This window comes from Mus musculus, chromosome 8 (genome assembly GCF_000001635.26).
Source record: "Mus musculus strain C57BL/6J chromosome 8, GRCm38.p6 C57BL/6J".
Classification (NCBI taxonomy): domain Eukaryota; kingdom Metazoa; phylum Chordata; class Mammalia; order Rodentia; family Muridae; genus Mus; species Mus musculus.
The window spans coordinates 71,190,437-71,454,828 of NC_000074.6; the positions used below are offsets into that span (position 1 = coordinate 71,190,437).

General features: G+C 47.5%; 8 protein-coding genes, 2 long non-coding RNA genes and 2 pseudogenes across 68 annotated transcripts in view; 6 read left to right on the plus strand and 6 right to left on the minus strand.

Annotated features, from left to right (window-relative positions):
- The window catches only part of Gm38415 (predicted gene, 38415), a 40,905-nt gene extending 24,393 nt beyond the window's left edge, over nucleotides 1-16,512 (minus strand). The window contains exons 1-2 of the long non-coding RNA NR_131056.1: nucleotides 16,290-16,512; nucleotides 6,949-6,982 (exon numbers count right to left, since the gene is read on the minus strand). This is a non-coding gene — a long non-coding RNA (predicted gene, 38415). The remainder of the gene's footprint in view (nucleotides 1-6,948; nucleotides 6,983-16,289) is intronic.
- A 7,747-nt stretch (nucleotides 16,513-24,259) lies between these two features.
- Gm29701 lies at nucleotides 24,260-26,020 on the minus strand (annotated as a pseudogene).
- Aprt-ps (adenine phosphoribosyl transferase, pseudogene) lies at nucleotides 33,479-34,014 on the plus strand (annotated as a pseudogene).
- On the minus strand, nucleotides 60,161-82,191 carry Haus8 (4HAUS augmin-like complex, subunit 8). Of its 10 annotated transcripts, NM_001363402.1 has the most exons (12): nucleotides 81,848-82,154; nucleotides 80,809-80,876; nucleotides 78,790-78,848; nucleotides 72,616-72,668; nucleotides 66,920-66,989; nucleotides 66,023-66,118; nucleotides 65,572-65,684; nucleotides 65,211-65,276; nucleotides 64,971-65,129; nucleotides 64,085-64,226; nucleotides 62,635-62,818; nucleotides 60,161-61,108 (listed from the first exon to the last, which is right to left on the minus strand). In NM_001363402.1, exons 2-12 carry the CDS (start codon nucleotides 80,826-80,828, stop codon nucleotides 60,958-60,960), a joined length of 1,113 nt encoding a protein of 370 aa, NP_001350331.1. In that variant the 5' UTR covers nucleotides 80,829-80,876; nucleotides 81,848-82,154; the 3' UTR covers nucleotides 60,161-60,957. The 10 variants fall into 10 exon arrangements, with proteins under 10 accessions (NP_001350331.1, NP_001350335.1, NP_001350334.1 ...); NM_029621.3 differs by lacking the exon at nucleotides 80,809-80,876 and having other exon boundaries at nucleotides 60,688-61,108; nucleotides 66,023-66,115; NM_001163042.1 differs by lacking the exon at nucleotides 80,809-80,876 and having other exon boundaries at nucleotides 60,688-61,108.
- Myo9b (myosin IXb) lies at nucleotides 82,140-170,277 on the plus strand. Of its 34 annotated transcripts, none has more exons than XM_006509566.2 (42): nucleotides 82,140-82,393; nucleotides 99,806-100,700; nucleotides 124,689-124,783; nucleotides 131,346-131,408; nucleotides 132,498-132,597; nucleotides 132,829-132,929; nucleotides 133,428-133,557; nucleotides 135,417-135,506; nucleotides 137,444-137,560; nucleotides 138,110-138,244; nucleotides 140,272-140,393; nucleotides 142,818-142,959; nucleotides 143,191-143,395; nucleotides 143,877-143,958; nucleotides 146,440-146,529; nucleotides 146,767-146,781; nucleotides 148,471-148,584; nucleotides 150,324-150,363; nucleotides 152,326-152,448; nucleotides 153,177-153,257; nucleotides 153,654-153,764; nucleotides 155,594-155,716; nucleotides 157,178-157,494; nucleotides 157,895-158,758; nucleotides 159,699-159,759; nucleotides 160,491-160,612; nucleotides 161,451-161,578; nucleotides 161,734-161,909; nucleotides 163,306-163,404; nucleotides 163,526-163,699; nucleotides 164,078-164,119; nucleotides 164,280-164,391; nucleotides 164,802-164,875; nucleotides 165,259-165,451; nucleotides 165,530-165,658; nucleotides 165,849-165,954; nucleotides 166,085-166,216; nucleotides 167,677-167,800; nucleotides 168,180-168,227; nucleotides 168,527-168,657; nucleotides 168,889-169,016; nucleotides 169,122-170,277. In XM_006509566.2, exons 2-42 carry the CDS (start codon nucleotides 99,861-99,863, stop codon nucleotides 169,535-169,537), a joined length of 6,495 nt encoding a protein of 2,164 aa, XP_006509629.1. In that variant the 5' UTR covers nucleotides 82,140-82,393; nucleotides 99,806-99,860; the 3' UTR covers nucleotides 169,538-170,277.
- Nucleotides 170,278-176,411: 6,134 nt separating this feature from the next.
- On the plus strand, nucleotides 176,412-179,296 carry Use1 (unconventional SNARE in the ER 1 homolog (S. cerevisiae)). 3 transcript variants are annotated; one of them, NM_001145780.1, is made up of 9 exons: nucleotides 176,412-176,642; nucleotides 176,799-176,933; nucleotides 177,208-177,257; nucleotides 177,334-177,412; nucleotides 177,523-177,675; nucleotides 178,114-178,126; nucleotides 178,414-178,441; nucleotides 178,696-178,867; nucleotides 179,091-179,296. In NM_001145780.1, exons 1-9 carry the CDS (start codon nucleotides 176,601-176,603, stop codon nucleotides 179,271-179,273), a joined length of 855 nt encoding a protein of 284 aa, NP_001139252.1. In that variant the 5' UTR covers nucleotides 176,412-176,600; the 3' UTR covers nucleotides 179,274-179,296. The 3 variants fall into 3 exon arrangements, with proteins under 3 accessions (NP_001139252.1, XP_006509789.1, NP_080193.1); XM_006509726.1 differs by having other exon boundaries at nucleotides 176,417-176,642; nucleotides 178,693-178,867; nucleotides 179,091-179,295; NM_025917.4 differs by lacking the exon at nucleotides 176,412-176,642 and having other exon boundaries at nucleotides 176,781-176,933.
- Nucleotides 179,297-180,861: 1,565 nt separating this feature from the next.
- Ocel1 (occludin/ELL domain containing 1) lies at nucleotides 180,862-183,253 on the plus strand. Of its 3 annotated transcripts, NM_029865.2 has the most exons (4): nucleotides 180,862-181,549; nucleotides 182,032-182,197; nucleotides 182,313-182,366; nucleotides 182,510-183,253. In NM_029865.2, exons 1-4 carry the CDS (start codon nucleotides 181,239-181,241, stop codon nucleotides 182,636-182,638), a joined length of 660 nt encoding a protein of 219 aa, NP_084141.2. In that variant the 5' UTR covers nucleotides 180,862-181,238; the 3' UTR covers nucleotides 182,639-183,253. The 3 variants fall into 3 exon arrangements, 2 of the variants coding, with proteins under 2 accessions (NP_084141.2, NP_001280729.1); NR_122030.1 differs by lacking the exon at nucleotides 182,032-182,197 and having other exon boundaries at nucleotides 180,862-181,576; NM_001293800.1 differs by lacking the exon at nucleotides 182,032-182,197.
- A 428-nt stretch (nucleotides 183,254-183,681) lies between these two features.
- Nr2f6 (nuclear receptor subfamily 2, group F, member 6) lies at nucleotides 183,682-191,531 on the minus strand. 4 transcript variants are annotated; one of them, XM_006509553.3, is made up of 5 exons: nucleotides 190,555-191,531; nucleotides 187,953-188,047; nucleotides 185,313-185,837; nucleotides 185,067-185,132; nucleotides 183,682-184,318 (listed from the first exon to the last, which is right to left on the minus strand). In XM_006509553.3, exons 1-4 carry the CDS (start codon nucleotides 190,833-190,835, stop codon nucleotides 185,092-185,094), a joined length of 942 nt encoding a protein of 313 aa, XP_006509616.1. In that variant the 5' UTR covers nucleotides 190,836-191,531; the 3' UTR covers nucleotides 183,682-184,318; nucleotides 185,067-185,091. The 4 variants fall into 4 exon arrangements, with proteins under 4 accessions (XP_006509616.1, XP_011240566.1, XP_011240567.1 ...); XM_011242264.2 differs by lacking the exons at nucleotides 185,067-185,132; nucleotides 190,555-191,531 and adding an exon at nucleotides 190,045-190,397; NM_010150.2 differs by lacking the exon at nucleotides 185,067-185,132 and having other exon boundaries at nucleotides 183,683-184,318; nucleotides 190,555-191,516.
- A 2,306-nt stretch (nucleotides 191,532-193,837) lies between these two features.
- Nucleotides 193,838-205,398, minus strand: Ushbp1 (USH1 protein network component harmonin binding protein 1). Of its 4 annotated transcripts, none has more exons than NM_181418.3 (13): nucleotides 205,278-205,365; nucleotides 204,904-205,033; nucleotides 204,614-204,735; nucleotides 203,939-204,374; nucleotides 201,954-202,079; nucleotides 200,485-200,618; nucleotides 200,205-200,345; nucleotides 199,585-199,749; nucleotides 198,320-198,569; nucleotides 196,914-197,141; nucleotides 195,751-195,836; nucleotides 195,480-195,602; nucleotides 193,838-195,357 (listed from the first exon to the last, which is right to left on the minus strand). In NM_181418.3, exons 2-13 carry the CDS (start codon nucleotides 204,955-204,957, stop codon nucleotides 195,180-195,182), a joined length of 2,043 nt encoding a protein of 680 aa, NP_852083.2. In that variant the 5' UTR covers nucleotides 204,958-205,033; nucleotides 205,278-205,365; the 3' UTR covers nucleotides 193,838-195,179. The 4 variants fall into 4 exon arrangements, 3 of the variants coding, with proteins under 3 accessions (NP_852083.2, XP_006509719.1, XP_006509720.1); XR_003947258.1 differs by having other exon boundaries at nucleotides 194,929-195,357; nucleotides 199,605-199,749; nucleotides 205,278-205,398; XM_006509656.4 differs by having other exon boundaries at nucleotides 194,929-195,357; nucleotides 201,954-202,073; nucleotides 205,278-205,397.
- Nucleotides 205,399-205,728: 330 nt separating this feature from the next.
- On the plus strand, nucleotides 205,729-214,336 carry Babam1 (BRISC and BRCA1 A complex member 1). 4 transcript variants are annotated; one of them, XM_017312947.2, is made up of 10 exons: nucleotides 205,729-206,086; nucleotides 206,290-206,584; nucleotides 207,243-207,589; nucleotides 207,956-208,014; nucleotides 209,090-209,210; nucleotides 209,293-209,371; nucleotides 211,244-211,268; nucleotides 212,310-212,439; nucleotides 212,540-212,626; nucleotides 213,759-214,115. In XM_017312947.2, the coding sequence occupies exons 3-10, from the start codon at nucleotides 207,293-207,295 to the stop codon at nucleotides 213,960-213,962; spliced, it is 1,002 nt and encodes a 333-aa protein (XP_017168436.1). In that variant the 5' UTR covers nucleotides 205,729-206,086; nucleotides 206,290-206,584; nucleotides 207,243-207,292; the 3' UTR covers nucleotides 213,963-214,115. The 4 variants fall into 4 exon arrangements, with proteins under 4 accessions (XP_017168436.1, XP_011240625.1, XP_017168437.1 ...); XM_017312948.2 differs by lacking the exon at nucleotides 205,729-206,086 and having other exon boundaries at nucleotides 206,405-206,584; nucleotides 207,247-207,589; NM_026636.2 differs by lacking the exon at nucleotides 205,729-206,086 and having other exon boundaries at nucleotides 206,419-206,584; nucleotides 213,759-214,336.
- A 575-nt stretch (nucleotides 214,337-214,911) lies between these two features.
- Nucleotides 214,912-215,575, minus strand: Gm39193. Its single transcript, XR_870504.2, has 2 exons — nucleotides 215,440-215,575; nucleotides 214,912-215,283 (listed from the first exon to the last, which is right to left on the minus strand). It is a non-coding gene; the product is annotated as a predicted gene, 39193 (long non-coding RNA).
- Nucleotides 215,550-220,292, plus strand: Ankle1 (ankyrin repeat and LEM domain containing 1). Of its 4 annotated transcripts, none has more exons than XM_006509661.4 (9): nucleotides 215,550-215,661; nucleotides 215,751-215,903; nucleotides 216,243-216,348; nucleotides 216,426-216,537; nucleotides 216,840-217,313; nucleotides 217,435-217,606; nucleotides 218,229-218,388; nucleotides 218,486-218,615; nucleotides 218,791-220,292. In XM_006509661.4, exons 1-9 carry the CDS (start codon nucleotides 215,600-215,602, stop codon nucleotides 218,961-218,963), a joined length of 1,542 nt encoding a protein of 513 aa, XP_006509724.1. In that variant the 5' UTR covers nucleotides 215,550-215,599; the 3' UTR covers nucleotides 218,964-220,292. The 4 variants fall into 4 exon arrangements, with proteins under 4 accessions (XP_006509724.1, NP_766344.2, NP_001297431.1 ...); NM_172756.3 differs by having other exon boundaries at nucleotides 215,576-215,661; nucleotides 216,777-217,313; nucleotides 218,791-220,106; NM_001310502.1 differs by having other exon boundaries at nucleotides 215,576-215,661; nucleotides 216,837-217,313; nucleotides 218,791-220,106.
- Nucleotides 220,293-264,392: the final 44,100 nt, after the last annotated feature.

Sequence of the window (264,392 nt, forward strand, 5' to 3'; positions counted from 1 at the left end):
TCCGAGGGTGCGGGCAGCCACCTGTGCTATTGTACTGGGGAGTGCCCTCCTCCTTGTAACCTGTACAGAGACATCATGCACTGCTCTGGCGTGACTATGGTTTCTGAGCAGCTGCTGGACTTAGTTAAATGGCCCTCCGTGGGTTTCTCTTGGAGATGATGACCCATGTAAAACCCCCATCCACCTGCAAAGCAGATCCCCTAGATGTGCCTGCTCCTGCCTGCTCCTAGCCCTGCCTCTGTCTGGAACCCACCCAGACATGAACAGGCTTCTAATTGCATGGTGGCTTGCCAGGCCTTCCAACATCATTAGGATTCATCAACATAATGCCCTGGCTCCAGCCACAGCTACCCAGCTTATCATGGGCCACCTTGACCTCAGGAAGGAGGTGACTTGTGATGTGAGCTCCTGCTGAGACCTCTGTTGCATCACTGTCACATGAGAAGGGGCTCCAGAAAGACTTGCCACCAAAAGCATGCTGAAGCCTGCCATCATATATTGATAAAGGCAGAAGGGAGAGGACTATGTAAATGACTTATCAATGGCCAGGCCTGGCTCTCAGGCCCTGCAGTCAGGGAGGGGCCTACATGGTGGGCTTGGTGTTATTGTAGTTGTTTTTTGATGAAACTCCTTATTTGAATTGTTGACTTGAATTCATTTTTATTGGATATTTTCTTTATTTACATTTCAAATGTTATCCCCTTTTCTGGTTCCCTCCCTGCAACCCCCCCAAAAAAAGCCCTCATTCCAGAAATTTAAAAGTACACCTGAAAGCTCTAGAACAAGAAGAAGAAAATACACCCAAGAGGAGGAGATGGCAGGAATGAATCAAACTCGGGGCTGAAATCACCAAATAGAAAAAGAGCTATACAAGGGATCAACCAAATCAAGAGCTGGTTCTTTGAGTAAATCAACAAGATAGACAAACCTTTATCCAAAATAAAGGCATAGAGACAGTATCCAAATAACCAAAATCAGAGATGATAAAGGAGACATAACAATAGACAATCAGAAAATTCAACAAATTAATAGGTTTTATTGAAAGACCTGTATCCACAAAGTTGGAAAATCTTAATGAAATGGACTTTTTTTTTCTAGACAGATACCACTTATCAAAGTTAAATCAAGACCAGGTAAACTATTTACACAGTCCTATAATCCCTGAAGAAGTAGAAGCAGTAAAAGCCTCACAACCAGCTCTTACCCTCTTGCTCTCTTGCCTCTCTCTTCCCCCTGGTGTCCCCTCTCTTTCACTCCCTTCCCCTCTTTCTCCATGTGACCATGGCCAGCCCCTATGTCTCTACTCTCTCCTTCTGTCTGCCTTTCTCTAACTCTGCTACCCTCTTCACTTTCCTCTCCATGCCCTAAATAAGCTCTATTCTATACTTTAAAAAAAAAAAAAGTCTCATAACCAAAAAGCCCAGGACCAGATGGTTTTAGTGCAGAAATCTACCAGAACTTCAAAGAAGAGCTAATACTCCTCAAACTAGTCCACAAAATAGAAACAGAAGGAACACTGCCAAACTCATTGTATAAGCAACAGTCACCCTGATACCTAAACCAAGAAGCACTGAACAATGAAAGAGAACTTCAGACCAATTCCTTTTATAAACATTGATGCAAAAATACTCAAGAAAAGACTCGCAAAACAAATCCAGCAGCACATTAAAAATATCACCCATCATGGTCAAGTAGACATCATCCAGGGATGCAGGAATGATTCAATACATTGCTAGGGTTTCTTCTCAAAGATAAAAATGTTTTTAAAACAGAGTGATGGGTGCACAATTTTAATGACATACTAAGAAAGCACTACTAGATTGTATACTTTCAAAGAATGAACTTAGTACATAAGTGTATTACATACCTGTAAACCCATTATTATTGAAAGATAAATTATGTTATTTCATGTGTATGTATGTCTTGCCTACATGTATGTGTGTGCACTGTGTGCATGTCTGGGCCTGTGAAGATGCAAGAGGGATTTGGATAGCCTATAATTGGCTTTGAAAATGGTTGTGAGCTGCCTCATAGGTGTTATTTTAATGATTGCATGTCTAGTTCTTGTTCTTTTTCATAGGTTTTTCATCTCCAGTGTTGCCTTTATTTGTGTTTTCTGTATTGCTTCTAATTTCCATTTTTAGATCGTGGACCATTTTATTCATTTGCTTTACCTGCTTGATTGTATTTTCCTGTATTTGTGTAAGAGATTTGTTTCCTCTTTAGGGGCTTCTATGTGTTTGAATATGTTTCCCTGTGTTTCTTTAAGGGAAATATTTATATCCTCTTTCAAGGCCTCTATCATCTTCATGAGATGGGATTTAAGGTCATAGTCTTGCTCTTCAGGTGTGTTAGGATACCCAGTGCTTGCTGTCATAGAAGAGTTCCATTTTGATGATGCCATATTACATTGGCTTCTGTAGGTTATATTTTTGGGCTTGCCTTTTGTCATCTAGTAGTCTCTGGTGTTGAGTGTCTTAAATTGAAGCAGGCCTCCCAGAAGACAGGTGAAGATATGTGTCTCACGTTTGAGCAGGCCACCTCAGTGGTAGGCAGAGTTGTTTTTATGTAGGGGTGGCAGTTGGAGCTGGCCTCTTGGCAGGTATGCAGAGCTGTGGGTACTCCATGATTGTTGCTGGTGTAGGTTTGGACTGGAAGGAAGCAGACTGTTGGAGTCCCTGCACACTGGGAGATTGTATAGGGGTAGGGGTAGTGTCTCACCTGAATGTGCTGGGTAATGGCCCACCTCTTTGGAGGTAGGAAAAGCTGTGTGTGTTGGGTTAGAGCCAGCCTCTTGGCAGGCATCAGAGCTGAGGCTGATTGATTGATTGATTGATTGATTGATTGATTGATTGATTGATTGATTTTTACAAATAATTCTCAGGCAGGGCATAAAATGTACTACCAAGGAAAAATATTGATAAGTAAGAGTTTTTCTTTGTCAAAAAGCCCCATTAGAAGTAAAAAGACAAATCTGTAAGTGGAGAAAGACATTTACTATACACATATTTAGTAAAGAAGTTGCAGAATACACACACAAAATAAGGAACTCATAAATTCCCAGTTAAAGTCAGGCCAAGTTAAAAATGAGTGAACAATTTAAACAAGTCCCATGTGGAATAAGATATACAGAGGACTAGGAAAGATATTCCTTGTGATTAGTTTTCCAGAAAATACAAGCAAAGGTTATAAGTAATAGCCTCTAGATGAATATTAGAATGACAATATGAAAAAGCCTGATAATACCAATTATTGGTGAGGATGTGGTGTGAAAATCATCCACTGATGACAACAGAATACATATTTTAGCACCTTCAACATGCTTCCAGAATGTCTATTCAAGCTGAATATAGGACCCAGTGGTTCCTTTCCTCCATACAATGGAGGATGTGTTCATATGCTCACTGAGAGTCCTGGCAGCAATATGCAGTGAGTTCTCATGTGGAAAAGTCAGGAAATTGTAATTGTTGTTATTAGAAGATGAGTCCATTCATAGAGCAGAGAGTAAGTAAATTAATGGAGTGGCTCCTATATACAACAGAGTGAAGAACTACAAAGAAGTACATGGTATGATTCTGCTACTGTAAGAGAGATAAAAGTCACCATACATAGTTCTGGAGAGATGACCCCACAGTTAAGATCGGCTTTTGCAGAGGTCCTGAGGTCAATTCCTAGCACTTGTATGGCAGGTTACAGCTGTGAGTAACTGTAGTCCCGTGGGATCTGATACCATCTTCTGATGTACATGGACATTAAATAAATAAATAAATTTGAATTTCTTTAAATTAAAAATAAATGATCATGCTAGCAGCTGAATAGAAATAATAGTTTCTGAGGTAACTTTAAAGCTCCTGTCTGTTTTGTTTTCATTTTGAGACAGGTCTCATGTAGACCCAGCTAGTTTCAAACTCACTGGTAAAGTGAGAAAGACTTTAAACTCCATGGTCCTCTTGCCTCTACCTTCTCAGTACTGGGATTACAGGAGTATACCATCACACTCAACTAAAGCACCCACGTATTGGCATGTGTCCTATTGATTTGAAAACTTAAAACTTGTCAACTTTGACTTGCACATATTTCTGTATGTATATATACTAATCCTTTAATGCATTTCATACTGAAATTTTTCACACAATAATATTGCGTGGACAGATGCCCCAAAAGGACAAGAAACGTATCCAGTGTGATACTGGGATGAGAAGTGGAGCCAGTGCTCTGTATAACATCTTCCTCTGTATTCAAATCCTTTCACATTCCTAGCTCAACTCCTTACTGGACTTAGAGCTACCAATGGCCAGTACTTGAACTATGTTTTTCTAGTCAGTACAAGGCAGGAATCCATATTTCTGAGTGTGCTTCGTGAGGAGTGGAGGTCAGAGACAAAAACCCCATCACTTACTCACTTGCTCTTTCCACTCTGGCTCTACCAGATCTCCTAAGCTTACCCTGGCTCTTGGTTCCTGTATGTACATGTGGGGATCTACCAGCAGAAAGATGTTCTTCCTCTGAGTTCTATCCTCAATAGCCCAAACTCTTGACTCCTCCTCCATACTTGGTCAAATCATTGTCATCTTTGAGACAGGAATACTTCAGTCATGTGTTCAGCAGGGCAGGTAGAGAAGAGTAAAGAATGAGGTTGAAGAAACATCTGTTATGGATAGCCACGTTTTTTCTGCTTAGACGATGACTGCACCTCTCAATCATAGGCCCCATGTGCTCAAGGAAGTAGAGTACACGTTTGGCACAACTCCATGTGGTATCAGCTCAGAACCCAACTCCCATTTCTCGCTGGCCGCAAGACACTGTCGTCTCCCTGCGTTCTTCCCCAAAACAGGGAAGGGGAGTATCAGTGTGTGCTGGCAGCTCACCAGAATAGGTAGCAGAACTGTCGTCTTGCTTCTTCCTCCATGTAACCAGAAACCTTTCCATCGCTGCCTACCAAAGAAACAAGTCCTGGATGTTGATAAGAGCCCCCACTGAAAAGTCTGCCTGCAAACCTTGACAACCCCTCCACAGCTCATGAATCCAGTAGCTGATCACACATCACCCACTCCAACCTGTCAGGAGGCAAGGAAGCACCAATTGACTTCAAGCTAAGGGACAGGGTTTCCTCCTATTAGCTCCTTTGGGCTTCTTATACATTTGGTACTAGACAAAACATAAAGTATGCAAGGGAAAACCTTATCCCATCTCAAAGGGACAGTTTTCTACCCATCTGATAACATTTGGAAACTCAATACTCTGGGATTTATGTCTGGCCAAAATCTATGCCAACCCAGGTTGTGGTTAACAGAACTCAACGACAGTCCAAAAAACAATGACATCAGGTTTGGCCTGTTCATTTGTACCCTACTGCTTACCCTTTTCCTGTAGGTTTTCCTATCCCTGCAGACCCTACCTTGACTCTACTCCAGGTCTCCCACTCTCTTACCTTCCTAAGTACCTTCCACTCCACTCCTCTTCGTCAATTTTAACCCTTGTAACACTTTCCTTCTTAGCCTTGAACCCTTGCTTTGACTTCTGAGTATTTGATTCCTATCTGCACATGGATCCAATTGTTCCTACTCCCTTAGTAGAATACTTTGGAAGTATTGCGGGAAAATCTATTTTATAGGGACTATGGTATAATTAAGAACGTGATTGTGGCATTCTTTAAAACATGTGGCACTTGCTGACTCAAGACACTAGTGAGTTGTCTGAGGCTCAAATTATATACTTTTCTCCAGATTCACAGGTTCACAGGACCCAGGGCTCTTTTCTTGTCTTTTCGAGATCAAAAGAATTTGAGAACACTTTCATTTGGATCCTTTAGGGATTATACTAAAATAAGTATTAGTATTAGAAGTACATTAGTAATTACCCTTAAAACACACCCAACTGTGATAAAATGCACCTTGTCTCCTTTGCTTCATTATCTGGCCCTCAACCTTGCTGAGGCAGGATATCTCTGCTCTGGTGGTGCCATGTTATCCTGGCTGTTATTAGTTGTATTCTCAGGTTAACCTTTAACCTTGCCTGCTTGCCAGGAAGTCAGTCAGCATCCGGTATAAGCACATCAAAGAACAATAGACAGCATCTTATCCCCTGTGTTCCATTTTCCAGCCTACAACTCTGCCTGCCTCCCCAGAGGGCTTCTGGCACTAGGGACAACAAAGTAAGAACTTGCTCCAAGCAATTGAACCCCCAAGTCACTTTAAAGCACACCCAACAGCAATAAAGAGGACCCTGTCTCTTGTGCTCCATTTTCAATTCTTCAATGCTACCTCCTTTCTCAGAGGCCTGCTCTTATCAGGGACAACTAGGTAAGAACTTGTCCCAAGCCTTCGAAAGACAAATTTCCTGAAAACACACCAAAGAGCCATAAACTGCACCTCACTTCCTGTACTCCAGTCTGATCAACAATTAGACATGCATTTCCTGAGACCAGTTGGCACCAGGGACACCAGGTTAGGGTGGTACTAGAAACCTCAAAGGCAAGATAAACACCCAAAATACCATAGGGCATGCAGAGACTAGGGGAGACACCTTACTTGACCTGAAGAACCAATAGTCACCAGAGGCCCAAACCACTCAGGCCAGAAGGCAGAATATAAATAACATGGGAAACATCATCCAAAACCTGAAAAAAATCAACACACACACACACCAAACAAAAAGCCTCACCCATCCAACAAAGGTGTGATGGTTTATATGTGCTTGGCCCAGGGAGTGGCAGGTGTGGCCTTGTTGAAGTAGATGTGTCACTGTGGATGTGGGCTTTACAATTCTAATCCTAGCTTCCTAGAAGCCACTATTCTGCTAGCAGCCTTCAGATGAAGATGTAGAACTCTCAGCTCCTCCTGCACTATGCCTTTCTGGATGTTGCCATGTTCCTGCATTGATTATAATGGACTGAACCTCTGAGCATTTAAGCCAGCCCCAATTAACTGTTGTCCTAATAAGAGTTACCTTGGTCATGGTGTCTGTTCACAGCAGTAAGACCCTAAAAAAGACAAAAGGTAAACTATGAAATTATCATCTAAAGTTATACTAACTGCAAAATCCAGATGGCTAAAGGTTAACCTGAGAACGCAGCCAATAACAGCCAGGATAACATGGCACCACCATAGCAGAGATATCCTGTTACAGCAAGCTCTGAGTACCCCAATATAACTGAAACAAATGAAAATGACCTTAAGTCAACTCTTATGCAGATAATAGAGACCTTTCAATAGGAATTGAATAAATCTTTTAAATACAGGAAAATACAATCAAATGGGAAGGAAATGAATCAAACTGTTCAAGCCCTGAAAATGCACATAGAAGATAAAAAGATAACACAAACTGAGGGAGTGCTGGGAATAAAATCCTCAGTAAGAAAACAGAAACTACAGACACAGCAACACCAACAGAATACAAGAGATGGAAGACAGAATCTCAGGTGCAAAAGGCATGACAAAAAAAAATTGATACTTTGGTCAAAGAAAATGTGAAATCTGATATCTGCCCAATCCTTTCTGAGCTCCATCTTCTAGTTCAACAACTCTACCTGTAATCCCCAGGCCCACAAGGCTGGCTGCCTACAGGGAGGCCTGCTGCCACCTTGGACAACCAGTCCCAGAAGCCTGTTACTACCAAGAACAACCAGGCCAGCCAACACCAGAAATAACCATATGGCTAAAGGCAAGCACAGGAACACAACCAACAAAGTCAGTCTAATATGGCATCATCAGAACTCACCTCTGATTTTCAAACACTCCTGAAGAGCAAGGCCTTGAATCTCCTTAAATGACCTTTAATTTCATCTTATGAAGATGATAGAAACCATTAAAGAAGTAAATAAATCTCTTAAAGACATAAAGTAAAATACAATGACTATGTAGAGGCCTTTTAAGAGGAAGCATTTCCCTTTAGAAATACAGGAAAATATATTCAAACAGTTGGGGGAAATGAATAAAACTGTTCAAAACCTGAAAAATGAAATAAAAGCAATAAGGAAAAAACAATGTGGCAACCCTGAAGATGGAAAACTTAGGAAAGAAAAGAGAAACTACAGGCACAAGCATCACCAACAGAATATAAGAGATGGAAGAGAAATCTCAGGCATACACTATACAATAGAAGAAATTAATACATTGTAGAAGAAAATGCCAAATCTAAAAAGTTTCTCACACAAAACTTTTGGAAATTTGGGACCAAACTTATACAAGAACCAAACTTAAGAATAATAGGAATAGAAGAGGGAGAAGACTCCCAGTTAAAAATCCCAGAAAACTTCAACAAAATCATGAAAGAAAACTTCCATTACCTAAAAAAAGAGATGGCTGTATATGTATAAAAGCTTACAGAACACCAATAGACTGAACCCCAAAAGAAAATCCTCCAGCCATGTAATAAAACACAAAATCTACAGAACAAAGAAAGGATCTTAAAAGCTTCAAGGGGGAAAGGCCAAGTGCGATACATAAAGGCAGATGTATCAGAATTGCTCCTTCTCAACAGACACTAAAAGCCAGAATGACAGGCCTCCTCAGATGTCTTGCAGACAAAATGCCACCTCAGGATACTATACCCAGCTTAACTTCCAATCACCATAGATAGAGAAAACTAGACATTCCATAACAAAACCAAATTTAAATGGTATCTATCCACAAATCTAGCCCAACATAAAATATTAGAAGGAAAATTCCAATCCAATACAGTGAACCACACCCAAGAAAACACAGGAAATATATCGTGTCATGCCAGCAAAAACAAAGGAATTAAAACAGACACATACATACACACCACACACAAACACACACACACTATTGACAATATTAGTAAATAGTGACCATTGATTATTAATATATCTCAATAACATTGGACTCAATTCCCCTATAAAAAGATCTACCACACCAAAATACTATAATGTATGTATGTGTAATATACATACATATATATATATATGTACATATATATATACACACACAAATGTAAAGAAAATGGAATATGTGTAGTATAGGAGTCAAAAGACAGTCAATGCATAAAAACAAAAGAGAGACATCTTTCACAATGGCAACACTAAGCTAATGTGTAATTCTTCTTCCTGACTCTCAAATATTGGCAGGTAACAGAAGAAAAAGTTGTCATGGTGTCATGTGCCTAACTACCTGCTTTTTTATTAAACTAATAAAATTTATTATAAAATCAACATTTTAAAGTCATCAAAATAATTTATAATATTGAAATTCCTCTTAAATATAAATGATGTCTTCTGAAGCTAAAAATAAAACACACTCAACCACTTTTAAAATTTATTTGGAACATTAAACATGATAGAATTAGAAAAAAATCTCTTTTTTAATTGGATATTTTCTATATTTACATTTCAAATGTTATCCCCTTTCCCAGTTTTCATCCCTCCCGGAAACACGCTATCACATTATCCCTCCCCCTGTTTCTATGAGGGTGTTACACCCACCCACTCCCACCTCCCCACCCTCAATTCCCCTATACTGGCATCTATCGAGTCTTCATAGGACCAAGGACCTCTCCTTCCATTGATGCATGACAAGGCCATCCTCTGCTATGAATATAGCTGAAGACATGTGTACTGCTTTGTTGATGGCTTAGTCCTTGTGAGTTCTGAGGGGCTGGGGGGGTCTGGTTGGTTAATATTATTGTTCTTCCTATGGGGTTGCAAACTCCTTCAACTCCTTCAGTCCCTTCTCTAACTCCTCTATTAGGGACCCCATGCTCAGTCCAATGGTTGGCTGCTAACATCTGCCTCTGTTTTTGTAAAGCTCTGGTAGGTCCTCTCAGGAGACAGCCATATCAGGCTCCTTTCAGCATGTGCTTCTTGGTATCCACAATAGTGTCTGTGTTTGGTAACTGTATATGGGATGAATCCCCAGGTAGGACAGTCTCTGGGTGGTCTTTCCTTTAGACTCTGCTCTACACTTTATCTCCATATTTGCTCCTGTAAGAATTTGGTTCTCCTAAGTTTCATGTGGTCTATGAATTGTACCCTGGTTATTTTTAGCTTTTGGGCTAGTATTTACTTATCAGTGAGTGCATACCATGTGTTTTCTTTTGCATTTGGGTTACCTCACTCAGGATGATATTTTCTAGTTCTATCGATTTGCCTAAGAACTTCATGAAATCATCTTTTTTAATAGTTGAGTAGTACTCCATTGTGTAAATGTACCACATTTTCTGTATCCATTCCTCTTTTGAAGGACATCTGGGTTCTTTCTAGGTCCTGACTATTATAAATAAGGCTGCTATGAACACAGTAGAACATGTGTCCTTATTACATGTTGGAGCATCTTCTGGGTATATGCCCAGGAGTGGTATAGCTGGGTCCTCAGGTAATACTGAGTCCAATTTTCTGAGGAACCACCAAACTGATTTCAAGAGGGGTTGTACCAGCTTGCATTCCCACCAGCAATGGAGGAGTGTTACTCTTTCTCCACATCCTCGCCAGCATCTGGCTGTCACCTAAGTTTTTGATCTTAGCCATTCTGACTGGTATGAGGTGGAATCTCGGGGTTGTTTTGATTTGCATTTCCCTGATGACTATGTATGTTGAACACTTCTCTAGGTGCTACTCAGCCATTCAATATTCCTCAGTTGACAATTCTTTGTTTAGCTCTTTACCCCATTTTTTAATAGGGTTATTTGGTTCTCTAGAGTCTAACTTCTTGAGTTCTTTGTATATATTGGATATTTACCCTCTTTCAGATGTAGGGTCAGTAAATCTTTTCCCAATCTGTTGGTTGCCATTTTGTCTTATTGACAGTGTCCTTTGCCTTACAGAAGCTTTGGGATTTTATGAGGTCCCATTTGTCAATTCTTGATCTTACAGCACAAGCCATTGGTGTTCTGTTCAGGAATTTGGCCCTGGTGCCCTGTTAAACTATAGACCAGGCCTGTCAGAAAGCCAGATAGGCTATCCACAGACTGCCTGCCCTTCTGTTTCCCTAGACCCAATTCCAGAGTCTTGTCCCAAGCACTGCAACAGAGCACCAGTTTCAGCCTTCCTGAGCCCTGCCCATATTTCCTGTGGATTCCAAGGGATATCTTATAAGTTCCTTTCCACCATTCATTTTGTTGTATCCCAGATGCTAACTTCAGCAGGTACCCTTACTAACCCAAGGGCTGCTGTTCTCAGAGCAACATGTAGTCTGAAGGCAGACCCATACTGCTCCTACTGTTTCTGAAATCCAACCCACCCACATCCCCACCTCTGTAGCTAGAAACCTGTGGGACTGTGAAAGGCAGCCTGTTTTCTGGTCAAGCGAGACTTACTCTGGAGACCCAATAGAAACTCTACAAGGGATGGAACAGTGAGCCATGCTCCCAGACACATAGGTGCCTGACACCATAGAGCCCCCAACTCCATAATCCTGTGACTATAAGTCATGCAGACAATGTCCCAAGCTCCTGGCATTCTGGCTAGACTACACCCCCACAGTTACCTGACAATAGCCAGGTATGCTCCTCCCTACAGTTACTTGGCAACAACAAGGTAGCCCAGTCCACTATAAAAGGAACTGCTAGGCCCCTCCTTGCTCTCTTAAGCTCTTACCTCTCATTCTTATCTCTAGCTCACTTTCTCTCCCTCCCTTTCCCCTTCTCTCCACATGGCCATAGCCAGTCTTTCTCTCTTTCTCCCTGCCTTTCTACAATAAAGCTCTAAAACCATAGACTGTCTCTGTTCATCAAGATCCACCATGCTTGAGCAATGGAATAGGCTTTCCTCTAAAGAGCCGTGTCTAACCTTCTGCCAGAAGGCCTTCCTGCACTCCAGCCACGGACTGGACTAAGTAAGGACTCTCACCCAAGTGGGAACCACCTAGCACTCCCTCTCCCCCTTTCGGCCCAGGGGCTGGCTGAGCTGCCCCTGGGGCCCCCACTTTGTTCTCAGTGCTTCCTCAACATACAGCAACATCTGGGATGTTGGAGACTGAGAAACTGTTATCTCTGGCCTTTGTGAGGCCCAGAGACCTTGGACTGCTCCCTGTCCATCCACCCAACCCTGGCCCGCCCCCCGAAAGGGTTCTGTGGCTTCACACAGCCAGAAACCCACCTGGGGCTGCGTGGAGAGCACGTGGCAGTCCTCCACATCTGCCTGCCCAGAGCACCAGAACTCTGGCGGGATGCGGGTTCTCTCCCATCCTTTTTATTCCCCCATGCCTGCTGCCCTGCAGAAACCTACTGTGGTCTCTCTTTCCACTCTGAATTCTTTATGAATGGATCACAAAGACCCATTCCTCTAACTTTTCTTCCTCTAAATCATGCCAACTACCCATCATCTGACACAAGTAGGAATTTCCTGTGAACACATCAATGAACAAATAAAACAGGTCAACTCACTCTCTGAAAATCCAGAGAGGAAACAGACACCAAGTGTCTTAGTTAGGGTTTTACTGCTGTAAACAGACACCATGACCAAAGCAAGTCTTAAAAAAAAAACAACAACAACAACAACATTTGATTGGGGCTAGCTTACAGGTTCAGAGGTTCAGTCCATTATCATCAAGGTGGGAGCATGGCAGCATCCAGGCTGTCATGGTGCAGGCAAAGCTGAGAGTTCTACGTCTTCATCCAAAGCTGCTAGTGGAAGACTGACTTCCAGGCAACTAGGGTGAGGATTTTATGCCCACACCCACAGTGACACACCTACTCCAACAGGTCACACCTTTCCAACAAGGCCACACCTCCAAATGGTGCCACTCCCTGGCCCAAGAATATACTAACCATCACATTCCACTCCCTGGCCCCCTCAGACTTTTCAAACACATGAGTCTATGGGGGGGCCATACTTAAACATAGCATGATGCAAAATGCACTTAGTCCAACTTTCAAAGTCCTCATAGTATATAGCAATCTCAACAATGTTAAAAGTCCAAAGTTCAAGGTCTCTCCTGAGAGTCATCCAATCACTTAACTGTAATCCCCAAAGAAAGACAGGAATCTAGCTGGGCAAATTCCAAACTCTGCATCTCCATGGCTGATGTCAAAGCTGTCTTCAGATCTCCACTCCTTTTTCATCTTTGTTAACTACAACAAACTGCTTTCTCCTGGGCTGGTTCCACTCCCTGTTAGCAGCTTTCCCCAGCATGTATCCCATGGCTCTTGCATCTTTAACATCTTTGAGTCTCCAAGGCAGTTTCAATGTTACAGCTTCTTGTTTCAGTGTCTGGGATTCCACTTGATCTTTTGGGTTCCTCCTAAGGGCTGGCATCACTTCTCTAGCTCTGCACTCTGTAGTACTCTAAGCTCAGGTTGATCCACTTCACTATGGCTGCTGTTCTTGGTGATCATTCCATGATACTGGCACCTCCAATACACTAGGGTGTTCCACTCCAACTAGGCTTCACCAATAGCCTTTCATAGGCTCTCTTCATGGTCCCAAGCCTCAAATCTTTTGCATGACCCCTTCAGTCCTGGGCCATCAACTTCAGCTGAGGCTACACTGAAAGACCTCTGAAGGGAGACCCTCACTCAAGTCTCGGGATAATAGCAGACCCCCAAGTACTCATGAGAGACCAAGCTTGATGCAAACCACACGAGGCTTTATTCGGGGAAAGCCAGAGCTCTGGGGACGACTCATATCCCATGCAGGGGTAGAGGAGTCGACCCCGAGGGGGAAGGGGTCCCAGTTTCTTCTGTAAGGATGTCCGCACAGCAGTAAACAGGTGAGGAGTCATCCGTTTCAGGCAGGAAGGTAGCAGGATTGAGGATAGCAGGAGGAGCAAACATGACCCATTCAGTCAGCAACAGACTCTGGTAGTGAGTGGGTCATCCAGGCGTTTGTCATCCATTGGTCTGGGGGCTGGTGGATAATGCTTTCAAGAGTGGGGGGCTACCACAGTTATTTGCTGTCCCAAAGTTAATTTGTCAGCATCCTTAATGAGTAAGGCTACTGCAGCAACAGTCTTTAAACACGTGGGCCATCCGCTGGCCACTGGGTCCAACTTTTTAAATATGTCACGGGCCCCTTCTATAGCCCTAGAACCTGAGTAAAAACTCCTCTGGCCACCCCTGCCCTCTCATCAACATAGAGGATAAAGAGTTTGGTTAGATCTGGCAATGCCAAGGCTGGCACAGTCAACAGGGCCTCTTTAATATTTTCAAAGGCTCTCTGATGTTCTGATGACCATCAGAATTCTCCATTTTTTTTGGTCAGGGGGTACCAGGGGGCAGCCATTGTGGTAAACCCAGGTATCCAAAGTCTGTAGAACCCAGCGGTGCCCAAGAATTCTCTCACCTATCTTGGAGTAGCCAGTGCTGGTATTTGAGTCACAGTCCTTTTTCCTTGCAATAGGCACAGTGGTCCTTCTCTAAAGTCTTCTGGACAGATCTTTTTTTTTTCCAGGTCTAGGTTCCCTGTTACCCAAGTACCCTGTCTGCCTATTCTCTGGCCTATTCTCTCTTTTATGTTCCCCTACTACTGCGGCCAAAATCCTGCTTAAATTCCTCTCCTGTCTTCTATACCTCTTATTCTCCCTCTCTTCTTCTTCACACTTTTCCCTCTCTTTCTTCTCTTCCTCTGTCTTTCTCTTGGGATACACCTTTTCTGCCACCTTGACTAAATCTTGTAAAGCCATGGCATGTAATCCTTCTAGTCTCTGTAACTTCCTCTTAATATCTGATGCTGATTGCCCTATAAAAGCCATAGCAACTGAGGCTTGTTGACACTCAGAGGCCGGGTCAAAAGGAGTATAGCATCTATAAGCTTCCATCAATCTTTCCAGAAAAACAGACATGGGCTCTGTAGGGCCCTGCATCACCTCTCTTACCTTAGCCAAATTGGTGGGGCGTCTCGTCGCTCCCTTTAGACCTGTGACCAGAGCCCGATGGTAAACTGCCAACCTCCCCCTACCTTGAGCCATGTTGTAGTTCCAATCTGGCCAGTCCAGAGGGAACCCAGCGTTAATCTCATTAGGTAGGTTGGTTGGGACTCCATTCACTCCAGGAACATTTTTCTGAGCCTCCCCAGGAGAATGCGCTCTTTTTCTTCAGTGGTAAACAGAACCTGGAGGAGCTGCTGACAATCATCTTAAGTGGGTTGATGAGAAAACATAAGAGACTCCGGCCATCAGGCTGGCCAGATTCTCAGAAAAGGAGACATGGTAGGGTCTGCAGAGATTGTGGGTCCGAGGGCAGGTCGGCTACAGCTCGCAAAGGAAAAGCAGAAGTGGTGTCAGGAGCGCCATCTGCTGGGGGACTCTGGGCTCGTCGGCTCTGGGTCCCAGTCACAGATCTTCTGGCGTGCCACCAGTGGTCTTAGGGCTGCTGAGAAGCAGGACCCAGTCGGGGTAGAAGGTAGGGTGGAGTGGAAGGAGCTTGGGGGGAGCTGTGGGTTGAAGAGGAGGCTCCGTTTTGGGAGGAACCTTTTGGTTTCACTTTTGTTCAGGCTCGGGGAGCAGGAGCAGTTGGAGGAGGAGCTGGCACTGAGGACATGGGAGCCCCATGCACCTTCTCACTGCAGGGCCAGAAAGCGCACTGGTCCAGGCAGGGTCCACACTGCCACTGCCTCTGCTGCCACCACTGCTGTGCTTACTGCTTCTTAGGGCAGAAAGAGAGGGAGCTGTGCTCCTCACCCACCCGCATGCATGAGAGGGGGGGGTGCTCCGAGACGCTCGGGGAATCCATGGTTTGATTTATGGCAGTGAATTCTATACATAAAGCCAGTGACAATGTAATAGTACAAGGAGGTTATGTTCTAGTTCCTAGTTCTAGGTCCGCTCTGAAAAACAATGGCTTTAACTTCAAAGATATGAGTCAAATCAAAAGTCCTCTCTGGTGGCCATTCTACATCAAAAGCCGGCCACTCGGAGGCGCAAAAAGTCTGCCAAGGTCCCTTCTTAATTTCTACTGAAAGATTATGGGCCCTTGATCTAACTTCAGTCCAGTGGTCTAAAGTCAAACTTGGGGGGGGGGTCGTTAAAGTCTGTCCTATTGTCCAATATCATGGAAAACACGAAACAGACTCAAAAAACACATACACACTGGGAAATGCCCATCTTCTAACGGACAGACAAAACCAATTCAGAAATGCAAAAGGTCGGGGAAGTGCGTAAGTCCTCCAGTCTAGGAAGACTACCAACTCTTCACTCCCCACCCCAGACTGGAGTCCTTCCCCTCGCTCGGGGCATCCCCCAGAGTGGCACAGCCAGTGATTCCAGCACGTCTGCTGTTCACACTCCATGCCTCACCCTGAGGAGTGGGTCTCCGTTTCTCACAAAACATCGCAGCTGCAAATTTCAGCACTGAACCTCGCCAGCTCACAGAATTATTTTTAGACAAAAAAATCTCACCTCCAAGTGGGTCTTCGGAGATATGGGTGGTCGCACCAATCCTGGATGAGCCCCCAATGAAAGACCAATGAAAGGGAGACCCTCACTCAAGTCTCAGGATAATAGCAGACCCCGAAGAACCCACGAGAGACCAAGCTTGATGCAAACCACTCGAGGCTTTATTCAGGGAAAGCCAGAGCTCTGGGGATGACTCATATCCCATGCAGGGGTAAAGGAGTTGACCCTGAGGGGAAAGGGGTGCCAGTTTTTAAGGCCCTCAGGGGGGGAAAGAAGAAGGGGGGAGTAGGGGATTTCCAGATCTAAGCAATGTAAAATGATTGATTTCTCAAGAAATGGGTATGGGAGGGAAACAAGGAAAGAGTCTAATGCTGGTGCAGTAACTCCGGATTGGCCCCAGCTGTGGTTGCTGGGGAGATTTTCTGATTCTATCCCAATATCACAAACATCTGGCAGTGAGGTGCATCAGTGGGCACATACCTGGGTTCAAGGAACGGTCAGGACATTGGCAGACACACAGTTTCAAGGAGTGGCCAGAGCATTGTGCACCTCTATTTTTCTAAATCAGTGAAGCTACTTCTACTAACAATGAAATCTATTTTGCCACTTTCAGGGCTTCTATGACCTTTTACATTCTGTCAGGATCTTTCAACACCTTCTCCAATGGCCTTTCATGACCTCTCACAATGCCAAGCCTCAGCTGTTCTTCATGACACCTTCATGCCTTCAAAACCAGTACCACCTGGGTGACTATTACACATTACCAAGTCCAGCCGCAGCTTGAGGTACAACCTTGGCTATCTCTGGAACACAACTTCTTTGTGCCCCCAGAAAACAATTTCCAGAAGATTTCACCTCAATGATGATGGTCTGTTCTTAATCATTGCTAATTTCTTAGCTCCAGCTAACCAGCATCAATTGTCCCAATAGTTCCTTCCATTCTTAACTCTAAAGCCAAAGCCACATGGCTGAGCTGCTGAGTTCTGCTGCTTGCAGGAACTAGAACATAACCTCCTTGTACTATTACATTGTCACTGGCTTTATGTTTTCCAAATCCTTCACTGCCTAAGCTTGGCTGTCCTGGATCTTGCTCTGTAGATTGACCTTGAACGCAGAGATCAGCATGCCTGTCTCCTGGGATTAAAGGTGTGTACCACCAGGCCTGAATCTAAATTTAGCTGGGTAGGAACTTGCCCTAAAGTTCCACTCCCTTAATCTGTTATTTCCCAGAACACAGGATTTTGCTCCATTTCACTTCCTGGTACCTCTTTAATAGTTGAACCATATATTTTATATTTCTCCTTTCTAAGTTTGCTCTGCTTGTTCAAACTTCTCTTCATAAGACTTAACCAGAAAACAAAGTCTCTGCTGGGCTTTTTGAAACTTCCTTTGTCAATGCAATTAATCTGAGTCTCTTCACTTTAGTCTTGGGCAGACTTTTCAGACAAGGGCAAAAGGTAGCCACATTCTTCACCAAAATAACACAAAAACAGTCTTTATGCCACATTCTGAAATTCTTCTCGTTTGAAATCTTTTGGGCCAGGTTCAAATTACAGTTCAAATTACTCCCAGCAACAAAGTCTTCCATATTCCTACTAGGATGATCCATTAATCCCCATTTAAAGCAATCCACTGCTTTCCAAATCCAAAGTCCCAAAATCCACATTCTTTCAAATACAAGCATGGTCAGGCCTATCACAGCAATACCCCAGTCCCTGGTACTAACTTGTCTTAGTCAGGGTTTCTATTCCTGTACAAACATCATGACCAAGAAGCAAGTCTTATAAAAAACAATATTTAATTGGGGCTAGTGTACAGGTTCAGAGGTTCAGTCCATTATCATCAAGGTGGGAGCATGGCAGCATCCAGGCTGTCATGGTGCAGGCAGAGCTGAGAGTTCTACGTCTTCATCCAAAGGCTGCTAGTGGAAGACTGACTTCCAGGCAACTAGGGTGAGAATCTTATGCCCACACCCACAGTGACACACCTACTCCAACCAGGTCACACCTATTCCAACAAGGCCACACCTCCAAATGGTGCAACTCCCTGGCCCAAGAATATACTAACCATCACACTAAGTAACAAAATATCCACTAAACCAAGGCAAATCAAGAATTCAGCACCTAGACCTGAAATCACTCCGAACCTAGATTCCTAGATGACAGCATAAGAACATAATCAATAACAGGCAAGGCAATATTTCATCACCTATCCTACCTATAGCTATCCTACCACAGCAGGCCCTGATTATTCCAATGTAACTGAAGAAGAAAAAAAGATCTGAAAACCAAATATAAGAAGATAATAGAACTTAAAAGAAGTGCTTAAATCCCCTTTTAAATTTTTCAGTAAAACACAAACTAACAAGTCGAGGAAATGGATAAATCCTTCAAAGAAAGCCGGGGAAACAGAAACAATTGAGGAAAATGAATAAATCCCTTAAAGAAAACTGAGAAAAAATGAACAGATGAAGAAAAGAAGGAAAACTGTTCAAGACCTGAAAATGGAAATACAACAATAAAGAAAGCAGAAATAGAAGGAATACTGGAAATGAAACATTTACAAATGTGAACAGGAATTACTAAGGCAAGCTTCAACACAACACAAGAGATGGAAGAGAGAATCATAGCCATTGAAGATATGATAGAACTGGATACCTTAATCAAAGAAAATGTTACGTCTGAAAATCTGTAACATAAAACATCCAGGAAATCTATGGCGGTATAAAAAGACCAACATAGAAATAATAGGAATAGAGGAAAAAGAAGAATCCATGCTCAAAAGCCCAGGTATTTTCAATAGAATCATGGAAGAAAATATTCCTAACCTACAGAGTGAGATGCCCAGAAAGGTGCAAAAAGCACAGAGAACACCAATAGATTGGACCAGGAAAAAAAAATCCCCAGCCACATAAAGATTAAAATACTAAGTATACAGAGCAAAGAAAGAATATTAAAAGTTGCAAAATAAAAAGACCAAGTAACATGCAAAGATAGACCTGTGAGAATTATACCTCACTTCTCAGTGGGGACACTAGAAGCTAGAAGGGTGGACAGCTGTGCTACAGACTCTAAGAGGCCACAGGTAGCAACCCAGATTACTGCCACACTGTCAATGACTATAGTACAACTATAGTAAAACTCATCACCAAAGATGTTGTAAATAATAAAGTAAAATTTAAACATTATTGATCTATAAATCCAGTCCTACAGAAGATGTTTCAAGAAAAATCAAAGCTAACTCCACTCATAAGTATACAGGGAGTAAATAAGATCACATCAGCAAAAACAAAGAATGAAAATGCTTGCATGTACACACACACATGCAGAGACCACAACCACCACCACCATTACCACCACCAACACTGATCATTGATATCTCTCAATTACAATTGACCCAATATCCTAATGAAATGACACAGATTATCAAAATAGATTGGAAAATAGGACCCATCCTTCTGCCAAATACAAGAAAAACATCTCAATATTAAGCTTATACATTATCTCTGAATAAAGTGTTAGAAAAAGATATTCCAAACAAATATACCTAAAGAAGCAAGCTGGTACAGCCATTTTTAATATCTAACAAAATAGACTTCAAACCAAAATGAATCAAAAGAGATGTGAAAAGACACCCCATACTCTTCAAAGGAAACAAAATCAACTAACTTCACATTTTCAGTCTTAAAATCTATGCCATAAATACAAGGACACCCACTCTTGTAAAAGAAGAAGAGGAGAAGGAGGAGAAGGAGGAGGAGGAAGAAGGGAAAGAAAAAAACCCACCACTAAAGTATAAATCCTATTTTAACACTCAAACACTGTATATGGGAGGCTTCAATAACCCACTCTAACCAATGCACAGGTCATCCAGGCAAAATCTAAACAGAGAAATACTGCAGCTAATAGCTGTTATCTTTAAATGGACCTAACAAATATTTACAGAACTTTAAACCCAACCCCCCAAAATACACCTTCTTTTCCAAACCTCATGGAATTTTCCAAAACTGATCACATACTCTGCCAGAAAATAAAGTCTTCTCCAACAAGAAAGTTGAAATAACTCCTTGCTTCCTGTCAGAAAACCATGGATTAAAACAGAATATCAACCACCACAGGGCTGTGGGGGACAGAAAACTTACAAATTTATGGAAACTGAAAAACTCTCTACCAAATGAAAAATGGGTCAATACATATATGAAAATAGAAAATACTCCCAAATTTTAAATAAAAAATTGAAAACACGCCAGGCAGTGATGGCCCATGCCTTTAATCCCAGCAATTGGGATGCAGAGTTAGTGGATTTTCTGAGTTCGAGGCCAGCCTGGTCTACAGAGTGAGTTCTAGGACAGCCAGGACTACACAGAGAAACCCAGTCTCAAAAAACTAAAAAAAAAAAAAAAAAAAAAAACACTACATCCAAACTTACGGGACACGATAAAAGCAGTGCAAACAGAAAGTTCATAGCCCAATTAAAATGGGAGAGATCTCATACAAGCAACTTAACAGCACATCAGAAGGCTCTAGAAGCTGAAGAAATAAGCACACCTAAGAGGAGTATACGGCAAGAAATAATAACTCTGAGAGCTAAAATCAGTAAAATAGAAATGAAGGAAATGATAAAAAGAATCAATGAAACAAAGATTGGTTCTTGAGAAAAGTCAACTAAAAGACAGTGAACATCCAAATTAATAAAATCTGAAATAAGAAGGGATATAACAGACACCTAGAAAATCCAGAGCAACATAAAGACATACTTTAAAAACCTATACTTGGAAAAAATTGGAACATCTAAAAGAAATAGATAATTTTTTCAGTAAGATACCACTTATCAAAGTTAAATCAGAACCAAATAAAACAATTGCATTAGCCTCCAACCCCTAGAGAAATAGAAGCAGCCATTATGAGACTCCAAACCAAAAAAAAAAAAAAAAAAAAAAAAAAAAAAAAAAAAAATCCCAACACGGCCAGAAAGTTGTAGCACAGAAATCTACCAGATTTTCAAAGAAGAGCGAATGCCAATACTACTCAAACTATTTCACAAAATGGAAAGAGAAGATACATTACCAAATTCAGATTATAGGGTCACAGTTACTATGATATTCAAACCACTTAAAAACTCAACAAAGAAAAATAATTAGACACCAATTTTTCTCATGGATATGGACACAAAAATATTCAATAAAATACTTGCAAATCAATTTCAAGAATATACCCAAAAGATCATTTGCCATGATCAAGTAGACTTCATCTCAGACATTCAGAGACAATTCATCATGAGAATATCAGTGAATGTAATCTTCCTTCTAAAGTAAAACTTAAAGAAAGTCCATGGCTTTAGATTCTGAAAAAAGCCTTTCACAAAATCTAATGTCCCTTCAGGATAAAAATCCTGGAGTGTTCAAAGATACAAGGGACATATCAAAATATAATAAAGCAAACCTACAGCCAGCCTATACTGTAGCACATATGAGTAGACAACATTAGCCACTCTCTCCTTATCTCTTCAATAGAGTACCTGAGGTTCTAGCTAAAGTAATAAAACAACTGAATATCAATAAAGTACAAATTCAAAAGGAAGAAGTCACTGTCGTTACTTGTAAATGATATGATAGTATACATAAGAGACCCCAAAATTTGACCAGGGAACTTCTACAGCTGATAAGCACCTTCAGTGATATGGCTAGATAGATTAAACAAAAGCATTAGTAGCCTTCTTATATACAAATGACTCACAGAGGGCCTGAGTAACAGCACCATCTGCAGAGGGACTGAGTAAACAGCACTGTCCACGGAAGGGCTGAGCAAACAGCACCATCCACAATGACTACAAATAATATGAAATATCTTGAGGTAACCATAACAAAGAAAGTGAAACACTTATACAATATATGATCCTTCCCAGAGGAATCTTTACAAAGATGTCATGATGATAACCTGCAAAACTCATGGCTATAGGTAAGAATGTGAGCTTTGCTTCATATTATAAATAGATTTTTAAGTTTCTTGTGAATCTATGCCCTTCTGTGATTTAGGTTGTGGGAAAGCAGGGTGTTAAATAAATCAGGCATGTGTTCACTGAAAAATAAAAATTTTCATAAAACATTTTCATAATTTCTAAAAAATACTTTATACATAGTCTGGTAATGTATTTTGAGAAACAACATGAAGACTACAATATTTTAAAATATGTCAAAATTCTAGAAAAAAATGGAATGTGACTTTCATGTATAATCTAATACAATGTCCCTCTGAAAAAATTTTAGCTCACCCCAGATATTTCAAAATATGCAACAGAGTAAATAAGCACAGATTTAAATATACTGATAATTTTTTCTTTTTTTGATGTGATGGCAAACATTGAGGGTTGGGGTAGGTTTTGGGAGGGCGCCCAGGGTACTGTCTGCAGGGAGACACTGCAGGGAGGGCACCCTAGGAGTCTGGGCTAAGGCTGGGACTCAGCCGGGGCTTGGTTTCGAGGTGGCATTTATTCTGCAGCTCTGCCATGATCTCCTCCAACAGATCCATCCTGGGCAGCAGAGGGTAGAGACAGACCTGGGCTCAGTCCAGGGATGAGGGAGGGGCCAGGGCTGCCCACCACAGCCTGTGTTATCTCACTCCTGTAGGCTGAAGAAGAGACTGGCTCCTGTCAGCTCACGATCCTCACTAGCAGGTTTCTGCAGGAGGAAAGGTTGGCGCTGCCAGCAGCTGCCCTGCAGGTTCAGAGCCTGGGTCTTTTGGGTGCTTTACTTATGGCCTTCCCTGGCAGCAGTTCGCTGGGCATTGAAGCCTCTTTGTTGGTCAGCATGTAGGAGTGGACTCCCAGGGCTGGGGGGTCCAAATAACTCCATGTGTGCCACAGCTGCCCCTGCGGAGCTTAGATTCTGACGGAACTTCCTCCCCAGCAGGGAGGCTGGTTCCAGAAGGCTGGTGTGCAGTGGAGGCCCTTGGAGGGAGCAGGGCTGCTCAAGGAACTACAGGTCAGAGCCGAGGGAGCCGGGAGACTTCTGGAGGCAAGAGTTAGCAAGGGGTAGGGGAATCTGTACTATTGAGATGGGCTCAGGGCAACAGTGTGGGCTGGGGCTGGGGCTGGAGCTGGGGGCTGGGGACGCTGGGGGGGGGGTTGGGAGGAGTGAGGAAGCTGGGGGAACTGAGGAGGCTGAGGAGGCTGAGGCTGAGGCTGAGGCTGAGGCTGAGGCTGAGGCTGAGGCTGAGGCTGAGGCTGAGGCTGAGGCTGAGGCTGAGGCTGAGGCTGAGGCTGAGGCTGATACTACCTAGAGTCAAGCTACTGCTGGAGTCCCAGCCTGGATTCTGCTGGCCTCTACTGTGACCTGTGATCTCAGGAGTCTCCAGAGCCTGAGAAAGGTCTGGGAAAGGGAGCCCAAGCCTGGTCCTGGCCCTAGGAGCCCCTTCACAGTACAAATACTCTGGCAGAGAACCCAGGGTTACAGGAGACAGTGTTGTCCATTGTAGTGGGGAGCTGATCTTTGGTGCCGAGTCCTTGGCCATGGCCTTTCGCAACAGGTACTGAGTGTTCTTCAAGCTGTCCCAGCGGTCAGCAGGCTCTAGACCCAGACCAGCTTGAACAAAGGCCTGGTAGGCAGCTTGCAGCAAGGGGCCCAGGCCCAGACTCTGGCATGCCTCCAGCTTAGCCTTCACCTCAGGCACCTCTCCTCCAGCCCGGGGCAGCTCTTCAGTGAAGACCTCCTGGGCCAGGGTGCAGAAGCTATAGAGGTCTGAGATAGTGGCTGGCATGTCGCCATGGATCAGCTCAAGTAGTAGCCATAGTTACAGTTTAGGGGGTGGGGGAAGCCCTGGATTTGGGTCTCTCTGGGAGCAGTCTTGTTGCAGTCTGGGCTGCAGTCTGGGCTGGTGCAGTAGATGCCCGTGTTCTAGGTGGCTCACCTTAGCCAGGCCTGGCCGCACAAGCTGCACAGCATAGGAAGTCAGGCCAGTATGGGCCCAGCAACAGAACTGCAGGAACAGCAGGACCTCCAACACCTGGAGCAGCAGAGGGCTGGGCAGCAAACCTGACAGACCTTCCTCATCCACTCTCATAGAATGCAGCAGGAAATAAAGGGAGCCCAGCCACACTGGCTCAGAGCAGACTCAGTCTGGACAGGTCCTCTGAGAGGCTCAGTGCCAGCAGCAGCAGCAGGCCAGGGTGCTGCAGGATGCTGCAGTGCAGGTTAGCCAATAGCACATCAGGGCTGGATTCAGGGCTCTTCAGCCTGAATCCGTAACCGTACAGCGGCCCTTCCACAGGAGATTGGCCATGACAGTATGTGAACTGCTGTCGTAGGGTGCACTCAGGCTCACCCTGGGTTGGTACCAGCTCCTTGGGGTCTACTACTGGGATGCCCATTACCAGTGCTAATGGCTGGATGCTGCTCAGCTGGCCGAACCCCAATACTGGGGTTTTTGGGGGATCTTCTGATCTGCCCAGACCAGCCTTAGTGAGGGCAGGGAGCCACACAGGCTGTGTCCAGAGCTAGCTTGCAACTGACTCAGGGACACACTGGGCGCCAACTCCCACTCTGGACCAGTGCTGACATGTGGGTCCAGCACCATTGCAACAGCTCCAGCACCTCCCAGCTCTGCTTGGCTATCACCCTACTCTGCCCAATCTCGTGGCGTGCGACCCTGCTGGTCACACAGATACAAGTTACCTCCTGCCTGCAGCAGGTGCCATAACACCAAACCACAGCCCGGGGAGGCACCTGCATGCATGGGTGTGCTGCCATCCATGGCAGCGATGATTGGGGTTGGTGCCAAAGGCCAATAGGAAGCACACAGCAGAAGTGTGGCCCATACTAATAGTTTTTATGTTTACAAAATCAATACCTCATTGTAAGACTGCTTATAGTGTTTGCCAGGCGTATCTGGACCCTGCCTTAAAAACTGTCACTGTTTTAATCATACCCCATGACAGCCATACTGTATTACTGTCAAAACATTTGCTTTCAAAAACTGAGCTATGGCAAAGGTTTATACTAGAGTTAAACATTTTAATGCCACCAATATGATAAAGCCTTTGCAAATTTCAGTTATCTTCAATGGCATAAAATAGTGCACGCTGGAGAAAGACCATATGAATTAAATCATACGGTAAAACCTTTGTGTGTAAACATTATTATGGGCAAGAAAAAGGTCTTTGTGCCCCAGGTCACTAGGGAAACCAGAAATATTATGAACAATGGGTTGGGTCATCTTTGCATAAGAGGAGATGTATAACCTGTTCTTCCACACAGAATGCTGGGAATTGGAGATGATTAGTAGCCTGGTTATCTCCATTTTCTGAAGGACCACTGACTACCAATGTCACACAACCAGCACTGGCGGTAGCTAACAGTTTAAACAGACCCTTATATTATCTGTATAGCCAGGGGTTCCCCTAAGCACCAACAACCAGGAACAGAGGTAGCTAATAGCCCAAAAAACTTCTGGTATCTGTCTGTAGGACTGAGACAAAGCCAGATTCTCCCCTAAGCGCTGAAGCTAACACTTGTAGTCTCTCTAGAACCCATAATCTTGGAAGAAATGGCCTGTACTTTGATTGAGTTTCTATGTAATTATGCCTCCTTATGCACACAGGATTTTATTATATGAGAAAAATGTGTCCAAACTGTACAGCTTAAACATACTGGCAACAAACTGTCTGCGTCTGAGAGTTAAATCTGAAAGTTAAATCCTGCCCAGTTAAGTTTGGCAAAACCATGTTTTACTACAGGCCATGGTAGTTGAAGGGAGCCCCAAACATTATTGTATAGGACATGACAGAATTCCTATAGGAGTAAAATTTTAGTGTGTAAACAACATGGGTAATCATTTATTATCTCACAATAGTTTTTGCAGACATGAAAGAAAGCACACTGAAGGGAATTTATGAGTAAGAACCGTGTAGTAGGATGTTTAGCTAACATTTTCTTTCAGGTATATAAGATTTTTTTTCTTAAATAAATATACTTACTATTAAAATAATTTCTCTCCTAGAAACACTGACAATCTTTCTTAAGTAAACCAATTGTTAGACAAGGTACACAGATATATAATGCATTTTAAACACTCTCTCACTATGTCTGGTGGTATCATATAAGGTCTTTGAATATAATTCTTAATGATTCACTTTTAATATTTTATGCTCTTTTACTATGCTTAATTCACAAAGAATATTTTGTATGTTTTGAAACAATGTGTATTCAACATTAGACATAGGATCCTTAGTTATGGATAGTATTAAATATTTATTAATGATATTTTAGGGTATGAAAGGATACGAATATAAAAGTTGAACAAGCTGGGTGTGTCGGTGCATGCCTTTAATCCCAGCACTTGGGAGGCAGAGGCAGGCAGATTTCTGAGTTCAAGACCAGCCTGGTTTACAAAGTAAGTTCCAGGACAGCCACAGCTATACAGAGAAACCCTGCCTCAAAAAAAAAAAAAAAAAAGTTGGACAAATTTTTATGTATTATTTGATTCCCAAAACACTCAATATTATTAATATGTTTGATGTATAAAATGCATTTAAATAATAAAACTAATTTTAAAAATCAAATAAATAAATAAATAGAAGACAGGAAAGGACTAGTGCACATATTGCAAAGAGAGAGGCCACTAGGCCCAAGAATGCCCTAACAAATGGAAGCCTGAAGGAAGAAATCCCAGAAGTTGGGAAAAGTGCCCCCAAATGACAAAGGTGTTAGCCCTGGGTGAAGACGGTGATTAGGGGAGATGGATTTTTGTATCCCTTCCCTGAAGCCAAGGTAACTCTGAGAGTGGAGGGGAAACCCATTCAATTCTTGGTAGACACAAGGGCTCAGCCCTCGGTCCTCCAAGCCGATGGCCCCATTTCCAAGAAAAGATCTTGGATCCAAGAAACCAAAATGTATTCATGAAGAACAGTGGACCTAGTGATGAGTCGGGTATCCCATTCATTTTGGGTCACCCCAGACTGTCCCTATCCTCCGTTGGGATGAGACATACTCTTCAAAATGGAGGCCCAGATACACTTCCTGCCTGATGGACCACAATTAACTGGCCCAAAAGGAGAGACCTCTTTGACTGACCCCTGCTAAAAGCCGAGGCTACCTGGTTTACAGACAGAAGTAGTTTTCCCCATGAAGGTCAGAGATGACCAGATACTGCTGTGGTGGACAGCACAAATGTCATCTGGGCAGAACCTCTACCCTCCCCCACCTCCAGGCACCTCTACCCCCTGGCACATTGAAGCAGAAAGTGGGGCTAATTGCCCTCACCAAGGTCTTGGAACTTGGAGCCAGCAAGAAAATTAACAACTACATGGATAGCAGGTATGCCTTTGCCACAGCCCACGTCCACAGGACTATGTGCCAAGAGAGGGGACTGCTCACATCAGAGGAAACAAAAAAACAAACAAGAAATCTTGGATCTCTTGGATGCCCTGCTGAAGCTGGCAACTGTGAGTATTATTCACTGCCCAGGACATCAGAAGGGAAGAAACTCAGTGTCCCGGGGAAATAACCAGGCAGATCAAGTGGCTGTGCAGGAACCTATCCTGGTTATGGGCCTACAAGAAACACCTGCTGGGAAATGGGACTGAACTAAGAGATGGCTTCACTTAAAATATATGTAGAAGAAGAAAGGACTCAGATTGCTAGTCACCATACCAACTACTACCTAGAGAAGAAAGGACAATGGCACACACAAGAAAGAAAACTATACTCCCCAGAAAGCAAGCAAAAGACTTACTAGGCCAAATGCACAGATGGACTCATTTAGGGGATAAAAAGCTTGTCCAAGCAGTTAAGAGATCTTAAGTATATATAATAGGACTCAGGTTTTGGGCCAGAAAGATAGTAGAACAGTGTCAGGTATTGCCAGCAAGTGAATGCTTATGCAGCCAAGAGCAAACAGGGCAAAAGACCCTGGAGAAAACAGCCTGGAGTATATTGGGAGGTCGATTTTACAGAAGTTAAGCCAGGAAATATGGTTACAAATACCTTCTAGTGTTTGCGGATACTTTCTCTGGATTGATTGAGGCTTTCCCCACCAAGCAGGAAACAGCTACTCTGGTAGCCAAGAAGATATTAGAAGAAATTTTCCAGAGGTTCAGAGTGCCCAGGGTAATTGGATCAGACAATGGTCCTGCTTTTGTCTCTAAGGTAAGTCAGGGATTGGCAGAGACACTGGGGACTGATTGGAAGCTCCATTGTGCTAAGTGTCCCCAGAGATATTCTAAGGAGGATTGAAGTATCCACACTTTGGTCTTCCTTCTTCTTGAGTTTCATGTGTTTTGCAAATTGTATCTTGGGTATTCTAAATTTCTGGGCTAATATCCCCTTAGCAGTGAGTGCATATCATGTGTGTTCTTTTGTGATTGGGTTACCTCACTCAGGAAGATATGCTCCAGATACATCCATTTGCCTAAGAATTTCATTGTTTTTAATAGCTGAGTAGTACTCCATTGTGTAAAGGTACCATATTTTCTGTATTCGTTCCTCTGTTGAGGGACATCTGGGTTCTTTCCAGCTTCTGGCTATTATAAATAAGGCTGCTATGAACATAGTGAAGCATGTGTCCTTATTACCAGTTAGAACATCTTCTGGGTATATGCCCAGGGAGGAATTGCTGGAACTTCCGGTAGTACTATCTCCAATTTTCTGAGGAATCTCCAGACTGATTTCCAGAGTGGTTGTACCAGCTTGCAATCCCAACAACAGTGGAGGAGTGTTCCTCTCTCTCCACATCCTCACCAGCATCTGCTGTCACCTGAATTTTTCATCTTAGCCATTCTGACTGGTGTGAGGTGGAATCTCAGGGTTGTTTTGATTTGCATTTCCCTGATGATTAAGAATGTTGAACATTTTTTTCAGGTGCTTCTCAGCCATTCCATATTCCTCAGCTGAAAATTCTTTGTTTAGCTTTATACCCCATTTTTAATAGGGTTATTGGATTTTCTGGAGTCCAGCTTCTTGAGTTCTTTGTATATGTTGGATATTAGTCCCCTATCAGATTAGGATTGGTAAAGATCCTTTCCCAATCTGTTGGTGGCTTTTTTGTCTTATTGGCAGTGTCTTTTGCCTTACAAAAAATTGCTTTGCAATTTTATGAGGTCCCATTTGTTAATTCTTGATCTTACAGCACAAGCCATTGCTGTTCTGTTCAGGAATTTTTTCCCCTGTGCCCATATCTTCGAGGCTTTTCCTCACTTTCTCCTCTATAAGTTTCAGAGTCTCTGGTTTTATGTGGAGTTCCTTGATCCACTTAGACTTGAGCTTTGTACACGGAGATAAAAATAGATCAATGTGCATTCTTCTACATGCTAACCACCAGTTGTGCCAGCACCATTTGTTGAAAATGCTGTCTTTTTTCCACTGGATGGTTTTAGCTCCCCTGTCAAAGATCAAGTGACCATAGGTGTGTGGGTTCATTTCTGGGTCTTCAATTCTATTCCATTGATCTACCTGTCTGTTGCTGTACCAGTACCATGCAGTTTTTATCACAATTGCTCTGCAGTACAGCTTGAAATCAGGCACAGTGATTCCACCAGAGGTTCTTTTATTATTGAGAATAGTTTATGCTATCCTAGGTTTTTTGTATCCAGATGAATTTGCAAATTGCCCTTTCTAACTCGGTGAAGAATTGAGTTGGAATTTTGATAGGGATTGCATTGAATTTGTAAATTGCTTTTGGCAAGATAGCCATTTTTACTATATTAATACTGCAAATCCATGAGCATGGGAGATCTTTCCATCTTCTGGGATATTCTTCTATTTCTTTCTTCAGAGACTTGAAGTTCTTAACATACAGATCTTTTACTTCCTTAGTTAGAGTCACGCCAAGGTATTTTATATTATTTGTGACTATTGTGAAGGGTGTTGTTTCCCTAATTTCTTTCTCAGCCTGTTTATCCTTTGTGTAGAGAAAGGAAACTGATTTGTTTGAGTTAATTTTTATCCAGCTACTGCAGTGAAGCTCTTTGTCAGGTTTAAGAGTTCTCTGATGAAATTTTTAGGGTCACTTATATATACTATCATATCATCTGCAAACAGTGATATTTTGACTTCTTCCTTTCCAATTTATATCCCCTTGATCTCCTTCTGTTATCTAATTGCTCTGGCTAGGACTTCAACTACTATATTGAATAGGTAGGGAGAAAGTGGACAGCCTTGTCTAGTTCCTGATTTTAGTGGGATTGCTTCAAGTTTCTCTCCATTTAGTTTGATGTTGGCTCCTGGTTTGCTGTATATTGCTTTTATTATGTTTAGGTATGGGCCTTGAATTCCTGACTTGTATCATGAATGGGTGTTGGATTTTGTCAAATACTTTCTCAGCACCTAACGAGATGATCGTGTGGTTTTGTCTTGTCTCTGGGATGAAGCCTACTTGATCATTATGGATGATCTTTTTGATGTGTTCTTAGATTCGGTTTGCGAGAAATTTTTTTTCATGTTTCAAGGAAGGCTTTTATTAGGGGTGAGGAAATGCACACATGCAGTAGACATGCAGCTCAAAAGATCAGCAGGAAGACTAGCGCACCCCAAAAATCCAGCCGCAAAGGCTTAGAGGCAGAAGAAAGAAGTCTAAAAGGCTTTTAATTTATGTCTCTAGGCTTTTATCTCGGTTCAAGAGGGTAAGGAAGTAGCCAGCCATCATGGAATTTCACTATCTTTATTATCTAGCCATGCCCTCTCTCTCTATCCACCTACGATAGAGGAGGTCCAGATCCTAGTCCCTCATCTGGGTTCACACACACACACACATACACACACACACATGTACACACATGCTCACACATAAACACATGTATCTTACTGTCTACAATATCCACAAAACAAATGTCTTGTTAAAGTATTCTTCATTCTAGCATAACCTCACATTACGCTATTGATTGATGTCAGTCATAGGTTCTGCCATAGAAAGAGAAGCTCACCAAGATGCTAAGCTTTCATTTTCTGAAGGAGCAGTGAGATTCAAAAAAAGACTGACATTAAAATTTATTGAAACTGACAGCAAAACTAGGGTAATCATACTAGAGTTACGAAACTTTGGTCTTAGCATCATTTGTGCTTCAGCTATGTAAGTATAGGCTCAGACATCTGCTTTAGAAATCCATTCTTGCTTTAAGTCTTTTTTTTTAATTAGGTATTTTCCTCATTTACATTTTCAATGCTATCCCAAAGGGCCCCCATACCCACCCACCCCCCAATCCCCTACCCACCCACTCCCCCTTTTTGGCCCTGGCGTTCCCCTGTACTGGGGCATATAAAGTTTGCAAGTCCAATGGGCCTCTCTTTCCAGTGATGGCCGACTAGGCCATCTTTTGATACATATGCAGCTAAAGACAAGAGCTCCCGGGTACTGGTTAGTTCATATTGTTGTTCCACCTATAGGGTTGCAGTTCCCTTTAGCTCCTTGGGTAATTTCTCTAGCTCCTCCATTAGGGGCCGTGTGACCCATCCAATAGCTGACTGTGATCATCCACTTCTGTGTTTGCTAGGCCCCGGCATAGTCTCACAAGAGAGAGCTATAACTGGGTCCTTTCAGCGAAATCTTGCTAGTGTATGCAATGGTGTCAGCATTTGGAAGCTGATTATGGGATGGATCCCTGCATATGGCAGTCACTAGATCCTTTCGTCACAGCTCCAAATTTTGTCTCTGTAACTCCTTCTATGGCTGTTTTGTTCCCATTTCTAAGAAAGGGTAAAGTGTCCACACTTTGGTCTTCGTTCTTCTTGAATTTCATTGAGACTATCTTCTTTTAGGTTTGTTGAAGGATTACTTTCTTGCTTTTTCTAGGGCATACTTTCCCTCCTTGTGTTGGAGTTTTCCTTTTATTATCCTTTGAAGGGCTGGATTCATGGAAAGATATTGTGTGAATTTGGTTTTGTCATGGAATACTTTGGTTTCTCCATCTATGGGAATTGAGAGTTTGGCTGGGTATAGTAGCCTGGGCTGGCATTTGTGCTCTCTTAGGATCTGTATAACATCTTTCCAGGATCTTCTGGCTTTCATAGTCTCTGGTGAAAAATCTGGTGTAATTCTGATAGGCTTGCCTTTATATGTTACTTGACCTTTTCCCCTTACTGCTTTTAATATTCTATTCTTATGTAGTGCATTTGTTGTTCTGATTATTATGTGTCAGGAAGAACTTCTTTTCTGGTCCAGTCTATTTGGAGTTCTGTAGGCTTCTTGTATGTTCATGGGCATCTCTTTCTTTAGGTTAGGGAAGTTTTCTTCTATAATTTTGTTGAAGATATTTACTGGCCCTTTAAGTTGAAAATTTTCATTCTCATCTATACCTATTATCCTTAGGTTTGGTCTTCTCATTGTGTACTGGATTTCCTGGATGTTTTGAATTAGAATCTTTTTGCATTTTGCATTTTCTTTGATTGTTGTGTCCATGTTTTCTATGGAATCTTCTGCACCTGAGATTCTCTCTTCCATCTCTTGTATTCTGTTGCTGATGCTCACATCTGTGGTTCCTGATTTCTTTCCTACGATTTCTATCTCCAGCATAGTCTCCCTTTGGGTATCTCTGTATGTCCATGTGCTGTTAATTCCTGTTTCCTTGCTCTTGCCCTATGTGTTTTTTATGACATTGCATATATTTTCATCTGCCCATCTCTAGCTGTTTGAACATGCATTCCCTTTTAGTAACTTTTTCTTATTCCTTCACTTTAAACCATGGCACTCAGGCTACTGGGAGATGAATACAGACCTGGAGTGGATGCATAAGTCTTTGTAAGAAGTTCAGTGAGCCCTTCAGAGTTTTTGCCTATCTTTTATTGTTTATGTGGCTGTGGGGGGAGGGGGAGTCAGGATGCAGGTTCTTTATATTTATCTCAAGCTGTCCTGAACTTATTCCATACACTAGTCTGGTTGCCACCTTAATGAGATTCATCTGTGTTTGCCTCCTGGGTGATAGGATTAAAGGCATGAGCCAATATACCCAGCTTGCCCATCCTTTTTTGTAGTTAGTAATCATTCTTACAGTTTTTCTAATGTGTGCTCAGTACTGTTGTTCTGTTTGTCTGTCTCTGTCTGTATATCTGTTAATAGACATTTCTCATGCAAGTCTATATCCTATTTAAAGGGCCCAGAAATGGCAAGGGTGAACCTCCTTTTCAGTTTCCTTTAAAACTTCTGTGTCATGGAATAAGTGTGGAAATCAACAGAATAATACAGATATATCTCTAAAGAAGTATGTATTTGACCTCCTCCCTTCCTCTTACTCACACAGAGCCATGTCCAAACCTGAGTTGCAGCTGGTGGCACTGTGAATTGGCAGCTTCCCTGACTTCCCCATCCCGGGCATGCTGTTCAGGGATATCGCGCCCCGTACTTCTTCTGAGCCTCCATCAGTCTCCTGGCCAGTCAGTTGAAGTCCACGCACAATGCAAGAACGACTACATCGCAGGTCTAGACTCCAGGGGCTTCCTTTTTGGCCCTTCCCTAGCTCAAGAGCTTGGCTTGGGCTGTGTCCTCATCTGGAAGCACAGGAAGCTGTGGGGCCCCACTGCGTCAGCCTCCTATGCTCTGGAGTATGGGAAGACTGAGCTGGAAATCCAGAAAGATGCCTTAGAACCCGAGCAGAAAGTGGTCGTTGTGGATGATCTCCCGGCCACTGGAGGAACCATGTGTGCGGCCTGTGAGCTGCTGAACTAGCTACCGGCTGAGGTGGTAGAATGTGTGAGCTTGGTGGAGCGAACCTCCCTGAAAGGCAGGGAGAAGCTAGGACCCATACCGTTTTCACAACACAGTCATAAAAGAACACATGCTGCACAGAAACCTTATGAATATAATCAAAGTGGTAAAGCCTTTTCAGGACACAATAGTCTCCAAATGCATGAAAGAAAAAATACTGGAAAGAAACCCTATAAATACCCTATAAATAAATGTGGTAAAACCTTTGTAGTTCACAAATATCATCGAAACCATGGAGAACACATACTGGAGAAAACCCCTATGAATCCAACAATGAAGTAAAGCTTTCACAACAGGTCATCTCTGAAGTCATAAAAGAATACATACTGGAGAGACAGTGACATGTTTCCTCCAGTAGGGGCGGCATTTACTAAGTCTTTCCAAATGATACCACAAATTGGGAATTGTAAGTAAGCCTTTAGGTGCCTCATCATCTAGGTTATACAAATGAAGGTTTGCATGAGAAAAACAGTGATGAATGTAAATTGTTTGTTTAGTGGTTTGTTTTAATTTTATTGCCCTTCATTTGCTTATATAAATTTTTCTGCTAAAATGTATAGAATGGGATTCCCATCATCTAAGTGGTCAATTGTTCATTTCATTTCTGTGATCACACTTTTCAAGTCAGTGTGTCTACAAAAGAGTGGAGGATGTCGTTACTAGGTTCTTTTTTCATGTTTTCATGAATTCCATTGAGATGTTGTTTTTAATCCAGCCTGGCTTGGATATCAATAATTAGTCAAGGCTACATTTCAAGTCATGATTCTCATGTGTCAGCCTCCTGAATACCAGTCATCGCCAGTGTATGCTGTTTTGTCAACACATTTTAGTAATGCTTATGTTAAAATTCTTAATAGAAGATAATATAAGAAACATGAAATACCTTATGTATGTATTTAAAGCAGCATTTTCATGTATTTGTTAGAGATATTTTAAGGTAGGATAGTTAACATTCATGTTTATATCTTGTAACATTGGTTGATATTCTATGGATGTCTTTCTTAGGGCTTCCATTTTTGTGAAGAGACAGACAGCATGACCAAGAGAACCCTTATAATAAAAAACATTTAATTGATGCTGGCTTACATTCTGTGATGTTTAGTCCATTATCATCATGGTGGGAAGCATGGCAACATGCAGACATACATGTTGCTGGGGATAAAGCTGAGAATTATATATTTAATCCAGGTAGCAGAAGGAGACTGTGTGTGTACCACACTACTTGAAGCTTGAACATATATGACTTCAAAGCCCACCTACATAGTGACACACTTCCTCCAACAATGCCATACATATTCTAGCAATCTCCTAATACTGAGAATTCCTGTGGAAAAGCATATGGGGTCCATACTTATTCATGCCACCCCATTCAACTTCCTGGTCCTCATAGGCTTTTCGCCATAACACAATACAACATAAGTTTTTCTTTTATTGGAAAAATTGTGGTTTTCTCAGATATTTTTTGTTTTTTCCTTATTCACTTTACATCCCACTTTCTGCCCCCCTCCTGGTCACCCCTCCCATAATTCTTCCCCTATCCCCCATGCATATCTCTTCTAAATGGGTAGGGGGCCCCCTGTGTATCCCCTTGCCTTGGCACTTCAAATCTCTTCAAGGCTAGGTTCTTCCTCTCCCACTGAGGCCAGACAAGATAATCTTCCTCCCCCTTTCCTCAGACCTGCTGAGCCTGATCCATACAGGTGAGCTTCCCTTCCCCAACCCATCCTTGATGGGTCCTCTGGAGCAGAGCTACCCTGAGCAGCCTGATATCCCAAGAAAACCTCCATTCTCCTGCTACCTCTACTCCCACCTTCATCAGACCTGCTGGGTGTGAAGCATACAACATGCCTGTATCCACCTTTGAAAGTCCCATAGCCTCACAGTCTCACCAATACATAAAAGTACAAAGTTCAAACTCTCTTCTGAGATTCATGCAATATCTTAACTGTAATCCCCTATAAAATGAAAATAAAAAACAGATAAAATACTTCCCATAGTCTATCATAGTCTCAACAATGTTTAAAAGTAAAAACTTTCAAAGTCTGCTGTAAGATTCATGCAATCTCTTAAGTGTAATCCATTATAGAATGAAAGGAAAACCACAGATCACATACTTCCAACATATAACAGCACAGGATATACTTTAGTGCTCCAAAGTGCAGAAATTGTGGACCAAAGGAAGACCAAAAAACCTGTTTGGCAAACTCCAAACTCTGCATCTCCATGTCTAATGCTCTTCAGATCTCCAACTCTTTTCAGCTTTGGTGATGGAAACATACTCCTTTCTCTTGAGCTGGTTCCCCAATATTAGTAGCTTCCCTCAGCAAATTTCCCATAGCTCTGGTATCTCTAGTATCCTGGGATGTCCAAGGTAATCTAGGCTTCACCTTCACAGCTTTACCCAATGGCCTTTCTGGCTCTGCCTGCAGGGACACCCTTGCCACATACCTGGCCTCAACATCTTTCCTAAGTAGCAGGGGGGAATTTTATATTCCCATTCACACACTGGCTTCTCTGGGCCTTCATGCAGGACAACCCTGATAGATTCCTTGCATCAGTGGCTTTTCTTAGTCACAGAGAGACTTACATATTTGATGCTAAATCCAGAGCTATATGGCTGAAGCAAGGCTGCTTGCTGGGGCCCACTTGTCTTATAACATCTTTATTAGGTTTCACTTTTTCCATAATTTTCTTCATTCTCTAAGCTTGTTTGTCCTAGAACTTATTCTATAAACCGTCCTTGACCTCAGAGATCTGCATGACTCTGTCTCATGAGTATTGTAGTTGCTCAAAGGTGTATACCACCATTCTTGGACCTAAGCTTTTCTTTACCTGGAACTTGCTTTGTAGATCAGGCAGGCCTTGAATTCATAAATGTGCTTGCCTCTGTCTCCTATGTTCTGGGATTGAAGGCACATACAAACATACATGGACATAAGCTCTTTAATTTTTTTCAAGGATGGAAGTTTATTTAACTGAGTGGAATTTTGCCCTGAGGTCACCACTCTCTCAACTCCATTTAATATCTTTAATCGGGTTATCTTCTTGAACACAGGAATTAATTCCATTCTATTTCCTGGCTTCCCTTTAATCCTTGAATCATAAATTTTTTACTTTCCTTGAGAAGTTTCCTCTATTTCATCAAAATGTTGTTCATAAGAGGGAACTACAGGATAGAATTTACACTGGGCTCTTGAGATTTCCATGCCATTGCAACTTATCTAACTCTTTACTTTTTGCCACATGCAGACACTTTGGACCAGAGCAAAAATCAGTCACATTCTTTGCTAAAATATGACAAGAATGATGTCTAGGTACCATGCTAGGGTTTTATTGCTGTAAAGGCACACCATAACCATGGCAACTCATACAGGAAACCACTTAATTGGAGATGGCTTACAATTTCATAGGGTTAGTCCATTATCACCTTGGTAGGAAGCACGGCAGTGTGCATGAAATCATGGTGCAGGGGGAACCCATAATTCTACATCTTGATCTGATGGCAGCAGGAGACTGATGCCACACTGGGCATAGCTTGGTCATATAAGACTTCAAAGCCTAACAACACAGTGACACCCTCCCTCCAACAAGAGTGTATGGAGGCCATACCTATTCAAACCACCACAATAAGTATATATTCTTTGACATTCCATGCTTCTTCATGCCCCAGTTATACAATTGGCATTTCATCTTGAAAAATTACTTCCTAACAAAATTATCTAGAGATGTTAGATAATATAAGAAGTATGATTTATTTTTTTGAAACCATATCTTGCTTGGTTGTGAGGGGGGATGTGTGTGTGTGTGTGTGTGTGTGTATGTGTGTGTGTGTGTGTGTGTGTGTGTGTTTTAATGTGATTGTGGGTTTGTAGGCCATGACAAATATGTATAGACTGGAAGACAAACTTGTGGGGTCTTCTTTTTTTTTTTTTACTTTTCTTTTTACTTTTTATTAGGTATTTTCCTCATTTACATTTCCAATGCTATCCCAAAAGTTATATATGTGTTATATATACCACCCCCACAATCCCCTACCCACCTACTCTCCCTTTTTGGCCCTGGCGTTCCCCTGTACTGGGGCATATAAAGTTTGCAAGTCCAATGGGCCTCTCTTTCCAGTGATGGCTGACTAGGCCATCTTTTGATACATATGCAGCTAGAGTCAAGAGCTCCGGGGTACTGGTTAGTTCATAATGTTGTTCTACCTATAGGGTTGCAGATCCCTTTAGCTCCTTGGGTACTTTCTCTAGCTCCTCCATTGGGGGCCCTGTGATCCATCCAATACCTGACTGTGAGCATCCACTTCTGTGTTTGCTAGGCCCCGGCAGATTCTCACAAGAGACAGCTATATCTGGGTCCTTTCAGCAAAATCTTGCTAGTATATTCAATGGTGTCAGCGTTTGGAAGCTGATTATGGGGTGGATCCCTGGATATGGCAGTCTCTAGATGGTCCATCCTTTTGTCACAGCTCCAAACTTTGTCTCTGTAACTCCTTCCATGGGTGTTTTGTTCCCAATTCTAAGAAGGGGCAAAGTGTCCACACTTTGGTCTTCGTTCTTCTTGAGTTTCATGCGTTTAGCAAATTGTATCTTATATCTTGGGTATCCTAAGTTTCTGGGCTAATATCCACTTATCAGTGAGTACATATTGTGTGAGTTCCTTTGTGATTGGGTTACCTCACTCAGGATGATACCCTCCAGGTCCATCCATTTGCCTAGGAATTTCATAATTTCATTCTTTTTAATAGCTGAGTAGTACTCCATTATGTAAATGTACCACTTGTGGGGTCTTCTTTTGGCTCTCTTTATATAGTGATCAAGGTGAGGTTGCCAGCCTTACACACACAAATTATTTCCCACTAGTGCTTGAAGAAAACTAATAGAAACAGTACATCAGTAAAACATCTCTTTTCCAGACTGTGAACATATTGACATCTAGGGATAGAGAGGCACAAGCTAATTTGAATAATAAATACTTTTTGCTTATAAAAATTATATTTACAGTGCAGTAAATTTTGGGATCCTGTCAGTTTTTTCAGATGACAAAACACTTTTTCATAACACTTTCTCAGAAGCACAAATGAATGCCAAAATATAGTCTCAGTGGATAAAGTTGGTTGGTGCCAAACCTGATGATCTGATTCAGTTTCTGTGAGACCCGTATTACTCTAACAAGTGTTTTTCTCCTGTCCACATTTGGGCTCTGGCATATGCACACTTGCACACCAACACATATATAACAGTTAAACACACATAAGGCCCAGCGAGATAATTTTCAGCTGAACTTGAATGTCTAGGTTTCATCTGGAGAACTTACAGAGAAGAAATTGGTATTTGACACCAGTAACACTTCCTCTGACTGCCTTATACACTCCTGGAATAAATGTCTTCACACAGTTAAAACTTTAAAAATGAAAATAACCAAAAAAATCCAAAATATTGATAACATAGGAAATAGTTTACCAATTGAAATCTATAAATTGTTGAATTTCAAAAAGTGTTACTTTTCCTCAAAACAGTTATGGTTTCTGTTTAAATTTTACATTATGCTTTCATCTTCTGATCAAAGATAGGCCATTTCAAAAACATCACAACTAGGCATTGTGGTGCATGCCTGTAATCTCCCCACTTGGGGACCAGTGGCAGGAAGATCTCTCTGAGTTTTAGGCCAGCTTGGTCCACATAGTGAGTTTCAGAACATCTATGGCTATGTGAAGAAATCCTGTCTCAAACTTCCTCTCCCCACAAAAAAAAAAAGAATTTTTTTAAGTTATGGGAGTTTTCCTAGTGCAATATAGATGACCTCAGCTCTGATCAACAACGAGTTTTGGTGCCTTAACAGACTTCAGGAGATTTTTGTTAGCAATTAAAGTATGAGGCAAAATGGAGAATTCATTTTCAGAGAAGTAGAAATCTCTTGAATCTAAAACTTTCTTCACTTTTAAGTGATAGAAGATAAAAGGAGTAATGAATTGTCTTCATTTCTGCATTATGATGGCACATTTGGGAACTGCAGAGTTTTCTCAATAGTACCGATTTTGATGTATGCCCAAGTTTGGTTCCCTGCATCCACATCTGTTGGCTCAGAACCACACATAATTTCAGATCCAGGAAATCTGATGCGTTCTTCTGCCTTTCTTGGGTACAAGATGTACAAATGGTGTAAAGACATCTATGTAACACCATATTGTGAAAAAGGGTTTTTTATTTGTGTATGTGTGTGTGTTTGTACACCTAAATGTACATATGTAAGATGCATGTGTATTTGTATGTGTATATGTATATATACACACACATATATTGCATCATATATATGCACTGTTCTGATCTTTTTAAAAATTTACTTATTTTTTTCACTTTACAACACATTATTGCTGTCTGTCTGGGCCGGTGCCCTAAGCAGACCTTAGGCACAAACTCTGCAGCCAGCCCCACAACACCCAGTGCAGTTCCACTCCAAGGGGCTCTAATATGCCCAGGATCAGAGGATCACAGGATCACAGCAGCTTGGTCACACCAGGATCTCAAGGTCCCAAAGGGAGCTTGACTCCCAGAAGCTCAAACACACTCAGAATCTCAGGATCGCAGGATCACAGAGGCAGCTTGACTTGGAGGAGTTCTGACACAACCAGAATCATAAGAAGGACAGGCTCCAGTCCGACATAGCCAGGGCAGGTAGCACTAGAGATAACCAGATGGTGGGAGGCAAGCATAAGAACACAAGCAACAGAAACCAAGATTACTTGGCATTATCAGAACCAAACTCTCCCACCATAGCAAGCCCCGGATACCCTAGTACACCAGAAAAGCAAGATTCAGATCTAAAATCACTTCTCATGATTATGATAGAGGACATTAAGAAGGACATAAATAACTCTCTTAAAGAAATACAGGAAAACACAGGTAAACAGCTAGAAGCCCTTAAAGAGGAAACACAAAAATCCCTTAAAGAGTTACAGGAAAACACAATCGAACAGGCGAAGGAAAAGAACAAAACCATCCAGGATCTAAAAATGGAACTAGAAACAATAAAGAAATCACAAAGGGAGACAACCCTGGAGTTAGAAACCCTAGGAAAGAGATCAGGAGTCATAGATGCAAGCATCACTAATGGAATACAAGAGATAGAAGAGAGAATCTCAGGTGCAGAAGAGACCATAGAAAACATTGACAAAAAAAGAAAGGAAGGAAGGAAGGAAGGAAGGAAGGAAGGAAGGAAGGAAGGAGGGAGGGAGGGAGGGAGGGAGGGAGGGAAGGAAGGAAGGAAGGAAGGAAGGAAGGAAGGAAGGAAGGAAGGAAGGAAGGAAGGAAAGAAGGAAGGAAGAAAGGAAAGAAGGAAGGAAGAAAGGAAGAAAGGAAGAAAGGAAGAAAGGAAGAAAGGAAGAAAGGAAGAAAGGAAGAAAGGAAGAAAGGAAGAAAGGAAGAAAGGAAGAAAGGAAGAAAGGAAGAAAGGAAGAAAGAAAGAAAGAAAGAAAGAAAGAAAGAAAGAAAGAAAGAAAGAAAGAAAGAAAGAAAGAAAGAAAGAAAACATTGACACAACAGTCAAAGAAAATGCAAAATGCAAAAAGCTCCTAATCCGAAACATCCAGGAAATCCAGAACACAATGAGAAGACCAAACCTAAAAATAATAGGTATAGAAGAGAGTGAAGATTCCCAAATTAAAGGACCAGTAAATATCTTCAATAAAATTATAGAAGAAAATTTCCCTAACCAAAAGAAAGAGATGCCCATGAACATACAAGTAGCCTACAGAACTCCAAATAGATTGGACCCAAAAAGAAATTCCTCTCATCGCATAATAGTCAAAACACCAAATGCAGTAAACAAAGAAAGAATGTTAAAAGCAGTAAGAGGAAAAGGTCAAGTAACATATAAAGGCAAGCTATCAGAATTACAGCAGACTTCTCACCAGAGACTATGAAAGCTAGAAGATCCTGTGCAGATGTCATACAGACCCTAAGAGAACACAAATGCCAGCCCAAGCTACTATAACCAGCAAAACTCTCAATCACCATAGACAAAGAAAACAAGATATTCCATGAAAAAAACAAATTTACACAATATCTTTCCACAAATCCAGCCCTACAAAGGATAATAGATAGGAAACACCAACACAAGGAGTGAAACTACACCCTAGAAGAAGCAAGAAAGTAATCTTTCAACAAACCCACACAAACATAATTCCACCTCTAACAAGAAATTTAACAGGATGTAACAATCACTTTTCCTTAATATCTCTTAATATGAAAACTAATATAACCAACATATCCTAATTGATTGAAGTTCAAAAATATGAGGAATTATCAGTGGAAAAAGAGGCCCATTGGTCTTGCAAACTTTATATGCCTAAGTACAGGGGAACGCTAGGGCCAAGAAGTGGGAGTGGGGGGGAGAGTAGGGGGGAAGGCATGGGGGACTTTTGGGATAACATTGGAAACGTAAATGAAGAAAATACCTAATTAAAAAAAATATGAGGAATTAGAAATTTGTCAACTGTCATCCTATGGTCTCTCTTATTTGGCAATGGGAGAAATAAGTCCAATATTGTACATTCCATATATACTTTCTGCTTGTTTGTACATTACAGGGTCTTGCTGTGTGCCACGTAATGGTCTTGAAATCATGCTTCTCCTATCTCAGCCTCTCTATTAGTAGGATTGTTTATTTGATGTTTTTACACTATACTATGGTTTTCAGACCAGCTTACATATTTCAAAATTATTTAGACAGGCAAAAGAAATGTAGACAATTAATTTTGGAGGTGGCTTGTAAGAGAACAACAAAGAGTAAGACTGAAGGCTTTGCTTGATATTTATAATTATTGTATCAATTTTGAAGAGGAGGACTTTATAAGTTACTTTTATTCTGAGATGAATGTTTTTCAAAATCATCACAGACAATGAACCAGAATCTTACCCTCACCTAACGTCTCTGCCACCCTCCAAGCAGAACCATTGTTCATTGATGAATGACTTCATAGATAGACCATCTTAATACACAGGCTATTTCTTAAATGAATGTAACCTGTTCCTTGCGGGTTGAGAATGACAACAATCACTCAAGTCAAATAGCTTTGACCATATTGGGAAATCTGTATCCAAAATCGTGCCTACAATTCATTCCTTGGAGCAGCAGAACTGTCAACTCTTAGCTTATCTACTATGGAGGTAAAATCCTTTGGTGATGTGAGGGACATTCAAGTATAGCCTTATTGCAATGAACTCTAATGTCCAAAAACTGTTCTTATTTTGTGTTTGTACCACAGTGTCTTAGTCAGGGTTTCTATTCCTGCACAAACATCATGACCAAGAAACAAGTTGGGGAGGAAAGGGTTTATTTAGCTTACATTTCCACATTGCTGTTCATCACTGAAAGAAGTCAGGACTGGAACTCAAGCAGGTCAGGAAGCAGGAGCTGATGCAGAGGCCATGGAGGGATGTTCCTTACTGGCTTGCTTCCCCTGGCTTGCTCAGCTTGCTTTCTTATAGAACCGAGAATACCAGCCCAGAGATGGCACCACCCACAAGGGGCCCTCCCACTTTGATCACTAATTGAGAAAATGCCTTACAGCTGGATCTTGTGGAGGCATTTCCCCAACTGAAGCTCCTTTCTCTGTGATAACTCCAGCTGTGTCAAGTTGACACAAAACTAGCCAGTACACACAGTAAGCCAAGATTTTTTTTTTTTTTTTCGAGACAGGGTTTCTCTGTATAGCCCTGGCTGTCCTGGAACTCACTTTGTAGACCAGGCTATCCTCGAACTCAGAAATCCACCTGTCTCTGCCTCCCAGATTTTAAGCTCTACTAAAAACAAAACAAACAAACAAACAAACAAAAAGAATTTATCTATTTATGTTCATTTAAAAAACTAATAGTGATATATTATTTTAGAATATCATAAAGTTAATATATTTGGAGTTATATAGAATTTATATGAGAAAAACATATGTATTTTCAGTATTGCTGTAGCAAACATCTACATAAGACTGTTCAATTGATTGTTGTTTTATATCAAACAACTTTTATAATATTCATTTTTATTGTTACAATATTTTATAAATTTTAAAGAATATGATAAAACCAAAAGGTATTGCAGGTTTTGAAGGGGGCTCTCAGGGAGGATTTGGGCTACAAAGAGAAAGAAGAATGTGATGTAAGTCTATTTACTCAATGTTTTTAAATGTTAACAAATTCAGATAAATTGAAATTATGTATCTTTTTTCATCATAATGCAATAAAACTTAAATCAAAGGAAAAAAGAAGAAAAAATACAGAAAAAATTAAGAAAAAAAACAGTATCAGCATTTCCTGTCCTCCCAGTACCCCCTCACACAAGCTCCACCCCCTATTCTAACTTCCCTTCTACTTTTGACAAGGGGTCGATCCCCTATGGGTCTCAGTCTCTCTCTCTCTCTCTCCCTCTCTCTCTCTCTCTCTCTGTCTCTCTCTCACACACACACACACACACACCACCCCCTCCCCCAAGTACATCAAGTCACTGCAAGACTGGCTCTATCTTCTCCTACTGACTCCAGATCAAGGAGTCCATTAAAGTGTGCAAGATTCAGTCAGGCTGGCCCCTGCTCCAAATGCTGGGGTACTCACATGAAGATTAAGCTGGTCTTCTGCTACATATGTGCAAGGGGCCTAGGTTCAGTCCATGCTCCCTCTTTGGTTGGTGATTCATTCTCAGGGAAGCCCCAAATGTACAGGTTAGTTGACTGTGTTGGTCTTCCTGTGTAGTCTCTTTCATCTTTGGGTCTCTCAGTCCTTCTCCCAACTTTTGTATAACACTTTCTGAACTTCATCTAATGTTTGTCGGTCAGTCTCTGCATCTCTTCCCATTAGCTTCTGGCTAGAACATTTCAGAGAACTCTAAACATGTATCAATTGTATGGTATATCAACATGTGTGTGTATTTCAATTCTCTGAACTCTACAAAATGAAAACACACAATCCATTGTGTAGCACTGCTTTAAGTTGGCATCAATAAGCAGAGTCTGGATTCTTAATATACTGTTCTTCTATGGACTGCCACCATAACTTCTTTGTTTTTTTCTTTATTAGATATTTACTTTATTTAAATTTCAAATGTTATCCCCTTTCCTGGTTTCTCCTCAAAAAAAAAAAAAAACCTATCTCCTCCCCATTCCCCCTGCTCACCAACCCACCCACACCCACTTCCTGGTCCTGGCATTCCTCTACACTGGGGCATAGAGCCTTCACAGAACCAAGGGCCTCTTCTCCCATTGATGACCAACTAGGCCATCCTCTGCTACATATGCACCTGGATCCATGAGTCCCACCATGTGTACTCTTTGGTTGACCACCCTAATTCCTTAAATTCCTGTGGATCCTTCCCATCTAGAACCACGGTTTTTTATGTTATTATAAGTTCCAGATTGGATTCTTCTGATAGTTGCCTATTTTGATTTGAAGATGTTTGTCAATCTCTGTTTGTGGATTCAAATCTAGTATCTAACTTCTCAGTCTCTTCTTTCTCCAAGTCCTTCTCATTCTGATCTTTCCCAAAAAGGTCATATAAAACTTCAATTATTGGAGGGAAAAAACCAGCAATTTGTATGCTGATAAGATATGGAATCAAGATGCACTCTGACATTGTGCTTCCCTCCACCCCACATATAAATATCATTTTTTATTTTTAATCTTAAAATTCTCCCTCAGGACTTTATTTGCTTACATTTAAATTAAATATTTCTTTCTATGGTTTTTTACACTTAGCTTGCCATGTCTTTTATTGTTCTTTAAACTCAGAACCTTATCAGTTTGGACTCTGGGATTCTTTACTTTGTGCTTTATGCTGTGTTTATCCTACCCCAGATTTTCATAGCTAGCTCAGGGTTCTGCCTTTTGCCAGCCCTGGCCAGGCCTCTCCAACCTGCCTTGTTTCTGCACTGATTTAGGCCTTTATTTTCAGGCATCACCCAGGAGACTCTGTCCCGTGTACCCTGCTTTGATTGGTTGGGCCAGCACCTCTCACTGTGCACCAGGATGAGGCACAGTGGGCCCAGGTTAGCCTGCTGGTTTGCTCAGCACTAGCTGTGCTTTCTGCCAAGTAGAGGGCTGGTGTTCCAGAGCATCATGGAGTTCTTGGGAGAACCACAGCTTATATCTCTCTCAGCAGCCTCAGAGTGCAAAGCCTTCCTGAGCACTGCAGTCTGGCGAGGTCCCAAGTAATGGTAGCTTCAAAGCACTGCCCTAATCTCTTGTAGAAGCCTTGTTTTGGGGAGAGTTTTGTAACTCTAACTGCTATATCATCTGTGTTTCTCAGAGTTTCAAGTCCTGCTTGGCAATGTGGAAGGGATGATATGATATGATATAATATGGCCCTTCCCATGAAACAGAGCCATCAGGGCTTCGGCCTCCACCAGCATGGATGATTGCTGGGTGTTAGGCTTGTTTGTATTGAAAAAATATATATATTTTATTTCATGTTCCTCCTTCGGGAAATATTCTCCCTGACAAGGTTAATGATTTCATGATAATGAGAGACAGAGTAAGTCTAGGAGACAAGCGTGTGTCTAATGTCAAAGCAAAAATGGTGAATGCTGAGACCTTGAGGACAACCTTTAAGGATGTGGGATGGAACTCTTAGAATATGAGTTCAAAAATATGTAAATTCTCAACTTTCAAAAAATGAGGCTGAGCAGTGGTGGCACATGCCTTTAACCCCAGCACTTGGGAGGCAGAGACAGGCAGATTTCTGAGTTTAAGGCCAGCTTGGTTTACAGGACAGCCAGAGCTACACAGAGAAACCCTGTCTGGGGGGGGGGGGGAGGATACATGGTAAATTATATAAGGATCTTCACAGACCTAGAAGAACAGAGGCAGCTCCACTATGACCCTGCTTGTCAGAAAGATCTCAGAAAGGCAGGCAAATCCAAAGACAGGCAGATTCTTGAGTTCAAGGTCAACCTGGGACAGAGCAAATTTAGGTTCAGGCATGGTCTAAGTGGTAATCCCAGGACAGGACCCTCCTTAGCTAAATTCAGTTTTTTTCTTCTTACAAAGGCTGTCAGATCTCTGAACTCATTTGCAATGTTTAAAAACATGTGGTTCCTTGCTTTTTCTAAGAAGTAATGCTGAGTAATGAGATAACCAAAGGGAACCTGGGATAAATGACTTCACTGCTGCATTGATATTTAAATCAAAGAATGTGCCTAGGATTGTAAGAGCTGAGCTATCTGGATGAGCTGTCTGGGGATCTCCAGAGAAGGTTGTCATAAGCAGAGAGCATTTGGAATGGTGTCCAAAGCAGAACATGGTACTGACATAAATATGGAAAGTTTGATAAATGGAAGCAAATTAAAGACCCAGAATTAAACCCACTCATCTATGGACACTTGATTTTTGACAAAGAAGGCAATAGTACACACTGGAAAAAAAATCTTTAAACAAATATTGCTGCTCTAACTGGATATCTGCATGTAGGAAAATGCCAATAGATCCACATCTATCACTCTATACAAAACTCAAGTTCAAGTGTATCAAAGACCTCAACATAAAGCTGGATACACTGAATCTGATAGAATAAAAAGTAGGGAATGGCCTTAAATGCATTGTCACAGGCTTCTTCAAAAGAACAGCAAGAGTTTAGTCACTAACAACAACAGTGGAAAAATAGGACATCATGAAACTGAAAAAGGAAAGGGAAATTGTCCAAAGGTCAAAATGGCACTCTACAGGAAAAACTTTTCACCAATTCCACATTTCCCAGAGGGCTGAGATCCAAAATATGTAGACAACTCAAGAAAGTAGACATCAACAAACCAAATAACCCAATTAAAACTTGGGTATAGATCTAAAGAGAATTCTCAACACAAGAGTCTCTAATGACATAGAAGCTCTTAATGAATTGTTCAGTATCCTTAGTCATGAGGGAACTGGAAATCAGAATGACTGTGAGATCCCATCTTACACCTGTCAGAATGGCTAAGATCAAAACCTCAAGCAACAGCTCATGCTGGAGCAGATCTGAAGCAAGGGGAACACTCCTCCATTGCTGGTGGCTGGGAGTGCAAATTTGTACAATCAATTTACAAACCAATTTGATGATTTATCAGAAAATTGGGAGTAGATGAGCCTCAAGACCCAACTGTACCACTCCTGGATGTATACTCAAAAGATGCTCTATCAACCACAAGGACATTTGCTCAACTGTGTTCATAGCAGCTTTATTTGTAATAGCCATGAACTAGAAACAACGTGCATATCCCTCAATAAAAGAGTGGATAAAGAAAATGCACTACATTTATACAAGTTAGTAATACTCCACCATTAAGAACAATGACATTGAATTTTCAGGCAAATAGATAGAACTATAAGAGATCACCTTGAGTGAGGTATGCCAGACCTTCAAAAACAAACATAATATACTTGCTCATAAGTGGATATTATCCTTGAAGTTCAGGATAACCATGCTATAAACCAAAGGTCCAAAGTAATGAAGAGGGCCCAAGGGAGGCAGGAGGCTGCTAGAATCCTATGGAGAAGAGAAAATAGATTAGATATCAGGTGTGGATGTGGGAAGAGGACTGGATGAGGGATGGTGTGGAGATGGGGACAGAAAGGATGAGGTTGTGGGAGAACAGAGAGGGAGAATACTGGGAAAGACAACTTGATTTGGCATGCACCTCTGGGATGAGCTGGAAACCTAGCACACTGGAAACTCTCAAGGATCTATGTGGGTAATCCTATCTAAGACTGGAGATATTTAGCTCGAACCAGCATCTCCTATAAACCTTCCAATGCAAGATTAGGTCATCAACTCAGCCACAAAACTTTAGACCCACAATTTATCCTTCCTATAATATGTGTAGGGGTAAAAAGGTGGACAGAATTTTAGGCAATGGGCAGAAACTGGCTGGCCCAGCTTGAGACTCAAGCCATAAGAGAGAGACCAAACCTGACACTATTAATGACACTTTGCTATACTTACCAACAAGAACATAGGATAACTGTCATCAGTAGCCAGACAGGACCCCCAGAGGAAGGATGGGAACACCAACCCACCAACAAAGTTTTTGACCCAAAGTTAGTCCAGACTAAAAGAAATGCAGGGAGCAGAGACTGAAGGAATGGCCTACAGGTGGTCAGTCCATTTTGAGACCATGTGCAGGCACCAGTCCCTTACCCTATTAATGATGCTATGCTATACTTGCAGAAGGAGCCTAGCATACCAACCCTCTGAGAGGCTCTACCCAGCAGCTAACTGAGACAGATGCAGATACACAAAGGGAAAGACTGGATGGAAGTCAAGGACCCCTGTGGAATAGTTAGGGGAAGAAATGAAGGCCCTCAAAGAGTTGGCAACCCCACAGAAAAGCCAAGTGTCAACTAAGCTGGACTCCTGGGAGCTCCCAGAGACTAGAGACACCAAGCAAAAAGCATACATGGGCTATTGCAAGGCTCCTGAAACATTTGTTGCAGATGGCTGCCCTATCTGGCCTCACAGGGAGAAGATGTGCCTAATCCTGCAAAGACATGACCCCCACTATGGTCTGGAAGGAAGGTGTGTGAGGGGTCCAAAAGTGGGGCAACATTTGGGGTGTGAATAAATAAATAAATGTTTAACAAGAAGTAAACTAGCAGCCTAGAGGTGTTAGAAGGGCACTGCTTAACCTGATGTGTTTACAGAGCCACCTCACTGTGCTCCTCAAAAAATCCAATTGAAGCCAGGCGTGGTGGCGCACGCCTTTAATCCCAGCACTCGGGAGGCAGAGGCAGGTGGATTTCTGAGTTCGAGGCCAGCCTGGTCTACAAAGTGAGTTCCAGGACAGCCAGGGCTATACAGAGAAACCCTGTCTCGAAAAACCAAAAAAAAAAAAAAAAAAAAAAAAAAAAAAAAAATCCAATTGAAATTTTTCACTCTGAAGTTGGGCTTGATGATTCAAGCCAATAATCCCAGCAGTTTGGGAGGCTGAAACAGGAGGTTTATAAATTCAGGACTCAAAAATGAATTTAATGCCAGCCTAGGCACTAAGTTGATCGTGTCTAAAAAAATAAAGTGGAAACACATGGTTGGGGCATGCTAGAGAAGCAGCTCAGTGTAAGGGTTGTGGCCTCAGTTTCCATCTCCAGCACGAAAAACCCCCACATTTTCACTGCCTGTCTGAGAATACACTGAGGGTAAGATGGTGAAATCAGGCCAGACTGAAGGCAGAGGTGTTGCCCAGGAAGTATCAGCCCAGGCCTGAAAGGTGCAGGTTAAAGGGAGGAGAGGCATAGGATCACTAATAGCATGGATATTTCTGACAGAATATTTCTGACATACTCTTGTTCCGAAAACCTGCTGTTTCCTCCTGGTCCTGACCTTGGATTAATTTTAAGTTTTATTTAATTATTGAATTCTAGGTTTCCTGAATATACCAAAGGGTGGGGGGCATAGACAGACAGCCAGCTTGGAATCCCAGCACTTGGGAGACTGAGACACGGGAGTTCGAGCCAGACGTCTCTCCATCTGAGAAGTGTTTCTCCTGCCCCTCTAACTATACCTTTCCAAGTTGCACACATGTGCACACATGTTGCATCATTACTCACACCTCTGTAACCACCATAGGCAGGCAGATGCCTCTTCAAATGAAGCCTCTTATTGTTTCTGTGCCCCACTCATTAACCTGAAATAAGCATGCCTGCTCATGGGTGAACATGTCTCAGGAATCTTGATGCACAGGAGAATACAGAACATCTGTTCTGGCATGTGAAGCAAAGAACAGAATCTGAAGATAGACTAAAGGACAGTGGGTTAGAGATCTCTGTCCACTCAACTTTGGCATTCCAAAGAAACTGGCAAAAGATTCTATAGCTTTCTGGTTCTGTTCTTACCACTGCCTATTTGTTTTTTTACACAAGTCATGTCTTCTGCAAAGAGGTGGTTTAGAGGACATTTATATTTCTTTTCTTTTATTTTTTTTTTGAGACATATTCTCAGTAAGTAGTCCAGGCTGGCCTTGGGCTCAAGACTTTCCTTTAGAGAGCTCAGATTACAATTGTGACTCACCATAACTGACAGACATTTTTCATGAAACACTGGCATCTCTTTCAGAGATAGTATGGGTAGAGAGCTAGGCACACATACCATCTTATTGTAACCCAGTAGGCAAAATGTGAGCAGTGTTTGGTTGGGAGGTTGAACTGGATGTCCCATGGGACAACAGAAATATCCTATGGAAGGGATGTGTCAGAGATAAATGGAGGTGAGTTGAGAGTAAATGAGGCAGAGTGACAAGAGGAAGCCTGTGATGGATTGTACATGTATGTACATGTGACATGGATGCTCACTTAAAACTGAAATAACATGACATCCATCAAACAACTCAATTAGCTCCTTATTCAAAGGAAATGGCACTGCAGTAACTAGATTGCCTACCCTCTTACCCCTGTAGAATTCTGAAAGCCTCCTACATCTAAGTTGGCATGCATCACACTGCCCTAAGCCTCCTGAATCAGGTATAGAAAGGAGGGTCAAAATACCTGTTATTACAGTTGACCATCATAATCCATGTTGGTAGTCAAATGTTCCAGAGGATAGGGTGGGGCCTTATGAGTTCTAAGTCAAACTAGTATACAAAATCAGAGTTTACAAAATCCCCCTGAACTCACCCATCTGTCCTCTAAGATACAGGCTCCATGTTCTCACTTGGTGTAGGTATTTGAATAGAATAAGCATCCAAAGACTCGTGTATTTGAATGCTTGGCCTATAGAGACAGCCACTATGGAAGTGTGGCCTTGGTAAAGTATTTCTGGCTTTGTTTGAGCAGGTGTGGCCTTGTTGGTTGAAGGGTGTCACTGTGGAGTTGGTCTTGGAGGTCTCATATATGCTCTAGTTTCACCTCATGTGGCACAAAGGCTACTTCTGCTGCCTTCAGACCAAGATGTAGAACTCTCAACTTCTTCAGCACCCTGTATACCTGCATGCCTCCATGTTTTTCACCATGATGATATGGACTAAACCTCTGAAGTGTAAGCCAACCCCATTTAAATGTTTTACATTATAAGAGTTGCCATGATTGTGGTATTTCTACACAGCAATATGACCCTAAGACACATGGTATCTCATTCTTCATTTCTAGAACCCATAGCTGGCCATGTAAGAACAGAACCTGGATCAGTTAACCCAGTAGTTTCTTTCTTCTATAAGTTTCCTGTTCCAAGATTGAATCCTTAAAATCTAACACATTTATACAGTAAGTACACACACCAACCCCTCCACACACACATACACATTGTACTTGCAATTTTTGACACTTAAACTGAAACATACAGTGTCCTAGAAATTGATGTAGTGACATGTCATCCTGGCCAATATCATCAATGTAAAAATTCTCAGCACCTCACACACAGCAGGTAATTACCAACTTGTCAGAATGATTTATATTATTGAATAACTCCCTGTTCTCTGAGATAAACCATTCTGTTTGCAGCATGTCTACAGTCTCAGCAGTTCAGGCAAATGCAAACAATTCTGCAGGGTCTGGTGGTGTAAGGCTATAACACATACCTGGGAGCCTAAGATCAGATTGAAATTTCAAGGTCAACCTGGGTAGCTTAGCAAGACTTTGTATAAACGTGAAATGTATACAAAGGGATAAGGCTATAGTTCTTTAGTAGTGTACTTGCCTGGCATGTTTGAGATTAGAGCGGGGTGGGGTTATGAGGTAATAGGAGGCAGGTATCATGAAATTAATTGTTATAATGTATATTCAATGGTTTATGAATAAAGAGGCAGTAGAGCTCAGAAATGATGCAGTGGGTGGTTCCAGACCTAAAGGATGGGTCTACTATGCACTGGTGGGTGAGCTCAAGTCTATTCCAAGCGTTTGCTCTTTTTCTGTTCACTTGCACAATCCTGATAATCCTACACCTTCTTGTACAAATCTCAAAGTTACAATCAATCCAGTCTGCTTAAGGTTTATCCTTGTCAGATTTACATTTCCACTGTACGTTATCTTCACTGACGATGTGATTTCTTCAGACATTCACCTATTGCTCAGTTGTGTGCTAGGTGCTTCAAGAAGAGTAGTGGACATGAGTTTATTTCTCTATGTCTTCATGGGACTCCCAAACTCAATCCAATCAAATATGCAGATACCAAATAACATATGGTGTGGTGAATGCAAAGGTCAAGGGGAAAATGGTGAGATAAATAAGCTGCTATATAAGGTTTGTGGATATACAGAGATGGTGTTAGAAAAGGCACAGAATCTGTGTTCTTGATACTTAAGGTTTCAATACCAATATCATGCCAGGTTTCCAAATTTATTTGTGGGATTGTCTCTTTGTTTGTTTGTTTGTTTGTTTTGAGACAGGGTTTTACTTTGACATCCAGGCTGGCTTGAAACTCACTATGTAGATCAGGTTGGCCTCCAAGTTGCATTGATCCTCCTGTCTTTACTTCCAAAATGTTGGAATTCCTGGCAAGTCTCACCACATCCTGCCCTCATGCTGTATTATTAAGATCTATAGGGTTGTTACTATTAATGTTGCCATGAAAAGAAAAAAAAAAACCCTGACAATGCTGGTTTTAGGAAGGAAATAGTCATTTTTGCTGATGGTTTTAGAGGATAAAGTCTATCATGGTGGTCAAAGAATTATGGTAAGTGCTTTCTCTGTGATAGCCTAGCATGAGGATATTTCAGCTCTTTTTGCTATAATTCCAGTGGACCAGGAAACATAGAGAGGGCCAGAAACTAGGTAGTAGTGGGCATGCTCTAAATCAGCCCCCTGACCCTCAGCAAAGTACTTCCACTAGTTAGGCCCTGCCTCCCCAAGGCTTCATGACCACCCAAAGTAATGGTACTAGATGGAGATTAAATATTCTAACACAGGATGTAGTTTCTGGTACACTGAAGTCAGACCAGTTTCATGTTTGTTTGTTTTTTTTATTAATGTAAATGAAACCATTCGGAACTTACTCAAATTCTATTTTACCTTCTGGCTTTGGCCCAAAATATTCCAATATCTGATATTGTCTTTTTGAGTCTCTGTGGTATTATTATTATTGTTGTTATTATTATTATTAATCTCTCTTACCTAGATACATTCACAAGTACTAGAAGCAGGTCAGTGTTATCTCACTTCCTTGTACTGTTTCAGAAGAGAAAGTGGAATCACAGAAAACAAATTGTAAACGTGGAGGTGACCATAGCAGCTGCAAAAAACGAGAATGATCCTGGGACTCATCTGCTTCTGGGATATTCCCCTCTTCTCTTTTTTTTTCTTTTTAGGTCCATATTTGTTTGTTTGTTTGTTTGTCTGTTTGCTTAATTGGTTATTTTATTTATTGACATTTCAAATGTTAGCCCCCTTCTCAGTTTCCCCTCCACAAACTCTCCTATCCACTCCCCCCTCCCCCTGCCTCTATGAGGGTGCTCCCCCAACTGCCCACTCACTCCTGCTTCACTGCCCTAGAATTCCCCTACCCTGGGACATTGAGCCGCCACAAGACCAAGGGTCCCCCTCCCAATGATGCCAGATAAAGTAGTCCTCTGCGACATATCCAGCTGGAGCCATGGGTACCCTCTGTGTACTCTTTTGGTTGGTGGTTTGGTCCCTGGAAGACTTGTGGGGTCTGGTATAGCTGGGTCTTCACATAGAACTATTTCCAATTTTCTGAGGAACCGCTAGATTGTCTTCCAAAGTGGTATTACCAGTTTCCAGTCCCATCAGCAATGAAGGAGTATTGCTCTTTCTTCACACCCTCACCAGCATCTGCTGTCACTTGTGTTTTTGACCTTAGCCATTCTGAATGGTGTAAGGTGGAGACTCAGGGTCATTTTGATTTGCATATCCGTGATGATTTTCTTTAAGTGCTTCTTAGCCATTCGAAATTCCTTAGTTGAGAATTCTCTGTTTAGCTCTGTACTCCATTTTTAATAGGGTTTTTTGGTTCTCTGGAGTCTAACTTCTTGAGTTATATATACATATATATATATATATATATATATTGGATATTATATAACAGGTGTAGGATTGGTAAAGATCTTTTCCCAATCTGTTGGTTGCCTTTTTGTCTTATTGACAGTGTCCTTTGCCTTACAGAAGCTTTGCTATTTTATGAGGTCTCATTTGTCCATTCTTGATCTTAGAGCATAAGCTATTGGTATTCTTTTTTTTTTTTAAAGATTTATTTATTGATTATATGTAAGTACACTGTAGCTGTCTTCAGACACACCAGAAGAGGGCGTCAGATCTTGTTACGGATGGCTGTGAGCCACCATGTGGTTGCTGGGATTTGAACTCCGGACCTTTGGAAGAACAGTCGGGTGTTCTTACCCACTAAGCCATCTCACCAGCCCCCAGCTATTGGTATTCTGTCCAGGAAATTTTCTCCTGTGCCCATGTGCTCAAGGCTCTTCCCCACATTCTTTTCTATTAGTGTCAGTTTATTTAGTTTTATGTGAAGGTCTTTGATCCATGTGGACTTGAACTTTGTACAAGGAGACAAGAATGGATCAATTTGCATTCTTCCACATGCTAACCACCAGTTGAACTTGCACCATTTTTTGAAAGTGCTGTCTTTTTTCCACTGGATGGTTTTAGCTCCTTTGTCAAAGATCAAGTGACCATAGGTCATTTCTGGCTCTTCAATTATATCCCACTGATCTATCTGCCTGTCACTGTACCAATACCATGCAGTTTTTATCACAATTGCTCTGTAGACAAATGCTACCAGGAGAGAGCTAATCCCCCAGCAGTGCTTACACACCTACGAGCACAGGTAAACCACCACTTCTCTTCAAATTCCTGGTCCAAGAGGGACTCTCCCAGAGCCATCAGGACAAAGGAACCAAGGATCAGCTGGGGACAGGATCCTTCTGGTCTCTGTCTGTATCCTGTACCTCAGCTCTCCATACCTAAATTCCTCCTGGAGAGAACTGGTCTTGCAGGAGTACTGACACACAGGCTTACAGGATAGACAAGCCACAGTCAGAGACGAGACCAGCTAATGCCAGAGATAATCAGATGGCAAAAGGCAAGCACAAGAACATAAGCAACAGAAACCAAGCATACTTGGCATCCTCAGAACCCAGTTCTCCCACCACAACAAACCCTGGTTATCCCACCACACAAGAAAAGCAAGACTGATTCAAAATCACATCTCATGATGTTAGAGGAATTTAAGAAGGACATAAATAACTCCCTTAAAGAAATATAAGAGAACACAGGTAAGCAGGTAGAAGACCTTAAAGAGAAAACACAAAAATCCCTTAAAGAATTACAGAAAAACACAACCAAACAGGTGAAGGAACTGAACAAAACCATCCAGGATCTAAAAATAGAAATAGAAACAATAAAGAAATCACAAAGGAAGACAACCCTGGAGTTAGAAAACCTAGGGAAAAGATCAGGAGTCATAGACACATGCATCGCCAGCAGAATGCAAGAGATAGAAGAGAGAATCTCAGATGCAGAAGATATCATAGAAAACATTGACACAACAGTCAAAGAAAATGCAAAATGCAAAAAGCTCCTATTCCAAAACATCCAGGAAATCCAGGATACAATGAAAAGACCAAACCTAAGGATAATAGGTATAGAAGAGATCGAAGATTCCCAATTTACAGGGCCAGTAAATATCTTCAACAAAATTATAGAAGAAAACTTCCCTAACCTAAAGAAAGAGATGCCCATGAACATACAAAAAGCCTACAGAACTCCAAATAGATTGGACCAGAAAAGAAATTCTTAATGGCACATAATAATCAAAACATCAAACACACTAAACAAAGAAAGAATATTAAAAGTGATAAGGGGAAAAGGTCTGGTAACATATAAAGGCAGACCTATCACAATTATACCAAACTTCTCACCAGAGACTATGAAAGCTAGATTATAGGAAGATCTCATACACACCCTAAGAGAACACAAATGCCAACCCAAACTACTATACCCAGCAAAACTCTCTATTACCATAGATGGAGAAACCAAGATATTCCATGACAAAACCAAACTTGCACAATATCTTTCCACAAATCCAGCCCTACAGAGGATAGTAGATGGAAAACACCAACACAAGGAGAGTAACTACACCCTAGAAAAAGCAAGAAAGTAATCTTCTTTCAACAAACCCAAAAGAAGATAGCCAAACATAAAATTAACATCAATAAAAACAGGGAGCAACAATCACTATTCCTTCATATCTCTTAACATCAATGGAGTCAATTGCCCATGAAAAGACATAGACTAACAGACTGGATACGTAAATAGGACTTGGCATCTTGCTGCATATAGGAAACGCACCTCAGTGTCAAAGACAAACACTACCTCAGAGGAAAGGGCTGGAAATCAATCTTCTAGACAAATGGTCCCAAGAAACAAGTGGGAGTAGCCATTCTAATATCAACCAAAAGTCATTAAAAAAAAAAAAGATAAGGAAGGACTTCCTACTCATCAAAGGAAAAAAATCTACCAAGAACTTTCAATTCTGAACATCTATGCTCCAAATGCAACTCACATTCATAAAAAAAACTTTACTAAAGCTAAAAGCATACATTAGATCTCACACAATAATTGTGGGGGACTTCAATACCCCACTCTCATCAATGAACTGATCAGGGAAACACAAACTAAACAGAACACAGTGAAACTAACAGAAGTCAGTCCAACAACAAGGGGAACAGCCCTCAGGTACAGTAGGAATCCTGCACTAGTCTACAGTGGCTATTGCTCAGGGGCAGGGTGACTACCCAGCATGTGGAGTCCTGAGTTCCATCCCTCAAAATGTAGTCTGAAGGTGGTTGCACCTGTCACCCCAGCACTGGGGCAGTGGAGGCAGGAGGATCAGGAATACAAGGACATCCTTGGTTATACAAGAAGTTTGGGCCAGCCTGGTCTGCATGACAAAAACAAAGAAATATCCCAGCACAGACCTTGTGTGTATGAGTGTGACCCTACTGACAAGCAATGTCCACCGAGGCAGGAAGCAGAACAGAAGCTGCCAGGGGCTGGAGTGATGGGTATTCTAGGGCTATGGACAAGTTCTGGAATGGACAGCTGTGAGGGTTGCACAACACTGAACCACTACCCACTAAGGAACTGTCTGCTTTCAATTGTTAATTTTACACAATTTCAATAGAATGGAAGTAGTCAGGGTGTATGCTCCATGTACTGAGAATTCTTTTTTTTTTTTTGTCTTTTTTTTCTTAAATATTTTTCATTCTTTAAATGCATTTTACACATCAAATATATTAATAATATTGAGTATTTTGAGTATCAAATAACACATAAAAATTGTTCAACTTTTATATTAATATCCTTTCATACCCAAAAATATCATTACTGAATGTTTAATACTATCCATTACTGAGAATCCTGTATCTAATGATGAATACTAAATTGTTTCAAAACATAAAAAATATTCTTTGGGAGTTAAGTGTAATAAAGAAGCATAAAATATTGAAAATGAATCATTAATATATTCAAAAGCCCTTATATAATACCACTTGACATAGTAAGAGAGTATTTAAAAATTATATATATGTGTACATTGTAAAACAATCAGTTTACTTTAAAAAGATTATCAGTGTTTCTAGGAAAGAAATGATTTTATCAGTAAGTATATTTTAGAAATTTCAAAATACTAAAAACTCTTTGAGGTTAAACATTAAATGATAATTTCATGCACAGTGAAAAAATTATCACTATTTCCATGTTTGTACATGATTTTAATATTTCCAACTGTTAATATTCAACAAACAGAATAATTATTTTAAGATATCTTTTGTTATGTCTCTCTTTTCATTTCTGATTTTACTAATTTGAATACTGTCTCTGTGCCCTCTGGTTAGTCTGGCTAAGGGTTTATATATCTTGTTGATTTTCTCAAAGAACCAGCTCCTGGTTTTGTTGATTCTTTGTATAGTTTTTTTTGTTTCTACTTAGTTAATTTCAGCATTGAGTTTGATCATTTCCTGCCATGTAGTCCTCTTGGGTGTATTTGCTTCTTTTTGTTCTAGAGCTTTCAGGTATACTGCCAAGCTGCTAGTGTTAAGCTCTCTTCAGTTTCTCTTTGGAGGCACTTAGAGCTATGAGCTTTCCATTTATCACAGCTTTCCTTGTGCCCCATAAGTTTCGGCATGATGTGTTTTCATTTTCATTAAATTCTGAAGTCTTTAATTTTTCTTTATTTCTTCCTTGACCAAGTAATCACTGGGCAGAGTGTAGTTCAGCTTGCATGTGTATGTGTGCTTTCCGTTGTTTTTGTTGGTATTTAAGACCAGTCTTAGTCGTGGTGATCTGATGTGGTGTGTGGGATTATTGCCATCTTCTTGTATCTGTTGAGACCTATTTTGTGCCGGATTTTATACCCAACTCTGGAGATGGTACCATGAGGTGCTGAGGAAAAGTAATATTCTTTTATTTTAGGATGAAATGTTCTATAGATATGTTTAATCTATTTGGTCCATAACTTCCGTGAGTTTTACTATATCTGTTTAATTTCTGTTTCCAGGATCTGTCCATCAATGAGAGTGGGGTGTTAAAGTCTCCCACTATTATTGTGTGAGGTGCAATGTGTGCTTTGAGCTTTAGTAAAGTTTCTTTTATATATGTTGGTGCCCTTGCATTTGGAGCACAGATATTCAGAATTGAGTGTTCCTCTTGGTAGATTTTTCTTTTGACCAGCATGAAGTGTCCTTTCTCATCTTTTTTTTTTTTAAAGATTTATTTATTTATTTATTATATGTAAGTACACTGTAGCTGTCTTCCGACACTCCAGAAGAGGGAGTCCGATCTCATTATGGGTGGTTGTGAGCCACCATGTGGTTGCTGGGATTTGAACTCCAGACCTTCGGAAGAGCAGTCGGGTGCTCTTACCTGCTGAGCCATCTCACCAGCCCCTTTCTCATCTTTTTTTGATAACTTTTGGTTGAAAGTTGATTTTGTTTTCTGTCTATGGTAATTGCTCAAAACATATGTCTGAGCAAATGTTATTGGGACAGCACTCATTTTCCTCTATGCAATCATGTAAAGCCAAGGCTCAAGAGCCCCAGCGTATACATCTTTCCATATATATCTCAAACCCCTAGACTTGGGAGTTGTTCTCCTAACCTACGGAGCGGTAAGGAGAGCGATCTAGGTCCTGCATCATATAATTAAAAAAAAAAAAAACTCTTTTGTTTATTACATAGTGTCTTCCTGGACACTGTCTTCATGACCAAGAAGCAAGTTGTGTAGGAAAGGGTTTATTCAGCTTACACTTCCACATTGTTGTCCATCACCAAAGAAAGTCAGGACTGGAACTCAAGCAGGGCAGGAAGCAGAGGCCATGGAAGGGTGTTTTTTTACTGGCTTGCTTGCTTATAGAACCCAAGACTACCAGCCCAGAGATGGTCCCACCCACAAGGGGCCCTCCCCCTTGATCACTAATTGAGAAAATGCCTTACAGCTGGATCTCATGAAGGCACTTTCCCAACTGAAGCTCCTTTCTCTGTGATAACTCCAGCCTGTGTCAAGTTGACACACAAAACCAGCCAGTAACATAGGTATCACAATTTCTGGCAGTCTCCTGGGGTTCCTGAGAACTGAGCATAGCACCTGCTGTGATGTCAACTTACCCTAACAAAATAATCCTGGGGAAGAAGAGGTAACTTTGTTCCCAGTCCCAGGAATAGCATCCATCATTGTCAAGGATGCTGCTTAACTAACTAGTCACACACGCAGTTAGCATCGGGCAGAACAAACGCATCACACTGTACTCAGCTTGCTTTCTTTACTCAGTTTAGAACCCAAACCCAGCAGATGGTGTGGCCAAGACTGGTGTTTCTTCCCACCTCAAGACAAAAACCAAAGCAAACCAAAACCAAAGTGCACAAGCTTTCAGAATACTGGACCACCAAACTTCCTTCGGTCCACAAGGAGGAGGCATGAGGAAACATAAATGAGCAGAAAGGCCAGCTAGGAAATACTCAGGTAGGACAGGCTGCCTGAGGCAATCAAGGGTCAGGCCTGCTGTAATTCATCCTGTCCTAAGAGGGACTATCATCCCTGCAGGCATCTGGACTGAAGTACCACTGGCTGCTGGTGAGGGCACCCTCTGCCTCTTCCCAGACTTCCTGGTTCATCAAAGCTGCTTCTTTACTGGCCTGGGAGGAAAGTTCTACCACCTGGCTGACAAGTCTGTGGATAGAAAAAGAGAAGAGACAATTTTGCCTGTAGCCAAAACTCTAATGGAGCTCTTAGAAAAACAATTTTTAAAAAAACTGTGTTTGTGTGTGGTACACAAAACACACAGCTTGCCTGTGGAGGTCAAAGGACAACTTACAAAAATCTGTTCTCTCCTTCCATGTCAGTCCTGGAGAGTGAACTCAGGACTTCAGGATTTATTTGCTGAGCCATCTTACAACCCTAAGTGTCTTTGGAAGTGAGCAAAAGTTGTAAGGCAGGGTAGAATGCTTGAATTGGCTGCAAACTTGGTGGGCATGTGTATGTGTCCACATATGCACAGTGTGTCCATGTTGCTGGAGACAGATCCAGGATCTAGTGCATGCTGAGTAAGAAATCCTGAGTTTCCTCCATTCCCAGACCTCCCTCTTTTTACTTCTTGAGAAAGTATCCAAGTTCCCCAGCTGACCTTGAACTAATGATCCTCCTGCCTCAGCCCTCTAAGTAGCCAAGATGGCAGGCCTTTGCTGTCAGGCCTAGCAAGCAAGAGTCCTGTATATAGTTTTTCCATAATGCTAGCAGCAGCCAACCTTGAATGCATTCCTTCATTCTGCCCCAGACTCCTGGGTATCTGAGATCTTCCACACCCTCAACAGTGAGCAAAGTTTATGTGAGGAGACCTTGTTGGAGTGAACCCAATAGGTAAGCATCAGTCCATCACTACATAGTCATGCCTTCTGTCTATCCCTTTAGCCAAGGAGTCCACATAGACTTTAACAGGCTTTAGGTGGCTAAGGGCATGAGCCATAATGTGGATGTAAGGTGCATCTGCTCTACTGATACAGACACGGAAACTGTGTGCTGGCCAGATAGTGGGAGCAAGGCAAACACCCCAGTCCATTGAGTGATGGCTGACCTATTGTATAGGACACTGTGGGTGTAGCACACTTCAGAGTCCTTTAGGCATCCATCTCTCTAAATACATTTAGCATTGTGAGAGCAGACAAAGCAAGATTCTTTTGGGGTGGACAAAATGGCTCAGTGGGTGAAGGTGCTTGCTGCCAATCCTGCCTATTTTGATCCCTGGGACCCACAAAGTGGAAAGAGAGAACAGACTCTCAAAGCTGTCCTGTGCCCTCTACACTCATGCCCTGGCATCATGTATGTGCCCAAATACCAATCTCAATCTCTCTCTCTTTCTCTCTCTCTCTCTCTCTCTCTCTCTCTCTCTCTCTCTCTCTCTCACACACACACACACACACACACACACACACACACACACACACACAAAGGTGTAGGCATGTAACAAAATTCAAGCCCACAATAGCTGGGTGTGATGACATATGCCTGGTGTAACAGACATCTGCAAGTTGAAGCAGGAGGATTGCTATAAGTTCAAAGCCAGACAGAACCAGCCTTCAACTGAGATACCAACTGGGTTGGGTTCCATTCCCAGTGCCCCAACAGGAAAGAAAGGAGAGGATGGAGGGGAACATTAAAGGGAGTAGGGAGGAGGTTAGAGAGGGAGGACAGCCCCACACCTGCGGAGCTCCAGGTCTTTCTCAGTGACCAAGCCCTTCAGTTCCTTCAGCAGACAACTCAGCTGTGTGCTGGCTCCAGGCTCCTGTGCGCTGGCACCCTGCACCTGTGCAGTGGCATATGGGGAGCAGATGCTCAGATCACCCAGGAGCTGCAGGGTGATCCTCAGGGCTGGCTCCAGATCATCTGTGGAGGAGACAGGTCATTACAACAGGTCTCTGCTCTCCAAAGCAACATTTGGTTGGGTTGGGTTGGGTTTGGAGTTGGAGTTAAAGTTGTTATTGATGGTAGAGTTGGCTCTTCTCTCACATTCCAGAGATAAAGGGGAAAAGGAGAGAGGCACTTCAGCAGAGATCTTACTTGTCCCCAGCAAGTGAATGTGCCAAGGGCACAGGCTGGAAAGTGAATGCCCAGGGCTGAGGTGCACAGGAAACACCCGCATAGACAGCTGCCCAGGAGAGTTCCCTGTGGGCCAAAAGAGCTGAAGCTCCAGGCTACCAGCTGCTCTCCTGCTCTCTCATCCTCTTTCTTCCATTGGACCCTGTCCTTCCTGGCCTCCCATTACAAAGTACCAAGCTTCTGGCACCTGCAACAGCTGTGGGAGGTGTTGTTGCTGACAGCCACAAGTGTCCCAGGCCCAGGCCTGCACTACACATGCAACCAAACACAGGCCAGAGGGTTAAAATCCCCATTCCCTGCATGGGTCTGCAGTATATACAGCCTGCCTTTCTGTCTTCACCTTAGCAGTCAGTGCAGAGGCCAGTGATGGGTACAGCAAGCCAGCTATAGGGTTGTTTAGTTTCTGGAGGTCAACACTGTGTCCTTTTTTGGAGCCATGTTCTCACTTGTAGCTCAGGATAACCTGGATCTCACAGGCTCCCAAGTGTTGAAACGATAGCTGTAGGCCACTGTTCCTTTTATGGTTTGTTGTATAGCCCAGGTTGGGTTCTAACTACTGAGCTCTAATGATCCCCTCCTGCCTCAGTCCCCAAGAGCTGGGGTTACAGACATACAACTGTGCCAAGTCCCATTCTACTACTTCTAGGAGAAACTTGAGCGTTCGTAGCCTCAGTTGTCCTTAAGGGTCCTGAAAGTAACCACTAGACATGAGGGTAAGAGCAGTAAGCAAAGCCTATGCAACTAAGCCAACCCCCTGGAGTGTGCTGCTCCAGAGAATCACCGAAGTGCATGTAGCACCGGTCTACTAGTGACCTCCTCACCAGCACCCCTACCCCACTCTTAGGGCCCAGGGCTCAGGACCAGTTCAGGGACCCCTTCCCTTAGTGCCGTCCCACTGTTAAGTCAGCACCCTGGGGACAAAATCTCTTACTCAGCTGCCCATGTCCTACCCACACTGGTGAAGACATGGGCTTCTGATACCATGCCAGAGCTGAGGCACCTAGGATGTCACATGTGGGCCTTGGGGCTCCTTCCTGCCATGGAGATGCCTACCTAGGAGCTCCTGCCCACTTCCTTCCATGTGGACAGCCTGCATGGGCAGCTCGTGTCGCGTGGTGTCCAGGGCTCTGCCCAGTGTCATGTATTCCTCTTTGAAGCGCTCTAACACAGGCTGAAGAGGACTCAGCACCTCAATCTGCAGGTAAGAGTGGACACTGTAAGCCATGCTGTGCTCACCCACACAGAAAGGACATCTGTGGACAGAACAGGCCTTGCATATGCTCTGATACTGCATGTCTCCAGCCTTATGGACCAGCCTGTCCAGGCAACAGGATCCAGTCTGCCCTGCCCTGGATGGGACACAGTCACTTCGTTAAGCACCAGGGTGGGATGGCAGATGAATTTTCCTGCCACCAGAGCTGGCAGGTGCCGAAGATTACTCTGTACAGTGTGTGACAGGTGTCCATACACATATGTACTAGCTGGTTTTGTGTGTCAAGTTGGCATCAGAAAGGAAGGAGCCTCAGTTGAGGAAATGCCTCCACAAGATCCAGCTGTAAAGCATTTTCTTAATTACTGATGGGGCAGGGCCCAGCCCACTGTGGGTGATGCCAACCCTGAACTGGTGGTCCTGAGTTCTATAGTAAAGCAGGCCGAGCAAGCCATGAGGCACAATGCAGGAAGCAGTACCCTCCATGGCCTCTGCATCAGCTCCTGCCTCTAGGTTCCTACCCTGTGTGAGTTCCTGTCCTGACCACTTTCAGTGATAAACAATGATATGGAAGTGTAAGCCAGATATAAACCCTTTCCCCTCAAACTTCCTAATACAGCACCATGCTGACACCAGGAGCCTGAGCAGAGCGGTCAGAGTGCAAATGGTGAACCCTGATTCTCATTCCCTTGTGTCCCCCGGGTGCTCCAGGAGCATATTCAGATCTACCTGGGCATCAAGGGTGGCGGCCAGCTCCTGATGTTTCTGCCGGAGAAGCAGCTGGCGCCGAAGCTCCAGTGCCTGCCTCTGCAACCTCTCTTTCTCATGGCACATGGCTGCCAAGTCTTTCTCTGCCCTCTCCTCCAGCAGAGCCAGGTTGTTCTCCATCTACGGGCACAAGACAGACTCAGGTAGGGTGGGGATAAGACAGAAGACACACAGGTGCTTGTGAGGCTGAGCTCTGCTCACCTTCACAGACAGCAGGGTCATCAGCAGTGTCTGTGACTCCATCATGTCCATGGTCTCCTGCAGATCCTGCAGGGGTCCAGATCTTCAGTTTCCAGTGGGCCTGGCTCTACCCATGGCAGAACCCCCACTTCTGTGTGCTTTATAGGTTCAAATAGAACATGTCTGCTAGGCTAAGATGGAGCCACACTCTCATCTTGCCTGAGATACAATTATGGCTGTCCCTGCTCACTATGTGGGCACACTGACCTAAGCAAGGACCACGGGCACCATAACCCTGGTCTCCACCCACGAGGGCCAGTTGCTTCTGCCCCTGGAGCCCTGGGTGCAGGGAGTCAGACCTTCTCTCTGTTCCCATGCTCACCCGTCTTTTCTTCCGAAGGATTCTTTTTTTGTCACAGCTGATAAAAGATGTGGACTTAGCTTTGTCTGTCATTTCCCTGTCTGGCCAAGAAGCCTTCCTGGACAAGATTTTGTCTGAAATAAAGACCATTTCGTTTTAAAAAAAAAAGTGTGTTTTCCACTTGGTGTTTGAAGAGGTAGCCCAAGCTGGCCTAAGACTCAATCCTCCTGCCCCAGCACTGCCTAGGACCTGCACCTGTGGCTGCCACCCTACCTGGGACCTACATCTGCTGCCACCACCCCACTTGGCAGGTCAGATCTGCATGGCAAGCTGGGAACACACTGGGACTCACAATCTCAGGCTTGGTGTACATGAAAGGTTCATGCTGTTCTCACAGAGTAAATCAAACAGGGCTAGCCAAGGCTGGGGACCATCCCCGCAAGTTTAGCCCTAAAATAAAGAAATCACTTACCGTCGATGGCAGAGAGGTCTAGGTCTGGTGGATTCATGCCATGCCCTTCTAGCATGGTAGACTGCAGGTTGCCTGTCCCCATCACTTGGCTCTCTTCTGCCCAAAAAATGCCAAGGTCAGTGCCACTAGGCAGTGAGGCAGAGGCCCACACCCTTTATTACTGCTTGAGGCCCCCAGGACTGTTTCTTTCAGGTGTGTGTGTGCTGGACTCTCACGGATCCCAAGAGCTCTGCAGCTGAGTTGAAACAGTACCTGAGCCATTGCAATGTTTGCACACATTTGGTTTTGGAGCTGGGCCACTTCCTTGTGACTTCTGGTGGGTGGAGCCACAGCTGTTGTTTGAGACTTTGGTGAGCAGGACTCACCTGGCCAGGCCAGCAGTGTCAAAGTTGAGCAATCAATTTTTTATATTTCATTTTGTCATTGCTGGTAGTTGTTTTTGGTGCCACTGCACATGGCTGGCCTCAACCTCCCCATGTCGTCAATGACCCTGAACTGATCTTGCCTCCACTTCCCAAGTGCCACTGGGCTGTAATTTCTGCAGAACCCCTAAGGCATCAGCAAGCAAGAGCTCCTGGCCACTCCCTCCCTGCTCTCTGGATCTGCAAGGTGTTCTGTGGACATATGGCTGTGTCCTCTGACACTCTGCCCCATGCTCCCTTAAACACTTGAGCCCTGTCCTTTCTGACAAGAGACTCCACGATGGTCAGTTTTCAACTGCTAACCTGACACAATCTCTAATCACCTGGGAAATGAGGGACTGTCTGGATCAGACTGGCCTATGAACATGACTATGTGTGGTTGTCTTCATTGCTCTGGGGGATGCCTGGCAGCCTCCTTCCTGATCCTAGAGTCCCTATACCCAGCCACTTGTCCCTCTCCACAGTCAGGCCCCACCTCTGCTCCTAGGCACTGTGCTGGCTTTCCTTCCCTCAGGTGGCTTCTCTTCTTTGGCCGCTCCAGAAACCTGTTATGGGAACAGAGAATTAGGAGGTTGTCTTAGTCAGGGTTTCTATTCCTGCACAAACATCATGACTAAGAAGCAGTTGGGGAGGAAAGGGTTTATTCAGCTCATACTTCCACATTGTTGTTCATCACCAAGGAAGTCAGGACTGGAACTCAAGCAGGTCAGGAAGCAGGAGCTGATGCAGAGGCCATGGAGGGATGTTCCTTACTGGCTTGCTTCCCCTGGCTTGCTCAGCTTGCTTTCTTATAGAACCGAGACTACCAGCCCAGAGATGGCACCACCCACAAGGGGCCCTCCCACTTTGATCACTAATTGAGAAAATGCCTTACAGCTGGATCTCGTGGAGGCATTTCCCCAACTGAAGCTCCTTTCTCTATAACTCCAGCCTGTGTCAAGTTGACACACAAAACTAGCCAGTACAATTGACCCCTTACAGAGACAAAATTTGGAGCTGTGATGAAAGGATGGACCATCTAGTGATTGCCATATGCAGGGATCCATCCCATAATCAGCTTCCAAACGCTGACACCATTGCATACACTAGCAAGATTTTGCTGAAAGGACCCAGATATAGCTGTCTCTTGTGAGACTATGCCGGGGCCTAGCAAACACAAAGTGGATGATCACAGTCAGCTATTGGATGGGTCACACGGCCCCCAATGGAGGAGCTAGAGAAAGTACCCAAGGAGCTAAAGGGAACTGCAACCCTATAGGTGGAACAACAATATGAACTAACCAGTACTCCGGAGCTCTTGTCTCTAGCTGCATATGTATCAAAAGATGGCCTAGTCGGCCATCACTGGAAAGAGAGGCCCATTGGACTTGCAAACTTTATATGCCCCAGTACAGGGGAACCCCAGGGCCAAAAAGGGGGAGTGGGTGGGTAGGGGATTGGGGGGGTGGGTATGGCGGACTTTTGGGATAGCATTGAAAATGTAAACGAGGAAAATACCTAATAAAAAAAAAAGAAAAAAACAAAAACCAAAAAAGAAAACGATGTAACACGGAATGGTTTTTACATTGAGGAATAAAGTGTTTCTTATATAATCAAAAAAAACAAACAAACAAACAAACAAAAAAAAACAATTGACCCCTTGTCAACTTGACACACAAACACATCACTAGTAAGCCTCAACCCTTAGTTTCTTACTCATCCCCAAGATCTAAAAACTTTAAAAGTCCCACAGTCTTTACATATTAAAAGTTCAATCCTTTTAAAATATCCAATATCTTTTAAATTCCAAAGTCTTTTTTACAATTAAAAATCTCTTAACCTTGGGGTCCACTAAAATATTTTCTTCCTTCAAGAGGGAAAAATATCAGAGCACAGTCACAATCAAAATCAAACTTCCAACTGTCCAATGTCTGGAATCCACTCACAATCTTCTGGGCTCCTCCAAGAGCTTGGGTCACTTCTCCAGCCCTGCCCTTTGTAGCACACACCTTGTCTTCTAGGCTCCAGCTGCCTGTACTCCACTGCTGCTGCTGCTCTTGGTGGTCATCTCATGGTACTGGCATCTCCAAAATGCTGCTGTCTTCCACTGTAACTAGGCTTCACCAATAGGCTCTCTTCATGGTGCCAAGCCTCAAACCCTTTGAATGACCCCTTCAGTCCTGGGCCATCAATTGCAACTGAGGCTGCACCTTCACCAATGGCCTTCCATGGCCTCTCATAGTGCCGAGCCTCAGCTGCTCTGCATGACCCCTTCATGCCTTCAAAACCAGTACCACTTGGGTAACTCTTACACATTACCAAGTCCAGCCACAGCACAAGATACAACCTTGGCTATCTCTGGAACACAGCCTCTGTACTCTCAGAAAACAATTCCCAGAAGATTTCACCTCACTGATGCTGGTCTTCTTAATCACCATTAATTTCTTAGCTCCAGCTAACCAGCATCAATAGTCCCAGTAATGCAAAGGTTTTGCTTTAGTAGTTCTGGTATCTTGTTAATCACAGCTGATTCTTCAGCCCCAGCTAACCAGAACCACAGAATCTTCACAATCAAAACAGCAATGGCCCTGATAAGAGTCTTTAATCTTCCCTCTGAAATTTCACAAGCCAGGCCTCCATCTTTTTCACTGTTCTCAACATTATCTTCCAAGCTCCTATACATCTGACAGAGCTCTTAACACCAAATGGATCTTCTAGCCCAAAGTTCCAAAGTCCTTCCACAGTCCTCCCCAAAATATGGTCAGGTTGTCACAGGAATACCCCACTCCCAGTACCAACTTCTGTATTAGTCAGGGTTCTCTAGAGTCACAGAACTTACAGATAGTCTCTATATAATAAAGGAATTTATTGAAGATTTACAGTCTGCAGCCCAATTCCCAACAATGGTTCATTAGTAGCTGTGAATGGAAGTCCAAGGATCTAGCAGTTACTCAGTCCCACTCGGCAAGCAGGCAAAGGAGCGAGAGTGAGACTCCCTTCTTCCAATGTCCTTATATGGTCTCCAGCAGAAGGTGTAGCCCAGATTATGTGCCACCACACCTTTAATCCCAGATGACCTTGAACTCAGAGATCTCCCTGTCTTAATCTTCTGGAATCCATAGCCACTATGCCTCAAGATCTCCATACCAAGATCCAGATTAGAAACTTCTATCTCCCAGCCTCCAGATTAGGGTCACTGGTGAGCCTTCCAATTCTGGATTGTAGTTCATTCCAAATATAGTCAAGTTGACACCCAGGAATAGCCACTACAGAGGTTAAGCCATCTTCCCTTTGAAGTTCTTTCTTAGAGGCCAGGGGGACCCTTAAAGAGTTTTGTGTATACAGGACACACATTTTGTTAAGCAGGGGACAATCACATGCATCATAGCACACCTGCTGGACCTCCTTCAACACCTAAGCATCTCTTGAGGCCTGTGCTGTACTAAGACCTAGAGACCAACTTCCTGTAATGTTCCCAGGATGACTATACATACTACTACACTAACATACATCCTCAAAGCTTACAAACAGCCCACAGGACTACTACAAGGAAAAGTCCTATGTTGACAGTTACCACAGAACAGCGAGAAGCAGCATGGTGGGGTGGTGCTGTAGTTCACACCCCTCTTCATCACTAGGGCAGGTGACCCTCTGAAAAAAACAAGGAGGCAGCAGAATGGAACAAGAAAACTAAAACCCATTCTTTGCAGAAAACACCCAAGCATATTCAGACTGACTGGAGTAGAGAAGTTTGCCAAGAATGAGGGTCATTCCGGGCATCCATCAGCAACAGCCCTGGCTTTCTAGGCTAGCATCAGAGCCAGCAGCCTCCAGGCAGGTGCCAGCCAGGCCCTCAAGGACATGAAGAGCATCAACCATGAAGAATAGAACGTAAGCTCTGCCTCTTGCCTGCCTGACAGCCAGGCGTGTGTCCGCCCCAGCCATGGTCACGCTGGGACTCCTGCTGGATAATGAGATATTGAGAGCTCGTAGTTCATTAAGACCCTGTCACAAAATAAAAATACCTGATATTTCACTCTGGCATCCAGATGTGCACGCATGATTTGCACAAGCTAGCAGAGCACACACACACACACACACACATCTGGTCAAAGGTTTGCAGCAGAAGGATCTCTGCGACTCTAAGCCTGTCCAGCCTAATCTGTGAGCCACAGGTGTATGAGAGTTTGTTTGCAGACAAGGTGGAGAATGACTGAGGAAGACTGCTGGTGTTCATTTCTGGCCTGCATGTGCACACACACAGACACATAGACACATGTACACACACACACACACACACACACACACACACACACACAGGCCAAGTACCTCTCATCCAAAACCTGAAATTTGAAAACACTGACTTTCAGACCCAGGCCCAACACCTTCACTCAGTACATGGAGATGAAGCCCTCCAAGAATCCCCAACCAGTGAGAGAATGCCCCACTGGCCCAGCCCTTCTGACATCCATTCTGCCTCAGGAGAAAACAGCAGGTGTTATCATGACAACACAGATACTCAAGACTCCAGTCAGATGTAGAGGCCACCTGCTGGGGTAGGAGAAGGCTCAGCATCAGGGATCTTGAACCAAAACATAGGTGAACACATGGGGGCACTGTGGCTAAGCCTTCAAGGCATCTGCAGCAGCAGCTTAAATGGACCAGGGATCTTTGGGAATCTGCCTGTAGAGTATGTGAGAAACTGTGGTAACTGTCAACATAGGACTTTTCCTTGTAGTAGTCCTGTTGGCTGTTTGTTGTGGGAAGCCACATGTGCCGTTGCAGAGTGGCACTGACTACTGCTGACCACCACGCATAAGTTTGGACAAACAACCAATGTGTACATGTGCAGTAAAGTTTTTTGCAAAGACACTGCCTGGCCTGGGCATGATAATGAGGCTTTGGGAGTATAACCAATCAGATGTGAGACATGCAAATGAGGTATGATAATGAGGCTCTGTGAGGTACAGAGAGAGAGAGAGAGAGAGAGAGTAGCCAATCAGATGAGGAACATGCAAATGAGGCTTAGTGCATAACCAATCTGGGTGTGAGACACGCCTCTCCTAGGCCTATATAAGCAGCACCAGTTCTGGGCTCAGGGTCTCTTCGCCTCTGCAATCAAGCTCTCCCAATAAACGTGTGCAGAAGGATCCTGTTGCAGCGTCGTTACTGCTGGCCAGTCCGGATCGCGAAAGAGTTTGTAAGCTTTGAGGATTTATGTTAGTGTAGTGGTATGTATAGTCATCCTGGGAACATTACAGGAAGTTGGTCTCCAGGTCTCAGCACAGCACAGGCCTCAAGAGATGTTTGGTCTCCAGACACTGCCCCAGGAACCCTTGAACCCCCACCACCCTTTTGGGGGCATAGTCCAGGCAGAGGCTGAACATATAACATTCTGATTATAAACTGACCTAGACAGATAATCTAGAACATGGAGGCCAGAGGCCCAAAGGCCTGCACTGAAGGAGCGAGGCATCACTGCAGGGATGACTACACACTGCAGGGGTGAGGCATCACTGCAAGGATGATCACACACTGCAGGGGTGAGGCATCACTGCAAGGATGATCACACACTGCAGGGGTGAGGCATCACTGCAAGGATGACCACACTGCAGGGGTGGGGTGTCACTACAGCAATGACCACAAAGCTGACTGGATTCCTCAAGGCACTCCCTGACCTGAATGTGCTTCCCTTCTAGGTGAGAACTGCAGCTTTCAGAGTGCTGGGGGACTGTGTGGGACAATAGGAAGAACTGCTAGCGTTGTTATTCACAGCTGAAAATATCACACAGGACATTCCAGAAGTGAACGCCACCTAAATGGGGCCTTCCACACTATTCTGGGTAGGAAAGCAAAATGTCCCACAGCAATTTTGCCTGTGATCCATACCAAATGCCTGCTATCCATGCCTGTCCCTTAAAAACTACCTGGTTTATCAAGGGGATGGCCTTTAAGAACACTCTTGACAAAATAGAGGCCCCCAAACCAAGAGGGGCAGCAAAGAGGTACAGGGGCCATAGACCATGGGGAATGACAGATGTTGATGCTACTACACTCACCAGACTCATCACTGTGTCTAAGCCTGGACCTGGCAAAGGTCCCAAAGGTGTCCTTCAGGATCGGACTATGGATGCCCCTGTGTCCTCCACCTCACCCACTCACAGTGGCTTTAGGAGTAAAGGACTTCATTACCTTTTTTGCTTTCTTGTCATATTGCAGATACCGGGACTCCACCACTCTTCTTCCTGCGAGAGACACAGTGTTTGTCATAGAATATGAATACTGTACCAGGAAGACCCAGAGCATGACCAGGACCCCACAATGGAGAGCAGGACTGGTCCTTCATGCTCAATGACAGGGAAATCAACCAGTCTTCTGTTCCCTGCAGACTGGCTCCTTCAGCCTTCCAGGTATGCGCAGGGCAGATACTAAGTATCATAGGATACTTAGTGTTTAGAAGACATTTATAGAACACCTCTTGCATGCAGGTCCTTGAACTGCAAGCATCAGGGCATCAAGTAGAATCCATATACAGAAACATTCTAGAAAGTGAAAGCCAGGGGCCAGTGGGATGGCTCACTGGGTAGAAGGCTTGTCACCTAGCCTGATGACCTCAGTTCCATGCATAGGACCAAGATGGAAAGAGAGAAATTACTCCTAAGCACTATCTTCTGACCTCAGTCTTGTGTACCATGGCAGCCCCATCCCCCTTCAAGTAAATAAGTGTAATTTTCTTAAAAAGATGCAGGAGAATTGGCTCATTGGTTGAGTGCTTGTTGCTCTTGCAGAGGACCAGAGTTTAGTTCTCAGCACGCTCATGGCGGCTCACAACCATCTGAAGTGTCAGTTCTAGGGTATTCAATGGCCTCTCTAAGGCTCACCACCATCTGTGACATCAGTTCTAGGGAATCCAATGACCTCTCTAGCCCCAGAGCAGCTACATGTATGCACATAGGCACCTCTCACTCACCATGAAACAAACCTAAACAACAAAACATCCCATGCCTTCCTGGATCTGGCCCTCCCTGTGGAGGTCTGTCTGTTCTGTGCTTCAACTCTAGGAAGCCTTGGCCTTGTTTTTCCTGCCTTCTTATTCTTTATATCAGCAGAGAAAAAAAGATCCATTCCTGGAACCGTAGAGAATACTGCCATGATATCACTACCATGTTGGCATGAATTTGGGGATCTCTCCCAAGATCCAGCCGAGGTATCTAGAGGTCAGGAGAAGGATGCAAAGAGTCAAATAAGTTTTCCCAGAGCTTGCAACCAGGAAAAAAGCTTGGAAAATGCAGGCCACATGTGGGATTCTGACCCTGGTTCAGTTAAACCCTCTGGAGCCTGCAGCTAAGACAAACAGACACACTGGCCTGAGTGCCCAGGACAGATATCAGAGCCTGTTTGCCAACCACAGAACACTCTAAATCATTCCTCTTAGCTGGACCTTGTTCCTCTCCACCTCACCCACCCGTACTTCTCAAGAAGTGAAGCTACCAGGTTAAAAAACAACAACAAACTGAAGGCAGGAAGAGCCTTCAGCAGCCCAGGAAGAGGGAAGCCAGTACACATGGCTCCTGTTCCTTCATGGTCAGTCCCCCCATGAGCCATGGCCACCTCTTCCCTTCAGGAATGCTCACAAGCTTTCCTCTTCCACCGATTCCAGCCTTGACCATGAGTGGGACCCTGGTGAGACTCAATAAGATGCAGATCTCCTAAGACACTTTGGCTTCCTTTGATGGCTACTGAGCTTGTACCCTCCAGTCTGGCTGAGATGGTTTGTATATTCTTGGACTAGGGAGTGGCACCCTTTGGAGGTGTGGCTTTGTTGGAATAGGTGTGTCACTGTGGGTGTGGGAATAAGATCCTCACCCTAGTTGCCTGGAAGTCAGTCTTCCACTAGCAGCCTTTGGATGAAGACGCAGAACTCTCAGCTCTGCGTGCACCATGCCTGCCTGGATACTGCCATGCTCCCACCTTGGTGATGATGGACTGAACCTCTGAACCTGTAAGCCAGCCCCAATTAAATGTTGTTTTTATAAGACTTGCCTTGGTCATGGTGTCTGTTCACAGCAGTAAAACCCTAAGTAAGTCAGAAGTTGGTACTGGGAGTGGGGTATTGCTATGATAGGCCTGAACATACTTTTATTTGAAAGAATGTGGATTTTGGGACTTTGGATTTGGAAAGCAGTGGAATGCTTTAAATGGGGCTTAATGGGTCATCCTAGTAGGAATATGGAAGACTTTGTTGCTGGGAGTAATTTGAACTGTGTTGACCTGGCCCAAGAGATTTCAAAGGAGAAGAATTTCAGAATGTGGCATAAAGACTGGTTTTGTGATATTTTGGTGAAGAATGTGGCTACTTTTTGCCCTTGCCTGAAAAGTCTGCCTGAGGCTAGGGTGAAGAGACTCAGATTATTTGCATTGTCAAAGGAAGTTTCAAAAAAGCCCAGCAGAGACTTTGTTCTCTGGTTAAGTCTTCTGAAGAGAAATTTGAACAAGCATAGCAAGCTTAGAAAGGAAAAATATATAATATATGGTTCGAGTATTAAAGGGGTACCAGGAAGTGAAATGGAGCAAAATTCTGTGTTCTAGGAGATAACAGATTAAGGGAGTGGGACCATGGGGCAAGATCCTACCCAGCTAAATTTAGATCCAGGCCTGGTGGTACACACCTTTAATCCCAGGAGACAGGCATGCTGATCTCTGCGTTCAAGGTCAATCTGCAGAGCAAGATCCAGGATAGCCAAGCTTAGGCAGTGAAGGATTTGGAAAACAGAAAGGCAGTGACAATGTAATAGTACAAGTGGGTCATGTTCTAATTCCTGCCAGCAGCAGAATTCCTCGGCAGCTTCAGCCATGTGGCTCTGGCTCTAGAGTTAAGAATGGAAGGAACTACTGGGACAATTGATGCTAGTTAGCTGGAGCTAACAAATAAGCAGTGATTATGAAGAGACCAGAATCACTGAGGTGAAATCTTTTGGGAAGTGTTTTCTGGGAGCACAAAGAAGCTGTGTTCCAGAGATAGCCAAGGTTGTACCTCACACTGTGGCTGGACTTGGACTTGGTAATGTGTAAGAATCACCCAGGTGGTACTGGTTTTGAAGGCATAAAGGTGTCATGAAGAACAGCTGAGGCTTGGCACTGTGAGAGGTCATGGAAGGCCATTGGAGAAGGTATATAGCCTCAGCTGTAGTTGATGGCCCAGGACTGAAGGGGTCATGCAAAGGATTTGAGGCTTGGCACCATGAAGACAGCCTATGAGAGGCTATTGGTGAAGCCTAGTTGGAGTGGAACACCCCAGTGTATTGGAGATGTCAGTACCATGGGATGATCACCAAGAACAGCAGCCATAGTGGAGTGGATCAACCTGAGCTTAGAGTGCTACAGAGGGCAGAGCTGGAGAAGTGATGTCAGCCCTTAGGAGGAGTCCAAAAGATCAAGTTGAATCCCAGACACTGAAACAAGAAGCTATAACACTGAAATTGCCTTGGAGACTCAAAGGTGTTAAAGATGCCAGAGCCATGGGATACATGCTGAGGAAAGCTATTAACAGGGAGTGGAACCAGCCCAGGAGAAAGCAGTTTGTTGCAGTCAACAAAGATGAAAAAGGAGTGGAGATCTGAAGACCGCTTTGACATCAGCCATGGAGATGCAGAGTTTGGAGTTTTCCCAGCTGGTTTCCTGCCTTGCTTTGGGGATTACAGTTAATTAGTTGAATGAATCTCAGAAGAGACCTTGAACTTTGGACTATTAACATTGTTGAAACTGCTATAGACTATGAGGACTTTGAAAATTGGACTAAATGCATTTTGCATTATGCTATGTTTAAGTATGGCCCCCATAGACTCTTGTGGTTGAACAAGTCTATGAGGGCCAGGGAGTGGAATGTGATGGTTTGTATATTCTTGGACCAGGGAGTGGCACCATTTGGAGGTGTGGCCTTGTTGGAATAGGTGTGACCTGGTTGGAATGGGTGTGTCACTGTGGGTGTGGGCATAAGATCCTCACCCTAGTTTCCTGGAAGTCAGTCTTCCACTAGCAGTCTTTGGATGAAGACATAGAACTCTCAGCTCTGCGTGTGCCATGCCTGCCTGGATACTGCCATGCTCCCACCTTGATGATAATGGACTGAACCTCTGAACCTGTAAGCCAGCCCCAATTAAATGTTGTTTTTATAAGACTTGCCTTGGTCATGGTGTCTGTTCACAGCAGTAAAACCCTGACTAAGACACTGGCCCAATTGTAGGACCAGTAAGACTCAACTCTGCCCAGCCTCATCCATCCCTTATCCTGGGCCCTGCTTCACTTACAGGTGCATTCTTTTCCCACCACTCTACGGTCCCTTTCTCATCCTTCCCCTCGCCTCCTAGGCCCAGTCTTTCAGTCTCTGATGGAGACTTTCCCGGGAAGACAGGAACCCCTCCCCTATGTTGCTGAACCCCTTGATATCCCCTGGGCTCTGGGAACTCTGTGCTTGGGCTGCCTCAGCTCTACAGACATAGCCTGCTGCTCCCCTTTCCCTGCATCCCACTTCCTAGCCCTGCTTCACACAAATACTCTAAGATCTCTACAATGGCTGCCTGTTCTCCTTTGGTCCCTGTCTGTTCTCAGAAGGTCTTCTGCACTCTCTCATCACAGCAGGACCCCACCAAGACACTACTCCTGAACCCAGCAGTCACCAGCAGCCCAGGTCATGGGGCTACCAGCAGCTTTGAGCCCAGGACTCAGGACTCCTTCCTCCTTCAGGAATAAGTAGGCTAAGACAGGCTGGCCTGCTGCTGGGTCCTTCAACCCCCAGGTTTCAGAGCCTTTGGGTATCCCAAGCAACATCCTTTATTGCTAACCAGCAGCTGCCCTATCAGAACAACCTGGGCCTCACTGGGTTTCTGGTGTGCCATGTGGCTTTACCTCCAGGGCTGGGGATGTCTGCATGCTAGGTTTGTGGTTGCAACTAGACATGCAGATAGCACCTGATTGCGTTGCTCAGGCTGACCTCACATTCCTGGTCTCAGGAGACTCTCCTGATTAAGCCTCCCAAGTTCTGGGGGTGACAGGTATGTGGCACCATGCCAGCTAGGAAATCCCAGGTTTGATGAAAGACATGGATTGGCAGACCTGGTTACTTCCAACAGTGGGGACATCAAAGTTCTGAGCATTCTATCATCTTGGACTAACAGTTCAAGTGCTTCACACAAGCACCGTGAGATCTCTGCATTGGTTGCCTGTTCTCCTTTGGTCTCTGTCTGCAGTTATCTAGCAGTAGGAGTCTCCATAAAGATTGTGTCACCCTGAGGACATGACTATATTAATAAAACCAGGCAGCATGCAAACAGACCAGAGGTTACAAACAAGACTACCAGGCTAGGGCCACTAAGTGATAGGGTGCTTTTGGCATGATGAAGGCCCAAGTCCCATCCCTGCCATCTTATTAACAAGCAAACAGAATCTTCTGGGGATGTAGCTCAGTGATTAGGCTCTGACCTAGCGTATGTGAGGTCCTGGGCTCTATCCATCAACACCCATTCCCAACCCCAAACCCACCAGGTCTAGGGATCACTGTCAACCCTGAGGGCTTGATGTTGGCCCTCAGGTCCGCCATGGTACAAGAGGAGAAACAACTCCCCTGATTTGTGCCTGACCCCCACATGGATGCCATGTGTGCCCCATGCCGAGTATATTTAAGCAAAGCAAGAGTACGGGCTTGACGGGCACTTGCTGTTGCCCTTGCAAGAGACCTGGATTTGCTTCCCAGCACCCACACCACCCAGCTCAGCAGGTTTCAGGGAGGAACTGGATATGTAGCCCTGTGCCACCAGCATCGTCCAGGGTGGGGAATGCAGCTTCTGAAGAGGAATGCAGGCCTGGCCTCCAGACCTGCACCTTCGAGGCCTGTCTTGAGAGCCTGACACCATGACAAAAGAGACTCCAACTCTCCAGAGGCCCACTGCAGTCAAATGACACCTCAGTGATGGAAACTACCAGTCCCCAAAGGCATGCCACTGAGCAGAGAAAGCTTCAGACTCGTTTCTGTGCCCTCCCCTGTACCCCCAATAACATGAACCCTTTCATGAACTAGGTGGCAATACATTCATATTCATTCTTTCTCTCCCTCTCCCTCTCTTTCTCTCTCTCTGAAATCAGAGCCAGGAAAAATTTCAGCATGTAGAGTTCTTGTAGCCAAGCTCAATGACCCACTTCAGCGCCTGAGACCACACATGGTAGGACAAAGTGACTCCCATGGTTTGTCCTCTACCTTCTACACACAACCCTCCAATGAGATAAATACACATGGAATAACAAAATTAAGCAGAAATATTAATGAAGACAAAACAGACAGACACTTCCTGAAAGGACCCTGGCAGCCCTCACCTTGCACTCTCCTTCCCTTTGTCTTGGGAACAGCACAAGCACCAGCAGCTGCAGACTTCCTGCAAGAGAGGAGAGAGATGTGCAAAGACCAGAGCTGCCTGCCTCCTGCTGACAGTGGGAGCTGGGTGAGGGCTGCTCCCAGGACAGGCTCCACAGGAAGAATACCACCTTTCTCACACCCTAGTGGGAGTCAGAACAATGGCTACGGGCTTCCCTCACTCCTCAGAAGCCTCTGTGTGACTCAGAGCCTCATAGGACAGAGCGGGACCAGAGCTTACCCCTGTCTTATCAGGCTGATGTGACAACAGCCAGACAGGTATGAGGGCTTAGGGATGGGACAGGAGACTTGACAAGGCCACATGCGGCACAGGGGCTAGGTGGATGATGGAAGGAAAGCAAGAGGGAAAGACCTGGAACATTCTGAATCTGTTCTCTTAGCTCCAATTGTAGGGATGAGGTGGCAGGGTGGGGGCAGGAGACTATGACACGTACTTCTCTGCAAAGGGTCAGCTTTCTAGGCTGCCCAGTCACTATAACCAACAACTATTAAACTTTGCCATTCTAGTACTGAGGCTGACAGAATGGGTGGACCATGTGGCAACAAAACTTTACTGACTTAGCAACATCTGGGATCACACAATGTTCATATGTCACAGAATAGTTATACATTTTTTAAACAAATGGATTTTTTTAAAAAAAGATGTATTTACTACTTTATATATGTGAGTACAATGTCACTGTCTTCAGACACAGCAGAAGAGAACATCAGATCCCATTACAGATGGTTGTGAGCCACCATGTGGTTGCTGGGAATTGAACTTAGAACCTCTGGAAGAGCAGTCAGTGCTGTTAACCTCTGAGCCATCTCTCCAGCCCACAAATGAATTTTTTAAAAGGTTTATTTTATGCATATGAATGAGTCCACTGTACCTGTCTTCAGATGCACCAGTAGAGGCATCAGATCCTATTAGAGATGGTTGTGAACCACCATGTGGTTGCTGGGAATTGAACTCAGGTTCTCTGGAAGAACAGTCAGTGCTCTTAACCGCTGAGCCATCTCTTCAGTCCCCAAATAGTTGTATTTTCAAATCTTTTGTTTTTATTACTTTATTTCATGTAAGTCTGAATGGTGTTTGTATGAGTACAGGTGCTTCTGTGCCACTGTGTGTACCATGGTGCCTGTGTAAAGGTCAGGGACAACCTCAGCGAAGGTTCTCACCTTCTACCTTTCTTAGCCATGGCTCTGTTTGCCCTGCTAGCTCTGCCTCCTACTCCTAGAGACTGTGCTGCTTTAGCCTCCCATCTCCCTGTGGGAAGTGCTGGATTACAGACAGACACTACTGCATCCAGTCTTTATGTGGCTTCTGGGGACCTAAACTCAGGTTGTTGGGATTGTTCAGAGAGCAAATAAATCTCACTTCACAGCCCTGGCTGTGCCAGACAGCTCATAGGTTAAGAGTGTCTGCTGCTCTTACAGAGGACTTGAGTTCAGTCTCCAGCACCCAGGTGAGGTGGCTCACAACCACCTGTAACTCCAGCTCCAGGGGATCCCAACCTCTTCTGGACACACCTGCAAGTCAAAAGCAGGGCTGGGAGCTGGGGGCTTCTCCCTGCTCTGGGGGCAAATCATGGGCCTATGGGAGAACATGGGGCCCTGTAGTTCTACAAAGTGCAGGTGCATCTGTTGTCCCTCATGGTGCCCCAAAGCCTGCCCACCACTCACAGAGGCTTCAGTAACATGGCCTTGTCCTGTCCTGTGCCCACTGTGCATCCCTACTCTCTACCCCCTGCCTTTCAGGGCTGGGAGTCTCAGGTGTAGGAGGCTCCTACCATAGGCCTCTTCTCTTAGCATTTCAGCATTTTACATTTTATGTAGTTTGTAGTGCTCGTGTGCCATGATGTGCACATGGAGGGCAGAGGACAAAATGCGTAGTCAATTGTCTTAGTCAGGGTTTCTATTCCTGCACAAACATCATGACCAAGAAGCAAGTTGGGGAGGAAAGGGTTTATTCAGCTTACTCTTCCACATTGCTGTTCATCACCAAAGGAAGTCAGGACTGGAACTCAAGCAGGTCAGGAAGCAGGAACTGATGCAGAGGCCACGGAGGGATGTTCCTTACTGGCTTGCTTCCCCTGGCTTGCTCAGCCTGCTCTCTTATAGAACCCAAGACTACCATCCCAGAGATGGCACCACCCACAAGGGGACCTCCTCCCTTGACCCTAATTGAGAAAATGCCTTACAGCTGGATCTCATGGAGGCATTTCCCTAACTGAAGCTCCTTTCTCTGTGATAACTCCAGCCTGTGTCAAGTTGACACAAAACTGGCCAGTACATCAGTTATCTACTTTCACCATATGAAACCCATGGATCAAAATAAGATCATGAGGCTTGGTGGCAAGAGCCTTTGTTTCACCCACTTGACCTTCACAGAGTGTCCTTTGCTGTATACAGTCACAATAGCCCGTGACCCTCATCCTTCAGACTCTTAAGCAAACACCCATGGGTGTAGTGAGTCAGGGCTAAAGGGGAGTGCGACAAGCAACCCTAGAGCTCCTGAGGCCTAGGAAAAGGTCTGTGCTGGGACTAAAGTCGTGCTACCATGTAGGGTCACGTTTTTCCTTTAAAAAAAGGAAGGCTAGGTGGTGGTGGCACATGCCTTTGAACCCAGCACTTGGCAGGCAGATTTCTGTGAATTCAAGGCCAGACTGGTCTACAGAGCTCCGGATCAGCTACACACATACACACACACACACACACACACACACACACACACACACACACAAAACAAAAAACAAAAAACACCACTGTCTCCAAGGGGAAAAAGAGAGAATGTCCACCAAAGTCCACGCACAACCCCAATTCTGAACTGCATCTGGGACCCCAGCTCCCCAGCACGCACCGAAGCGGCTCAGAGCCTGGGCTTCTGGTCTGGGAGAGATTCGGGCATTGGCTCATAAGATCCCAGTTCTCCAGCTCCGCTGCCTGTGAGCCCAGGATCTGGTCTTTGGCCAACCCACAGGAGCCCCTAAATTCCGCCCTTCTGAGATCCCAACTCACCCTGCGTCCCGTTCTGAGGAATCCGCCATTCTCCCGCCTTCCACTCAAAGGCAAGCGTCTCAGGGTCCCGCCCGCTAGGAGGCAGGGAGTAGTGCTGGAAGCCGGAGGGTGCTCTCTTCACGCGAGCCGCGGGGCGGGCTCCAAGCTTGCTACAGTTCGTTCAGCCTGGCCAAGAGCGCCGAAAAAGGGCGTGGCTCCAAGGTGTCCCTCAGACGTGTGGGCTTCCGGCACCAACCTGAGCGGGCTAAAATACTGCTGGGGAGGGGCGTGACTATCATAGCGCCCGCCCCTCTCAGCTGTGGAACACTTAGCATCTGGAATGCACCAACCGCAGAGGGCGTTCGCTGCGCGCCTTTAGATGGGGCGGGACCTCGAGTCGCCCCGCCTCTCCGACGAGTTGGCGCCCGCCCACTCAGCGCCTCCGGAACCCGGAAGTGAAATCGCACGGTGCAGCGGCGGGCGAGGCTGGTCGCTTCGGGGCGGGGCGGCCGGGAGCAGCGGGCAGGCTGGCCGGGGACCGGTGGCGCGCAGCGGCCCGAGGTCCAGGTAAGTTCTCGCGGCGGCCGTGAGTGGAGACCCGAGCCGGGGTTGTGCACCGGGTTGCTCCTGAAGTCGTGGGACGTGAGGGCAGGATGCGGCCTGGGGGACGCGTGGACGCTGAGGGGGTTGAGACTGGCGGGCTTACCGCGTCTTTCAGCGGCGGCTGAGGAGAGGACGTGGCTAAGGTGGCATCTGGGGGGATCTCAGGAAACGGGGGAGGCCAGGAAGGCGGAGCCGAGGGGCCGTGCTAGGGAAAGGGACTTCTGCACTCGCGGTCTGAGCCCTAGGGTGTCAGAGAGGCGCCGGGCTCTCAGAGAATGGGAAACGGTCTGTGGCAACCCACTGTTGGGGCTGGAACGTCTAAAAGAGTGGGCCTGGAAAGACACGCAAAAACAGTTCCTCAGAGGGCCGGAGGAGTGGAGAGGAGGAGGAAAGGGAGATGACGGGGTGCAGCCTCTGGAGACTCGCCCCCGCCTTCCCCTCTTGATTCATCTTCTTCCTGACTTCACTCCCGGACAGCTGGGTGATCCGCCAGGGCGAGTCCCAGCGCCCTCTGGGTTCTCTCTCTGCTTTGATAGGCACATCACTTTCTGCTCAAGAAAAGAGTAGCTGGACTCTAGAGGAGGTTGCGGGGTGGGGGTGGGGTTCTGACACCCGAACTGCGTTTCAGAAGAAAGGGAGCCGGTAGGGTGGAAGCCACTCTCTCAAGAGAGTCACATCCTTGGACTTAAACGTTTTTTTGTTTTTTGTTTTTTGTTTTTAAATGACTTACAGGAAATGTATACCTCAGCGGTGGCAGAGATCTCAGCCCCGTGGAGTCACAGCTGCCAACAAACCCTCCCTTCTTTTTCTAGGGACCCTAACTCCCAAGGCTTTATAGGGGAGTCCTTTTGTGCCTCTTTGGCTCATTTTCCAGCACTTTAAGACATCCACCTAGCAGCCCCTCAGGTTGTATCTCCTTACCTTGTTGGGTATTGTCTAGTCTTTGAGACTTCAGTATCTTAAGGTGTCAAGGAATGGCTGGAGGTGGCATGAGCAACTATAAAGTTATTGTCACCGGCCTCTCTGCTCCTACAAGGCCTTGGAGCTGCCTGGTTTTGATTGGCATCACTTTCTCCCCCCCCCCCCTTACCAGTATTCCCTGTCTGCTGTGTGCTTGCTGAAAGGAGGCCAGGTTTAGAGCTCCATTTGGTACAGGAATCTGGATATAAAGGAAGCCTTAGAGACATGACTGCCCCATTCACTTCAAGAATGTTCTGGAAGAAATCTTTCAACTTAGCTTGCCCAAGGGCACACGGTGCAAGTCATGCCCCTTGGAATATCGAAGACTTTTTGGTCCTGAGACCCCAGGAAGGACATGAACTTTCCTATGCATGACACACTTTTTCTCCTGCTTACTTGGAGCTGTGACTCAGTGGAGGTCTCCTGGAAGAAGCAAGCGCCTTGTTTGGGGTCTGGCCTGGGGCAAGACTCTGCCTATTTCTCCTTTGGATTGGCCTGTGTCAGCCTTTTTCCAGAGCTAACCCCACTTATTAACTTTCATGTTTCTGGTACACACCCTTTGGTTTTATGCAGCTCCAACTTTCTGTCTCTTGCCCTGCAAATGCTGGGGACGGAACTTAGAACCTTGTGCTTGCTTACTGGGTAAGTGTTCCACCATAGAGCCACACCTCCAGTCAGGTGTCCAGGATGCTACCTGCATGAAGCACAATGCTCTGGCTTTGACCTCCTACTTGGGTAAAACCCTCTCTCAAGTCTAGCTAGTACCTTGTGGGTCAGGTGGGGACTCAGGACTCCTGGGCTTGACTCCCTTCCTGACAAGAGACCATGAACTTGTGGCTTCCCTTTCCTTATCTCTCTGGTAACATGTGGTGAATGGGTCCAAAATTAACCAAGCAAGAGCTGGTTGTGCCAAGTGGTTGGCTGCCTCCTGAGAGCAGAGCTGAGATCTCCTTGTGCCTCAGAGGAACAGCTATTGTCCCTTTACATGGAAAGAATGGCATTCCCATTAGGCAGACCTTCACAATGACAGGTGACATGAGTTATCACAGGGGCAGAATTGGGAAGACTGAGAGCAAGACTTGGGATGTGGGGGGGTCCACTATGTTTCCTGGGAAGAGTGTCTGGTCTGCAGTCAATCCTGGGAAGCCATGTCAGTGGTGAACCCAGAGTGACAGGAACAGATATCCTGTCACTCTCCTCTTTGGGATACTTGCTGTAGCCTCTGCTTTAGTTTGTTTCAATTTTCTTTTCCATTCAACCACCAGGAAAGAGTCCTTTCTCAAAATGGACTCAGGCAGGTGCTGGGTTTGGAGATAGATCCCTAGACTTTTCTAGAACCAGGAAGCGAGGCTGGGAGGCTAAGTTTATGCTCTAGCTCTTATCACACAAACAGCCCAAATATCCACAGCACCCTAAGAAAGCAAAAAGCCAACAAGTCTGTGTCTGTATTCCCTAACCCTCTAAAATAGCCTTTACCCAAGTTTGGCTGTCAAACTGTCCTGACATCTGGTGTGGGGGGCCATTCTTTGCCCCAGGGCCATCTGTGCACCATGTGATGCTGTAGTGTCCCCAGCTTGCATTGGCAGGAGTGTGTTGACCAATGATGATGATGGGTTGTATGGAGTAGAGTGGGCCACATGGAATGGACCCAAGGTGGTTATAGATGCTGTGCTGCAGTCCCCGCTAGCCTCGGTGCATCTCAGGGTCACCTGCAGGAGTCAGGAGAGGTGGGGACGCCTTGATTGCTAGATCCCGCTGGCCACTGCATGGAAGGAGACCAGGGGAAGAGTAGGGCAGGTGAATCAGCCGAAGCAGCCTGGCAGGCACAGCAGGGCCATTGTTTCTCTTCTCCTTGTATCACCACTGACCTGAGTTTCTGGAGACTCTGTCCCCATCTGGAAGCAAACTGTCACTTTTCTTGCAAGATTAGCTATACCAGACTCCATTCTCAGAGGTTGCCCAATCGACATGCCTTTGAGAAGCTGCATTATCTCCTTCATGGGCCCACGCTCTCAAGATAGCCATCCTTTCACACACGGTGCACGCATTGAGCCTCTTTTGGTCTGTGTGTGTGTGTGTGTGTGTGTGTGTGTGTATGTGTGTGTGTGTGTGTGTGTGTGTGTCCGTGTCCATTTCTATCCCCTCCTGTTCCTTTTCCCCTGTCTCACCAATGATCATGGCATAGCTGCTTCACTTCAGTGGGGAAGGTCATCCACTCTGGGACCCATCTGACTGATGATCTGCTCTCAGGTGTGGGCCTCAGTGTCCCACCTGGTAGGCCTTTGTATCTTTAAGGTCCACAATCTAGCTGTGCCAGGCAGCCCCTGCCCGGCCCACCATTCAGCCAGGCCCAGGCGTGGCCTCCTCACAGAGCAAGACAGGCTCTTCTCTTTTGCCCTCTACGTCTCAGAGAAGCAGAACAAAGGGCCTTGTCTCTGCACTTCTGTCCATTTTGTCTGGGAAAGTTCTCCATGATTTGCCACATTGGAAAAAAATACCGCTGATGAGCTGGGCATCTGCTCATTTCCTACTCAGGACTCCCTGAGAAGTGATTCAGGAGTTCAGCCTGGAGGATTGTTGGATGATGAATAAGCTGGCAGAGTTGACTCATTATGTAGGTCCTGGCTCTGCCATGTGTTGTAATGCACATATACATGTGTGTGTGTGAGAGAGAGGGATGGAGTCAAGCTAGAGCTGACTCTGGCAAGCTTGTATCTATTACAGACTGGATGGACAACCCACAAGACTTTACTGCCATGAGATTCTAAAGGCTAGAAGTCCCAAGATCAAGTATGGGCACAGCTGCCTGCATGCGGTTGCATGATAATCTACCCCAGGCTCATAGGTGGCCATCTTACCTGTTTGTCTCCTGTTCTCTTCTTCTGAGCTTGTCCCTGTGTCCTACTTCCACACAAATGAAGATCCATGTTGGGGGAAATCTTGTTTCACTTTAATCTTCTCCTGAAGTAGTCATCTTTTAAAGTGCTGGGATGGGGAGCTCAGAATGGCCTCACATGAAATCCCAGCATTCAAGTGAGGAGACAGGAAGATCCTGAGGTTGTTACCAGCCTAGGCTGTATAGTAAGACTTGTCTCAGAAAAGAACAAAAAAATAAAAGTTTTTAAGTATCCCAGACTTTAGGAGTTAAGAGCATGATGAAAGGGTAGAGGCATCTCAGCCCTTAACACTAGGTCAGTTACAAACTTGGCTATCATCTAATAGAGGGCTTTGGGAAGACTGATCATCCCCCCATGACCATCCAGTTTCTTCTCTGTTGAGTAAACACTTTACGGAGTGGGTAAGTTGGTTGGCCACATCAGTCCTGGGAAGCTCCCTGTGAGGGAATTTTCTGGACCTTTCTCCTCCTATGCTCAGGATGAATCCAGAGAGGTAAGAATTCTGCCTAGAAAGAGCTGGTGATCTTTGGGGACTTTGTTTTGGTTGCCCAGACTGGCCTTGAACTCCCAGTCCTCTTGCCTCAGGCTCCCAAGTGTAGGATGATATGTAGGAACCTCCATACCTGGCTTGCCTATGGTTTACAAGGGGCTGTTTTAGAGTTCTGTTTGCAGCTGTGAGTGCTGGGTAAAGGGCCAGGTGAAACTTACAAATAGCACAGAATGAGGTACCCCTTCCAGGCATTTCCGAGTCACAGAACAACATCCCAAAGCAATTCCAAAATGGACCAGCTCCTGTCTGGGACGATTGGTCCACAGAAGCTTCTTAAAAGTTTTAAATTTTTTTGAATGAGGCAGGAAGGTTGACTGGAAGGCAGACTTGGAGCTGGCCCCAGAGACAGTGGGGGGAATAGGAACTGTTTCATCTGTACAGCCATGAGTTCACACCCTGGCAGGAACTGTGAGAGTGTCCAGGGGTTTTTCCAGAGGACCAGAGTTGAGTTCCCAGCACAGACCTAGGGCAGCTCACAGTCTGCTGTAACTCCAACTCCATGTAAATCTGATGCCTTCTTTTGCCTTCTGCATATACTTGCACATGTAGCATATTATCAAAACAGACACACATAATTTTAAAAAAAAATGTAAGGAGTATCAGAGAACCAGAGAAGTGGGAGTGCTGTGCATCACCCATGGTCCCCTTCTATTACTCCTCCCAGAGGCAGAGCACTGCCTCTCATTCTTGGGTGAGTGAAGCCAGGAAGGAGCTGAGAGGTGATACTGGGGATTCTCATCTTTGTCTACAGGTGACTGCAGACAAAGGCATTTCCTGGTGAGGATGCTGGAGTCCCTGGGCTTGGCTTGGGACAAAAAAAAAAAAAAAAAAAAACCAAGATCTCACTGTCATATGGAGATGGAGTCAGGGTGGGCATGACTGTGGATGGAGATCTGAAGAATCTGGGGCTGATGGGGACCCAGCTCTTTCCCTGGGCAATGATTCTGTGTTATCTCATGGGTTTAGCAGAAAAAGATGAGGAGGTTAGGGGATGGCATGTCACTACAGGTGTCTGGACCCCATTGAGGCTGCAGTTATCTTTCCAGGTCACTGTGTTCCAGCCCTTTGCTAGACCTGTCATGAGGCTTGTGGGCATGGGGAGGAGACAGACTGCCATCTCCTGTCCCTGTGAGGCTTCAGTGCAGACTGCCCCACTCAAGCTGTGTGACTGTCCTGAGGTTCCAGGGGACCCTGAGTTGTGTGACAGTCACTTCTGTTGAAGCTTGCTACTCTGCCTCTGAGAGGTGTGTACTGGGGACATGTCATGGTCAGTAGTGTGCAGTGCTGTGCATTGTGAAACTTGAGCAGTGTCCCAGCCTTGGCCTGTGAAGAGCCATTGACACCCATACTTTCTGAGGTGATGTCCCCTGAGGAGAGAGTCAGCCCAGGGGCAGCAACTGATATACATGAGAGACATGCTTTCTACACCACCTGTCCATGCTGGCCCTAGGGCCTGGGCTTTCTTGGTGATGTGAGTGATGAGCCCCCATTTAGATGGGTTTCCAAGGGTTTGGGTAATGACTGACACCAAAGGTATCCACAAAGGTTCCCCCGTTAGATCCCTTCTCACAGGTCACAGAGGCTGTGCTCTGTCCTAAATGTGGAGCCAGGTCCCTGTGGACTTTTGAGGAGACTGGTCAGGAGTGTTGGCTTCATGACGTTTTGTTGGTGTTATTATTTAGGATTTTGTGTTTACTGTTGGGACCAAACCTGGGGCCCCCACGTGCTGGGCAAGGGCTCCACCACAGCAGTAGATCATCCCTAGATGTAAGCTCCTAAATTCTCCCAAACCTGGAACTTTCTGGGTCACTCACATGGTGCCATGTTTGGAAGATTCCTCACATGGAATCATGGGATGGATTGCCATCCAAAGAGAGACCGTGGGAAATGCTGCAGAGTGTCTCCCTGGGGCTGTGAGGGTGGGAGGGCTGACCAGTAGATGGCAGGGCCCATGTGGAAGCCTTTTGGTTTCTACTTGAGTGGAATCTTCACCATGACTTGTTTTTCTTGAAACACAGGGTGGCCTGGAACTTACAGTCTTCAGTCCTCCTGACTCAGTTTCCCATGCCTGGGATTACAGGCATACATTACTATGCCCATCTCCTATTTTTTATATTTATAAGTGTTCTAAAAGCCAGAAGGATCCAAAATCTAAAATGCTGTGGTTCCAGGCATTTCCCACAGAGGATTATTGACCTGTAGGAGTCCAAGCCAGTATTTTTTGAGTGGCTACTTCATTCCATAGCAGCCTATGTGAGATAGAGAGTCCCATGGTGTGATGTCACTGGGTGGGTGGAGGGGTTCTCAGAGCAGAGCTGACTCAGGCTGCACTGTTAGGCTGGAATAGTAATCCTACCACCCTGGGGCCTTAGATGGTTCCAACCATAGAGTCGTAATCTGATCTTTCCTCCTAGGCTATAAACCAACTGCTTTTGAAGGCAGATCAGGATCCCCAGTCACTCTGAGGCAGGATGATTAGGACCCTAAGGCCACTGTAGGCTCCATAGGGAGACCCTGTTTCAGTAGTAAAAAGGGTCAGGTGTGAGTGCTACTAGGATTAGACTAGTTATCTCACCAAGTTTAAGTGGAAGGCAGGATGTTGGTACCTTCCATGGTAAAGCTAGTGACAGATGATCTATGGAAATTCTAGAAAGGTCTACAGCTATGTATGTCCTGTGCATGAAACCCGCCTGCTTCACAGTGTCCTTTGCCTTTATTTTGCAGCCCATGGGGCACCTGGAAATGTTCCAGAACCTGGCTACACACAGGGCCTGTCCCCTGACTCCCACTTGCAGCCAGAGTCTGCCTGCTTGTCATAGGTCTGATAGAGCCACTGTAAACTCCCCTGACACCTGCAGAGACCACTACAGGGGACCCTGCAACCCCCAGACCCTCCATCTGTGCCCACAATGTCCCTATATGACCCAGTGACCGTCTAAGCTCCTTCCCACATTTATGGGGCCTCAGAATCTGACCATTCCTACTTTGCCTCCTCTCATACCAAACTGGAAGCCCTGTTCCAAACTAACCCCAGATGGCCTATGGCCCTGCCCTCATGTGGTCCCTGCCCCCATGTTCCCTGTGTGCCTGGTTCCCTCCAGCTGTGTCCAGCTCTGGCTGCTTCCCTGCCTCCCTACCTCCCTGTCCCAAATGCCCATATTGACACATGGGTTTCTGGGTCTCCCCACTCTCAGATGCTTGGGGCAGATCCTTTCTTTGCTGTATGGATGGTTATCCTGACACTGGAGGACCTTGCTTCAAGCAATAGCAGTCAAAAATGGTGCTGATCATGTCAGTCCTGTCCAGGCTGTCTGTGTGACTGTGGGAATGTGCCTTTATTTTGGCTGAGTGTCATTTACCTCCCTCATGGCCATATGGTAACCCAGTACCAGACCCTGAGAATGCTGAGGGGGTGTTCATTGTTTGGAAAGAAAGGTGTGGAGGACACAAGCCTGTCATCCTAGCATTGAGGAAAAAGACCTAGGAAGATGAGGTGTGCTAGACCATCCTGAGCTACAGAAACTCTGCCTCAAAGAAGACAGGTAGATCAGGGCTGGGGTAGAGTTGTTGAAAAGCTTTCCTAGGGTACATAGAACCCTGAACTCTATCTCAGCACCACATAAACACACTTTAACATCCAGGCAGGAAGGAAGTCTGGGAATTGGAAGGCTAGCCTCAGCTGCATGGTGATTTGGAGGCCAGCTTGAGCTACATGAGACATTTTTGAGAGAGAAAGAGACAGACAAAACAGATACTGGAATTTTGGGACACAGGCAGGTAGACTCCAGGCAGGGAGATCTACCTTGAAAGATGGATGTCAGATGGTAATTAAGGTGGCCTAGCTCATGCTTGGAGGGGTGCTGTCTCCTGGCCTCAGGAAGGAAGAATGGCTTGTTCTGAGCCCTATTGTGGAGTTAGAGGAGGCTCCAAAGGTGCCTTTTCACCATGTTCATACTGGGGAGGCAGAAGGCCACAGCAACGTGCAGGGCTTGCTAGCAACACCACAGAACCACTGCAGGTAGAACACCCCATATCCCCTCTTGGGCACCTAGAGGCAGTGCTGGGTTGTTTTAAGTGCCCATAGCCAGCTGTCTTAAAACAGCAAGAATGAAATTTTCTGGCTCTGGAGGCCTTAAGTCCCAAATCCTGGAGACTACAGTCTTGAGAGGCTCCAGGGGAACTCCTTCCTGCCTCCTCTATATCTGGGACTTGAGTGGCCCATGGTTCAGGTCCCATCCCAGCAGTCTCCATCTCTTGTGTCCTTTATTATGGCCTTATTTGACACAGGGTCTTGATGAGTAGCCCTGAACTGCTAGACCCTCCTTCCTTAGCATCTCCACTGTGCGGTCAGTCTTGGGGGGAGGTGTTTGAGGTCCTGGCACAGGTGCTATAAACACAGGAGTGTGCCACCATTCAAGCCGGCCTTGTGTCTTCTAAGAGTGCCAGACACTGCACCTAGGACTTCCTTTGATATCCTCTGGCTTCTGTCACAGCCCTCTTCCCAAGTAGCTTTATACTCTGAGGCTCCAAGTGGATGTGGATCCCAGGGAGGAGCCCAACCAACTGCCAGTCTGAAGGATGGCACCGTGTTGCTGGCTTACACTGAGAGTTCTGGCTGGAAGTTATTATACACCCCTGCCTTCCCTCTGAAGCCTTGTGTCCCTTGGGCATCCAGGGATGTGCCTCTCAGCAGTGGCTGAGCCAAGTAGTTACCTACAGTTCTCCTGGTATTCCCTGTTGGACTTTGGCTGGAGTCCAGCCAACCCATGATTCATTCCTAGGGCCACCTACACTTTTTTTTTTCTTTTCAATGTGTTTGGAATGGAAACCAGGACCTTCTGAATTGGAGGCAAGTGCTGTAGCACTAGGCTACATCCCCACAGTTCCTCACTGAGGGTTCTAGGCAGGGACTTCACCCCTGAGCCACGCCCCCAGCCCATCTCTACTTAGGAGAGGGAATTCCTCTTGTGAGCTCCTCCTATGGACACTGGACTATCCACCTAGAAGCTGAGCTGTGAGATGTTCTGTTAACTCCCAGATGGCCTTTGCATTGAGACCATCTTATATCTGTGGATCTTTGTCTGGGTCAGGGCTGTCCGAGGAGGCTCCTACAGCTGTGATATCTGCAACTGTCAGATCAGCTGCTTTCAGTCATTCATCAGCACATTTTGGATTCTGCTTTCAAATAGTAATTAGGTGATGGGTGTGGTGGTTCATGCCTGCCTGTGATCCTAATCCCTCTAGAGATAGAGGCAGGAGGATGGATTATTCCAGGCCAGCCTTGTCTACATAGTCAGACCCTGTCTGTGGGGTGGGAAGAGGATACAAACACAGACAAATAGAAAAAGAAACTCGGGGAACAGAGAGGAACTGCTGGTTGTGGAGGATCCCCCACCTCTCAGCCCATTCTGCCCTAACGCCAGCTCTCTCCTTTTAGCTAGGGAATGATTTCATCCGCTAAACATGTGGCTTCAAATTATGGCCTTATATAACACTTGAGTCGACTGCCCTGCTCTTTGTGGGTCCCCACTCTGCCTCCTCTGATGAATTCCAGAGTGGCTACCAGAATGTGGATCCAAGCCCAGCTCTTCATGCAGGATGCTTGGCATGCTTAGAGCCTGAAGAGTGGCTGCCTGTGTTCAGCCTGCATCTCCACCCTGGGGCCTCAAGTTGTTCTTGCATGGGTCGAAAGTTGTGTTTTCTTGGAGTCAGGCTTGCTGCTAAAAGCTTGGTTGTGTGTATCATATGTGTGTGTATCGTGTGTGTGTGTGTGTGTGTGTGTGTGTGTGTGTGTGTGTGTGTGTGCGTGCGCGTGCGCGCGTTAAATTCATATACTGCATATGTATGCAGGTATTCATACATGAGGAGTCCAGAGCAGGCCATCCCTGTCCTCTATCCTTCTCGACTCTGTTTCCTTAAGACAGGACGTCTTCTTGAACCAGATTTGCTGTTAGGTGAGGCTGGCTGGCCATTGAGCTCTCCTGTGTGTCTGTACCACCCCAAATACTTGAGCACCACATGCAGCCAGGCCTGGATTTGCTTGCTTGCTTGCTTGCTTGCTTGCTTGCTTGCTTGCTTGCTTGCTTGCTTGCTTGCTTGCTTGCTTGCTTGCTTGCTTGCTTGTTTGCTTGCTTGCTTGTTTGTTTGTTTAGATAGTGTCTCACTGGGTAGCTCTGGCTGGCCTGAAACTCAATTCCTAGACTACCAGGCTGTCTTCATCTGCTTGCCTCTGCTTTCAGAGAAGCTAGACAGTTGGCTAGACAGGCTAGTCAGTGAAGCCTGGGCCCCCTTACCTCCAATTTCCCAGTGCTGGAGTTATAGGCACACACTGGCTTTCACTTTGGCTTGTTTGTTTGTTTGTTTGTTTGTTTGTTTGTTTGTTTGAGACAGGGTTTTTCTGTATAGCCCTGGCTGTCCTGGAACTCACTTTGTAGACCAGGCTGGCCTCGAACTCAGAGATCCTCCTGCTTCTGCCCCCTGAGTGCTGGGATCAACAGTGGGTGTGCCAGTGCCTGAATCTGTGCCTGGCTTTTTATGTGGACTCTGGGCATCCAAACCCAGGACATGACAGGCACTTTGCCCAGTGAGCCTTCTCCAAAACCCCAAAGGGAACTGTTTTTGAGCAAGTCTTTCAGGAAATGCTCCTGTCACCTTGCAGCTATATCTTTCTTTCCTGCTAAGAGACAGACAGACCTACATGCCTGCACTCGAGGTACATGTTGATAGTTTGGGGGTATGGGATGGTGGTCCTGGAAGGTAGGGCAAGCACATTAGCTTTGCAGTATTTATTGAGCGCTGAGAAGCTGTCATAATGGCACCTGTTTATGATTCCAGCACTCTAGAGACTGAGGCAGAGTGATTCCAGCCAGCCTGGATCACACGGTAAAACAAGAGAGTACACCAGGCTCTATGGTCACACTTAGAGTCCTGACACAGTAGCTTGTCCTTTGAATTCATGGCCAGAGTGCACCACACTGGGTGACTCTTGAGACAAATAATAAAGCAGGAGAGAATATAGTTTCTCATGACCTCCTGCACCTAGCACTGCTCAAGCTCCATGAGACCTAGTGGACTCTACTCCACAGGGGCTTCGGATGTCTTCTGGCTCCATGGTCCCGTGTGGACACCCTTTCCTGACACACCAGGGGATTCTCAGAGTACGGTTTCACATCCACTTAAGACAAGATGTTGGGCCACAGCCTGATGAGCTTCCAGGTCCCAGACTGAACATTTCATGAGGAAGGTGTGCTGGAAGCCACAGAAAGCCAACAAGTCTTCCTGAGAGAGATGTCATGAAGCTTTAATTCTCAAAACTGACTCAGTAGTAAAATCCCTGTCTCTCTTAGTGTCTCTGTCTGTGTGTGTAGGTTTTTATCTTTGAGCCAGGCTTTCATTGGTTTAAAACCCTATGCTCAAGCAGAGCTCCCCTACCCCCAAGTGCTTGTGGTCAGCTGGGCAAAGGTTTGCAGGTGGGTACCATGCTGCTTTTAGGAAGGCTTCATCCTTGCATCAGGATGCTCCTGCAGGGGATGGCTAGTGGACAAAGGCTCCCTAGGCAGGTCCCATGGGAGGGATTTTCCAGGAAGCAGGCACTCTAACATGGGAAAAAAGAGTTGTCAAAGGAACAGTCTCCTAACATGACACTAGCTGACTTCCTTGCCCTCCTCTGCCCACAGCCTGGCAGGGCTACAAGCATTTTGAGCAAGAAACCTTCCCGTTTGGGATGGAGCTTGCTGACCTAGCTCTGTTAACTTTCCCCATGAGCCTTGTTCCTGGAGCAAGGGCCAGAGCTGGTCACAGAGTACCCCAGCCTGCATCTGTAACATGTCCAGAGGGGCTCAGTCAGGGGTCTTTTGACAAGATGGGTGGCAATGCTCCAGGAACTAGACAGAACCTATCGACAGAACTTTCTGGCCTTTCCCATGGGAGGCAGTCCCTGTTAGGTACTGAGTGGGCAGCAGTGTAACCCCTAGCCACCAGTTTCCAGGCAGCCTGCTGGCAAACAATCCAGGGCTCCTGCGCCTGCAGTTGACAGGCACACTGGAGTCACCTCCCAGAACGCAAGCTCTAGGAGGGGTAGTTTTCACTAGCCTGGCTGTGGGCAAGTTTCTGTGGTGTTGGGCATGGACCCAAGGGTTCATGTCTGAAGGCTCGTGTATAAATGTGTGGAGGAGCTTGCATGAGGGCATGTTTGTATGATCTTGTATGCACAGGGCATGTGTGTTTGTGTGTATACTCACAAGCGTGTGCATTTGTGGGTCCACAAGCAGTGTGCAGTCAGGTCTCATTTGGCAGATGTTTTTCAATGTACATCATTAGTCTTTGTTGTCATTTTGCAAATATCATGCAGCAGACTAACTAGCTACACCATCACTAGTTGATGTCATCTGCATGACCCTCTATTGATTCTATAGGCCATCTTTGATTGAAGGTCAACACGCAGTGAATAACTGGCATGTAGGTGTATGTGACTGATTAAGGCATAGAATTTCAGTTTGAGTCCCTGTGTTTCTCACACAAAATGTTTTTGAACTCTGGTGGCACCACCTGGAACATTCTATGATTGAGTTTCAGAGTGGCCTGAACTGCCAGGCAAGCATAGCTGTGAACCCCACCCCAGTCCCCTGCTGTGCTCACAGACTCCCAACTCTGTCCTTGCTGAATGAAACAAGGTCTGTCTAGCTGTTGTCCAGGCTGGCCTAGAACTAGGGATCCTCTTACCTCAGCCTCGCAAGTACTGCTATGCATTACCAAGCCTAGTTTTTATTTTTTGGTCAGTGGGATTTGTTCAACTTTCCATTTTGTTGTTGTTCTTGTTGTTGTGTATGTGTTAATGTTCTGGGGAGCTCACAGGACACATTGTGGGAGTAGGTGCTCTGCTTCAAGCAGAGGCGATCCTGAAGATTCAGTTCATGTCAGAATCGGCGGGCACTGTCACCTGCAATGTTGTCCTCCCTCTGTGGTCCAGGCCATCCTCAAGATCACATCACCTGGTTCTCAGTCTATAAAGGTGTGAACCTGTCACAGGAAGTTTGTGTGGCATTGTAGGTTGTGGTATGAGCCTGCTCCTATGACCAAGATCAGAAGCACATGGGTCTCCTGACCCTCCATTTCATGTCACCCGGAAGCAACCACCAGCCAGCAGTCAGCTAGCTTCCTGTGTGGCTAGCTGGGTTTTAGAGAATGGAATACACACCCTGAGTACTTCCACTTTATTGAAATTGTGTAAAATTCACGATTGAAAGCAGACAGTTCCTCAGTAGTTCAGTGTTGTGCAACTCTCACAGCTGTCCATTCCAGAACTTGTCCATAGCCCTAGAATACCCATCACTCCAGCCCCTGGCAGCCTCTGTTTTCCTTCCTGCCTTGGTAGACTGGGTTGTTCTGGATATTGCTTGTTAGTTGTATCTCTCTCTCTCTCTCTCTCTCTCTCTCTCTCTCTCACACACACACACACACACACTGTCTGTGCTGAGATATTTCTTTGTTTTTGGTTTTGTTTTTGTTTTTTTTTTTTCATGCAGACCAGGCTGGCCCAACTTCCTGTATAACCAAGGATGTCCTTGCATTCCTGATCCTCCTGCCTCCACTGCCCAGTGCTGGGGTGGCAGGTGCAACCACCTTCAGACTACATTTTGGAGGATGGAACCCAGGACTCCACATGCTGGGTAGTCACCCTGCCAGCTGAGCAATAGCCACATCATGTTTCCTAACTTCACCCATGTGCTGTGGACTAATGCAACATTTCTACTGTACCTGAGGGCTGTTCCCCCTGTGGTTGGACTATATTTTATTTATCCATTCATCATCGGTGTGTTTCTGCCTTTAAATGCAAGCCACACTGCATACAGTCCCATCCTGGGATTTGAGTTCCTGAGCTTTGGGGTGTAGAAGAGCAGAATTGTCAGGTCTGTGTGTAGTGTTTGGGGGCCAGAGTTTTTCCAGTTTTGTGGTTCTATCTGTGCTATGCTGAAGTTGTCCATCCTCTAGCTATGGCTGCTGTGGTGGTTTCTAGCTCAGGGATCTTAGAAACACAGTGCTGGGGATGTTCACCTGCCTCCTTTGTTTCTCTAGAGAGATTCATGGAGGGTGGGAATGACTGGCATCTGCTGGATTAAAAATGATTAACATTTAAACCAGCTTCCAGGGGCCAGTGAGATGGCTCAGCAGGTAGAGGTGCTTACTGCTAAACCCAGTGATCTGAGTTCAATCCCCAGAACCTGCATGGTGGAATCCTGCAAATTGTCCTCTGACATGCACTTGTGCATCATGACACAGGTGCAAACAAAATATGGAAAGAAACAAATGTCCCAAGGCCTGTGGTGCACAACTGGGACCCTAGCACTCAGGAGGCAGAGGCAGAACCTAGACCACAGGACCTTAGCTGGCCAGGCCACAGTGTGAGACTGTCTGAAACTACAACAACTAAAACCAGAACAGGACCCTCCAGAAGCAGAGGCAGACCTGTGGATTGAGCCAGCCTGATCTACATAATGGGTTCCAGGGTACCCAGGTCTTCATAGTGGGACCTATCTGAAAAGACGGGCCCAAAACTGAGCAACAACAAAAGTATGTGTATAGAGTCAACCAGTAACATGATATGTGCATACATACCTCTCTGTGTGTGTGTGTGTGTGTGTGTGTGTGTGTGTGTGTGTGTGTGTGTGTGTGTGTGTATGTGTTTGAACTCTTGCCATGGTGCACAGTTGGAGGTCACAGGACTTTTGAGAGATGAGCTTTCTCTCCTTCCTTTTTTTTTTTTTTTTGTTGTTGTTGTTTGATTTTTTTTTTTAAGACATGGTCTCTTGTATCCTAAACTTGCCTCCAACTTGTTGTATATGTGAGGCCGACTTTGAACGCATTGATCATTCTTCTTCTGACTTCCAAATGCCAAGGTGACAATAGTGTGCCACCTCACCTAACCTCTGCCTTGTTTCTGAGTCACAGTCTCCCGTTTCTGCAGCAGTGGTGCTGTGTACCCCAGGCAAGCTGGGCTTTGAGCTTCTGAGTGCCTCCTATCTCCTCCTGTCTCACTGTGGAACTACAGACTTGCATCTGGCTCTCTGTGTGGGCTCCAGGAATCCAATCTAGTTGTCAGGCACTTCTGCCCTCAGGGCCATCAACTTTTGGTCCTGAAGACAGTAAACCATGTCTAGATGTATTTTATTTTTTAATTTTTTTATGTGTATGTGTGTTTTGCATGTATATATGTGTCTGTACCACTGCATTCCTTTTGGTAGTTAGGACATTTAGAAGTAGAGGCTGCAGAACTGGCACTGGTAGCTCTTCCAAAGGACCCAAATTTAGTTCCCAGCACTCACATGGCTGCTCACCACCATCTGCAACTGCAGTTGCAGGTGATCCAGCGCCCCCTTGTGACCTCTTTGGGCATTAGTGGTACTGATCCACAGATGGGAGTTTTCTGCAGATTGTGGATCTGGCTGGGTATGTTTGGACTTTGGATTTGAGTGTTTGTTTCCTGCTGTTTTGAAACACTTTATGTTGAAGGCCTATAGGCTTATGCTGCCGAGTCACACTTCTGCAAAGTCAGAGGCCAGCAACATCTGCAAGTGGCTATGAGGCAAATATCACAGCCTTGTCTGACCTTGGGTCTCTCTGGTTGTACACGTTTTTTTATTGTGAGACAAAGTCATGCTGAATTATCTTTTAATTCATATCCTCCTGCCTTACCCTCCCCAGTAGCTGGGATGATAGATTTGTCCTATCGAGTGTGCCTGTATACATTGAACAAATATTTTGTTTTGCAAGCCTGGGGATTGAACTCAGGACCTTAAGAATGCCTGGCAAGTTCCTCACCACTGAGCTGGACCTCATCCTCAGATGACCCAGATTCCACCTAAACACGTGGTCTTCCTGCTGCTGGCTGGAAGGGAAGAGACAGCTCCTTAATGATGTGAGAAGACCCGAAAGTGAAGCTTGTGTCTTGTGTGCCTTGAGCATTCCCATGGTGCCTGTGGGAACCAATGCTGTCGACCTGTCACGGGGAACATCTTTCAGCATGTCTCTCCTAACACTTCACAGCTCAGGATCCCAGATCTGATGTCATCCCTTGGCTGCCAGTCCAGCCCTTTAGGCTTGTGCTGTCGAGTCACACTTGTTACTTCTGCAAAGTCAGAAGCAAACAAATGTCCGGAAGTGGCTTGGAGACAAATATTGCAGCCTTGTCAGCCCTCGGTCTCTTTTGTGACCATTCTGTTTTGGTATTATAGCAAAAGCAGCCACACATAGTATTTCTGCCTTAGAATAAAACTTTATTTATAAAAACAGGCTGTGAGAGTACAACATTTTTAGTGGCCAGTCTCGTGAGTGAACTCCTCCTCATCCTCTTCATCCTTCAGAACCTCTTTCATGCCGGCGCTCCTTTGAAAGCTCCTCAGCTCCCGAGGATAATTATTCCTCTTGGTTTTCATTCACTGTTGGGGTTGCAGATCAGCTTCTCCTGCTGATCTTTGAGCAAAGGCCTCATTTGTCTTCAGTTGGTACACAGTGGGCTCACGCACTTCACCCATACTGATGTGCTTCTTGCTTCAAGATACCACCCGGGCTGCTACCAGCATCAAACTCTTATTCCTTGTTCTGCAGGCTTCAGAAGTAAATGCATTTTATTAAAAATAATCTGTTTCATGGTTGGGGCATGGCTCCTGAGTAGAGCCCCTGCTTAGAATTACTTAGTGAGGGGCTGGGGCCGTGGCTTGGGTAGAGCTCCTGCCTAGAATTTGCCCTCCACCCCCAGGTATGGTGACTTTGCTCAGGGCTATTGCCCTGGCTTATCTATAGGACGCTCTGGGTTCCATCATGTTTGTCACAAAGCAGGTAAATGGGAGGTACTTGGGTCCTCACACAAGAGCAGTTGGTGGCTTCTGGTATGAACTGCCTTGGTTGGTTCTGCTGTGGATCTGGAGCCGTGTGCCAATGTGATCACCAGGCTAACCCCCACCTTTCTTCCAGTTACAGGAGGTGTGCACCCGCCGGTGAGGTATGCTGAGGCCAGGAGGCCGGCAGTATGAGTGCGCACGAGGCTGGCAGCTCGGGCCGTCGGCAGCAGGCCACCTACCACCTGCACATCTACCCGCAGCTGTCCAGCGCTGGGAGCCAGACCTCATGCCGTGTGACCGCCACCAAGGACAGCACAACAAGCGATGTCATCCAGGATGTGGTGGCCAGCCTACACCTGGATGGCTCGAAGCACTACGTGCTGGTGGAGGTGAAGGAGTCAGGCGGGGAGGAGTGGGTGTTGGATGCCAGCGACTCACCTGTACACCGAGTGCTACTGTGGCCTCGGCGAGCTCAGGACGAGCACCCTCAGGAGGATGGCTACTACTTCTTGCTGCAGGAACGCAATGCTGATGGCAGTATTCAGTACCTGCCCATACAGCTGCTGGCTCAGCCTACAGCTGCATGTCGCCTGGTAGAGCGAGGGCTGTTGCCGAGGCCTCAAGCAGACTTTGATGACCTGTGCAACCTGCCAGAGCTGACTGAAGCCAACCTGCTGCAGAACCTGAAGCTGCGCTTCATGCAGCAAAAGATCTACACATACGCGGGCAGCATCCTGGTGGCCATCAACCCCTTTAAGTTCCTGCCCATTTACAACCCCAAGTATGTGAAGATGTATGAGAACCAACAGCTGGGCAAACTGGAGCCACATGTGTTCGCTCTGGCCGATGTAGCCTACTACGCCATGCTGCGCAAGCACGTGAACCAGTGTATCGTCATCTCTGGTGAGAGTGGCTCTGGCAAGACACAGAGCACCAACTTCCTCATCCACTGCCTCACAGCGCTCAGCCAGAAGGGCTATGCCAGTGGCGTCGAAAGGACCATCCTGGGAGCAGGGCCTGTGCTGGAGGTGAGCACCAGGGCCTGGATGTGAAGGGCAAGAAATGGGGAGTTCTGGCCTGCTGCCCGGCTCTGTGTGATGCTGAGTCTTCCCAGTACTTACTGAGCATGTGCAAGCCACATGTCCATCCCAGAGTGCACTGTGCTTGTATGCCTCCCAGGTTCTACACCTAGTACCACAAAGAGAAAGTGCACACCAGAGTCAGTTGGATGAGGCAGGGCAGCAGGCTTAGTGTCAGCTCCTTAGAACAATTCCGACCATGAATTTGGGGTGTCAAGGGTACCTCCATCGGTCCTGGCCCTGGGGTGGCTGGGATGTGAGGACAGCCTTGGGCCGTGCATTTTACCCAGAGGTATTTATAGAACTTGAGGGAGGCTGTGTCTCCAGGCTTGGCCAGGCCAGACCTCAGGTCTGAGAGCATCCAAAATGGGAGATGGGAGCAGCGGGGCTCACATGTCTGGTGTTCATCTGCCCTTCAGGTCCTGGGCCAACAGATTGATGTGCTCATGTTGAACATCACAGGGCATCCCAGGGGCGGCAGGGAAATGGTGCTACAGCATATTGGAGGGAGACCACTTCGGATCCCACACCTTATGCCTGCTGCCCAGGATCCCAAGTAACTAAATTTCACGGGAGACATTAATATTTCACTGTGGGCAAGCCTTCTGGGCATGGGTGACAGAAGGGATGAGTGAGTGAGCCCAGCTCTGGGTATTTTAAGGCAAGATATCAACATGTCTCAGGTCATAGTACATGAAGGTCAAAGGTGACTGTGGGCTGGGATCTGCAGTTGAGGTCCCAGAAACAGCTCCACTTGGCTCTTCTCTTTCTCTCCCTTTCTCTCTCTCTCCCTCTCTCTCTCTCTCTCTCTCTCTCTCTCTCTCTCTCTCTCTCTCTCCCTCTCTTCCCCTCTCTGTCTGTTTCTCTTTCTTAGTGATAAGCTTTTATTTGTTGTGTATGTGTGTGGTGTGTATGTGTGTATGTATGCATGTATGCAAAAGTATGCTGGTACGTGTGTGTACATATGTATGTGTATGTATGTGCATGCATGGTTGTTTTGCTTGCGTTCTGTCTGTTCCTGGTGTCTGCAGAAACAGCAGAGGCATCAAATTCCCTGGAACTAAGTTATGGGCAGTTGTGAGCTTCATGAGGGTGCTGGGAATCGAACCTGGGGCCTCTAAAAGAGCAGCTGGTACTCTTAACACTTTAGCCATCTTACCAGCCCTTCTTTCTCAATAGGCTTTTTAAAAAGTCCATTAATTTTATAAGTGGATATGTGTGTGCCATAGTGCACACCTAGATGTCAGCAGACAACTTTCTGAGGTTAGTTTTCCCAAGGTGTGGATCCCAGGGATCGAACTCAGATCGCCACATGCCTTATCCACTGAACTACATTGCTGGTGCCAGTGGGCTTTGGTTTTTTGTTTTTTTTTTTCTTTTCTTTCCTTTTCTTTTCTTTTTCTTTTCTTTTCTTTTCTTTTCTTTTCTTTTCTTTTCTTTTCTTTTCTTTCTGAGACAGGGTCTCACTTTGTAGCCCCTGGCTGTCCTGGAACTCATTTTGTAGATCAGGCTGGCCTCAGAACTCACAGGGATCCACCTGCCTCTTCCTATAAAGTTCTGGGATTTAAAGTGTGCTCTACCACCAGGCTCAGTAGGATTTCTTCCAAGACCAGAGAGCACTGAGCAGGTAACAGACCTCTCGGGCACCTCCTCTCAACTTTTCATCTTCTGCTTCGTTGCACTGTAGTGTGCTATTATATCTGAAGCCAATGTGCTGTACTGATTTTACCTAAGTCTATAATGCACCTCAAAGCTGTGTTTCCATGTATGTGGGTACCAGTGTGACACCCTGGGCTGCCACCTTAGTGTGGTGCAGTGTCTCCATCACCCTGTGAACCTGGTTTTCTTCCTTGTCCATCCCTACCTACAGTCTTCATCCCTCCACAGGCTCACTGGTCACAGGGCTAGGCTCACTATGCCCCACTTGCTGTTTGGTCCTATGAATGCAATTGTTCCTGGGTGTCCTCAGCCTTTTGCGACTCTTTTTCTTCCCCTTGCTAAGTAGCATCCCCTGACAGTTGATCCTCCATATGTGCAGGCTCTGTGTCCAGCTGACTGAAGGCTGGTCCATGTGGGGACTAGGGGTCAGCAGAGTGTTTTCCTTAACAGCACAAGAACTTGGGTTTGACCTGCAGAACCCTGGGAAATGCTGGGCATGGCTGTGTGCAAATTCCAGCACTAGGGGCAGAAACAGGAGGCTGGGGCTTGTGGGCCAGCCAGACTAGGGTAAGGGCTGAGCTCCAGGTCAGGGAGAGGCCTGCCCCAGAGGATGCCAGCAGTGTCCCAGGTATGACACCCAAGCTGTCCCCAGCCTCCAAATGCATGCACAAACTTTGAAAGATCAAATGGGGCTGGAGAGATGGCACAGCAGTTAAGGGAATGTAGTGATCTTGCAGAGGACCAAAGTTCAATTCCCAGCACCCACATGATTTGTCACTGCCATTTGTGATGCCAGTTCCAGAAGATCTGGTCACCAAGAGCTCCTACACATGCCATGCACATAAACTCATGCAAACAACCACACAGAACAAATAAAATACGTAGGCAATGTTTTTTAAAGGGCAAAAATGGGAATATGGGGAACACATTTGATGAGTTCTTCCCTGTCATTGTCCTCAAGCAGATTCTTAGTGATGTAGAGATTGGCATGGGAAAAGTTTCAGGAATGTGTGGCCTGGAGGGTCTTGAACCAAGTCTACCGCCACCCCTGCCCCATGAATACCAAACCAGAATGAGGCATGACCCTGATGTAAGAGACTTCTTTATCCCTGAGGGTCCCTGGAGTAAGGAGCTGGAGTTGGTGGCCACATTGGCCTATAACCTCTTGCTCCCACCTCCCCTACCTCCCACCCTGTGTGGATGGCTGCTGTCTGATGTGCAGATTCACTACAGTTGCTTCTAGCCTGCTGTGTTCATCTAGGTTCCTCTTCCACCAAGATCATTGTAGGCCATCATGTGAGGTCACAGGACTCAGATTCACACCAGCTTGGGTGTTGGTTCTGCTTTTTGCTCAACAAGCCAAAGGAAGGTTCAGCATCCCACGGTGCATAAACTTAAAAAAAAACCAACAAATCAACAAACAAACAAAATACACCGAGTGACAGAAAAGGTGTTCTCTGCCAAGCTCAGTAGCTCGTACTTCTCCCAACACTTAGCAGGCTGAGCCGGGAGGATCTAGAATTTAGGGTCATCCTTGACTACTTAGAGAGTTTGAGGCCAGCCTTGGCTACACCTGACTTAGCTATCCTGACTTGAAAAGAGAAAAATAATTTAAGTTTCCCTTTGGTTCTGGCTTCTCCAGCTTGTATCCATTCATCTGTGCAGATCAGCCACCTATCGCACAAATACAGAAGCCTCCCTCAGTTACCAACAGTCAACCATGATCTGATAAGAAATGGAAAAGTCCCTAAAGACGCTGTTTGTAGGGTTTTTTTGGTTGTTTTGTTTTGATTTGTTTGGCTATCTACATGTAGCCTTGGCTGTCCTGGAACTCGCTCTGTAGACTCTTCTGGCCTCGAATTCAGAGATCCTCCTGCCTTTGACTCTTGAGTGTTGGGGTTAAAGATGTTTGCCACCACCACCTGGCGGTTTGTAGGTTTTAAATTGAGCTTGTTCTGTGTGGCATGGCACAATTCCTGGACATTTTACCTCATTCATGAGCATGGGCCCCTGTGCATGTGGTGCTATGCTGCAGGTGCCTTGGTCATGAGGATTCATAGTCTCTTGGCACTTGTGTTCAGGTGGCCATGTTTTCCATGCTGAGACAGGAGCGGTACTACTGGAAGCATCACGCAGAGCCTGCAGAAACCCTCTAATTGAACAGGTGAAAGCCCAAGGGTAAGGAAGGGGAGGCATGAGCTAAAGGGGGCCCTCATTGTTGTGAGGTAGCCAGTCTGGGTGTTTTGTTATAGCCACAGAACATAGGTTCCTACAACCCTGTTTCCAAATGAGCTCACCCTTCCACATCCTGGGCCAAGGGTTTAGGTGTGAATTATGCGGGGGTCACACACTTATCCATAGTGGCCCCCATAGACTAACTACAGGTGACACTCAGTGGCTTTGTTCTCAGGGGTTAGTTACCAGCTCCATAATTGTCTCAGGACCTGTCATTCTCTTGTGCTGGTGAAGCCACTACCAGCCTCCTCATTCATCGCTGAAGTGCCCCTCAGTGATGCTGGCACAGCACTGACTATTGTCACTGTCAGTCACGTAGTGACTGGTAAGAGTCAGGTACCAGTCCCGCTGGCTTCCTTCTCGGGCCTCAGCCACAGAACACCCTGAACCACAGTCTCTGGCAGTTTTGAACTGGGGAGACCTTGGTGGCCTTGCTGGGTTCTAGACGAGGCAGAGCCAGCTCCATGGAGGGCAGTCAGCATGCTTCATGCAGTGCCCATCAGCTCAGGGGCTCCCTGCACAGTGCTCAGAGCTGTCCTTCTGAGCATTCCCAGCTTCCCTCCACCAGGGGCCAGGAGCACTCCTGTAGACATGACACAAGAACACCTGAGAATGCCCAGTGTCCCCTGCATCACCTCCTGCCTGAATACTGCCCGGAGTCACCCTCAGAGACAGAGAATTCTGCCTGAAGGTTACCCTTTTTCTGTTTGTAATTTTAATTTATCTTATTTATTTACTTATTATTTTTGAGACAGGGTCTCACTGTGGCTCTGCCTATCCTGGAAATCTCTATATAGACCAGGCTGGCCTTGAACTCAGAGAAATCCACCTGCCTTTCCCAGGTGCTAAGATTAAAGGAATATACATCACATTCAGCCTGATTTATATTTCTTTCTTTTATCTATTTTTCTAATTTCATTTATAATTATGTGTGTTGGGTGAGGTTTGTACATGTGAGCACAAGTTTTTTTGTTTTGTTTTGTTTTATGTTTACTTTAAGACAGGTACCCATGTAGCTTAGGCTAGCCTCAAGGCTATGTAGCCAAGGATGACCATGGATTCCTGATCCTCCTGCCTCTACCTCCCTAGTGCCTTACAGACATGTAACACACCAAATATGGCCCTTCCTTTCTATGTTGCCAAAGCTGGTCCCAACTTGTCCACCACCACCACCACCCCCGCACTTCCTCTTTTGAGTACTGCATGAAAGGCACTGACCAACAAATCCAGCAAAGCCATGTTAGCTGAAACTGTGAGGCCTCTTTTCCCTTGTTACAGCTGCCAGAGCTCAGGTCTTGGTATACCTTGGGTCACAGGTTAACCCAGCTCATGTGACTTTCTAGCCTCATTCCTGTCCTCTTAGGGTCCCACACTGTGGCCTGTGCATAGGCCAAAGGTAACATGCAGCTTGCAGTGTCAGGGACTTTTTCTCAGCTCCCCAAAAGGAGAAGTTGGGCTGCTTTGAGGTCAGGGTGTCACTGGGCCCTCCTGTCCTCTCAGGCCCGGATGCAGCCTCACAGTGCAATACTGGCCAGAAAACAGGAGGACTCCTATGGAAAGACAGGGGTCTATCAATCAGTGTCCCTGCATGCCCGGGATAGTTGCCATTTCAAAGAATGTGGGGACAACATGAGCCAGGGCATCCTCTAGTAGGCAAGCAGTAGGCCCTCAACATACTGCCTACCTTCAGGAAGGAGACACTTGTGTGAGCTGTTGGCTGCCTGAGCTTACAAGGGCAGTAAGACATCTGGAAGCTTTGTGAGCCCAGTGGGTTGTTACTCTTGATGGGCACAGCACCCCTTGACAGCACTGAGCTCAGCAGAGTCACATAGGACATTGGTCATGGGGTTCACCCGAAAGTATGCCCGAGACATGGCTTCACTCCAGGGAAGCAGGGCACAGACTGTCTGGCCCTGGCATGTCCCCAGCTGCTGCTGACATGTGAGGCTCTGATTCTGAAAGCAGAAATGAAACATGGACCCACATCTTTTCCCTGGGTTTGGCTTCACTTAGCCACAGGCCCTGCCACACCAGGTGAGTCTGAGGGAGGGAGATAGCCCACAACTTCAGCCACCATAGACACTTTTACTCCAGAACAGGAATGGGCCCTGAAGCTGCTGCTGCCTCCTGCTCAGGGCCAAGGTTTGTGTCCCTGTAAACCAGACTCCACTCTCCAAGGACCGCAGGACCTTTGCCCACTGGTCATGGCTTCCCTGAGGTATGGTGGCTTGGCTCTGCCCAACCACGAGGACATGGACTCATTGATGTGAGAAACCAAAGAGCTAGGTGAAGATGTTTGGCCAGATTGACTCGGGTGAAAAGTTCTGGAGTTGGGAGTACCTCAGCCTATGTAGTAGGGGTGTTTAACAGCCTTGATATTGACAGGTTAAATGTGTGGTTCAGCTTGTGTGGCAGCAAGTGACTATCAATGTAGCACTTGGAAGCCAAGGAAGGAGGAATTTGAAGCCAGTCTGGGTTACATTGTGAGGCCCCTGTCTCTGTCTGTCAACCAAGAGTGCAGCTCAGCAGCTGCTGTTGGTCTGAGGGGGAATTTCTAAAATGTCATGTTTTAGAGATTTGTCCCCAGGTGACATGTTGGTAGCTGATGGGAGTTGGTGACATCATTGAGTCTGTGATTAAGAAGAGGTTAAAGGGTCGTAGTTCAGTTCTCCAGCTCAGGCTTGGCCACATGGCCACTTGCTGTTCCATGTGCTTGTGCTGTAGTGTGGTATGGGCAGGAGTCCCCTGGCCAGCACAGAACCAGGGCTCACCCTGGCTCAGCACTCCAGTCTCAAGCTAAAGCTGCACTTTATAAAGTCTTCAGCCCAGTGACACAACATTGTCTTGGTTTGCTTTCTGTTGCTGCGATGAGCACTATGACCAGAAGCAGTGTAGGGAAGAAAGAGCTTGTTCCATGCTATAGATTATAGCCTGCCATTGATGGACACCAAGGCAGGAGCTTGAAGCAGAAAGAGGAATGCTGCTTACCAGCTGTCCCCAGGCTATTGCCTGTCTTCCCTGCCTTCCTTCTGTCTTTCTTCCTTCCTTCCCTTCTTCCTCTCTTTCTTTCTTTCTTCTTTTTTTTTTTCTTTTTTAATACATACATAGCATTAGCTGACTTTGGAACTCAACTATATAGACCAGGCCAGCCTTGAACTCTGTAGAGTGCTGGTAGGATTTAAGGCACTACAATCAGTACTCACCTGCCTTCCTTATATAGCTTAGACCCACTTGCTTAGGAATTGTATCGCCCACAGTAGACTGGCCCCTCCTCCATCAGTTAGCAGTTAAGAAAATGCTCCACAAACATGTTCACAGGCCAGTTTGATGGAGACAATTCCTCAATTGTGGTTTCTTCTCTCTGGGTTTATCATGTTGACAAGATCAACTGTCACAATGCCATCTGGTACATTCAGTGTTGTACAACCATCACCTCTATCTTACCCATAATATTCCATCTCCCACAAAAGATTCCCTGACCATATCAGTTATCAATGCCCACTGCTCTTAAATCTACTTCCTATCTCTGGCTTTGCCTGCTATGACAGGTTCATATGAGTTTCATCATTTATCACGTGACCATTGGTCACTCAAAAGCGTGTTTCCAGGATGCATCTGTGTTACAGGGTGTGTTGAAGTTTTGCTTGTTTTTCATGGCTGGGTAATACTCCACCCTGTGGTCAGATACCGCTTGGTTCCTTTACTTGCTAGCTATGTCACCATTTCATTCCTTAGCACAGCTGGCTACAATTAGGCTCCCCTGCCAGAGAAATCTCTACCCTTCAGGGTTCACCACTAGAGCAATGCTGTAGGATCAAGGAGTATAGTCACTGCTTACCCACATGGAACAGCATACCCTGTAGCAGCCTGCTGAGGGCTGGAGTACCCAAGCATCCATGGGTAGGAGTAGGACATGTGTCCACATGTATAAGCCCACCCTGCTAAGAGGTTGCATTCAAGGGCAGCTTGCCTCTGGGAGTTTTGGGGTGGGGAGGGGTAGAAGCAGGTAAGACCAGTGGCTACGAAGGACTGATCTTAGTGCAGTGAAGTAGGGGTCGCAGATGGGTGCAGGAACCATTTGGAGGATTTAGTCAACTGATAGCTCATCTAAGGTAGAACAGAAACTCAAGGACCCTCTTGACTTCCTTAGAAGGTGCCTGATCCTGGGTTGGCAAGATGGTTTAGTGGGTAAAGGAGCTTGCTGCCAAGCTTCAGGACCTGAGTTCAAGCCCTGGGTCTTGCATCGTAGGAGGGGAGAGTTTACTCCTGAAAGTTTTCTTCTGACCTCCACAAAATAAATAAAAATAATGTTTCAAAGTTTAAACATGGAGGATGTTGTGGATAGCTGGGAGGAATGAAGATCATGGTGTTTGCTAGGGAGGCTAATGTGTGTGGGGCTGAGTAGTGGGGGCTGAAGGGCATTTCCTGGGAGGTGATGAGGTCATTGAACAAGTCAGGATCACTAGATAGCCACTGTGGAGGCAGGAAGGAACAATGTGACTTAAGCCTTGGGATCTAAGGCCCTTGAGGGATGGATGGACAGGTAATCAGATACATAGAGATCCAGGGCAGAATGCAGAACTAGGGGCTGTGTGGACCACGTGAAGAGAAAGCAGTCTAGGGGACCCCTGGGTTGTAGGATGTCTCAGGACAAGCAGGTCCCATGTGCATGAGGGTGTGCCAGAGTCATACAAAGGTCATACTTCTTGTCCTTCCTGCTGTCCATGTTTGGGGTTGTATGCCCTGCCTGACAGTTTCCAGTCATAATGCAGTATGTCCAGATATCAATCGGGCCCTGCTGAGAGACACTGGACTTTGAGCAGCTGACAGAAGTGCCGAGAGGTATCACAGGGCCTCCAGCCTGGGTGCTCCCAGGAAGCCGTATTTAGTAGTCCATCAAGTCACATGTCTTCCTGCACCCATGAGATCAATAACAGGAATTCCCCAACAAAGGTTTTATGCCAGACTGTCCTCAGGATCAGTAGGCTTCCTTTGGACTTTTCCCCTTCCTTTACTGTCCTTCAGCAGGGTCTCATAGAACCCTGGCTGGCCTCATACTTGTCCTATAGTTGAGAATGACTCCTGATCCACTAGCTTCCACCTCCTAAGTATCAGATTGACAGGCATGACAGGCCTACTTTATGTGGTTTTGGGAATGGAAGCTCGTGTGAATGTTATTTAAGCCCTCTGTCCACTGGGCTATAAGTAACATACCAACTAAGCTACAGTCACTCTTCCAACCAAGCCACATCCCCAGCCCAGTGCAGGTTTTCTTGCAGACAGTGGACATCAACCCCTTCTAACCAGTTTTTATTTCTGGGCTTCAATATTTCATGGTTAACTGCAGTTTGGAAATAGTAAGTGGAAAAATCCAGAAATGAGCAGTTTTGGGTTTCACCTTTTCTTTTGTGTAAGAAGCCTGTAGGCTTAGTGAGTTTTCAGAAAGATCTAATGTGAATGTTGGGTTTGTTCTGCCTGTGCTTGTGGATGTCCACTGGAAGTCTGGGATACTTGGTTTTACTTACCAACTTGCAAAGTCTGGTATCAGCTGTGAAGGTGGTGTCTGGACCACATTGGCCTTTGGTAACTGTCTTGTCTTGATTGTGCCATTGAAGTGGGAAGAAACACCAGTCTTGGTGGCACCATCCCTTTGGGTTTGGATCCGAGACTGAGTGAAGAAAGCAAGCTGAGTACAGTGTGATGCATTTGTTCTGCCCGCTGCTAACCATGTGTGTGACTAGTTAAGTAGCATCCTTGACTCCCACAGTGATGGATGCTATTCCTGGGACTGGGAACCAAGTCCTTCTCCCCCAGGATTATTTTCTTAGGCTATGTTATCATCACAGCAGGAATGGACACTAGGGCAGAGTGGTGGAAAAGATCTGCAGTGGGCAAGGGGCATGGCCCAGGGTGGTGCAAAGAATCTCCCCATGAGGGGTTTAGGTTGTGGCTCAGGTCTAGTATTTGACTAGCATTCACAAGACTCCAGGTTCTATCCTGAGATGGATATACACACAGAAATATACACAAATAGACATCATTTTTTGTCATTATTTTTCATTGTATGACAAAACATCTGACAGAGGTGGACAAGTTAAAGGTTTGTTTTGGCTCTGGGTCTGAGAGGGTCAGTCCATGGTGGGCTTTGGGTCTGAGATGAGTGAATGCTTGTGGTGCAGTCATTCAGGTCTCTGGCTACATTGGGACCAAGCCACAGGACTGCCATTTCCTAGGCATTCTCACACAGTCACTCACAGCACTCATGTGTCCAGTGTGCTAAGCACCAGGAAGACTTGGGAGTGTGCAGAGTCACTCCCTAAGATACTGAGGGATGACTATACTTCCATGTACATATAGAAAAGTCTAGAGCCCTGGAAAGATGAATTTTCATATGCCATGTGTATTTGCTTGGCTCCTGGTTCCTGCCACCTGTGTCACAGATGCTCAATGTAGAAACCTGTGTGTACAGTGGGCACTCTCCCCTGGGTCTTCTAACAGTGTGGGGGAGTTGGGAAAGGAAGTCTTGGAAGTAGGTGTTTGTTCCATGGTGTCTAGAGACTGGGTTTGTCCATGCAGGAGTCTCAGTGGTAGCAGATAACTTTACAGTACTGTGGCTGTCCAGGGCAGGGTTCTCTCTCTCTCTCTCTCTCTCTCTCTCTCTCTCTCTCTCTCTCTCTCTCTCTCTCTCTCTCTCTGTGTGTGTGTGTGTGTGTGTGTCTGTCTGTCTGTCTGTCTGTCTGTCTGTCTGTCTTGTCTGTCTGTGTGTAAGGGGTATACAGTCCAGAGAACAGCCTTAGGTATCTGTCTTCAAGTGCCATCCACCTTCATTATAGAGACAGGATCTCTCAGTAGCCTGGACCCTGCCCACCAGACTAGGCTGGCTTTGGCTATTAAACCCAGGAACCCTCCTGTTTCTGTTTACTGGGATTACAAGCCCAGCCTCCATGCTGGCTTTCTCTTATGTTGGTTTTGGGTGCTAGGCTCAGGCTCTCATGCATACATAGCCATCACTTTTCCAATGTCTACTAAGTCTACCAAGCCCACTTTCTTAAGAATTATCTACCATCACCACATCCCTGCCTTGGAGAGTCTCTGTAAATTTCAGTCTTGCCTTCACACTGCCTGCCAAGGACATGGAGACCACCAGGCCCAGAGACTGACCATGACTCTGGAGTTCCTCCCCTTTACTCTCCCATCATCCCTGCTCTTGTTTCCTGACGTACCTTAACACTAACATGAGGATCATGACAGTAGCCTGTGGGCACCTGGAGTCATGGCCAGTATCTATGGTGTCTGATGTGCCCATAGGGGCTCTGAGACATGCAAAGGACACAATGAAAGTCATAACCAGGGTTAGTAAGGTAGGGATTCCTGCCTTGCCACACACTGGGAAGCAGTAGTGACTGGCTCTGATACCTTTACCCAGCACTTGAGGCAAACCAACAGACTGCATGCACACATCCTACCTCAAGGACATTGGGAGCCAGAGAGCAGTAGGGACCTATAAGAGTCAGTGCATCTTCAGAAAGAAGGGAGAGAGTGAGCTAGCAGCTGGCCAAGCAGGAAGGGTGTGGGGTGGATGAGGAAACACTGCTAACAGGTGTGTGTCCCAGGACCATTCCTAGAGAGGTGTAAGGGTCAGAAAACCACTGAAGGAAGACCCCAGACTCAGATAGTATACAAAAACAAAGAGAGTTTATTCTGCAGAAACAACTAGCATGCTAGGGTCACCATTGTTCAGAATGGAAACACAAAGACATTCGAGACCCTTTTATAACAGAACTGCTTAATTACTTCTAAGATAACAATATACTTCTAAAACCTAGGGCTCCTTCCAAGGGATTACAGAGACCATTAACCAATGGTCACAAAGAAGATATACACCACAAGACCACAGGTGCAAAAACAGGAGATAAGATATTGACTGGGTTTATCTATACAAAACTACAAGGACAGCTTAGTTATAGTTTTTAACTTTCTATGAACCTGTAAGCTAGTAGCAAATGATGAATGTTTAGCCAGATAATTGTTCCTAGTGGATATGCATATAGACATTCTCTGTTATAAACCTCTTATTCAGTTTATGACCTGAATTTATGTGCAAACTCATAGTGAGCTTTTTACCATGTGAACACACACTCTGGAAGTCCTACAAGTACTGAGAACAAAAGGCATAGAGGCCTTTCTTGTTTCTCTTCCTGAGTATTAGAGAAGTGCAATTCCTTGCCTTGCCAGATAGAACAAAGGCCACTTTACCCAGCCTCCTACTGTTTTATTATGAGGTGCTAAACAGAGACTGCAGCTTCTCTTCTCAGAGCAACCCAGACAGGCTGAACAGCTACAGAAGCAAAGTATATTACACTTATGATAGATAGCAAATGGTTTATGGCCTGGTTTCTGAGTGGAGACAAAATGGAATAAAAAGGACTTTTCAGAGGTATGCAGAAGCCATATATGGACAGCTTCAGAGTGGCCCTGAGTAGCCCTTGGCAGGGGACAGCTGTGCACTCCAGGTCTGCCCTGCAGCCTCCCAGCTTCTCCCTGGTGCACCCCTCTAGGGAGGGGAGGGCCTTTGCTTGCCTCAAGGCTATTTCAGACCTGGGGGAAGTTACATTTTTGGAAACACCACATCTAAGAGTTGAGTGAAATTATGGGGTATAGTTTAAGTACCCAAAAAAGGTTTCCTTGAGCTGGGTACAGTAGGACACGCCTGTCATGCCAGTGCCTGAGAGTTTGAGGCAAGTTTGGCACTGTCCCCAAAACAATATTAAATGTCTCAGAAGGAATGCACAGGGCCTGTGTGAGTACTATTCTCTGTGCTGCTTTGCCAAAGGACCAGAATGTACTATCACAGAAAGACCCACACTGGTTCTCCTCAACTGACTCCCATCTACCTCACCCCCACCAGAACTCCTGAGCCACTAGACCTGTGTGCTGACTTCCCCCTCAGACAGCAACACCCCCCTCCCCAGATCTCCTGGAATCTACATGACCAGGTAAAGAGAAGCAGGGTGCAGCACACAGATGTGCAGTCCAGCAGCTACTTGAAGTTGATACAAGACAATCATGAGGTCAAGGTCAACTTCAACAAAGGCTAGGTTTGAGGCCAGCCAGGGTATGTGAGAGCATTTAAGAAACACAAGGAGTATATCTACTCAAACTTGTGGGCTGAGAGTGGCAAGCAAGTTGTTGGTCAGAGACACCATGTTTCACTATGGGGGTACATTGTTATTTCTAGGTTCCAAGGCCCAGTATAATGATGTCAACTAAGCACTTGGTTTGTCTCTCAGCATTTGCAAGGAAGGAAGCTCTTAAGCATTCTTACCAACTAGGAAGAAAGGAGAAAATAGGAATTGGGAAGGAGATGTGTGTTCTTGGATGGTAGTAATCACTCCACATCAAAACTCAGCTCCCACCTTACAGACAGACACTGTGGTTTTTGTGTTATGCATGTGTGGATGGGTCTGTGATTCTTGGCAGAGACTCCACTCAAGCTACACCCTGAGCCCCTCCCTGGGCAATTCTAGGCTGGGCTCTATCTACTGAACCAGGTTCCCAGCACCTCACTCGTGGCACACTTTTAAAAAACAAAAAATTTATTTCATATGCATTAGTGTTTTACCTACACGTATGTCTGTGTCAGGGAATTAGATCCCCTGGAACTGCACTTACAGACAGTTGTGAATGGTCATGTGGGTACCCAGGTCCTCTGAAAGTACATCCAGCTGTTTTAACTGCTGAGCCATCTCTCCAGCCCCCAGCACTTTTAATCTTAGCAGTGAATAGACAAAAGCAGGTAAAACTTTGGATTTGTTGCTAGTCTGATCCATAGAGCAGGTTCCAGGCTAGCAGGGGCTCTGTAGTGAGATTTTGTCTCTAGGAAAGAAACACGGAAAGAGAATCCAGGGGGTAAGGTCCTTCACACACAGCACCACTCCCCATTTTGTTAGTGGAACCCTGTTCAGGTTGGTACCTTTGCCTCTGTCCCCCATCTCTGAACGCTAGCTGTCATTATGCCTTCTGAAGACTCTGAAAGCTGCCCAGTCTCGACCAGTGTGCAGGCAATGGCACCTCCAAGCCGTTCAAAGCCAGGTTCCCCAGGACACTGCACCCACATTCCTGAAAGGTGACTTGTTGAACTGCCTCTTTCCCTCAGTTTCCCTGGTATGAGTGGTACAGCCAGGCTTGTTTCTTGTCAGTGTAGTTGAGAGCGAGAACACTTAGCCCCACAGTCCTCCTCTCTATGTTCCTGTAGCAGGGAGCAAGGACAGGGTGGCAGATGGTGGCTGGAGCGCTGTGGTGTGCTTCAGAGTTTCGACCGGTCACTGGGGTGTGGAAACCCTGCTGGGCAGACAAAATGTGGAGATGCTAAACTGCGTTTACCCTGTGCAGCTGTCAGGTGCTGGGCTCAAGGGAAGTGCTGATACACCACTCGGGGATGGGAAAATGCAGCCTAAGGTGTGGAAGAACCTGAGGTTCCCTGACTCTTGAGTGTCCAGTTGCCACTGGAAACTGTGCAGAGGAGTCAGAAAGGTTGGGGACCCACGGACCTGTGATGAGGAGTCCAGGGACAGGGGCTCCCAAACTCCTGGACATCCAGATGCTGCTGGGTCTTGGGGAGTTAGGAACAGAAGAGGACCACAAGCTGAGGAGCCTGGGGCCAGGAGGAGAAGGAACTCCAGTTTAGCTCTAGATTGTCTTTAGCTTAGCAGCGGTTGTCCAGGAGCACAGAAAGGCCTTCTGCAGGAGACCTAGGCAGTGGGGCTCTGTAGACAAAGGCCTTCTCCAAGCTCCCCATGGAGGTTCTTGATGAAAGAGACAGTCCTTGGTTCCAAACTGTTTATTGAGTGCTCATCATGGAAAATGGGTACATACCATGCCCTCAGGGAGGACCACAGATTAAATACTTATTGCAGTAAGGAATGTAAGCTTATTGGCTAAACCCTAGGGGCCTCTAGATACCTCATTAGCATGGAGAACTCTGTTTTGATCTCTGTGACCATAGGTCACATTCCTATGTAGGGAGTGTGGTCATGTGATAGGTGCCTGGTCAGAAGCAGGTGAGCACACTCAACATTATCAAGTTGCCTGGCATGGTCCACTGCCCCACACTGTGGTTGGTGGCCACTGTCAGCAGTGCCCTGAGATAGCAGGTGTCAATCAGGAGAGTGGCATGTGCCTGTCATTCTTGCCTCAACAGACGAAAATATCATGGAGGCTCAGTGCCCAAAGGCCCATTGTTTACCCTCAGCACTGCAAAATAATTTGGGCCCAGCAAGATGGTTCAGTGGTAAAGGTGATTGCTGCCAAGCTTGAGACCCTGAGTTCAATCCCTGAGACCCAAATAATGGAAAACAACTAACTCCTGCAAGTTGTCCTCTGACCTGTATGTGCAATGCCCCCCCCCCAATAAATTAATAAAAACCTAAATTACCATCACACATACTTCATAGAGATACTCAGACAGGTCATAATATAACAGGCTTTTAGAAGAAAGGAAAAGAGAAAACACTTGTAATATTTGTTGTTACTTTTGAGACAGGGTCTCATTATGTAACCCTGGTTGACTTAGAACTTACTGTGTAGTCCAGACTGGCCTCAGACTCATAGAAATCTGCCTAATTCTGCCTCCCACATGCTGGGGCTAAAGGTGTGGGCCACCATTTGTGTTGCTCTGGTAAAACACCACAACCAGACTAGGCTGGGGCCTAGCAAACACAAAAGTGGATGCTCACAGTCAGCTATTGGATGGATCACAGGGCCCCCAATGGAGGAGCTAGAGAAAGTATCCAAGGAGCTAAAGAGATCTGCAACCCTGTAGGTGCAACATTATGAACTAACCAGTACCCTGGAGCTCTTGACTCTAGCTGTGTATGTATCAAAAGATGGCCTAGTCAGCCATCACTGGAAAGAGAGGCCCATTGGACATGCAAACTTTATATGCCCTAGTACAGGGGAATGCCAGGGCCAAAAAGTGGGAGTGGGTGGGTAGGGGAGTGGGGGGGAGGGTATGGGGGACTTTTGGGATAGCATTGGAAATGTAATTGAGGAAAATATGTAATAAAAAATATTTTAAAAACTGAAGGTGTGAATGCTGAGTTGAGATAAATGGTAATTGAAATAAAAATAAATAACTAGTAAACGTCAAAAAAAAAAAACACACACAACCAAAAGTAACTGAGAGGAGAGGCTTGATTTCACTTGCACAACACAGTCATCTTCGAAAGAAGTCAGGACAGGAACCTGAGGCAGGGGCTGATGCAGAGGCCATGGAGGAATGCTGCTTACTGCCTTGCTTTTCCTGGCTTGCTCAGCCTGCTTTCTTATAGAACCCAGGACTACCTGCCCAGGCATGGCACTAACCACAGTGAGCTGGGATCTCCCATTTTAATCATCAATCAAGAAGATGCCCCACAGACTTGCCCACAGGCCAATCTGATGCTGACATTTTCTCAGTCTCGGTTCCCTTTCCCACCCCCACACCCCACACATAGCTAGCTTGTGCCAAGTTGACCTTATCAGGGCAAGCACCTTGCTTTTGGTTTGGTTTGCTTTGGTTTGGTTTGGTTTGGTTTGGTTTGTGGTGTCACATTAAATAAATGTAGGCTGTAAATTCATGATTCCCCTGCCTCAGCCTCTCAAGTGCTAGGATCAAAGGCCTTTGCCACCACTTCTGACTCTATACATGGCAATGTATAATAAACCCATTCATTAATTCAGAGATGAAGCTGGTTGTGGTGGCTTGTACCTGTTATTCTGGGGAAACTGAGGTATGACCATTTGACCCCTTGAGCCCAGGAGTTTGGAGACAAACTTGGACTACGGTGTTTCAGTTTTATCAAACAGTGACTGACTATACCCTTGGAGAGGTTTGTTTTTAAACAATCCGAGTCTTCTTTGTTTTATAATTTTGCTTGTTTTTGAGCAATGGTCTGGTGTAACCAAGGCTGGTTTCTAATGTAATATGTAACTGAGGATGACCTTGAACTCCTGATCCTCCTACCTCCATCTGCCCCGTGCTCAGATGACAGGCATGCTGTTACATTGCTAAGTGAGCCCTGAGCTCCTGACCTATTGCCCAGCTCTAGACATCACGGGCTTTCTAAGGTAACAGGAGGCCACTGATGTGGTGAAAGCATTGGTACGGCAAGTGGGGGAAGTGACTGAAGACCTGGGTTCCCATCTTAAGCACCCACACAAAAAGTTGTTGTAGGGTGTTTTGTCACACACAGGGAGGAGAGCCAATCATACAGCCCTGGGTTCAGAACAGGAGAGGCAGCAGGTGTGAGGGCCCAGGTCCATCCCCAACCCTTCTTCAGGAGCACCTTCATCAGGAGCTGAGTCCCAGCCCAGAGAGGCAGGGACAGGATAGTCTCTGGGGCTCCTGGCCAGCCTACCCACTTGGTTAGCTCCAGAACAATGAGAAAACGTGTCCCAAAAAACAAGGTGGATGAAGCCTGAGAAATGACACCTTAGCCTGGCCTCTGTGCAGCCATTTAAAAAGAGGTGGGGGGAGTCAGCATTAGAGGGCTGGGGATATTGCTGTCCATAGAAACTCCTGAGTCAATATCTTGATTCCACTAGGACTGAGCCACAGCCAAAGGCAAGCGGTGGCGTCTGCAGCTGAGGACAGCAGCCTCAGAAAATGTGATCCTGGCCTACACTGCCTGAGCCTGGCTGGCACATCTGCTTCCCCTTCCTTTAGTCTCAGGATCTGCTTGGCTACGGAAAGCCCTAAATGTCCCTTCCTGACTTGGACAGGGTCTCAGGATTTGTCCAGTTACTCAGCATGCTGGTGCAGATCTGCCATCCTGCTGCTCTGTGAGGCAAGGGAGGAGGCTTAGGGGTTGCAGACTAGCCTGAGCTACATAGCAAATTTAAGGCCAACCTGGGCTACATAGTGAAATCCTATATCAATAATTTGTACCACTCCTGGCTCTGTGTGTGTTTGTGTGTGTGTGTGTGTGTGTGTGTGTGTGTGTGTGTGTGTGTGTGTGTGTGTGTGTGACATGACCTAGGTGTGGAAGTCAGGGCAACCTCAGGTGTGGTCTTCACCTTCCACCTTGTTTGCTTTTCTGCTTCCCTCTCCACCTCCAGACAGTCATGCTGTGTATCCAGCTTTATGTTAGTTCTGGGAATTTGAACTCAGCTCCTCACACTTGAGTGGCCAAGTACTTCACCTACTGGGTCATCTCCAACAGTACTTGAGATTTTGCTGCTTATGTTGGATTCTTGGGTAGGAATGGGTCCATCTTGGGGGTGGGGGGGGTCATCCTGGCCTCCAGAGCTCTTGTTTCATTTCCCATTTCATCTGTGGCTGACACTTGGTGCCTTCTGTGGTCAGGGGCACTGAGGGTAGGGGGCTTTTTGTCCCACAGTCACCCAACCCTAACCACATCCCTGATGTGTATAGTTGTCGGATATCTGTCTGGCCAGCAGCTGTCCAGAGCTGTGCTGAGCTCCAAGACTGGAAGAGACCAGAAGAGCCTCTGGGTGGAAGTGGGGTGTGAGGCAGGCCTTGGGGAGCTCCCTTGTCCTCTTTCACTGAGGAGCTGAGACTTCATGGTGATGCTCTGCTTCCTGTATCTGCAGTTCAGCTCTACCTCCACCCTTGGGCTATCATTCTTCAATGGCTGGTTCTCCCTATGACTGCTGTGGTGAGACCTCTGCCCGTCACTTCAGCTGTCAAGAGCAAGTGGGGACCAAGTCTGACAGTACTCCTCTGTGACCACCCCACGTGCCCCCCCCACCCCAAGCACTTGGGTCTGAGGCAGGAGCATCTTTTGAGCCCAGGAGTTCAGGGTTAGCTTGGGCAGGAGATAGACAGAGATACACAGAGAGGGAAATACAGAGAGAGACAGAGAGTGGGGAGGCAAAGACAGAAAGAGACAGAGACAGAGACAGAGACAGAGACAGAAGAGAAGAGAAGAGAAGAGAAGAGAAGAGAAGAGAAGAGAAGAGAAGAGAAGAGAAGAGAAGAGAAGAGAAGAGAAGAGAAGAGAAAAGGAGGAGGAGGAAGAGGAAGAAGAGGAGGAGGAGAACTCCATCCCAAAAAGCCAGAAGGGATTGAAGCTCAGTTCACAGAGCCCTGAGTTCTGTCCTCAGCACCACGTAATTTGGGTGGGCCTCTAGTTATTTCAGCACTTAGGAGACTGGGGCAGGAGGATTCATGGTTTAAGGTCATCCATGTCTTTAAGCCCTTGAGGCCAACATGGGCTACATGAGACTCTGTCTCAAAGTCTAAACTCACCCACTCACTACATAAATCACACAAAGCTACATAGAACGCAACCAGAAGTTTATTCATGACCATAAAAGGCAACCTAGAGGAAGCCACTAGAACTTTCTATTCAGAAAACATAGCTGCTAGTCAGTCAGGGGCAACACACTTTTTCATGGTGGTTCTATGTTGTAGATGGACCTGGTGCTGTTTGTATGTTGATGCTAATTCTGCTCTCCTGGCAGGGGTTGCAGACAAGGAGTGAGTCACACTCAAGTGACTTCTTGTGAAACGATCCCCTAGTGAATAAAGGAGCCAATCACTGGGCGAGTAGGCAGGACTTCCGGGTTGGAGAGGGGAAGAAAGGAAGCAGGAGAGAATTAGTTCTCTTTGGACTGACATAGCGTGAGGACAAAATGTAGAGTGTCTCCCGGTTACAATGACAGATCCATCAGGATTCACCACTGGAGGATTTAGATTTAATGAGGCTTACAAGTTAGGATTTTAGTTGTTGCACCCAGCGATTGAGTTACTGTTGTTTCTGAACTACGTTTGTGTTGTGGTTTCCTTCACACATAGGGTTGCCTGGGTTCAAGAGAGAAAGGTATGGCAGCAAAGCATGGATTTTCCTGAGGGATTTGAAGCACAGGGTTGATGTGATAGTGACCTGCTAGTGGAAACCTAGCAAGCTGGGTGGAAACCTTTTGAGAGCTCCAGGCCAGAGAGTCTCCACAAGATAAAAACAGGTTGGCCATTGCCCACCAGTGCATGCTGGCCAAACCCCACAGGGTAGAAAGTAGCTGGTTGTAGCTCGGGAACTTGCTTTACAATATATATATTGTAAATATATATATATTTCCTGCAACAGTTCTATGTCACCCTTTCCTCTACCCCATGGTATCCCTTTAGAAGAAGGCAGCCCAGGCTCACTGGACCTCCAGAGGGCCTCCCACAGGCTTCATGGAGCTGAAGATCAAAAGAAAAATGCTGCCTGCTTGCAGGTGTGCTTCAGCCTAGACTGTTTACCCTTTCTGTTGTAATTTTTGGGGTTTTATGAAACAGGAGCTTGCTTACGTAGCCCAGGTTAGCCTTAAATCACAATTCCCCTGCCTCAGCCTCCCAGGTGCCAAGATATACAGGCAGGTAGCACCACCCAGTTTGGAAACCATGGAAATGCACAGCTTTGCCTCTGGTGTCTAGTGGAGCAGCTGCCACCTGCACCTACTGGGCAAGCCACTAGTGACTGCACTTAGGCTCCTAGGCTCAAGAGAAGACCATTGGTTGTTGAATGTCAGGGACTGTGGAGGACACAGCCCAAACGAGAGTGTGTTGGGGTGGGGCACAGCAAGGATGTATGCTTATGAGACAGTTCATATAGCCCAGACTGGCTTTGACCTCACTAGAAAATGTGCTTTTAAAAGTCTGAGCCTGGAAAGTGTGGTACACTCACTTTTAATCCCAGCACTTGGGAGGCAGAGGCAGGCAGATGTTCATGAGTCTCAGGCCAGTCTGGGCTACATAGTAAGACCAAAAAAATAAGAGGGCAAGGATGAGCTGGAGATATGACTGCCCTTGTTGAGGATCCAGATAGATTCCCAGCACCCAGTTGGTGGCTCACAAATGTCTGTATCTCCAGTTTTGTGAGATCTGACACCCTATTTTGACCTCAGTGAGCACCAGGCACACATATGTTAATGCACAGACATTCAGGTGGAACAGTCATACACATAAATAAATCTAAAAATTTTTTGTTTGTTTAAATTAAGGCTGGTGGATCATAATTATAATCCCAGTTAAGGCAGAGGAGTCACAAATTTTAGGTCAGTCTGTGCAACAGGATAAGACTTTGACTCCTTGTAAAGCAAATATTGTTGAGTAAGTCATGCATGCTAAAGCTGTGTGTATCTGTGCATCTGTGTGTGTGTGTGTGTGTGTGTGTGTGTGTGTGTGTGTGTGTGTCTGTGTGTCTGTGTGTCTGTGTGTGTCTGTGTGCATCTGCATGCATCTGTGTGTATAGTGCATATGAAAGTCAGAGGACAACTTTGAAGAGTGAGTCTTAACTATCCACCTTGTTTGAGGCAGGTCTCTCCTCATTTCTGCCACAGGGTCCTGCTAGCTTCTGGGCAGTTGTGCTATGTCCACCATCTTCTTGACTTCTGTGGCTTTGGACTCAGGTTGTCACATTTGCCTGTCAAACACTTTCCCCACTGAGCCACCTCCTTCCTTTCTTTTTAAGGCTAGGTAGTACCCACTGTTTGATGACCACATTGTTCTTCCCAGCCGCTTGGCTGTTGTTATTTCCTCTGGACCTGAACCCAAAGTAGTATCCGTAGATCTAATCAGGATCTAATTTTAGCAGTGCACAAACTAATATTCGCAATGCTCTTTTATATTAGAAAGGAGGAATATTATGTTTCTTTGGAAGCTGAGCCCTTTCTTTCCCTGGCACCTTGCCAAGGCCTGTGGTTCAATAGCTTTAACAGGGCTTGTCCACCCTTTTACTGGTTCCCCCTGCAAGCAACCCCCAGCCATCCCAGTGCCATCCCCTTTTTGCACTCTGAGCTCCTCTGTGTATCATAGCTCCAACCAGATATTTTTAGCCTGACTTTGAAAAGTCACTGTGTACTCAGACACATACCCGACACATGAGGTCACCAGGAACAGACAAAGCCCTAGCCTGCAGGGTCATCTATAATTGCAGAATCAGAAAGCCTTGTACTCTGCAGACCTTGCTGGCTGGCTGTCCTCAGACCTGGGCCTGACATCATATTAAGATGTCTGCAGGGAAAGTTGTCCCCTGCCCTTTAAAAGTTAGCCAGTGCCTCATACGGGTGTGGAAGGGATTAATGGGATTCATCTGTAACAAGCAACCCCAAGCTGAGGCATCATGGCAACTTCTCTGAAAAAATGGAGTATCCCACCTGCAGACACTCCAGCCCCACTAGGAGACAAGATGGGCCATTTTCATGTAGGCTTATTTCAGTTCCTTTTAAAAAAAAAAAAAAATACAGGGTCTCTTTGTAGCTCAGGCTGATTCATGGTAATCCCCCTGCCTCTGTTTCCTAAGACTAGGATCAGAGGCTGGGGTTGCCATGAACCATTGTTTTAGACTCAGACCTTTAAGGTGGAGGTGACTTGGGGTGGCATAGCATAACTCTGTCACAGAGCAGGGAAGAGGAAGCTTGACCAGCCTGTGTGCAAGGCCCAGGATAAAGCTCATGGCCCTCATGTAGTAAATTACTTAATTACAGTGTAATCTTTAGGGGGGGGGGCTAGGTGGGGTTGGATACACACCTTCAATCCCAGTGCCTGGGAAGCAGAAGCAGACAGATCTCTCAGCTAGGAGCTAGACTGGTCTAGGGAGATCCAGGATACACAGACAGTTTTTGTGGAATTTCTCTTTGGGCTGCCATATAGAAGCCACCTGTCATCTTAGACTTTTGTCACTGTAATCAAATGCTATAGACTGCTTGCTTGCTTACTGACTGACACTAACTTTGTTTATGTAGTTGGTTGGTTTTAGTTTTGTTTTTGTTTTTTGTTTTTGTTTGTTTTGGGTTTTTTTTTGGGTTTTTTTTTTTTTTTTTTTTTTTTTTTTTTTTTTTTTGGTTTTTTGAGACAGGGTTTCTCTGTGTAGCCCTGGCTATCCTGGCTCTCTTTCTCTGTGTAGACTAGGCTGATCTCAAACTCCAAGATCTGTGTGCCTCTGCCTCCGCCTCTACTTCCCTAGTGCTGGAATTAAAGGCATACACCACCACTACTTGACTAAGACTGCATAACTTCTAAAGAATAAGGGCTATAAGTTGGGCTCATGGGTGGAGGCATGTCATCCTAACACTTGGAAGGCTGAGATAAGAGAATGGTTGCTAGCTCCAGGCCACAGAGTGAGAGCCTGTCTCAAAACAACAGGCTCCAGAGAAATGATTTAGAGAGTAAAAGCTTGCTGTACAGGCGTGAGAAACTGAATCCCCAACAGTTTCAACAATTATGTGAAAAGCTGCATAATGCTTCATATTCCTGTAACCCAGCATGGGAGTCACACTGTCAGAACTCAGGCAGGCTGAACACATGGGGACATGCTGCCTCTACACACCTGAGACTTGCTTTTTAAGGTTTTTTTTCTCCCTTTTGGACTGGTGGTGGTAGCTCATGCCTTTAATCCCACCACTCAGGAGTCAGGCAGGTAGATCTCTGAGTTCAAGGCCAGCCTGGTCCACAGAGTAAGTTCCAAGACAGCAGGGCTACACAGAGAAATCCTATCTTGGGGGGAAAAATTGTTGGGCTGCAGAGATGGGTCAGCAGTTAAAAGCACAGGCTACTTTTGCAGAGGACCTGGGTTTAATTCATGGCACCCACAAGGCAAATTATAACCATCTTTAACGCCAATTTCAGCAACTCTGATGCCCTCTTCTGCTTTTCATAGACACACAAGGTGCCCACTACAAGCAAAATACCCTCACACATTAAAAAAACAAAACTAGTAACAAGAAAGCCCCTAAAAAACAGTTTATTGCAATACATATGTATGTATACACACACACAACACACTTGTGCCCATATGGAGGTCAAAGGACAACTTGCAGGAGGCGGTTCTCTCCTATGATGTGTGTCCCACAGATTGAGCTCCGTTGTCAGACTTGGTACCAACACCTGGACCCACTGAGCTATCTCTCCTGCCCTATCCTTTGTCTCTTACCCAAGCCTCTGAGTAAGTAAGTAGCTCAGGGCTCTGGGGACAAGAATTCTGTGCCCACAAGGAGTTCTAGGACCACGGCTATGCAGAGTCCAGGCTGGGGTCTGAAGCTCTGCTTTTGTCTTCTCAGGCTTTTGGGAATGCCAAGACAGCCCACAACAACAACTCCAGCCGCTTCGGGAAGTTCATCCAAGTCAACTACCTAGAAAATGGCATTGTGAGGGGGTAAGTCACTCTATCTGTGTACCTTCACCTCTCAAGCTGAGGCTGGAACCCAGGACCCCCTGTGAGCTTAGCCAATCCTCCACCCTGGAGTACATCCTCATCTGAGTGTGGCCTTGAGGGTTTTAGGTCTGTGCAGTGAGAATCTTCTGTGGCAGCCTTGACTCAGAACTGGCCATGCTGTAACAGCCGGCTTGCTGACCTTTGTAAGGTTTCTCTGAGGTGTTGGGTGTCACAGGCAGAATGGGGTGTGGACCTCAGCATCAGCTGCATGTAAGCCCCTTACTTAGAGACAATTCTGGACAGCACTGTGATGTGATTGGTCCAGGGAAGTACAAAGCCACTGTTCAGCAGTGGCACAACAGAGTTGAAACAGTAGAGTCATGGTTCAAGGGATAGATATGTGGGAGGCTGCATGCATGCATAAATTTTGTGCATAGACACATGGCAGCTTGGATGCTTGGATGGATGGTCAGATTGAGGGGTTTGTGGGCAAGTTAGTAGATGGGTAAGTGGATGCATGAGTAGATGGTTTTATGTGAAGGAGATGGTACTTAGTGAGTGGATAGGTAGACTTGGTATGGAGGGATCATTGGGGAGTGGGCCGTGATTGGATGAAGGCACAAGTAGATTAGTGGATGGATGGATGTGTGCACCATTGGAGACATAGGTGGGTGGATAGATTGGTGGGTAGATGGGTTGGCTCATGGGTGGGCTGATGGGGTGGCTCGGGATGGGGAGGGGCTGAAGAGTGACAGGTTGGGTTGATAAGTAAGTGTGTGGGTAAGTGGATATGTGGTTTGGCTCTGGGGATCTATTGGTAAACAGAAGGTTCATGGGTCAGGAGATGAGTAAAACAGGCAGACCTATCGGGCAGTGGTCACAAGTGTAGGCTGAACAGCAGTCCTTGACAGGTGGATATGAGGATGTGAGGCAGGGGTAGAGGTGACATTCTGTTGGGCCTACAGCCCAGTCACAGGCATGTGTCACGTGGCAGCAGATGTGCTGTACGGCTCTGCGGCACAATGAACTTTGCCACAGTCCTAAGATTCAGACCCTTTTGTTATCAAGGCTGTGGACGGTTGTCTATTACAACAATGTTATAAGTGATTGTTTTTCCTTTATTCCAGCTGGTTCCTAAGTAAATGAGACAGAGGCTATAAGATTTATATAATCAAGCTTTAAGGCACAATATCTGGGCAGTTATTAATCTAATCTAATTCTCTGAGCTAATCTGGCTACCTTCTAGCCAAAATCCCTGAGACACTTGCATTTCAGTCAAGCTCTCTGCTCCTGGTGTGTTCTCATGCTGTCCTCTCAGCCCCCTCCTCCAGAATCTTCTCCCCACTCTGCTGGCTCTCTTGGCTGAGAGGATCCAGCCCTATTCTCTCTCCTGCTCAGTCATTGGCTGATGAGGTTTTATTGACATTAGGAAAAATAAATGGGGAGCAGTGTTTACACAAAACTGGGACAGGAGATTCTTAGAGTAAGCATTACAATGCCATGTCTATGTGACATGGAGGCAGAGAAATCAGCATGGGAATGACACAAGAATACTCTTCACACAGTACACAGGAACATGATGCTGAGTCACCTGCTGATAGTTCACACTGGGCATGGAAGGGAGGGGCTAAGCCTCTGGCATCCTTTCCTGCCCACCCCCCACACACACTGAGCAGGCTCTGCTGAGATGCCCATTGAGAGCCCTTGATGAAGGTCACATTGGTTCTAGACCCTTGTGACTCAATGTTCTCTGCTTGGCCTCAGCCCCCACATGCCCACCTGGGATTTAGCTGTAGTATGAGTTCTGCCACCTGAACTGGGTGCCCATAACCCAGCTGGCACACATTGTCCATCATGACATCTGGATCATGGGCTATGAAAATCTCCTCTTTCCGGGTAATAATAGTATAAATTCTTTATACTATTATTATGGGCCTTGGGGTCATTATTAGGGTAAATTCAGACTACTGGAAGCCAACAGTACAGTACAGTGACAGTTGATCCCATAAACAAGATGACTGCTGAGCAGCTAACAGGAGGGAGTGTGTACACTCCTGTACCCGGAGGGCAGTGAGGATGTCATGGAGCGCATCCTACTGTTAGAGTGCCATACTACTTCAGACTTATAAATCATTTACTTTGGAATTTTCTGCTTCTTATTTTCCAAGCTTGGATAGCTAAAACCATTAAGGCCAAACATGAAACCAAACAAAAAGAAGTACTTGGCTAGGTCACATGCGCAGTGTGTCAGGTACTCCTGGGTGCAGCCTCCCTGCCGCTGGCCCACAAGCTTGCCCTGCTCCATCCAATGTTACTCATGGGTTCAAGAAAGGAATTTCCATGTTGATTGGCATCCATGTTCCAACCTAGCTTCCTGGCCTCTGGGGCTGCTACTGCCTGGTGCCACACGAGCCGCAACCCAGGGCTTCCTTTGTCCACTGTGTCTGGTCATATTTCTATCACTGCTTCTTCACAAAGCCAAGGGCCAGGGCACATCTGAGCATGGCCCAAATTCTTCACTCCTGAAGCTTTAGTTTTCTATGTGTGCAGATCAGTTCAGAGGGACCCCTGCACTCACAGGTCCCCTTGCTGGCCTCAGACCTTTAAAACCAAAAACTGGGGGTGGGCTGCTCTTGCAGAGGATCCAAGTTAAATTCCCAGTACCCACAACTCCAGTCCCAGGGAATCCAGTACCTGCTGTGGACACTGCCCTCATGTGGTACATAGATACACTCAGGCAAAACACTGATACACATAAAATTAAGTTCAAAATCTCAGAAGCTGGGGTGTTGTCTGAGTGGAGCCCTTGCCTAGAATATAAAAAAGAAATCACCAAAGACTGGGGAAAGAGAGCTGGGCAGCTGTGTTCCAGCAAGTGGAAGCCTGGGTCCACACAGCTGGCCTGTTTCTGCTGAGGCGGGGGAACCACCTACCCCTGGACACAAAGAGAAAGGCAGACATTGATACAAGAGTCTGACCCTAGGGATCTGATTTTAGGAGAGGGGCCAAAGCTAAATGGCTGAGGCTAGAGAAGAAAGTGTTTGTATGACCCAGCACTCAAGAGGCAGAGGCTCTTAAACTCTAAGTCTCTTCAGCTCCTTCTAAGAGAATCAAAGAGTCCAAGCAGTGCCTTCAGAACCTGCCCTGCACTCTGAGTTTCCCCACAGGCCTGCAGGCTTAATGGCACTGTCCTACAGAGACAGGCAGATCTCCCAAGAATTCAGGGCCAGCCTGGTCTACACAGCCAGGAACACACAGAGTGAGACCGTGTCTCACAACAACACAAGACAAATAAAATTAAAAACCAGGCTCAGGTAGAGAGGTCTACATATCAGTGGGTGTGGAGAGAGCTGATTAGGACCTTTCTTTCCCATAGTGTTCTGTAGTGGCCTCAGCTCCTCATCTGTCATTGGGAACTGCTGCACCCACCCTCGTGTGTGGGAGGATTCCCTGAAAATGCCTAAGATGGTGCCTGGAACATCACAGGTCCCCAGGGAACGCTCACTGTTACTCCTGCGGCCCAAGCATCCAAGCTGTTCTGGGTTCCCCAAGTCATCAAGCAGCACAGCTGGAAGGTGCATGCATGCCTGTGGTTGGAGGGACATGCCCCACTCAGAGCTAAAGATATCCTGTAGAGGACCTGAGAGGTCCTGGGGGATGGTTAAGGTACTAAAATACTGTGTGGTGTGAGCACCAGGGTTTGAATCCCCAGGACACGCATGAAGGCTGAGCACTGAAGCGTGGCAGCTGCCTGTCATCCCAGTGCTCATGAGGCTGAGAGGAGGGGTCCCCAGAGCAAGCCAGCCAACTAGACAGGCCAAATGGGTGAGCTCAGTGAGACCCTGCCTAAGTGTATATGGTGGCCAGAGCCATGATTCAGCGGGTAAGGTAGAAACGGATCCAGAAAGACTTGAGGCTTCCACATGCACAGACACCCACATACACACATGTAACCACCCCCGCCATGTCCCCGAAAGACTATGTGCTATACGTGGAAGAGTATGTACATGATACTCTGCGATGCCTATGTACTCTGGATTCCATCCCCACTTCTCACCACAGACTGTCAATGAAGTGGAGAAGCGTGCAGATCAGTCACTGGAAAGCAAGGCAAGACATCAGCAGAGAAACACCAGCTGCTCCTTCAGAGGGCCTTCGAGAACTGGTTCTCAGTGCCCACATGGCAGCTCACAACCATCTGTAACTGTAGTACCAAGGGACCTGACACTCTCTGCTGGCCTCTTTGGTCACCTACATGCACAAACATATATATCACATGAATACACAAACACAGAAGATTCAAAATAAAAAAGAAATATTAAAGTGAATACTTGGAAAATTTCAAAATAGTTGTAGTTGGAAATGTTTAGTGATGAGGGGACCCGAGCTGCACCAGTGTCAAGCCTGGGCTTTGAGGACACTGTAGTCCCTTTTGCTCCCCTGCCTCATGGGTGCCCTGAACTGAACTGGGAGGAAACGTAGCTCTATAAGGCAAATGGTATGGATGCAGCCAGGGACCTGTGTGTGTCAGATGCCCCTACTCTTCAGCAGAAGGGAAAGCGGGGGCAGCCAAGGCCATGGTTCAGTGGGTAAAGCATTGGCCTCCCCAACCTGACAACCAGAGTTCCATAGCCACAAACCCATATGAAAAGCCATTTGTGGTGTTTATCTGTCGTCCCCACACTCCTACAAAGAGAGATAGGATTCAGAGAAGACAGAATCAGCCAGAAGCTGCAAGCTAGAGAGCCCATACTATGCAGAGCCACAAACAGGTGCATGCAATTCCAGTTAGCTGTCCTTGTCACCTGACTGCCAAGAGTCAATCTGTGAGGAAAGCTGTGATTGACAGATAGCCTGGATCAGACTGGCCCTGGGCTGTCTGAGGGCTTGTCTTGATCTCCTCTCTAAGTTGCCATTGGTCAGAGTGTTTTTATCCCAGCAGTCTAGGACAGATATTCTGCCTCAACAAGGTAGAGGAGACGAGGCACTCCCAGCCACCCCGACGCATGCTCTGGCACACGTGTCACTCTGACACTGTAGATGGACACATAATTCATCAAGAGGGAATGGGTGCAGGACAGCCATGGAGTGCCTGCCCAGTGAGTGCGAGGACTGCCTTGTGCTTTCTGTACAGCAGCACAGAGCTCAGTAATCAGACCAACAACCTAGTGAGAAAATAGGAAAGACAGAAACACAAGGCACAGGGCCATGCCTGGTCTACAGCCTGGTCTACAGAGTGAGCTCCAGGACAGCCAAGGACACACGGAGAAACCTTGCTTGACTTAAAAGAAACCAGGGTCAGGAGTGCAGCACAGCATCCTTAATGTGTGAAGCCAGATCCGTCACCAGAAAAAGAAACAAGTCAAACTTTACATTCCGCTTTTAAAATTTGTTGAGTGTGTGTATGCACACACATACTTATGTGCAGGTGGTCAGGGGACAGCCTTCTGGAGTTGATTTCCTACTTCTACTCTATGGATCCCAAGCACCAAACTGAGGGTCAGACATGGCAGCCACTGCCTTTACATGCTGAGTTACGGCATGAGCCCAAGTGGTACCTTAAATATGAGCTGTCTGTTGTCATCCTGTTGGGGAGCCGCCAGGGCATGAAAATCACCACTGAGTTTACACTGAAGTAGCAGATGCCTGAAACACCCGACCAGCTTCCTGAGGTCCTTGCTGGCCTCCTCCCTTAACATTTGGGTCCCTTCACCTGCACGGGCTACTCTGCCTGTCAGGTTTCTGTGCACCGTGCTCAACCCTTCTGCCCAGGTCATAGTGATCAACTGATTTCCTGGTTCTTAGTTTGAAGCCAGAGCAGTGGTGATCTTCAGGGCATTTATAGGTAGCTATTTATTTACATGGTACCAAAGGGTGTTAATGTGCGACAGGCAGCACCATGGTCCCATTTTCTAGGCCAGCGCAGAGATATGGGTGGGGAATGTGGCTCCATTAGTAGAGAGGCCACCTAGTGCTTGTTAAAGCATAGGGCCATGGGTTCCACCCTGAGCAGTACAGAAACCCTGCATGGTGCATGCCTGTTAGCCTAGCACACAGAACAAATAGTTGATGAGAAGCAGGAGCTCGAGACCAACCTCAGCTACACAATGAAACTCACATACCAGAAGAAGATGGATCTCAGCTCAGCAGAGTATGGATAGCTGTGTGGAGAGCTGGATCCCATGCCTCATCCTAACACTCAGAAGATTCAGGGAAGGGATCAGGCATCTCCTCTACACTGCAAGTTAGAGACCAGCCTGGGCTATATGAGAGCCTGGATGAAATGAAGGAAGAAAGAACAACCGTACAGTATCCAAATCAAGGTCTTGGCTTAGACATAAAGAATGGCCACAGAATCCTACAGTAAGGATCTCAGGGAGTGAAGCCCTGCCTAGAATTGCCCAGTGAGGGCTAGAAGAGTGGCACAGTGCTAACAGTGTTTCCTTGAAATTTATGGTTCTTGATTGCATCATCAACTCTGGTTGAAACAAAATGTTTAGTGTTAAAGAAATATCAACACTAAAATGTAATATCTTTTTTCCCTCTTTTTCTTTTATGACAGAGCTGTTGTGGAAAAATACCTTCTTGAAAAGTCTCGCCTGGTTTCCCAGGAGAAGGATGAGCGGTAGGGCATGATTCATTTCTTCTTTTTTAATATGTATGGGTGTTTTGCCTGAGTGTCTGTAAGTACACTGCCTGTGTGCCTGGTAACCTGGGAGGTCAGAAGAGGGCAGTAGGACCCCTGGAAGAAGAGTTACAGGGGATTGTTAACCAGCATGTGGATCCTGGGAACTAACGTGGGTCCTCTGTAAGAATGGCCAACTCTCTAGCACTTGGGATATGGTATTTGGCACAATACAGTCCTACTCAAGCTCACAGGGTGAAGTAAGTGTTCCGGGCCCCTTAGGGGAAGCCGTGGTTGGAGTCTAAACTTACCCTCTCCTTCCGTTCCACACACTTGCTGCCATGGGCTCCAACCTTTCGCCCATTACAGCCCACCCTGAGAATTGATGCCCCAGGCTATTTAGTGCCATCTGGAACTATATCCTGGTAATACCTCAGAGCTGGCACAACTGCACAGTCTGTGAGCCAGCACTTAGATGCTGAGGCAGGAGGATCTATTAGTTCCAGGCCAGGCTGGGCTAGAGGGTAAGGCCCTGTCTCCCAGCAGCAAACTGGTGTCAACTAGTCAGTGAGACTTCTGCCCTAGCTCCGCTCACCCGAGAAGTTCCCACTTTCTAACAATACTTAAAACTTTGATATTTCTTATTAAGACAGGGTCTCTCTGTATAGCCATGGTCTCCTCCAACTCACTCTGTAGACCAGGCTAGCCTCAAACTCACAGAGATTCTCCTGCCTCTGCCTCCAGAGTGCTTGGTGTTTTAGGTGTGCACCATCACATTGACCAATACTATTTTTTGTAATTATATTTTTATATCTGTTTATTTCAGTGTGTGTGTGTGTGTGTGTGTGTGTGTGTGTGTGTGTGTGTGTGTGTGTGTGTGTACATACATGTGTGGTTAAAGGATAACTTCAGGGAGTCAGTTCCCTCTTTCTACCAAATGTGTCCCAATGATTGAACATGGGGGTCCTCTGACTTGGCAACTGGTGGCTTCACCAGCTGAGCCATACCCCCCACACTATAACCTTTTGATGTACCCTTTCCTTTGCTGTGGGCCTGGCTGGGCACTGACTCTCTGCTGGTCACCTACAGGAACTACCATGTGTTTTATTATCTGCTGCTGGGTGTCAGTGAGGAGGAGCGCCTGGAATTTCAGCTGAAGCAGCCTCAAGACTATTTCTACCTCAACCAGGTAAACAGCTACAGCCATGGCGCCACCACTGTACCCAAGGCTGTCTGCCACAGGGAGGTCAGAGGCTGCCAGCCTGGCCATGCTGGGCCCCAGCCCAGCCCTGAGCACACACACACAAAGGCAGCCATTCATTCCCAGCCCTGGCCTCCTCCTGTCCATCCTGACTCTCCCTGCTCTCTGCCCTCCCAGCAGGAAGTGCCAAAGTGCCCACGCCTTTATTTTATTTTTCAGCATAACTTGAATATTGAAGATGGAGAAGACCTCAAACATGACTTTGAAAGGCTTCAGCAGGCCATGGAGATGGTGGGCTTCCTGCCTGCCACCAAGAAGCAGTAAGTGGGCTGCTGAGCCACCTGGTGACAACCAGTTCCTCTGGAAATCAGACAGGCAGCCCCATAGAGAGTAGGCGGGATCCCATGTAGAACACAGGTGAGGGCTGCAGCCATGAGCTGGGGGGCAGCTGTTCAGACCAATTGAAGATCTGCACAGCTGCCATCCTTATACTAGAGAGATTTCGGGCATGAAGGTTGTATGTTCAAGGTCAGCCTTTGCTGCATAGTGAAGCCTAATCTTAAAGAAATAAAGGCAAAAGAGAGATGCTTGGAAGTTCAACACCAGTCTGATCTCTATACTGAGTTCAAAACGAGCCAAAGCTAAACAAAACCCTATCTATTAGCAAACACAAGCAAAAAAGTTTAAGTTTGCATCAGTGCTTGACAGTGGGACTCAGGAGTGGGTACAGGAGTGTGAAGTGGAGAGCACCCTTAGCCAGGCTCTGCAGCAGAAACAAGTACAGATGATGCAGACTGCAGTAACCTCTCCTGTCCCAGGATCTTCTCTGTCCTCTCAGCCATCCTGTACCTTGGCAATGTCACCTACAAGAAGAGAGCCACAGGCCGAGATGAAGGCCTGGAGGTCGGTCCTCCAGAGGTGTTGGACACCCTCTCCCAGCTCTTAAAGGTACCTCCTGTCTCCACCATTCTTTCTTGCCCTTGTTTCTTGGCTGCAAAATGAGGCAGCCTGCCTAGCCCAAGACAGTGGCAGCCTCTCAGTACAGGGGACAAGTGGGGGACTTCTGTCTACTGCATACTTCCTCCTGTCATCTCTGAGCTGTCCCTCTCTTGCTGCTGTCTGTGTATGTCTGGCTACATGCACTGTGTAATAGGAGAGGTGCTGGGTTCCACTCTTCCAGCGGGTGGAGCTCAGTCCTTAGCACCCTCACATCCACTGTGACTGCAGCTCCAGGACATGGGAAGCCACTGCCCTCCAGGCCCCCTTCATTCCCATGAGCATAGCCACACACACAAAATTAAATGTAAAGAAATGAAACCATAGTTTGCAAGGCTGAGGCTGTAACTGGTGACAGAGGGCTTGTCTAGTGTACAAAACGCTCTGTTGCATCCTAGCACCACATAAATCTGATGTGCTGACACACACTTGTCATCCTGGCACTCGCAGGGAGATAAGTTCAGGCTCAGCCAGGGCTCTGTGAGACCCTGTCCCCAAAAAACATAAATTGGGGACTGGAGATGCTCAAAAGGGACATGGGTTTGATTCCCGGCACCCATATGGCACCTCACAACCAATTCCAGGAACCTGACACCCTCTTCCGGCAATCTCAGGCATCAGGTATGCATGTGGTACATATACAGGCATTTAGGCAAAATACCCATGTACACAATTTTTTAACAATTAAATTTAAAACACATACTTTGGGTTTAGGTATGATGTCACAGGCCTTTCATCCTGGCCACCAAGAGGCTGAGGCTGAGGCAGGAGGTTCTAAGTTCAAAGCCTACCTAGGCCCCTCAGCAAAAACCCTCAGTGACTCAAAATGAGTATGACAGGCTGGTGATGTGGCAGTGACAGATCCTGTGTCCCTCTCACTGTACCAAAGTCATAAGCCTGAATGTGCAAATACAGCTAGGTCCTGGTGTGAAGTGTGAAGTCATGTTCCCATTCCATGTGCAGTCAGTCTCTGCTAGTTCTCACCTGGGGAAGCTTAGTCATCCAAGTGGGCGCACTCCTGACACCTATTGACTGGAGGTTGAAGTGCTGCTCAGAGCCTTCAGTTCAAAGCATGACTGGGCCAAGGGTTTCCTTTTTGATGGTGGTGGTGGTGGTGGTGGTGGTGGTGGTGGTGGTGGTGGTGGTGGTGGTGGTGGTGGTGGTTTGTTTTGGTTTTTGTTGTTGTTGTTGTTTTTAATACTGCTGGTGACAGAAATGCCGGGCCTGGAGCCAGGCAGATGAATCTTAAATCTTGTGCTGCTGAACCAGCAAGGATTATAGCTCACCTTTCTGGTTGGTTGGTTGGTTGGTTGGTTGGTTGGTTGGTTGGTTGGTTGGTTGGTTGGTTGGTTGGTTTACATAGTCTCACTCTAGCTGGCCCAGCACTCAGAGATCTGCCTGTCTCACCTACTGAGTTCAGGGATTACAGGCATGCACCACCACAAATGGTCTTGTGGGGGTTTTGCCTTTAATTTAATTTTAGTTTATCTTAATTTTAATGTTACTGACCTGCTTATTCTTGAGACAGGTTCTTACTATGTAGCTTTGGCTTGCCTGGATCTCACTGTGTAGACCAGGGTGGTGTTGAACTTACAGAGATCCACCTGCCTCTGCACCCCCAGTTCTGGAATTTAGAGAAAGCCACCACAGTTTGGGAACTGGTTGTTTGGTTTTGTTTCTTAAGAATGTTTCCACTTTGTATTTATGCATATAGTGGGCAGGAGTGTCCCAGGGTTTGCTGTTCATCCTGCCTCCCCTAGTTCTCTGAAGTGCCTCACCTTCCCGCCCTTCTTTCCCAACTCTGGAAATAGGTAAAGCGGGAGACCCTGGTGGAGGTCTTAACCAAGAGAAAAACAGTTACAGTCAATGACAAACTCATCCTGCCTTACAGCCTCAGTGAGGTAAGTATGAGCCCAGGCCGGGGCTGCAGCCCTGCCGAACCAGAGCCACATGCTCAGCTCCTACCAAGCCACAAAGCAGAGGCAGTCAAACAATCCCTTCTTCTGCACACACACCAGAGAGCTTGAGATATGAGTTGGGTACAGTATGAGGTTAGCAGTAATGCCTCAGAAAATACTAGAAATAACAACAGCAGTGTACCAGTCACAGGGGCATGGCCTCATGACTTAGAATAGAGATGGCTACTATAATTCACTTTTTCATTTACAGGAAATCTTTTTCAGGTTATGTTAACTGCCAGCAGCTACTCTGTTTTTTGTTTGGTTGGTTGGTTGGTTGGTTTGTTGGTTTTGTTTGTTGTTTTTAAATTGGTTAGAGACAATTTTTACTCCGTAGCACAGGCAGGTCTTAAACTTGGAACAACCTTCAGGATGACCAGAGCATGCCACTGTGCCACACCACCCAGGCTGTCACTAGATACCATTACTCTTCCTTGATCTCGGGCACTGCAGTCCAGGGCAGTGGTTGAAGACTGAGTAACTAGTAGGCAGACAGCAATTAACCCCTGGATCCCTTGGATAACCAGATGAGGCCTGACCCAGGTGAGGTGCAGAATCTCAGGATACATCAAGGCTGCATCACAAGTGCTCAGAGTTTTTAGAAGTAGAGTTGTTAATTTCTGGCATTTCTGATATAGGTAGCTCCAGGTATCTGAAAGTGTCCATAAGTGGGGAGGCAGGAATGGAATCTGAGGCATTCCTGTGTTTCCAAATGCTCAGTGGCCATGCTGCTCCAGCATGCTTTGAAACAAACCTGCCCTCCACAATTTGGTTTTGTAAATAAAGTTTAATTGACATCACCATAGTCATCATTTACATTCTGTTCAGTGCTGCTTCTGGCTGCAGCTGCAGTGCTTAATAGCTATGACAGAGCCCTTCAGGCCCCAAAAGTTGAGAGCATGAACCACTTGCCTTGTCGGGGAAAGGTTACTGACCCCTGTGCTTGAGGTGGCCTTTCTGTGACTCTCAGCCCATAGATCTCTGTTCCATCCTCTCCATTTGCTGTTGTGTTCTCTTCCTGGTACATTTCTGTTAGCTCTTGACATGTCCAGAGCAATGTGGCTTGCAAATTGAATTTGGATGGCACCAGGAAAGGACCTGATAGCAGGGTGTGGGAAGCTCCCTATAGGGACCCAGCCCAGTGGAATCAGCTTACATTTCCAGAAGGCACCATGGATGGTGAGCTTTTGTGGGCCAAGATACCTCTTGACATGACTTGACCTCTCTGCAGTGCACCCAATCCCTGTGTGGCTCAGGTGTCCCCCAGAGAGGCTGTGTGAGTGAGTGTCCCCAGCAGAGGCAGCATTCTGTGTGGTAATATTGCCATGACATCCAGAAAAATCAAAACCAGAGGGACATATCTGGCAGTTGGAGGCTGATGTCTGCATCCATGGGGAGGACGGAATAGACACTCCTACAGGGGGTGTACTGAGAAACACTTCCTTGGCTGTTCTGCAGCCATGTAGGTAACATGCCATGCAGTGTACCTGTACTGTGCTGGAGTCCCAGGCTCTGAGCCTCCACAGCTGCTGTGTCCTGGGGCCAGTGTAGGATTAAGCAGACTTCAGCAGGAGGAAGGTGAAAAACCTGGTTGAAGGGTGGGGATGGCACAGTCATAACACAGCTATACATGAGGCCCCAGATTCAGAGCCTTATAACACCTGTGACAAGCCAGCTGTGCTGATCTGCAATCCCAGCCTATGAGGGGGTAGAGGCAATAGGATCAGTTGCTTAATTATCCTTGGCTACATGGCAAGTTCGAGGCCAGCCTGGGCTACATGAGACTTTGTCTATGAAAATAAGACAAAACTAGGTCCTAACTCTCAGCACTATAGCCTGCTGAGGTCCCCCACCCCAGGTAAGACACCCTCTGTTCACAGGCCATAACTGCACGAGACTCCATGGCCAAGTCCCTATACAGTGCCCTATTTGACTGGATTGTGCTAAGGATCAACCACGCCCTCCTCAACAAGAAGGACATGGAAGAGGCTGTTTCCGTGAGTGGCCAGGCCCTGAGCTGGGCAAGAATAAACCCTGTTCTTGGGACAAGCCGTGGAGGCTAGGAACCTATGGGATCTCTGCAAATACCAGGGCTGGCAGAGGATTCTTATCCTCTACAGCAGCAGGTTTCAACCTGTGGGTCTTAGATCAGATATTTACATTACATTTCCTAACAGTAGCAAAAATTACAGTTATGCAGTAGCAGTGCAGTAATGGTTTATGGTTGGGTCATCAGACATGAAGAACTGTAATACAGGGTCACAGCATTAGGAAGGGTGAGAGCCCTATTCTACAGGAACCCAGGCATCTTCACTAGGTGTCTGGAAGTGTGATAGGCTAGGCTGGCACCAAGCCCTAGGTCCCCCTCCCCCCACAACATATTGGATATGTGCAGGCCCGGTTCCATCAAGAAGTAGTGAAGGAACCATTTGTAAAAAACAGCGGGTACCAAGCTGGTCAGGACAACACATCCCCACTTGTGCAGCACCTCTCCGGAGGGCTAATCTTCCCAGGAGGTCCTGGCTATAACCACACCTGTCTCCCAGTGCTTGTCCATTGGCGTCCTGGACATCTTTGGATTTGAGGACTTCGAAAGGAATAGCTTTGAGCAGTTTTGCATCAACTATGCCAATGAGCAGTTGCAGTACTACTTCACCCAGCACATCTTCAAGCTGGAGCAGGTAAGAGTGGACATCTATTCCCCACCCCAGCCCAGGGTGATCCCTGAAAGTCAGTGGTGTCCCTTAGTATCAGCAGGCCAGGGCCTGGGTACAGCAGGTTCCCCAGACTCCAACACTACGTCCTTGAACTCGGTGCCATGCTCAGCTACCTTCAGCAAGGCAGCAGTGCACACATTCTGTCACATAATTTGTGTGACTCTACAGGTGGTCAGATCATGTCCCCTGTGTTCTTCCTTTGCCATGTTAGCCTTTCTGAGGAGGCAGGACCCACAGGCCTGGGAAGCAGCTACATGCACTTTCTGCAGCCATATCTGGCTCCTCTGAGGCTCTGTACACACCTACACTATAACCTCCTCACCCCTCAGACACTAGACTTTCCTGCTTTCTGTCTTTATATATTTGTTGACACTCCAGCCCTTGGTCAGTGGAGTTATACAGTGTTCGTTCACCTCTGCACTGCTGGGTGGTCTGACTTAGGAGACTGGCCACCATTTTCATCCCTACTCAAGTGTCAGCATCCCATTCCTGTGTAAGGCTGAATAATATTCCAGCGCATGGCTGGGCCATGTTGAATTCATGCAGTCACCCACAGATTTTATATTTTGGCTTGTAAACACACATGTACAAGTCTGGAGTCACACCCAAGGGGAGAGAGAATTGCTGGAGCCCACCACGGCTTTCTAAACTGTCTGAAAGACCATCCTTCTGTCCACAGTTTATAGGGTACCATCTCTCCATTGCTCACGTAGCCTGAGGGGATCAGCAGGGCTAGACCTGGCTTTTCCTCTGACATCATACACACTGGCACACTAGCCCTAGCATCTTTCTGCATTGCAGCAAAAGTTGAGAACCCAGACAGACGCCAGCTTACTTGCTCAAATGGAGAAAGTTTCTCCTTGCCTGCTTTTGAGACTGGGTCTCATGCAACCCAGGCTGGCTTTAATCTCACCATTAGTGAAGATGGCCATGAACTCCTGATTCTCCTGCGTCAGTCTTCTCTGAGTGCTGGGTGACAGGTGTGCACCACTCTTAAGTTATGCCACTGGGACAAGAGTGAGCAGAGCCAGCTCTAAAGTGTGCACTTTGCTGGTGTCAGTGATGGCTGACTTACATGTCCTGTCTTCCCGCCCATCTCTCTGTTCTTTGTTGTATGCCATCTTTCCTTCCTGTGACTCGTGGGGGAAACAGAGCCTGAGAATGTTAGAAAGTTTACTTACTTTATTGGGTTGGAGGCTGTTAGGTCCCTGCTTCAGCAGGTGAGGTTCAAGCTAGAAAGCATGTGGCATGAGAAACCATAACAGAGCTGGGATGGCAGGAACACTTGTCGCCTGGCTCTGAGGAGGCCAGGTGGGCAGGAATTTATCCTTGGGTATGTAGTGAGCTCGAGACCAGGCTGGGCTACATAAAAAAGCCACAGCACTGTGCATTGCTCAGCACATGTGAACAGGTGTGCTTACTTGGACGTGTGTTCCCTTCCACAGGGTCAGCACTTATCCAGGGATTGTGAACAGTCCAATGAGCTTTTTAGGTTTTCAATTTGTATGTGTATGTACATACATACACACAAGCCCACGAGTGGAAGCTAGAGGACAGCTTGCCCCATTAGTTCTCTCTTTTTACCATGTGGGTCCAGGGGATCGAGTTGAGGTCATCAGGCTTGACAGCAAGTCCCTTTAACTGTAGAGCCGTCTTGTTGGCTGCCAATCAACTTTAAATGGAAACACCTCTTTCCACACATTATATCCATAGTGGAAATGTTTAGACTTGTTATTCTCATGATTCCATCAGCAATAGAGCAGCCATCATTTACACTGCAGTAGGAGTTAAAGTAGATGATAGGAGAACTGTAGGCGTGGCTCAAGAGTAGAGCCCCTACCTGGAATCCCCAGTGAGGGAATGGGGGTGTCTCAGTGGTGGTGCCCCTGCTGAACTTGTGCAAGGCCCTCAGTTCAACCACATTGTATGCAGGGAACCTCTTTCCAAATCCAAGGCAGTGAGTACCCTCCTTAACCTTCCTCACCTTGCAGGAGGAGTACCAGGGTGAGGGCATCTCGTGGCACAACATTGACTACACCGACAACGTGGGCTGTATCCACCTCATCAGCAAGAAGCCCACTGGCCTCTTCTACCTGCTGGACGAGGAGAGCAAGTGAGCGTCCCTGCCCTATCTGTTCTGCCACATGCCAGTGTCGGGACAAGTCAGGTTCCCTGAGCTGCTCAGCTTTTCGAACTCATCACTTCTGCCTAGGGCTTTTCCAGCATGCTCTGTAAACAGCAGGTACATGGCTAACCTGTGCTGACTGCCTGTGCTAGCTGAGCACATCTTCACGGGATGCTCAGCACAAGCAGCTCACCATGTCCGGAGCAGGACTAGGGCTGGACAGAGACAGCAGTGTGTGCCTTGGAGAAAGGGAGGGAGGCATCTCAGTCACCCAGTTGCCCTTGCAGAAGTCAGGTGGCTTTGACTTGGTTGCTATGGCTGTGATGACAAGTCTTTTCCCTCTCATGGTCCTGGACACTGGTATACTCCAAATCAAGAGACTGTCAGAGACTGTCAGAGCCTTAGTATCCCACTCTATGACAGGTTCCTCTGAAAACAACAAGAGAGACCAGAGGAACTTCCCTGTCCATGGTGCTATCCCCATGATGAGGCAGGAGGCTGCTTACCATACAAAGGCCAAGTAGAGAGGCGCCAGGCAGTGGTGGCACATGCCTTTAATCCCAGCACTTTGGAGGCAAAGGCAGGTGGATTTCTGAGTTTAAGGCCAGCCTGGTCTACAGAGTGAGTTCCAGGACAGCCAGGGCTACACAGAGAAACCCTGTCTTGAAAAACCAAGAAAAGAGAGGGGGTGGGGGAGCAGGCAGGTGAAGCTCCTGCCTGCTGTGGCCAAAGCCCTAGGTTCCATCCCTAGCACCACATAATGTACCTGTCCTTCTAGTACCTGAGAGATGGAGACAGGAGGATCTGGAATCCAAGGTCATTCTTGGGTACATCTTACATCAAGGCCAGCCTGGGCCACATAAGACCTTGTCTCAAAAACAGGAACCAAGAGAAGGTGTAGAGTCCCAGAATCCCCTGCAGCTTTTTATCCTCAGCATCCTGACTTCTCCCACAAGACCCAACTCCTGAGAGTCCTAGCACCCTGCTGCAGACCCTGTACCTTAGGCCACATCTCCACCCAGAGAAGCAGAGCTCAGACAGGAGAAAAGGGGCCAGACTTAACCAGCAGCTGCACAAGCTCCGCTCTGTCTGCAGCACCTGAGAAAAACAGCTAGGAGCAGGTGCTGTGGCTACCTGCTACAGGCATTGTGATAGGGCAGTCACGAGTCAGGCTCGGTGCATTTATCAGGTGTGGTGTATTGTTGGGCAGCAGGGGCAGCAGGTGTCCACTGCATGCAGAAGTTCAAAACCTCTTTGTTGACCTGTTTCTCTCCTTCAGTCACGTGCTTCCTGAGACTCAGATCATCAAGCTTAGCCACGATTACACTCACTTGCTGAGCCTTCTCACTGGCTCTGACTTGAATTTCCTGAAACAGCCATGTTAACATTTATCACTGCAACCTTTTCTTTTTTCTTTTCTGTTTGTGTATATGTATGCATGTGTGTGTGCGCGCGCATGCATGCGGCAAAGGCAGTGAGGGCCCAACTCCCAGCCTGAGTGGTTGTATCTCCCCTACCAGACAGACCTCCTTCCTCACCCAGCTATGGAGCCCCAAGTATCTGCCACACATCTGGCACTGCCTGTGTTTATAGTGAGGCTGGGGCCAACAATGTGTGCCAAAAGCCAGGGCAGTGTTTCCCTCCCTGGGGGCAAAATAGCCAGGTACAAGGAACCTCTTGCTTGCTCCATCTGCCTCCCTCCAGGGGCAGAACAGAGCCTGGCTTCACCTGTTAGACCATATTCATGCTCCCTGTGGGGAGCAGGAACCTGATGCCATAGCTCCAGGGCACTTGTCCAGGTACACATGGATCTAAAGCTAGAGGTTCCAGTGTGGAATCTGAGATGCTGCATGAAAGAGTGATAGAAGCTGGGGGCTGGAGAGATGGCTCAGTGGTTAAGAGCACTGACTACTCTTCTGAAGGTCCTGAGTTCAAATCCCAGCAACCACATGGTGGCTCACAACCATCCGTAACAAGATCTGGCACCCACTTCTGGATTGTCTGAAGACAGCTACAGTGTACTTACATATAATAAATAAATGAATCTTTAAAAAAAAAAAAAGATTGAGAGAAGCCAGCAAATCTGGTCAACAGTGTAGGGGAAAGCAAAGACAGCCTATCAGGGTAAACAAGGGGCAAGGAGGCCCAACACTTTGTTAACCCTGTAGTCCCACATTTGCCACATGGATGAGAAGCTTACAGTTGGCCAGCTCAGTAGCTCAGGCAGTTAACAGTGACTGCCAGGAAGCCTGAAGATCTGAGTTCAATTCCCAGGGTCCACGTGGTAGATGGAGAAAACCAACTCTTGCAGGCTGTCTGACCTCCACACATGCCAGAAGTATGTGAGAGTGTGTGTGTGAGGGGGCAGGGGCTCTTAGCTGAGTGTGTCTGTGTGTCCACTCCTATCCACAGCTTCCCACATGCCACAAGCCACACTTTGCTGGCCAAGTTCAAGCAGCAGCATGAGGACAATAAGTACTTCCTGGGCACACCAGTCCTGGAGCCCGCCTTCATCATCCAGCACTTCGCGGGCAGAGTGAAATACCAGATCAAGGTAGGCTCTGCCCAGTTCCCACACTATTATAGTGCCCACACTATTCTCTGACCTTTTGCTGTTACTCAGTTGGAACAACATGTTCTGGGGTGCTTGCAATCATCCCAAACCTGAATACGAGCCAGGACTACAGAGTGTTACTGAGACCCATCTGGGCACAACCCTGTCAGCCCTTTACTCCTGGGGCATCTATGAGCTCTGAGGGGTGACCAACTACTTCCACCTCACCAGGACTTCCGGGAGAAGAACATGGACTACATGCGGCCTGACATCGTGGCACTGCTAAGGGGCAGTGACAGCTCCTATGTGCGCCAGCTCATTGGCATGGACCCGGTAGCTGTGTTCCGCTGGGCTGTACTACGAGCAGCCATCAGGGCCATGGCTGTGCTGCGGGAGGCTGGGCGCCTGCGTGCAGAGAGAGCGGAGAAGGCAGCAGGTAGGGACTGAAAGAGCTGCCCTCCCTGGTGCCAACCCTGGAAACAAACAACATGGTTGACAGACAGTTGCAGCTCATTCTAAAGCTGCTTGGGAGGCAGAGTCAGCACAATCATGACTTTGGGGCCAGATTGAAAAGTTAGTGAGAATCTGTTTCCAAGACTAAAGAGGGCTGAGGTGCAGCTCAGCAAGTAGTGCCCCTGCCCAAAATTCCCCAGTGAAGAACTGGAGGCATGACTCGGGTGGAGACACTGCCTAGGATTCCCCCAGTGGAGGCTCAAGGGCAAGGCATAGGGGTAGAGTCCCCCAATGAGGGGCTGGGGCTTGATTGGCATAGAGTGCATGCATAGCATGTAAAAGGTCTTGAGTTCAGTTCCAGTTTTCTCAAAAGAAGAAAAGAATTGACTGCTTATTCCACAGAAGTAACAGGCTTGGTGTTGTGGGAGACCTTGCCAAACAGTGTATGCTCACTCTGTCCCCAGCAGGTATAAGTAGCCCTGCCACTCGAAGTCACATGGAAGAGCTACCAAGAGGAGCCAGTACCCCTTCAGAAAAACTGTACCGGTGAGCGAGACTTCAGTTTGTTCCACCCCCAACCCTGTGAGGTGTCATTGTTTATACTGTTGTGGAGTCTTATACTGTCAACCAGGGTCCTTATGGCCAAGTAAGCCCTCAAGTGGCTGAATGGACTCAAAAGACCCAGAACAGAAAAGCCCTTGCTTGGGCCTTTCTGTACCCCAAAAGGCGGGTCCCGGGATGGCATCTGCACTGGGGAGGAATAGTGAGCACAGAGGATGCCGGGGGTTTAGCCTTGACAGGAGTTGGGGGTTGTTAAGAATTAGGGATACCAGCTGGGCATGGTGGCGCACGCCTTTAATCCCTTAGCAGGCGGATTTCTGAGTTCAAGGCCAGCAGGGCGCACCCCTTTAATCCCTGAGGCAGGAGGCTGCTTGCCATACAAAGGCCAAGAAGTAGAGAGGCGCTAGGCAGTGGTGGCGCACGCCTTTAATCCCAGCACTTTGGAGGCAAAGGCAGGTGGATTTCTGAGTTTAAGGCCAGCCTGGTCTACAGAGTGAGTTCCAGGACAGCAGGGCTACAGAGAAACCCTGTCTCGAAAAACCAAAAAAAAAAAAAGAATTAGGGATACCTGGTAGGCAAATAAGAACACAATTGAGATATAATGCTGCTGACAAGCTGGTGAATTGACTTATTGACATGTGAGCTTTTGTAATTTGGGAGTTAAGGTGCTTATATAGATTTGATTTAGCCCTACTTTTATATGAAATTATATAAGAAAATTGGGTTATAAAATTTATAGGGGGGGTGGGTAAACACTTTTTTTGTGTGTGCTAACATCTTTTGTGATATAGAGTAAAATAGATTTAGAACAGAAAAAAGAAATTACATAATTTTCTATATAAAAATTTTATAGCAAGCATTATTTTTTGATTATTAGTTTTTAGTGAGGTTGGGGCAGCAATATTGTGGTTATAAAGTTAGTATTTATGGTTATATAAAAGGGCAAACATAAGGTTACATTGCTGACCCTGCAGTTTTTATAATTTTTGGGCCCTACTTGCTTGTTTATAAAAATAGTTTTATTTAATTTATATAGAGAATTTTTAGGGGGCTGCTACCATTGTTTTTAAATTTAAGGAACCCATTGCTAATTTTTTGGGAAATATTTATATATTATTTTATTTTTAATTAATTATTTTATTTTTAATTTTTAATTTTATAATAAAAATACTTAATTATATAGAATTGAGATTAAGACTGGGGGAACAGCTGCAGAATTATTTATTTTTGCTTCTAGCTTTAGGTTATTTTTATTTTTATTCAGAGCGAGTGATTGTAATATTTTTTTGAATTTATGAATGGCCTCTTTAATATTAGCAACATATAATTTTTAGATATTAAGCAGGCTTCTCTTAGATTTTTTCAGGTCACTAAATACTGGTTTAATTAAGGAAGGAAGGAAAGGAATAGCAAATAGATAAAGGAAATATTAAGTATTAAGAATAATTGCAGAAATGACATCACGAGTTGCTTGCGCCAAAGAAACAGGTCTTGTGACCTCTCAGTACTCACTCATACTGGGGCTCACAAGAGGCCATCACCTCGCATTTTGAAACATGGTACCCCTGGCAGGCTTTTCTTTTTTGTCATCAGGAGTCCCAGGCATTTTGAGCTTAATGTGGAGATGTCTCCAACAAGAGGATGTTTTCAGTCCCCTGGCTTGAGGAGGGTAAGGGACCTTTGAGGCTGCAGAGTAACACACCGAGGAAAAGAGGGAGGCGTCACTATGAGCCTACTGGACTCTGCCTCCAGGCCTGAGAAGAGCAGGGATCCTTCTTCTCTTGTCATTCTCTTGACAGCTGAGTAGCTTCTGCTAAGTTTTTCCATCACAGTCATTGAAGAGGCACTTAGTGAGCCTAGGCAGTGACCTAGGCCCTCCTCTTGGTACCAGGAGGGTATAAAAGTGTTTATGAGCTGAGCCAGGAGTGCCAGCCTATGATTGTAGCTGATTGTGGGACTGAGACAGAAGATTTGAAAGACCAAGGCTGACCTGGGCTGCAGAGGGAGACCCTGCAGACAGTAAAAAGTTGGGAGTGTGCATCTGTGTTGTGGCGCTTGCCTCAAACAAATGAGCCTCTGGGTTCACTTTCCTGAATATCACTTGGCATGTGGCAGATCAGCCATGCTCGACAGTTGCCAGAGAGGAAGTTCCAAGTCAGGAAAGCCATGTCCCAGCAGCCTTGGAGCAAGGCAGGTCCCTTGGATATGGAAACTGTCAAGGCAGGCCTGGTTGTACACATCTGTCTCCTAGCTATGCAATAATAGCCTAAAGCAGAAGGGTTGTGACTGAGTCCATCTGGGCTGCTGAGCAGGGTCCTAAACCAAATCAGGAGTTAGGAGCCTGGAGGACCCATGTAAAGGAGAGGCCTCAAACCACACAGTGTCTCTCCATGTGAGTGGCCCATACCTGGCCAAGCTGTGTCAGTGCTGTGTGTCTGCTGGCTTCACTGAGCTTCTCCCTTGCAGCTGCACAGGGCTAGACTTCTCCTTTGAGCGCTCTGAGGAGCTGGATGTTAACGCTTTTGAGGACATCATGGCTTTCTATGAGAGCAGGAAGTAAGTAGCAGCCTTCGCACCAAGACCAGGGAGGCACAGGCCAGGGCCACCATCTGGGAGCTCAGAGCAGCATCCTTCCTGGGGACACACTGCCACATTTGGCCATGTCAGGGCATATGTGGGGCTGGTAGGAGCCCCTGCTCTGAGCTTTCTAGACAGGAAGGCTGTGCAGCAAGTAAAGGGACCCATTAACCCAGTGTCACCCATGTCGTTTTTTGCTCTTGTGCCTCCCTGGAGGGCGAGGGGACAGAGGTAAGTATGGCATCCATCAGGGCACGAGGCATGGTGCATGTATCACAGTATGGGGCTGCACACAGGGCCACCTTCAGGCCAACTATCAGAGCCTAAACATGCTTTTAAAATAATGGGAATGAGGCTGGCAAGATGGCCCAATGGGTAAAGGTGCTTGCCACAAGGCTAACCCACCTCATTTGAATCTAAGAATTCACATGGTGAGGGGAACCTATTCTTGCAAGTTGTTCTCTGACCTCCACACATGCACCCTCACACACACATACCTGCATCCACACACATGCATGTGCCCACACACATGCACTGTCACATGCACACATAGACACAAACACATACACACGCACCCTCAGACACACTTACATGCATCTACACACATGCATGTGCCCACACACATGCACATACACACGCACCCTCAGACACATGCGCACAAACATATAGGTAAATACTGAAGAGCAAGTGAGAATCAGGGCGAAGCTCAGTAGCAGAGCAGCTGCCCAGGATGTGTGGGCCTTGGGCACCGTGCTGGCAAACGTGTGGGCACAGAAGTGGCTCGGTATTGTTGCAGAGGACCCACCTGCCAGTGTTCTCGTGGGCCAGCTCACAATTATCTGTAGTTCCATTGCCAAGTGTTCTGACCCTCTCTTTCAGTCTTCATGGTCACCGCACTCGTGTTCACAATCCCATACATATCTACATGCTTATGCACGTAGTTAAAATAAATTTTTCGTGCCAAAAAGTACCAAACCCTAGAAAGAACAGTCAAATGTCCCCATGTCTGGACACAGATTGGTCCCTTGGGGCTAGAAAGAGGAAGCCTGGTCACCAGCTGAGAAGTACCAGACAATGAGGGACTCTATGGGCTTCCAGGGAGTCAAGTCTGAGCCATGCTCTGCAGACCCAGCCAATTTCACACAAATTACAAAGATCATACAAGATCCCAGCTAGCCGAACAGCTCAGGAGAAAGGTGCTCGCTGCCACACCTGATGCCCTTGCATTTGCTCTCCAAGTCCCCACATGATAGAAGGAAAACTGGCTGCTTGGAGCTGTCCTCTGACTTCCAGAGTTTGTGACGTGTCTCCCAAGATATAAATTAAAGCCACTTAAAAATAGAAGACCATGACACTTGAAAGATGGCCCGCAGTTGGGAGCATTCGCTGTTGGACTAGAGTCTAGATCCTAGCACCCACATGGGCTACTCACAAATGCTAGTCACTCCAGGTCTGAGGCACACAGCATCCTCTCTGGCCTCTAGTATAACTTAGCCCCTGTGCACATGCAACCACCCATGTATATGATCATGCACACACACTCATATACACACATGTGCACACACACATAAAATTCTTTAAAAATAATATGTATATATATATGTATATATATATATATGAATGAATGAAAAGGCAGATGTTAATTCTGTAAGTTCAAGGCCAGCCTGTTCTTATATCAAGATCTAGGCCAGCCAGGGTCCTGTCATAAGCCCATGGTCCCCTGAGCTTAGGGACAGTAGATGTTCCTGACCCAGTCCTCTCCCTCAGGAAGGACATAGTGGTCACCCACACTCCCCTTCCTCAAATGCATGTTTTGTCTACTGTGGCCTTAGGACACCCTGATGGGCACTAGAGCCCCAGGTGGCGGGATACGTTCTAACTGTTCTTCTCTCTGTCACTGGGTCCCCTTCTGTCCCCCAGCGATTTGCATAACCAAATCATCAAGAGCCTCAAAGGACTGCCATGGCAGGGCGAGGACCCGAGGAGGCTTCTCCAGTCCCTCAGTCTGTTCCAGAAGCCCCGCACCTCCTTCCTGTGAGTCCCCCAGCTCCTGCCAGTGCAGCAGCCACCACTGGCTGCTCCTCCTTCACATGATTGGCCACTAACGCTCCCTCATCCCACCCCTAGCACTGCCTCACAGTTCAGCCCTCAGCCAGCTGCTGCTGACCTGCCCTAATGTCCCTGCCAGCTCCCTGAGCTGAGCAGTGCTCCTCTGAAGAGATTCCTGCTCTTGTGCTGACCAAGTCCTTTCCTCCCTGGCCAGCTTGCAGAGCACAAGCCTCCATTGCCTGGCCTTTGCCTGCTCTGACCTTGTTGTGAAGCCCATGGAAGCAAGGAGCATGTAAAGCTGGGACCAATCGTAGGCAGGTGCCCCACTCCATCCCTGTCATAGTTCTCTGAAAGGGGATGATAAGTCTCAAGACCCCTTATGCTGATGTAGCACCACTGAGGTGACCTGTCAGGGCACCCACAGTTACCAGCCACAGTCTGGTTGAGAATAGCACTTGTGCCCAAGGAGCCTGACTTTTTGGTCCTTCCCCCAACCCAACCCTGGAGCCAAGGTCTCACCATGTTGTCCATGCTGGCCTCCAACTCTCTGGCTCAAAGATCCGCTTCCAGGTGGATGATCTCTCAGCACGTGAGAACACTTGCTCCTCTGTTCCTAGCAACAGTGTTGACTAACTTCCTGATATTCCAGCTTGAGGATCCCCTCCTCTAGCCTCCATGGGCACTGCACTCGTGTGTGTGCACATATTTATACATACTTTAAAAAGAAATCTTCGGAGAATCCTCCTGCCTCAGCTCTAGGAGCAGCTGGGGCTGCAGGTACTTGCCACCGTATCCAAACGTGATTTTTGCATGTTTCTCTGTTGCTTTCTTTTAACCCACATTGAGATGCAGTTAAGGGCTGGGGTGTGGCTTGGAGACAGCAGAGGTTTAGCATTCACAGCCCTAAGGCCTGAAAGCTCCTGGCCACATGCATGGTGAGCAGGGTTCTTGTGTGCTCTAGCTTTCCACACCATACCCAGATACCGTGGCACTTGCCCAAGCACACCCAGCCTGAACAAGGCGAAGGCAGGAGGATTTGGGTGGGGTGGGAAGGAGGTATTGCATGCCTGTCATCCTGGCACTGGGATGCTGGAGGCTGGAGGATCAGGAGTTCACTTACCCTCAGCTACATAGCACATACAGGCCAGCCTGGTATACATGAGTCCCTGTCTCTTAAAAGAATTCCACTGTGAGACCACCAGAGCCCTGGAACAGGGGTCTAGCCTCGGTTTTCCTTTCCAGCATCAGAAACCCCAGAGCTGGGTGTGTCTCTGAGGCAGGCCATCTTCTCAGTACATGGAAGGCCTTGGGTTCCATCCTCAGCATAGCATACTAATAATAAATGCCCTGAAGACGATTACATGAGGAGCCAGTAGGCCTTGTTCTTTGTAGGTCTCTGCTGCACCAGTGGAAAGCTGACATAGCAGAGTAGGGTCAGTCGCTCAGTGCATCAGGGCACCTCAGGTGCTGTGTGCTTGGCTGCTGGTTCACTTTCTCACTGCTGCATATACCTGGAGCCTCGAGCACATTCTGCATCCTCAGATGGAGCAGAACCCTCAGTGTGGAAGGCTCTCGGGAGGCTAGGGAGTCAGTGGCGGTCTTGCTGCATTTGTCCTCTCTCTCTCTCTTTCTCTGAATCTAACCCACAAGGCGTGGCTTGCTGAACTAACAAGACCCCCAGCCCTGTTACCCTCACATTCACACCATTTTTAATATTTTGACAGGAAGAGTAAAGGTATCAAACAAAAGCAGATCATTCCCAAGGTAAACCTGCACCTGCAGATGGCGCCATCACACATGGCTTGACCTTTCTCAAGTCACTCTGAGACAGGGAGGAGGGAGAGAATCACTGAGCTTCTGGGACCTCTTTCCTTCTCCAGCTAACTCTCCCTCTAATACAAAACTTGTGGCTCAGGTGGGGAGCCCTTGCCTAGAATCCTCCAGTGAGTGGACTGGGGGCGTGGGTCAGGGGTGGAGCGCCTACCTTGTATCTCCTAGTGAGGGGCTGGAGGTATGTGGCTCAGGGATAGATCCTCTGTCTAGGAGTCCCCCAGTCGGGGTGGGGGGATGCAACCCCTGCTTAGCCTTTATCAGCCCTGGGTTCCCAGCACTGAAATCGGACCCCTTTCCTTACTGTGTGTGACCTTGTAGTCATTTGGGGTTTCATCAGAGTTGGACCTTCATGGGCTCCTTTGCCCAGGAGCAGCTGAGACACTCTCAGGAAGCTGCAAAGCAAGTGGGGGAAGGAGCCAGGCTCCTCTCATCTCAAGTCTGCCCTGCTAGTGCTCCAACTTGACCCCTGAAGGGTCCTCCCCACCCCAGAACTGGTGCTTCCCACAAGCCACCCAGCACGAGTCGAGTGCTGCCTGTGCAGGACTGGGCAGGCAGGAGTGCCCTGCAGACTCTCGGTCTAGTTTTAGACACTATCTCCCCTCAGTGTTCACAGTGGGAAGCTCCCAGGACCTTTGGGCAATGGGGTATGCAGGCACCCTCTGTCTACAGAGCCCAGGCACATCCTGCACAGGCTCCGAACCTTCTCTGGGGGACTTAGAGGCCCTACACAGTGACTTCACTGTGCATGCCACTGTGCTGTGTTAAATAAGGATGAGACATGAGAGTCTGTGACAGGGTATAGGGCACTCACTTGTCCAGGAACCTGGAGACAAGCCTAATAGCTATGGTCATCAAGAGCAAACAGGTGCAGTATGGAGGTTTTGTTGGTTTTATTTATTTATTTTGCTTGTTTGTTTGTTTGTAAAACAAATGTAAAATAGCATAACTCTGGTCCAAAATTCTGTAGACCAGAAGCAGCTGAGATTCTTGACAGTTTTTAAGCATTCTGAGACATTTAAATATGTACAGTGAGGTGTTTGGGATGGGATGCAATTTATGTATGGAATGTGTTCACCTTAGACTCATAACCTTCAAGTAATCTGATACAATATCACTAATCCTTGTAAGTCCGTATGTGTGTGCCCAAAAGACTTATCATATAAGGGCTGATGAGATGTCTCAGAGAGAAAAGGTGCTTGCTGCCAAGCCTGACCACTTGAGTTCGATCCCCAGGACCCACATGGTGGAAAAAGGGAGCCAACTCCTGCAAGTGGTTCTCTGCCTCTGCACATGCACATATACAATACCGTTTTTTTTTTTAATAAAGTTTTATTTTTAAAGTAAAAGGTTGGGTATGCAAGTGATAGATGTTTGTTATTCCTTTAGGAAGGTATGAGGCAGGGGACTTGTTAGTTGCAGGCAAGGCTACAGAGCAAAACTGTCCCATAAATGAAAAGTCGAATGCAAGTGTAGCAACCACTATGCATGTGCCTGGAAGCATGTGGGAGACGGAGATGGAGATGAGGAGCTTGAGGCCACCCTGGGCAGGAAAATCACCATTGACTTGAAAGCATGTTGGTTTCAGTTTGGGGTACAAAGGCATGGAATCCATATGTCCTGGGAGCTGGTGGCTTGTGGTATAACAGACCTTCATCTAGACAGGCCCCTATCCTGACCTACTGCCATGGGAGATGTGGTGGGTCCTGTCTGTCACCAGCTCAAGCTGGCATGTGAGATCTGATGGACTTGAACCCTGGTCCCTGTCCTGAAGGTGAGGGGTGTGGAGGAGCAGGAATGGCAGGCAGTGGCCTGTATCCAGGCCATGCTCTCCCCAGGAGCCAGCGGCCCCTGTAGGTTGTGGGGAGCAGGCCCAACCCTGTGTGTCTGTCCTAGAACCTGCTGGACTCGAAGTCCCTGAGGCTCATCATCAGCATGACACTGCATGACCGAACTACCAAGTCACTGCTGCACCTGCACAAAAAGAAGAAGCCACCTAGCATCAGTGCACAGTTCCAGGTGGGTGTTGCAGCTCAGCAGGGCCCCTCCTAGTCAGTGCTATTCCAGGCCCCAAAATGTGTTTACAGGTATGTGACATTAATTATGTGCCCTAGGTACAACATCATCCCTGTCTGAAAACCACCAAGATAAGAAGGAAATCATTAGTTAGCAAGTCAGTCACCAGGGCTGTTGAGCCATGTTCTGAGGCCATAATTATCTTTTTTCTTTCCCCTCCTTGTCCCCCAACTTCCAGGAAACTCGGAAACATTTTTGTTGTTTGTTGAAATAGGGTCTCAGGTCCTCCACGTTGGTCTCAGATAGTCAATAATGCTCTTACCTTAGTCTCTCAAGTGTGAGCTATATCTTTTTTCTTACGATGCTGGGGATGGAGCTCAGGCTCTCCCACTGATCTGTGGAGGCTGAAGATATAACTTAGGGTAAAGTGCTTGCTTGGCATGTATTCAGCCCCAGCCCTGCAGAAATAGAAAAAGAAAGGAAGGGGAGACAGCAGCTACCTCCATATTCCCCTCCAAGGCTGATGCACTGAGGTCTTGACTATTGCTTCACCCCTGCAAAGTGGCAGCTGTGTAGCCCCCACCCCAAAAGAGTCTTTGGTCAGCCATGGGGCCCCCTACAGATGGAGTTGCAAGACCTTTGGTCGGCTCCATGCAGCAGTGGTGTCCTAGTCCTCCCCACTGGGCCGCGCACCGGGTCAGCAATTCCATGTGTATTCCCTCTTCCTCCAGACATCTCTTAACAAGCTGTTGGAGGCACTGGGCAAGGCCGAGCCCTTCTTCATCCGCTGCATCCGCTCCAATGCCGAGAAGGTAAGTACAGGTCAATGAGTGCAGGACCCTGTGGGTCCCATGGAATATGAAGGGGTCAGACCTTGGCCCCAGGCTGGGGGCAGGAACTGAGACTAGCACCCAGTGGCGAGAACCTCTATCCCACAAGAAGCCCCAGGGGCCATCCACAGCACCATGGTACATACTTGCCATTCCAGCACTGAGGATCTGAAGTTGAAGATCATCCTTGGCTATAGAAAGAATATAGAGTAGCCTATGCTACATGAGATCCTGCCTCAAAAAACAAAAGAAAAGAAAAGAAAGATTGAGGTAGAAGAAGCTTTAGCCACCAGAGGTGGCCAGGTGCTGAGTTAGGGTTGGAGGAGATGGCCCACTTGGTGACCCTACAGAGCCTCTGAGCATTCTGTTCCTTTGCAGAAGGAACTTTGCTTTGATGATGAACTGGTGCTGCAGCAACTGCGCTACACAGGCATGCTAGAGACTGTGCGCATCCGACGCTCTGGCTACAGCGCCAAGTACACCTTCCAGGTAGGCCACCCACACCTGCTCCCTCTGCCCTGCAGTGCAGATCTCCTCAGCAGTCCTGGCTTCCACAACCAAACCTGAAGATTAATGAGCTGACACCAATCCTCAAAGTCACAGGTGCCTTTGACTGAGCATCTTCTAGCCTGATGTTTTGACATGTTTTGGGTTTATTTGTTCAAATCTATTTTGTATATGTGTATGCATACACACACGGGTCAGAGCACATTTGGGGCAATCAGAGGACAACTTTGCAGGAGTTGGCTCTGTCCTCCCACCATATGGGTCCTGGCTCTTGAAATCACGTTGTCAGTCTTGGCCATCAGCACCTTAGCTACTGAGCCTTCCATCTCCCTGACCCCAGTGAGAGCGATTCTAACAGTGTTATGGTCAGTGGTGCCCAGGAACAGGCAGGACCCTTGCTCTGCCTTCATTTACTTAAAAGGCACATATCCATTGGACATGGCAGCTCTTGTCTCAGCCCTCAAGAAAGGCAGGCAGGAAGCTTGCTTACTGTGAGTTCCAGGCCAGCCTGAGAGACAGAATGAGGCTTTCAAGACAAAACAAAAACATGTAGTGGCTGGGGCTGTGGGTCAATGGATGAACATGGGGTAGGAAGTGTTGTCCTAGCCACAGTCGGCCATGCAGTGCCACTGCCACCACTAAAATGCCTCACTCAGGCTGGGAAATGCCTTAGTAGGTAAGTGCTCAAGTAGAGAGTCCTGACCCCTCATAAACCCCCAGCTTACCTGCAAGTCCAGCCTCAGAAAGCCAAGTCAAGGATCCCCATAGCAACCCTGCTATTGAGACCAGCTCGGGGTTTGAGTGACCCTGCCTCAAAGAATAAGGTAAAAAAGCCAAGGAGGATGACTCCCTGCAACAGCCTTGGGCCTCCCTCTGTGTTGTGCACATGGCTGTGCATCCAGACACAAAACTGTGATACACATAGCAATATGGGGAAAAGAGTAACAAAATACTCTTTTTTTTTTTTTTTTTTTTTTTTTTTTGGTTTTTCGAGACAGGGTTTCTCTGTGTTGCTCTGGCTATTCTAGAACTCACTTTGTAGACCAGGCTGGCCTCGAACTCAGAAATCCACCTGCCTCTGCCTCCCGAGTGCTGGGATTAAAGTCGTGCGCCACCACATCCGGCCAAAATACTCTTTTGTCTGCACTGGCTTGAGACCAACTAGAGTTCTGTCACAGTTACTTTCCTGTGACTGTGATAAACACCACGATAAGCCACCATAACGGAAAGGGTTTTGAGTTGGTCTTAGAGTCAGAGGCATTGCTCTGTAGTGGTAGAGTGAGGTGTGTCATCAGGAAGGCAGGGAGCACACCAAGGGGCTCCTGAGCCCACCCCCAGGAAACCCCTCCTAAGCCTTGAACCAGCTGGATCTGTGTTCTCATTCAGACCACACATATCCTTCACAGTGCTGGCCTGTCATGCCTTGTGCCCTCATGTTACATGCCTGTCTGATATGTAAACTTCACTGAATAGTAGAATAGCAGCCACAGAAAAAGAGAGATGGGGAGATGTTCTGCAGTGATGAGCAGAGTTTGGGCTTGCAGGGGAGCTGATCTGGGATCCACACACCTACATATGGTTCATGACTGCCTGTCACATCAGCTCCAGATCTGACACCCTCCCCCAACCTCCAAGAGCACTGTACTCACATATGCGCGCGGGGGGGGGGGGGGGCTGACCATTCCTGAGGCCCAGGTTCCACCCTCATGTTCCTTAGCACTGCACACAAGAGAGGGAACCTGGTTGGCCCTACTCATGGAATGACTACAGCTACCAAAGGGCTTACACTGTCCTTTCCTGCCACATGCTAGGACTTCACGGAGCAGTTCCAGGTGTTGCTGCCCAAGGATGTCCAGCCCTGTAGGGAGGCCATTGCTGCCCTGCTGGAGAAGCTGCAGGTGGACAGGCAGAACTACCAGATTGGAAAGACGAAGGTAAGCACCATCATGCTCTTGGCTGCCATTCCCGCCCCACTTGCACCCAGGTAGGACCTCACTTCCATCAGCACCCCACACCGTGCTCCACAGGGTCCAGGGCTCTGCAGTGAAGCTCTGTCTCTGACACTAGAATGGGAGACCCAAGACTGAGTACGTAGCACACTGGGCTCTTTCACTCCCTATTTTGGGAGTTGGAGGCAGGGCATCACTTCCTCCCTGGCTCCAGTTGACATCAGAAGATGGAGACATGAGGGAGGATCACATGACAAGACAGGCCAGCTCCTTCACACCCACTCAGTCTACAGGAACCGGCAGGTCCCATGAAAACCACATTTAATCTCTTCCTTGAGAGGCACCAATGGAGACAACATCTTCCACTGGGCCCCACCTCTTGAAGGTTCCTTAGCTCAGTGTCACTACATTGACCCAAGTTGCCAGAGCAAGAATGTTAAGGGATGAGCCATGTCCAGACCTCAGGTCAGCATGAAGCCAGTTCCTTCCTTGTGTCTCTCAGAGAGTGTGTTAGTGGCTGTCATTAAGCATCACTTAGCTGCACAGTTGTAGTTAGTTCCCTGACAATTCCAGTCCCAGAGTGAGTCACATGGGAACCCAGGAGTTCCACTCTTGGGTGTGTGCCCAAGAGAACTGAGAACAGATGTTCCCAAAAACGCTTGTACAAAACCATCTGAAAGTGAACACAGCTGGAATGCCCATTAGACTAGGTAAGCAGAGTATGGTCTATCCATAAAAAGGAATAAAACTGACATACTACAGCATGAGTGAGGAGTCATGAGTGATAGAAGCCATCTGTGGAAGGCCATTGGCTTTGAGGTCTCTCTTATATGAAGTGTCAGGAGTGGCACATGCCTGTCAACCAACCTGGGTTATATAGCAAGACCTGTCTCAAACAACAAAAAGAAAGGGCTGGCGAGATGGCTCAGTAAGTACTTGTATAATTCATTCATGCAAGTATAAGGACCTAGGTTTGGATTCCCCAGATCCCACTTTAAAAAACTGGGTGGGTGGCACATGCCTGAAATCCCAGTGATGGTGGAGCCAAGGCAGGAGCCGACTCAGTGTGCTTCAGCATCAGTGCGAGACCCTGTCTTAAAGCATAAGGTATGGAAGCCGCCTGGTGTGGGCCTCTGGCCTGTGCACACATGGTAAATGCTATTTTACATGGATTCTACTTCCATATATTAAACAATCCCTATTCTTGCTGATGAGCACACCTGAGCAGTCAGAAAGAGGAGTACAAGGCCAGCCTTGGCTACATAGTGAGTTTGTAGCCAGCCTGTGCTACACAAGAACCTAATTGGCAAAAGCAACATAATATCAGGTCACTGAAGTCACAGCTGTAGCACCTGACTACAGGAGGGGGTGGCTTCATGGCCCCTCCTGCACAGAGGTCTGTGAGATTCCACAGTCACACTACCTCTCCCCTGTCCCTGCCCACAGGTCTTCCTGAAGGAGACAGAGCGTCAGACCCTGCAGGAGAAGCTGCATGGTGAGGTCCTGCGTAGAATCCTGCAGCTGCAGAGTTGGTTCCGTATGGTGCTGGAACGCAAGCACTTTGTACAGATGAAGCATGCTGCCTTGACCATCCAGGCCTGCTGGCGGTCTTACCGTGTGCGCCGTGCACTGGAAAGGACGCAGGCAGCTGTGTACCTGCAGGCTGCCTGGAGGGGCTACCTGCAGAGACAGGCCTACCACCACCAGAGGCATAGCATCATCCGCCTGCAGAGCCTCTGCCGTGGCCACCTGCAGCGCAGGAGGTGAGGGGAGCAAGGCTTCCTTCCCATCCTGGAGCATTCTAGAAGCCCAGAGGGTCACTCACCAAAAAACTGCCCAAGATCACTAGTACCCAGCCAGTAGAACCTAGGACCTTAATTAGGGTGTATGGAAGTGGGGAGGGCCTGGCCACAAACAGACATCTGTAGGCACAAGAGGGGGAAGGTGGTTGATTTAGGCCTGGTGGAAGGATGGCTGTGACCAACTCAGAGTTCCTCTCCTCTCCTGTGATCCATCCTGAGCACCTAGCCTTGCAAGTTGGGAGACCACCACTACCCAGGTCGATATCAGCTGGGTCTCTGCGGGTCTTGGACAGCCATTTGCAGTCCAGAAGTCACACAGGTGTTCACATCTGATGTAATGTCGTGTCTTTCTTCCCACTAGCTTCAGCCAGATGGTGTCAGAGAAGCAGAAGGCAGAGCAAGCCAGGGAGGCAGCAGGAGGAAAGCTGTCAGAGGGTGAGCCTGGCCCCGTGGCCGCTGGGGAGCAGCTATCTGAGCACCCTGTGGAAGACCCTGAGAGCCTGGGTGTGGAGGCTGAAACCTGGATGAACAAGTCCCCAGACGGCATGTCACCTAAGAAGGAGACACCCAGCCCAGAGATGGAGACCGCAGCCCAAAAGACAGTGCCAGCTGAAAGTCATGAGAAAGTCTCCAGTAGCCGAGAGAAGCGAGAGTCACGGCGGCAACGAGGGTTGGAGCATGTTGAACGACAGAATAAACACATCCAATCCTGCAGGGAGGAGAGCAGCACCCACCGAGAACCTTCCAGAAGGGCAAGCCTGGAAATAGGGGAAAGCTTCCCTGAGGGCACAAAGGGACCCAGAGAAGATGGACTTGAGGCATGGACTGAGACCACAGCCCCCTCTAGTTCAAAGCAGGCACAGGTTGTGGGAGACCCACCTGGGAGTCCCAGTCCCGTGCAGAGGCCCACCACCCTGGCCCTAGACAGTAGGGTTAGCCCAATGCTCCCCAGCAGCTCCCTGGAGGTTAGCCCAGTGCTCCCCAGCAGCTCCCTGGAATCCCCCAAAGATAAGGACAAGGATGAGAGCAGCACCAAGGCTCAGGACAAGCCCGAGAGTCCCAGTGGCTCCACCCAGATCCAACGATACCAACACCCAGACACAGAGCGGCTGGCCACTGCTGTAGAGATATGGCGAGGCAAGAAGCTTGCCAGTGCCGTGCTGAGCCAATCCCTGGACCTGAGTGAGAAGCACCGGGCTACAGGGGCAGCCCTGACTCCCACAGAGTAAGCCTATCCATTATGCAGGGTTGAGGGCACCAGGGTGGGCAACACCAGCTCAGGGCCCCAGGGCCATAAACAGGTGTGACCAAGATTGCCAAATAGGGACATGCCCTGCAGAGTTGAACACAAAGGGCAGAAGAATCTTAGGTCCAGGCCGGAGTAAGGTTTGACCATCCCCACCCCTCCAAACATAGTGTACCTGCCTGGCAGTCTGTAAGAGGCTGGCTGTGGAAGGCAGGACCCTCTGAGTCCTCCTTCCCTCCCTGATCCCTGGGTCTCAATTTCCCCTCCATTACTGGAGCTCACTCACAGAATTCTACCCATAGCTTATAAAAAAGGCACCACTGACTGCACCTATATGAACTGATATCTAGGGACCACATCTCTAGCCCCTGAGACCTTTGCTGGACTGAAGGAAGGGAGTGTGGAGGCAGAGGCAGGCTGCCTACACAGGACCTCTTGGCTGTGGTACTGACAGATTGAGGCCAGGAGTTGTCTGTGGGGACATCCTGCATCAGAATGTTGAAAGTTCTCACTGGCCCTTCCCATCACATGCTAGTGGCCTGACAGGTCAGTGGTTTGCAGGATGGAGGGTCAGTGGATGATGGATCTGACAGGTGAATAGGTATAGAGATGATGGATCAGAGAGATAGAAAGATGATGGACTAGTGGGCTGGTAGGTGGTGGATGGAAAGTCAGGTTGATTGGAGATGGACAGGTCCCTGGATGATGAGTAGATGGGTGGACTAATGAACAAGTGGATGGATAAGAGAATGGATGAAACAAGGGATAGATGCACGGAACAGTGCATAGCTCTCTTACCTCTCTGTGTGTATTTGCTGGGATGAGTAAGACTAACCCCACCTGGGTTGAGAGTCACTACACTGGGTCTGAGACCCTCTGCATGGTGCATGTTAGTAACACTGTGGTCTGTGTCTCACAGGGAGAGGCGCATCTCTTTCTCCACCAGTGACGTCTCCAAGCTGTCCCCAGTCAAGGTACAGGTAAAGCTGTTAATGCCCCATACACATGCATTCATTCATATATTCATACATACATACATACATACATACATGTACACACACACATACACATTCCCCCCAGTATACACGTCCTCCCCATAAGCACACACGTGTATACACACAAACACACACACACACACACACACACACATGCTGAGCGATCTCGACAGTGTATACCTATCATCTTGACACTTGGGAGGCAGAGCAGGAGGGTCACACATACAAGCCCACATGCTTCCTAGCAGCCTGACAGCCTTTCTCTAAAGGTAAAATGAGAGGCTGGTGGGATGACTGAGTGCTTAAGAACACTTGCTGCTCCTGCAGATGACACAAGTTGTGCTCCCAGCTCCCATATCAAGTGTCACAATCTCTAGGGGATCTCCTTATGACCTCCGTGAGCACCTGCACACATACGTAATTTAACAAGAAAAGTCTTTGCCAGGTAGTAGTGGCACACATCTTTAATCCCAGCACTCAGGAAGCAAAGGCAGATGGATCTCTGAGTCTGATGCCAGCCTGGTCTACAGAGTAAGTTCCAGAATAGCCAGGGCTACACAGAGAAACCCTGTCTCAGAAAATCAAGATATAAAATAGAATCATTAAAGATAGAAAACTCATCGTGGTGTTGATGGGTGAAGATGGGGAAGTTTGATCCATGTCTGGGCCCCAGCTGTAACTCTCACCCTGCCCTCCCTACACCTATCACTTGGCAGACTTCAGCTGAAATCGATGGGGACTTTAGCAGCAAGAAGCCATCCATCCATAAGAAGAAGTCAGGAGATCCATCCGCTGGTCCTGATGCAGGCCTGTCTCCAGGCTCCCAGGGTGACTCTAAGTAAGTGAACAGGGTACCTCCACTAGAGACACCCAGGGCCCCGCCTCAGCTCTGCTAAGCTGGTTGCAGCAATGAGGCTCCCATGTCAAGTGACTCACAATGAGACACATTGGGCTCAGTAGTTGTTTGAAGCACAATTCCAAACAGCCTTGCTGAACACCTGCCCACTAACCTTTCGCACCTGGCTGGCCACATGGTGGTGGTGCCTCAGGAAGCCACAGCCAGACCAGGTCTTCTGCTCTGATGACACACAGATGGACGAGTCTGCCATCTAGTATTGCCTGTGAGGAAACACCATGACCATGGCAACACTGATAAAAGAAAGTGCTCTGCTCACACACAGCCCAGCTGCCAAGGTTGTCAAGGCCCCTGTCACAGCTGGATGTGCAGACGAATGCCTTTAACCTAGCACTTGGAAGGTCTCCAAGTGCCAGGGCAGCCTGATGTATATAGTAAAACCCTGTCTCAAGGGAGGAAGGGAGGAAAGAAGGAGAGGGAAGAGGAGGGAAGGAGGGAGAGGGAGGGAAGAGGGAGGGAGAGGGAGGGAGGGAGAGGGAGGGAGAGAGAGAAGACTAGAGAGAAGACTTCATGGTTAAGAATACTTGCTTCCAGAGAGATGACTTCTTTGTGGTTAAGAATATCTGTTTCCAGAGGGCAGGCATTCAGTTTGTAGCACCCACATCTGGTGACTCAGTCTTTTGTCACTGTAACTCCAGAGGGATCCTACACCCTCCTTGGGCCTCTGAAGGTGCTATACTCACATAGCAGACCCCCACAAACACATACATACCCATCAATAAAAGTTAAAGTTAAAAAGAAACACTTGTTTTTCCTGCAGATCTGCATTTAAGCGGCTCTTCCTGCACAAAGCCAAGGATAAGAAGCCCAGCCTGGAGGGTGTAGAGGAGACAGAGAGCAATGGAGGGCAGGCTGCACAGGAGACCCCGGCCAGGAAGACTCTAGACGGTTGGTTCCCCTTAACCTCCAGGAGCAGTTGCCTGGCCGTACCCACAGCCGTCAGGTGTTAGCAGCAGGACCTGACCTTGAGATGACTGTGGACCTGGGTATACATCTGGGTGCCTATTTCTGACCTTGCCTCCATCTGCCCTATGTCCCTGCAGTACCTTCTAGCCAGCAGCACCGCCATACCACAGGTGAGAAGCCCCTAAAAGGGAAGAAGAACCGAAATCGCAAAGTTGGCCAGATCACAGTGTCCGAGAAGTGGCGAGAGTCAGTGTTCCGTAAGATCACTAATGCCAATGAGCTCAAGTTTCTGGACGAGTTCCTGCTCAACAAGGTAAGCCACTGGGATGTCACTCGTTAGCCGTGTCCAGGCAGGCCTGGGTTCAGGGGATTAAACAATACAGAAGACTCTAGGGATGCTGAGAGCACAGGAGGCTCCATAGCACTCAGGCCAGACCTGAGCTCAAGTCAGCTGGGCACATGATGAGGTCTACAGGAAAAGAGGAGAGGTGGCGTAGGGCTGAAGGCACTTGCTGCCAAGCCTGATGACCTGAGTTTGATGCCCAGACCCACACACTGGAAAGACAGTCAGTTCCCACAGGTTGTCCTCTGACCTCCATTCATGCTGCAACATGCATGTATGCACACACACAAACTCCTTTGGATCAAAAAAATAATATTGCAGTATTTTGCCTGTGTGTGTATGTACACTGCATGCATGTAGTTCTCACGAATACTAGAGGAGGGCATCCGATCTCCCTGAAGCTGAAGTTTACAGGTGGCTTTGAGCTGCCATGTGGGTCCTGAGAATCAAACCCAGGTCCTCTGGAAAAGCAGCCATTTCTCTTAATTTGAGTTCCTCAAGTGTTTTGTTGTGGTGGTTGGTTGGTTGGTTAGTTGGTTGGTTGGTTGGTTGGTTGGTTGGTTGGTTGGTTGGTTGGTTGGTTGGTTTGTTTGTTTTTTGAGATAGGTTTCTCTGTATAACAATCCTGGCTGTCTTAGATTTCACTTTGTAGACCAGGCTGGTCTCAAACTCAAAGAAATCCTCTTGCCTCTGCCTCCCGAGTTCTGGGATTAAAGACATGGGCCACCAACACCCAGCTCACCTAAAGTTGTTTTTAAAGGAAGGTCTAAATCCTGAATCTGAAGTCGGCATGGAGAACAATGTGTTCATCTGCATTTTAGTGTGAGCCTTACTCCTGGATGTGTAGGGAAGCCATGGCAATCTGCGATTGTATCCCACAAGCTTCAGGCAAAGGACTGTAGAGTGTTGATGAGTGTTCGTGTGCAGTGTGTGCAGGTCTCTATTGCACAGTGTACCTCAGCTTGCTGTTCCTGCTTGAAATGCACAGCTGGAGTTGTCACAAGCCTTCCAAGACTGAAGCAGGAGAATTACATGTTCCAGGCCAAACTATTCCAAAAGAATACTCTCTGAAGAATGAGAGTTTGGCTGAGTGATACCGTGCTTGCCTTACCTGCCTAAGGCCCTGGGTTCCATTTAAGTAGTGCAAAACCCCTCAGGATCCTACGCACATTACATTATGCCCTTTCATTTAGAACCAGCCATGTGAGACAAGAGACCCATGCAGGATTTTTCCTGTGACCATAACCTGTGGACCAGCCTCTCCCCAGCCACCTGGCTGATCCATGCTTTGTTTAGAGGTTTCTAGATGCCGTAGGTCTAGTGGCCGGCATTAAGAGTGAGTAGCCTGACCACCCTCTCCCTGCAGGTGAATGACCTTCGCTCACAGAAGACACCCATCGAAAGCTTGTTCATTGAGGCCACTGAGCGCTTCAGGAGCAACATCAAGACCATGTATTCGGTGCCTGTGCGTGGTGGCCCCACCCCAGCTGTCCATGCCTCCCTAGCCCCACTCCACAGTCCAGCCATGCTCTTCCATCAGCCATCCCCTTGCTAGGTCATGGGGACACCTTGTCATGTTCCTACAGAATGGGAAGATCCATGTAGGCTACAAGGACCTGATGGAGAACTACCAGATCGTTGTCAGTAACCTGGCTGCCGAGCGTGGGGAGAAGGACACCAATCTGGTCCTCAATGTCTTCCAGTCACTGCTGGATGAGTTCACCCGCAGCTACAACAAGACTGACTTTGAGCGGGCCAAGGTAGGCAGCTCCACCCCCATATCCCTACCTCCAGATCCTCCCTGTGCAACAGCTGCCTGTACCTACCCCATGGTTCCTGACCCAGCCCTTCCCATTTAGTCACACACCCCTCCCTGGCCTTGCCCTGCACACCCTAACACATCTTCATCCTCCAGCCCCAGTGGCTATGGCACCACCATCTTCCTGGTCAGACAGACAGACGGACACACACACACACCACAGCTGCTCTCTTGAGCCATGTGTGGATGTTAGGGTGCCTTATGCCACTCCAGCTGTGGAGGGTCAGGGTCCTCCCAAGCTTCCCAGCTCCTTTGTGAGAGGGGACAGTCAGGCTGACTGACCAGTTGTCCCCACACTGACTTGATCTCTGTCTCTCAGCAGAGCAAAGCCCAGAAGAAGAAGCGGAAGCAGGAGCGTGCTGTGAGTAGTTGTGTGCGTGCGTGCGTGCGTGTGTGTGTGTGTGTGTGTGTGTGTGTGTACTTGCATCTTGGAGCCATGGAAAGGAGCTGCTGTTGAGACAGCAGGGTGAGGAAATGGGCAGCCCCTCAGCCCAGCCCTCCCACCCTCTCTCCTATCCCAGGTCCAGGAACACAATGGACATGTGTTTGCCAGCTACCAGGTGAACATTCCACAGTCATGTGAGCAGTGTCTGTCCTACATCTGGCTCATGGACAAGGCTCTACTGTGCAGTGGTGAGCCTTCCCCTGTCCTGGCCACATGGGTGCCCTACCCTTGCCACCACCCGTGTCTTCTGCTCACCCTTCAGAAGGCTTCTCTCAACACATACACTTGCACACACAATCACAAAGGCAGATGATGTGACAGTCGTGGGGGCCCTACCTCTGTAACATGCAGGCCGCTCACACAGCTTCGAGCATCAGGCTTTGAGTTCCCAAGGGCACATCCTGTGTAACCAAGGCCCAGGTTTCTCCTCTTGACCACCAGTCACCACCCACCCACCCATCTTCTCACAGGAATCAGGACAAAGGTATAGCCTATGCAGTTTAAATGCTGTCAGGGTCTCCAGACATTGGGTGAGTGGGTGTCCCCAGGAACCTGGGGTCCTCTGCATGCACGTCTGTGACCACTCTTGACTCTTTAGTGTGCAAGATGACCTGCCACAAGAAATGCGTGCACAAGATTCAGAGCTATTGCTCCTACACTGGAAGGAGGAAGGTGAGCATACCTAACCCTGGAGCATTCTAGAACACTAGAGCCTAGACTCCCCAGAAAGTGGCAGGAAGGGCTGTGTCCTCTAGTTCCACTGCGGGACACATGTCCATTCCTAGTATTGAGGCTCCCAGCCAGGCTCCTAACCCCTGCTGAAGAGTCCTGGGCCTGGCAGAGGGAGGCTCTCAACTGTCCATGAAGGTGTTAGGGTTCCTGAATTAGAATACAGAGGACCATCTCCCCAGGAAAGGACATCCAGCCTATGGGTGCTTCATGGAGCAAGTTGCTCTCTCCCAAGCATCCCTTCAAGGACAGAGTAGGCAGGGACAGATGGAGGACACTGCAGAAGTGGCACCCAGGCCTGACTCTCCACCCATCCCACACTGTAGAGTGAGCTGGGTGCCGAACCAGGCCACTTCGGTGTGTGTGTAGACAGCCTGACCAGTGACAAGGCCTCCGTGCCCATTGTGCTGGAGAAGCTTCTGGAACACGTAGAGATGCATGGCCTGTACACTGAGGGCCTTTACCGCAAGTCAGGAGCTGCCAACCGGACACGGGAATTACGCCAGGCACTGCAGACAGGTGGGCACTGGGAGCAGATGCCTAGCGAAGCCCCACTGGTCAGTATGCATACACTACTCACATGTCCCTGCCCCACAGACCCTGCTGCAGTTAAGCTGGAAGACTTCCCTATCCACGCTATCACCGGGGTCCTGAAGCAATGGCTTCGTGAGCTGCCTGAGCCACTCATGACTTTTGCCCAGTATGGAGATTTCCTCAGGGCTGTTGGTGAGCCATGAAGGAAGCGGTGGGGGCTGGAGCATGTCCTGTTCCAGCTGGGGCCTGCAGTTTGGGCTGGGTTTGTTTCCCATCTGTACCTAGACCCCACATGGAGGGCTTCTATGCACCTCAAATGCTTAGGGAAGAAGGAGTGGGCATGGCTAGTGCCACCCAGGACTGATAACTCTGGCTTCCCCAGAGCTTCCAGAGAAGCAGGAGCAGCTGTCTGCCATCTATGCAGTCCTGGACCACCTGCCAGAAGCCAACCACACCTCCCTGGAGCGACTCATCTTCCACCTTGTCAAGCAAGTACCCCTCCCCCAGGAGCTGAGAGGGCTGTGCCCCATGACCTGGCTGCATGTCCTGGCCACTAGTACCAAGACATGAACCTGGCATTGGGGTCAGAGGGGTGCCACCTAACTGTTGACTCTGCAGAGTGGCCCTGCTTGAAGATGTGAACCGCATGTCTCCGGGAGCTCTAGCTATCATCTTTGCACCCTGCCTGCTTCGCTGCCCTGACAACTCCGACCCCCTGACCAGCATGAAGGATGTACTGAAGATCACCACGTGAGTCACCTAGCCCCAGACCCATAAGCACCCAGCTGTCTGAAATGTCCATCATCCTCACAGTGTGGAGGCTAGGCAGGAGAATCTGAACTTCCAGGCCAGCTACAGCATTAAGACAAAATCAAACAAGAGAGTTCACTCAAAAACCCACATGACCTCCCTGTCTGTTTAGAGAGAAAGCCCAGATGAAATTCCTGGTGACCATGGTTGACTTGGAAATTGTCAGACCCATAGAGGTTCAGCATTACTAAGTTTCTTTTTTGATTATTTTATGGGCGAAGGCACATATGCCATCTGTGGGGGTCATAGGACAACTTTTCTTCCATGTAGGTATGAGGGATTAAATCAGGTCATCGGGCTTGGCACCCTTATCCTCTGAGCCATCTTTTTGGTGGACCCTTCTTAGGTTTCTTCAGCAGCCTTCCCTCACCTCCCCAACACACACACCTTTTCTAGGCCTGGAAGCAGGGTTCCCCAGCAGGCATGCTTATGGCTACCAGGGCCTACTCAGCAGGTGCTATAATAAACACCATTTTAAGTAAAGCCTAGTACTTAACAAAAGGTGGATCTGAGGTGAGTGGAATTGTGGTTCCAGAAGTCACCACAATGCAGGCAGTGTTCCGCATGGAGGAAGCACAGCCTCATGTCCCCTGTTCAGGGAAGACCTTATTCTGAGTCACCTGAGAAGAAGCATTGAAGAGAGACCTTCTAAGGCCAAGATGGAGGGAGGTAGCCATGAAGCCAAGTGTTTCTGCCAGTTTTCCATCATTGTCTTTCCAACTCTGCATGAGTGCTCCTCAGAATGCTGAAGGGCTGGGGTGTAGCTCTCTGGTTGAACTTTAGCTTGGCATGTATGAGAACTCAGGTCCCACACCACCCCTGCACCCATGGAAAAATAAGATTGCAAGGAGAAGACCCTCGGCAGCTTTCCTAGCTTAAGGCTGGGAAGCTTGCTGTGGTCCCTAAAGGAGGGTGAGGAAGGAGCCCAAAACCCCGGGAGGTGGGGCAGGACACACTTACTTCCGCTGTCCTCAGCACTCTGATCAACTTGTGATCTCACAGCCTTTCGCCTCACTGGGACTGAATTTGAGCTAAGTCCCTCTGGTCCTGACTGTTGAGTAGGCTCTGTGGGAGTCAAAGCTTGTATTGTAGAGCTGTTAGGTAGGGCACTGACTAGGACAGGCCGCCCAGCCTTTCCATACCTTGTCCTTTCTAGGAGTTAAAGTAGTCCCACTCGGCTGGTGACTAGGGTTCTGTTCTCCAACCTGCACCATCCTTTTACCTCCTATCTCAGTGCTGTCAAAGACAAGCGACAGGATTCTTGGGTTCAGAAAGCAAAGTGAGCCTCCTGGGGTCACATGGTGTCCCGTCCCAGGGTAGCAGTGCTGGCCCAGGTCCTACTGGCTCTCTGGGACTGCCTTCCTAGCCACTGGACGTAAACTGGCCACATCTGTGCACAGGTGTGTGGAGATGCTCATCAAAGAACAGATGAGGAAGTACAAGATGAAGATGGAGGAAATCAACCACCTGGAGGCTGCTGAGAGCATTGCATTCCGCAGGCTCTCCCTGTTGAGGCAGAATGCTGTGAGTGCTGGCCTTGGGGCTGGGCCTCCTGCGGCTGGGTTATGGTACTCCCACCAGAAACTAGGAAGTGTGCAGTGTGGTCAGGGGCCTTGTGGCACAGGCAGGACAGAGCCCTACCATCACCAAAGGGCTATTTCCAGTCAGACACAGGTTGCTCCTCTGAGGGCCAGGTGAATCAGTTCAGCACATGAGCCTGGCCTGGTTTCCTTCATAGTGCACAGGGAGTTCCCATTACAGAAGGGCCCATGCTGGTGCTGCAGAAGGGGCAGGTCCTGGGCTCCCATTGGAGCCAGTGGGTCTTCAGCCTCCTGGTCTGGTCCTGCTCGTGCCTATTTGGCAGGCTTAGCACACCTGGTCACCCTTGTTATCTCTTCCCCAGCCGTGGCCTCTCAAACTGGGGTTTTCATCACCCTATGAGGGGGTCCGGGTACGTACACATTGCATGGGCCGAGCTGCATGTTCCCAGGTTGTACACTGGGTAGATTTGGCCGTACCATAGAACATGCCCTAACATGTGGAAGTGCATGCTGGTTCTTGGTCCCCACTAGATTCCTGTGGTCCTCTGGACAAAGAGCACTGTATGTGTGTGTATTGGAGGAGGGGGGATCTACTTCATAACTAACCTAGAGCTGCTGGTTCCGCCCTTCACCCAAGCGCTAGACTCCGCCCACATCCTGAGCTCCCCCCCTCCGGTGCTGGACCAGACCTACCTTTTTCGTGTTTCAGATCAAAAGCCCCAGGACCCCAGTGGTCCAAGACCTGGAGCTGGGGGCTCTCCCCGAGGAGGCTGCAGGTGGCGACGAGGACCGAGAAAAGGAGATTCTCATGGAGAGGATCCAGTCCATCAAGGAAGAGAAGCAAGTGTCATGCGCCCCACCCCACCCCCACCTCCCACCCCCATCCAGGCGTCCAGGCGGGTGTTCTAGGCAGGAACAGCCCTGGAACAGCACTGCAGCCAAGCTGCTTGCAGGGTTGGGGGGTCCAGATGCTTGTGCTTGGTGTGAGGGAGGGGCCTAGAGGAGCAGGGCTACTTCCTTTGGGGGTCAGCTCCTGAGGAATAGCCTCAAATATGGTGCCCCCACCCTCAGGGAGGACATCACATATCGACTGCCGGAGCTGGACCCACGGGGTTCTGATGAGGAGAACCTTGACTCAGAGACATCGGCCAGCACTGAGAGCCTGCTGGAGGAGAGGGGCGTGCGGGGGGCCGTGGAAGGTTAGTGTGAAGGTGGCGTCCAACGGCCCTCCCCACTGTGGCAGGCCCAGGGCAGGAGTCCACCTAGTACCCCCGCTGCAGTAACCCCGAGTCTGTCTCTCCAAGGGCCCCCCGCACCTGCTCTCCCCTGCCCCATTTCGCCCACCCTGAGTCCCCTCCCCGAGGCCGCCGCCCCTCCACGAGGAAGGCCGACATCCTTCGTCACGGTCAGAGTGAAGACACCTCGGAGGACCCCCATCATGCCCATGGCCAATATCAAGCTCCCTCCGGGCCTGCCCTTGCACCTGACAAGCTGGGCACCTGCTCTCCAGGAGGCTGTTGTTCCAGTGAAGCGCCGAGAGCCACCTGCCCGCAGACAGGACCAGGTACATTCCGTATACATCGCCCCTGGGGCTGACCTGCCATCACAGAGTACACTGATAGCCCTGGACCATGATACCATACTTCCTGGGACCAAGCGCAGGTATTCGGACCCCCCTACCTACTGCCTGCCCCCCAGCTCCGGCCAGGCCAATGGCTGAGGACCATGACTGGCAGTCTGCATCTCCTAACATCCCCGAACTGGCATCCCAGCTGTGGAGCTGGCCTTCACTTTCTGAGAAGGATCTAGAATGAAAAGCTCCCAAAGGGATGCAGTGGCCAGCTCTGTGTGTTGTGGAGACTGGGAGCTGCTGGCCAGGAGCCATCAGAGCCCCAACCTGCACAGCAGTGGCTCCTTTGTCCTTTCAGTAACTGTTTCTCTTTTTGTGGTTTACATAACTTTTAAGTTCATAACAGCCTTAATGGAGGACCAAACTTTTGTATTTGTATGTCTGAACTTTTATATTAACTCTGCACCCTTGTAACCTGGACATGGGCAGGGCAAGCCTGCAAAGTGGACATGTGGGCTACAGATGACTGCTGCACTCACTGCATAGTGGTAGAGAGTGAACTCACAGGACGTCTGTCCATCTTGAATGCCTCCCAGCAGTAGTCATCTGCCCAGAGAACCTTCCAGAGATTGCTGGAGCTTTCCACAGCTGAAGGCAGGACAGGAGTGGGAAGTCCCTGAGTGCCAGGGAAGCCTGAATGTAGCTTACAGCTCTGCCCACTGTGCCTGTGAAATGCACGGAGCCAGGGACTTGGAACCTTTAGGAACAATCAGTGCATCCGGTGACAGCCTGGGTTCTTTAGAGGCTGGCTCTCTTCTCAGGCTCTACCCAGTCCTGGAGACAAGGAAGCCCCACAGGAGGTGTGAAATAAAAGTACTTGAGAAGGGTTAGTGTGGTCTTGCTGCTTGGGCTGCACTGGGGTGGAGGGTCCTGTCTGAAGAAGGGCCCACATGAGGCCCCAGCCAGCACTGCCTGAGTTGTCCCCATGAGTTGGGAATGGAGCACGAGTTGCCATTAGCCCAGGATGCACCTGAGAGCTGACGCAGAAGTTTCTGGTGAGGCTCTGCATGAAGAGAAAAAGAAAAGGGCCCATTGAGGCCTCAGTCTGGCATCTGGGTGTCAGCAGCTGTGCCTATAGAGTGCTGTCCAGGCTAGTCATCCATATCTTGAAACTACCAACTGCTGAGCAGCCAGGAGCCCCAGACCTTTCCTCAAGAGATGAGTCTCAGGTAAAACAAGTACCCAGAGAATAGAGGGATGGCTTGGCGACTAAAAGCTCTTGCAGATGAGGGTTTGGTTTCCAGCCCCAACATGGAGCCTCACAACCATCTGTAACTCCAGCTCCAGGGGACTGAACACTTCTGGCCTCCACAGGCACCAGGCATGAAGGTGGTGTACAAATGTACATGCAGGGAAAGCACCTGTACACATGAATGTATATTTTTAAAACTTGGAAAAGAGAAATGTGTACCAAAAAGATACTGTATGAAATTCCCACTAGGGCCTGGGGACACGGCTCAGAACATTTGCCACACGAGTAGGAGAACCTGAACTCAAATCCCAGCACCCCTGGAAAAGCTAGTGTGGCTCTAGCTCAGTGGGGAGGCCCTGTCTCAAGGGACTGAGACAGAGTGGTGGAGTGGGGCACCTGACGCCTTCCTCCAGCCTGTGCACATGGGCACAGACATACCACACACTTCCCTTCAGGCTTGGCCTGATGGCACACCTAACGCCAGCACTCAAAAGGTGGAGGCAGGAGGATTAGGAGTTGAGAGCTAGTCTGGTCTATGTTTCAAAAAGTTACTTGTATTCTGTAAGGGTCCTGAGTACCCGAGGCACAGGCACTGCCCAACCAAAAGCTCACAGTCTCCAAAAGCTGGGCCCTGCAGCTCTGGGTTTGAAGGCTGTTAGCCCTAGAGCACTGGCTCTCAACCTTCCCAATGCTGTGACCCTCTAATAACAGCTTCTCATACCGTACAATTACGTCATTGCTACTTCATAAGTGTAATTTGCTACTCTTAATGAATCTTAATGTAAATAACTTATTCTGATGGTTTTAGGTGACCCCTGTAGGTATCCCTCTATTCAACAACCCCCTCCCCCACCTCAATATAGTAAAAGACTAATTGCTGAGTGAAGGGTGGTACTCTGGTATACAAAAACAGAGTCAATTTGATGGTGCTACTATAGAACAATGCTGCTTAGTGGCTTTAAGAGCTTGGGACAAAGTTGAGCCTGAGAAAAGGTTCACCTTATTTACAAAGATTATACAAAGGCTCTGGAGGAAACCTTTACTGATTTTTAACAAAGATTAATCTCAGCTGTGAACAAAGCTTTATCAGACCTGAAGCAAGACAGGTGTTGATAGAGACTTTGGAATTTAAAAATGCAAATACAGGCCAGGCGTGGTGGCGCACGCCTTTAATCTTAGCACTTGGGAGGCAGAGACAGGCGGATTTCTGAGTTTGAGGCCAGGCTGGTCTACAGAGTGAGTTCCAGGACAGCCAGGGCTACACAGAGAAACCCTGTCTCAAAAAACCTAAAAAAAAAAAAAAATGCAAATACAAAATGTAGAAAAATGAGACCATTAAAGGCATGGGCAGTGCCTATGGACAGATGGATTAAAGTCACAACCAATATTGCTTCTAGCGTGTATAATGCTAATGCTATAAGTCAGTCCACAGCTAGAGGTCTCTGACATCAAAATGCCTGGTACTTCAATTGTGGGAAATTGCAAAGACACTGTGACCAAGCCACTAAAGGTCTCAAAGTGCTCAGTGCGTTAACTAAGAAACACAGTACTTTGTGCCAGAAAAGTGAATGAATGAGCCATTTCTAGAGGCAATGGTTTTCCTAAATCTCAAACAGAAAGAACGCCTATGTGATGTGGCAAAGGCCAGTATTGGGTTCAGGAGTACAGATCCAAAAGAGAGATGCAAGGTAATTTCTTACCATTGGGAGACAGCCTTGGGGACTCTTAAAATAAGAGTCCCCAAGGGGTTTTACTGCTGTGAACAGATGCCATAACCAAGGCAAGTCTTATAAGGACAACATTTAATTGGGGCTGGCTTACAGGTTCAGAGGTTCAGTCCATTATCATCAAGGTGAGAGCATGGCAGCATCCATGCAGGCATGGTACAGGAGGAGCTGAGAGTTCTACTTCATCCAAAGAGAAGACTGGCTTCCAGGAAGCTTGGACAAGGGCCTTTGCCCACAGTGACACCCTTCTTCCAACAAGGCCACACCTCCAAGTAGTGCCACTCCCTGGGCCAAGTATATTCAAACCACCAGAGGAACCTAACTTGAGGCTACACAGCAAATTCTAGGAGCCAGTTCAGCCAAAAAGGAGACCAGAGATATGTTTGGTGAAGGTGTGGTATATGGTTTTTGGAGAAGGGGGTAACTCTGTGGGCCCATGCTGAGGCATCCCTTCCCCCTGAGGGACCAGCCATATGACAGGGTAGCTAGGCTGTGAGTTCCTCAGCACCCTGTGACCTGTTCATCGGTCTCGCTGAGATCTAACTGGGGTGAAGGATCACCACTATGCCCCTTTAGGACATGCCTTGCCTGGCCTCACCAGCCAAAGAACCCCTCTGGCAGCTGTTGCCTTACCTCCTTCTGGGGATCCACCCACAGGAAAACTCCTAGGGAAGTGTCACCCAGAGATCTCCCTTCTCCAGACCTCCTGAAGGATGTTGCCTTTTTAAATTTGTTTTTTTTTTTTTGAGATTTATTTTCATTTTGTGTTAATGGGTGTTTTAACTGAATGTCTGTGCACCATGTGTGTGCCTGGCGATGGGGACCAGAACAAAAAAGGGCTTTGGCCCTACAGCTATGATTATGGATGGCTGCAAACTGACATGCGGTGCTGAAAATTGAACCTAGGCCCTCTGAGGGATCAGTGAGTGCCTTTAACCTTTGAGTCATTTCTCCAGAACCCTGAGGTTGTGGTGGTTACTGGAAAAACCTGTTTCTAGTTGTAGTACTTTAGTACACACCTTTAATCCCCCTGGCTTGAATGCAGATATCCCCTTAGTACAAGCCTTTAATCCCAAACAATTAAGGTAAAATTAGTTTGGGCTGGAAAGGTGGCTTAGCTGTTAAGAGCACAGGCTGCTCTTCCAGAGGTCCTGAGTTCAATTCCCAGCAATCACATGGTAGCTCACAACCATCTGTAACAGAATCTGATGCCCTCTTCTGGTGTGTCTGAAGACAGCTACAGTGTACTCACAGACATAAATAAATAAATCTCTTTTTTTAAAAAAGACAAAAAAAATTTTTTAAGGATGTGTTTGAATGTTTAATTTAGAGTGACAGGGGCCTGGTGAGATGGCTCAGTGGGTAAGAGCACCCGACTGCTCTTCCGAAGGTCAGGAGTTCAAATCCCAGCAACCACATGGTGGCTCACAACCATCCGATCACGAGATCTGACTCCCTCTTCTGGAGTGTCTGAAGACAGCTACAGTGTACTTACATATAATAAATAAATAAATAAATCTTTAAAAAAAAATTTAGAGTGACAAAGTGATGAATCAGAGAAAGATTTGACAGAATTGGATATGCCACGAGAAAAGAGGAAAGGGAAGCAATGTAGAGAGGAGGCAGCTTTACTGGAACAGACTGAACGGAGAACAGCTAGACACAGGTGAAGACAGAACAAACCAGGGAATGAGAAGGAACCAGAAAGTTAGAACAGATTGCTAGAGTTTGAGGCAAAGCAGAGCAATTCAGGAGAGGCTACAACGGGCCAGTTTGAATCAGTTGGAGCCAGAAAAGGTGAGATAAATCAGCCAGTCAGAGGTCAGAAAGAACTAGAAAGGGTGAGCATATTCTGCAGCAAGTCTCAGAGGCTGAAAACATTCCAGGCCTAGATTAGATTGTACAGAGGCTAGAAGCTTCCAAGGCTAGGCCTAGGTTAGCAGACATGGGCAATAAGCCTCCAAGACAATTCCATAGGTGAATAAAAGTTACATTAACACTCCAGTGCCACCATCAATCACCTTTTGATGTCATCCTTATCCTGAACTGGACAGAACCTCCACAGGGCAGCCTAGAGTCTGCTTAAGCTCTGCCACACAGTTACCTGCCTGACTCGCCATAAAAGGGGCTGCTTTCCCCCCTTCACTTCTCTTGTTCTTGCCTTCTTGCTCCTTCACTGTACTCTTCCCCCTCCCCTCTCTCTACATGTTCATGGCCAGCCTCTATTTCTCTTCTCTCTTCCCCCCTCCCTCCTTCCCTCTTTCTCTTTCTCTCTCTGCCTTTCTCTGCCTCAACTACCCTCCCCATGCATTGAATAAACTATTCTATACCATCGTGTGGATGGTCCCTCAGGGGGAAGGGATGCCTCAGCATGGGCCCATGGAGGTACCCCCTTCCTCCATACCTAACTACACATCCACCAAAACATATCTCCTCTCTTTATCTTTTTATAAACACATCAGTCACTCCACAGAAGTGCTCCTTTGTGGACCCTGAACTCAGTATTCCATAGCACATTTTCTGAAGTGAATGGGACCCCAGGAAACCTGCTATGCTCTGGTCCTTATGAAGGCCAGTCACAAGCAGTGGCAGATAGGCTCAACCACTCAATAGGAGAGAACCCATTCCACAAGTTGTCCTCTAATCCCCAGGTGTGCACTGTGATGTATGACACAAGAGCACATGCACACACAAATAATCAAATTTAAAATGTAAGACATCCCACCCAATGCCAGGTCTTAGGTATGTGTGACTGTTGTTTCTTTATTCCATGTCACTCCATTTCGGTCAATCCCAAAGTAATGCAGGTTGTAGCAGCAGGTGAGCAGAAGAGCAAAAAAATGGTACATACATACAACACAGCATCTTTCCTCTTTAGAAAGGAGACACATTCTGTGGGTGTGGTAGTCAGGATGGCGTGCAGGTACTAGTGTGGCACAGGCCTTTAATCTCAAAAGAGGCCAGTCAGGGCTGTATAGTGAGAGCTAGCTCCGAACAGTGCTTACTGTTCTTTCAGAGGACATAGGGCTTCTATTGCTGGGAAGAGACACCATGACCATGGCAACTTTTATAAAGGAAAAATTGGGGGGCGGGGGGGGCTGGTTCACAGGAGTTTAGTCCATCATTGTCATGTCAGGAAGTATGGTGACACTCAGACAGAGGTAGCTGAGGAGTCCATATCTGAATCAGCAGGCAGCAGGAAAAGGACTGTATTCCAGTAGGCCTAGTTTTTGAGACCTCAAAGCACACCCCACCCCATGGTGTACTTCCTCCAATATGGCCACTGCCTGTGGTTTACTATGGGCTCATTTTGATTCAAACCACAAGCAACAAGGCTCAGTATTCAATTACCAGCATCACATGGCCCTCACAGTCACCATAACTCCAGTGCTCGGGGATCCAGTATCATTTTTGTTTTTTAAGGTTTAAATAGTTTTTTAGAGACAGGGTTTCTCTGTGTAGCCCTGGCTGTCTTGGAACTCTCTCTGTAGACCAAGCTGGCCTCAAACTCAAAGATCCACCTGCCTCTTTCTCCTGAGTGCTAGGATTAAAACCCTACCACCACCCTGCCCAGGTTAAAATGTTATGTTTAATTGTGTGTTGGTGTGTGCATATGAAACGTGAAGAAATCAGAGGTGTCAGATCCCCGGAGTCACAGGCATCTTTTCTAAAAACGTGGACTGAGACGGCTTGTCTAGCATTTCTAATGCTCATAAGTTACATGCGAGTGAAAGAGGTAAACCTAATATTGGTTCACAACCACGGTAAATCCAGCTCCAGGGCATCCTGGCTTGTTTTATAATCCTCATGGCATTCATTCCCTGATCCCTGAATTTCTCATTGGCTAAGTTCTTCGGGAGGTACAATATTCTCCATCCTTCGGGGCCTCGATCATGTAGCCGACTACATGTAACCTAAAATGAAAGAGAGTTGCTGGTAGCTAGGGAAGGGGGGGCCATGGACCATGATTTATTAAAGCTCAGGATGCTGGCAGCCAGGACTGGAAACTAGCAGGTCCGGCCAGATGGAAACGCCCAACTGACACGTCATCAAGCAGGGTCGGGGGAGACCCCAGGTCAAGGTTCCCGCTACAGAGGTAGAAAACACGTGCACTGCGCGCGCAGAGGCGAGGTGAACAAGCGGAATGCAATGACCGGCGAGGGAAGATGAGGAATGGCTTTTCCAGTCCTTTCAACGAATTCTCGCCGGACATAATCGGCTGTTCAGGGCCTACATGGACTACAGAGACTCTGCTTCAAAAAACGAAAAAGGCCAGGTATCAAGACCATCATTTTAAAAAGAGACAGGGACGAAAACGATTTATCTTTGAATAAACTGCGGCTTGAAATAAAACTCTACTTCCGTCCCAAGCGTAGCAGGGCGGACCTCGGAGGGGAAGGACCTCACTCAGGCACTTCCGCCCTTTTCTAAGATGGCGCAGGCGGAAGGAGCCTATCATCGCCCGCTGGCGACGTCGCGGTTGGAGTTGAACCTGGTACGGCTGCTTTGTCGCTGTGAGTCGATGGCGGCAGAAAAACGAGAACCGGACGAGTGGCGACTGGAGAAGGTGAGGGATTCCCACGCCGCCGCAAAGGCCTGCGAACCAACTCCACAGGCCACTGTCTCCGCTCCTTCTGGTCCGCGGCGACACGCCCCTCGTGCGTAACCCCTGACGTCCTAGTTTTCTCCCTACAGCTTCACGCACAGGCCACGCCCTCTCAATTCTAGGTCTTCGCTTATGTCCCCTCCCCTCTCTGACTCCTCTCCGGGTCCCACCCCTCTCCCTGGTTTGCTCCTGCCTTGGGCCACTGGCTTGGCTGACACCATACCTTCCCTCCCAGTATGTGGGTGCCCTGGAAGACATGCTGCAGGCCCTGAAAGTTCAAGCAAGGTGAGTGTGGGGGCACCGAGTCACCACCTCCTACGACGGCACAGCAGCAGACTAACTTTTTCCTGCTGCCTTTCAGTAAACCGGCCTCAGAAGTGATCAGCGAGTACTCCCGCAAAGTGGACTTTCTGAAGGGCATGCTGCAGGCCGAGAAGTTGGTGAGCCTGCCCTCCCATCCCTCAGGCGGGCCTCACTCAGTTCCCCACAGCCCCTAGGACCAGGGCACAGCCCCCCAGTAACTCGTCTTCCCCTTCCTATGTCTCCTCAGACCTCCTCCTCTGAAAAAGCTCTAGCTAACCAGTTCCTGGCTCCTGGCCGCGTGCCCACCACAGCCAAGGAGCGGGTGCCTGCCACCAAGACTGTACATTTGCAGTCTAGGGCACGTTACACCAGTGAGATGCGGAGTGAGCTGTTGGGCATGGTACGATTCCCTCCCTTGTACTTGGGACCAACCTCTGGATAGCAAAAAGAGTAGTCTTCAGAGGGGAAAGACTGGAATAATACCACAAACTCTAGTGGGCCTTAGGCAAGGCTTCCCCAGGAAGGCACTGTGCTCAAGAAGAGGAATTTGGCTGGGTGGTGGTAGTACACGTCTTTAAACCTCAGCACTGAGGAGGCAGAGGCAGGCAGATCTTTGTGAGTTCAAAGCCAGCCTGCTTGCTCTACAGAATAAGTCCAGTAATCAGGGCTACACAGAGAAACTCTGTCTTAAAAAAAATTAGCAAAACAAAGAAGAATGGACCACATCTGGTTAAACCCCAGAGTTGGCCCCACAGCTTTACATGAGTCAGCCCAAAGCAGAGAGAGATTTAGGGAAGATATCAAAGAGCATGGCCTCATTCCTCTCTCCTCCCCACAGGAACCATCTGGAGGTGAGACATGCTGAGCATGACTGTTCCTGCCACCCCACAGCCCTCATGCCTGCCCATCCCCCTTGATTTTTCCCAGCCCAGGAAGAGGTCCCAGGGTCATCTTTGCCTGAGGGGAGGCTGAGAAAGAGGATGGTTCCCAGCACAGTGCTAGGCCATTGAGAGGGATCTGGGACCAGGGAGAGTGGGCAAAAAGCAGTTCACAGGCAGAACAGCATTTTGCTGATCAAGGTCAGAAGTTTGGAAACAAGAAAGCTATCTTCTTTGTTCTTGGCCTCTTTTGCTTCCAGAATGTGAGGTGGACATGAGGAAACGAGCGTGAGTATTTCAGCCACAGCGTGACAGGGAAGGGAAATGAGCGGCTGAAGCTGGGGCCCCTGAGCTGCTATAAGGACCAGCTGCCTGCTGGAAGTCCTTTCTGGGGCTGCTGTTCCCAGAATGTAAAAGAGCAGGGGAAACTGAGTCCCCAGTAGAACTGAGGGTGGTGCCATGGGCCCTGGGATCCTTGGGAAAGGGCCACATGGATGTCTTTACCTATCACTACTGGGGACCTACAAATGTGGCGTCAGCAGTGCGAAGGGGTCCAGACCTGCAGATGAGAGGCAGTCAGCATCCGAGCTAGACCTCGTCCTCCAGAGGCACCAGGGCCTCCAGGAAAAGCTGGCTGAGGAGATGCTAGGCCTGGCCCGCAGCCTCAAGACCAACACACTGGCTGCCCAGAGTGTCATCAAGAAGGACAATCAGGTGTGGTAACACTGCTGCCTCTGTCTGCCTCAGAAAGCTCTGCAAAAAAGGGGCATTGTGACTGGTGTTTTGCTGGTTGAGCAAGAGTTTGTTAAAGCCCAGGGGGAGGGGGTAGCTGAGCATGCTTGGCCGAGGTCACACTATGCACCAGAAGCACAGGCTACTCAGGAAAAGTCATACTTGGGTCTCAGTCTTGTTGACACAGCCCCTTCTTCTCCCACAGACCCTGTCACATTCACTCAAGATGGCAGACCAGAACCTGGAGAAGCTGAAGCTGGAGTCGGAGAGATTGGAGCAGCATGCACAGAAGTCAGTGAACTGGCTGCTGTGGGCCATGCTCATTGTCGTGTGCTTCGTGTTCATCAGCATGATCCTGTTTATCCGAATCATGCCCAGGCTGAAATAAAACAAGAAAGCCTGCACACCAACCCACATGTCTTCAGTGCTAGCAGTGTGTGTGTGTGTGTGTGTGTGTTGCAGGGGGTGCCTGGGCTGCAGGGTGGTGCCAGCCAGGACACCTCTATCCTGAAGTCAGCCTACAGCCCTTCACCTGGCCACTCTGCTCCAAAGGCGTAGGGCAGCCTACAATACACAACAAAACCAAGTCTCAAAAACAGGAAGAAAAGTTAAAACCTGCCTGGGAGAGCAGTGGCCACGCAGATCCCCTCCCTAGGGAGGCAGACTGAGTTTAGGGCCAGCCTGGTATACACAGAAAATTATAGGCCAGACAGGGCCACATAGTGGGACCTTGACTCCATCTTCCAAAAATAGCACAAGAAAGGCTTGTCAGGCGGCTCAGTTGGTAAAGACACTTGCCACAAAGCCTGACAGCCTGAGTTCCACCCCAGAGCATGAGCAAAATAAGCAGTAAGAGTTAGGGACAAAAAAGCCAATCAAAAACTATATTTAGCCAGGCACTGGTGGCGCACGCCTTTAATCCCAGCACTTGGGAGGCAGAGGCAGGTAGATTTCTGAGTTCAAGGCCAGCCTGGTCTACAGCGTGAGTTCCAGGACAGCCAGGGCTATACAGAGAAACCCTGTCTCAAACAAACAAACAAAAAACAACAACAAAAACAAAATTAAAAACTAATAAATATATTTGGGCCGGGAGTAGTGGTGCATGCCTTTAATCCCAGCACTTGAGAGGCAGAGGAAGGCAGATTTCTGAGTTTAAGGTCAGCCTGGTCTACAAAGTGAGGACAGCCAGGGCTACACAGAGAAACCCTGTCTCGAAAAACCAAAAAAAAATATATATACATATATATGTGTGTGTGTGTGTATATAAATATAGATAGATAGGCTGGAAAGATGGCTCAGTGGATAAGAGCACCGACTGTTCTTCCGGAGGTCATCAGTTAAATCCCAGCAACCACATGATGGCTCACAACCATCTGTACAGCTACAATATTCTCATATACATGAAATAAATCTTTAAAAATAAATATATTAACTGTAATGGTAACTTCAGGGAGTCTGACATGCACACACACATAGTTAGCATAATAAACGTCACTTCTTAGGGTCTAGGGAGATGACTCAGTGTAAGAGTGTGACTCAAGTATGCAGATCTAGGTTCCAACCCCTAGTACTCTTGTAAAATGGCAGAGGTGGGGAGCAGGAACCTATCAACCCAGTGCTAGGAGGGAGATACAAGCAGATCTACCTGGAGCCCGCTGGCCAGCCAGAATACCTAAACAGGGACCATCAGGTTTCGGAGAAACTGTCAAAAAAAAAAAAGTAGGGCTGTACGACACTCAACGACCTGTATTGGTCTCTGAGTATGTACAAGGTCACACACACACAAAAATAATACAATTGCTAAAGAAAAAAATAAATTGGTAAACAAAAAAAAAAAAGCAGAAAGAAAAGAAAAAAAAAAAACTACCTTATTTTCCCAATAGACTGGGGTAAATGAATAGGCCAAACAGCATAGTGAAGGGCTGATTCCAACCCAGAGAGGAACACGCGCCGCAGGCTCCGCCCACCCTGAGAGCCCCGCCCTAGCGGCCGAGCGCCCGTGCCAACGGCTCCACCCGCAGTTCCTGCACAGCTGCGTTCCCGGCGGCAGGGCCAGACGGGGCTCTGGGACAGGTGACACCGAGTGGGATCCTCGGATAACCACAGGCGGGCGGGGGCTGGAAGCTTTGTGGGCCGTAACCCCGCGAGGCAAGAGGCGAAGGGGTCGTCTCGACTCGGACCCCAGTCGCCCTCCGCTGCTTTGCGCTCTTCCGGTTTCAAGAATGGGGCGGGGCCCGCGCTGCACCGCCAGCCACTCTCGAGCATGACGCCGCGGTGACGTCGCGGCGCCTCGTCAGTGCCCCTTTCCGGGATCCGCACTCTGGGTTGCGCGGCCAGCCAACCGCGCTCGCGTATGCAAATACATGCAGGTCCCGCCTCCAGGCGCGGCCGGCGGGGTCCTCTGGCCAGGCTCTCAGGCCCGGAAGCCACTTGCAATTCGCGCCCTGCCGCCAGGGGGCGCCAGAGAGCTGCAGCCCCACGCATGCCTGCCCCGGAGCGTCCGCGCTCCAGACGGCCGCAGAGCCAGCCCGGGCCGGGAGAGCTCTGCGTGAGGCCCCGGAAGATCGTGTTTGCGGATGAGCTGCGCCCCCGGGAGCCACTGCACCCTGAGAAGCATCCCAGAGATCTGGGACCCCGCCTCAACCCAGTACCTGACTACGAGCTGTGAGTGCCCACTCGTTGTAAGACCAGGTCTGGTCGTCTAGTCCAAGATAGCCCCTACCTTAGTCTCCTGAATTCATCATACCCACGTTCCCTCAGAGCTTCTTAATGCCTGGGAAACAGAAAGGGGCATTGAGGCTGGGGTTTTGATGGGCGAATAAGAGTTTATGAAATTAGGAAACGGAATTGGTGGTAGAAGGCATTTTGATTTGGTGGTCAGCACTGGCAAAGGAAAGCCAATTGCCGGGCCTAGCAGTGGTGACACACGCCTGTAATCCCAGCACTTGGGAGGCAGAGGCAGGCGGATTTCTGAGTTCGAGGCCAGCCTAGTCTATAGAGTAAGTTCCAGGACAGCCAGGGCTACACAGAGAAACCCTGTCTCAAAAAAACCAAAAGAAAAGAAGAAGAAAAGCCAATTGCCATGATGGGTGGAAAGACAGATTTCCCTCTACTTATACACTGACTGACCCCTTCCAACCTGGTAGTAAGTACCCACCAGTGACCAACAGAAGGGACCGGAGCCGCTATGCCGCAGTGTTCCAGGACCAGTATGGCGAGTTCTCGGAGCTCCAGCGGGAGGTGGGGGCCACACAGGCTAAGCTCCAGCAACTGGAGGCCCTGCTGCTGTCGCTGCCCCCGCCACGAAGCCAGGTCAGCCCAGGAACTCCTGTGCCCCAGCTTCCTGCGGCTGTGCAGCTTCTACTGGGTGGCATGCTGTCAGGGTCATGGTGGCCCTTCTGAGCCCCTTCCCACCTTGCCCTTTCAGAAGGAGGCTCGCATGGCAGCTCATGTCAGGAGAGAGTTTGAGAAGAAGCGAGGGGTGAGTGGAGACTCCTGGGGTCACAGATTGGGCTGTGTGTGTGTGGTGCTGTCTTGAGACTGGGACCATGTAATCAAAGCTGAACAGCTTGAGGGCCTCTGGTTACAGTGCCAGGAGGACTTCCTCAACTCTTGTCCCCCTAGGATCCTGGCTTCCTGGATAAGCAGGCTCGCTGTAACTACCTGAAGGGTAAACTCAGGCACCTCAAGGCCCAGATCCGCAAATTTGATGACCAGCAGGACAGCAACAGTGAAGACTCTGTGTACTTCTGAGTGTCCTGGAGATGGTGGCGGGCTCCTCCTCCAATAGGAAACCACACCAGTTCTTCCAGGGAGTAAACATGGATTAGACACCTACTGTGTGCAGCTACCTAAAAGCATCCCTTCATTTTACAGAAGGGGAAATGAGGTTCATAGACCTGTCTGAGGTCTCATATGGGGGCAATGGCTGTGTAGATTCCAGGGGGCATAGTCAGAAGGCATGAGTTGGGGCAGCCTGGCATAAGTATTGTGATGGGGCATACTAGGGGTAAGGGCTGGGCAATGCTTGGGGCCTGCCTGCAGGGGCGCAATCCAGGACACCTTGATCCTGTCCACTCTGCATAGCTCCTCAGATGAAACTAACCTGAGCCACTGAGGATGACAAGTCCCAGGCCACTTGCAGGCCAGGAGTCTCCTAGGAAGATGTCTTCCAACAGAGAGGACCACATGTGTGGAGTTTGTAGTAAAAGTAGATCAGCTAGGGCTTGAACGCAGGCCTCGGGCTCAATAGGCATGGATCTCACTCAGTCCCACTCCACAGTTGGGCCCCTAACTCCCTGGTATTTTTTGTTTTCCAAGGCTGGGTTTCTCTGTTTAGCACTATCCTTAAACTCACTATATAGACCAGGCTGGCCTTGAACCGAGATTGGTCTGCCTCTGCCTCCCATGAGTTGGAACCAAGGGCATGTGCCACCACTGCTGGGCTACTCCCCCAGCTCCCTTCATCACCACACATCAACAGTTAAATTCACATCTCAATCTGTCCCCACCTTCTTTATGGTAACTTTAGAAACAGGAATATGTTACTTGGGGGAAGAAATTGAATTCAAACTGACCCCAATGTAAAAAGGTAAGTTGGTCTCATGAACATGAATAAACACCAGGCTTTCAGGTGTGGCTTGATCCAGCAATCACAAAGCTGTTTTGAGAGAGCCTTTTCCAGGGCCTCTTATTCCTCCACAGTAGTGAGGCGAGTCTCCCACCCTACTGGGACCTACAGAGCACAGACTAGACCCTGGGGTTACTTTCCCAATACTGCAGAAGAAAGCAGAGGCTGACCAAGTAAGGGAATACCTTTATTATTGGCCAGGTTTTCATCATCCCATGGTGCCCTCCGTGGACCATGTATCCAGGGGATCCTCCTGGCCCATAGTACTCCTGCCTAGCTGCAGTGGCCTTTCCAGATACCCATGACACCAGAGGCATCAGCATGCTGGCTCCAGACTGTTGAAGGTCTGCCAGGACAAGGCCTGGGAGATCCAAATCTTTTTGGTTTCATGATTATTTAAAAAATAAAACAAAACAAACATTTCACAGTCTTTAAAAAAAGAAATCAGTCTCAAAAGAGAAGCTGGGGCCCTGATCCCCAGGGTCCCCACAAGGCCCCAGTTTCCATGTATGTCCTGGAAGGTGACTATCACTAGCCCGAGCCATAGGGCCAGTTAAAGGTGCTCCCTGACAGAAGCATGTCCCGGATGAGGGTCTCGATGGGTGTCTTGCCCACCAGGCGCATGAAGAAGAGCTGGGAGATGAGGGATGCGGGCACAGCACGCAGGGCTGGCAGCCGCAGCAGCAGACGCCCAAAGCGCTGGGGCTGCGATGGGTACTGGGCACGCACATACTCGGTGAGGGCCACCTGTGCCTTCTCCTGCAGGCTCTCCACATGGGCTGGGTCAGAAAGGCCACAGGCATCTGCAGGAAGCAGGGATGACAAGGGCAGTCACGGCTGGGGAAACAGGGCAAGAGGCCTACAGGGGAGAGGATAAGGATGCCACCGGAGGCGAGCATGAACAGAGGTAAGAGCGTATGTAAGTCTGTGTCCACCAGACTAGCCGTATTCAACTGCAGGGACAGGCTCAAGAACTGCTGCTCCATGCATGGCTAAACGAAGGCCCTGCCCAATAGGAGGGGCATTGCTACTCGGCACCACTTTGTGGGAGTAGCCTCCAGGCCAGGATCTCCCTCAGCCCCGCCCACCGGAAGGCCTCTCTTCAAAGCAGTGCCCAGATACCCCTTTTGCTCTCTCAGGAGGGGACTAGACAAGGTCTGGATTTGTAATCAGTACAGTCCTAGATTTCGCTGGTCTCTCCTCAGCTCACATCTCAGGGTCTCTAAGATGTTGTACTGTCTTCCCCTACCGCAGCAAAGGCATGTCATCAGAGAGAATGGCCCCTGAGGTGTGGCCTGGGATAAAACCTAGGGTCATTAGCTGTATCCTGCACCCAAGCGGCATGGCCCTGTGGAATATGGAACAGAACAGAACAGAGGCAGGAGCTCAGAGGTCTGGATTAGTTTGAGGGCATGATGGAGTGACATCAGGCGTAGGATGCAGAGTATGGTCTCAGGCAGCTTGGTACATGGCCTGGAGCAGTGTCTGAGTAGGGGCCTGGGGGTAGTGTTAGGCCAGAGAGCAGCAAGCCAGGTCTAACAGCGGAGTCACCTGTGTCAAAAAGGTGTGGCCTGAGTCAGTGTCCTCTCAGTCTGGCTGGAGAATGGCCCAGGTTGGCTAGAGAGGGAAGGGGATGACCTGGTTGCCTGAGGCTGAGTTGGGGCAATGACAATGGGGGCGTGGTCAGTCTGAGGGAGTGGCCTTTGGTCCAGTTGGGAGTCTGGTGTGTGGCAGTGAAGTCTGCTTGGAGGCGTGGCCTGTGTTTAGGTGGGGCTCTGATGGGGCGGGGCGGCTCACCAGGCGTGAAGAGCGCGATGGCCTTGAGGCAGCCGTACTCCGCAGCATCCACCTGCAGGCGGCCCAGCTTGTCCACCTGCTCCTGGAAGGCACGCACCTGGTCCATGAAGGCCACGGCCCGCTCGGCTGCCATGGGCGCGGCATGCAACCCCGCGGCGGCCAGCAGCGGTGCCGTATGCAGCGGCAGCGCCGCCTGCGCCGCGTTCAGCACGAAGAGCTCACTCCAGCTGAGCCGCAGCAGCGCCACCTGGTCGGCGGCCGGCAGCTCGGGGAAGAAGGGCGCGTGGCGGGCCCACTCGACCGTGCTGAACAGCAGGCGTGCCGCCAACTCGCACACGTTGTCGATGCCCAGTACAGCGCCGCCGCCACCAAAGCGTCCGGCCGCGGGGTAGGGCTCAGCACGCAGCAGCTGCGCAATCAGCTCGGACACTGGCGGCCCCGTGAAAGGTTCGACGCCCGTCGCGCCCGGGGGACTGCAGGCCGCTGGACCGGGGAGCGCATGCGGGATGCGGCCTCGCTGCACGGCTGCAGAGGGAAACAGGGCACGTCAGGTGGCAGCGTGGGAAGACCACCCCCACCCCGTGAGGCCACACAGGGGACCGGGCACACACTGGGCACTAGCAGTGTCCGGAGGCCACCCCCAGCATCCCCACCAGCTGCACCTCCTCTTGCAACGTGGAGGCCACATCTGTCAATCACTGAGAACTCAGCTTCTGTCTCTGGCCTCTCCCGCTACTTGCAATTCTCCCCAGGGGGACCACATCGCTAATGCAGCATGGCACCGGTAGTGGTCCCCAAGAGCAGGGGCTGCCATTGTTAGCTTTGCCTATGGTGGTACATACCTGCCATTCCAGCTCTGGAGCATGGAGGCAAGAAGGTCAGAAGCTCAAGGCCAACCTCAGCACAAACTAAGTTTGAGGCCAGAATGGGCTACAACTGTTTCAAAAAATAACTGGAAAAAAAATCCAATGCTTATCTGAGTCCTCAGTCAGGAACAGAGTGAAAGTAAACTGAGGCACCAAGAACACAGGCTGGCTCCCCAGGGCATTTTAGCATGGGGAAGGCAGCCTGGGCAGGGAGCCAGGAGGCGTCTAATGAGCATGCTTTAATGAGCTGACACCTGTCTCACTGGTGGGTGAACTCCAGGTCAGCCCAGGAAGAGCGAGAGCCAGGGATGCAGGGACACCGCACTGAGGCACCCAGGCCAAACATAGAGAACCTGGGAACCGCCTGTCAGCTGGAGCCAGACTGGGCTTCAAATGGCCCAAGACCCTCCCTTTGCTGACAGGATGGGAACCCTCACTATTGCTCCCTCATCCAGCCCTGGTCCTACTGCAGGGCCTGTGCCCAGAATGTTCCACACCTCCAAATCCTGCTCCTTCCCTCTCTCCTCTCTTCTTCCACCCAGTCTAGACTGCTGGAATTCACAGGTCGGCACACTCCTCACCCTGTGCTCTCTGCCTGGTTCTTCCTGTGTCAAAGGCAGATGACCACGAAGCTACTTGAGGATCTAAGTGACTTTGCTTTCAATATGCCTGTCAGGTGTGAAGGGCTGGGTGGATGGTAATTCCAGACAAGAACCATTTGTTGAATCCTGCTGAGTATCAGACCTTGCAGCAGGCTCAGGAGATGGGCACATGAATGGTGTCAGTTTCAGAGCAGCATGGACTGCACACTCAATAAGCAGGGCACCCTGAGGAACTAACAATCAAGGAGGTGAGGGAAGTACCAGGCTACATCTGGAAGAAGGAACGGCTATGCAAAGGCCCTGAGGCAGGACGGCACTAGAAGCAAGAGTCCCAGCGATCACAGGCTCTGCCTAGAGACCTATCAGGACTTTCCATCAGACAGACAAGTTTAGACAAAAATTCAGTCTGGGCAAGGACAGAGCAGGAGTCACCTTCAAACTTAAAGGGACCAAAGAGTCATCAAATAAGGCTGGTGCTTGTTTGGTTTTTTGTATGTGCCTACGTGCATGTGGTTTTTCTCTAACCAGGTTTTGCTATGTAACCCAAGCTGACTTCAAACTGGAAACCCTCCTGCCTCAGCCTCATAGATGCTGGGATGACAAGCCTGCATGCACCACTATGCCTGACTGTCAGGTTCTCAGAAGCCTGTTACATGATGTACCTCCCAGGCTGGCCCATACCCCAGGCTGACCCACACCCCAGGCTGGACTGGGGCACTCAAGCAGCCCCCCCTTCTGGAGCAGCCCAGGCACCCGATCCATAGGGCTCTGAGTGGCTGCCTCCAGGTTGCACTTGACTGTAAGGATCTGAGGCCCAGCTGTGCAGTCTGTCTCCCCAGGTCTCATGGGCAGGGATAGGCAACTGAGTCTCCCCTTGGCAGCCTTTGGCTATAAACTGGCTGGATCCTGCCTTCAGCAAACATACAGAACAGAGCGTAAACAAATGTTAAAAGTAAAAATAATCCTCCCAGTTCAGAAAGGGGGGAGGGGAGATCGGGAGAGGTCATCAAGGAGAAAGGGCAAGGAGCTGCCCTTTGAGGTCAGAGGTCAGGCGGGGCCTGGGGAAAAAACCGAGTGGCTGCACCCCACTACCAGGCATCTGGTATCCTAGCTGCCTCCCCTCAGGTCCCCAACAAGGGCCTGGCTACAGCCACATCCCTAGGGCTACTCACCCTCCTTGCGCATGCCCACCCGGAAGCACTTCTTGAGCCGACAGTACTGACACTGGTTCCGGTGGTGCTGATCAATCTGACAGTCACGGTTGGACCTGGAGACACAGGCCAGGGTTCCCACTGATGTGCCTGCAAACCCCTGGGAAATACCAGTGGGGGATCCCTGACCTGTGATGGGAGCCCCAAGAGTACATGGTGAGGACTCAGTTCCCTAGCTTGGAAGGAGCAATCTGATCAGAATGGGATGCACAGAAGTTCCCCAAGGGGGCAGATGGAAAAGCATTTCCTGGTAGAGGACACAATGGAACAGACTTGAAACGCAAAGGATGGAAACCGAATCCTGTTCATCTTACTTGGTCACCACCAGGCCAAGTACCAGCTATGCATGGAGTCACAGTACTGCGCTGGCTCAACCTCACAGCCTATGGTGAGAAGCAACGAACAGAACTTTTCTCCTCTGAGAACACCAGCCCCATACCCATGTCTCCATAAGCCCAAGACTCTTTCTGTGGACAGCCCACGAGGAGTACCCAATTTGGGCACCAAAAAGCCTCCAGACCTGGAGTAGAAATAAGAGGCAGAAATCAAGCTCTAGGCGCTGGCCTCTCCTCCCAGCCTGTTCCTATATCACCCTCTGGCTGCTGCCCCATGCAGCAGCCATTGAGCTGAGAGGTTCTGTGGGCTCCAGGACAGCTCCTGTCCCAGCCAGGGTGCTCTGGGCAGAGTTAGGAGAGCCCAGACCCTATTGACTTTTAGAGGCCCCCAGGAAGGGGCCCAGCTGGGACAGAGAGAACTCAGGCAAAGCCAGAACAAAGCCAGCAGCCAAGCAGTGATGGGGGATCAGGGCGGCCAGGCGGAACTGGCCAGGCCCTAAGCGGGTGGGCTCTGCTCAGGGAAGGCTTTGACGTCTCCACTGTGTGGTTGGGACAGATTAAAACCCATAAACCTGTAAGTTCTTCTGGCTATCTCACCTAAAGTGATATATGCTTTGCCTGTTGTGCTATGCTCATCACAATGGCTATCTCTATCTCTGTTTGGGGATGGGGTGGACACTGCCCCCTTGCTATGCTGTCCAGGCTGTGTTCTGAGTAGCTGGGGCTGTAACAGTGACCAGCTTCCCAATCCAATGTGACCATACCATGCTCACACACTGTCCATGGCTCCCTGCTGCCCTCAACCCAGCACTTCATGCCCACATGCCTCTGCTGTGCCCGGATGGGCTCACCTGACAACACAGCCCACTAAGCATCATGGGGGGAGGGTCCTCCTCTGCCTGCCCTACCCCAGGGCTTTGAGGCCACTTCCTGAAGCCCTCCCAGCTCCAGACAGCTGCTAGTCCACTTAGGTTCAGAGAGGGAGACCAACCACACGAGGCCCCACACCATAGGTCCTGAGGATCCTAGAGAGCCCGCCCCAGTCCCCTTCACTCTCCCCAAAGACCCAGCCAGACCCAGCAACTCATTCCAGACACAAGAATGAGGCCAAAGTCTGGTGGCCCAGTTACAGGTGGAGGAGGGGAGCAAGGCAGGTCCCCAACAAGTCCAAACTCTAACATGGGGGTGGCCCCCACCTGACCTGTCAGTAGCATCTGCCTCTGGGAAGGAACTCATCTCCACATCCAGCCCCCACAGCTCTACCTGCTTAAGTCCACTGGGCCAGGACCCTTCCCATAACTCTACAACTTCTCTGGGGCTCCAGGCACCTGGGAAACGGGGCTGCCTGCCCTGTTCTGAGGCCCTGCACGATCCTGGGGAATGCAAAGTCTGCTGCATGCATGGATAGAAAGTGCTCTACAACCCCTGGCCTGGACAGCCAACCTCTTTTTCGAGGGGCTTTCTGTCCCCTAAGGCAGCCAGTAAGCAAGACCACGCCCTGCATGGCCCTGTAGAGGGGTCCCCACCAGACGGCATCTCCCACGGGTACTTCACTCTTAAGAGTCGTCCCGAAGTTTAAGGTCTCATCCCGGAGCCCCAAAGCTGAACCAACCCGGGAGTGGGGGTGCGGTCAATTCCGGTGGCCTTGCTGGCCCTCCAGCGGCGGCTTCCGGTGACCCAGAACCTAAGGGGTACCCCTCTGATGGACAGGCACAGACCCTCGTGCATGCAGTCCCCCGATTCCCGTGAAGGCAGCCATTCCGAGACACCCACCCGGGAGTCTCTCCAGCTACCCATGCAAGGGCGACTTTGGAAGTGATATTTGACCCAAGGGCGCGCCGGATCGATCCGCGCGGCCGCAGACAATGGCCCCTGGACGCCGCCAGCCCCGCGGTGCGACTTGCACCTCTGATTCCCGCGAGGCACCACGCGTGACGGGCCCCCACGAGAAAGGGGGCACTGGGGGCTGGAAAGAGGGTCCTCACTCCTGACAGCACTCCCGAGCCCTCCCTGTCTAGCAGAACCAGCTCTCTCCAGAGCAGGAGGACAAGAGCAAAGACCACCTGCGCGGGGGAGGAGAGGGGGAGCACCTGCACGCATGTATCACCAACTCCACTAGGGCCGAACCCGTGGTCTGGGGCAGGAATGCGGGTGTGGGGAAGGTCAGCGCCAGGCCCAAGGTGACCGAGCAGGTCCGGGCCAGCTCGGTGGCCGCGCGTGGGGCTCACCGGCAGGTGTAGCTGAGATTGCGGCGGATGCTGCGCTTGAAGAAACTCTTGCAGCCCTCGCAGGTGAACACGCCGTAATGCTTTCCACTGGACTTGTCCCCGCACACCACGCAGTCCACCTGCAACCCCGGACGCTCCTCGTCGCCCGGCTCCGCGTCGCTGGTCGCCCCGGGAGGTGACGCCGAATCGTCCTCGGTCGCGCGTGGGTAGCTCCCACCAGCCTTGTCCACGCCGTTCGTGTCGCCTCCGGGGTCGCCCCAGCCACCGGTCACCATGGCCATAGCCCCGGAGACAGCGGGGCCGGTACGCCCCGGGACGAGTCCGTCCCCTCTGGGCACGCCTGGCGACCCGAGAGGGACCCGGCTACCCCGGGCGCATGCAGCCCGCGCTCTCGGGGGGCTCCGGTCGCACACCCCCCTGAAAAAAGTTTTGCGGCAACTTCCTGCGGCCGGTCCGCGCGCCAGGCAGGAACTGGTCGGGCCGGTTCCAGGCCAACTTTCCCACGCGTGCCCGCGGTCGACGGGGGCGCGCTAGAGGCGCGAGTCTGGGGCGCCCAGGTCCCGTGGTCCGGAGTCCTGGGGACCCGGTAGCGTCGCGGGGGCCATGGCCCGGCCCCGCCGCCCAGGCCAACTTAGTGGCTCACCATCCGAGCGCGCGCGGGCGCCCCCGAGCCCGGGGGGAAACTTTGGCCGCAAGTTACGCGGCGAGGGGGGAGGGGCGGCGGGAGCGCGCGTCGGAGACCCGGAGTCCCGCACGCCGCGCGCGCCCGGCCGTAATCGCAGAGGTCCAGGCGATAGAGCTGAGTGGAGAGTGCGACCCGCGGCCTTCCCTGGATCGTCTCCCCGCCGAGCGCTCGCGCGGCCGGCCTCGGCCTGCGCCTGGGCCCGAGCCTCGGCCTCGCCCTGGCGCTCGCCGCCGGCCCCGCGCTGCGGCCGGCCTGACACCCGCGTTCCATCGGCGCCGGCGGGGGCGGGGCGGGGGCGCGCGGCGCGGCCGGGGGCGGGCGCTCGTTGCCCCGGCGACGGCCGCCCTTATAAGGGCATGGGGTAGCCGCGCGCCGCCCGGAGCCGTGGGCCGGCGAGAGGGCGGGGCGGGGCGCGCAGCTGACCCTCCCCCACGCGGCCGCGCAGCCTTAACCCCTGCGAGTCCTGTCGGGGCATCGGGGAGCTCCGCGCGGCTCCCGGCAGCCGCGCCCCCCGGGGACATCTGCAGGGGGCACGCCCCCGCCGCTCAGGCGCGCGCCCCGCTTTGCTCTGCGCGGCTGCCAGCTGGAGCGGCCCCCTCCTCCCCAAAGTCTCCGCGGCCCGCCCCCGCCTCCGCCTCCGCCTCGCGCTCCGCTCCGGTGAACACCTGGTGTCCGGAGTCTGGGGGTGGGCGTCCGCGCTGTTAGGTCAAGGGGTCCCCCTCTCTCCTTTCAGGCTTCAAGGGTGGGAGAGGCTGGGCGTCAGTCGCCTCTCCGGCCGGAAGGCGTGCCAGTCCCGGGCTGTTGTCCGGGTCTCTCTTCATTTCCTTTCCTTTTTTTTTTTTTCTTCTTCTTCACAGAAAGGGTTTGGCCTGGTGACCGGCTGGGCCACAGATGTCTAGCCCCCCTCCCGTCCAGCCCCCCACGCCTAGAGCCTCCCAGCTGCCGCCACGCCCCTGCCCCCTCCAATTCTACTGGAGCAAGCATTTATTAAGCACCCTTTGTATGCAGGACCCCCCAGGGCACGGATTTATTAAGCTCCCTTCACATTTGAGGCCTAGATGGGATTGAGGCCTGACTCTAGGTCTGTTAACGTTTAACAGAGGGAAAAGTCCCTCTTGGGGTGACCTTTCACCCCTGAGTCAGAGTTCTGACGGCCAGGCCTGTTCTGCCTCCTATGCAGGCCTGGGTCCAGTATAGACACACCAGAGAACGCGGCCAACCTGGACAAGGTGCCCTCCCTTCTGTGCCTTGTGAAAATCATCCCACAAGATGAGCCCTCACATAAGGGGACTTAAAGGAACTGAGGTTCAGGTTTCCGCTAGCCATGTACACCCAGCCCTGTGCTGTTGGGTACCTAGAAGAATCCACCTGGATACCTTGTGAAAATACAAATACAGAAATCAGGAAGAACTAGAATCAGACTGGAGCAAGGACTTCCCAGGAATCTGATTAGAATCGACCCTGCTTTAGTGGTGACAAATCCTGGGTGACCCAGAAGATAAATCAGTTTAGGAGTCATAGTTGGTTGTTTGGGATGAGAACAGTCCTAGATTGGACTATTCTCGAGTCCTTGGTGCCAGTATCTCAGGAGAGGGTTGAAAGGGTTAAGGGCCAGAGGGCCAGAGAGAGGGCTTAGGAGGAAGAAAGGCTCTGGAAGAGGGGGCTGAGTCACAGAAGTTCAAATAAACAAGGATTTTGGGAGACTAGTCTCAGTGAGGGGCCCAAAGGGAAGAGATAGTTTCAGAGGGGTATAGCCCTGTCCCAGTGGCGCTGCCACTCTTGGCCCCCTAACCTTTGGGACCCAACCGCCTCACCCCGCCCCCATAACCCCTGCCCGTGGCCCCGAGGTGACATTTGACCTTGTGGTTGTGGAGGACCTAGGGACAAAGACACTGGGCCCATCTGCTGCTGGGACGCCCGTGGGAACTGCCAGATACTGTCGGGGCTGCCTGGGAATCAGCCCTGCACGGCTCCCACCCCCAGCAGGTGACCTTGGCTGACCAAAAAAACCGATCTGCTGGCTAAAGGTTAAAATGGCTTGGGCCGGCTAGAAGGGCAAAGGTGCTTGCCTGAATTCGATTCTGGGCACTGCATGATAGGGACCCTGGAGACTTGTAGGGCGTGAAAGAAGGAAGCAATCCTCTTCCACCCCCCAGGCCCCACACACCAGCAAGGTAATCTGCCTCTCTGTCCTAATCCCTCAAAGCCCCCAGAGTATGGGACAAACATAGGTCTTCAGCCCCAGGATCTGGCTCTTGCTGCCTGAGGCACTGAGGCAGCCCTCCACACACCCACTCCCCAGGAAGGACAGCTGTTCAGAACACCTGCACAGGTGTGGCCTGCAGGCTAGTCCTGCTCTACGGTTTCAGCCAGGAGGGGACAACTGAACCGCAGCCCAACCCCTACTCAAGCAAGGGGTGTGGCCATACACTACTTGGTCAGCTGCTGCTAGTACACACAGTCACACAGACACACACACACACACACACACACACACACACACACGCACACTGTGCTCTCTCACATGCTCTCTCTCTCCCCTCAGGAACCCTCTTGAGTGTTGCTCCAGTTGTCCCCACTCAGAGCTCTCTACCATAGCAGTACATTAAGTTTTATTCTTACCATTTTCAATCATGTGTATCTGTGTGTGGGCGTCCTAGGCGGCCAGAAGCATCAGATCCCCTAGAGCTGGAATTACAGGTGGCTGTGAGCTACTATGGGTGCTGGGAACTGGACTCTGGTCCTCCTCTAGAGCAGTAAGTGCTCTTAACTGCTGAGGTATCTCCTCTGACTCTCAATTTAACAACAGTAACAACGGGTGATATTGTGGATGTCAGAGGACAACTTTGTGGCGTCCATCCTCATTCCACCTTTATGTGGGAGCTGGGAATTGAATGCAGACCTCAAATTGTCACTCCGCAATAAGCACCCTTGCCCAGTCAGCCATCTCTCTGGTTACACTTTTCTCATTCATTCATTTTGTTTTTATATTTAGGTGTGTTTTGTCTGCATTTGTGTCCATGTAATGTGTCTACCTGATGTCCACAGAAGCCAGAAAAGGGTACTGGACCCCTGGAACTGGAGTTACAGACAGTTGTGAGCTGCCACGTTGGGTGCTGGAAATGGATCCCAGGCCCTCTGCAAGAGAGCCAGTGCTCCTAACCACTGAGCCTTGTCTCCAGCCCCTCATTAACTTCTTTCTCTGATACTGTCTCAAGAAGTCCAGGCTGGCCTTAAACACACTGTGTAGTCAGGGATAGCCTTAGGCTCTGAGTGCTGGCATCACAGGCAGCCACAGACTTCCAGGTGTATATGTCACTGGGTTTGGAACTCAGGGCCCTGTGCGTGCTAGGCCTATACTCCACCCACCAAGGCCTTTGTTTCCCCCCACCCCACTCCATGTATTCTGCAGAAGACTCCCACATGTTCTATAAGGGCTGGGACCAATGCAGGCCTCCTTAGTGCAGGCTGTTGGGAGCACACAGAGACAGCTCTGAGGGCTTCAAACAATCTCAGCAGGTGCCCTACTGCTGAGCAACCACCAGCCCTCTACTTCCTGTAAATGCTGGTTCTAAAGCAGCCTGGGGTTCCTCTCCCTGGGAACAAGCCTCCCTGCCACACCCTTAAGCTAAGCCCGTCCCACCTCAGTCCCCTCTTGAAGAGACGCTCCAGGTGCCAGGGACAAAGGACAGGTTTGTAAGTTACTTTGTCTAATTACATGTGTGAGGGAACATTAGTACAGAGCCTGCAGAGGCCAGAAGGGGGTGCCAGATCTCCTTGACCCGGAGTCACAGGCGCCATGGCTGCTGAGGCTGGCAATTAAACTCAAGTGCCCGCAATTGGAGACCCTGCTCTTAGTTGTTGGACCACCTCTCCGCCCACCACAGGACACTGTGACACTCCAGCCACCTCTGTGTCACAAGCAAACGTGGTCCGGGCCCTACAGGAAAGTCTGGGCTGGCTGGGGTGCCCCAGGCTTCCCCAGGGCCCTAGCGGTGGCTGTCAGCACTGCCAGCTCTTCTGCCTGCTGAGCCTGCAACCGAGCCACCTGCTGCTCCAACTTCAGGCGTTGCTCTTCCTGCTTCCGGTGGGCTCCTCTGAAGGCCAAGGCCAGAGCACTGAAAGCAGGAGAGGTGGGAGATGCCTGGCTGAGCTAGGACAGAACCTAGCTGGACAAAAGCCAATAGCAGTGGGCTTGCCCGCTGCTTCTCTTAGAAGGGAGCGCCATGCTGAGTCCCACCTGTGAGCCTTGCACAGTTCTCTGGACAGCTCGGCACTCTGAACACGTCTGGTTCGGCCCTTCTGAGTCACCTGTTCCAGCTGCTGCCGCAGGGACTGCAGCTGTGCCCGCAGGTCTATTGCCCTGCAAGGGTGTGAGAGAGGCCATCTCAGGACCCTGTCCCAAGCCTCCCACATCTGCACACCGGCCCACACTTTGGTGTCTGCTGTATACAATGCTCCCAACCACACTCTCTTATGCATACATACACACAAAGGGCCCTAACACTCACCGGGCCAAGGACGCTGACAGTTCCTGGGACACATTCTCAGAGTCCCACACTTTGCCCATCTGACCATCCAGGAGGGCAAGAGGGCCCTAAAGGAGGGGGACAGGAGTGAACGTGCAGTACTCACCTCCAGATGGATATGGAAGGTGCCCAGATCCCAGCTAGAACTTAGTTTAGGTTTTTTTTGTTTTGTTTTGTTTTGTTTTGTTTTGTTTTGTTTTGTTTTGTTTTGTTTTTGACATGGGATCTCTTTGTATGGTCCTGGCTGTCCTGGAACTCGCTCTGTAGACCAGGCTGGGCTCAAATTCAGAGATCTGCCTGCCTCTGCCTCCTGAGTGGTGGCATAAAGGCCTGTGCCACCATTGCCTGGCCATTTATTTAATGTTGTGTGTGCATGGACGCATGGGTTGCCGTTGCACGTGGAGGTTAGAAGACAACTTGTAGGTATTGGTCCTGTTTTCACTCTTTGAGTAAAGAATGAGACACATGCCAGTGTCACCATAAGAAATGGGGTCTTCGCCTTTCTGGGCTGTTTTCTTTTTCCTTTGGGTGTTACTAGATCATCACTTTAAGCCCCTCAGTGACTTTAGCTCACTAATTAAAGTGTCCTTCACCTTGGGCTGACCTCCATGTCCCCCATAACCCTCCTCCCTTTAGCTTGCCTGGCCTGGGGTTCTCCTTTCAAATTCTAATAAACTGAGCTTCTGTTGGCTACATTTTATTAATGCAGCTAAGAACCCTCAAAGGAAGCCTAACTCTCCAGCTCTGTTGAGGAGCCCCAAAATTTCCAGTAATCCTTCTCTCCTGACTTCTAAATACTGGCTTTTAAATATTTTTTGTTACTTTTAAAGATTTATTTATTTTTATTCTCTGTGTATGGGTGTTTGCAAGCGTGTGAGCATGTGTGTGTAGTGCCCACAGAAGTCAGAACAGGGCATCAGATCTTCTAGAGCCGGAGTGATGGTGGTGAACATCGAGTGAGACTGGGAATCGAACCTGCATCCTCAGCAGAAGCAGCCAGGGCTATTACCCGCTAAGCCATGGCTTGAGCACTACCCTGCACCCCTGGAATTGAACTGGGCAGGCTCGGCCTGAAGTACCTTGCCAACCCGTTCTTTGGGCAGGATAGCAGAAACTCACAGACACCATGATGGCAGGAGCCATACCTGGTAGTGCTGCTGTCTGTCCTCCCCAGCCTCCTCCTCGCTGCTTGGGTCCTCGCTACTGCCTCCACTGCTGCCATCACCCGCAAAGTGAGCCCGCTCCCAGCGAAGCTGCTGCAGGAGTAGCTGGTGGGCAGGGCCCTGGGCCCGCAGTGCAGCCTCCCGCAGCTCCAACCCACGCTTCTCTCGTTGTGTTAGCTGCAGCCTCAGCACCAGATCAGCCAGCCTGTCCTAGGGAGCAGAGGAGAGCTAGAGTCAGCTGCTGGGGAAACCAAGGCCTTCGCAAGTACCCCCCCAGAGGCCTGGCAAAACCTCTCACCAGGGTCATGGCCTCCCTCTTGTAAAAGCTACAGAGGACAAATAACGTTTGTAGAAGCTTCTAGAATTTCTCAGGCCTCACCTTTTTTTTTTTTTTTTTTTTTTTTTTTTTTTTAATTTATGAAAGGGAGAATGTTGCAGGTCGTACTCCCAGCACTGGAGGCAGAGGCAGGTGAATCTCTGTGACTTCAAGACCAGCTATATCTACATAGTGCAGTCCAGGCAGCCAGGGTTACAGAGAGCCTATATATGTGGGTTTGCAACATGAGTGCAGTGCTGGAAGAGGCCGGAGGAGTGCGACAGAGCCTCGGGAGCTGCCGTCACGTGGGTGCTGGCATCTGAACCTGGATCCTCTGCTAGAGCAGCCTGCCCACTTGAGTACTGCCCAGTTCTTGCATCTTTATTATACATGCTTGGGACCTGGTCTCACCGTGGAGCTCATGTTCCTCTTGTGCTCACTTGTGCTGGCAAAAGCTGCACTACTGAGCCACCCTGGCTGCAGCCCAACATCTGCCACAGGAGGAGAATGTTGGGAAAGCAGCTAATCTTGATTACCAACCTCACAGGATCTAAAATCTCTCCAACCCTGTGGATAATGCCTATGAGGGAGTATCTGAACTAGGCTAACATAGGTGAAGACACCCATATCCCCTAGGCTGTGGTGCTGGACTGAATAAGACACCCATATCCCCTGGGCTGTGGTGTTGGGCTGAATAAGAAGTGAGCTGAAGCATGCATCTCTCTTTGCTTCCTAACTACAGAGGCAATGTGATAGCCGCCTCAGGCTCTGGCAGTCATGACTTCCTGCCATGACAGACCACACCCTGGAACTGTCAGCCAAGCAGGAACAAACCTTCCTTCCTGAAATTGTTCCTGTCAGAGATTTATTTCATCATAGCAACCAAAGGGAACTTATAGAATCTTATGGAAAACCTAATCAGGAGGACAAACTCCTATGCAGTCCTCAAAACTTCACTTCCAGTTCTCCTTCATACAAGAAACCAGCTCCCCACCTAAGGGATACCCTGCTTGCCTCTGGGCTCCAATGACATCATCAAGGATTTGTCGTGACCATCTCAGCATGTTCCTACCCGAGTAGCTGCTAGGTCCTGCTGGATCTGAGACTTCTCCAGATGGGGCAAGGTGGGGCCAGGTTGTATCTCCAGAATGGCCTGCACTGTTGCTTCTGCATGGGGCATAGTGGCCTTGGGTGCAGTGACAGGGCCAAGTTCTTCGGGGATCTTCACCAGAGCCCAGCGTTCCCGGAGATGCTGGACATAGCCATGGAGCTGAGAGGCCAGTTCCTCTGGTGTAGGCTTGTCCACACCACTGCCCTCTGAGCTATAAGAGACAGGAGGTAGACCAGCTGTTCCCAACACATAGCTCTTAGGAACCACAGTTTTATGCCACCTAGGGCCTACCAAGAGCATCCATAGCACAACCTACACCCAGTGAACAATCTTCCAGTATTATAATATGGCAGGTACTGGGGCTCAGCCAGTAGAGTGATTGTAACTCAGTCCACAGAGCTTGCCTAGCATGCATGGGGTTCCATGCCTGGCACCATGTTAACATCCCAGCTCTCAGGAGATGGAGGCAGGAGTGTCAGGAATTCAATACCAGAGGTCGCCTTCAGTACGCTGCAAGGTGGTGAGCCTTGATAGTAGTAACTATGTCACTAGGGGAGTTTGAATTCACTTCTGAGGTGTGCCCAGCTCATGCTGGACACCAAGGCTGCATTGGCAGTGAAGACTCTCTGTGCAGAGACAAAACCAGGAGCTTACAGTCATTGCCATGGACACTCCTTAGAAGTGCATTGATAACCTTGCCAGGTTTACAGATTGCCTGTCATCAGTGCCACTTTCCTTTGGGGCTATGTGAAGCCCTGGCCACTTCCTGTACCCCTCCTCTTTACTTCCTGCCTGCTATGATGAATTGACACCTCTGAAGTCATGAGCCAAAACTTAACAATAACCTAATAAACTTAATAAACGTCACTGATTTTTTTTAAACCCAGTTTTAGAGACTAAAACCAGGGTCCACGGCACTTGATGCTTTGCGAATGTGTGTATTTGGTGTTGTATTTATTTCAAACAGAATCACACTGTGTGGGCTAGCCTGGAACTACTCTAACTCTGTCTCCTGAGTACTAAGATCAAAGACAATTAGCGTACCTGGTGCCACTGAGTAACCTACTCCAGTCAGACCTTGTGTCAGCCAAACATGGTTAGACAGCTCAGAGCCAATGCTGGGCAGTGTCCAATGCCCCTGACACCAAAGCCCTTTGTACAGCAGTCTCTGGGACATGCCCCAGTCACTCTCATAGACCAGCAACTCTTGTGCCCCCTATAGGTACCTGGGCTGGGGTGTCTCTACCTCCATGGTTGCTTCCTTCTTCATCAGCAGCCTAGAGGCCTCCTTCTCAGCAGCCTGCAGGTCACCCTTGGTAGTTCCAACTCCAGTTCCTAGGCCAGCCATCTTCAGAGCTAGCAGCACCTCATACACCTCCTCACAGTCCTCACTGTGGGATAGGATCTAAATGTTTCAGTACTCAGCCCCAACCCAGGCAGAGGCAGGCAGATCTCTGTGAGTTCCAGGCCAGTCTGGGCTACACAGTGAGACCCTGTCTCAAATAATATACAACAATCCACAAAAGACACCTCCCACCACTTGTTCTTTTATTTATTTATTTATTTATTTATTTTTGGTTTTCGAGACAGGGTTTCTCTGTGTAGCCCTGGCTGTCCTGGAACTAACTCTGTGGACCAGGCTGACCTCGAACTCAGAAATCTGCCTGTCTCTGCCTTCCAAGTGCTGGGATTAAAGGCATGCGCCACCACTCATTCTTTATGGGTCAGAGTAACATGTCATGGTGAGGCAATGCACCCTCTGAAGGTTGTGTGTCCCTCTGTACCATCCTGGCATGCAACACCATGCCACCCTCAGCCACCACCATCACTGGGAGCAGGCACGCACCTATACTGCAGAGCCAGGCGCAGGGCTGTGGCCTCGGCTTCCCGCTTGGCCAGCTTAATGCTGAGGCTCTCACAACGGCCCTTGTAGCCCTGGAGCACAGCCAGAAGAAGACGGTTGAAGCACTTCAACTTCTCAATGCTCCTGCCTCCAAAGGTGGGCAACAGGGAAGGTGAGTGAGGCTCCAATCACCCAGGGCTGGTTTTCCCCCCTCCCCACCACAACCCAGTGGCAAGAGTAATGGTATCTTTAAAAGCTCAGCAGCTGTAACTCAGCTGCTCACCCCTGGAGCTGCCCCATCTGGTCTTCCATGAGGTACGTCTCTGGGGCTGGATGCTGTGTGGAAAGGCACCCAAAGCTCTGGGTGCTGGAGTCACTCCGGAGGCGTTGGAGAAAGGGGTGAGCCATGGAAGAGTCCTGCCAGGAAGACATGACTTGATTTACCTGACATCAAAGCCCCAGAGGTGTTTTTCTCCCCCTTTTTTTTTGCAGGGCTGGGGGTGGAACCAGGGCCTTGGATCATGTTACCCATCTGTTTCACCACTAAGGTACAGCTGCATCTTTGCTTTGGGGAGTGTTGGTATACATATGTGGGATGTATGCGTGCGTGCGTGCGTGCGTGCGCACCATGGTATGTGAATGGGTGTCAGGGGATAGCACACTGGAGTCAGTTCTCTCTTTTTACTTTGTGGGATCCAGGGGGTTGAGTGCTCCAAAAAGCTGAAGCATCTCACCAATGATTTTATTTTTTCTTACTAGTCACGTCTCCGCTTCTTAAGTGGTTAGAATGACTAGGGGGTGACTGCTTTGAGCTACCAAACTGGTGATTTAAGCTTTTTTTCTTTTAATCTTCTGTGTATGGGTGTTTGCCTGTGTATGTGCATGCCTGGTGCCTGTGGAGCCCTGAAGAAGGCATCAGATCTCCTGGAATGAAGAGTTGCAGATGATTGTGAGCTGCCATGTGGGTACAGAGAACTGAACCTGAGTACTCTATGAGAACAGCTAGCACCCCTAACCATCGAGCCATGTTTCCAAGTCCTGTTTAGTTCTTTCAGATACTACAGGTTGTATGGACAGTTTCCTCCCAGATAGAGACATTCCATCCTGCAGATTTGCTCCTGAAGCAGGAAGGTAAACAACTCTAGTTTCAGAAAGTCTGAGAAACTAAACAGATGGACTAGGCCCCTCCCTGCCAGAGTAAGGAAAGTCCCTCTGAGATGAGAGAACAAACAAGTGTGCAAAGAAGACCTTGAGACCAGACCAGCTGTCTGAAGAAGGGTGAGACCAGAGTCACTAAGAAGGAACAATCTCCAACCTGCAGGCTTTGTAGTGAGCTCTATGTCCCCAGCTTTTGTGAGTTATCACTCACGCTATCATTCACACTGTCACTCATGCTGTCACGCTGTCACTCAGGCTTTGGTGATGCAGCTGTCTTTGAATCATTCTGCCCATCAACCTATATGTAACTACAATCCTATATGTACCCATATTCATACCCATAATATATAGCCTTAGTCCTATTTGTAACCCCAATAAAACTCATTGGTTCACCAAATTGGACATTGGTGGTGTCCATATTTTGATGTGCCACAGGCTCCCCATCTGTGGTCAGTTGATGTGTGTAGTGTTTCCCCAGGAAAACTTTTTGTCACACAATATTATGGCATCCCATAAAGCACAAACTGACGGTTACCACTCACACTGGGAATGCTGGGAACATCATGACTTGGACTCAGAAGACTTTAGGCTTACCTGAGGTACCCAGGGTCTCCTTTCTGCCCCAGAAGTACTGGAGTTGCTGTTTCTACGCCCTGCTCTGAGGATGGGGGTAGGTGGGGAGGCCTCCATCTGCATCAGGGAATCCTCCAGCTCCTGTACCTGCCAGTGATAGGGGATCAGGCCATGGCTTCACATATTCAACCAATTCTCTACAGCAACAGCAGCCCCGTCAATGTGGCCTGGAACGGTCCCCAGCTGCCACAGAGGCCTAACTAGGGGAGTGTAGCTACTGGCAAGGTGATGGGGGACACAGGACGATCACCACGTTTTTTATATTTTTAAGATTAATTTTTTTATTTATATACATTGGCATTTTCCCTGCATGTGTGTCTGTGTGAGGGTGTCAGGTCCCTTAGAACTAGAGTCAGTTGTGAGATGCCACTTGGATTCTTTGAATCAAACCTGGGTCTTCTGGAAGAGCAGCCAGTGCTCTTAACTGCTGAGACAACTCTCCAGCCCTCTCCACTTTATTCCTTTCTAAATTTTTAGTCATTTATACCTCCCCAACTGAAGCCACCCCCCACTTCAGCCTCCCAAGTAGTTGAGATTTCAAGTGTGCCCACTACATTCAGGAGAATTCATTTTTGTTGTTGTGAGAAGTCTCTGAAAGCTGTGCTAAGCCACGCCCCTAGCCCCTCATTGGAGGATTCTAGGCTGTCACTCTACCCCCCCCAGTCACGCCCACAGCCCTGACTGGAGGATTCTGTATCCCTACTTGTCCTAGTTTTGTTTTGAGACATTTGCCTATCTCGTCAAAGCTAGTGTTAAACTGTGATCCTCTCATCTGAGCCTCTGAAGTCCTTATCATTACAGGCTTGTCCCACCATATCTGGGTTTAACATCACCCATAATCTGTAGGTTTCTGGTCACCTCCACTAAACGCCCCGGGCCACTTCACCCCTCCTCCACCTTCAGGATTATGGTCCACCGCCAGACTGTTCCGCTCACAGTCATCAGATGGCACAAGTGAACGCCTGCAGCAGGTCAGTTCCCCTCAGAATCCACCACACACCAGAGCACACTAGCTTTCAACACCCTGCATACTGTGGCCTTCCCCCACGCGCCTTCATCTCTCCCACTCTGTTCCAGCCACAGTGATCTCAGGATCTGTGGTGGTTCGTGTGAACTTGACATCAACTGGAATCATTTTGGAAGAGGGACCACAATTGAGAAAATGCTCCCCGAAATGGACCTGTGGACACTTTTCTGATTGACAATTGATGGGGAGGGAGGGGCCAGCCCATTGTGGGTGGTGCCATCCCTGGGCTGTTGGTCCTGGTTCTATAAGAAAGCAGGCTGAGCAAGCCATAGGGAGCAAGCCAGTAAGCAGCATCCCTCCATGCCTTGAGGTTCCTGCCCGAGCTTCCCTCAGTGATGGAGTGTGGCCTGAGAGTCTTAAGATGAAATAAATCTCTTCCTCCCCAGTTGCTTTTGGTTGAGGTGTTTTATTACAGCAATAGAAACCCTAAAATAAGTCTGGCATAGCTCACACCTTTAATCCCAGCACTGGGAAAGCAGAGGCAGGTGGATCTCTGTGATTTTGAGGCCACCCTAGTCTACCCTAGTAAGTTCAGGACAGCCAGGGCTCTGTTACACAGAGAAATTCTGTATCCGAAAAAACGAAAAATAAAAAACACCCCCCAAGACAGGATTAGTGTGTGTGTTTGTGTGTGTGTGTAGTGCAACTGACATAGGTAGGGTCTGTAATCCAGGCTAGCCTTGGACTCAGTCTACAGCTGAGAACAAAGTTGGTCTTAGCCAGGGCTCACCTGAGTGGAGACTGTCCCTCTTGGACTTCCTGAGTGTTAAGATCATGGGGTGCAGCCTGCCTGTCTTCCTTGCTCTCCCTCTCACTGTGCTGTCTCTGTTGGTCACTTCCTTGGCACATCTGTCACTGTTCCACATCAGTGTGTCTGCTCCCAAGGCTGGATCTGCCTCTTCCCCAGTCACCAGCTTACCTGTCTCTGCAGAGTCTCCTTCTCTGCCTGGGCGTCCTGCAGTGAAGCCTGAGTGCATGCCAGCTCATCCTCCCGGTTGCACAGGGCTAGCCGCAGCCAGGCGTTCCTCTCTATGAGGCGAGCAGCCTCCTGCTGTCCAGGTCCTGCGTCTTCTTTCTCATCACCAAAGGGCCCCGGAGCCCCCTGGTCTCTGTCTTCTGCTTCCACTGACTTTGGAAAGCTTAGCGAGTGGTGGCGCAAGGCAGCTACAACTGCCTCAAGGGAGCTCAGCCTGCACTGCAAGGTCTCATACACACTGGGTACTGATATCTCAGCAGGGCCACTATCCAGGGGGGCTTCTTGCAGGACCTGGTGGGCTTCCACCTCAGGCTCGCACTGTTCTTCTGGGCTCAAGGATAGAACCGCATGGGATCCCACATCACAACCCTCCTTGATCCTGTGAAGATAGTGGGGGAACCCCAGCCACCTGAGGCTCAGAAGAGACCTGGAGGGCTAACCCTAGGGTCGCTAGGAAGGTAGAGTAGGGAATGAGCGGCATGGCTGGAGGATAAACAGGAAGAGGAGAGAGGCAGGCAGCAGAGGCAATGGGCAGGTGAGTGGCAGGAGGCAGCTTTGTGCAGGGGGGGTGTTGGGGTGTTGGGCTAGAATATAGGGTACATACTAAATGCATCCTACCAGTTCCTTGGGCTCTGAAGGCCAGGACCAAGGTATTCCTGATGCAGCTCAGGTTTAGTCTCGAAGCGTCCATTGTTGGCATCTACTTCCTCTGAGCTCTCAGCTACAGGGTCTAGCTCCCCCTGTGAATGAACCCCGTTTCCCCCCAACACACACACACAGTCTCTTGGCCATCATATCCAGCTCCACCTGTGGAGGACTCCCCTACACCACCACGGGCTCTGAGCCTAGCAGGCCTGGGTTCCCAGGATCCATGGGACTGAGTGTGGCAGGAAGAGGGGCACACTTACAGGCAGAGGATGCCTCCCTCGACGGCTTCGGGGCCGTGTGGCCCGGGCACTCATTGCCTCTGTCACTACAGTCTGCTTTCAGTTCTTGCCTTCGTCACCTTAGAATCCTTGTTTTTTGTTTTTTTGTTTCCTGTAGGATTTTTGGGGTGTCTACTCCGATTGACACATTTAAATATTCATATACCTCTCCAATAGTGCCCACTAACTATCTACTTGTTCCTTACTCCCCCATCCCCCATCTCTACTGGGCATTCTTCTCCCCTCAGCTGTCTGAAGGCGTTTCTCTTATCTGTGCCCCACCCCCCATAGAAGCATTGGGTAGGGACCCTAAAATCCTCTTTCTTCCTACGGCTCTTAGCATCAAACTCCCTCACCCTGGGGGTTGACCCTGCTGCGCTCTTCTCTGCTTCTCCAGAGCACCTTGGGAAAGGCCTGAGATCCAGGGCATATCTCAAGCCATTCTGGCCACTGGCTACTGAGGCTGCGATAGCCAAAAGTGGCCCGGGAGGGGCTGGGAAACAGGAAGCCCCCCTACCCTGATCACATGGACAGTTATTGTTTCGTTTCCTTCTCCAGGATGCCGGCTTCCTCCAGAACGGGAGGAGGATGGAGGACCAGGACCTTTGTCCCGCTCTAAAGATATCAGTATCCCCTTACCCGAGGCCAAACCTTCCATTTTCATTTTGGATTTTTTGTGTCCCCTGTTCACCAGGACTCGCTCTAATGTGAAGGTCTTTGTGTGTGTGTGTGTGTGTGTGTGTGTGTGTGTGTGTGTGTGTGTGTGTTTCTAAAACCAAAAAAAAACCAAAACTGTAGGAGTTGGCTTCAGCATTTGCACAGCTTTTATTTTTCATTACTTTGCTTTACTCATCTTTGTCTGTGGTGGTCCTACTTGTCTCCGAGATCGAACTCAGGCCCCTCAGGATTGGTGGCAAGAGCCTGCACCTGCTCAGTAGCCCACAACGTTTCTCTTCAATGAGTCTGAACTGCTGCATCAGGCGGTTGGAGGCACTGGCAACAATAAGCTTGTCCACAGTGTGTCTGCTGCCTTCTTTACTTTTTCTTTACATTTTAGTTTTTATACAGCGTCTCATTTAGCCCAGCCTGGTCTAAACGCCCGATCTTCGTCTCCGGGTCTCTGGAGTGTTGGGATGACAGGTGTGCACCACCAGTCCTCATCAAGGTACTAGTGAATGAATGCCAACCTAAGTTACATAAGTAACTGAGAAGGCCTTTGGCAAGTCCAAGCCAAGTCCTACCCCGTCAATCATCAAACGGCCCCGCCCAGCTCAGGCTTCTGTCCTATTTCAGCAGAAGCCTTGAGAACCATAGCGTGATTAAACCGGAACTACAAATTACGCCCAATTTTGCTTCTATCCACCACAGATCACACCCACTCCCAGTATTACCCATCTTCAGCCCCATTCCAGCCACTCCAAGCCACACCCCCAGAACGCCTCAGCCTATCAGCTTCCATGTCCCGAGGGCCACTGAACTACATTTCCCAGAAGGTGTCTCGGCAGCGCCGCACAAACTTCCGGCCAGGAAGATGGCGGCTTCCTAGAGTCCTGATTGACTGGCCGCGGTGCCCAGGCTACAGAGTGGAACCTGCGGCACTGTGAACGCGCGTGAGCTTTGTGTCGCCGTGGTCTAACTTCGACCCGGATTGCTGTAGCTCCAGGTTCGTTCTTCTTGAGGACTTAGGGGTGGGGGATTCGAGGTCCCGAGATGCCACCCCTAAAACCGCGCATCCATCGCAGGGTCACTTGGGCTTCCTGTGTTTCCCTAGGGACCGGACCGGCGCCGCCTCAGGGGAAAAGTAGTTTTGGGAAACTTCAACTGTATCTTTTCGGCTCCACAAACCAAGTCTCCCAGGTGTGGGAGCCACTGGAGGCCTTAATGGGTCGAATACCCAGTGACCAGGCAACTGGGGTGTTCGTCCTGTGTAAACAGCGGAAAGCTAAGGATGAACAGCAGTTCAGTTGGAACAGTGCTTGTGGCTCAGTTGGTAAAGAGTTTGCCTAGCTTGCATGAGGCCCTGGGTATCCGTCCCTAGCACCACCTAAACTATGTGCGGCGGTGTACTCCGGCACTTGGAAGGTGAATACAGAAGTACCCGGCCATTATAAGCCGTATAGTTTTAGAGTTAGAGTGCAGCCTGGGCCACATGGAGCTGTCACAAACAAAAAAGAAAACGAAAAAACTTACTTCACCTGAGGGTGGTTTCTGGACACACTGTCTTATGGTAGCATTCTGTAGCCCTCAGAGACTCCTGTGCGTAAGGGGCTCGTGCCCATCTTCTGTCTTCCTAGTAACCATTGTCTTTACAAACTCTTAAGGCAGGATCCTGGCTTCCACTATCCCCCCTTCATCTAACCACTCGGGAACCATGGAGGTGGCAGAGGCGAACAGCCCCACGGAGGAGGAGGAAGAGGAGGAAGAAGAAGGAGAGGAGACGATATCAGAGCCCAGGCCTCACACTCGATCCAATCCAGAGGGGGCTGAGGACCGGGCCCTGGGAGCTCAAGCCAGTGTGGGCAGCCGCAGCGAGGGCGAGGGTGAGGCAGCCACTGCAGATGGCGGGGCAGCCAGTGTCCCAGGAGCCGGGCCTAAGCCCTGGCAAGTACCAGCATCAGCATCTGAGGTCCAGATTCGAACACCAAGGGTCAACTGTCCAGAGAAGGTGGTATGTGAGGGTCTTGGCTGGAGATGTAGGGGATGGAGACCCTCAGACAGGCCACTCCTCTAAATTGCTGCCTCAGTTTTCTATAGGTTCCATGAACATCACACACTTGGTAGCTTAAACGTCACTGAATTTAGATTCTTGTTTTTATTTATTTATTTATTTATTTATTTATTTATTTATTTATTTTTATTTTGTGGCACCTGGACTTCCATTTGTGCTATAGCCATTCCCCCTCCATTCTAGGCAGAGGCTCCACCCCTGAGCCCTTTTTGAGCTCTGCTGGCTAGGACCCACCCAATCTGTAATAACTGTAATGGCTGTAGTCTGGTTTGGTCCTGTACTCTCTTTCTTCTCTTTATGTTTCAGATCATCTGTCTGGATCTTTCGGAGGAGATGTCTGTGCCAAAGCTGGAGTCCTTTAATGGGTACTGTGGCATTGAGTTTGGACATAGGCAGCTCAGAATGCATAGGGTCATTCCTCCACCCAGTAGGATTCAGGTGTTCGTGACACTGACACTTCCAAGGCTGTGTCCATATGTATGACACTCTTAGGAGCCAACCCTAGCTGGCCTCAAGGTGATGGGCTAGGCCACTGTCTAGCTCGTGAAGCTTTGTGTGTACCCCTGGCAGCCTGGGGTATCAGGTGTTACATCTGGACTGGCCTTGGCTCAGGAGCCAGTGGCACACACTTGCCATTATAGCGCTGATGGAGGCAGAGATGGAGGCATCAGGAGTTCAGGGTCCACCTTTGCAATGCAGCTTGTGCTCTAGAGTGTGTTTGAGGCTAGCCTACACTACACAGTGAGTTTGAGGCTAACCTGGTGTATATTGGTGTTCTATATATGAGTGAGACATATTAGAGTGGCTCTCAGGCTGTGGTGCAGCTGGTCCTCCAATGACTGTCTGCCAGCGGAAGACCCAACAGTCCAGCAGTTGTTCAGTCCATGAGACTGGATGTCTCAGCTTCTCCTTAGCAGGCACCATAATCATGAAGAAGTAGGCTCTGATGCCAGTGAAGGAGCAAACTTGCTAAATAGAGCAGAGCAAGGGCAAGCAAGCAAAGTGTCCCTTCTCTCATGTCCTTCACCTAGGCTGCAGGCAGAGGGCCCAGGGTAAAGGTGGATTCTACCCACATCAGAGATCTGGGCTAAAAGTGCATCTTCCCACTTCAAATGATTTAATTAAGAAAAAAATCCCTCTGGGCAGTGGTGGCGCACGCCTTTAATCCCAGCACTTGGGAGGCAGAGGCAGGTGGATCTCTGAGTTCAAGGCCAGCCTGGTCTACAAAGTGAGTTTCAGGACAGCCAGGGCTACACAGAGAAACCCTGTCTCGAAAAAGAAAAAGAAAAAGAAAAAAAAAAAAATCCCTCACAGGTGTGCCCAGCCACTTGGGTTTTAGTTAATGCCAGATGTTGTCTAGTTGGCAACCAACACTGTCACACCTGGCTTTCGGCACCCTGCTGATATTATCTGACCTCTGTCATCTGACCTCCCTCTCAGCTCTAGGACAAACGCCCTGAATGTGTCTCAGAAGATGGTTGAGATGTTTGTTCGCACAAAGCACAAGATTGACAAGAGCCACGAATTTGCACTGGTTGTAGTGAATGACGACTCCGCCTGGGTAAGGGGGGTGGGGGGGAACACAGGGACTCTGGTGGACCTCAGGACTGGGACCCAGCACCAAAGTCTTGACTTTCCCATAGCTGTCTGGCCTGACCTCTGACCCACGTGAGCTCTGCAGCTGCCTGTATGACCTGGAGACGGCGTCCTGCTCCACCTTCAGTATCCTTGTCACTGTCCCCAGCCCTACTTCAGTGACGATGCAGTGGGGCCTCAGTAGTACTGTGGGATCCCTGCAACACACAGCCCAAGTTGTGCAGCCAATCCCCAAAAAATACAAACCCGGGAATCAGTGTTTTCCTTGAGAGTAACACTACAGAGCTTCAGAACCATGCCTTCAACTCCCCCCTCCAACTCGCCTCTCTCCCTTCTTCCACCTCCCCCCTTTCCCCCCCCCGCCTCTCCTCCCTGTCTCCCCTTCCCCTGCCTCTCTCTCATGTTTATGAGTGCTATATCTGCATATATGTACCAGAGTCATCAGGTCCAAGTATAGATGGTTGTGAACCTTCATATGGTTGCTGAGAATTGAACTCAGGACTGTGGAAGAGCAGTCAGTGTTCTTAGCCACTGAGCCATGTCTCTAGCACTGCCCTATAATTCTTTCATTTTTTTTTTAAAGATTTTATTTATTTATTTTTTTATATATATGATGAGTACGCTGTTCAGAGACACCAGAAGAAGGCCCCAGATCCCATTACAGATGGTTGTGAGCCACCATGTGGTTGCTGGGAATTGAACTCAGGACCTCTGGAAGAGCAGTCAATGCTCTTACCGCTGAGCCATCTCTCCAGCCCAATTCTTTCATTTTCAATATTTATTGATTGAGATAGGATCTCTCTCATTATACAGCTGTCTTGGAACTTACCCTGGACCAGGCTAGCTTCAAATTCACAGAGCTCAACTTGCCTCTGCCTTCCAAGTGCTGGGGTTAAAGTCATGTGCCACCACCCGACATCAAATATGTAATTAATATATTTTTGAGATTATTTCTCCTGTAGCTGAGGCTGGTCTTGAGTTCACAGTGTAACTAAGGATGAATGGCCTTGAGCCTCTGGTCTGTCTGCTTCCACCTCCTACAGTGTTGGCATGAGGGTGTGTTGAGCACACTGAGTAGCTACATGCGTGCTGAGCAAGTGCTCTAGTGACTGAGCCCAAGTCCCAGCAAACTGGGATCACAAATGGAGTATTCCATGTGTGGCATTCTAGGTGGAGTCACATTCAAAACCCACCACAGGGAGGTGCTGGGGTACAGGAGTGTCAGCCCAGAGCTGAGGCAAGAGGGTTAGAAGTTCCAAGCCAGCCTTAGCTACAAATCTAGACTCTTTCAAAAACAAAATCAGCAGCAACAACAGAATGCTGCCTGTTATATACAAGGATGCCAAAGCCCAAAGCCAACCAGAACCAGGCTCTGTCGCTGGCATCCTGTGTGGTTGGTGGGACAGGTGTCAGCTAGTGTGACTGAACATGTAGCAGATGCACTCAGGGAGCATGCCACTGGTGAGCCAGTGCACCCTCTTAATGGTGATGTTTGCCTGAAAAGTCACACGAATGCCTTTCATCCTGTTGGCCCTAACATGCAGGATCCCTCCTCCATACCCTGACCATCTGAGTTAAGAAAGCAGAGATGTGGGCCAGGCGTGGTGGCGCACACCTTTAATCCCAGCACTCGGGAGGCAGAGGCAGGAGGATTTCTGAGTTCCAGGCCAGCCTGGTCTACAAAATGAGGTCCAGGACAGCCAGGGCTATACAGAGAAACCCTGTCTCGAAAAACCAAAAAAAAAAAAAAAAAAAAAAAAAAAAAAAACAGAGATGTGGCAGGACAGTGGAACCCCAGAGGGCCTCCAGGGGGCTAAGGCCAGCATCCCACATTGTGGTGTGTGAAAGGAAGCAGGCTTAGAGAGGTGCAGGTTGGGGTGAGGTCACACCTCACCTGTACTCAGAGGCCTGTATTCAGAGGTGCCCACCATCTTCCCAGGTCTAGGTCAGGGAATCCCCTGCCTCCAAGCCAGCACCTTGTCCTTAACATCCTCCCAGATTTGGAAGGCCTCTTCAGCCTCATGTGAGTGCCCATCCACCCACAGTGGGCATGGCCCTGGGTCCCTTCCCCACCAAGGTGCTGACAGCTGCCTAAGGCCACCCAGGGGGCAAGACTTCAACATGTCTAGCAGGGAAGCTTGAATTTGGTTTTTTTTTTTTTTTTTTAAAGATTTATTTATTCATTATATGTAAGTACACTGTAGCTGTCTTCAGACACTCCAGAAGAGGGCATCAGATCTTATTACCAATGGTTGTGAGCCATCATGTGGTTGCTGGGATTTGAACTCAGGATGTTCAGAAGAACAGTCAATGTTCTTACCCACTGAAGCCATCTCTCCAGCTCTTGTTTTTGTTTTTTTAAAGATTTGTTTTATTGCTGGGCAGTGGTGGCGCATGCCTTTAATCCCAGCACTTGAGAGGCAGAGGTGGTGAATTTCTGAGTTCGAGGCCAGCCTGGTCTACAGAGTGAGTTCCAGGACAGCCAGGGCTACACAGAGAAACCCTATCTTGGGAAAAAAAAAAACAAAACAAAAAGGAGATTTATTTATTTATTTATTTATTTTACGTAAGTACACTGTCGCTGTCTCAGACACACCAGAAGAGGACATCAGATCCCATTACAGATGGTTGTGAGCCACCATGTGGTTGCTGGGATTTGAACTCACCTCTAGAAGAGCAGCCAAGTGCTCTTAACCACTGAGCCATCTCTCCTGCCCCTTGAATTTCTTTTTCTTTTGAGAATACTTTTCATTGTGCATTTCCTGTGCGTGTGTCATGATGCATGTGTGGAGGTCAGGGGTCATTTGTGAGAACCCCCTGCTCCTGCTTCCTGCCCTCACAGCTCAGGTCTCCAGGCTTGGCTGCAGGCTCCTGCAGCCCCATTTCCCCCGCCCTGGCTTCTATTTAACATGTAGCGCCCCTAGGATCTGGGCCTGAGGCACTTGGCTGAGATGGGGGCACTAAGTCACATACAGACCCTCACGTCCGCAGCTCTAGCTGCTGGGAGGGGGGGTCTGGGTCAGGGTGGATTGCAGCTGGGTACCGAGCCCTCCCCATTCTGTAGCCAGCAGAAGACCGAGCTGCCAGTCACAGAGAATGTGCAAACCATCCCACCCCCCTATGTTGTGCGCACCATCCTGGTCTACAGCCGCCCACCCTGCCAGCCCCAGTTTTCCCTGACTGAGCCCATGAAGGTGAGCCTGGAGGGAAGGGAGGGCAGTGGTTAGACACCAAAGGGTCAGGATTGCAGAGGCTGTGGAGAGAACTCACCCACCTACCTCTCATTCACTGCAGAAGATGTTCCAGTGTCCCTACTTCTTCTTCGACATCGTTTATATCCACAATGGCACTGAGGAGAAGGAAGAGGATATGAGCTGGAAGGTGAGATGTCACCACAGAGAATGGAGGGGACATCTCGGGACATCTGACTTGGGCCTGCCTCTCCCTGCCATTGATCCAGTCCTTCAGTCATTAACCATTCCCTACATTTCCACTTTGAGCTGGTGATTGGGACTTGGGAGGCCGCTGCTCTGGCAGCCCAGGGAGCAGGCTCAGCCCCGCCACACCATCCCTAGCACTCCGCCCTATTCCTGACATTCCCCAGCTGTATCCTCCCCTCTCAACCCCTCCCAAGTTGTCTCTTCACCTATGAACTTGCTGTGTGATCTTGAGTAGGAGGGATCGAAAGTCTGTGAAGTCGAGTTTACATGACTGAGGCATGGGTCAGATAAAGGCACTTGCAGACAAGCTGAGGACCTGAGTTTAAAACCAGGACTGGCATGATGGGAGGAGGGGACTGACTCCCAAAGACTGTACTCTGACCTCCACACCTACTAAGCCCAGGCAGGTGCACACACTGACTCTAGCCCTTCACCTTGAGGGAAACACCTGAAAGGCGGAGGCTGGGATTGTGATATGAGGGTGTCCCATCTGGTTTGGTCTCACAGTGTTTGCACAGGGAGGAGCCTAGTGCATCTGCTCAGTTTTAGGGACTTGGGAAGCTGTTTGGAGCTGTTTACCTTCCTGCTTCAGGGGCTTTCCTCCAGGATGGACTGTTTCAGTCTCAGGGGAAACTGATACACAAGAGGCTAGCCTGGGTTACAGAAACACCAACCCAGAGAAGAGTCCTCCTGTGGGGAGCTGCCCTTGGCCTCCCTTCTGGCTCTGGCTTGAAGCAGGGTCTCTGGTTGTACCCCAGCTGCCCTGGTTGGTCTCTGGCTTCAGGATCCTTCCATCCTGCATTGGGAGTGCCTCTGGCTTAAATGTGCCCTGCTGCATTGAGCTTTCTGAGGTAGTTTTGTGTCCACTGAGCTGCCTCCAAGCCACACACTGCGCTTATAGAATGCTGGGAACTGTTGCTGACTGCAATAGTTTGTGGCCACTCTAGATGTCACTTCCTCTGGGAAGGCCTCCAGGGACAGGGAGGGCCTGTAAGGACTAATGATCATCCTGAACAGCCCGCAGTGCCTCCCACACTGATGATCACCCTAACCAGTCCGCACTGCCTCCACAGGACATGTTTGCCTTCATGGGTAGCCTGGACACCAAGGGCGCCAGCTACAAGTATGAGGTAGCACTTGCTGGTCCTGCCCTGGAGCTGCACAATTGCATGGCCAAGTTGCTGGCCCACCCGCTGCAAAGACCCTGCCAGACCCACGCGAGCTACAGCCTGCTGGAGGAGGACGAGGAGGCTGGAGAAGAGGAAGCCACTGTGTGAACTATGACATGTGACATCTCCGCACCCTCCTATGAGGAGAGCGCAGGCACACTATTATTGGCCCATGCTCAATCCCACTCTGTCCACTGTAAATTCATTCTTCCTGGGACTATTTTTGTCACCGGAATAAAAATCTGAGGTCCCTGAGCCCACCCTTGGTGTCACTTTGGGCTCACTGAGACCTGTTATTAATGTCACAGAAAACAGGCACTAAACAAAGCAGTGGTGTATGGCTTCAGGCTCAGCTGTATCCGAGTAACCCACAGGCTGGTGTTCACTGCGCTTTCCAAACTCCTCTTCATCCTACAGAACCCACTCCAGATGTTCTTTTATCCAGAAAGTCCTCCAGAAACAGGGAAGATCTATTGAAAGTGGAACTGGTATGGCTGTCATATTTGGGACCTCCTAGATACACAAAAGTCCCAGCTCCAAGTGGGAAGTGGGTTCTGATGACACCTGTCACCCCCAATCTCAGTATCCTGATCTGATTGAACTTGTGTAGCCATGTGGTCTCGCCATGAGCAATCACTGCCTAGGGTTTGGAACCCTGATGTCCTAGGCAAGGATGGGGACATAGGGTGTGCGCCCTAGAAGAGGAAGGGAAACCCAGGAACCCCCCAGCCCCAGGTCAGACCAGAGGTTCAACCTGTCCACCTTCTCCATTTATAGAAAACAAAATGGCAGTGGGTGGGAGTTGGGCTCACCTTGATACAGGCGGCTGAGACATGAGGAGGCCAGTTCTAGGTTAGCAGGGCCCGCATTGGGAAGCACTGGATCAAACGGTGCATAAAAAATAGGCCAGGAGCCTATGATGACTCAGCCATTTAGAGCACAAGCTGTTCTTGCGGAACACCCGGGTTCAGCTCCCACACGGGGTCTCACAAGTCCACTTTCCGGGGATTCGATGCCCCATTTCTGGTCATGCAAGCAAAACACCCACACACTTTAGTTAATTTAAAAAGTAGGTCAGCTTGATTTTCTGGCCTTTGCATTTATTGGGCACTTAGTGTTGAGCCCTGTACTCCCATTTGCAAATAAGGAAAATGAAGCTCTTTATATTTTTTAATTAATTAATGTGTATGTGCACACGTGCGTGTGCTTGTGCAGGCTCCCGGCCCAGGCACACGTGTCGAAGTCCGCCTGTTCCTTCTTTCCAATGTGTGGGTTCTGGGTATCGAACCCAGGTCACTAGACTTGGCAGCAAGCATCTTGACCAGCTGTGCCGTCTCGCTGGTCCTCTCAAAGCTCTACTCCACAGAGCTACAGCCAACTCAGCTGTGCCATGCTGTTCCTCGGGAGTCTGATCCCAGCACTCGGTTGGCTGAGACAGGAGAATGACTGTAAGTTTTTGAATACCTTGAGGTCCGTCAGGGGTATCCAGGAGTTTGTTTTGTTAAAGACAAAGAGAGGCCCCGCTCTTTATCCCCAGCTCCCCTGGAATTTGCTGTAATTCTCCTGGCATCCCAGATGTACGCACCAAACCCTGGAGTCCCTCTGGCTTGCTCCGGACGTAGGGTGCAGCTAGTCAATCCCGATCGGCGTGGGGCGGGGCCAGAAGCAGAGGTGGGCGTGGCTGCGCGTGCGTAGACAGTTGCCGCGCGAATTTGAACTGCAGAGGGCGGTGACTCCTATGGGACATGGCCGATACTGCATGCTTGGCTCTGAGGCTGCTAGCAGCACTACGCGAGGAGGAGGCGCGGTGAGGGCGGCCGGGTCCGGGTGCTACCCGACCTTCTGCTCCCCGGGTGGTCAGGAGGTCTGAGGTCTACTGTGCTCGTCCTCCTGCAGGGCTGTGGAGGAGCTGCTGCGCCTCGGAGCGGACCCCAACCTGGTGTTGGACGATGGCGCTGCGGCGGTGCACCTGGCAGCCAGAGCGAGCCACCCGCGCGCCCTGCATTGCCTTCGGATGCTGCTGCGCTGGGGAGCGGATCCCAATGCTCGGTGAGGCGCGGCCCGGGTCCCTGGGTGCGGTAGGCGTGACTTGGGACAGCGGCACTGGACGTCAGGCTCCGGGTCCGAGGCGTCAGTCAGGTCTAAGATGGAAATGTCTGCTTCCAAGGTCGGGTACAAGGTGTCCCATAACTGTCATCTGGCACTCTGGGAGACTGAGGCAAGAGGATGACCGTGAATTAGAGTCTCACATGGTAGTGGGCACCGGTCATCCCAGCACGGGGAACTGAGGCAGGAGGAGCAGGAGTTCATGGCTAGCCTGGGCTATGCGAGACTGCCTAGGAAAGGAACCAACGCCGCACACCTCTCCTCTGTCTTTGGGGATCCCAGGTCCGCGGAGGGGCTGACGCCTGTGCATGTGGCTGCCGCGTGGGGCTGTTGTGGTGCTCTGGAGTTGCTGCTGAGCCGAGGAGGTGACCCCACACTGCGGGACCAGGTCAGTACCCCGCGCAGGCACACATGGGTGGCAGGAGGGTGGGTTAAGGACGCCCCCTGCTGACGGTGACTGCACAGGATGGGCTCAGGCCCTTGGACTGGGCACTACAGCAGCGACACCACAACTGCGCACGAGTGCTGCAGGAGCTGGACACGCCCACCCAGCCTGATGAGACCCGAGAACCCACAGGTGAGAGGAACTGAGGGGGTGTACCGGGCTACCACACTGCCCGGCCCAGTTCTGTTTGTACATCTATCGTGTCAATCACTATCCATGGTCTATCTTATCGGTCACATAACTATCATGCCAATTACCTACCTGTCAGTCATCTCGCACCTATATCATTTATCATGTCTATATCATACCTGTTTATATCTGTGTTATATCTGATTACTTATTTATCCATACATTTATACATCTATATGCAGAGACGTTTCATGTAGCCCAGGGTAGCTTTGAAACTGAAACATGCCAAGGACCTGCCTTAGCAGAGTCTTCTGGAGTTTCTCAAGATTCGGAGTTGCACGTGCATAGAGCTGAGCTGGAGGTGGAGGCTGTAGAGGTGGCTGTGCATCCCCAGAGCTCTGAGGCCACCGAGAACTCAGACTACAGCAGCGATGCTTCGTTTGTCACTGCAGTGGAGGACTCTCTGCAGCCCGGGCGCCCTGGGGGGGCATTGGAGCTAGTGGCTGGCTTGTGGGTAACCCGTGGGGCTGTGTCAGCTGGGAAGGGAGCACCCAACTGCCAGCCGCAGGTCCTGACATTGACTGCAAGGGACACGGACAAACCCGTACTGCCTGGTGATGGGGATCTGGGGGCTTTGCACCCCCACAGTTCGGTGCCCCCCATGTCGGATCTGCAGCTCCTCCAGGCCCTGCGGGCGCTGGGCTATAGCCCTGGACCCGTCACACCTTTCACCAGAGGACACTATCTACGGCGGCTGCAGGAAGCCCAGGCTAGCCGTGGTGAGTCCTTAGGTGGTGGTATTCAGAGTCTGGCTACACTCCAGGAATCCTGCCTTGGCTGTTAGATAAACCACCCTCACCAGCTTTTGTCCTCCACCCTGAATCCGTTTCCCCTCCCCAGCTGATGTAGGGCATAGCCAAGAACTGGCGGAGGCACTAAGGACAGGCACCATCCCTGACTGCCAGGTGGATGAGGAAGCCCTGGCTCAGTGCTTTCAGCGGCTGGATCCCTTGAAGAAGTGGCGGGAAGGCATTACAAAGTCTAGTTTTACGTATCTACTTCTCGACCCCAGGTATGGTGACAGAAAAGCCAGGGGCTGAAATTAGAGGATGACTGTGCAGAGCAAAACTCCGCTCTGCAAGTTCCTTTCTGGTTGGGTAGGGGAAGGGCTACCCCTTGCTGATAGTTTCTGCCTCCATCTCATGGTTTATAAGATCAGACTGTGATCTCAGGTCAGGGTTGTAACATCAAACTCAAAACAACAAAACAAAAAACCCCCAACAAACAGTAGGAATTTGCTCTTGATTCACTGTGTGTACCTAGGGAAGGGATTAGTCTTCTCTGTTTGCCACCTCCTTTAGAAATGGTGTCTGGGGCCGGGCAGTGGTGGCGCATGCCTTTAATCCCAGCACTTGGGAGGCAGAGGCAGGCAGATTTCTGAGTTCGAGGCCAGCCTGGTGTCTGGGGTCAGTTCTAGCTGTGAGTACCCATTTTATGGTGTCCTGGAAGTGGGTACAGTGGCCATTCTCCCTGTCTGCCATCATCACCCCTCCTTTTCACACTGTATGTTCTGTGCATGTGACTGTGTGCATGTGCTCACACACTGTGGTGCTCATGTAGAGGTCAGAGGACAGCTCGTGGAAGTCTGTTCTCTTCTGTCATGTGGGTCCCACATGGGCTACTCTGTACCCCAGGCTGACGAAGGACCTGCCGGCCCGAGCCTCTTCCCTCACACTGGCTGAGTGTCTGCAATGTTTCGTGAGAGCCATCTTCTATGTGGGCAAGGGAACCCGAGCCCGACCAGATGCCCACCTCTGGGAAGCCTTTGGCTACCATGACCAGCCAAGGAAACAGGTGGGGCATGAGAGACAGGGTTGGGGTGCATCAGCCACCCTTCAGGCCTGGGAGGAAGATAGCTTAGGATCCCAGCTGATCCTCTACTATCCCCCAGGTCTGTCCCAAGGTTCGCCGGATCTTAGACATCTGGGCTAGTGGCCGGGGCATCATCTCTCTGCACTGCTTCCAGCATGTGGTGGCCATGGAAGCGTACACTCGGGAAGCCTGTCTGTTGGATGCCCTAGGTAGGGGTCTGGCTTGTAGAGGTCACATGAAAGGTATCCGAGCTATGAATCCCTTTGCTCTCTCCCTCGCTGTCCACTCATGAACTCATTCACATGTACAGTTACCAAGTACCAAATGTGCTGTTGGATTGGGTGGGGCGGAGGTCACTCCTGTTACCTCACCTCTTTTGACCAGGTCTCCAGACACTGACCAACCAGAAACAAGGGCACTACTATGGAGTGGTTGCCCATTGGCCACCCTCTCGGCGTCGGCGTTTGGGGGTGCACCTGCTACAGCGTGCTCTGCTGGTCTTCCTGGCTGAGGGGGAGAGAGAGCTGAGGCCTCAGGACATTCAGGCTCGAGGCTGAATGCTGAGGATGTGACATGAATCCTGAGCCATCAAGGTGTCTGAGCATCTGGCTGGTTCCTAACTGTTCCCAGCTCTAGCTTCAGAGGACAGTGTGTTTTCTTGTGTGTGTGTGTGTGTGTGTGTGTGTGTGTGTGTGTGTGTGTGTGTGTGTGTATGTGTGTATGTGTGTGTGCGTGCGCGCGTGTGTGTGCGTGTATGTGTGTGTTTTTAAATATGTGACAGTATTTCTTAATCAAGCTGAGTGAACATTGGGATACATGGTGCTTCTGGAAGAGTAGTGAGCTCCCCATCACGGGAGGAAAACAAGCCAAGGAGCAGAAGCTATTCTGGAGCACCACCTTTAATCCCAGCATTCAGGAGGCAATAGCAGACAGAGCTCTGTGAGTTCAAGGACAGCCTGGTTTATAGAAATGAGTTCCAGTGCAGCCAGGGGATATACAGAGAAACCATGTCCCCCAAAACAAACCAAAAAACAACAACAAAGCCAAGATGGTACTCTGGAATGCTACTTTGTCTCCATGTCTCATCTTCTGATGCAAGGAAGAGCTCAAGAGAGATAATCCAGGTGCACTGGTAGTGATGGTTCATCATCCCTGCCTTTGGGAAGCTGAGGCAGGAGGATTGCTAGTTGGAGGCCAGCCTGGGCACCTCAGAATGGGAATTGACATTTATGTTAGTGGTGACAGTCCTTTTCCCCATGGCTATCCATACTCCAGACAGCCTGGGATCCCCACTGTGCTCCTAGGAGCGCATCTTAGATCAAACAGCACTGAAGAGTTCCAAACTGACTGTGGGGAAGTGGTGGGAGAGTGCACACTCACATGTCGCTAGTGTCCTTGCACACCGACTGTGGTGGGAGAGTGCACACTCACATGTCGCTAGTGTCCTTGCACACTGACTGTAGTGGAAGAGTGCACACTCACATGTCGCTAGTGTCCTTGCACACCGACTGTGGTGGGAGAGTGCACACTCACATGTCGCTAAGTGTCCCTGCACACTGACTGTAGTGGAAGAGTGCACACTCACATGTCGCTAGTGTCCTTGCACACCGACTGTGGTGGGAGAGTGCACACTCACATGTCACTAGTGTCCCTGCACTGTCTTTTGAAAGATGAATCATTTAATATAGTGTAAGTAGTGCATTAATCTGGCAGCTGTATTTCTTTACCTTCTGTAGTCCCCAGTTACCACACAACGTTATTTCAAGCCATAATTCACTGCTGGGCAGATAGGTGATCACTAATAACCCTGTACTACTCTGGTTATCACCCAAGCATGGGTCCCCTGATACTTGCATATTATTATTGAACTGGCTCTTTCAGCTTCAGGTGATTTTTTTTTTTTGGTTTGGTTTTGTTTTTAATTTATTTATTATGTATATACAATGCTCTATCTCCATGTACCAGAAGCAGGCATCAGATCCCATTACAGATGGTTGTGAGTCACCATGTAGTTGCTGGGAATTGAACTCAGGACCTCTGGAAGAGGTCAAGAGTCAGTCCTCTTAACTTCTGAGCCATCTCTCCAGCCCCAGATGTTTTTCCCATGGTGTGTCTTCTTAGACTCTTCCTTACTGATCTGAGCCTCCCCTTCCCCTGCAACCCCTGTTCTATTCTCTCTTCTACCCAGCCTCTGGATGATCAGCATTTATTGACAAGACAGAATGAGTGCTAAGAATTGTTTTCACGCTGGGCGTGGTGGCGCACGCCTTTAATCCCAGCACTCGGGAGGCAGAGGCAGGTGGATTTCTGAGTTCGAGGCCAGCCTGGTCTATAGAGTGAGTTCCAGGACAGCCAGGGCTATACAGAGAAGCCCTGTCTCGAAAAACCAAAAAAAAAAAAAAAAAAAGAATTGTTTTCACAAACGTCAGGAGATTCTTAGCCTAACCATTACAATGCTATGTCAGGATTGAAGCAAGATATGAGGTCATTTGAATAATTATACAGTCCCTAAAGTCTCGACACATGCTCTCCCTTGACCTTCAAGGAAATGCTCATCAGGATCTGTAGCCACACTGGCAAGTCCTACTTGCTGTCTACCCTTCAGTCCCACCCAGGAGGATGCCTAGGATGGTCTGTCACGCTCATAAGGTATTCCCTCACTCAGTCAATGCCTACAAGATGATCAGAACTTCTTAACCTTGGCTCTGCTGACACTTGGGGTTGGGTCATTACTATGAGGGCATCATCTGTGTTGTAGGGTGCTGGGCAGCCTTGTTGGGTCCCTACATCCTCCACAGGATGCCAGGGAAGCTCTGCCCTCACCTAGAAGGCTGCCCACTTGTCTTGGGCCACACCTACCTGGAAGCCCCACTGAGAAAGAACAGTCCCTCTCCAAAGTGCCTAGATGCTTAGGCAAAGGCTAGATGCCACGCCCACAGGAAACATACTCATCCAGGGCCACACCCATGCCCACACTCATATACACACACACACACACACACACACACACACGAAAACCATGCTTCCTTCTACATACCACACCAAATTTAAGGCCTGCTACCCAGAGACACACAACTTTTGACCTAACAGACCCACGCCCACAGGGAGTTGGCATACCTGCCTCTACAAGGCCGTGCCCATCCAGTTGGAGTCGGGGAATCCTGGCTTGACGGGTTTTGGGTTCCACAGGAAACAGCAGCCCGGGTTTTGGGTTCCACAGAAACAGCAGCCCTGGACAAATAAGCTTTGAGCGGGGGAGGTGCAGAGACAAGCTGGGGTGGGGACTGTGGGGTCAGGAGCACTGCATGGCTGCCCACGGGCTGGACCACCTGCTGAGAGGGTCGCTCTAACCGGGTTAGGCTTTGAAGGCTTTGAAACTTGTGGGGCTTCCTCTCTTCATCTCAGTTGAAAGAGTGGAAGAAAGAGAAACCTGCAAAAAAAAAAAAAAAAGGCTGATTACAAGTAGCTTTCAGATCTGGGACTAGGCAAAATGGGAAATTTAATTTCAAGTGCTGTAAAGGAAATGGCAAGGGACAAAAGGATAGATTTTTTTTTTCAAGGCACCAGTAAAATATTGCAGTTGATGCCACTGGGATAGCTCCAACTTTGTGCCCAGAAGGGATTTTCTGTTTTCTTTTTCTTCCTATATTCTCTCCTTTTAAATGGCTAAGTGGTTGGAAAAGCTGCAGGTGGAAATGGAGAGACCTGAGAAACAAAAAAAATGGCTGAAATGGGAAAACAAAAGGGGGTCACTCTCTCCCTCTTAAAGGGTCGCAGAGTTGGCTGTGCAACTGGAGAGGCTGGGGACAGAGGGAACATCCTGGTTACTGAGCAAGAGAGAGCGAATTTCCTGCTGGAGAAAAGAGAGAAAGCAACTCTTCCAGGTGACAATCTGATGAAACAGCCTATTTCCAGAGAAAGGGGTAATGTCGAAACAACTGAGCCACCAGAGTGGAAGGAGAGGTGGACCAGGGTTATGAGATTAACACCATCTACTTTGCCAGTAATCATAAAGCATATGCCTGCTAATGGTGTGGAATGAGGTTATGATGAGATAGGATGGTCCTATAGAAATGGTAGATCTAAGGCGGGTTTAAAGAGGCCATGTTTCATATGGGATGCACTTGCCTTATGTGAAACAAATTCTAAATAACTGGGCTACTCAAAATAGAATTATTCCCCAAGACTGGAAGCGATTGATAACAGCTATACTAGAGACTGGTCCACAGTTGCAAAATGTAGAACTAAAAATGCATATGTTCTACATGGATGTGCTAATAACAGTTGGAAGCCTGCAAATGTTTTGTGTTGGGATGCAGACTTATTTATAACCCCACAGGAAATGAGAAGATGTGAATACTATCAAAACAGATAAAGATTAGAACTGAGCAGGAAGTGACTCTTTAAAACCTTGGCCACTGACATGAAAAGTGTTTTATTCATGGAAAATGTCTCTGTTTATAATTTCTCACTACATGTAGCATGACTAATGGCTTAAAACAGAAGGAGAAAATGTAGTGACAATTTGGGGATTTTGGTTTCTTTAAAAATACTCATTCCCAATACCTGTATTAATATTCAATATCTGCACTTATCCCCAATACCTGTATCTATACCTATTACCAGAACCTTCCCAGCACCTGAACAATTCCCAACATCTGAACATATATTCAGTGCTGGTACTCATGCACTTCTGTAGAACACAAGTTTTCTTCCCAACCCCAGGGTCTCTAAACAATGACTCTGACATTACTACACCTTGCTCTCTTTGAGAGCCGTTTCTTGCCCTGTCTGCCTCTCTTCTAGAATCATTTACTGCTTATTGGATGTTCTGCCTTCTATTTCCTGCCTCAGTGACATGCCAATAAATTTTAATTGGCAGGTTTTGCATCCACACAATACATGCTGTATAAAATATTTAATCTCAATTTGGGCTTCTACCCTGCCTTTGATCATTTAGTTCCTGTATAAAACTCACACACAACCTTTATATTTATAATAAGCCTTAATCAGCACAAGAGCCGGGCAGATGTCTGTCATCTATGTGATTATGTCTATTTCCCAGCCAATAAGCCCATTAAATAATTTGTCAACGCTTCATCTGGGCTGCTCTTAACTCCAATGATTCAAAGCACATGGCCATCATTTTAGGATTCTTACCCCACAGCATCTTCTCTCTTCACCATTTTCCCCCTCCTTGTGGCTCTCCAACCCCATTTAGAGTTCTGTACCTAAATCATTTTTTTATCATAGCCTTTATTACCAACCTAATAACACCTTTTTATACCTAAAAACATTTTCTCAAACTTTAAACAATTTAATCTTAATTGTGAGACTGTAACTATCTAGTCTATCAGAGACTTGAGAAGGAATATTACCTGACTATGAAGTGCTAGCAAGCAGCTTCCAAAACTACAGACTGAGTTTTATAATGACACAGTTGGCTGCCTAGACAGTCCCCTAAAAGTTCTCTACAACAATGGAGCCAGAACATCTGACAGACTTTAATGGGAAACAGGAATTATACAGGTGTTTGTCCCTGCAAAGCTCAGGAGTTGTCTTCCCTAGGGATCCATGTTTGTCCCTTTTGGACAGCATTCTGTCTGCAACTGAAGCAAGGGCAGTTCCTGCCCAGTGGTAGCTTGCCACATTTGAAGAAAACTCCACAGGGAGATTCTCTGGTGCTCATCATCTTCTTTGAAGTCGAATGTGGGTGCTGTCAGGAGCTGATAGGTCTCATGGTCAAAAAAAATCGTTAAAATAATAAAACATTAAATATCATAATCTATAGGTCTCTGAGGATTTTGAAACTATCTATTTATCTGTCGCCCTTCTGTTCACCCGTCTATCTATCTGTCTGTCTGTCTGTCTGCCTGCCTGCCTGCCTGTCTGTCTGTCTATATAGCACGCCTGATCTGAATAGGCAAACTACTTGTTTTTTTGTTTGTTTGTTTGTTTGTTTGTTTTTTGTTTGTTTTTTAGCTATTTTCTATCTGTTCAACCTAAAAGCATATTTTGTGATAAAATAATCTAGTATCTAATATGGCTATGAGTTTGATTATTATCTTGTATTACTTAATTATCTTAAACAGTTTGTAATTGTAGCTTTAAAAAGAACCAAAACTTTACATTGCACTTTTAAATGAGTTGCACAGGTCCCATACCTTATCCAAGAGTTGAAACATACATACAATATGTTGTAACACAAATAACCTTTGTTTTATATCAAATAAGGTCTATACCAATGTAAGATAATTGGCTATAAAGTTTTCTTTGCTTTAAGAGTAGATTAAATAATCTACCCCTTTTTCCTATTATTCCTATATACTCCCCTCTTTTCAACCTTTCTCCCCCTATATAAAACACAAAGACGGATATAGAAAAGAAAAGTAAAGAGAGAAATCTCTGAGTCTAACTTTCTGTATCTTTTCTCCCTGATCAAGACAACCAACCCTGCTAAATAACAACAATCACCCATAATGCATAAAACAGTGACAAAGCCATCCATGCTGCCTTTGGGAAATGGGATGCTGTTCACTTCAAATTGCTACCTGCTCATTTTGGACATAGTTTTGCTTCTGGGGGCCCAAAGGAAATTGGGAAAATGGTTAAGTCTTAGTAAAGCCAGCTGCAACATTTGTTGTCCAGTCATGTGCTGTGAAAATGCAGGCTTAAGTCAAGTGCTGATTAGAACAGTCTGAGGCCGGACCAGGTGAGCTAGCTGCTCTGAAGTTGTCCTAGAAGCAAGTTTTGATAAAACAACAATCAAGGCAGCTGCAAGACTGGGTCATCTGGGCTACTTGTCTTGCTTTCATTGCTGTCTGGTGCTTTTGCACTAATAACACAGTCTCACAATTAATATACATTTCTGCATTAACATGTATAGCTTGTTCTGTATACACAAATCAGTTAAAGGTGATTCTCTGCTCAAAGAGCGGTGACATCTGTATAACCAAACTACAGTACAAATCTCCATGTAAAAAAAAAAATGACACATAGGGCTGGAATGATGGCTCAGTGGTTAAGAGCACTGGCTGCCCGTCCAGAGTTTAATTCCTAGCAGTCACATGGTGGCTCACAACCATCTCATAATGAAATCTGATGCTCCCTTCTGATCCAGGTATACATGCAGATATACATTAAATAAATAAAACTTTGAAAAGAAAAGATGACATGTAATAAGCAACGTGGACTTTGTAGCCAATAAGATTTGTTGGCTATGTTTCATGTAGAGGGATCAGTACATGTATTCCTACCTTTTTGGTCTTGCTAATTTCTTTCTTTCTGTCTGTAGCCAAGGTCTTCAGAGGGTCTCCCCTTATCATATCTGATTTTTATCAGCTTGGACAGAATCCACAGTTTTTCTTCTCCTGTAGAAACATATACAAAGACTCTCCCTGAGCATAGTACATTTCCTTCCCTCCATTTGGAAGTAAAGACATCCTTAGTGTACACAGGATGCTTTAGTTCAGCAGTTTCCAAAGCCAGTGTCTCTCAGCAGCTGTTGTTTATTGTTCATTAGCATCCAAGGAATTTAAAGTCTATAAAGAATTGTGTAATCAATCTCTGGGGGTCTTTGTTACCCCTTTCTGTTTGTCAAGCATCTCTTTTAAGGCATGATTGGCTCTTTCTACAACTGGTTGTCCTGTAGGATTGTGGGGGTACACTCCTAATAGGCTTTATATTATAATATGCAAAAATTGTTCCATTTTACTAGAGACAAAAGCTAGAGCATTGTCAGTCCTAATTTGTATAGGTAGCCACATACTTACCGTAACGTCCACTAAATGCATAATTACAGATTCAGCTTTTTCAGAGCTTATAGCAGAAGCCATTGAAATCCTGAATATGTGTCTGTAATACGGTGTACATATTTTAATTTACCAATCTCTGTAAAATGAAACATATGCATTTGCCAAATTTCATTTCTTCAAGTACTCTTCGGGTTACTTCCTTCAGGTCATAGAGTTTGGTTTATAAAGAACAAGTACAACATTCCCTTACTTGGCTTGTTGCCAAGTGAAAGAAAACACTTTATTTAACCTTTGCTTTTAAGATGATGAAATTCTGAAGCACATTTCCTATCAATGAGATATTGATCAATAGCTTATCAATTTCATTATTATCTTGTGCTCCGGGGCCGTCAGACCCTATAGGGATCTGATATGTTGGATGATTTCTATTTCTGATTATTTGTTGTAGCTGAATAAACTGTGAAGTTGATTCTGAATCATCCTGAATAAGTTCAGCAGTTTCTATCTGCAAAACAACTCTTCCTGCATAATGTGTGTCAGTCATTATATTAAGAGATTCTAGAAAAATCTAATAACACCATAAAATTGCATATAATTCTGATATTTGAACTTAATCATAAAGACTCTCAACCACATTATTTTTTATGACTTAATACCCTACCTTTCCTGATTTATTTGCATCAGTGTTAAACATAGGGACTTCAGAAATTGGTGTCCCCTTTAATATATGAGGGAGAATCCAATTGGTTCTTTTTATAAACTGAAGTCTGCTGGGCTGTGGGTGTAGGGGAAGGGTGGGGTAGAGAGCCTGCGTCCAGCCAGAGTTCCTGTGCTTTGGGCAGGTGGATGCGGGAGGACTGCCAGATGCTTTGCACGCTGCCCTGGGTGGGCATCTGGATGAGTGAAGCCACTGACCCCACACGGCGGGGTGGGGGATGGTGGAAAGGGGGCAGCTCCTGGTACCAGGTTCTCAGTCTCCAGCATCCCACACACTGGATATGGAGGAGGAGCTAAGAACAGAATACCCCCCCCAGGGGGCAGCACTAGGCCCCAGAGATAATTGGAGAGAGAAGGCAGGGGGAAAGAGGAGGGCGCTGGGTTGTTCCCACGCAGGCGAGTGTCTTTAGTCCAGGCCTTGATGGTTAGAGACAGTCTGTGGTTTTAGAGATTTATTATAGAAAGGCAGGGGGGAAAGAGAGAAGAGAGAGAGAGGCCATGGCCAAGAGGAGAGAAGGGGAAGGGAAAGAGAGAAAGAGAGAGAGAGTAAGAAAGGTGAAGGCTTAGAGAGAGAGCTTAGAGAGTAAGAGAGCTTAGAGAGAGAGTAAGGAAAGTAAAAGCTTAAGAGAGCAAGGTGGGGCCAAGCAGCCCCTCTTATAGTGGGTTTGCTATCTTGTTGTTGCTAGGTAACTGTGGGGAGGAGTCTAGCCAGAAAGCCATAAGCTTGGGACATTGTCTACATGACTGCTAGCCACATGCCTCTCTTGTGGGGGCTGTGGGGGTGGTAACTTTGACAGGAGCCATGCATCCAGGAGACATGAGGGAACGCCTTCCATCCCATGTAGACGGAAATTACCACCACCAGGTCCTACTGGGGTTCAAGACGTCAGCTCAATTGGAGACTAGGCTGTCTGTGCATAGTCCATTGCCCCACAGAAATCAGTTGGTTTGGAGGTTGTGATGGTTTGTATATGCTTAGCCTAGGGAGTGGCACTATTTGGAGGTGTGGCTTTGTTAGAGTAGGTGTGTCACCATGCACATGGGCTTTAAGACCCTAGTCCTAACTCTCTGGAAGCCAATATTCTGCTAGCAACCTTCAGACAAAGATGTAGAACTCTCAGCTTCTCTTGCACTTTGCCTGCTTGTTCCCACCTTGAGGATAATGGACTGAACCTCTGAACCTGTAAGACAGCCCCAAATAAAAGTTGTCCTTATAAGAGTTGCCTTGGTCATGGTGTCTATTCACAGCAGTAAACTCTAAGAAAGAAGTTGGTGCCAGGGACTGAGGTACTGCTGTGATAAGCCTGGCTATGCTTTTGTTTGGCAGAATGTGAATTTTTGAAGACAGTGGAATCCTTAAAGTGGAGCTTAATGGGTTATCCTAGTAGGAGTATGGAAGACTTTGTTGCTGAGAGTGCTTTGAACCATGCAGACCTGGCCCAAGAGGTTTCAGTGGAAAAGAATTTCAGTATGTAGCATAGAGACTATTTTTGTGGTATTTTGGTGAGGAATGTGACTGCTTTTTGCCATTAGCCAAAGAGTCTGCCTGAGGCTAAGGTTAGAGATTTAGATTAATTGTTTTGAAAAAGGAAGTCTCAAAATAGCCTGGTGTAAATTCTGTTGTGTGGTTACTAAAGTTCACTCTTATAAGGAGCATTTTAATGAAAAGGAGCAAGCTGAGAAAGGAAAGATACAAAATCTAGTGAAAGATCCTGACATAATGTAAAAGGTCACAGAAGCCCTGAAATTGGCAAAATAGATTTCATTGTTAGCAGAACTAGCTTCACTGATTTAGAAGAATAGAGGTGCACAATGCTCTGGTTTAAGTATTAAAGGGGCACCAGGAAGTAGAATGGAGCTGAATCCTGTGATCTAGGAGATAACAGATTGAAGGAGTGGGACTTTGTGGCAAGATCAAACACAGCTAAATTTACATCCAGGCGGGGTGATTCACACCTTTAATCTTAGGAGATAAACCAAGCAGATCTCAAGGCCAGCCTGGGATTGAGCAAGTTCTAGGTGAAGAAAAGTACAGGTGTGGTGGTACTTGCCTTTAATCCCAGGAGACTTGCGGGCAGCTCTCCGAGTTCAAGGTCAATCTACTGAGCAAGATCCAGGACAGCCAAGTTTAGGCAATGAAGGAGTTGAAAAGCAGAAAGCTTGTGATAATGTAATAGAACAAGGGGACTATTTTCCAGCTCCTGCAAGCAGCAGATTTTGGCAGCTTCAGCCATGTGACTCTGGCTTTAGAGTGAATAATAGAAAGAACTACTGGGACAATTGATGCTGGTTAGCTGGAGCTAAAAATTAGTGCTGATTAAGAAGAGACCAGCAGCCGGGCAGTGGTAGTGCACATCTTTAATACCGGCACTTGGGAGGCAGAGGCATTCGGATTTCTGAGTTGGAGGCCAGCCTGGTCTATACAGTGAGTTCCAGGACAACCAGGGCTACACAGAGAAACCATGTCTCGAAACCACACACCCCAAAAGAGAGAGAGAGAGAGAGAGAGAGAGAGAGAGAGAGAGAGAGAGAGAGAGCAGCAGCAGCAGCACTGGGTGAAATCTTCTGGGAAGTATTTTCTAAGAGCACAAAACATCTGTGTTCTAGTGAAAGATCCTGACATAATGTAAAAGGTCACAGAAGCCCTGAAATTGGCAAAATAGATTTCATTGTTAGCAGAACTAGCTTCACTGATTTAGAAGAATAGAGGTGCACAATGCTCTGGCTGCGCCTAGAACCTGTGTGTCTGCCAATGTTCTTGAACCCAGGCGTGTGCCCACTGCTGCACCTCACTGCCAGGTGTTTGTGATATTGGTTGCTAAAATAGAGTCAGAAAATATCCCCAGCAATCACAGCCAGGACCAATCCAGAGTTACTGCACCTTCATTAGACACTTTCCTTGTTTCCCTCCCATACTCATTTCTTGAGAAATCAATCATTTTAGAATAGACATTATTTAGATCTGGAAATCCCCTACTCCCCCCCCCCGCCTTCTCCTTTCCCCCTTGAGGACCTATAAAAACTGGGACCCCTTTCCCCTCGGGGTCGACTCCTCTACCCCTTAGTGCGATACAAGTCATCCCCAGAGCTCTGGCTTTCCCCAATAAAGCTTCGTGTGGTTTGCATCAAGTTTGGTCTCTCATAAGTTCTTGGGGGTCTGCTATTATCCCGAGACTTTAGTGAGAGTCTCCCTTGGGAGGTCTTTCACTAGAAATAGCCAAGGTTGATCCCCTGTTGCAGCTGTACTTGATAATTGTGTAAGAGTTACCCATGTGGTACTGGCTTTGGAGGTATAAAGGGGTCATGGAGAGCAACTGTACCTCCTAGGTACAGGGAAGTCCCAGTTCAAAGAACAATGAAAGGGGAAATTGGTGGTTGCCATGGCCCTCCAGTCCTCCAGCCTCCAGGTATGGGGACATCCCAGTTCAAAGAACAACAAGATGTATGTTCCCAATTGAATCAACTGAACCTGCACTTGTGCCAATCAGCCAGTCGGAAAACCAATACCTGTGAAAGACCTCTGAAGGGGAGACCCTCACTCAAGTCTCGGAATAATAGCAGACCCCCAAGAACTCATGAGAGACCATACTTGATGCAAACTACATGAGGCTTTATTCGGGGAAAGCCAGAGCTCTGGGGACGACTTGTATCCCATGCAGGGGTAGAGGAGTCGACCCTGAGGGGAAAGGGGTCCCAGTTTTTATAGGCTCTCAGGGGGGAAAGGAGAAGGGGGGAGTAGGGGATTTCCAGATCTAAACAATGTCTATTCTAAAATGATTGATTTCTCAAGAAATGGGTATGGGAGGGAAACAAGGAAAGAGTCTAATGAAGGTGTAGTAACTCTGGATTGGCCCCAGCTGTGGTTGCTGGGGAGATTTTCTGACTCTATTTTGGCAACCAATATCACAAACACCTGGCAGTGAGGTGCAGCAGTGGGCACACGCCTGGGTTCAAGGAACGGTCAGAACATTGGCAGACACACGGGTTCAAGGAGCAGAGCATTGTGCACCTCTATTTTTCTAAATCAGTGAAGCTAGTTCTGCTAACAATGAAATCTATTTTGCCAATTTCAGGGCTTCTGTGACCTTTTACATTATATCAGGATCTTTCACCTGATACTATTATATTCTCTCTCTCTCTCTCCCTCTCTCTCTCTGTCTCTGTCTCTCTCTCTCTTTGGTTTTTTGAGACAGGGTTTCTCTGTGTAGCCCTGGCTCTCCTGGAACTCACTCTGTAGACCAGGCTGGCCTTGAACTTCAAAAATCCACCTGCCTCTGCCTCCCAAGTGCTGGGATTAAAGGTGTGTGCCACCACCACCCGGCTGTTATTCTCTTTTTAAATTTAGGAACAGCCCTTGTGGTTTGGCCCATTCCCCTCCCCTGCACACTCTCTCCCAATCACATAATGCCAAGGCATAGACACCCTGCTTGTATGTGTGTGTGTGTGTGTGTGTGTGTGTGTGTGTGTGTGTGTGTGCATGCTTTCTTTTATAAACCCGGATACCATGAGCCTCACTGTCAGTCTTCTACCTTGCTGTGTCAGGGTGGATTGCCTTTAGTCCAAGCTCAAGCTAGTAAATAAACCCTCTTGTGTTTGCACTGGATCCCTAGTCCTTGGTGGTTTTCTTGGAGAGGGGGGTGTGTCTCACAAATCGGGCATAACATGGTAGCCTCAGTTGCAGTTGATGGTCCAGGACTGAAGGGGTCATGCAAAGAAGTTGAGATTTGGCACCATGAAAAGAGCCTATGAGAGGCTATTGGTGAAGCCCCGTTGCAGCAAAAGACCCCAACATAATGGAGATGACAGTACCATGGGATGATCACCAAGAACAGCAGCAGCAATGGAGTGGAATCAACCAAAGCCTAGAATGCTACAGAGAAGGCAGAGTTGGAGAAGTGAGGAGTCCAGAAGATCATGTGTGTATCCCACAGTTTGGAACAAGAAGTTGTGAAGTTGAAGCTGCCTTGGAAACCCAAAGATGTTAAAGATGCCAGAGCTGTGGGATGTCTGCCAAATGAAAGCTACTAACAGAGTGGAACCAGTCCAGGAGAAAAAGTTACCAAAAGTCCAAAAAGAAAAAGGAGTGGAGATGTGAAGATCACTTTTACATCAGATATGAAGATGCAGAGTTTGGAGTTTGCCCATCTGGTTTCCTGTCTTGTTTTGGGAATTACAGTTAAATGATTGGATGACTCTCAAAAGAGATTTTCAACTTTGGACTGTTAACATTGTTGAGACTGTTATAGACTATGGGGACTTAGGAAGTTGGACTAAATGTACTTTTTTATTATGCTATGTTTAGGTCTGGCACCCACAGACTCATGGGTTTTAACAAGTCTATGTGGGCTAGGGAGTGAAATGTGATGGTTTATATATGCTGGGGCCAGGGAGTGGCATTATTAGGAGGTGTGGCCTTGTTGGAGTGGGTGTGTCACTATGGGCATGGGCTTTAATACCCTAGTCCTAGCTGCCTGGAAGCTAGTCTTCCACTAGCACCTTCAGATAAAGATGTAGAACTCTCAGCTCCTCCTGCACCATGCCTGTCTAGATGCTGTCATGTTCCAACCTTGATGATAATGTGTGGGTTAAAAGTGGTGGCCCACGTCTGGCCTGCCACAGGGCTAGGACCATCCATGGAGGAAGACGCAGGAAGTTTGACTGTGCACATCACACTCCACAGCCAAGAGGGAGTCAGGCTGTGAGAAGCCACAGGATCCCGCTCTGGGGGTGGGGTAGAGCAGTCTGAGGTCTCTGTGTAACTGCCAGAGTCGGGCTCAGACTCTCAGGCATCACATGTCTCTTGGGTGCCACAGAAGAGCCGGCTCTGGGGTCCCTGGGCCTGCAAGGAGGCAGAGGACAACAGGTTCTCACTCTTGAGCACCACAGATGCTGTTGGATGCTGCAGAAGAGCTAAGAACAGAGTTGGGGCCTGCGGGGTTGGCTTTATCCCGGGGCTGAGGGGAAAAGGGCAGGAGGAAAGAGCTCTGGCTGAATCCCGAGGAGAGTCTTTGGCTTGGTTGGGCAGGTGGCTTGGCTCGGTGGAAACTGTGTCTGAGAATGCAGAAAGGTCTTCTGTGTGAGATTAGGCCTGGCTCTTTAGAGGAAGATCTGAACCATTGCTCCAGCACGGCAGATCCCAATGAGAAGAGGCAGTCCATGGTTTTAAGGAGTTTATTGTCATGGCGGGAAGGAGAACCAAGAGGGTAGAAGAGTCAGAGAAAGGCAGAGAGAGGGAGAGAGTAAAGAAGTAGAGGCAAGCCATGGCCATGTGGAAAGAGGGGGAAAGGGAATGTGAGAGAGAGGGAAAGGGAATGTGGAGAGAAGGGGAGCAAGAGGGCAAGAGAGAGAGGCAAGAGGAAGAGAGGAAGAAGGGGGCAAGCAACCCCTTTTATAATGTGCTGGCCTACCTGGCTGTTGCCAGGTAACTGTGGGGGTGGAGTCCAGAAAGAATACCAGGGATGTGGGGCATTGCCCTATGTGACTGATGGCCACAGAATTATGGAGCTGAGGCCTCGTGTCAGAAGCCTAGTGTCTGGGAGTGTGGCAAAGTCCCTTCCATCCCTTGCAGAGTTATCTGCTGGGTCACTGGTGTTTTAACCTAGCTCAACCATGAAACAGGCTGCCTTTCATGGTCCCACAATGATGGACTGAACCTCTAAACCTGTAAGCCAGCCCCAATTAAATGTTTTTATAAGTGTTGTCTTGGTCATGGTGTCTGTTCACAGCAGTAAAACCCTAACAAAGACAGAGATATTTGTTGTAAGTCTCTCCCAGAAAAAAGCTCTTTGCCAGTGTTCATTTCTGCCCACAATGAGATAGTCTCAGCATTAGCAAAAGGAACCACAATCTCTGCTGGTCTATTCCTGCTAACAAATGACGTCTCATTTTTCCTTCCAAAATCAATTCAGAAAACTTTTCTATATATGTTTTTTTTACCCTGCTTGTGTCCTGAAAATATCCATTCTAAGATATAATCTTCCCTTTGAATAAGAATTACTGTGGGAGAGTGAATAGAAGGCAGGATAACTGAGATAAAGGGCAAATTTGGATCAATATGATTGATACGTGCACCTGTAGTTTCCTTTCTACTAGAGCCAATTTCTTTTCGGACTCAGCTGATAATTTCCTCTGACTATTTAAGTATTACCTTGTAAGGTTTGAAATAAATTGCTTAGCTTTTGAGTAGTCAATCAATTTGTAGACCATAGCCAGTTAATATCTCCCAGCAATTTTTGTTTTTTGGTTTGGTTTTGGTTTTTCGAGACAGGGTTTCTCTGTGTAGCCCTGGCTTTCCTGGAACTCACTCTGTAGACCAGGCTGGCCTCGAACTCAGAAATTCACTTGCCTCTGCCTCCCAAGTGTTGGGATTAAAGGCATGTGCCACCACTGCCCGGCCCTCCCAGCAATTTTTGAAAATCATTGAGGGTTCTTAACTGTTGTTGCCTGGTTTGTATCTTTGGTGGCTGAATTCTTTGTAGAACCATCTTATATCCTAGATAACTAATAGAATCTTCTCTTTGTATTTTTTCAGGAGCATTTTTTATTCCCTAACAAGGCAAAATTCTCTTTATTTCATCAAACAATTTTTTTCTAACATTTTTCTTTGATTCAGCCAGTAAAATATTATCCATATAATGGTAAATTATGAACTGAGAACTGCTTACTAACTATTTCTATTATAGTGGCTTCTGTACAAAATATTGTTAGAAGGTAGGACTTCAACAATTCCTTGTAGGATTTTCCAATGATATCTCTTTATTGAATAACTTCTGTTAAAAGTAGGTAGGTACTGAGAAAGCAAACCTTTTCTTATCATGTTCATGTAGAGGAATTGTGGAAAAGCAATCTTTTAGACAAATCATTATGATGAGGCCATTCCTTAGGCAACAAGGAAGGCTATGGGATTCCAGGCCATAAATAACCTATCAACTGAATATTAATTGCTGTAAGATCTGTCAACATCTTCCATTTACCAGATCTCTTTGTAATGACAAATACAGAAGAGTTCCAAGGACTGGTAGACTCTTCAATATGTTGAACATCCAGCTGTTCTTGGACTAGCTGTTAGAGTGACTATAACATTCTCTGTGTCTTCTTAGGCAATTGTTCTATCCAAACAGGTTTGTCAGTTTGATATTTTAGTGGTAGGGCACCTGGTGTTCTATCAGAAGTGGCTCCCCCATATAAAGTTGAAGAATCAAACACTGCTGTGTGCTGCTTGCAGACAGCTTAGACTACAGTTTAGATTTTTCAAAACTTCTAGCCCCTTCTAGCCTGCCTTCCAAAGTTAGCAGACAAAAGACTGTAAATAGGAAAGGGGGATATAGTCCTGTTTGGAAGTAGTTCTCGCTGGGCAGTGGTGGCATATGCCTTTAATCCCAGCACCTGGGAGGCAGAGGCAAGCGGATTTCTGAGTTCAGGGCCAGCCTGGTTTACAGAGTCAGTTCCAGGACAGCCAGGGCTACACAGAGAAACCTTGTCTTGAAAAACAAAACAAAACAAAACAAAACAAGTTATTCTCTGGGGTAATTCCAATCTCCATTGTCAGGATATTAGCTGTCTAGTTCAGTAGTGTTAGGATATACCAAAAGACTTGTTCAAAAAGTGTCACCAAACATGAATCAGCAGAAGTAGCACAATCCAGCAGAAACAGTCAGGCCTCTACCAAATTGGCATGAGTCAGCAAGAGCAACAAGAACCAGCTAGAATGCAAAGAGTCCTTCTCTGCTCTGCCTCTGTCAACTAAGTAAAGATCAATGAAGACTCAAGGCCAATGAAGCATTGCTTGGCTAGCCATGCAAGCATCCTATCACTGTCTGTTGGGTCCTACTTATACTGTCTCCAAACATCACATGTCCTCTCGTGGGTCTGCTTCAGCAAAATATCACATGACACAACCAGAAATTCCCACTTCATAGGACAGTCTGTAACTGTCTCTGATAATGCCCCCCCCTTTTTTTTCTTTTTTACCAGAAACACTGCCTTCCTTACAGCCTGTGTCTAAAGTTTGAGGAATGCTGTGTTTCACACTGTTGTAAGAGATCTCTTCCCCATAAGTTCATGGTTATATCTGCCACAAATGGCCTTCACCTTCCTATTTAACCTTCTGGTCCTATACATTTAATCCACTTAAGTCTTTGTTGTACTGAGGCAATGTCCTAATCCCTGGGAGCTGAGTTGATACCCTTTGAAGTGGCCAAATTGGATTCAAGGAGTTTTGTGATATTACAGTTACATCTGCCCCAGTATCCATTAATCCTTCAATCTCAATGGTATGCAACTTTAATTTTACCTTTGATCTCCTGTCAGAAGGTTACATAGGAAGGCTGTACATTCAGACTTGCTGGTTCCCTGGGAGCTACTCTGTCTCCATTAAATGGTTTGCTTGTTTGAGCAGCTCTGTTTGCCCTATCAGACTTTGAATTTTCTAATTGTTATCAGAATAATCTTTCCTTGGTAGACAGGAAACAAATCAGTTATGTAGATGTTTGTTAGGCCTCAGTCACTTTGCCAAAATTAAGGAATTGCCTTGGATATCCTTGGGTGACCTACATTCATGAGCCATGTTACTATTCCTCCCACATCTTTTCTTCCTAACTTTACCCTTATTTTATGTGTATTTGTGTTTTGCCTGCATATGAGGGTATCAGATCTTGGAGTTACAGGTAGTGACAAGCTGCCATGTGGTTGCTGGGACTTGAGCTCAGGTCCTCTGGAAGAGCAGTCAGTGCACTTAACCACTAAGCTATGTCTCCAGACCTCCTTCCATATCTTTCCACCATGTCAGCTATTGTAATTGAGGACCAGAACCTAGGACAGATGTTTGGAGTTAAATGATTGTGTGCAGCCCAAATATTATTTATCTGTTGGACATATGGGTGAGTGTAAGCCATAGCTCATGACTGCTTCCTTACACATTTTAAAATTCTTTATAGGTTGCCATTTAAATTCTTTTTGTTTGTTTGTGTTTTGTTTTTTCGAGACAGGGTTTCTCTGTATAGCCTTGGCTGTCCTGGAACTCACTCTGTAGACCGGGCTGACCTCGAACTCAGAAATCTGCCTGCCTGTGCCTCCCAAGTGCTGGGATTAAAGGCGTGCACCACCACCGCCCAGCACCATTAAATTCTTGATGACCCTGCAGGATTCCCTCATCTCCTGTTAGTTCCTTTATCAAGGCTTGGAAAATCATTTTAGGTTTCTTAACAGGTATAGACTGACTCGCAGTCTTGTTACAAGGTGATGCTGTAGATTCTGATCATCCTTTCTCTGTCTCTATTTTATTTAGAACTTTTTTGTAAATTTTCATTAAAGCGTCTTCATTTTTCATCCTTTTTCTGCATCATTATCATCTTTGCATTTTTAAAAATTAATTCTATTTGTGATTCATTTTTACACTCCAAATTCCATTCCCTGCCCCTCCCCATCTACCCTCCAACTGCTCCACATCCCACACCTCCTCCCCACCCCACCCCATCTCCACATGGATACCCTCACCCTCCACCCCACCTGACCTCTAAACTCCCTGGGGCCTCCAGTCTCTTGAGAGTTAGGTGCATCATCTCTGAATGAACACAGACCTGGCAATCCTCTGCTGTTTGTGTGTTGGGAGCCTCATATCGGCTGCTGTATGCTGTCTGTTTGGTGGTTCAGTGTTTGAAAGATATCAGGGGTCCAGATTAATTAAGACTGCTGGTCCTCCTACAGGATCGTCCTTCTCCTTAGCTTCTTTCAGCCTTTCCTAGTTCAACAACAGGAGTCAGCTGCTTCTATCCGTTGTTTGGGTGCAAACAACTGCATCTGACTCTTTCAGTTGCTTGTTGGGTCTTTTGGAGGACAGCAAGATAGATCCCTCTGAGTTCCATAGCCTTGGTAATAATGTCAGGCCTTGGGACCTCCCCTTGAGCTGGATCCCACTTTGAGCCTGTCGCTGGAACTTCTTTTCCTCAGGCTCCTCTCCATTTCCATCCCTGTAATTCCTTCAGACAGAAACAATTATGGGTCAGAGGTGTGACTGTGGGATGGCAACCCCATCCCTCACTTGATGTCCTGTCTTCCTGCTGGAGGTAGGCTCTATAAGTTCACTCTCCCTACTATCGAGCATTTCATCAAAGGTCTCTCCCTGTGAGTCCTGAGAGTCTATCACCTCCCAGGTCTCTGGTACATTCTGGGAGTCCCTCTAACCTCCTATTTCCTGAGGTTGTCTGTTTGCATTCTTTCTGCTGGCCCTCAGGGCTTCAGTCATTTTCCCTCACCCAATACCAGATCAGGTTCCCCTCTACCTCCCAATGCCCCACCCGACTCCATCCACTTTCCCTCCAAGTCCCTCCCTCTCTCCCCACTTGCGATTGCTTTCTTCTCTCTCCCAAGTGGGACTGAGGCGTCCTGACTTGGGCACTTCAGCTTGTTGAGCCTTTTGAGTTCTGTGGACTGTACCTTGTATATTCTGTGTGGGTTTTTTTCTTTTTTTCTCTTTTCTTTTTCTTCTTCTTCTTTTTTTTTTTAAATATTTATTTATTTATTCATATGTAAGTACACTTTAGCTGTCTTTAGACACTCCAGAAGAGGGAGTCAGATTTCGTTACAGATGGTTGTGAGCCACCATGTGGTTGCTGGGATTTGAACTCAGGACCTTTGGAAGAGCAGTCGGTGCTCTTAACCGCTGAGCCATCTCACCAGCCCCTTCTTCTTCTTTTAATATCCACTAATTAGTGGGTACATACCATGCATGTCCTTTGGGGTCTGAGTTACCTCACTCAGGATATTTTCTAGTTCCATCCATTTGCCTGCAAAAGCCAGGATGTCCTCGTTCTTAATAGGTGAGTAGAATTCCATTGTGTAAATGACCCACATTTTCTGTATCCATTCTTCTGTCCTGGGACATCAAGGTTGTTTCCAGCTTCTGGCTATCAACAGATAATGCGGCTATGAACATAGTGGAACACGTGTCCCTGTGGCATACTGGGGCATCTTTTGGGTATATTCCCAAGAGTTGGGTCTTCCAGTTAGACCAGCACCATTTATTGAAGATACTTTCTTTTTTCCATTGTATATTTCTGGCGCCTTTGTCAAAGATCAAGTGAAGATAAGTGTGTGGTTTTATTTCTGGGGCTTCAATTCTATTCCATTGATTGGCATGTCTGTCTGTACCAAAACCATGCAGTTTTTATGACTATTGCTCTGTAGTAAAGCTTGAGGTCAGGGATGGTGATTCCCCTGTTGTTGTTTTTTTTTTAATTTATTGATAAGAATTGTTTTCACTATTCTGGGGTTTTTGCATTTCCAGATGAATTTGAGAAATGTTCTTTCCATGTCTTCGAAGAATTGTGTTGGGATTTTGATGGGGATTGCACTGAATCTATAGATTGCCTTTGGTAGGATAGCCGTTTTTACTATGTTGATTCTATCAATCTATAAGCATGGGAGATCTCTCCATTTTCTGAGATCTTCATCAATTTCTTTCTTTAGAGACTTGAAGTTATTGTCATACAGGTCTTTCACTTGTTTGGTTAGAGTTACTCCAAGATATTTTATACTATTTGTGGCTATTGTAAAGGGAATTATTTCCCGAATTTCTTTTCTTTTCTTTTCTTTTCTTTTCTTTTCTTTTCTTTTCTTTTCTTTTCTTTTCTTTTCTTTTCTTTTCTTTTCTTTCCTTTCCTTTCCTTCTCTTTTCTTTTCTTCCTCTTTCTTTCTTTCTTTCTTTCTTTCTTTCTTTCTTTCTTTCTTTCTTTCTTTCTTTCTTTCTTTCTTTTCTTCTTCTTTTTTTTGGTTTTTCAAGATAGGGTTTCTCTGTGTAGCCCTGGCTGTCCTGGAACTCACTCTGAGGACCAGTCTGGCCTTGAACTCAGAAATCCACCTGCCTCTGCCTCCCCCAAATTTCTTTCTCAGCCTGTTTATCCTTTGTATAAAGGAAGGTTACTGATTTATTTGAGTTAATTTTATAATTTTATATCAGGCCACTTTGCTGAAGTTGTTTATCAGCTGGAGAAATTCTCTGGTAGAATTTTTGGAGTTGCTTATGTATACTATCATGTCATCTGCAAATAGTGATACCTTTATTTCTTCTTTACCAATGTGTATCCCTTTGATTCCTTTTCATTGTCTTATTGTTCTAGCTAATACTTTGAGTACTATATTGAATAGATATGGGGAGAATGGGCATCCTTGTCTTGTCCCCGATTTCAGTGGGATTGCTTCAAGTATGTTTCCATTTAATTTTATATTGCCTGTTGGTTTTCAGTAAATTGATATTGGCTGTTGGTTTGCTTTTATTATGTGTAGTTATGGGCCTTGAATTCCTGATTTCTCCAATAATTCTAACATGAAGGGGCATTATTTTTGTCAAATGATTTTTCAGCATCTAAGGAGATGATCATGTGATTTTTTTTCTTTGCGTTTGTTTATATAGTGGATTACGTTAATGGATTTTCTTATATTAAACCAACCTTGCGAATTAAAGACCCAGAAATGAACCCACACACCTATGGTCACTTGATCTTTGACAAGGGAGTTAAAACCATCCAGTGGAAAAAAGACAGCACTTTCAACAAATGGTGCTAGCATTCTTGTAGAAGAATGCGAATTGATCCATTCTTATCTCCTTGTACTAAGATCAAGTCTACAAGGATCAAGGAACTCCACATAAAACCAGAGATGCTGAAACTTATAGAGGAGAAAGCGGCGGGGGGGGGGGAGCCTTGAAGATATGGGCATGGCAGGGGGGGGGGGAATTCCTGAACACAACAGCAATGGCTTGTGCTGTAAGGTCAAGAATTGACAAATGGGACCTCATAAAATTGCAAAGCTTCTGTAAGGCAAAAGACACTGTCAATAAGACAAAAAGGCCACCAACAGATTGGGAAAGTGTCTTTACCAATTCTAAATCAGATAGGGGACTAATATCCAATATATAAAGAACTCAAGAAGATAGACTCCAGAAAATCAAATAACCCTATTAAAAATGGGGTACAGCCCGGTGTGGTGGCACACGCCTTTAATCCCAGCACTTGGGAGGCAGAGGCAGGCAGATTTCTGAGTTCGAGGCCAGCCTGGTCTACAAAGTGAGTTCCAGGACAGCGAGGGCTATACATAGAAACCCTGTCTCCAAAAAAAAAACAAAAAGAAAAAAATTTTAAATGGGGTACAAAGTTAAACAAAGAATTCTCAACTGAGGAATACCGAATGGCTGTGAAGCATCTGAAAAAATGTTCAATATCCTTAATCACCAGGGAAATGCAAATCAAAACAACCCTGAGATTCCACCTCACACCAGTCAGAATGGCTAAGATCAAAAATTCAGGTGACAACAGATGCTGGCGAGGATTGCTGGTAGATTGCAAGCTGGTACAACCACTCTGGAAATCAGTCTGGTGGTTCCTCAGAAAATTAGACATAGTACTACCGGAAAATCCAGCAATTCCTCTCCTGGGCATATACCCAGAAGATGTTCCAACTTGTAATAAGGACACATGTTCCACTATGTTCATAGCAGCCTTATTTATAATAGCCAGAAGCTGGAAAGAACCCAGATGTCCCTCAACAGAGGAATGGATACAGAAAATGTGGTACATTTACACAATGGAGTACTACTCAGCTATTAAAAACAATGAATTTATGAAATTCCTAGGCAAATGGATGGACCTGGAGGGTATCATCCTGAGTGAGGTAACCCAATCACAAAAGAACTCACATGATATGTACTCACTGGTAAGTGTCTATTAGCTCAGAAACTTAGAATACCCAAGATACAATTTGCAAAACACATGAAACTCAAGAAGAACAAAGACCAAAGTGTGGACACTTTGCCCCTTCTTAGAATTGGGAACAAAACACCCATGGAAGGAGTTACAGAGACAAAGTTTGGAGCTGAGATGAAAGGATGGACCATCTATAGACTGCCATACCCGGGGATCCATCCCATAATCAGCCTCCAAACGCTGACACTATTACATACACCAGCAAGATTTTGCTTAAAGGACCCTGATATAGCTGTCTCTTGTGAGGCTATGCTGGGGCCTGGCAAACAAAGAAGTGAATGCTCACAGTCAGCTATTGGATGGAACACAGGGCCCCCAATGGAGGAGCTAGAGAAAGTACCCAAGGAGCTAAAGGGGTCTGCAACCCTATAGGTGGAACAACAATATGAACTAACCAGTACCCCCGGAGCTCATGTCTCTAGCTGCATATGTATCAAAAGATGGCCTAGTCGGCCATCACTGGAAAGAGAGGCCCGTTGGACTTGCAAACTTTATATGCCTCAGTACAGGGGAACGCCAGGGCCAAGAAGTGGGAGTGGGTGGGTAGGGGAGTGGGGGGGGGGGGCTGGGCGACTTTTGGGATAGCATTTGAAATGTAAATGAAGAAAATACCTAATTAAAAAATAAATAATTAAAAAAAAAAAAACCAACAACCTTGTATCCCTGGGGTGAAGCTGACTTGATTGTGGTGAATGATGGTTTTGATGTGTTCTTGGATTTGATTTGCAAGAGTTTTATTGAGTATTTATGCATCAATATTCGTAAGTGAGATTGGTCTGAAGTTCTCATTTTTGGTTGGGTCCTTGTGTGGTTTAGGTATCAGAGTAATTGTGGCTTTATAGAATGAGTTAGGTAGTGTTCCTTCTGTTTGTATTTTATGGAATAGTTTGAGGAAAATTGGTATCAGGTCTTCTTTGAAGGTCTGGTAGAGTTCTGCACTAAATCTATCTGGCCCTGGGCTTTTTTTGATTGGGAGGTTTTTAATGACTTCTTCTATTTCTTTGTATGATATGGGCCTGTTAGGGTTAGGGTTAGGGTTAGGGTTAGGGTTAGGTTTAGGGTTAGGGTTAGGGTTAGGGTTAGGGTTAGGGTTAGGGTTAGGTTTGGGTTAGTTTACTTGCTCTTGATTTAACTTTGGTGTGTGACATTTGTCTAGAAGACCATACATTTCATCTGGATTTTTCAGTTGTTGAGTATAGGCTTTTATAGTAGGATCTGATGATTTTTTGAATTTCCTCTGTTTCTGTTGTTATGTCTCCCGTTTCATTTCTGGTTTTATTAATTCGGATACTGCCTCTTGGCCCTTTAGTTAGTTTGGCTATCTTGTTGATTCTTTCAAAGAACCAGCTTTTGGTTTTGCTGAATCTTTGTATTGTTTTCTTTGTTTCTATTTGGTTAATTTTGGTCCAGAATTTGACTATTTCCTGCCTTCTAGTCCTCTTGGGTGAGTTTGCTTCTTTTTGTTCTAGGGCTCTCAGATGTGCTGCTAGTGTAAGATCTCTCCAGTTTCTTTACCAGGGCACTTAGTGCTACGCATTTTCCTCTTAGCACTGCTTTCATTGTGTCCCATAGGTTTGGGTATGATGTGTCAATATTTTCATTAAATTCCAGGAAGTCTTTAATTTCTTTTTTTATTTCTCCATGATCAAGTTATCACTGAGTAAAGAGTTGTTCAGTTTCCACGTGTATGTGGGCTTTCTGTAGTTTTTGCTGTCATTGAAGAACCAGCCTTAGGCCATGGTGGTCTGATAGGATGCATGGTATTATTCCAGTCTTCTTGTATCTATTGAGAGTTGTTTTGTGACCAATTATATGGTCAGTTTTGGAGAAGGTACCATTAGGTACTGAGAAGAAGGTGTATTCTTTTGTTTTAGGGTGAAATGTTCTGTAGATATTTGTTTAATCCATTTGGTTCAATACCTCTCTTAGTTTCACTGTGTCTCTGTTTAGTTTCTGTTTCATTGGTGAGAATGGGGTGTTGAAATCTCCCACTATTATTGTGTGGGCTTCAGTGTAGTTTTGAGCTTAGTAAAGTTTCTTTTATGAATTTGGGTGCTCTTGAATTTAGGGCATAGATGTTCAGAACTGAGACTTTCTCTTGGTGGATTTTCCCCTTGATTAATATGAAGTGTCCTTCATCACACTTGATAACTTTTGGTTGAAAGTCTATTTATTGGATATTGGGCTGGCAACTCCTGTTTGTCTCCTTGGACCATTTGTTTGGAAGACCTTTTTCCATCCTTTTACTCTGAGATAGTGCCTGTCTTAGTTGTTGAGGTGTGTTTCTTGCATGCAGGAAATCGCTGGATCTTGTTTGCAGATCCAGTCTGTTAGCTTATGTCTTTTTATAGGTGAGTTGAGTCCATTAATATTGAGAGATTTTAAAGAGAGATGACTGTTGGTTCCTGACATGTTTGTTTTTGTAGATTGTTTTATGTGCTTATGTCTCTCTGCTTTTGGCTTTGTTGAGAGATGCTTAATATCTTGTCCTTTCTTTGGTGCAGGTTATCTTCCTTGTGTTGGAGTTTTCCTTCCAGGATCCTCTGTAAGGCTGGGTTGGTAGACAGATACTGTTTGAATTTTTTTTCCTGAAATATTTTGTTTTCTCCATCTATGTTGATTGAGAGTTTTGCTGGTATAGTAGCCTGGGCTGGCATTTGTGTTCTCTTAGACTCTGCTTGACCTCTAACCAGGCTCTTCTGGCTTTCATAGTCTCTGTTGAGAAGTCTGATAGGTCTACCTTTGAATGTTACTTGGCTTTTTTCGCTTGCAGATTTTAATATTCTTTCTTTACTCTGTGCATTTAGCATTTTGATAGTTATGTGACAAGAAGATTTTCTTTTCTGGTCCCATTTATTTGGTGTTCTATAGGCTTTTTGTATCTTTATGGCCATCTCTTTCTTTAGGTTGGGGAAGTTTTCTTCTATGATTTTGTTGAAGACATTTTCAGGTCCTTTGAGATGGGAATCTTTGTTCTCCTCTGTTCCAATTATTCTTATATTTGGTTTTTTCAGTGTGTCCTGAATTTCCTATATGCTTTGGGTTGGGAGTTTTTATGTTTTGAATTTTCTTTGACAGTTGTGTCAATCTCTTCTTACTGTATCTTCTACACCTGAGATTCTCTCTTCTGTCTCTTGTGTTCTGTTGGTGATACTTACATCTGTGACTCCTGACCTCTTCCCTAGGTTTTACATTTGCATCTTTTTTATTCTTAATTATTAACCTAAGTTTTCCCTTACACTTGTTTCCACATTTCATTTTTCTCTCTTTGTTTTCTCTCTGATATTTTAGCATTTTCCTTGTCTTATCTATAAAATTTTGTAATGTTTTCTCTAAAATTTTCTCCTCTGAGAACACATGGGAAATCAAAACGACTATTAAGGTAAAAATTAAGGGGTCTGGAGAGATGGCACAGTGGTTAAGAGTACTGACTACTGTTCCAGAGGTCCTGAGTTCAATTCTCAGCAACCACATGGTGGCTCACAACCATCTGTAATGGGATATGATGCCCTCTTCTGGTGTGTCTGAAGACAGTGGTACTAGTAACCAATAGTTGTACCCGTTCCAGTCACATCTACACATACACAACACGTCTACTGATGGTTTTACTTGTGCTCTGATGCATACCTGTATCTAAAGCCCTAAGTGTACCTGTACCCAACAGCTGCAGTCATACAAAACAGCTATACCCTAGTCAATGCCTATAGCCACTACTTCTATCCTTATCCAATCCTTTGGTCATACCCAGTACCTCTTCCCACACCTACTGTTGGCAACCACAACAATACTGTACCCATTCCCACTACCTATAAGCACATCCAATATCTATACCTAGTCCCACCACTCATACCAATGCTCAATGCCTGTACCCATCTTCACAACTGTATTCATACCCACCACCTCTACTACTACACAGTACTGTTCTCATATCTAACACTTATAGAGATACACACCACCAACTGTACCAATGTCCAATACCTGTACCCGTACCTGCTCACACCCAATCCTTGTACCCATTCCCACTACCTGTATGCATACCTAACCAAATTCCTGTACTTGTGTTCATGACCTTTGCTCATACCACCTGTATCCATACGCAAAACCTGTAACCACATCCAAAACTGTCCATGGTCTGAATAACTCCATTCATACATATCTATTCCAACATCTACTCTCCCTGTACCTACATCTGACTGTTCACTTTTGCATTAGCTGTTTCCATACCCATGACCTTTCTACACACACCCGTAGACATATCTGATACTTATATCCCTACTGAGCACATTTACCCATAGAAAGTGTCTCTACATATACCTACCACCTATATCTGTACACATTAGATAGAATTATCCACTTCCTGTACCATACTGTACCATATCAATACTAGTAATACACACTTCCTGTAGCCAAACCCAACACCTGTTGCCATAAACAGTAGTTGTAACCATACCCAACACCTGTAGGTGTAACCAATGCTTGTAGCCATACCCAATACCTGTAGCAATAGCCAGTGCCTATAGTCATACTCAACATCTATACCTATATGTCTTAGTTAGGATTTTATTGCTGTGAAGAGACACACCATGACCATTGCAACTCTTTTTTTTTTTTCCGAGACAGGATTTCTCTGCGTAGCCCTGGCTGTCCTGGAACTCACTCTGTAGACCTAGGCTGGCCTCAAACTCAGAAATCCACCTGCCTCTGCCTCCCAAGTGCTGAGATTTGCCCAGCTGGCAACTCTCTCTCTCTCTTTTTTAAAAATATTTATTTATTATATGTAACTACACTGTAGCTGTCTTCAGACACCCCAGAAGAGGGCATCAGGTCTCATTACAGATGGTTGTGAGCCACCATGTGGTTGCTGGGATTTGAACTCAGGACCTTTGGAAGAGCAGTCAGTGCTCTTAACCACTGAGCCATCTCTTCAGCTTGCAACTCTTATATAAGACAATATTTAATTGGGGCTGGCTTACAGTTTCAGAGGTTCAGTCCATTATCATTAAGGAGGGAAGCATGGCAGCATGTAGGCAGACATGATGCTGGAGGAGCCAACCGAGTTAGTTATACATCTTGATCCAAAGGCGGCAGCAGAGAGACTCTTCCATAGGTAGTCGGGAAGAGGGTCTCTTCAGCACTGGACAGAACCTGAGCATAGGACCTCAAAGTCCACCCCCACAGTGACACACTTCCTTCAACAAGGCTACACCTCCTAATAGTGCCACTTCCCATAGGCTAAGCTTTTTCAAATCATCACACCAGGAGCCTCACACTCATAGAGATCCACCTGTCTCTGCCTTCCAATTGCTGGGATTAAAGGTGTGTGCCACTGTCACCTAGCTGAGTTGAAGTGTAACCTCTGACCTTTCCACCAACACCCCAGTTTACAAATAATGACTTGGAGCCTATATTTTATTTATAGCTAAGTGCCTAGGCCATAAGCTTTGACCTGTTCCCCAATTAGCTCAGAACTTATATTAATCCATCTAATCCATCTGCCACATTGCTGGCTACCTCTCCTCAATTTCATACACCCAACTTCTACAGAGTCTGGGTGGCAAATCTTCTTCCCTTGACCTTTTCCCAGAGTTCCTCTCTCTGCTGTGGTCCCACCTTCTAAATCCTGCCCTTTACTTATTGGCCATCAGCCTTTTATTGACAGGAGATGCTTCCACACAGTCCACAAGACCGCATCTCCCTACATCTCCCCATTTTAGTCCAATAAAAGGCTCTTTCTCTAACATCAATAAACTATATACAACAAAAATAATTATGAAAACTATCAGGTACAAATTACATTCACAATGTCCCGTGCAGATATATTTGGCAACCTTGAAAAGAATACTCCATTATCTATCCAAACTTGGTGAGTCCAAAGTTCTGTACTGAAATAATTTTCTCACATAACTTGCATGACCAAACTAAAAATGTCTTCTTAACTCTAAACAACATAACCTTAAGTTGTGAGACTGTAGCTATCTAGTCTTCTGCAGTTGAAGCAGGGGCAGTTTCTCTCCCAGTAGCAGCTTGCCACGCAGAAGCAATTCCATTTGGAGGTTCTTTGATGTTTATCATCTTCTTTGAAGTGGTGTGGGGTGCTGCCAGGAGCAGACCTGTCTCACCGTCATGAAAAGCCTTATGTAAATAAAACATCTTTAAATGTCACATTCTGTAGATCTCTGAGGATATGAAGACCATCTATCTAAGTATTATGATAGGCAAATGTTGCTTGTTTCTAGTTATCCACTATCTGTTCATCCTAGGAAATATATTTCTGTAATTAGTGTCTAACATGACCAGGAATCATCATGATTGACTACAAACTTGCATTCATTTCTTTCTTTCTTTCTTTCTTTCTTTCTTTCTTTCTTTCTTTCTTTCTTTCTTTCTTTCTTTCTTTCTTTCTTTCTTCCTTCCTTTCTTTCTTTCTTTCTTTCTTTCTTTCTTTCTTTCTTTCTTTCTTCCTTTCTTCCTTTCTTCCTTTCTTCCTTTCTTCCTTTCTCTCTTTCTTCCTTTCTCTCTTTCTTCCTTTCTCTCTTTCTTCCTTTCTCTCTTTCTTTCTTTCTTTCTTTAAGATTTTCTTATTTCTTTTAGGTATATGAGTACACTGTCACTGTCTTCAGACACTTCAGAAGAGGGCATCAGATCCCATTACAGATGGTTGTAATGTGGTTGCTGGGAATTGAACTCAGGACCTCTGGAAGAGCAGTCAGTGCTCTTCACTGCTGAGCCATTTCTCCAGCCCTGACTTGAATTTCTTAATAATCCTAAACAGTTTGTAATAGGAGCTTTCAAAATGAGAACTTCACATTGCATTTTAAAGTTGGTTGCATAGATACAATACCTTAAACAAATGTTGAAACATAATATACATTATGTTGTTGCAAAAATAGTCTTAAATTGTATCAATATACAGATTTTTATATCAATGTAATCATATTTGGTTTGTTGATGTTCTTTAGTTTAAAGGTAGATTCAACAATCTACCTTTTATCTCATCCCTATATCCCTCCCCTTTTTTCTTTCATCCCTCTATCCCCTTCCCCTGTAGACTTCATAGGAGAGAAAGAAGGATACAGGAAAGAAAAAGAGAGAAAAAGAGATCCCTGAATCTAAACCTCCTGTAATTGTTTCCTCTGACCAAGACCACCAGCAATTTGTAACCAACCCCTCTCAGGCTATGACAAACATCCTCATCCACAAAATGACCAAAGCCACCCACCACATTTTTTGGCAATAGGGCATCAGTCTCTAGAAATTGCTTTCTGCTGTCTGAGGAGACGATCTCTTTTGAGAACTGTCTTAGTCAGGGTTTCTATTCCTGCACAAACATCATGACCAAGAAGCAGTTGGGGAGGAAAGGGTTTATTCAGCTTACACTTCCACATTGCTGTCCATCACCAAAGGAAGTCAGGACTGGAACTCAAGCAGGTCAGGAAGCAGGAGCTGATACAGAGGCCATGGAGGGATGTTACTTACTGGCTTGCTTCCCCTGGTTTGCTCAGCCTGCTCTCTTATAGAACCCAAGAGTACCAGCCCAGGAATGGCACTGTCTATAATGGGCCCTACAACTTGATCACCAACTGAGAAAATGCCCCACAGCTGGATCTCATGGAAGCACTTCCCCAACTGAAGCTCCTTTCTCTGTGATAGCTCCAGCCTGTGTCAAGTTGATACACAACAGCCAGTAGAAGAACCTAAGAAAATTAGGATATTGGCCAAGTCCTAAAAAGCTGTGACATTTTTTTCCCAATCTCTGTGTGATGGGAAAGCACAGCAACTGAAACCCTGGCTGCAACAGTCTCTGGGAGGCTGGACCAGTTGAGCTAGCATTTTTTTAAAAAGATATATATATATATATGAGTACACTGTAGATGTACAGATGGTTGTGAGCCATCGTGGGGTTGCTGGGAATTGAACTCAGGACCTCTGCTCGCTCTGGCCCTGCTCACTGCAGCACAAAGATTTATTTATTATGTTAGCACACTGTAGCTCTTTTCAGACTCACCAGAAGAGGGCATCAGATCTCATTATGGATGGTTGTGAGCACCATGTGTTTGCTGAGATTTGAACTCAGGACCTTCAGAAGAGCAGTCAGTGCTCTTAACTGCTGAGCCATCTCTCCAGCCCAAGCTAGCATTTTGAAGTTGTCCTGGGTGCAGATTTTGAGGAAACAGCTATTGGAGCAGTCGAAGTTGGATCACCTGAGCTATGTGTTTTGTGTTCTTTGTTTTCTGGTCTGTTTGTTTTGTAAACATGTAAACTTCAAAGGTAATATATGTTTCTGCATTAAAAATGTAAGGAATGTTCACTGTGTGCAATTCAGTTAAAGAAGATTCTCTGTTCTTTGTTTGAGCAGGAGGAAGGCATCAAAATTTGGACTGTATATCTAAACTGTAATATAAATTTTCATCCATGCCATTTGAAAGGATGGCATGATAAGTCTTGAGGACTCTGTAGGCAGCAAGACTTATTGGCTGTGCATAGCTGAAATCCTAGCTGGAGACATTTTCTTGTCTCAGCCAGTCTCAAAGCTGTTCCCATGTCGAGGAATATACAGCATATACTTTACATGTTTTGTTCTTCCTGTTTTCTTCCTTCGTGTCTGTAGCCTAAGTCTTCAGGAGGTCTCTCCTGGTCAAATATAATCTTTATTATTTTTGATGGAATCTATAGATTTTCTTCTTCTGTTGAAACAAAGACAAATTTCTTCCCCAAAATAACACAATTCCTTCATTCCATACTGAGGTTATCACATATGTAGGCTGATCTAATTCTGCAGTTCTTTCTAAAATCCAGCACATTTCAGCAGCTGTGTTATCTGTCTCATTGTCATTAATAAAATTAAAGATACATAAATCATATTTAATGTTATCTCCAGGAGATCCCTCAGCCCCATTCTGTTCTATGAGCATTTTCTTTAAAGTCCAGTAAAATCTTTTTACAATTGTTTGACCTGTAGAATTGTGAGACATGCCAGTAACATATTTTATGCCATTGTGTCTAAAACATTGTTGTATTCTTCTGGATACATATGCTGGAGCATCATCAGCTTCAGTCTGCAAAGGCATCTCTAAGATCACCTCCATCTCTAATAAATGTGCAATCTAAGAATCATTCCTTTCAGAACTGAAGGCAAAAACATATTGACATCTTGAGTAAGTTTCAATTGTATAATGTACTAATGTATGCACATATCTTTTTTTTTTTTTTTTTTTTTGGTTTTTTGAGACAGGGTTTCTCTGTGTAGCTCTGGCTGTCCTGGAACTCACTTTGTAGACCAGGCTGGCCTCGAACTCAGAAATCTGCCTGCCTCTGCCTCCCAAGTGCTGGGATTAAAGGCGTGCACCACCACGCCCGGCATATGCACATATCTTAATTCACCAAACTCTACATAATAGAACACATAATCTACTGTATGCCATTGATATTAGGTAGCATTGTTAAATAGAATTTGTATTCTTAATTCAGCATAAGTCTCTATCTAGAAATTTAATAGACTGCCATTCTGCAATCTGGTCACAAGGTGGCGGCATAGGACTTAGAATGGAATCATCTGACGCTCCTTTACTCTGAATTAGAGTTTTCTAGCTCTTCTAGTGCCTCCACTCTAGCATGTAATTTCCTAGTCTTTCCATTCTCTAAATCGGTTTTCTTTTATTTCTCTTAAAAAAAGATATATGAAATTATGTGAAACAAAATTGTGTGGAATCCGGATGCATTGTGTTGTGTTTTCCTTCTTTTTTTTTTTTTTTAATTACAGAAAAACAAATATTTTTAAACCTTTCTCTTTTTCCTTGGAAGACCTTATTTTTTTATTTACAAATTAAGTGTTTGTTTCTTCTTTAATGTTTTCAATTTTAGATATTATCAGTTCAAAAGTTTGGATCTTTTCAGTCCCACCTCAGCTCTGGGGAACATGTACCTTCGCCCTTCTGAGCATCTGCAGGCTTGTTCTTCCAGCACCTGTCTGTGGCGGCTGGCTCCGCCCCTACGGTTCTACTAGCAGGCTGCCCCTGCGGGGTTTGGGGCTGGAGCCTCGATTTGCTCTTCCGTGAGAACCCGAGCCTCACACCCATGGGCATCAGCTGGTGAGCCTAGGTGCCCGCCCCAGCTCCCGGTCGAACTTCTGCATGCTGGGGTTCACTCGGCACCAGCGCCAGGTAGCTCCAAAGCAGCTCTGGGAAGTTGCCCACGTGGCCATGCACTGAGGCTCTGGTTCCTCACACTTTACCTGCTGCTCCCAGGCCTCCATTTGCTCTCTTTAAAGGGATTTAGCCTCCCTGCCCTGCTAGGACACTCTGGGAAGTGCTTGTGCCCTGCCTTTCCACCACGGCTTTTTCTCAGGTTCTAAGCCTGGATTCTAACAGTCCTTAATGGACTCCATTTGTAACTGTGGGTTTTCCACACGCACCCCAGTTCCCGAATAGGACTCGGAGGCTATATTTTATTTACGAATAAATGCCTAGGCCATAAGGTTTGGCTTGTTCCCCAACTAGCTCGTAACTTACATTAATCCGTTTATACTATTCTATGTCTTCCACGTGGCTAATTACCACTCAGTTTCATACGACCAACTTCCTCAGAGTCTGGGTGGCAAATATTTCTCTCTTGACTCCGAGAGATCCTCTCTGTTGTTGCCCCACTTTCTAACCCTGCCCTTTCTTTATTGGCCACCTGCTTTTTATTGATTGACAGCTGATGCTTCCACACAGTACACAAGAGATTATCCCTACACTGAAGATTTTATTAGGTATTTTCCGGTGGACTTGGGTGTAAATTAAGACAGAGTTATGGCCCGGCATGGGGGTGCACGCCTTTAATCCCAGCACTTGGGAGGCAAAGGCAGGCTGATTTCTGAGTTCGAGGCCAGCCTGGTTTACAAAGTGAGTTCCAGGACAGCAAGAGCTACACAGAGAGAAACCCTGTCTCGAAAAACCAAAAACCAAAAACAAACAAACAAAAAAAGACAGAGTTATGACTCATCAGTGCGTGTCTACAGGCTTCTGCCTTCTCTGAAACCAGGAGCAGCTGTCTTAGTCCCGGCCATAGGTGTCCTCTTAGGGGCTCGAGTTATATCTCAAAACCCAGGAAGCCTCTCATTCCCTCTTGATAAAAGATCATTAGTTGGCTTTGGTGAAGCCTTGGATGGGGCCATGATCTGAAAAGCTGAAAGCAGGAACCCACTTGAGCTGCATGGCCTCCCTGTCACTGGTCTACCATTATCCATTATCCATTTCCAGTCAGTGCTGGGAGGCTACGGAGACACCAACAAAGAAGAATCATTGCGGTCCAGCGGTTCACGGGCTGATCTCACCACTTCTTATCATTTTTTTTTTTAATCAAAAGAGCAACAGTGAGTACAGGGGTGGAAGTACTGCCCTCTCTCGAGCAGCTGCATCCACAGGTGTGGATGGGAGCCAGGAGCCCCACCCAAGGAGGACACACTTCTCCTAAGCCCACTGACTGTACTGGGTTAGATCTCAATGCCTAGCCAAGCTGAGGCCCGTTGAGGCCATTGTTGAAGCTGGGTCTCCAGTTTTGATAGATTCCAAACCAGTGCTGTGGCCTTTGTATTTCCACCACCCACATCTGGCTGCTTGTTTCTACCCCCAGCATACTTTCTTACAGGGAAAGGAGGCAATTTATTTTTCTCAACTTACTTTAATGAGGGTTCAACCTCCCTCTAGCTCACCACCCACCCACCAGAGGTAGTGGGAAAGAAAGGTTATTAGGAAACAGGGGAAGTGGACCTGTTTAGAAATAGTTCTTTGTGCTGATTCCAAACTTTGTTGTTCTCAGCCCAGGGCACTAGCAAACACCACACACAAATCAACAGCTGCAGTCCAGACCATTTGGCAGACAGCGCATACGAATCAGCAAAGGCAGTTCAATTCAGAAAAACCGTGAGGCTTCCCAACTGGCCTGAGTCTACAGAATCAGCAAGAAGCCACAGGAACCTCACAAGATGTCCTTAAACACTTTAACCTCCCTTGTAGCCCACCACCCACCAGAGGTAGTGGGAAAGAAAGGATATGTGGGAAGTGGACCTATTTAGAAATGGTTCTTTGGAGCAAATCCCATCTTGTTGTCTGGAAATCATCAGCTCGATCCACTTACAATCACTTCATGGATACACCAGCAGTCCAGTTCAGTAGAGTTGGGATAGCAAACAGGAATCAGTAGTGGTGGCACTACCTAGCAAAGACAGCCAGACCTCAGTCTGGAGGGACACCAGTTCTCCACTGTGCCTCTCTCAGTGAAACAAAGATCAGCAAAGACGAGATCAACAAACATAACACAGCTAGCTCTGTAAGCAAGCCCAGCTCACTCAGCCTCTGTCACTGTGAGTCAAGTCCTACTTACACCCTCCAAACATCACATGTCCTCCATGTGTCTTACCTCAGCACTCGTGTCTGTCTCAGCTGACATCACTCTGCCAATCAGTCTGAGTGTGCAAAAGCAGCAAGAAGTTGCAGCTCACCATCAGAAGTTTGTTGTCTTTTTTTTGTTTTGTTTTGTTTTGTCTTTTTTTGGTTCATTTCCCGACAAATGCAGCTCAACTGTGCAATATAAGGTAAACCAATATGTGTGTGTCGTTAGCAAAGAATCCTTCTTCATGGGTCTTTTCTCCTGTGTTTGCTTCAGTGAAATGTTCCTTCACAAGTATCTGTCACCTGTGTCCACTTCAGAAAACACTCCTTCATGTGTCTACCCCAGCAAACACCATCTGACACAGCTGACTTTCCAAAGAAACCATCAGTTTCCACTTCAAGTTTCTCCCATAAAGTCACCACAAGAGCTGGAGAGATGGCTCAGCGGTTAAGAGCACTGACTGCTCATCCGGAGGTCCTGAGTTCAAATCCTAGGAACTGCGTGGTGACTCACAACCATCTGTAATGGGGTCTGACACCCTCTTCTGGTGTGTCTGAAGGCAGCGACAGTGTCCCCACACATAATAAAGTCTCTGAAGACAGCGACAATGTCCCCACACATAATAAAGTCACTGCAAGTGAAGCTGAGCAATGCAATGTGAGAGAGTCAGGACATGACCTTATCAGTGAGGACTAGTGACGCAGAGCAAAGGGAACCACTGTCAGTGGGCTCACTTTCACACTCTTTCTAAACGTCATAAAAGATCCTGACAGAGAGTAAAAAAATTATTTAAGCCCCTAGACCTGTGTCCAAAATAGCCCCATTGTTCCAGGGTGCCAGGTGTTTGCGATTTTTGCCAGGTGTTTGTGGCTTTTGCCTTTATAGCCCAATGCCAGGTGTTTGTGGTTTGTGTGTCTATATAAATCCCTTACCCCTTGAGCTCGGGGTGGACTCCTCTACCCCTGAGTGGGATATGAGTCATCCCCAGTGCACTGGTCTTTCCCGAAAAAACCTCTTACAGGTTGCATCAATACCGTTTCTCGTGAGTGATTTGGGGTGTCGCCTCTCCTGAGTCAGAACGTCCTCACGCTGTGGGTCTGTCATTTGGTGCATTGGCTGGGAATCGAGACCACTCCTCACACCCGAGAGTCAACTTGGAGGTATGGGGATCTTCTTTGGAATGTGTGCATGCCAGCCGGTGTCTTTGTTCTGAGTGTCTGTTTTCTGCGCTTGTTGTGTTGGTTTGTTTATCTGTGTCTCGTCCGGGATAGTGCAACCACCCTCTGAAGACCCACTTGGAGGTGAGATTTCTTGTCAGAAACTGTTTCAGTGTGCCGGCGAAGTTTGAAGTTTCTGTTTGCAGTCACAACATCTCACGGGAGATGAAAACCCGAATCTCAAGACGAGACCCGGAGTGTGATCGGCAGACATGCTAGGATCACCGACTGCTGCTCTGGGGAATGCCTCGGGGTGAGGGGAAGGACTCCAGGAGTCCCACTGGAACGTGTGTGTGTGTGTGTGTGTGTGAAGATTCAGTAGTCTTCCTGAATTGGAAGAACTACATACCAGCTTGACCTCTACATCCTTGGATTGGTTTTGTATATTTGTCAGTCTTTGTGTATCTCTTATGTCTGTTTTGTGTTTTTTGTGACTTGGACGATGGGACAGACTGTGACAACCCCCCTAAGTTTGACATTAAATCACTGGACTGAAGTTAGGTCGAGGGCCCACAACCTTTCAGTGGAAATCAAGAAGCGGTGGCTGACAAAGGCTAGAAAAAAGATTGTGACTCAGATACCAATAACGGCTACTCCGAGGCAGGTGAGAGAATTCTTGGGCACTGTTGGGTTCTGCAGACTTTGGATACCTGGGTTTGCAAAACTGGTTGCCCCCCTCCCCACCGTATGTCTGACCAAAGAAAGTGGAGAATTTAAATGGGCATCTGAACATCAGAAAGCCTTTGAGGATATTAAGGAGGCCCTGTTGACTGCGCCGGCCTTGGCACTGCCAGATTTAACCAGGCCCTTCACCCTTTACATTAATGAAAGGGTGGGAGTGGCCAGAGGGGTTCTTATTCAGACTCTAGGGCCATGGAAGAGGCCTGTGGCATATCTAAGAAGCTGGACCCAGTGGCCAGCGGATGGCCCACATGTCTGAAGGCCACTGCAGTGGTAGCCTTGCTTGTTAAGGATGTCGGCAAGTTAAGGGACTATCTTAGTCAGAGTTTCTATTCCTGCACAAACATCATGAGGCATGTTGGGGAGGAAAGGGTTTATTCAACTTACACTTCTATACTGCTGTTCATCACCAAGGAAGTCAGGACTGGAACTCAAGCAGGTCAGAAAGCAGGAGCTGATGCAGAAGCCATGGAGGGATGTTCTTTACTGGCTTGCTTCCCCTGTATTGCGTCCCACTCGACCGGCAAGAAAGACGCAACAAACCGGAATCTTCCGTGGCAAAAGCTTTATTGCTTACTTCCTCAGGAAGACCCTGAACCGGGAAAATGGCACCGCTTTTATAACCAGCAGCATGACGTTTCAGCACTTGATATGGCGTGACAGCTCCTGATTCGTTGCTCGCCCATCACCCCACTATTACACCCCGAGAATGGGAGTGACTAGGAGTGAGTTCACTCTTGCACCTGCGTACAAGGCTTATTTACTAGTTAGGCACAGCGGAGGCCAGCGCCATCTTATAATGGCGATTGCTCGCGGCACGGCTCTCCACACCCCTGGCTTGCTCAGCCTGCTCTCTTATAGAACCAAGACTACCAGCCCAGAGATGGCACCACCCACATGGGGCCTTTCTTTCCCCCTTGATCACTAATTGAGAAAATGCCTTACAGTTGGATCTCATGGAGGCATTTCCTCAACTGAAGCTCCTTTCTCTGTGATAACTCCAGCTGTGTCAAGTTGACACAAAACTAGCCAGTACAGAGACCTTGGCAGATATTTTGTGCTTCTGAGTGGCCAACATTTGATGTGGGCTGGCCACCAGAGGGGACTTTTGACTTGACTGTAATCTTTGAAGTTAAAGCCGTTGTGTTTCAGGACAAACCTGGGTCCCACCTGGACCAGTAGCCCTACATAACTGTGTGGCAAGACCTCGTCCAGAATCCACCCCCATGGGTCAAAACATGGATCCTGCAGCGGAAGCCAGGCTCCCAAGCCCTGGCTCTCTGCACACCAAAAGTGAAATAAAGGTTCTTCCAGAATTGGAGCCTTTGCTTCGGCCCTCAGCTCCCTCAAAGATCTATCCTGAGATCGAGGGGCCTCCTGAGTGGCCAGAACCTCCTCCTCCTCCCTATCCCTTGTCCCCTCCAGTTCCTGTGCCTCCATGACATCTAGAGGCCGCCCTTGGGGGCAGTGGTGGTGCAGTCGGAGGACAGGGGCAGCTGAGACCTGAAGCCGGAGTGCACAGAGTCCCTCCATTGATGAGGTTCCCAACACCGTGTCTGCTTTTCCTTTGCGCGCAGTGGGGCCACCTGCGGACCCTCACCCTTTCCAGACTCTTCAGTACTGGCCATTCTCATCAGCTGATCTCTATAATTGGAAATCTAACCATCCTACTTTTTCAGAAAATCCGGCTGGACTAACCAGCCTAGTAGAATCATTAATGTTCTCTCATCAGCCCACTTGAGATGACTGCCAACAGCTTTTGCAGGTTCTTTTCACCACAGAAGAGAAGGAAAGAATTCTCTTAGAGGCCCGGAAGAACATCCCAGGGACTAATGGGTCCCCGACCAATTTGCCCAACGAGATAAATGCAGGGTTCCCTCTCAAAAGACCCGACTGGGACTACAACATGGCTCAAGGTAGGGAGAGGTTGACCGTTTACTGTTGGGCTCTGGTGGCAGGTCTCAAGGGAGTGGCAAGATGCCCCACCAATTTGGCAAAGGTAAGAGAAGTAATGCAGGGGCCAACAGAGGCCCCCGTCTGTTTTCCTAGAGAGGTTAATGGAGGCTTACAGACGCTACACTCCCTTTGACCCGACCTCTGAGGGTCAACAAGCCATGGTAGCTATGGCTTCTATAGGGCAGTCAGCATTAAACATTAAAGGAAAGTTCCAGAGAGTGGAAGGGTTACATGCCATGGCTTACAGGATTTAGAGAGGCAGAGAAAGTGTTTAACTGGAGACCGAGGAAGAAAAGAAAGAAGGAAAAGCACAAAGAAGAAGAAAGGGAAAATAGAGATCCAAGGCAAGAGAGAAACTTAAGCAGGATTCTGGCCGCAGTAGTAGGAGAGCGTGAGGGAAGAGATAGATCTGAAAATAGACGGATAGGGTACCTGGGCAACAGGGAATCTAGACCTGGTGGAAGAAGACCTGTTCAGAAAACTTTGGAAAAAGACCAATGTGCATACTGCAAAGAGAAAGGACACTGGGCATGAGAATGCCCTAAGAAGAAGGGGAAGGGGAAGGCCCCTAAAGTCCTGGCTCTAGAGGATGATGATTAGGGGGGAAGGGCTCGGATCCCCTCCCTGAGCCTAGGGGTAACCCTGACTGTGGAGGGGACCCCTATGGACTTTCTAGTAGACACCGGGGCAGAACACTCTGTGTTGAAAAAACCATTGGGAAAACTCAAACAAACAAAAAAACCTCATAGTAATTGGAGCCACAGGCCAGAAACCCTTGGACAACTGCACGTACTGTAGACTTAGGCAAAGGACAAGTGAGTCATTCTTTCTTGGTCATCCCTGAGTGTCCCAACCGCTTCTGGGGAGAGATCTTTTTACTAAACTGAAGGCCCAGATCAGATTCACTCACAAAGGGCAGAGAGTAAGTTGGGAATCTCTTCCTCCATGATTCTGGCCCTACAACTTGAGGAAGAATATCACCTGCATGAATATATGAAGCAAGCGGAGGGGCCAGACCTAAGAGACTGGCTGAATGCCTTCCCTAGGGCATGGAGGGAGACCTGGGGCATGGGGATGGCTGTCAGAGTACCCCCCGTGGTTGTGGGACTGAAGACGGATGCTACCCCTATAGGGGTGTGGCAATATCCAATGAGCCTCGAGGCTAGGGATGGGGTATGGTGGCCAAAGACCTCTTTAATAACCATCCTCATTTCTACTTTGATGGGACCTTTTTGCTGCTAACGTTTGGCCCGCTGATTCTTAATAGTTAGTGACCTTTGTAAGAGAAAGGATTAGTGCAGTCCAGCTGTTGGTGCGGAGACAACAGTACCAGTCTCTGCAGAACCTTGAAGAAGAGATTGAAGTGTAGTTCTAAGATTAGAACTAGTAATTAGAAGAAGTAGGGAATAAAAGATCCTGACCGAGAGTAAAAAATTATTTAAGCCCCTAGACCTGTGTCCAAAATAGCCTCATTGTTCCAGGATGTCAGGTGTTTGTGGTTTTTGCCTTTATAGCCCGAACCCAGCTGTTTGTGGTTTGTGTGCCTATATAAACCCCTTATCCCTTGAAGCCTACCAGGTATCTTGAACTCATTGTCGACTCCTCTACCCTTGTGTGGGATACCAGTCGCCCCCAGTGCACTGGTCTTTCCCGAATAAACCTCTTGCAGTTTACATCAAGGTTGTTTCTCGTGAGTGATTTGGGGTGTCGCCTCTCCTGAGTCAGAACGTGGGGGAGTCCTCATGCTGTGGGTCTTTCAATCACATGACCTTTCATGTGTCTGCTTTAGCAAAACATCCTTTCACCTACAGGTCCCAGCAGAGCATTATTTGACAGAACTGACTTTCCAAAGAAAGCAGAAGTTTCCACTTCAGGACACTACATAATCCAGGGGATACCTGCCCACCCAAAGCCAGTCTTTATTATTATTTTTTTAACATTTTCTGTGAACTTTTGTTCAGACTTTAAGCCTCCAAAACATGCCCTAGTGTGGTTGGCTGCACCCATGCGTCAGGCCACCATCACAGTGCTGACATTTCTATTAATGTCTCCTTAGGAACTTTGGCCCCACAGGAACCTTGCCTCACTTGACTTTCCTGGCTGTAGCTGACTCCTGCCTGCTCTTGCCTTCTTCTCTCCTCATCCTAATTCCCCTCATACACTTCACTTATGCATCCATTGTTTGGAGTCTACCAGGTATCTGTGTGACTCATTTTTCCTCCTTCAGCCAAAGTCAGACTGATCTCTTCTACACCCGTCTTACTTAGGTTTGCCCTTGTGCTTAGGCACAGTGACCAAGGCAAATCTTTAAAAAGTAAACATTTGAAGACTGAAGTGTGGACACTATGCCCCTCCTTAGAATTGGGAACAAAACACCCACGGAAGGAGTTACAGAGACAAAGTTTGGAGCTGAGACGAAAGGATGGACCATGTAAAGACTGCCATATCCAGGGATCCACCCCATAATCAGCTTCCAAACGCTGACACCATTGCATACACTAGCAAGATTTTATCGAAAGGACCCAGATGTAGCGGTCTCTTGTGAGACTATGCCGGGGCCTAGCAAACACAGAAGTGGATGCTCACAGTCAGCTAATGGATGGATCACAGGGCTCCCAATGGAGGAGCTAGAGAAAGGACCCAAGGAGCTAAAGGGATCTGCAACCCTATAGGTGGAACAACACTATGAACTAACCAGTACCCCGGAGCTCTTGACTCTAGCTGCATATGTATCAAAAGATGGCCTAGTTGGCCATCACTGGAAAGAGAGGCTCGTTGGACACGCAAACTTTATATGCCCCAGTACAGGGGAACGCCAGGGCCAAAAAAAAAAAAAAAAAAGGGAATGAGTGGGTAGGGAAGTGGGGGGCGGGGAGGGTATGGGGGACTTTTGGGATAGCATTGGAAATGTAATTGAGGAAAACATGTAATAAAAAAATAAATTAAAAAAATACCTAATAAAAATTGGAAAAGAAAAAAAAAAGTAAACATTTTGGGGTTGGCTTACAGTTCTAGAGGTTCAGCCCATTCTCATCCTGGCGGGAGACATGCCGGCAGACACGGTCCTGGAGAAGGAGCCAAGAGGAGACTGGATTTGTTTTACACTGTTTTGTGGGATGGTGGGCTGTGCACAGACAGCTTGGTCTCCAGTTAAACAAAGGTCTGGAATCCTGGTGACACAATGGGTGGTGATTTCTGCCTGCATGAGACAGAAGGTGTTTGTCCATGCCTCCTGGGTCCCTGGTTCCTGTCACAGCTACAGCCTCTCACAGTCCCCTTCCCCCACCAGGGGTATGTGGCCATCAGTCACGTAGGAGCAGCACCAAGCCTTCCCACATTTAAATAAGGTTTCACCGAGCTCTCAGACCAAGCCAATGAGAAGCACCTGTTTTCAGGCCCTTGCCTACCCCAAAACTATAAGAATCCTATCTGGAAGGACTACAGGTGTGTGAGAACTACTCTGTTGCCCGAGCCTTCTGTCCTAAGAGCTGTAACACTTGGGAAGAGGTCTGCTCTCCCGAATCGGCCGCCTGAAGCTCTGCCGCACTCCTGGCTGGCTAGTCAGCTTCCCATCAGCCCAGTGTGACCCAACTCAGTGTAGGGAAGCGTGGAGTAGTGGAGTGGCCGAGTAACCTGGAAGGCACAGCAGAGATGGAGGAGGAGCCAACTGCAGAAGCAACTGAAGCGACCTCCCCTCCCTGCCCACACTCGCTTCCCTTCGCTGGAACTCTCTCCCACCAGGCGGGGCCAATTATCTCCATGGCACACAGGCCCATAGGCATACCTTGAACATTTACGACCTCAAAGCCTGCCTCTACAGTGATGAACTTTCTTTTACAAGGCTACACCCTCTCCAACAAGGCCACACAAATAGTGCCCTTCCCTATGGGCCCAATATTCAAATACACGAGTCTCTGGGGCCAAACCTATTCAAACCAGCACAGCACCCATGACTTGTAGCATCAATAGCCTGGCCAAATAGGTTATTTCATTTGCTAAATGTTTCCAGCTCAGGTACTCAGCCACAGTGCCACTTCGCTGGCTGATACTTCGTCTGTCTGCTAAACTGGGTTTTTTCCCCTTCCTCCTCGTTAAAGGTGGAACCCAGGGGCATCTCTGCGACCTTTCACCTGCTCAATTCTTTCTCTTCATCTGACTTTTCCTATGGGTTCCAAGTTCTTGGACCAAAGAAGGCTCTTGGAGTAGATGTGACTTGTGCTCTCTGTCCTTTTGGGTCCTGGGTCTAAGACAGAAAGCCCATACCTCCACCTCATTCTCTCTTTTATCTGTTATCCACAAATTTACAAGTTGACAGGAAGGCTGCTGGCCATGTCTCTCTTTCCCCTTGTGGTCCCTCCTTACACAAGCCACTACCCTTTGGCCCCAGTGGTACATCTTGTGACATGCCCTTCTAAGCAGAGTGGCCTCTTATCGTCATCACATCAGCCACCAGAGCTGTGTTTGGTGATTCTTGAAGGGAAGAAGGGGTGGCGGAGGGTCAGGGGACCAGCACCTAACATGCCAGCTGTCTCTGTCTCTCCAAGGCAGCTGTCTGCAGCTGTGCCCTAATTACACATAGCCTCTGTGTCTTGAGGGGCTTGGAAAGCTGGTGGAATCTCTGCAGCTATGGGGGAGCTGCATGCTGGGCAAATCTTTGTAATGATGTCACTCAGGCTCCAGTGTATGACCCTACACCAGTGACCAATAAATTGGTTCTCAGGGGCAAACTCAGGTGGAATTGGACTTGGGTTTCCTGCTGGGGACTTTAGAAGGAGAGAGAGAGTACAGACTTTTTTTTTTTAAACCTCATCTCTCAGCAATCATGACAGTGGCCACATGGCTGCTGGAGCAGTCAACCAACAACCTCAGTCCATGTGTGCTACTCTCAGGGCCATGGTGGGTTTTCAGGGTGTCCACATGCTCACATGACAGACCTCATCTAGAAGGTACTACACCAACAACCACACACACACACACACACACACACACGGCCCACCAGGGTTCCTTCTGAGGATGTTACACTCTCAGTCATCTTCACAAGATGCATACACCCAGCACCATAGCAGGGAAGGCACCGCCTGCATGACCAGGGTGAAGTGCCCCTGCACATTCTCTGCCCCAGGAGCAGGTATCAAACGCCTGCAGTCTCTGCATAGCTCCCCTCCAGAATTCATCTTGCCTTTTTGTTGGTGCCTATTCAGATGCCAGTTGTGATTTTTCCTGTGGAGGCACAAACATCATCTTACCCCAGATAAGAAACTAGGGACAAAACAACTTTGTGAGTTCATCCAAGTTAAACTCAGAACCAGCGAGTTTACAAGGGTTATTCATAGGAGTGTGGATGGCATTGGGTTACTTCTATGGCAGAAATGATGGGAGGCACTGTGGAAATCCAACTTCAGCATGAGTGACAGCTCCCAAAAGCTGAACTCCTGCCCAGGCAGCCTGATGAGTCTTTACTAAATATGTAACTTTGGGGAGGAAGGGGTCACATGAATTCTGTAAATCTCAGGGACCTTTCTGAGATTTGTGAGTTGCTTACTTCCTTAGCTTTCACCAGCGTCTTTTTCCAGAATGGAAATGTTTAACTAGAAAAATATTGCTGAAGAGATGGCTCAGAGGTTAAGAGTACTCACTGTTTTTCCAGACGTTCAATTGCCAGCAACCACATGGTGGCTCACAACCATCTGTAATGGGATCCAATGCCCTCTTCTGGTGTGTCTGAAGACAGCAAGAGTGTTACTTGTGTACATTAAATTTAAAAAAAGAAAAGAAAGGAAGAAAAAAGAAAAAGAAAAATATTGTTGCACATTGGACCAAACCAGTGCCCACATCAAATATGTAACTGTAGCAAATCTTGTTCCTACCCCACCAGACTCATTAGAAAATCTGCACTCATGCCTCAAACTGTATCCATACTCAAACTCATCCCTGCATGCACATCGAATACACACTTTAAAGTGGACACCCAGGCTTTCACTCCTACTCCTCCAAACTTAAGTGTCCACACCCAATCCCCACCCACAACCTCGTGCCTGCATATCCTACCCCGCCATACTCTCACTCAGTGTCTCTCTCTCTCTCTCTCTCTCTCTCTCTCGCTCACTCACTCTTGCTCTCTTGCTCTCTCTCTCTCGCTCGCTCTTCTCGCTCTACTCTCTCTTGCTCTCTCGCTCTCGCTCTCTCGCTCTTCTCACTCTCGCTCTATGTGAGTGTGTGTTTCTCTCTCGTCCATTTCATCTCTTGGGCGGGGCACTCCACCTTTCCCACTTTAATTCCAGCACTCAGGTGGCAGAGGCAGGCAAATCTCTTGAGTTTGAGGTCAGGCTGATCTACACAGAGAAACCCTGTCTTGAAAACAACCTCTAGTTGTCTGTGCGTGATGGCACACATCTGCCATTCCAGCATAGAGGACACTGAACCAGGAAGAGCTTCATTCAGTTCCAGTCAGGAGAAATTTAACTTATACAGAACCTGAACCACAATAAAAGAGGGCAGGAGCTATGGCTCAGGGGTGGAGTCTCTGCCTAGAA

Coding starts and splice junctions, on each gene's coding strand:
- Haus8 (NM_001163042.1), bottom strand. CDS start 81,876: ATGGCGGATTCCTCAGAACGGGACGCAGG. Junction 72,669..78,789: donor AAAGGGAAGGAGAGTGCAAG/GTGAGGGCTGCC, acceptor TGTCTCTCGCAG/GAAGAAGAGTGGTGGAGTCC. Junction 64,227..64,970: donor CCGCCACCCTTGATGCCCAG/GTAGATCTGAAT, acceptor TCTTACCTGCAG/ATTGAGGTGCTGAGTCCTCT.
- Myo9b (XM_006509566.2), top strand. CDS start 99,861: ATGAGTGCGCACGAGGCTGGCAGCTCGGGCCGTCGGCAGCAGGCCACC. Junction 143,959..146,439: donor CCTTCAGAAAAACTGTACCG/GTGAGCGAGACT, acceptor TCTCCCTTGCAG/CTGCACAGGGCTAGACTTCT. Junction 166,217..167,676: donor GATGTACTGAAGATCACCAC/GTGAGTCACCTA, acceptor ATCTGTGCACAG/GTGTGTGGAGATGCTCATCA.
- Use1 (XM_006509726.1), top strand. CDS start 176,601: ATGGACTACAGAGACTCTGCTTCAAAAAACGAAAAAGGCCAG. Junction 176,643..176,798: donor CAAAAAACGAAAAAGGCCAG/GTATCAAGACCA, acceptor CCCTTTTCTAAG/ATGGCGCAGGCGGAAGGAGC. Junction 178,442..178,692: donor GTGGACATGAGGAAACGAGC/GTGAGTATTTCA, acceptor ATGTGGCGTCAG/CAGTGCGAAGGGGTCCAGAC.
- Ocel1 (NM_029865.2), top strand. CDS start 181,239: ATGCAAATACATGCAGGTCCCGCCTCCAGGCGCGGCCGGCGGGGTCCT. Junction 182,198..182,312: donor TGCCCCCGCCACGAAGCCAG/GTCAGCCCAGGA, acceptor TTGCCCTTTCAG/AAGGAGGCTCGCATGGCAGC. Junction 182,367..182,509: donor AGTTTGAGAAGAAGCGAGGG/GTGAGTGGAGAC, acceptor TTGTCCCCCTAG/GATCCTGGCTTCCTGGATAA.
- Nr2f6 (NM_010150.2), bottom strand. CDS start 190,835: ATGGCCATGGTGACCGGTGGCTGGGGCGACCCCGGAGGCGACACGAAC. Junction 188,048..190,554: donor AATCTCAGCTACACCTGCCG/GTGAGCCCCACG, acceptor CTGTGTCTCCAG/GTCCAACCGTGACTGTCAGA. Junction 184,319..185,312: donor CATCGCGCTCTTCACGCCTG/GTGAGCCGCCCC, acceptor TGCTTCCTGCAG/ATGCCTGTGGCCTTTCTGAC.
- Ushbp1 (NM_181418.3), bottom strand. CDS start 204,957: ATGAGTGCCCGGGCCACACGGCCCCGAAGCCGTCGAGGGAGGCATCCT. Junction 204,736..204,903: donor GAGGGAGGCATCCTCTGCCT/GTAAGTGTGCCC, acceptor GTTCATTCACAG/GGGGAGCTAGACCCTGTAGC. Junction 202,080..203,938: donor AGGAGACTCTGCAGAGACAG/GTAAGCTGGTGA, acceptor TATCACTGGCAG/GTACAGGAGCTGGAGGATTC.
- Babam1 (XM_017312947.2), top strand. CDS start 207,293: ATGGAGGTGGCAGAGGCGAACAGCCCCACGGAGGAGGAGGAAGAGGAG. Junction 207,590..207,955: donor TCAACTGTCCAGAGAAGGTG/GTATGTGAGGGT, acceptor TTTATGTTTCAG/ATCATCTGTCTGGATCTTTC. Junction 208,015..209,089: donor AAGCTGGAGTCCTTTAATGG/GTACTGTGGCAT, acceptor CCTCCCTCTCAG/CTCTAGGACAAACGCCCTGA.
- Ankle1 (NM_172756.3), top strand. CDS start 215,600: ATGGCCGATACTGCATGCTTGGCTCTGAGGCTGCTAGCAGCACTACGC. Junction 215,662..215,750: donor CTACGCGAGGAGGAGGCGCG/GTGAGGGCGGCC, acceptor GTCCTCCTGCAG/GGCTGTGGAGGAGCTGCTGC. Junction 215,904..216,242: donor GGAGCGGATCCCAATGCTCG/GTGAGGCGCGGC, acceptor TGGGGATCCCAG/GTCCGCGGAGGGGCTGACGC.